The sequence below is a fragment of the Pleurodeles waltl genome, chromosome 7 (assembly GCF_031143425.1).
Source record: "Pleurodeles waltl isolate 20211129_DDA chromosome 7, aPleWal1.hap1.20221129, whole genome shotgun sequence".
Taxonomy (NCBI): domain Eukaryota; kingdom Metazoa; phylum Chordata; class Amphibia; order Caudata; family Salamandridae; genus Pleurodeles; species Pleurodeles waltl.
The window spans coordinates 1,338,560,131-1,338,837,012 of NC_090446.1; the positions used below are offsets into that span (position 1 = coordinate 1,338,560,131).

General features: G+C 45.7%; 1 protein-coding gene and 2 long non-coding RNA genes across 3 annotated transcripts; 1 reads left to right on the top strand and 2 right to left on the bottom strand.

The window, feature by feature from the left end:
- The first annotated feature begins 6,429 nt into the window (after positions 1-6,429).
- LOC138246270 (pleckstrin homology domain-containing family A member 7-like) lies at positions 6,430-243,213 on the top strand. Its single transcript, XM_069200700.1, has 24 exons — positions 6,430-6,656; positions 92,776-92,872; positions 97,896-98,000; positions 116,668-116,740; positions 118,901-119,001; positions 124,187-124,302; positions 125,608-126,075; positions 127,485-128,481; positions 131,670-131,750; positions 132,553-132,669; positions 144,083-144,151; positions 148,542-148,622; positions 149,360-149,509; positions 150,623-150,721; positions 152,661-152,769; positions 157,344-157,426; positions 176,861-176,962; positions 178,745-178,862; positions 186,664-186,761; positions 194,204-194,380; positions 213,621-214,046; positions 227,645-227,769; positions 228,368-228,507; positions 241,313-243,213. Exons 2-24 carry the CDS (start codon positions 92,789-92,791, stop codon positions 241,891-241,893), a joined length of 4,500 nt encoding a protein of 1,499 aa, XP_069056801.1. The 5' UTR covers positions 6,430-6,656; positions 92,776-92,788; the 3' UTR covers positions 241,894-243,213.
- Positions 66,707-69,289, bottom strand: LOC138247397 (uncharacterized). Its single transcript, XR_011194488.1, has 3 exons — positions 69,225-69,289; positions 69,098-69,137; positions 66,707-68,973 (listed from the first exon to the last, which is right to left on the bottom strand). It is a non-coding gene; the product is annotated as an uncharacterized lncRNA (long non-coding RNA).
- LOC138247398 (uncharacterized) lies at positions 69,374-69,746 on the bottom strand. Its single transcript, XR_011194489.1, has 3 exons — positions 69,680-69,746; positions 69,534-69,595; positions 69,374-69,438 (listed from the first exon to the last, which is right to left on the bottom strand). It is a non-coding gene; the product is annotated as an uncharacterized lncRNA (long non-coding RNA).
- Positions 243,214-276,882: the final 33,669 nt, after the last annotated feature.

The window sequence follows — 276,882 nt, forward strand, 5'->3', positions numbered from 1 at the left end:
TTGTTAAACCTCTCAACTAATCCATTGTTTTGAGGATGGTAAGAAATGGTGGATTTATAAGTGGCACCACACTCCTTCCACATGGCTTTAAGGTAAGCAGACATGAAGTGTGTACCTCTGTCTGATACCACCTCTTTAGGAAAACCCACCATGGAGAAGATTCCCAGGAGGGCCTTGGCCACTGCAGGGGCTGTAGTGGTCCTAAGAGGAATATCCTCTGGATACCTGTTGGCATGGTCCACCACCACCAGTATGAATCTGTTTCCAGAGGCTGTGGGAGGGTTCGGGGGCAACAACAACGACCCCAACCCTCTCAAAGGGTACCCCAACCACTGGTAGTGGGATTAAAGGGCCTTTGGGGTGCCACCTTTCTTGCCACTGGCCTGACAGGTGACACAGGAGCGACAAAACTCCTTGGTGTCTTCAAACGTGGGGCCAGTGAAAGTGAGGGACAAGCCTCTCCAAGTCTTGCTTTGATCCAAAATGCCTGCAAGGGGAATGTCGTGCAAGAGTTAACAGGAACTCCCTAAACTTCGAGGGATGACCAGTCTCTTGGTGGCACCAGGTTTAGGGTCCCTTGCTTCTGAGTAGAGGAGGCTGTTATCCCAGTATACCTTATGGGTACCACTGACATTCCCTGCCTCTTGTGCTGCAGCTTGCTGCCTTAAGCTCTCCAGTGGGGTACGGGTTTTGTGTTTCATGCTCAAGAGAGCAACTGTGTCAGCTTTGAGCTCCTCTGGAGTGGGTTCCACCCAAGGAGTAGATTCCTCTCCCTCAGGAGTAGAATCTTCATTGGAAGCTGGAGCAAGGGGTAACTTTTTACCCTGTCTGCTCTTCTTTTTAGGAGCCTCCTGGCCCATTGTTCCAGGCTCCAGTGATTCCTGTTCCCTTTTCTTTTTGGCCTGTGCTCTGTAAGGGTAGCGAGCGATATGTCCAGGAATGTCCAGCATTGCTGCATGGGCCTCCAACTCCAAACTAAAGTCTCCAAGTCATTACCTAGCAGACACTCTACAGGTAGATCAGATGACACTACAACCTTTTTAGAGCCAGTGAACCCCTCCTCCCCCACAGCTAAGGTCAATAACTGTCATGGTGTGGCACAAGGTGTTATTGTGAGCATCTGTCACTTGGTACATGTGACCAAGCAGGTGATGCTCAGGTGACACCAGATTTTCAGTCACCATAGTGACACAGGCACCTGTGTCCCTGTAGGCCTCGGCCTCAACACCATTTATTAAGGGATGCTGCCTGTACTTACCCGTATTAATGGGACAGGCAGCTAGGGTGGCAAGGTTAATGCCACCATCAGAGTCCAGCACAGCTTCAGTTGTTTCTCTGATTATCCCAGAGCCCACTACAGTCCCCAGGGTAAGCCCTGCTACACTTTTGGACTGACTACTATTATTACTATTACCACTACTATTGCTACTGCCAGGGGCACTAGGGGTAGAAGTAGTATTAGTAGTGGTAGAGGGCTTGGTGTCTTTCTTAGGACAGGTTCTGTCGCCTGCCCTATGGCCTTTGTGCTTACACATGTAGCACCAGAGTTTCTTAAAGGATGAGGAAGAGGATTTGGTCCCACCCCCTGAAGAGTTTTGTGGGCCTGATGAAGACTTTTTGATTTGTCTTTGTCCCCGTCCTTGTCTTGATGCTTACCTGTTTCCTTCTTCTTGTGGCCACCGCCTGTATGAGTTTTTCTAATCACCCTGGTGCTGACCCGCTTGTCTGCCTCCTTTCCCAATTCTTGGGGAAAGGTCAGATCAGAGTCCACCAGGTATTGATGCAGCTGATCAGAAATACAGTTATTCAAATTGTGCTCTCTCAGAATAAAATTTTATACGCTCTGGTAGTCACTCACTTTGCTCCCATGCAACCAGCCTTCCAGAGCTTAAACAGAGCATTCCACAAAATCTATCCAATCCTGGGAGGACTCTTTTTTGGTCTCCCTGAACTTAATCCTATATTGTTCAGTGGTTAGCCCAAATCCGAGTGCAATTTTGAGTGTTGTATAATTGCCTGCATCTGCCACTCTGACAGTTAGGAGTTTTTATGCCTTTGTCAGAGAAGGAGAGCCACAAGATTGCTGCTCATTGTCTTTGGGGGAGCTTCTGTACTTTACTGGCCCTCTCCAACGCAGTGAACCATTTATGAATATCATCTCCCACCTTGTAAGGTGGGACATCTTACTCAGGTTCCTAGAATCATAGTAGTCGTCCCTGAAGCTAAGATTGCTGCCACCATGGGGAGATAACCCAAAATCCTGTTGCCCCTTTCCACCGCTAGGGCCTCCCTATCTAGGTTTAGCTGCTGCTGCTGCTGCAGCCTCCGCTTGGCCTCCTCCAATCTCAGTTTCCTAAGCTCTCTATCTAAGAAATCTTCCCCTGAGTTGGAGAAGTGAGTAAAGGAGAGATGGAGGAGTCTGAGGAAAGGGGTTAGGGAGATCATAGTAGCAGAAAGGGTTTTGGATGAGTCAAAGGTGATATACATGAGGGAGAATTTAGTAGGACTGTTTGGGAGATCATATTAGTAAACTGAGGTGTGGAGTGAGCCAGGAGCGGTAGAGGAGGGAAAAGCTTAGGCAGGGTTATTTTGAAGATCAAAGTAGTGGAATGGGTTTGGGATGAGTCAGAGTGAGGATGGAGGATAGATTGATAGAGACATAGGGTGATGGGGAGGCAGAGTAAAGCTTACGAGACAGTAAATTTTATTTTTTATTAATAATTTAATTTTTTTAAATGTATTTAATTGTATTTGTATTTTTTTCTCTAGTACAGTAGGACTAGAGTAATAAATAGATATGTAAATACATAGTAAGCGAATATATGTGCAAGGAATATAATAATGGGTATAATAATATGAGAAGTAAAGTTGTATAAACACAGACTTTCAAGATTTGCAATATTTGATGTTAATTAATAAGTGCACTTTTCTAACATTAATTTATCTTTCCTCAATTTTTCAATAGTGAAATGCTTGCTGTTAAATAGTTAAGATAACATTTGCTCATTGTGATATAAAAAAAAAACAAAGCAGGGATTCAGAAGTATCTAATAGAACTTATCTAGGAGTTATGTAATGACCTATGAACATGTTAAGCATAGAATAATATGCACATATACATGTATGTACACACACACACATATATATATATATATATATATATATACAACCATGAGTAAATATACATTTGTTAAACAGGCTTAAAAAGTATGTGTATAATTTATTATTATGAAATAGTAACTTCATATTTCTTAAAGAGCTATACATATCTAGAAAATACACATAATCAGATTATAAATATTTATCAACACAGGCATATGCAGTCCATTGCTGTTTGGATATGGTGGTTATGAAGGAAAGAGAGTACTCTTGAGTGGTCTTCTGAAGACAAGATAGTTATCCGTGGATCTTTTATTTGGGGATAATGAATTCCATAATTAGGCTGCTTGAACAGAGAAGGATGTACCACCTATTGTCTTTTTCTTGTATGGTGTTTTTTGAGGCTGAGTGCCAATCTTGAGCAGAGGTTTCTTTGTTGAATGTATTTGGTTATTTTGTTTCTGACGAAAAGCGGTCCTTATGCCTTGTATAGCTTTGTGGGTGATACAAAGCAGTTTAAATGTGGATCTTCTAGCAACCGGTAACCAGTGTAGTGCTCTCAAGGCAGGGGAGATGTGGGCTTGTGGCTTTACTTGTAATATTAGCCTGGCAGCTGAGTTCTGAATACGTTGTAGTTTTTTTTCATAATAGAGATGATCCATGGTAGAGGCTATTGGCATAATCCAGTTTAGGTAGTACAAGAGAAAGTAGCCTGCATCTTGTGTGGAAATCCGAGGTGGGGGAAGATGCGTTGCAGAGTTTTCAAGGTGATGAAGCTTGATTGTGCTAATTCGTCCACTTGGGCATTCATTTTTAACTTGGAGTCCATGGTAAATCCAAGGTTTTTAACTTCCTTGGATACTTGAAGAGGTGGTCCCAGATTGTCTGGCAAGGCGCACAGAGGGTCATCATTTTTCCAGTCGCCACATGTGAGTATTTCCGTTTTGGAAGCATTCAGTTTGAGATGGCCCCAAGTCATCCACTGATCAATGGCTCTGAGGCAACTGAAGATTTGTGAGTTTTCAATGTATTTGGGGCATTCCAATTTAAGTAGTATTTGTGTGTCATTTTTACAGATGTAGCATGATAGTTGAAAATCATTCATCAGTTCTGGTTATGACATCATGTAGATGTTGGAAAGCATGGGTGATATGATTGATCCTTGGGGGACCCTGGCTTTTGTGAGGTAGGGCATGAACGAGAAGGGGGGAGAATAGATAATATTAGTTCTGCTTTGAAGGTCAATTATAATCCAGTTGAGAGTGTGAAGCACTGCTGCTTTTGTTATTGGAGGCCGATATTGCAGTACTGCTGCAAAACTGGCCCCCAGTAACAACAAGCCCACAGGCCATTGAAAGACACTGACGTGACATGGGCGGGTCTCCGAGCTCTTTTCTAACTACTACAGCGTCTCGCAAGCGATACGCATGCGCTAGCACATGCTATCGCAGGCTGGACCCTAAAAACGACCCCCACTGATGCAAAACCACCCCTCACCTTCCAGCCTCCCTGGGGAAACCCCCGATGCACCAGTCCGGCCCTGAGTGGGCCCCTCGGGCTATGATGCTACTGCACCTACTGCACCAATGAGGACTGCGCCCCTCTCTAGAAGCAGAAGTCACCAGGTGCGAATTGCTGTAGGATCCGGGTGACAATGGGCAATCTTCACCAACTGGCGGTAAGGACATGGGACCACCTCCCAGGAGCAATAGTGCAATAGATCTTTAACTAAACGCAAAAATACCCGGGGCAGCACATTGAGGTCTCAGTGTGGGGCGAGAGCAAGGGGAGGTGGAGGTTAAAGGGGTGCCTGGGCATACAATAGGCAAGCAGGCAGGGGAGAATGACCTGCTGGTTCCTGTAACATGCATTCCCTGTGATTGACACTGGCCCAGCCACAGCAACCTTGCAAAAGGAGCGGCCTGTCTCAGATTATCCAGGCGTTCCCCTATAATTCGGTTCGCGTCTGGGCCCCAGAACACACAGATCGCTTGAGAGCCTACAGACCCAGTGGCTTCATCCCAAGCACCAATCGGCCAGCTGAAGCAACACGAGCCCAGTAATACACGCAGCACCACCCTCTTCTGTATGTTGCAATAGGTAGCGCTTAGAGCTGAGCCCCGAGGCACATAGATTTTAGTGTAATCACATGGCCGCTTTTAAATAATTCACTCGGGCGCTGCTGTTGTTTGTCCTTTTCTGCTCACCGGATTGTGTTGTTGTGAGCAGGCCCCCTCCCTCCGTGCCCCCCTCACAATGCCTGCTGCTCCTGTTCATTGTCTTCCCCCTCAGTCAGTGCCGGTTCCATGGGGGTGCAGCGGCAGGAGGCGCGGTGCCCCGGGTTCCGGGATGATCCGCGGCTGCCTGCATTGTTCTCGAGGCCCCACCTCGGCGAGGTGAATCACTCTCACACACACATCTCACTCAGTCTGCTCCCCTTTCCTTGGCTCGGGCTGCCTGCGCTCTCCCTCTCTCTCAGACACGCCTGGGGTGGACCGGGGGAGCTTGGGGGGAGTGGGCAGCCGGAGAGAAACCCAATCCTTGTATTTTCGGCCTGAGCTGCGCTGGAAGGCAGGGCTCAGACACACGGAGGGAGAGGGCTTAAGAGAGACTCAAACAGGGCGGGGAGAGGCTGAGGAAACGAGGGGACGAGACAGAGGAAGAGGGAGTTACAGAGGGGAGGAAGAGGCATGAACTGAGGAAGAGAGGTGGGAGAGACAAGTAATAGGCTGGAGAGGGAAAGAGCAAAGAAACAAAGAGGTAGGAAAGGAGGAAGGGAAAAACGAGGGAACGAGTCGGAGGGAGAAAGAAGGGGGAGTGAAAAAAAAGTGTGATGGCAGGTGACAGTAAGAGGAACACAGGTAAAGAGACGGAAGGACAGGTGCTTAGAAGGAACCAGGGGCAGATGAGAAGATAAAGTGGAAAGAGATTGGGTAACAGGGAATAGAAGTGACACGGCAGAGAGTGATAAGGATGAAACAAGAAGGGTAAAAGCAGAAAAGAATGAGGATGGACGACTACACCAAAGGGAGAGGGCGGCCGATAGGAAGTGAACGAGAGTGAGACGAGGCTGACAAGTGGAGGCGAGTTAGGAGCTGGGAAAAGAGAGGAAAAAACTGAGCCCAGTGCGAGGTAAAGAAGGGAAAGTTCTAGGAAGCAGAGGCTGGGAAGGAGAGCGAGCGAGACAGACGAGTGGAGAGAGGGGTAAGGACACCGAAAATAAAGGAGGGGCCGAGACAGATAGGGAGGAGGGAGGTGAGGTGGGACAGGGTGAGAAAAGCAGACGGCGGGGGGCGCGGGAGGCAGGGCTGAGATTTGTGAAGTGGGGCTGGACGTGTGAGGGAAACAGAGGCAGGAAGAGGAGGCAGGGAGCGAGCCCAAGATAAGGACCGCGTGAGACCGACCCGGGAGCCCGCGGGACACAGAGCCCGGCAGGAGAGGGAGCGGAGGACGGAACCCCCCACGTGGGAGGACGGAGCACCCCTGGAAGCAGAGGGGTCGATGGAGGAGCTTTGACTGCGCCACAAGACCAGAGAGCGTCCCACGGCACTCAGCAGGTAGGCGCCCTGCGCAGGAAACACATGCTCGGAAGTTTCCGACGCTAACTCGAGCGGTAGCGCTGTGCCACCTGGGGGAGGGGCCGAGGGCGGGATCGCAGCGCCCCGGATTGCGAGAATTGAGCTCTCAGGGTTCACTTTTGGTATTTTAACTGTAGTTCGGCGTGTCCTCGGTGACGCACTTGTGGGGGGCTCGGGAGGCTGTGAGGCGGTGGGGTACGCATGGCCTCTCAGGAGTGTGTGTCCTGCCGGGAGGCTCCGCCTCCTCGCCACATTTGCCTGTTCAAACCCCCACACCTGGGCCGTTTGGTGCACATTCAAAGCCGGGCTCTGTGCGCTAGGGAGCCCCGGGACGGAGCAGAGGGCGGGGGTTGCGAGCCGGGCTGCAGAGGAGGACACTCGGCTCTTCCGTTCCCCGACCGGCCCCAGCGGGATCTCTCAGACCCTCACCCCCACCATGGACACTGCACCGTCACATTCCGCCGACTGGAAAAGTGTACCTCACGCGGGCACCTTTCCCACTCGCACATATAAGCCAGCCCTCTGACACACATCACAAGGTCCAGCCCAGGGCAGCAGTGGGATTATATCTGCTTTCACAAAGCAGACTGTCTGGCACAGCAGTACAGATACCCCACCAGGAGGCACACATCCCACAGTGCGAGGTCTAGGACAGAAGAGCTATCGCCATAACTTTCAAAAATCTTACACAGCCTTGCAATTCACGCGCAGGAGGCACCCAACACACAGTCGGGACCATCCCTCGTCATACAGTGTGATGCCGAGGGGAGTAGAGATCTTATGTTAGCTTTCACAAATCCTATAGTCTGACGCCTCAGACAGTAAAGATATCACTCAAGGGAGGGCACACATCACACATTCTTATTCACAGCAGAGCTACCCCTCTGACTAACATTACCCAGTGCGAGGTATTTGGCTGCAGAGCTGTCACCACAGCTTTCACAAATCAGACAACCCCGGCATCCCACAGGATGGCACATATCACTCAGTCTTCACAGCAGAGCTACCACTCAGACTGACACACGTTTTAGGGTCTCCATACTCCGAAGAGACATCCTTCGCGTGACCATCAAACAGGCTCAGCCCTAAAAAAAAAGCTACCTTGAAGATTAAATATTTATTGTATGCCTCGGAGAGTAGAGGTAGGTAATTCACATTAGACAGCAGCGCTATCCCCTAAGTGCTGATATTATGAACACACACAGTTTTGGGATTTAATTGCTGCGCATGACTGTGAGGAGTCGTTAGAGATCAAACGTTTTCTTATTCAGAGTTTGGGGAGTGATAAAGGGGGTTGGCATGGTGGGTTCTGCAACGGGGATCATCTTTGGTACCCATCCTCTTTCCTGTGTCCTGATATTCCCTCGAGAGACTTTTTAGTGCAGTGTTTAATGTTGCACACTGGCACACGCCCCTTTCTCACATGACTCACTCACCAACCGCCCCCCACACACAAACACTGCAGCCACGAGTTTCTTTGCTACATTTCTTATTTTTTGATGCACGTGCCCCGAAAACATCCACCCCAAAGCCCTCGATGCAATTGTTAATATTGTGTTTTGTATCTGCCACATCTGTAAAAATCCTTACATTCCTGTGAACATTTTCCAAATTATGTTATGGGACCAGGCACCCGGCTGCGGGTCCAGTCTGCACATTTTTGTAAAAAAGCATGGTCAAACAAAATCGGTTCCCTTCTCGACTTTCTCAGGAGAGAAGTTAACAACTAAATGGGCACTGAATGTAAATACCTCTATCACCTCCCACGGCATACTTGATGCTACTGGTGGCAGAGTGAGGATCCGCTGTTGTAGAACGGTGTGGGAAGCTGACAGTGGTGATTGTCGTGAGGGGCTGTGGGAAGCTGGTAATGGTGATTGTCGTAAGGGGCTGGTATTAGTGCAGTGCGAGAAGCTGACAATGGTGATTGTCGTGAGGGGCTGGAATTACTGCACAGAGTGAGAAGCTGACAGTGGTGATTGTCTTGAGGGGCTGGTACTGCACAGCGTGAGTAGCTAATGCTGGTGTTTTGCATGAGGGCCAGTATTGGTGCACAGTGCGAGAAGCTGACGATAGTGATTGTCGTGAGGGGCTGGTATTGGTGCACAGTTTGAGAAGCTGACCCTGGTGATTGTCGTGGGGGGCTGGAATTACTGCACAGAGTGAGAAGCTGACAATGGTGATTGTCGTGAGGGGCTGGAATTACTGCACAGAGTGAGAAGCTGACAGTGGTGATTGTCTTGAGGGGCTGGTACTGCACAGCGTGAGTAGCTAATGCTGGTGTTTTGCATGAGGGCCAGTATTGGTGCACAGTTTGAGAAGCTGACCCTGGTGATTGTCGTGGGGGGCTGGTAGTGCATAGTGTGAGAAGCTGATGCTGGTGATTGTCGTGGGGGGCTGGTAGTGCATAATGTGAGAAGCTGATGCTGGTGTTTTGCATGAGGGCCAGTATTGGTGCACAGTGCGAGAAGATGACATTGGTGATTGTCTTGAGTGGCTGGTATTAGTGCATAGTGTGAAAAGCTGACACTGGTGTTTTGCATGAGGGCCACTATTGGTGCTCATTGTGAGAAGCTGACAATGGTGATTGTCATGAGGGGCTGGTATTAATGCACAGTGTGAGAAGCTAACAATGGTGATTTTTGTGAGGGGCTGGTATTAGTGCACAATGTGAGAAGCTGACGTTGGGGTTTTGCACGAGGAGCTAGTATTGGTGCACAGTGCGAGAAGCTGCAATAGTGATTGTCGTGAGGGGCTGGTAATAGTGCACATTGTGGGAAGCTCACACTGGTGTTTTGCATGAGGTGCCAGTATTGGTGCCCAGTGTGAGAAGCTAACAATGGTTATTGTCATGAGGGACTGGTATTAGTGCACAGTGTGAGAAGCTGAAACTGGTATTTTGCATGAAGGACCAGTATTAATACACAGTGTGAGAAGCTGATGCTGGAATTTTGTATGAGGGACCAGTATTGGTGCTCAGAGTGAGAAGCTGACAGTGGTGATTGTCGTGAGGGACTGTTATTAGTGCACAGTGTGAGAAGCTGACAGTGGTGATTATCGTGAGGGGCTGGTATTAGTGCACAGTGGGGGAAGGTGTCGCTGCACGAGGGGCCAGTATTGGTGCACAGTGTGAAAAGCTGACAATGGTGATTGTCGTGAGGGACTGCTATTAGTGCATAGTGTGAGAAGCTGACCGTGGTGATTGTCGTGAGGGACTGTTATTAGTGCACAGTGCGGGAAGAAGACAATGGTGATTGTAGTGAGAGGCTGGTATTGGTGCACAGTACTTAGTGCACAGTGTGAGAAGGTGTAGCTACATGAGGGGCCAGTGTTGGTGCACAGTGTGAGAAGCTGATAGTGGTGATTGTCGTGAGGGGCCCATTATTAGTGCACAGTGTGAGAAGCTGACAACGGTGAGTGACGTGAGGGGATGGTAGTGCACCGAGTGAGTAGCTGACACTTGTGGTTTGCATGAGGTGTCCTTATTGGTCCACTGCGTGAGTAGCTGACACTGGTGGTTTGCATGAGCGGTCGGTATTGGTGCACATTCACAGTGGCTGCCACTGCTCGAGAGTGTGAGAAGTCACTGGTGGGCAGTGAGAGGGCAGCACTGGTGGGCAGTGTGAGAAGCTGACAGTAGCGACTAGCTCGAGTGGCTGGTATTGGTGTAAAGTGAGAGAAGCGGCCACTGACGGATAGTTTAAGGAGAAGGTATCTGTGGACAGTGAAAGTCTGAGACGCTCTGCAGTGTTAGAAGCTTGCACAAGTGGGTAGAGTAAGGAGCTAGCACTGATGGGCATTGTGAAACTACCAGCCCTGGGTTTCATGACGCTGCTGGGTACCGTGTGAAGCAGTCACCAGTGGCCAGTTTGAGATGTTAGCACAGGTAAGCAGTGTAAGAACCTTGCACTGGTAGGTAGTGTGGGATTTGTAACTGGTTAGCTGTGTTCCAGGGTAGTATTCGTGATAATGTGAGAAGCTGTCACGATTGTGCACCATGAGGAGCCAAGCCTGAAGAGCAGTGACAGAAGCTGCCACCAGTGGGCAGTGTAAGAAGGTAGAGCAGTGGGTAGTGTTAGAAGCCGGCACTGCAGGGCAGTGTGAGGAGTTAGAGCAGGTGAGGAGTGTGAGTAGCTGACACCAGTGGACAGTATAAGAAGTTAGAGCAGTGGGTAGTATTAGAAGCCGGCACTGTGAGGAGTTAGAGCAGTGAGCAGTATTAGGAGCCGGCACTGCAGGGCAGTGTGAGTAGCTGACACCAGTGGACAGTATAAGAAGTTAGAGCAGTGGGTAGTATTAGAAGCCGGCACTGCAGGGCAGTGTGAGTAGCTGACACCAGAGGACAGCGTGAGAAGTTAGAACAGTGGGTAGTATTAGAAGCCGGCACTGCAGGGCACTGTGAGGAGTTAGAGCAGTGGGTAGTATTAGAAGCCGGCACTGCAGGGCAGTGTGAGGAGTTAGAGCAGGTGAGGAGTGTGAGTAGCTGACACCAGTGGACAGTATAAGAAGTTAGAGCAGTGGGTAGTATTAGAAGCCGGCACTGCAGGGCACTGTGAGGAGTTAGAGCAGTGGGTAGTATTAGAAGCCGGCACTGCAGGGCAGTGTGAGGAGTTAGAGCAGGTGAGGAGTGTGAGTAGCTGACACCAGTGGACAGTATAAGAAGTTAGAGCAGTGGGTAGTATTAGAAGCCGGCACTGCAGGGCAGTGTGAGTAGCTGACACCAGAGGACAGCGTGAGAAGTTAGAACAGTGAGTAGTATTAGAAGCCGGCACTGCAGGGCACTGTGAGGAGTTAGAGCAGTGGGTAGTACTAGGAGCCGGCACTGCAGGGCAGTGTGAGTAGCTGACATCAGTGGACAGTGTAAGAAGTAAGAACAGTGAGTCGCACGAGGAGCCGCCACAGGTTGGCCCAGTGAGAAGTTGGCATTGGTGGGTAGAGTGAGAAGCTGGTGGGCAGGGGCTCTGACTCGCCATGTCTTTTGTTGGGTGGATCACCCGTGTTGTTGTTCTTGTTAGGAGTGACGTCTTATCACCAAGGATAGTGTACAGACCAGTGTATGCTGGTTACCTGGAGCACCCTTGGATTACATTGGGTGGGCGGAGCTGTGGTCCCCGAGTAAGCGCACTGGTAGAGTAGCGACTCGTGTGCCCCTGGTAGACTGGGATGGTTAAGTAGGGAGTGACTTTGAATCACATTGATTGAGTCATTCCCCTTGGAAAATTGCTAAACTGACTAAATCCGTTTTCCCCAATATGTTCCCCTTATAAGGCAGAGGGGGTGGAGTGGACGGTAATCACACCATTCGTTGTCAGCGCTGTTTGTTGAACACTGCCACTTGCCAGTCCTGCTGGGGTGCACCTGTGGGTTGTGTGAGTAGAGATGGATGGATTGATTAGGCAGGGAGTGGGTGCCTCTATGGCTTGGTTGAGCAGGGAACTGGTGTCCCTGTGGGCTGCATTGGGTGAGTTTGGGCTGGGGTGCATTGATACACTGGAGTGGTTGATTTATAGGGAATAGACTGCATTGGTCAGGTGCACCTATGAAGTGTACTGCTTAAGCGGGGTGTGTGCTGTGTGAGTGGGTTGCATTGGTAACGGGGGTGTACCCATGGAAAGCTTTGGTGGACAAGGGTGCATCTATGGATTGAGGTGGTTGAATATAGAGTTGGCCTACCCATACAATTCCAGCTTGGTCTCTAGACCAGGGGTTTTCAAACTGGGGGGCGAGCCCCGTAGGGGGGCCTCAAGTGATCCCAGGGGGGGCGCCAGGCTCTGGCCAAAAGAAGCATTTCACAGATAAGTGTTTTGTTTTAAGCAGAAACATGTTATTGCGTTTTTAAAATGGAAACAGTACTTAACTGCAATGTTTAAATATATCTAGACATATTTAAAAATTGCCATCTTTATAAAATATTTGTGAAAAATTCTGAAGGGGCCCCAATGATTTTTATTTTTGAACTGGGGTGGGGCGCAGCATTAAAAAGTTTGGAGACCACTGCTCTAGACTCTAGGCTTGGGACTGCGGTGCAATACAATGCCTCACAAATGGACACCTTCATCTAATCCAGGATTCCTGACAATAGTCTCAAAAGCTATCTGTAGATGAGATACCTCAGTGGATTGGTGCTCACAGCTGAGCTGCGCCCTAACCTGCGGGTAGTTGTAGCTGTCCCTCCCTGCACTACTGTCAGACTCAGCCATTCATCCTTATGATACCAGCAGTAGAGAAGTAGGGTTGAGTTGGGTAACAGTTACACCTGTTGTTCCCAACATTACAACACAGAAGTACTGTCTGTGTGCACGATGTATTAGATTCAAAGTGGAAAGAAAAATAAATGGATGTTTTTAATGACTACATACCTTGCTTGTTGCTTGTAAGACACACTCTGCGACCATGATGGCGTGTTGGTGCACCCCTGCATGTTGCAATGAAAGATTTTTATTCATTTGCCTCTAGTTTTAGATACAGTGCACACTTGTGTCCAGCAATAAAGTTTTACGGTCTGTGCGCTGCCCACAGACCTGAGGCAAAACTGCGCCCCAGTGGACCACCATCAACAAAGTCTCCTTGTTGGGCATTGCTGATGCTGGTCCAGAAAAGGCACTTTATATATAGAGTTCCATACTGGTGAAATGGCCTGTTTCAAGCGCTTGCACTTTTTGCAGGTGAGGGGACTGAAGCAGTCGGATGATACAGTGATCTCGCGGTTTGGCCAATGTGAGTTCCACGGCTGACATTTTGTTCAGTAGACTAGGCCTCGGCACCGAGAAGGCCCCGCCATCAAGACCATGCCACTACCTCCTTTGCACTCTTTCTTGGCCACGCCTTGGTAGCCATAGTTAGTAGGAAGCATCGAAAGGCGAATTATTCTGGAGGAAAACCTGGCGAAGTTAACAAACGGCTGTTGCCGTCGAAATGCCGTCGGCCCCCAGACTGCCTGCCACGTCACACGGGGCTTGATATGTGATTGGCTCTGCCTCGAGGTCCTGGCACTTCAGGAATTACCATGATTTCCCCCAGTAGGCCGTGTTGGCATGCAATTAGGGAGGCCGTTTTGTGAAGCGAGGCCTAGCGAGTTCAGAGGCTCTTTTGTTTCCCGAGGTCCCCCCACCCGTGTCAGGGAGGGTGCATTCGTGTACGTAAGTGGCCTCGTTGGGCTTTCCTAGGGCACGCGAGCTATGGCACCCAAAACAGGCGTGGGTGCCAATCCCCGCGCCTGTGATGCCTTTGCTGGGTGTTGTCTGGAATGTGCAGCTGAATGGGAGCCAGGGGTGGCTAGTGAATATTCACAATATGGGGGCGGCAGGGTCTCGGAACAGTTGTCGTTTATGCTCCGTCCAACTGTAAATCTTTGTTTACTGGGAGAACCAATCTGCTTGACCCTTTGCGGCCACCATGCGGGGGTTGGTAAATGTCGACCTTTGAACTTCATTGACGTTCCACTCCTCCAGTGCGAGCCGAGATGAGATTTTAAAGCTGTCCAACTTTCTGGAACATATGAGGACGTGCGGTGAGTGGGGATGGGATGACTGGTTATCAGAGGGTGAGGGGGACAGGCCTCACAGGGAGGTGATGAGACAGGGCACAAGAGCGCATTAGAAGTGATGTCTGGAGTGGCAGCAGAGATAGGGACGCAGGTAAGGGAAGGCAAAGACGTATGTCTGAGAGAGGTGTAGGGGGGGGGGGATACGTCTTCTGTAAGGGAACAGGTATGAGTTGAGGGGAGAAAGTGGTGTCTGACTGTGCTGTAAGGAATCCGAGAGACGGTTATCGCGAGGCAGAGACATCTGTCTGCTGGATGGGGACAGAGCTAGGGAGGTGGGTAAGAGGAATCAGAGAGACGAGTCTTTGAGATGAGAACAGGAGCTCAGAGACACGAGTATTGGGGGTGGGAGGGAGTCAGCGAGAAGGGAGAAATAAGTACCGGATGCTTGCCATGTAACCGGCTTGGAGGGGCTCCTCATACTGGCATCACAGGGGCAGGGGTGGAGGCAGATAGATGGAATTAGACTGAATGTTTGTGGGATGGCAACAGATTAAGAAGCAGGTAGGTGAATGTAGAGGGTGATGCGCTTGGGAGGGCATGGGATGAAGGCACAGGGAGGCGGAGGTGCAATTAAAGCAGAAGTCTTGGGTGGGAACACAGAAAGAGGGAGCTCATATCGTTTGGGTGAAGGGAATGAGTGGGAGGCAGAGGCCACCAAAGACATGCAAACGAAGCAACGCAAATTCTAGGTAAATGATTAAGGCACTTACCCCTTGTTCTGTGCTCATCGAAGCCCTTACTTAGTGAGGTTTTATCAAAACAGCCATATAACCCGACCGCAGGAAACGCTAACATCAGACGTGATAACAGACTCTCAGTGGTGCATTTTCACAAGCAATTCAATCTCTGCCAACTGCTTGATCTTCTGACACAAAATGTGCTGAGGAACTTCTCGCCAAAAAGTTGCATCACTGACAATGGGCATTAGGAAACCACAGTGGTGGTTCTGCAGATTTTCCTAAGGGAAGTCCACTGGAATTTTGCCAAAGAAAAGGACATGAAGAACTCTGGAGGTAGATTCCAGTCAGCTGATAGACAAAGACCATAAAACTAATCCACTTTCTCTATCAGTTGACTGGCTTCTACCTCTGGAGCTCTTCATCATTTCCTTTTTTTTGGCAAGATTCCAGTGGACAACCCTTAGGAAAACCTGCAGTGCCACCACTGTGGCGCCCACCAAATTGATCCACCTAATTGTAGCCTGCAATTACTTTTTAGGTCAAGCGTGCTAGCGCTTTGACCTGTTGTAAGTATTGTGGGATTTTAACCACACACATCACTTTCACTCGTTTGTGGACTTGCCTTTCAAAAATCCTTTGTTATCATTGGTAAATGCTTTACGTTTGTCTCTCCTTGGGGCGATTTTGTTACAACCTTGCAGACTGAGCCTGTTAAATGGATAATTGGATAATTGCTGATATGTTTGACTGCGAGCAAACTTCTTTTTGTGTCTCTCCTTCATGCTCATGGTGGCCATGGCACTTTGAATCGGCTTGCTTATTTTACTTTTCATTTTCAATTTATGTGGCAAGAAAAGTCCAGTTTGGAATTTATAATGCTAATAGCTCCAACTCATTCAAATGTGAGACCCATTGCATTGCAAATGCTTGTTTGGTTGTGTCTAATACTGCAAGCTCCTATTGGAGACACAGAAAACTAAAGGAAAACATACAAATTAAAATCACATTAACCGTAACAAGCAGGAACTCATTAATTTCTTTGCATGATGATGACGTGGCAGGATGAACAAGCAAAACTAAAGCCCATCTACCCGGAAAAAAGGAAATGAAACGTTATAAAGGTTCCCCAAGGATAGTCTAAAGATATCCATGAAAGCCAACACAGAACCATCCAAGGCATGGGATGTGACTACAAATCTGAGGACTTGGGTCAACAAGAGTGAAAACACAATACCAGCTAACTGGCTAGACATTCTGACTGGGAGTGCCCAGTCCCTTAAGCCTGCAATAAGGCTCAACAGATCTGCAGAGAGGAGAGTCCCAATAAAATCCCATCTCTAAGAAATAAGAACAAGAATGGGATTGCACAACTTGTCTGAAAGCAATTTGAATGCATACCAGTAAGTCATATAGATTCAGCCATCGAAGAACCTTACAGGTAGGATGGGCAGCAAGCCTGCTGAATACCAAAATTAGCTTCTCTGCAACACTTCATCTCATTAAATAGGTCACAAAGCAGACTAGGATGGACTAAAAACAGTGTTGTCTAGAGTAAAGAGAATTCCTGAAGATCCTGGCCCATAGCATGAGAGAAATGCTCCAAATGCAATGCCCCAAGAATACCTTTAACCTCATTGACTGGTTTTGTGGTAGGCAAGAGGCCCTAAAAGTGTTGCTGACCCAGGAGAGAGGGGAGAGGGGAGCATTAAAAAGACCAAGTGGATTCTTGGCAGCTGCCAACACTAATCGGCTGAACCCAAGATGCTGGAAACAGCTGGGTCATTAAATCTATACAGAAAATGACTACCCGTTACCTTTGCTCGCACAGAGCCATGCTTTACGGTCCTGAAGGGGTAAAGGTTGTCCAATAAGGAACCCAAAGTCCTGTAGGACAAGTCCACATACAACAGGACAAAACCATCAACAGACCAAGCCCGGGGTGCCTCTGATTCAAAGGATACCAGGACAATAGCAATGAGGATCAGGGGAAAATGTGAATATAAAACAGACGATTTAGCCTTCCCACCTGCCCGGTCTCACTTGGGCTCCCTTCGCGTTCCAACAGTGCTTCATCTCCGAAGAGGAGGGAGTCTCCATGGCGGAAAGAAGTCCACAAGACCTGACCTAGGAGGTGTTTATGAGAAGTTCATGTCATCCTGGCAAAGCCTCAGCAAAGGAGTGTATACATGTCTTACCGGACCGGGCAGTCTGCTGGAGGGACCAGTCGTCCATCACTCCAGGATCTGGACCAAAATGCTAGGAAGAAGACAGCAATTATTTAAAAAATAAACTGTTGTCCCGGAAGAACTACAGATCCTATTTTGCTGGAAGGCAGAAACTATCTAAAGATGTAACAGCATCGTACCCTGTGTCAGGGTAACTGCACTCTATGAACTGTAAACCCAGAAGCTAAAACCTAACACTGCACAGGTCGACAGTCCCCCTAGACCTGGCCTGCCTTCGAATCGAGACGTCCTGGTGGTAGGAATAAAAAAGCCCACGCAAGCTTCAAAGAGTGAAATCATTGTCTCTGACTAGACAACATCTTCAAGCATATCCTCCTTGCACGAGGGAACAAAGTAGCTGGAAGCATCACTATGCCTGGCAAGGACTGGTGCAGCAGCACTGCACTCAAGCACTAAAGCTTGTCTTCATCGAGTTATGCAGGATGTGGACGGAAGACCCAGGTCTTCGCTACAACGACCTGGGACATGTTAGGTTTACCTATATAATATGAATAAGGGACTCTGGAATTCCAGGCTTAGCAATTGGAGGAAGGAGGAAGGATTGAAAGAGTTCGGCTTCAGAGTGATGTTTTGCATCTGACGTTTTCAGTGGTGGCTCTGGGCAAAATAAATCCCCATTCAGATTAAAATGTACTGAACTAGTAGGCATGTAATACAGCCCACGTGCGTTTGAATAGAGTAGGGCAACAGATCTTTCTCAGGTTAGCTGGGGGTGCAGGGTACAGGCTTCCTGCATCGCGACAATGCTTGTTTCCAGAGAAGAACTAGCATTGGCAAAGCCAATAGGTCTTGGCAGTCCGAGAGCTACAGGCGTTGGCAATATCGTTTACCGCTCTGGGGATGTTTTTATTAATGTGCATAAATATATTAACATTGCCAACCCCTAAATCTCTCAGATTGCAGAGACCTATTGGCTTTGCCAATGCCTGTTAGCCATACAAAGTAGCATGGTCTTAATTTACTTATCCGCGTTACTTGCAATGATGAATTAAGGATGAAAGAATGAATCTGCTTATGGACAGTGGCCCACAGGTTACAGACAGACCTGTGTGGTGGGTGGTCAATGGGAATCAAGTTCATTTAGAACCAGTTTCGAAAATATTGATCAATGTGTTCAGAATAGCACAATCGAAAACACAATTGTGTGAAACGCGCTCAGATCCGATGCAAAACCTTTAAGTTAAAATGAAAATATCTCTGATCTGACCTCTAGAACCTCTACTGATGGATAATGTGCAGGGTAAATTGGGTGAGCTTGGGGAATTTGAATCATATCCACCTAATTAAAAAGACAAATATTCTGTGTGACAGCATAATTTTAGGGCAATGTGACAGTTTCCAGCAGAGGTGCACGCTCACTTGATCAGCTAACGCAGTAATGTAAAGATGGTGCACGTGGATGCGTCTAGGTAAGAAGAATGGCAAGTAAAACAGAACTTGGGAGCACTCACCAAGAGGAAACATGAGATTGGCCCGGTGGTAATAGTGGGTGGCAAGCAGTGCTTAATTTGTGCTTGTTGTTTCCGGTGCTGAGCACCTGCACTTGTTTTTGAGGGCCGGGGCTTATTCTTATGCCTCAAGCATTTGCTGCGAGCAAAAGACACATACAGGAAAGACGGATGAAGGGAAAAACGAAAAAGCGTCACAAAGGGAGAAAGTAGAAAGCTGCAAGGGTGAGCTGAAGTGGCAGGGAGTGGCTTTACATGGATTGAAGAGGCCCGAGATGGCTTCAGGATTACGCCGCCTCAGTAGTCCATGTTCACACATTTAATTACAGCAGCTGCATGTTTAAGAGGAGGGCTTTGGACACCAGCGCCTTTGTATCTACAAATTAAGCACTGGTGGCAAGTTAATCACGACTGCCCCGGCTGCTGCTTCCGAGGGTAGCCATGGACCAGGATCCATAAAACAAAGGGCAGCACGCAGCTGTAAACACAACAATTCTGAACCAGAAAATTAACTTAAGTTTTAGTTTAATTAAGAGACTATGCCCAGGATGCAGAATGTTGTCGCTGAGACTCGAACCTGGTTTCCACCGGCTCCAAAGTCAGCAGCTCAAGCTGCTTTGCCCCATCCTTTCTTGCCAAGAAAAGAGGCCTCCCCTCTTAAGGCAAACATACAACAGCCTATGCAACTTAAGGGGCTCTTTTTCCAGAAACTAGAGATGTGTTTGATTTCTTTCGTGAAGAAAATGCAACTGCACTCATTAAAACTTTTTACATTTCACCAAGCATCTCACATTTAGAAGAAAAAACTGTATTTCGAATTTAAAGAAAAGCAACTATGTGCTTAACACTCCAAAAATAATTTGTGTCCATACTAGTTGAGAAACATTTCTTTTATCTACTTATGAGTACTCAAAAGGTGTGAGAACATCCCTTAATCCATATGTTAAAAAACGATGTCTGTGTACCAGACTAACGGTATTTTAACACTGTCGATAAAAATGCAGCCAGGCAGCATAGATAGCATTGTTAAGTGCTCTTAATGAAAAGAAAAAGTAGTCCCGAAACATTACCTACGAATAGCCGCTGAGTAGGTTTGGAAGTAGTTGGTCAATGCTCTCGGGATGGCTAAACCCTGCCAGAGGCATGACGCATGTATTCCGTGGACAAATGGGGGTGATGGACTAATGGAGTGACATGGGAGCCAGCAAATGGCAAGTCTTTGGGTGGGCTGAAGGCCCCAAAGCAGATACAACATGTCTCAGTTGGAGACAGCACATGCGCGCCGTCTGGAGCTGAGACCTAAAAAGTACATTTGCTCAAGTGGTTGCTGTTCTTCAAGTGCAGAGTTCTCTGATGTGGAGAACTATTCACAGGGCCATGCACGTCGCTGCACGTAGGCATTGAGGGGAGTTTGAAAACAGATTCATTAAGACACCTGTGTATCAAAAATAGATGTTCATCTTCACCCTGTAATTGGGTAGCTGGAAAGACCCAGTTTTTTTATTGCTCTCCAGAATTCAATTTGCTTGTTGATTAAGATAATTCCTGCAGGGACTGAGTTCCTGAGGCTGGTCATCTCGACGTAAAACAAGCTTTTGCCTTTTTGCAACTTTTTTGCAGGGTGGTTGTCAAAAAAGGGACCAGCCTAGAACATGCTAGTCATGTTTAGCGGTATATGTGGAGTTTCTGTTGGAGGAAGAGAGGCCCAATCCCACTGATTGCTTGATGAGTGATGCCCATTGCTGTGAAGGTCACCCAGTTAGCTGCTGGCAGCCCGTTTAATTTTATGATACCCTGTTGTCACAATCCTAAAAATGGATGTGGGTAAAATGTGATAGAAACTCCGCAGATAATCCTCTACACAGAAGAGACCTCAAACATGTGGATAGTAACCACCACTGCTATCACATAATCTCTCCAGAGGAAAATGGGGACTATGGGATAAGGAAGAAGAGGGAAACCCAGGATTCCCAGTTCGCCTTTCACAATTTTCATCCTCTGGCAACAGAGTAGGTCCTTCAGTAATATAGAGTCATATGATGAGTCACCTATGAGACATACACAAGGAACGTCTTTGTGAAAATGGACATTGATCATACATACACCTCACTCCCCTTTCCCATGAGTAAGTCTTGTTCGATGCTCTGATGATGATAGCCCATGACAATCCCAGGATATACAGAGAAATACAGCCAGACTTGGGAGCACCTGGAGGGTAAAATTGAGGAACTGCCAGGAGGCTGAAGTCGAGTAATATGGATAAAGAGATTTGTTAGGCAAACACAAATAACACAATTGAGGGCACAGGGTCAGAAGGGGTTAGGGAAGAAAAACGCCTAGAAGTGAGTGTGAAGGGAACCAAACAGTGAAGTACCAATAGCAAGAGCCATGCAAACAAGAAGGTTGTGCTGCAAAATTGTTCAGATACTTACACTTGTTCTGTGGATTAGAAGTGCTGCCCCCATGATCTTGCTATTTTGATTGGCCTGACTGTCCCTCTGTTTCTCAAGGCCCTCCTCCTACTCAACTCACCCCAAGCCTCGTAAACTGGTCATCCACGCTTTCCAGGTCTTCCATTGTGCAAACTGTTTCTTCCAACCCTCAGACCTTCTTTGTTGAATCTAGACTCCTGTGATGGAGGTTCAGTGGGTTGAGAAGCTGTCTCGCAGCTGCATTCTGAATTATCTGTACTTCTTCAAATACTAACAGAGGTGGTCCAGTGTATAGGCCATTGGTTTAATCAAGATGGGAAAGTACTAAGTAAATGGTACCTTGAACCACTTGAGGGAGGCCAGCCATTGGAAAAATTAGGAAAGGCTTCTTGTCATCTCATCATGTCAAAGCTTTGTTTGGAGAATTAATTAACTTGAGGTGTAAGCAAGAGATTTGCGTACATAACTACTTCTAAAGCCCTCAGTTTGATGGAGCAGGTTTGTGATAGATGAAGTTAATGTGGACAGACGTTCATGGGTGAGAGTTGGTCCTTTTACCACATGCTTACGTACTAGTTTTTGAGGAACTTAGGTTGAAGTGGTTCTGTAACATTCAGTAGTCAATTGCTTGCAGACATTGTCTGATGGCACAGGAGACACGATTTAATGAGGCCTCATACTTGAGTATGCCTTGCCTGTTGTTGCTTTGTTGTGGCGTATTAAATAGTGTGATACACTCAGGTAAAGGGCAGAGATAAACCTTGAAAAAGAGAAGAGAAATGATCAGTTTTTAATGCATGTCACCTGACGATTTGCATGGGCAGAAGAGAAGAGAAGGGAGAAATTGCGATGATGAGAGGTCTGTCATGGAGTGAAGAAGCAATCCATTTGAGTATATCTCCAATGTTGTCAAATCTGTATGAGCGCATAGGATGGTGAATCACGTGACAGCCTACTTAACGATTAAGTAGGAGTACTGCACATACACACGGCTATCATGGTTGCTTCATCGCCACATTCAGGACACAATTCAGTTTAATAGTCCAAAAGAAGGTCATTTTCTTCCATAAGAGCAGATCTCTTAGAGAGTTTGTCATAGACGACACCATTAAATATTGGTTGATATGTAGCAGGAACTGTAGTATCAAAGCCTTCTTTCTTACAAGTAGTTTTGATTCCACTTGGGAAGGTTTGTGTCGCCAAGGAGTGACTGGTGATGGGTGTGGAAGGGATGAGAGCAAGTACAATGTCCTTGATTATATGAGATGGACATGGTTCAGCTGGTGATCCAGCTGAGCTGCAGACGTTTGTGGTATTGACAAAGTATTCAAGAGTTCGGGATGATTGCAACACAACTTTTTTGCTTGATTTACTGTGTAAGTTACTGGTTTCGTTGAGGGGGTTATTCTCATATTTTCTCAACATATTTTTTCAGAAATGTTGCTTTTGTAATGAAGTGGTCAGCCAGAGAGACAGGAATGGATAGTTCTAAGGTGGACATTTACTTTATATCGATGCTTTCAGGATTCCGAAATTCATTCATAATTTTAGGTGTCTTGATTAACTAGTAGTTTCTGAGGCACAAGTGGTGGAATCTTTTTTGGGTTTTGACTGTGGCTACAGCATCAGCTTTAGTGGTAGAGGTGCCTGGTGCAACAATCTTTTTTGGTGCTCCACCCCATGACTTCCTCATCGGATTCCCTCACTACCACCTGGCAAATGTGGCCCTCATTTTTCCATACCTCCCCCCCCCCAAACATACATTTAATTTGTTTGGAAGCGATGGTAAATGCTGACTTTACTAATCCACTCAGCTATCCATATGGAATACAGATCTGTTCTTTGGAGGAGGCATAGTAACCTTCTGCACAGCTTTATTGTGAGTCACAACTGCCACCAGACAAATTTCTGATCCCTCTCTCTCTAGCAGGAACCGAGTTATTTTGATTGTTGCCTGAAAGCTGGATGCACAAGGAACTCTGCAGCAGGTGTTTTTTAAATCGTACGTTATTGCTAAACACAGCGCCCAACTCTGCTAGGAGATGCTTTTAAATTATAAGATTGTAAGTTATTGCTAAACACAGCACCCCCACCAACCCCGTCCCCCAGGCAAGTGCTGTGTGCGGCTGCACTGCCCCAAAGCCAGCTCTGGGTGGCTACATAGATTCTTAAATGAGAATTTCTCCCTGAGTCTTTCTAGGATCCTTCAGTTTGATTTTAGTGGTTTTACTTTAGGAGTCAAGGTTGATGAATCCCCTATGGAGTTCATTTGCTGTGACCGAACCAGGTTATCAAAGATGGTTAAACACACAAAAGGTGATGGGAGGAATGCATGCAATTTGTCTTACCAGTGGCCATTACTTGGGGGTAGAATTGCACCCCATCATTGTTTTACCCACCATGCCACCTCCGATTAGATCCAGCCATCTGCAAATTAGTCTCAAAATCAGCAGTGCTGGATGAACTCTTCCCATGAGGAGCAGGGTCATACTAATTTGCACAAGGTGGGTCTCTGTCTAGAGTGGCACAGTGGGCAACACACGTTGAGTTGGATTGCTACCCTGAGCGACTGCCAGTGGTTAGACTTTTTGGAAGCATTCCTCCCATCACCTTTTGTGTGATATATGTAGTTCCCTAGGTGGCCAAGGGTGTGTGCCCATACGTGGGTCCCTTGCTCGCTGTGACATAGAATCCAAGCTGCATTGCACTGATGAGGCTGAAACTGGGCTGGGATTCCTTGTTCTGCCTGCTAGAGAGGCTCGCTCAGCAGCTTGGGATGGACTGTTGCCACAAGGAGCAGGCTCACTACCAATTTGCATAAGGTGTGCCTTTCTCTAGCATGGCACAGTGGGTGAAAACAATGGGTTGGAATGCTACCCTGAGCGATTGCCAGTGGTTAGACTTTTTGCAAGCTTTCTTCCTATCACCTTTTGAGGGATCCATGAATCGCAGTTCCTAGTCCAAAATAGAATTATTTGGTGCTTAACTTGTATAAGAAAGAGTGATTTGCCCAAGGCTCCGCTCAGAAGCAACTGAACGTTTGTGCATCAAATTCCAAGGCTGCTTTGTCCTGAGTCCACCTCAGGCCGCTTTAGTCCACTCCCGGACACTCCCACAGCATAGCTCACGCTTGCACATTCCCACTTTGTGCTTTTTTCATGATTTTTCCGTCTTGCCCTTCTTCTGTCATTCCGCTTTGAATGTTTTTCCCTCTCTTCCTATCGCCAAACGCCCGATGATGAAAAATAAGGGCCAGTCCCCAAAAAGGAGTGCTGGTGCCGCCCACCGGCAACCACTGGCTGAAATTAAGCACTGGAATTATTAAACTATGTTTGTTTGGCTGGTGATTTAGCAACTAGCTAGCTCAAAGCAAAAAGAGGATCTGTCTAGTTTATTCAGTGTTTTGAGACTTACTGGGTGGTTTGTAGAGTTCTAGTTTTATAGTGACAGCCAAATGACAAAGTTGACTGGAATCACATGATGGTCATTCAGTGAGCTATTTCTAAGCCAATGAGGTAAGGTTATGAGAGGCATCAATATTAATATTGTATCCAGCACAGGTCTAGCTATAATAGTAGGCCTAGAGATCTGTTGCAGAAAGTTTTTTTCGGTCCTAGCAAGACGGAACATATTTTGATCAATGTGTTACGTTGGTCAAACCATGCTTTTCATTCACCAAGAATGAAAGACCAAGCATTCATCTACGTTTTAAAACAGGAAATTGTTTTCAAAATCACATTTAAAAAAGTATTGCTTTTAATAAATACCCTTCAATACAGAGTGACACAGCTGATGTACTAAGGTGAAATACTCCCACATTTACGGAAATACTTAAAACAAAAAAAAATTGAAACGACTTTATCATGCTTGCATGGCATTAGTTGCATGATTTACTAGGCGAACATTTTCATGGCTCTGCTCGTGCACGGGCTCTTAGAGCCGAGACAGACTCTTGGCTCGACTTCCTCTGTTAATTTGCTGGCTCACCCACCTCTAGAGGCATTGATTACAAATCAGGTGGATATATGTTGGAGCTACTGGGTGACCAGAATTTCATCACTGCCCGATACCTCCGCAGATATATCTGTTCCAAGATTCACCCTTCAGAACTGGGAATTCCCAGTTGTGTGAGGTTTTATCGCCGAACTTAACCACCTGCATCCAGCAGGTGGTAAATCCTTGCCAGGAAGGCACTGTATGGATAGGGTAGTCGAGAGAAGATAATGAAATTGAGTGGGTAGGTGCAGCATCAAATTCACCCTCCCCATCCATGCGTAGTTGGGGGGGGGGGAGGGCTTGGGGTGTCACACCCCAGGAGCGTAACAAAACCTGAGGGGGTCCCCTTGCAAAGTACAAATAGGGCTCTCCCTTTGAACTCACTTAGGAGCTTTCAGGCCATGGTACTGTGCTGAGAGTGCCCCCTGGAGCTCATGGGGCCACACACATTGCGGGGGCTGCGGAGGCCTTTCTTACACCACTGTTACACCCTTTATAAATGTATTTTCTGTTAAATAGTTGCGTACTGCTGCTTTGAGTTGGGTGTGGTGAGGTAGCTGCCGGATTTCACCAGGAAAATAGAGACAGACAAAACGCACACAGTCTCTTTCCCTCTCTCTGTTTTAAAAGTCTTCAAAAATGTTCATCTTACAAAATAGCGTTTTTTTCTCACTTAGTACTCCTACCAATCCGCATTCCTCTCCCCTCCCACTGCCTGCCCCTTCATAAACCCCTACATGTCCTAAAATGTATTTTAACATAAAAACGTTGGAAAAACCAAAGCTCACTCCCCCTCAGTCTTACTGACCAAGCCACGCCCCCACCCCATGACGTCATAGAGGAGACCTTCAGTGCAGCCCTTTCAAAACGTCATTTCTCCTGTAGATGTTTCGGCTGGTTTAATCGGGTCTGGTGTTTTCGCACTCGGAACATGAGGGCGTGGGTCCACAGAACAGTTATAACTGAGCTGAGGAGAATTCCGCTCTGCTTCACTTGAAGAAGGACTTCTCCTGCCTTAACACAATTAAAGATAATTAGTTGGATGACACTATGGAACGCCTGAGGAGGAGAAAGTACCTTCTGCTTAGGGTGACCAAAAAAGCCGAGACATTTCACAAAAATAGGACTACAATCTTACTTCAACCGAGCGCACAGAATGAAAACGCTCATCAGCACAAAATCAGAGAACAGGCAATAAGAACATAAATAAAGTGCATTTTTCAAAGCCAGTGTAATGCCTGTTAATTAAATTGCGTTCTGATAACACCTGCTAAGTATTTCTGCTTTGGAAAACAAAAAAAAACCTTACCTCAGTTTTCAGGCGACCCCCTTTAAAAACCGGGACCTGACCTAAATGTTCCAAAACCTGCCGGAACAGCTGGTGAAAAATCGGGAGACTCCCGACAAATCCAGGAGGCCTGGTCACCCTACCTCTCTGTTTCTACTTATCTATCTCTGTGCTGTCAGTACCCCCGCCCCCGTACCTTATCGTGTCCGGCTCTGTGACGCCTGTATTCTTCCATTGCCTACACCCTGTCGCCTGTACCCCTCTGCAGCCTGTACCCTTCAGGGCCTGTACGCCTCCTCACCCTCTCTGGCCTATTCGCACAATGTGTGATTCACCGATTTTAACAAACGTCTACGGAGGCCCAGGGATGTGAGCGCTTCCTTAAAGCACGCACTGGCCCTGCCAAGGAAATGTGGTTCCGCTCAGCAGAGGTCCTGGGGTGGTCAGCCAAGGAGACCTCATGACATGCCACGGCGAGCAGTGTCTTAGCACAGCGCGGGGCAGGGGCGGGATCAGAAGTGGAGAGGAGCACGAAAGAATGGAAGAGGGATGAGAGATGATGAAATGAGGGGAAGGAAGGACATGTAGAAGATGTGATCGAGAAGAGAAAAGAAAGGTGAAAAAGGAAAGGAGCAAGAAGAAGAAAAGTAACAGTTATAATAAAATAACAAACATTGGCAAAGCCAATAGGTCTCACATGTTGGACCTATTGGCTTTACTAATGCTCTCCAGCATCGGCAAAGATAATGTTGCCAGTGCTATCCACAATCAGGGAAAGCAAACAAAGAAGAGCTCGATGAGCTGGCTGCGTCATTTCATAGATTTGCAGATGTGGCATCATGCAGGCGCCTGCCTAGGAAATGACTTGGGCGCCATTTTTATTTTATTCCTCAAGCCAACATGGATCAGCAAATTTGAGGAACAATTTGCTGGCCTGCCCTCCAGAAAAGCAAAGTATGAAAAGGTGAAGGGGCAATGGAGGAGTGGGTAGGAGAGAAGTAACAGGGAGTTGGTGATGATAGAATAAAAATAAAGTTGAGGTAAAGCAGCACACGAGGGAGAGAGCAACATAGGTGGTGGGAGAGAAGCACTCGAGGGAGGGAGCAACACGAGGTACTCAGGGCTGGGTGATTGCCAGGAAGTGTAGCACACATGGTAGAGAGAGGGAAACTAGATGTACTCTCATTGAGAGCTGTATGAAAAAAAAATGAGTTCCCGAAAAGTGAGCAGTGGAATGATACACTTCACCAATGAAAAGGATGGTAAAGAGATTATACTCCGGGGGATGAAGGAACACAAGGGAAAGGCAAGCCAATTAACAAAGCAAAGAAATGAGGGAGACTATAAAGCCAACCAATGGCCAGCAGTGGGCGGGCTCTAAGGCCCCTGTAAGCTTTTGGTCTGATCCACTAGAGGTGTTTTGTAAATAGACAACTAAATACAGAACATGAGCAGCAGAGGCCTCAAAGAATGAGCGACACTAGTAGGAGGCTGGCAGTGGAGGGAGAATAGTAGAGACAGCAGAGCGGGAGCCACAGAAGCAGGAAACGTAGAGATCAGGAGACAGGTGCAAGCGGCCGACACAGGAGACACCGAGACAGAGTATTGCAACAGAAACTAGGTCTGAGCTGGAGAGCATCAGAAATGGGATCTTGGTTTGAGCTGCAGAATCAGGAGCGCTGGAGCGTGAGCTGAATGAGGCCGAGGGAGGGGGAGGGATGGGGGGGGCGCGTGAGAGCGGCAGAGACATTACAGGTGATTCGAAGAGTCGAGAAAGGAGTGAGAGCGGGGGGAAGGTGACGGGGGACAGAAGGAGCAGCAGAGTGAGGAGAACTTGCGAGAGATTAGTAGGGACAGGTGAAACAAGCCAAAGAAATGGAAGGCGAGGCATGCGATGGAGCAGTTGGAGACCAGGGTAACGGGATGAGGGCAGTACAGGGATAACGGAGCGAGGGCAGCACGGGGTAATAGGTGAGGGCAGTACAGGGGTAATAGAGTGGGGGCATTGGGCGCTGGGTAACAAAGTGGGTGCAGTAGGAGACGGGGTAACAAAATAAGGACAGTAGGTGACAGATAACGGAGTTAGGGCAGCACAGGGATAATAGGTGAGGGCATTTAGCGGTGGGTAACAGAGTGAGTGCAGTAGGAGACGGGTAACAAAATAAGGACAGTAGGAAACAGATAGCGGGGTGAGGGCAGCACAGGGGTAAATGGGGTGACGGTAGTACAGGAGTAATAGAGTGAGGGCATTGGGCGGTGGGTAACAAAGTGAGTACAGTAGGAGACAGGGTAACGGAGTGAGTGCAGTAGGAGACGGGGTAACAAAATAAGGAGAGTAGGAGACAGATAACGGAGATAGGGCAGCACAGGGGGATAATGGGGTGAGGGCTTTGGGCGGTGGGTAACAAAGTGAAGACAGTGGGAGACGGGGGTAACGCAGTGAGGGCGGTGGGAGGCGGGTAATGGAGTGAGAAACAGGGGAACTACAGTGGAGGCAGCAGACAGGGGTGATAGGGTGACAGCAGCTGGACACAGCTGGCCAGAGCTTTAAGCCTCGTCCTTCCCCCGCCCTTGTCCTGTGAGACAGTGTGTGTCTAGGGGAGGAGGTTTCCTAGTGCCTTCCTGTGCCCTTTCAGTGCCCTGGCACTGGGCTGATAGTGGGAGCTAGCAGGAGCAGGGGGGATCCCCCCAGCCTGGGAGACCTCGAACTCCACTGTGGGGCGCGAGGAATGTCCCCGGGTCTGGTGAGAGAGGGAACATGATCTCAGAATTGGAGGGCAGTCTCTGGGGGGCATTGAGGGGGCGGGATGAAGCAGAGGCTGAGGAGGCGCTGTGCTGTTTAACACGGTGGCATCTACGCTCCAACCCCACGACCACCCCCTTCTCTCCAACAATGTTTTAGATCCAGCAAGGAATCATGACGTGTTACTGTGAAATCTGAGGGATTGGCATGTGTCTTGTTTCTGCAGTGTAGTGCAGTATTCCTTTTCAATGTTTGATCGTGGGGGGTACAGGGGTTGGGGGTACGTGGGCACATCACCTAATTTCCCCCTCTGACCTTATTTAATGTAATCTTGTGTTAATGTAAAGCACTTTAATGCCCTAAGGTCAAGTTCTCGTTAAGTAAAAGTGTAAAAAAGTAATTCCATGGTTGTGGCCAGGGCTTTAAGTGGCCTGGACCCTTCTAGGCCTCGGACCTGGTAGTAACTGAAAATGGACATTGAAACTGGTCCCTGTTAGTCCCTGTCTTAATGTCATAACTTCAGATGCAAAAACACTGCTCGATTGCTGAACAATGAATGCAAAAAAACAATAAGGTAATCCATGTCGTTCCTGTCCTTTTTTCACATGGTTTACTCCATATTGCAATAGCTAAGAGAGTTTGCTTTCTCCAGGATTTTGTGTTATAGTAGTTTTTCGGGCACCGTATTACTCCTGTCAAGTGCTGCTTTGAACGGAGTCCCTTCCACGGCCACGATTGAGAGCTCTGGAAATCTGGCTAGAGTCAGTGCAAGTTTATGTCAGGGCCTTTCAGGGGGTCAACAGTGTTCAGAATACAGGGGTATTCAACCCTTAGCCTCTCTGCAAAGCACACAGAGCAGTGGTCACATATGCCAGCTGCAGTTATGACTATGCAAATTTGTGTGAAATATATGCACAGTTTTCCAAATATTCATAAGGCACAATTAAAAGAACACGCAGTGCTTACAGGTGAGCGGGTGTGTGGTGTGCTTGGGGTGGTGAAGTGAAGGCGATGCAAGGAAGTACTGTCGGCAGTGAGTGAAACAAGCAGTTGCAATGCAACGGGTCTCGCGTTTGCTTGACCTAGAGCAATTAGCATTGTAGACTCCTAACCGGACTTTTCTCGGACTTTTCTCGCCACATAAATTGAAGTTGAAAATAAAACAGTTTCACATAACTAACTGGACTTTTCTTGCCATATAAACTGAAAAGTAAAAGGCTCACATACGCGAGCTGACGGCCGCCATCAGTACAAAGCAGACACACAAAGGGAAGTAAAAGTTAACTCTTAGTGAAACCTATCAGCAGAAGTGCAATTATCCATGTAACCGGCAAAAGTGCAATTATCTATGTAACCGGCAAAAGTTCAATTAACTATGTAACAGGGTGTGATGCAAAGCGCTCGTCTTCTGCCCAGCGAGATCATGCTGTGAAAAAAGAGGAAAAGTAGTCCAGAAACTGGTCGGAAAACGTGGAGCCTCGTATGTTTTCAGTACTTGGTTGCTGTGCTCGAGGAGGGCTAAACACCGGAAAAGGCATGACTTATGCATGACTTTCACTAATGAAAGCAAGCAGATTTGAAAAGGCAAGCTCACGAACCAATGAAAGAAACTGACGTGACATGGGTGTGGTTTGAAGTCCAACGAGAGATTACAACACGGGACGGAGCGCTTGGCGCTCGCCCCCAAAAAAGGGTGCAGAAGAGGAGGGTGATGAGGCGCGAGACATGCCAATGGAGGATTTCAGAAAGATGTAAAGAGAAAAAGAGTTTAAGAACACAAAAAAGCGGCAGCAGAGGGAAGTGGCGTGAAGGGAGGTACAGGAATGATTAGGACCCTCTGAGACCACTACCCCTTCCATTGGTCTTAGCAGTGTTTAATTCACAGTCTCGTAATTTCAGAAGTGAAACCTTTTCAATATTGTTTACTTACAACAAAATCATTGTTGCTTCTCACTTATCTTAAACAGCTAACAGCCATTGGCAAAGCTAATAGTCGTTGCTTGTTTTAGGTATGTCAGTTGTGTTAAATATCTAGATGCAATAACAGAACGCTCAGCAGGACAGCAAAATATTGGTTGGGTGGCACTTTACGGGAAGCACAGATTTTTTATTTACATGTTTTAGCCACGTTTTCAACTGTATAGGCCATGTCCCTTTCATGGACGCCGCCCACTTTTTACATCCTGCTTAAAGACCTGGCTGTGATGTTTTGTTTGGATTACTCTAGAAGCCCACTCCCTGTTAATAACACGGCTCACTTGGCACAATGCAGTGTATTTGCATATTTGTATCCTGTGATTTACCATCCTGTAATGCAGTATTCACATTGTAAATTGGACTGGCATGGTGAAGAACTTATTTCGTGATCCTTTGCATTCCTCTTTTATCAAGGCTTCCAAACTGACACTCTGTACTGCAGAATTTTCATAACCATGCCATAGGCTTAGCCCGCCCTGGTAGTGTTTCCTACAGTGATGTTCACATTTGGCAAACAGGTACAAGTTCCAAAAGAGCCATAGTTCAGGTCCCGCCTCCTCCTATAAAGATGTGACCCTTGCAAATTACAGAACAGTATTTATATGGAAACGTTTTCATTTTGTCTCAAACGGGTACAACACACCTATAGTAATGCCGCTGATTTGGCACAGTACATTCCCATATTTCTGTGGTAGCCCTTTGGGTTTTGTACTCCATGGCACAGTATCCCGGCCCCAATATTGGTTGTTGTAAACATTGTAGTATATTATTCCTCTGGTACTTTGGTGGATTTGGAACCCTATAAATCAGCATTCTTTTGCTAATGCTACCGATATTCGTGATAGTGCAGTATTACTGTAGTAATGCTCAGAATTTAGCACTCTGTTGAATTTGCCACCATCTAGTGCAGTACTCTTGTGGTAATACTGCACTACTGTGGTTTTGGCTGCCTCTGGTAATAATGAGGGTGGCACACTTTAAAGCTGTATATGTCCCACTGGTGAATCTGTGGTTTTGGCACACTCTGGTGCAGTATTCCACTGGTGACACCGTGGTTTTGACACACTCTGGTGCAGTATTCCACTGGTGATACCGTGGTTTTGGCACACTCTGGTGCAGTATTCCACTGGTGAATCTGTGGTTTTGACACACTCTGGTGCAGTATTCCACTGGTGATACCGTGGTTTTGGCACACTCTGGTGCAGTATTCCACTGGTGATACCGTGGTTTTGGCACACTCTGGTGCAGTATCCCACTGGTGATACCGTGGTTTTGGCACACTCTGGTGCAGTATTCCACTGGGGATACCGTGGTTTTGACACACTCTGGTGCAGTATTCCACTGGTGATACCGTGGTTTTGGCACACTCTGGTGCAGTATTCCACTGGTGATACCGTGGTTTTGGCACACTCTGGTGCAGTATTCCACTGTTGATAGTGTGGTTTGGCACACTCTGGTGCAGTATTCCACTGGTGATACCGTGGTTTTGGCACACTCTGGTGCAGTATTCCACTGTTGATACCGTGGTTTTGGCACACTCTGGTGCAGTATTCCACTGTTGATAGTGTGGTTTGGCACACTCTGGTGCAGTATTCCACTGGTGATACCGTGGTTTGGCACACTCTGGTGTAGCAATGCTGGTAATTCTGTGGGTGTGGCACAGTCCGGTGGAATAGTCCTCTGGTAATATTGTGGTTTGGCACAATCTGGTGCAGCACTGCTCTGGTAATACTGTGTGTTTGGCACCCTGGTACAGTATTTCTCAGCCCTAGCGCTGTTGGTTTAGGACCTCTGGTGTACTAGTCCTACTATGGTTCCATGGATTTCGTGAACAAGTGCAGTAAACTAACGTACAACTTGTGAACCTATTGCACGCTGGGGCAGTATTACTATGTTAATTCTGTGGTGCATCGTAACGAGGTGCATGTTGGGTACTACAGTTCAATAATCTCTTTGAAAAGCTCTAGACTTGACACAGTACACTGTCAATCGTTTGAAGAGCCACATTATGGGCCTCATAAATTATACGAAGTTTTGACCCCCTCACACATTTATCAGCCCCCGAAAGATAACGGACCAATCCCAAGAACACATCAACAATTGCTCTTGCACTGTTAGACCCTGACTCAGAGTCTGTGGTGCTATTTATGGTTCTGAATAAACAACAACACCCAGGAGTACGTTTGTTGGGTTTGATAAATAGCACCTATTATACGTTTTGTGGGAGGTAACGTGGGTTCAGTAAAATACCGTACACTTTTCCTCTGTTAAATTCTGGCATGTTTAATCTGTTTACATTTAAAGCATGGTGATATATTTAACACACTGGGTAATTACCGGAAGCAGTAAATAACCCCATCGCGGAATTCCAAACCCTACGCCAACAGGGGCTTAAACTGTGGTTGGAATATTCCGAGCAGCTCCTAATCAGGGCCCTCGTTTTTGAATATCAGACCACAATCCGGCACCAAGACATCAACCAACTAAGGGCCTGATTCAGAGTGTGGCGGGTGTGGGACATCTACCAACAGTTGGGCCACAGTATTTGTTTTTGGACTAAGGGGCCCCACTGTTCCTATGACCGCTCTGGATAGGTAGGGGCAGGGAGAAAGAACCTTGAATTTTAGCTCCGGCCAGTTAGTGGCCACAATTTCTGCTTTTATTGGCAACCAGTCACTGCCCTTCAATACTACGCTGGGTGCAGATTACAAACCGAGCCCTAAAGTCTGACATTCTTGCAGCACAGAGGAAGGTCACAGGCTCTAAGCAACACCCGGGATGATGTGTGTGAAAGGCAGTGACATAGGAGGTAGGGGACTAGAGTCTTTGATGCTGTGCGAGTATGCCCTCCCGAAAGGAGTCACCACTCTGGGCTGCTTGGCCTGAACTTTGTTGCTGTTCTTGGTGAGGCTGGTAAGTTCTTACCCTGGCTCGACTGGTCCCAGTTTGTTATACATTCTGGGAAGGGAAGGCAATCTGGCCATGTTGAGATGCTGGTACCCTTCTTGAGCTAGGGCAGTAGAGAAGTAGGCAGACACTTTGTCAGGGCCATGGAGACAAATTCTGTTGTACCTGGATGAGAACAGCCGGCACACAGCTCCAATCATCAGGCTTTCAGGATATCCCTTATCAAAATGTAGCAACTGAGCTCAGTGCCTATTCAGCACAGCCGGGATGGGAAAAGCTTTGTTTAAATACTTTGGGGGACAATTATTGAGAGAAGGATATTTCCCAGCTCCCATCCTGGGAGATTAAGTGTTCCAGACCAAAGCCAGACACCTCATCAAGCACTATTTACCTGGCCAATGGAAGCAGTTTGTTACCTAATGTGGGATGAAGAGCTAGGTCTCTTTTGGGAAGGTACTCTGTTTCATGCACGTTGATGTCTTGCTGACTTTATAAAGGGGAAGGGTTGATTGACCTCATTGCTAAGGGGTAATGAGAAGGCTTTTTATTCCATTTTATGATAGACCACTTGCAATATGGAAGCCTCTCCAGTAGCCGAAAAGCTCATTTAAGTTTAAAGCAAGGGGGACTTTAAATGTCTAATTAGTTTGGCTCTATCATCAATAACCATATTTGTCCCATACATTGGCAGGACAGGCTCATGTTTGACAAAGATACCTTTAGGATATTGCACCAAATTTCATACAGAAAATGGTTGTCTTACCACCGAAGGTGAGCTCCAGTGGCGCGAGGGGGCTGGGGTGGTTGCTTATGTCTTATTCAATGCCTTTGATGGGAACTCAGTATTAAATGTCAGAGAAGGGGGTTCGATGGGCTTGCACCAGGGGACCGGCCACTTGCCCAGGCACATCTCACCGTCAGATATCAGGGGTCCTGACAAGGATGTCTCCGATGTGGTCGTGTTGCAAGGTCTGCATCAGAAGCACTTTGTACCCTACCCTGTAGGATGCTTGTGACCTTAGAAATGTCACCATTCATTGGACATTGGACACTGGACCGACCACAGCTGTGTCCACTTCACATTCCGACGCGAGACCCGCCACCTCCGCACTCAACCCATCTCTCGTCGACAGTGGAAAAAGATCCCCGAAGAGCAACTCTTCTCCGCACTCGCTGCCAAACAACCCACCCTCACCACAGACCCCAACGACGCAGCCCTCAGCCTCACAAACTGGATCTCCAACTGCGCAGACAACCTTGCTCCCCTCAAACGCACGCATCGACAGACCAACACCAAAAAACCTCTCTGGTTCTCTGACACCCTCAAAGAATCAAAGAAAACTTGTCGCACCCTCGAGAAGGCCTGGCGCAAGGACCACACCGCTGACAACATGACCGCCCTCAAGAACGCTATCCGCGAACACCACCACCTGATCCGCGCTGCCAAAAGGAACTTTTTCACCGACAAACTGGACAAAAACAGCCACAACAGCAGAGAACTTTTCAGCATCGTCAAGGAGTTCTTCAACACCAACGCCGTCACGCTCTCACAGGATTTGTGCGAATCCCTCGCCACCTTCTTCCATCGCAAGATCAGCGACCTCCACGACAGCTTCGGACACCAGACCCAACCAAACATCACCGAACCCGCACCCCCGGCCTTCACCCTCAACAACTGGACCCACATCAACACTGAAGAAACCAAATCCATCATGAACTCTATCCACTCCGGCGCCCCTCCGGACCCCTGCCCTCACTTCATCTTTAATAAAGCCGACGACATCATTGCCCCGCACCTCCAGGCCGTCATCAACTCTTCTTTTTCTTCTGCTACCTTCCCCGAATGCTGGAAACACGCCGAAGTCAACGCCCTCCTAAAGAAACCTACGGCTGACCCGAGCGACCTGAAAAACTTCCGCCCCATCTCTCTCCTGCCTTTCCCAGCCAAGGTAATAGAGAAGACCGTCAACAAACAGCTGACCACCTTCCTGGAAAACAACAACCTGCTCGACCCTTCACAAACCGGATTCCGAACCAACCACAGCACGGAAACCGCCCTCATCTCAGTCACAGACGACATCAGAACCCTGATGGACAATGGTGAAACAGTCGCCCTCATCCTCCTCGACCTCTCGGCTGCCTTCGACACCGTCTTTCACCGCACCCTAATCACCCACCTCCGCTCCACCGGGATCCAAGGCCAGGCCCTGGACTAGATCGCCTCCTTCCTCTCAAACCGTTCCCAAAGAGTTTACCTCCCACCGTTTCACTCAGACCCCACCGAGATCATCTGCGGCGTACCTCAAGGCTCATCGCTCAGCCCGACACTCTTCAATGTCTACATGAGCCCCCTCGCCAACATCGTACGCAAGCACGACATCATCACCTCCTACGCCGACGACACCCAACTTATACTCTCCCTCACCAAGGACCCCGCCAGCGCCAAGACCAACCTACAAGAGGGGATGAAGGACGTCGCAGATTGGATGAGGCTCAGCCACCTAAAGCTGAACTCTAACAAAACGGAAGTCCTCATCCTCGGCAACACCCCGTCCGCCTGGGATGACTCCTGGTGGCCCACGGCCCTCGGCACCTTACCGACCCCCACAGACCACGCCCGCAACCTCGGCTTCATCTTGGACCCCCTTCTCACCATGACCAAGCAAGTCAACGCTGTGTCCTCCGCCTGCTTCCTCACCCTCCGCATGCTCCGCAAGATCTTCCGCTGGATCCCCGCCGACACTAGAAAAACCGTGACCCACGCCCTCTTCACGAGCCGCCTGGACTACGGCAACACCCTCTACGCTGGGACCACCGCCAAACTCCAAAATCGCCTGCAACACATTCAAAACGCCTCGGCCCGCCTCATCCTCGACGTACCCCGCAACAGCCACATGTCCGCACACCTGAGACACCTGCATTGGCTCCCAGTCAGCAAAAGGATCACCGTTCGACTTCTCACCCACGCACACAAAGCCCTCCACAACAAGGGACCGGAATACCTCAACCGACACCTCAGCTTCTACGTCCCCACCCGCCTCCTCCGTTCCTCTGGCCTCGCGCTCGCTGTCGTCCCTCGCATCCGCCGCTCCACGGCGGGTGGGAGGTCTTTCTCCTTCCTGGCTGCCAAGACCTGGAACTCCCTCCCCACCAGCCTCAGGACCACTCCGCATTCCGGAGACTCCTAAAAACCTGGCTTTTCGAGCAGCATTAACCCCCCCCCTTTCCCCTAGCGCCTTGAGATCCGCACGGGTGAGTAGCGCGCTTTATAAATGTTAATGATTTGATTTGAATATGAAATGGTAGGCTTCTTGAGGAGTGGGGTGAGACCGCCTGCTGTAACTTATGGATACCCTAAAGAAATACAGAGGACCCTCGAAATATAATGCTATATAGGCAGCATCCAAGGGAAAACACTACAACAAACTAGAACCAACTGCCTATGTTATATCATTCATGGGCAGTTGGTTCTAGTTTATTGTACTTAGGGAGATCCCTCCTGAACTCGAGGAGAAGCTTTAACTGTGTGAATTTTTCAAAATGTGTGCCCTCTTCATCTGCTGAACGTGAAGTTTGTAGAGTAACCTCTACCACAAATAGAATTGGAAGACCAACTTCCCCTGCGACCAGGAAGTGGATAGTGACGACAAATACTTTTTTTTTTTTTTTACATGTTTTGCAAATCTGCCCCACGGAGTGCTGGTTTTTGCTGATGAACTTCGTGAAACAGCAAGTTTCGATGTTTGATTGTAACCTAGATCTCTTAAGCTAGCCCCGGATAACATTCTTATAAAACAGAAACAGACTTGCATTTGTTCCCTTAGTGCAAGTGAGAGACACCACAGCCTGGTGTTACGCATTCAGGCGTGAGATGTGCATCCCTTAATTCCCTGCTGATAAAACCACGAGGCATGCTCATCTGGCACTTATTGTGATTTGCTTATGGTACTGAGGCAGAGAAACAGAGGGGAGCAAAAGGCCCCGTTTCCACCTCCAGTCTTAAAGTGGAAAAGAGAAGGGCTGATGACTTTTCCAGAGTCCCCTATTCCTCCCAAACCCTTTACTTTAGCGTGAAGCTATGGTAAACTGGAAAGGCTGCGCTAAAGCAGCGCCATGTGGTGTTCTAGAGGGGGTGGGGGGCTGTGATGGGCAGCTGTGGACTCTGAACCAACAGGGCCTTCTGCAGCAGCGGTGTGTGAATTGAAAGTTGGTGGAGAGAGATGTGTGTGTGTGTGTGTATAATGGTTTAAATCGAGTGTCTCTGTGGATCTCTGCTTAGCGGAAATCCAGATTCCTGCAGAATGATCCCTGTATCTTGTATTGATCTGATAATGCATCATTGCGTAGTAAAACTGGTGCTTAGTACCTTCGGGTCTTCTTCGCGCTATAGAAAACTGCAAAAAAAGTGTTAACATTTTGAATAAAAGATACGGTCCTATTAATCTCAGGTGCACTAGCCTTGTGAGTCCCTAGGATGCATTTAGGCCGTAGATGCACCATGCCATGACTGATGTAAAATAGGAAGGGGAAGGCGGGGCAGTTTTCTCAGATCTCTCTGATACCCATCTTGCCAAGACTCATGGCGCTAGGGACACATGCGCTGGCTACTATTTTAATGACGAAAGTCGCACGTTTCCCCTTCACACTTATCGTAAAATGTGCAGCATGAAAAGCAGGCCCCCTGACAGTTTGTTACAAACCCGTTAACATAACACTTCTACTATCTAATGTTTTGAAAGTGAGCGGCTAGTGGTTTATATGAGTAACTCGCCATGTAGATCAGTTACAGCGAGATTTGGCGTGGTATTAGCCGTTTCCCGGAGGTTTGGGGGTCATGCTAATCTTATTTTCCCGGACAGATGATGTAATTGTATCAATTTCAGGGCGATTTAAGGTCAAACTGTGTACCTTGGGACTTTTAACAAACCAAGGGGACTTCCTTCCAGCTCAGAGAAACTGTTATTGCAATATCTACATTTTATCTACGCGTCGAATACTATCTTTAGTCTTTTGAAGAGATCTTTGTTGTCTTGTCAGTTTCAAATCGCCAGTAAATTCCCCCTCTAATTTGTTCGCATCCTAGAATTTTTAGTTTTGCATTTATAGTGTGGATAAGCAAAACTACAAATGCCAGAATACAAATAAATTAACTCATCCTAGCCGATTTATAACCCCAAGCACCCTGCCTGGGGTTGTAAGAGACGGAGAGAAATTAATTAGGCCCAGAAACAGCAGGTAATTACCACGTAAACAACAACACTTCCAGCCCCCAGCCCTGGCCCTCTGACCCATCCACTGGTAAACATGGACGTTTGCACGTGCCTGCTGTTTAAACTTTGGGCCCTCCTAGATGGCTTTTGTGGAAGTCGCTTTACAGTCGTCAAAATGACTGACTCTGTGCAATGCTTTTTAATTAAGAGCCCTGCGATTAGCCAAATGTTAGGGTTTCCATACTCCTATGTATGATATCACATCATTGTTTAGCCGAATCCCATCTCTTTGTGGTGACATTTGATGTAAACCTCTAGCCGGTGTGGTGAACCTTCACCCACACCTCCTCTGTGGTAAAGCTATATCCAATTACTGCGACACTCAGTCTGAGGAAACTCCATCCTATATTGTAATTGTATTTATATAGCACTTACCACCCCTGATGAGGAGTCAACGCGCTTTTAGACGAGTACCACGCTACTCTGGAACCCAAAAGGATTAGTGGTGGATTAGTATAGTGAAATATGAATACAGTATTAATATTAGTATGAGTTGATTGAGCAGAGGACATGTGAGTTTGTTAGTAGGTTTGAATAGAATAATGGAGGGATAGAGGAGGGAAGAATCCAGAAGTGTTAATTGGGAGTTTACAGTAATAGGATGAAGCTTGGCATAAGTAAAGGAGAGATGGAGGAGGGTAGAGTCTGTAGAAAGGGGTTAGAGAGCATCGTAGTAGATGGGGTTTTGGATGAGTCAAAGGTGAGATAAGTGAGGGGGAATTTAGTAGGGCTGTTGTGGAGATCATAGTAGTAAACTGAGGTTAGGGTTGAGCCAGCAGTAGTAGAGGAGGGAAGAGCTTAGGCAGGGTTATTTTGGAGATCATAGTAGTAGAATGGCTCCAACTCCTTGAGGTGGTACTCCAATCCCTTGAGGTGGGATGGTCTTAGTCAAATAGGAAACAGATCCAAGTCAGTGTCAGAATCCTTGACAATGGGGCCTGAAGGTACAATACCTAACAGTGCTGTAAGGTCATATGAATGGCAATGCAGCTCTATACAGATCTCTATCTTTTTAACATAATCCACCCGCTTCGCGTGGGACTCTTAACCTCTTGAGGTGTAACTTCAACCCTTTGAGGTGGGTCTCTAAGCTCCTGAGGTGGTACTCTAGCTCTTGAAGTAGAACTCTAACCCCATAGGTTGGAACTCCAAACCATTGAGGTGGACCTCCAGCCCCTCCTTTTGCAGCTTCATCTTCCTGTGATGAAACTTTACCCTCTTGTGGTAGACCTCCACCTTACTGGACCTCAAAAATCACTGTTATTTTTCTCTCCTGGAATAATTATTACTGTGAGTGTCAGTAATTTCCGAGATTGGAGGTGGTGGGGGGGGGGGGGGGCTGGCAAGGATTATACATTTTTGGAGAATTGGCTTTACTGTTCCAATTTCTATGTATTTTCCCCAATAGTCCACCTGCAGGATGTGAAATCTCAGAGTGGAATAGCGCTGAGCAGTTGTGTTCCTGCTAAATTCATAATTCTGATGGGCCCGGTGTCTGGTTCTGGCTATGTAGACCTGCTGAGAGCTATTGGCTTTGCCAATGTGTTTTAGCCATGTTGTACACTAGTGTGGCAACTGTTCAGCATGGCTAAAAGTTGGTGGCGTAGAGGAGAGTTGCATGGAGTAGAGTGGCAGCAAGTGGAGTAGAGTGTCATAAAGTGGAGTAAAGGTGTGTAGAGTATTGATGAGTATTGTGGAGTGGCAGAGTGGCGAACGGTAGAGAAGTGTGTTGTAGAGTGGAGTGGCGTATAGTGGAGCAAAGTGACGTAGAAGGAGTTGTGTAATGTGTTGTGGAGTGGTGTGAAGCTATATGCTGTGGCGTGCAGTGATGTAGAGTGAAGTAAAGTGTAGAATGAAGGACCATAGAGTGGAGTAGAATGAAGTGGCATAGAGTGTTTTGGAGGGCATAGAGTGACGTACAGTGGAGTAGTGATGTACAGTTAGAGTAAAGTGTTGTCAAGTGGAGTGGCATACAGTGGAGTAGACTGTTGTAGAGTGTGTACAGTAAAGTGGAGTGTCATAGAGTGGAGTAAAGTGGCATAGAGGGAATTGCATAGAGAGTGGAGTAGAGTGTCATAGAGTGGCATGGAGTGAAGCAGTGTCATAAAGTATTGCGGCATAAAATGTCATAGAGTGGAGTAGCATACAGTGGAGTGGCATATAGTGGATTAGTGGAGCAGTGTAGTAGAGTGGAGTGGCAGAGTAGTGTAGAGTGTCATAGAGTGTGGTGGAGTGGCACAGAGTTGGGCACAGTGGAATGCTGTACAGAAAAGGAGTGGAGTAAAGTGTCATCAAGCCAAGTGGCGTATAGTGGAGTAAAGTGTCATAGACTAGAGTGTACTAAGGTGGTGTAGAGAGGGGCGGCATAGAGTGACCTAGAGTAGAGTGGCATAGAGTGCCTTAAAGTGAGTGGAATAGAGTGGAGTGTCTTATAGCGGGGTAGCGTAGAGTGAAGTAAAGTGTCACAGAGCAGAGTGGAGTGCCCTAGAGTGGAGAAGGTGAAGTGGTGTCGCGTAGAGTGGAGTAAGATGTCACAGAGTGTAGTGGCGTAGAGTGGAGCAAAATGGTGTGGAGTGTTGTAGAGTGGAATGGCATAGAATGTTGAGTGGCCAGTTGTAGAGTGGAGTGGTATAGAGTGGAGTGTTGTACAGTGACGTAGAGAAGTCTAAAGTGAAGAGGCATAGAGTGGAGTAGAATATAGTAAAGTGGCCTAGAGTGTTGTAGAGTGGAGTTTCGTAGAGTGGAGTATTGTGGAGTGGCATAGAGTGGAGTATGCATGGTGTGGTAGCCCACTGCCGTTACAGACAACACATTTTCAATTGAAATGGCCATTACATTTACACATACAGTTTTACTGATAAAACTATGCAGCACACAAATGGTGTGTGGACATGGCATTACCTAGTGCATTGATTTGTTTTGATCATATTCAAATACTTGTTTCCATTACACTTCAGAATCACAAAAATGTGCTTAAGAAGACAGAGCTTGACATTTTACCTTTGTCTTCGAATGCACAGCCAATGTGACAAGATAAAAGCAAAATTTGAAGTCCTGTTTACAAGAAGCATGCACTCATGGAAGAATACAGTAAACAGGCTATTCTCGATGAGAGGGACTGACTGAAGCTGGGCGGCCAAAAAAATAAATAAAGCCAGCAAATGCAAAGCAATCAAATGTGAATTACAACCCACATAGCCAGTGGTAAGCAACTGACAGGATGCAATCCCAAGGAAGGTTTCAGCATGTCCCGAAGAAGTTATTTTGCAACCAGACAGCTTCACCCCAGCCCCTTTCCTCTGAAGGGGCCTACAAGATAGTTCCTGTTCATTTATTTATATGCATATTCCTGGTGACAAATTAAGCTTCTGTAGAGGGGGAGGGAGTGTGTGTGTTTATTGGCATCATTGAAAGGTGTTTCAGTGTAACGTGGATTGCTCTTAAGTAATGGATTCATTACCCACTTTTCACAGTACTTACTGTCTGAAGACAAGTCACAGTAGTAGATAAATGTTTTACGTCAGAAACAAAAGCATGCACGCCAGCAATTTGTGAAGAAATCCAAAATGTGTGAACCCATTTCTGTCACTCTCTCCCATAGTATGTCTTACTGGTAGTGATAAAGAAATAGTTAGAGTTCTCCTCGGTTGTCATATTCCAGATGTCCATGAGAGATACAACCGAGTCTTTATCTATGACATATCCATCTCCTTGGTGTAGCCTGGGACTATGCCAACCTCATCCACCCACTACGCATAACTGAGTAAGGTTGGGCGAGAAAAAATTAAACAAAAGATCCATATAAACCTTGAGAGTCCAATTGATTTTAACAAGTGGAGTAACAACACCACAACAGAGGTGTTACTGGGAAAAAAGGGTGGATCAGGTGTAAATCTGGCAAAATGTTGGAAGAAATAAAGTGCCACCTGCCCTTGGGATGCGTAGGACCTGAAGTCAGGCTGGTGAGGTGCTGAGGCAGGAGCATGGTGCCAGTTCCTACCATGTTCCCAACTCCGGGTCCTGCTAGCGCAGGTTGAGGGCCTCCAGTTTCCAAGGGCAGCACCTTCTCTGCGACCACAGCTCTCTGAATGACTGGGATTCGGCTAGATACTGCGCCACTTTGGGAATATGCATGGGCTACCCCCCAAGGCACTATTCACGCCAGCGAGACAGAAACGTGAGGATGGTCCAAAAGCAATGTAGGGATATGTTTTTACAGGCATCTATGTAGAATTACAAATTGGCATCTACTATAGGCAGTGAAGAACTATAGCAACACACTGAGTGACATAAAAAAAGGGACTACAACAGTTTGCTACACAGACATAACAGTATTGCTATAAACAAGCAATAGGTGTTGGACAACGGATACGTATAAACTTTGGGTAGGCCAGACTAAAAAGGCCAGATCTGTTGAGTTTGTCAGTGTTTTTGTCTTGCAGACTGCAGTTTATTTATCTTTTGTTTTGCTTGTCTAGCAATGGAAAGAAGGCTACGGCATTTTTGACTTTTTAAAACATGCTATCGTAATCACCATTTCGATTAAAAAACATAAGTGGAACATTTGATTTTCAGTATTTTGTGAGCTATAGTGAATGGATAGCTTTTGTTTTATTTATTCTTTACATATCCTTTCTATAAAAGTAGGTCTTCGTCGACATGGCTTTTCACCAGAACTGACTTGTGAGCTTGGTTTCGCCAGCCTGCGATTTCTTTTGCAAAGTTGATTACAAGTTATTTGCGGGTGTATGATCAAACAATACCAATGCAGCTTTCTTTCTTGCCCGAAAGCCATGGCCTGCGGCAACGCGCATTTAAAAACATGTTCCGAACACATGGGCTGATGGCTACACAGAAATTATCCAAAACAAGAAGCCGTGCCAAAATCCGAGCCGTGAGTGACTCCCAGTGTGGAGGAAATGCTCCGCCAGTCCCAGCTCTGTCCCTTCACACTTCGATAGTTCAGAGGTAATGTTGGGGGTGAGGAGCGAGGCGGTCACCCCGGCGGATCAGATGGCGATCTGATCGGGTGATTTATTTATTTTCACAGGTTGCGGGGACCCTGCAGGGGCGGAAGATTTAATTAGTGACCGATAAACAGAATTGGCTCCCCTCAAATTCTGCAGCCTGGGCCAGGAAAAACAAGAATAAAGCATTGTGCCTGACAGCTGCAGGAAGCAGGATCCTTGCTCAAATGTTCCACTGGCTCTGTGCTGTAGCACTGCAGATCCCAGCGTGGAACACGGCAGACCGAACTTCCGGTGTGCAATCGGGTCTGGAGCTTTGTTCCGTAAAACTGCCTCCTGAGCAATAGGAGAAAATGTAAATCCCTAGTGGAAAAACAGGTTTGGGGACCAATCGGACACCTTCTATTGTGGCTAACCGGAAGCCACAGATTCTATTTCAGCTGGCACTCAGAAGGGGGCAGCTGAAAGCATAGAGGGTGAGCTCAAAGAAAGGAAATCTTGTTTTGAAAAAAAAACATGTATTTCTGTTTTTCGACTGCGAGCTCTTTTTTTACAGACTAGTATGTCCTGCCTTCTCACGCTGTACTAATTTGTAGATAAGCCGCGTTAACCTCAATCAGAGAGGTAACCACACAGCTAGAAAGAGGACTGGATCACAAGAAGGCCAGGCACCAGGGTGCACAGAAGAAAGGCAATACCCGGTAACGTCAATCAGTGGTTGGCAGCCAGAGAGCCTCTTGCATCTCAGACTCTAATGACTTCCAACTGAATCTGACCATAGCAAGGGTAATCACTGGCCTGCTACAACCATATCAGTCAACTAGTGGCACATAGTTACTTGAACACCTACCACTGACTCCACGAAGGGTAATACACCCCTCATACCTCTCCTGCATCAGAATGCATAAAGACAGACATCTGATCACACAGCCAACACTGTCTGACTCTGCAGCTAATCAATTACCAGGGCAGAGGCCGCCATTCCCTACCTACCAGACATGTACATCTGCTGAGGGATGGGCATTCTTACTAAGAAAGACCGGGATCTGTGTGACTTTAATGCAGCTGACATTGTGGTGCTTGAGTGGACCCTTTGTTTGAGGCACTCGTTTTGCTACGTTTTTTTGCTTCTGAGGCAGGAATTGGACCTCCTTCTCTCATGGAGTTTGCCAGAAGTAAAGCCACTCCTTCCTGTAGCTAACGTGTTTCATAAACACTTCTTAATATCACATGGAAGCAAAAATGTCTCTCAGAAAGACCACTAACAATGGAAGTAAAAGCCAAAATGCAGAAAAAACACTCCAAGCAGGCAGGAGAAATCCTAAAATAAAATAGTGGAGGAACCTGCCATTCAAAAAAAATTCTGAAATTGAGTAGAAGAAGACAAGAACCGGTTGGAGCAGAATTCCAAGAGCTGAAATAAACCCAGTATCCTAAGGACAGAAAAAATTGGAAACAAGGACCAAAAGAAAGCAAGAGAGAGAAACAACTATCCTTGTAGTGCATTTTACTGATGGCTTCAGCTACTTGTATAGGAAGAAACAGGGAATGAAAACAGGCAAGACGCAGGAAGTGACATAGAAAAAGTTAATGTGCCATAATAGATTGGAAACCTTACAGATAAGGTGTCAGCAGAAGAGTACACATTGGCACGGCCACTGGAATTATGCAGCAGGGGAGCACCAACCTATGCAGCAGGGCTGACTAAATTATGCAGCAGGAAAAGGCAAAATATGTGGCATGATGTGACACATTTTTGTTAGTTTGTAATTTTCAGGTTGAGCATAGCAGCGTGCGAGCGCTGCTTTTCTGACATGTTGGTATTTACGTGGGCTTTTAACCATGCCCACCACACACCCATCATTATCACTCGTTCATGGGTTTGCCTTTCAAAAAATCCTTTATCATTGGTAAATGCTTTATGTTTGTACCTCCTGGGGGCGGTTTTGTTACGCCTTGGCCATCGACCCCGTTACATGGATAATTGCACTTTTGCCGATAACTTTGCCTGGGAGCGAACCTCTTTTCCCTTTTGGCTCTCTTCTTCATGCTCACGGCAGTGCTTTGAATCGGCTCGGTTATGTCAACTTTTTTACTTTTTATTTTCATTTTGTGTGGCAAGAAAATTTCAGTTAGGAATTTAAAACGCTACTAGCTCTAAATTGAGAAAACGCGAGACCCGTTGAATTGCAAATGCTTGTTACTCATGTTAATACTATCTGCGCAAAGATTTCACCCATTAATATCAGTTTAACAACCAAATACACAAATATGCAAATGAAATATGACCAATTGACCTTTGCAAAGGGTCTTCTAACACGAAAAATACGTTGCCACATTTTAGTAATTCTTGATACGTTTGAGGAAGAAAGAAAAACATTTTTTGTTAAAATCTGTAGATTATGCAACAGATGGATTATGTAACAAATGTGGCAAATCTTTAACTTTGTGAAAAAGAAGCAGCCACAGACTCACATAATTCCAGTGACCCTGCATATTGGATTGTGAAGTCCAATATTTCACTTTTATGAAAATATAATGGAGAGAGCAATCAAGAAATGGAGTGATATTGTGCACAAGCATGGAGCCAGAGTTCCCAAAAGAAGTTTCCAAGGTAAATTTGTGAGTGGATTTAAGAGATTTGCCTCAACATAGCTTCATAACAGAGTGCAGTGAGTGAGAGTTATTAATGCCATTCAGGACTCTGCATGTGCTAGTGTGTGAAAAGAAAAGCATATGCCTCTCCTGCTTGTGCACAACCCACAGACCTGCCAGCAAGACCCAACCCAGGGAACATGCCCACCTCAGGAGCTGTGTATTACTCAGAAGCCTGCCTGCTGCCTCGGTGACCTCACAGCACCACAAAAGCAGGAGTTTGCAAAAATAAAATAAAAACACAATGGCCCTGAAATGCAGGGAGATTTCTCTCTGCCTGTACGGACCACTGTGAGTTTACCAGGACCACCATACATCTATGGCAATCCCATGGAGTAAAACGAGTAATGGTCAGCCTGTCCTAAAAATGGTGGGATGAGTGCCCTTGTGACCAGGTGGCCCAGTAGTAAAAGGGCCACTTGGGCAAGGGTTTACATCAATGGAGCATTCTGGGACGCTGCTGATGAAAACTCAATGATTCCCCTAACTCTAAATAGAGCCAGGGAACCTTGAGTTCCACAGTGCACGAGCATCACAAATGTATAGTAGTGTTTTTTTCTCCATCAAACTCTAAATAACTCTTTATGGATGGTTCATTCAGGTAACAAAGGCCCATTCCTTACTCTCCTGACACCATATCTCCAGGCACCTGCATATATTCTGGTCTGCAATGAATAACTTAAATCTGCTTTGAATGTTATGCTAAATTGCATGGAAAACAGTAAATACCATACTAATGGGCGCATTACCAATATATTAGTGCTAGGCAATAGTAACAGCAATATTAACAGTTAATGGACATAAGAAATATGGTTTAAGCTTCGGGTATCATGTTTTAATGAAGCAACAAAATGTTTTTGAAGGATAGCTCAAGTACCTGAAGGATTTGCCGTGCCTTCTGACATGCTGCCATCCCAAGAGACAATGTTGTATGCCAGTCCCAGTGTCTTGCAAAATAAAGTTAACATTCAGATTATCATAACTAAATGAAAATCTTTACGTTTTAAAGCCTAGACTGCTTTCCTATTTATAAACATACCACAGACAAAATTGCCCCTCGGTACCAGAGCCGCTGAGAATTACCTGAAATCAACAATTCGATATACATATTGGCTAGAACAAAGTTGATCCAATCATTCAAAAGAATGATTTTGACCACGTTTTTATAAACCAATCAATGTAAGCTTCTTTCTTGTTTCTGATGCAAAGACCCTAATTGCGCAGAACTTTCTACACTTTCAAGCAATCAACTATGAACAAAAACTAGGTTTCACATTAATGCCATATAAGTTAAACAATCAATTCATAACTGTTACCTCTCAACTGTCTCTAATCCTGGGGTATGCTCCAGTCTATTGGTGTAACGTCCTCTTTCTTTCATTCAACCACTTACAATCAATAATCAGGTACTTCACAAAAAAGGGGGGCATGTGACTGGACCACCCATCCGTAGAAGAGGTGACCATCTTAGCCACAAACTGGAAGGAATTCCCTCTCCAGCTTCAGCCTGTTAGCCTCTGAAGGTTAAATAAATCCAGGTGAGCATTAGCATCTAATAGAGGGATGGTGGGATCTTGAAGGGCTAACAGATTATAGCAAAATTAGTAGCATGACCAATAGATTTATAGTACAAAGTCTGAAATGTGGACTTGCCCAAGCATGTTGCATGACCAAGTTATCTCATCGAGCTAGAATGAAAAAACCTACCGGGAATGAGGTTTCATGATCTGAACCAAAAGTTTTGATTTTGAGATGTTCCTTAAAGGTAGAGTTACCTCTTCACAGGACCCTGTCACTCAATCACATACAATGTAGGTTAAAGGGCTTAAACTGGGTACAAAATCATCCGTGTGTTTTGCTGGAATGATGTACACACACATCTGCTAGGGTAAAAAAAAAAGCCTAACTCGACAACCTGCTTGGGGGATCACACATAGAAGCATTGTCTGTTTCAGTCAAAAGGACCTTGACTGACAGTATCTTAATTCCTGTCGATTTCAGGAACATATGCACGTTTTACAAGTCCCACAGGTTTATACAGAGGCCGTTCTTGTTAAATAAATGTTACAAGTGTGCACCACTTGATGCTGCCCTGCCAAGATCCCTGTGATATATTTATAAAATTAGAAATGGGGATCTACAATGTTTAATATTAGTAGTATTTTGTTCCATATATGATGGAAAATCTGTAATTTGCGCGATATCTTTTTCAATAGGATGGATGTTTTGTTCCATACTCTAGCCAAACCAAGTAGGTCAGGCTGATCCATAGCTCCTTGTTGTCCCTGAAGCCTATGAAGCCTTAAAAGAAAGTCATTTGTTTTTCTTTTCACCCCTGAAATCCTCTGTGTTGTCAACATACAATACCTTTTGAGAGCCAACATGTGACAGTGCCCTGAAATGGTTATTCTCTCTTAATCTCCCCTCGGTACCAAAAATGAATGTGTTCTTGTGTAATTTAACCAGTGCTCATGTAAAGCGCTGTAATACCTTTGTATTGGGTTCGCGCTATATAAAACTGCAAAAAAATAAATATATATATGCGCTCCAATCCCTTCCTGTCGAGTTCGCTCTACATAAAACTGCAACAAAAAAAAAATGCCCGCAGACATCACAAAGGAACAGCAAGATGCCCGAAACTAAGGAAGACGAAGAAACAACGTACTGCCAGGAGCGAAGTGGCGAGGCAAAAGAAAACAATAGTGCGGAACACTAAGTGACATGGCTGATCCTTCAATGATCCATGTAACAAGGTCAGTCTCCAAGGCGGTAACAAAACAGCATCAAGGAGGGACAAACAAAAGCATTTACCAACGACATCAAGAGATTTTTGAGAGGCAGGCCCATGAACGAATGAAAGTGATGGCCGTGAGATAGGCGTGATTAAACCCCACAGAATAGATTACGTCAAGAAGAGCAGCGCTTGCGCGCCGCTATGCTCAACCTAAAAATGATGAAATAATGAAGTAATATTATTGCAAAATGTGCTGCATTATTCCACACAATTTGCATCTTTGCCACATAATTTACTCAACCCTGCTAAGTAATTTGGCCTTTTGCCGCATAATTCAAGTGGCCTTAACTATAACTCACGAATAATGTAGAAGACAAGGAATATGTAGTGTGTCGATATTATTGTATGCTTCACTACTGCTTCTGAATCTGGTCTCCGGCTGGAAATAAGCAAAATGATTATGGGGCACTGAAAAATTGAGGTATTTCTCTTTTTAATATCTTTCCTTTTTAATGTAGATTACTGTAGTCTCCAAGGTGAGTCTTGATAAACCTGCAAGGGAGGTACCCTGCCTGAACTGCGATTGGGAGTTTGGGACAGTAATGCCAGAAGATCTAGGCAGGGTCTTTCTTAGTTCTAGATCTCAATATATCCAATTGACTGATTCACTTCACTGCAGATAGTGTCATCCACTCTCATCAACTCTGTCACAGATCAAATATTATCTAGAATTTAAAATGTGAAAAATCGGGAAAATACAATTTGTGCAAAGTGTTAGGCGCCAATTTAGATATTGCTGTTGTAGTTTGCAAATATAGATATAATCCCTCATGTTACAGGAAGTCTCATTCCGTTTTGGCCCGGGCTGGTATTTGGGGTGCGGTGACCCCAGTGGTTATGGAATCTCCTCCTTGGCAGCAGGTGTGTAAGGGGATCTGCCTAGAGTCCAGCTGGCTGGTCACCAGCACCGTAGAGTTAAATATGTGACGAAGGACTGGTTGAGGGTGTTGGTAGATTCCTGAAGAGGGAGGTTTTTTCAGTTGCTCTCAGTGTAGAGATTGCCTAAAACTTCCACAATATGCATGATGAGATATGACTAAAGAGGAGAATGGCTTTATTTTGAATGTTTCTATTTTTTTGCAGCGTTATACTCTTTGGCCAACCTAGCAATCTCAAGGATCCATTCTTCGTCCATTAATTAAAACAATCAGTGGCAAAGACAACAGGGCTGACCAGGCAATCTGGTTCCATAGTTATTACTTTTTGTTCACGCGAAAAAAGCTTGTAGCTGCTTAAATGTGGCAGCTATGTGCTTTCAATAAAAGAAAATAATTATATAATTAATCGTTGCATGTAATGTTAGTAGAAATGTACTAAAACAATACAAGTGTTTCCTGTCAGGCAGAGATACTTAAAAGAGGCATGAAAGCTCCTTATAGGAGTAAATACATATCACAGGAAAATAGAGTTCTTTTGAATTACTTAAAGCTGAAGACCGACTATGCACAAACAAGGATGATAAAAACATGTAAAAATCACGAATGGAAAGAAAAAAATATATTTCGCAAAAAAGCTTTGGCCTACCAGCCCCGGTACTGAAGTACATACACTTTTTTTGTAGGCAGATGTGCACGGACAGCATATTTTCAATCACACACTCTACCCGGCGTAGCTTCCTGCCCATGGAGGCAAGTGCTTCTGTGTCCGACGTAAAGGTAGTAAGCACTATATTAATACTGCAGTACAATACAATGGTCAGAAACTAAATGTCTTTACTCTGTGTAAAAGAACCAGTAGCCGAAGAGCTACCCAGAGGGCAGGAACGGCGTGAATGCGTGTACAGCGATTTAGCAGAGCAGAGACACAGTAGAGAGCCCAGTACCACACAACTCAGTGCTCGTGAAGGGTGACCGAGCAAGCCAGGTACACAGAGCAGCGCAGACAGGTAACACAATGCCTCATTGTCAGGCAGTCTGTGTTAGGACAGAGAGCGGTACGTAGGGACTTTACGTAAGGTCACGGCGTCAGGGGTCACAGCTTTACTGCAAACTGCGCTGCGCACACGGCCTGCAGCTGTGCATAAAGCGCCTTCCCGTCTGGCTGTCATTATCAAAGGCATATGAAGCATTCTGGTCTTGAAATACTTAAACACATGTGTTTGTAAATCCGTCTTCTCCGCACCCAGTAAAGCGGCCAGGCCCCAGGATGGGAGTGTTACTCTTTCAAGCAGGCGTGCATTGCACGCCGACCGTGCCTGGCCAAGCGCCCGCACCTCCCAGCCCTCTGTGGGTCACTTCTGCGGAAGGTGTGGAATTTTGCACGGAGGCTGTCCATGCTGGAAATGCGCAAAGCCGCGCCTTGAAACCTAACCCCCCTGTTCTGTGTTGTGACCGTCCCCTCCTGGGGTGCGCGCTCACAGCGACATTCCAGCGGAATTCATATTTTTTGTCCTTTCAGCCCTTTTTCTGAAACGATCCTTCAGAGGCCGCTGTGGTCAACGTGCACAGCCCCCTCCCGCCCCCACGTCCTTGTCTACCTCTGGCGCGTGTTCAGTAGCTGAAGTCTCGAATGTTCTGCTCTCCACAAGAGACAGAACTTATTAGCAAAGGGGGACCCCCAAGCCAAACCAGACCGTTCCCTTCCTGTCTTCAGACACAAACCTCGTATGGTCTCCAGCTTTACAACTGCTTCCTGTGTACTACTCCCCCCCCCCCCTCCCTGCAATCTACCCCCCCCCCCCCCCTCCCACCGCCAAACTCCCGTGCCTGTCACAGGCCTTGTGAGATAGTTTACATTTTCTGTGACCGCATTTCAGTTGGAGGCTGTTCCCTTTCTGCGCTAAAAACGTCTCAACCCACCCCTTCTAAAACAGAATGTCTCTCTCTGCCTCTCTCTCTCTCTCGGTCTCTCTCTTTCTCTCTCTGCCTCTTTCTCTCTCTCTTTGTGTCTCTCACTCTCTCTCTCCCCTTAACTCATGCCTCCAGTGCTTTACAGTTGAACAAAGTTTCTCTTCATCACTATGTTTATTACATATAGGCGGCATATATAGTTTCTTCCTTTACATACCATACGTTTCGAGATCCTTGCCTCTCTCTCTCTTGAAAGTGTTGCTGAAGTCAGTGGCTACTGTGGGTCTCTTCCCAGAACTGTCTCTAATCTGGAAATATCCTCCAGAACCTAAGTATTTCCAGATGTGGGCGCTGGCACGAGACACGGAACTACAGAGGCGATCTACACTTTACACTATGCTACTGATGCGCCATTCCGTACTGCACACAAACTAGACAAGTACCCGGATGAAGCCCTTACCTTCAGAACTGCAGATAATTATCCAGATATGGGGCTCAGGATCAGAAGCTATTTTCCAGGGTTGGTCTCCAGGGCTGGACACAGTATTCCAGATGAAGCCTACCAAAGCAAATACAGTCATTTCTCAGATGTGTTATGCAGAGCTGTCCCCGCTCTCGTCACCTAAATGTAGGATTAAGCCCAGCCCAGTTTGTGCCTGAAGTGAGGAGAAGCCGGCACTGGCTCACGGTGGAGTACAGAATTCATTTTCAATGCCTAATAGTATCTACTGTTGACCATCAGTAATAGCGCCACTGAACTTAATGGAACACCGTTCTGGTTTGCGTGTGCCCACCTACCTTTTGTTAACCTCACAGGGTTGCGTAAGAGGGCCACTGGCGGGGGCACCTAGGGGTGGAAGATTATTCCTTGACGCAAAGACCCCTGTCAACAAACCTGGGTCGTTGTGCCCACCTCGCTTTTATTTACCACACTGCAGGGTATAAGAGGGTTATAAGCTAGGGCACCTAGGGGTGAAGGTTATTCCGTGACCTAAAGTTCTACCACCAACAGATTCCATGCGTTCTGCCCTCTTCCCTTCTGTCTACCTCCCAGGATGGGAAGAAGAGCGTAAACTGGGGCCCCATGCGTGGAATGTTATTCCTTGACGTAATGTCCTGCTTTCATCAGGATCCGGTATGTTGCACCCACGTCCCTTCAATTTAAAACCCATAGAGTGAGAGGGGATCCTAACCTGGGGCACCTACCAGTGGACATAAAGTCCTGCTGTCATCACATCTAGCTTGTTGTGCCCACCTCGCTTCTATTTACTCGATGGACTGAGCGGACCATTAACCGAACCTAGGGATGGAGCGTAGCTCCAGCAGAGCTGAGGGCAGAGTTCTCAGCCAACAATCTGAATTTAAATGAAATTGCACTTGTATAGCACTCACCACCCCGACGAGGCATTGAAGTGCTTTACAGCGAGAGGCACGCTACCAGGGAGTGCAAAGATAGTGGTCAGTCAACTTTTTATTGGGCTTAGTCTTGTGCTCTTAAGCATTCCTTGCATTTACCCCAGTTTCTGTGAAGTACATTAATTACTTAGGTGTGATCTTTAGAGGGGGTTATGTGAGAAACAATTGATTGGTTAGAAGGAATAAATATTGTTTGGTTGCAGCAATATTGTTTCAAAGAAAGGGAGGTTGAGACAGGCATGCGGTTTACATCTGTCTACATACACAAGAGGTATGCAGAAGGTAGAAGGCAAAGAGAGGGCCATTCAAAAGAAATAAGGGAGGAGGAATGTGGAAATATATGTCACAGTTATATTTCCATGCAGGGTGTTGGGAATTGAAGTTTTTGTGATAGCATGCTATCTGTGGATGTAGCCTGTTGAACGAAAGTGTACTCTAAAGGAATGCGGCTTATAACAGTATTTTTATAGACACTATCTTTCAAGCGGTGGCAGATAGTTGCCTCGCCACAAAAAGCAGCCCCAGAACACCATTGCTTGTTGAGACCCCTTTACGAGCAACCATCAAGCAGGACCCATAGTTAACATTTGACAACACTGCGGAGAAAGCTCTTGAGCACATCACTGCCCCGTAGATGTGATATAAATAATTGTAATCCCAAATAGGACCCTTGTGTACCTACACAAGCAGTACTTTCAATACTATGAAGTATTGTTACAGCATGCTTGTAAATCATTTCACGCCATACATAAATTGTGTCCATAAACGTATATGTTATGTAGACATCCGCCAACTTAAAATATAACAAAGGAGTTGATCAGTGGTACATTCAGTGCATGTTTATCAGTCCCATTCATTACCTAGTTCATAAAGGCGCTGGAAGGTGCTGCCACCCCCGCCCGAGGAGCACCCGCCCCCACTAGGTCCACAGAATGAATGACCCTCCAGCATCCACCGTCTGTCCTGGATCAACTCAGCCATCAAACCAGGTTATTTTCCTTGACCTTGTGTCTGAACTTCTGTCTTTTTGGAGTTGGCTCACCTGTCAGCTCAGTACCTCCTCGTTTCTTACACCTCACCTGTTCCAATGAGTGATGCACCTGTGACTGATGCAGTGCCCCCAACCAGCAGTCATTCTGATCCTGGACTCCCCTACCTACATCGGGGCGTCCTCAGACGACACCACCAGGGTTAAGCGGGGACAGATTAGGCTGGGGCCTTGCAGATTTTCGCAGTCGTCAGTTTTATAGCATGCACGTAAATATTTTATAAGGCGCAGAGACGCACACCCTACAGCACTCTTGGGCGGGGGCCCACAACATTTAAAAGGATCCACCTGCTGGTGCGTGGAAAAGTTTAAGCTTCTCAGTCTAACAATCCTAAATTGTATCCGGGACTCTTCCAAAGCTTCCTTACCTGTGGGCGCACAACACAGATAGAAAGCAACCTCCTACGTAAAGTTAATGTGTCTGCATATTTTGCTTCGGGCTGCATGGATGCCATGTCTATATACTGTGAATAACAGATATTACTATTACTCAGTTCACTGGTACTCAGTTCCCCGAGCTCGGAAGGATGGAAGGCTGACTCATAGACTTGTAACCTTCAGATAACTTCACGCCCAGCTGCAAGCGTTCAACCCACTGAGTCATCCTGCAAGAAAGACGGTATGCCCAATCTCTCTGTATCCCTAAAATATTCATGCAGCGAAGAATTTCAAAGGAAAGTCCAAACTGAACCATCACTTCGGTTTCACTTACCCTGTATGTTAACTTTGATAGATTGTACACGGTTTAGTAATAACTAGGAAAGTATTTCAAAAGGAATAAGAAACAAGCATTTGCAATGCAACGGGTCTCGCGTTTGCTCATGTTAGAGCTGATAGCGTTGTAAACTCCTAACCCAACTTTTCACCTATCTGCAAAAGTGCATTTATGTACGTAACCCGAAAAAGTGCAATAAACTGTGTAAAGCGCTGGACTTCTGCCAAGCGAAATCACGCTAGGAAAATAGAGAAAATGTAGTCCATGAGCCGGACAGAAAACAGCGAGCCTCGCATGTTTTCTGTACTTGGTCAATGCGCTCGAGGAGGGCTAGCCACCGGAAAAGGCATGACGTATGCATGCCTTCGACTAATGAAAGCAAGCAGATTTTAATAGGCAAGCCCACGAACCAATGAAAAACACTGACATGACGTCGACAGGGCTCCGAGCCCTTTTCTAATACCTAAAGCGTCTCGCTGCGATACGCATGCGCGAGCGCATGTGACGCAGGCTCGACCCTAAAAGGACATTCGGAACACAAACACAGCAGAGTACAGCAGCCTGAACATAAAATATACCTCGATCATAGCTCCGACAAGCGACTTAGCCAGCGAAATCACACACAAGCTGTTCCTAATTTGAGCCTGTGATTGCAGGTGAGAACCAGCAGCACCCATTTTTGAATACCAGCAGCGGCGGCTCCTCCACCAAGAAAGTGGAGCGTCATCGCACTGCGTCTAGTAAAAGGAAAAATGAAATGATAATAACGCAATGTTATTATCACATTATTTTACAATTGGAGTCAGGTTAGGACGTGGCTGGGTGAGGGCTGGAGGAGGAGTGGTATATGCACCATAAGTGTGCATCTCTGTTTGGCCATTCGTGTTGGGCCGGCCAAACAGACACGCGCACTTTGCATTTCTCCACCTGGCTGTATTGCACAGCCGGGAGGAGAAAGTGCACAAGGTCCCACTCCCTGTGTGAGCGCTGAAGCCAGCCACTCACACCAATCACAACGCTGCTATCATTCCGGTGACAGCAGTGTTGTGATTGGCTGAGGGACGTGTGGGAGCCTGTGTGCTGCTGGGAACAAGACAGAGGTGAGAGGAACACGTCTCCCAAAGGAGCAGGTAAGTGTTTTTTAATTAATTAATTTTTTTAATGCTCACCACCCTGTTCTGTGGCAGCTGCCCCTGAATACCATCACTTATCAGACTTTGCCAGGGGCAAGAGAGAAAAAATGCTCAAAAGGGGGAAAAAGGAGAAAAATAAGGACGAACAAACTGTGACAAATGGAGAAATCAGGAATGAAAAAGAACCTCATGGCAGCAGCGTCTCGCCAGGGTTACAGGATGCGGGGTGGTGCACGTGCGGGGTGGGAGGGCAGGGTGGTAAAGACATTTTAATTAAAAAATAAAATAAAGTTACCTCCGTGCTGCTTCTTGCCACATTCCCCCCTCTCTTCCGTCTTGTAGGCAGGCACAGGCTCTCAGCCTGCCTGCCATGTGCCAGTCTTGACGCTGCTCAGAGCAGCGTCAGGATTTGCTGGGAGCGCCCAGCAGGGTGCTCCTAGGTAGACTGGGAGCCTGTGCAGGCTCTCTCCTGCCCGGCTTCTGTGTTGCTGGGCTAGAAAGAGCCCTGTGCGCATGTGTGTTTGGGTCGCCAGCGACGGCTGGCCAAACATACATGGGGAGTGCACTGTGCACTCCCCTCACTGCTCATCACCCCATGGCCCTACCCCTTTCACAAGGAACCCTTCCCTGTGAAAGGTTTGCAGCTTCTGCTGCTGGCGGGGGGAGGGGGGCAGAGACGCTCCTCCACCCAAACGGAGGAGCTGCCACTGCTGCATGGGTGAGATAAAGAGGTGGGGAGTGCCTGGTAGTGGATGAAAGAGGCATAAGGTGTAATCAAGACTATGCAGCCTTGGTATTTGGTGCCCGGAATAGGCATCTGACCTGCCTGGGGACATAATAAGCAAGTATTAAAGCCATGGGGCCACTTAGCTCCTCACGCCAGTCTTAAATACAGGATTTAAAGAACAAGACACCCCCCACCACTGTTCAGTCATCAAACATGGTGGCCACATGCTGTCAGCCTATTCCCAAAGCCTGAGGCAGAACTTCACAAAATTGACTAAGACGTGCTTAAAATATGAACCAAAGATCAGTACCTTTAACACATTGTCAGTCACATGACTACTTGGCCCACAGTATTTTAGGCACATACTAATGGTAAACTCACAACTTAGCATATTATGTGACTCTCCCTCAATGTATGGTGACGAGCTTTTGCGGGGCAAAAAGCCGGGACAGGTCAGACATAAAAAAAGGACTAACGACTTTACACTCACTTTTATATCTGGCCTGTCCCGTGTTTTTTGTGTAGCTTTGTGAATGTGTGCCTCTACATGTGTGTGTTTACATATCTCGCTATATATATATATATGCACACACACATTTACAAGACTATACATATAAAATTAGCTATGGCTTGACCTCCCACCCTGCACCCCCAACCCGCCCCCACCCACCTCTCTCTGCCCCCCCCACACTCCTTCTCTCTGCTGGGAGCAGACAGGGGACTGTATTGCCTGACAGTAACAGATAAATTACTTAATTATTGCATACTTTGTAGGCATCTGTTAAAAGAGAGCATACTTTTAACTTATGCTTTCCTAGATAATCTGACCTTTGTCCCAAAAACCGGGACATTTGTTTAAAATTAAGAGAACAGTCCTATAAAAACCGGGACTGTCCGGGGAAATCCAAGACGTCTGGTCACCCTACCTCAATGGATGTAATGATGCAGCTCAGCAGCCTTCCTATTGCTTTTGGGTTGGCGCCATTTTGAGTCACATGAACCCGCAATGATTTTTTGTCACTAGCCCTGATGCAAACATTACTGCACCATCTACTGTAGTAAAAACCTCTGTAATTATGGTACAGAAGTCCCATCACACCCCTAGGCCCACTGACGTTGCTCTTGCTCCGCCATGGATAGCTGCGCCCCTGGTTTTAAAACTCCGTTGACTCCGTTTCTGTTCATCAGTTCTGTTAAGTGAGAGGTCCGACCAATCCTTTCTATGGCACCAGCCTGCAAGGACAACATTCCATTCCCCGCTGCCCATAAAACTGATGTTGCCTCAGTCTTCTACACCTTTCAGTGGACATTTCCCGATTTCCCCCATAGGTCTGTCATTAAGTGGCCATTCAAACTAGCGTGCTACCTAACTCCAGACCATTATGGACGCGTTTCCAATCCTGAACGTTTTCACCTACAAATCCCTGATTTCGAATGGGTTAGTCCAATTAGGTAAATGGAAGCAACACAAGGCTGCAAGACCTAGAATACATGAGGTTATTGCACAGTCGGGACTAGAAACAGTGCCCGTACAAAGACGGTCACCATATATAATGCAGACCAGCTAACACTTGTGAGTCCCACCCGGTGCTTAATTTGAGCCGGTCCTTTCCGGTGCTCGGCATCAGCACTTAATTGTCAACACAGCACTTGTGACAGTCTTCCATTTGGTGGAGCTGTTTGTCTAATTTAGAGATTAGCACAACAGATAATTTTCATTCAATACATATTAGTACCTGCCGCTCAAGCCCTCATGGGTGAGTAGTCACGCTTTATAAGAACCCTGATTGATTATAGCTTTGAGGGCATTGAATAGTCTGGATTGTCATAACTGTATGAGTATGGTGGTTTGTAGTTGTGCTGGTTGCACTGGCAGGGGCATGACAAGGGGCCCTGACACACAATTTTTTTATATATATAAATTAAGCATTAGCCCCGTATGTCATATCAGGCAGTCCTTAAACCTTCCTTTATGGGCACTGCCAGGCGGTGCCGAACAGTGAACCATACTGGATCCTGCCCTGCGCATGGGAGTAACAAAGGCCCCCCGCAGCCCCGCAGTGCGGGGGGTCCCTCGATCCAGGAGACCCCCCTCAGCACAGTACACTGTGCACTGCTGGGAGGCCCCTGACTGGGTCCAGAGTGAAGGGGGGGCCCTACAGGTACTTTCAGGAGGGGGGGGTGGGGGTTTAAGTTTCGTTACGCCACTAGCCTTCCAATGCTTTCATTTATGCCCCACAATTGTGAGGCTGTGTTGAGCGCGCGGGAGGCTCTCGTGCCTGGGAACAAACATGCATTCCAACGCCCACGCCTGGCATTGGAAGAGGGGGAGAATGGGCGGTGTTGGGGAGGGGGCAATGGAGAGAGAGCACAGAGGCCAAGAGGAGGGGTGGCCGCAGCAGGCATCTCCCTGCTGTTGGCAATGCACAGCTGCACCACTTGAAATAGTGCAGCAAAGCGGCACCTGTTCCCTGAAACCTTTGGAGAGACACTGCCCGTCAGTGGGAAAACACTCTTCTGCGAGGAGTATTTTGGGATAGACGCAATTCCAGCCCCCCTCGACTTGTCAGTCCGTTCTCAGGGGCATCTGTCGTCAGTCGAAGTGCCTGGTATGTCACTAGCACCTTGTCCTATTGAGTGAATACTTCTCAGTGGGAGAAAATGGACGCAACGGGTACTTGAGTGAACAGGTTAGTGAAAAGCTGTGACTGTGAAATCTATCCTGAAGAAGTCGATTCTTGTTAGGAAAGGCTTCTTGGGTTCTTCAAAGGTAAGGGTGGCCAACACAGGTCCAGGAGGGTTCGATCTATGCAGCAACAAATATTCCTAGATTCAAGGAAACTAAAAGAAACGTATTTACATACAGAGCAGTCATACTGAAACTGTGGCATGGGCCTGTTCCTCCTGGTCCTACCCTGAGAACCCTTTTTCCAAGGTCTACAACTGTATCAGGGTAACCGCATGGCTCTGTGTCACCAGAACCTCACATTCCCATTCCTTGATTTTGCTTTTCAATATTATTGTAATCAGGTATGTTGGTCCAATTAAAATTAACCAATAAAGCAACTCCCAGAATGCACTATGTAAAAGCAAAATCCAGGAATGGAACAATGGTGTCTCTGTGACATGAAGCCATCTGGTCATCCTAATCCCTTAGGAAATGGCGCTGGACTAAGGTTGGGGAAAGGAGATTTGATAATAGAGAAGGTTGCAGTTCACACTCCACATACATTCCTACAAAGCCCTCCGCAACACCAGACCTGCATACCTCAGCCACCGCCTCTCCATCTACACTCCCACAAGACATCTCCGCTCTGTCGAACTAGCCCTGGCCACCATCCCACAGATCTACAAGACCACGGCTGGAGGAAGATCCTTCACTCTACCTAGCTGCGACGACCTGGAACTCCCTGCATCAGCACCCTCAGGCAATTACCATTGCTGTTGCATTCAGGAAGGACCTTAAGTCCTTGCTCTTTAACTAATCCACAGACACCCTCCTCCCCTCAGACCTTGAGACCCTCATGGGTGAGTAGTTGCACTATATATTAACCCTGATTGATTGATTGATTGGCAGAACATCCGGGTTGGTAAATACACACCTTACCTTTGTGTGTTGTATTGTGTCACTTGTATAGTGCATCAGACCAATGACCAGTCAGCACTACTGGCAAAGCTCTCATGTTTACCAGCTCCATGTGTGAGTAGCTTATTCAGTTCAGGCAATTTGCATTCTGGAAGTTGTAGTTCTTGTTTTTATAAAGGATTAAACAGATTTGATGAGCTGCTCGCTCGTTGAACTGGGCAGCTTAAGAGCTCTGTACTAGGTGATTGGGTAAGAGACCACCCACACTCACCTTGTACAGTTACTAGAAGGCGTAATTTCAAGTACCTTTATTTACCAACCATTCGCATTGTGGAAACAGAAGTCTTCACTTCAGTTGAATCAGTGTTGAAAAATGAGCGGAGTACATAGTGAACAAATGGCTAGGTGCTTCAGTTTAGGTTTCTTTCCTTTCTGGGACTTGTAGTTCTGGTTTCGTATTATGCTAAACAAGCCTAGAAGTTTAGAATGCAAATAAAAAAAACCTGGACTGGAGCAGCCAGTAACTCATGGACCTGGGGAACTTGGCAGGGCTGATGGTGTATAGAACAAAATCAAGACTGAGAACATGGTGACGTGGTGAAATGAATACATCTCATATTCCTATCATTGAGCGCTGGTTTCTACTGCAGTACTCTGCCTACTGAGGTTTTAAAGGTGTGGAAAGGACTAGAGAACTGGCATTACGTTGTGGGATTTACACTTTCAAGAGTCTGGCGTTCTACAGGCGATGCCAGGCATATTCAGATGAGATGACCTTGCTCCATTTTGGCATGATGCCACATTTACAGTTCGTGGCTTACCATTCGCATAGCTGACAAGTTTACCAGGTTCATGTCTGATGTGCTCCTCAAGCTTAGATTTTTTTGTTTTTAATTCTGGGATGTGTAGTCCTATTTTATAATTGAACTAACAAGATCACAGGTCCCAGAATTCAAATAAAAAAAATGGTCTGGAGTAGCACTTAGCGCATAGATCTGGGAAACTTGAGCCAATATTGCGATTCATGCCGGCTTATCTGGGTCCATCAGTAAAATTTGAAGCTGCAAAACTACAAGTCCAAGCATGCTCTGCAATATTAGTTTGAAAGCGAGGACTTCCCTGGAAATGATCTGTATGGACAACCCTCTGTGTTTGGATGTAGGTTGTCGACCTCGGGCAAGGTATGATGTAGTCTGGACTTAATTACCACCTCAGCCAGGAACCGTGGTTGTAGTCACCAAGCAACACTGTCACAGATGACCATTAATTCCATCACCTGCCATAACCTAGACTTGGCCTAAAACTTGATCTTCCATGACCTCGACCTGACAAGTATATTATTCTTGTTCAAGCCCTGCACAAGTTTGTCGAGAAGGTTTTAGTGATGTAAGTGTGACTACCCCCTACCAAGTAACACTATGTCACATGAGACATATTGGGCACTCATTGTGATGGGGTGGGGGACCTCGCGAGGTAGGCTGAAAGAGTGTGGATGAATTGTTTTGGGAGCGGAGACTGTTCGGTGCAAGGCGATCTTCTGCAGTGTAAACACATGTAAGGATCATTTCCAGCAGTCAGTCCGGAAGTTACTTCACTCAAGATTGACGTTAGTCCTGCGGAGGAAACAACACTGCCTCCATGTGCTTCCTTTTAGTATGTAAACAATGCCATATTTCCGAGGTCGATGCACTGAGGATTGTGCAAGCATCCACTATTTAAAATATAACATCAGTATTTCAAACTATTTTAAAGGACCCTAAGTAAAAGCTATAGTGAAAAAAAGAAACAAAAATTCAATAAAACAACAGTAACTGAGACAAAGTCAGAATTGGTGTCTTCTGTACAGAATCACATTTCAGGGAAGCGTAGAAGAGGTGTAGACCATGTGTGAGATGATTTTAAAGTTAATCCACCATTTACCTGGTTGCCAGTGAAGCCACACACATCCTCTATGGGACCCCACACTTTTTAGGGTCAGGATTAGAGAGACAGCCCTGTTTTTTGCTTGTTGTATCTGTTACAGTTGCATTGGTCGGAGACCAACATAAATCCCGTTGCCATAGATGAGTGGCACACTGCTGTGCCAGCCCAGAACTTAGAGGCCCTCGGTGCGGCCAAGTAGCCGCATGTCTTCTATGAATTTAAGGCAGTGGTGGCTTGTATTTAATCCAACCGTGCTAACAAGCCTGGGCTCAGTGAGTTAAGCGCTCACTGCTGACGTCAGCCGGGATCTGCTGTCAGTGAGTCTGTATGTCAACAGGATCATGTCAGACATTTATCCTTCTGAAGTCAAGGGTTTGAGTATTATTAGATTGAGTAGAGCGAGCATCTATTATTTATAGCGCTTAGGGATGGCAAAACAGGGATGCTACGAGCTTCATAAACGTGCACAATAGCATTATTACTTTAAAATCACAACGGTGACACTGCAAATCCCAACATGCCTAGTGCTGGGAGCGTAAAAAAGCACTCACTGAGTGCCAAGTTCATGACACGAAGCCAGTTGACTGCTGTGCATCAGTCTCTGTCGTGCCTTCAGTTGCACGGACACAGCCTTTTCACACGGTCCTACCCTTTGGCCATCGACCACTGCCCTCTTTTGGAGATGAGAGGCTGAGGCCAGCCTAGCAGATCAGATCACCCGCCCCTTACACCACTAAAACTACCAAACTCTCGCTAAGCCAATCAGACACCGCGCAGACAGGGATGGGTGCGGACTGCGACGACCCGAGGAAACGAGAGAGGTGAGACCTGTACAGACCATCCTAGCTTTGTGGTCAGTTCAAGGTGGCCAGCAGTTCTACCCCTGGCTGGGCCCTCACTGCTCCTGGTCCAGAGTTCATTAAGCCTCTGACACCAATAAAAATCAAGCGAGGCTTTAATAGATAAGTGTATGGCTTGTGGTTGACGCTCCGTTATTTAACCTAACACCCCAGCAGCACACAAAAAAGGTGGGTCAGGAGTGATTCCTGTGATGTCATCAGCGAGGTCACTTCCGCCACACCTGGACGTTTAATGAACAGATGTCCTGTCACGCTGTGACGCCCTCTCTCTATTGACCACAAGCTGTTTTTTGGCGATAATGCCATGCTTCTGGACCTCCAAGGTCACTGAAGGGCGAAGCAACATGACATAAGCATGCATCCTTCCTCCGGTTCACACTAATCCTAATCGGAGTAGGCACAAAATGATGCCGAGGCGCTCTGAGGCTTGCGCAAAACGGAATGCAGCGCTATACAAAAATCTCAAACAAATTGTCCACGGCCACAGCAGCGAGGACACTGATTCACTGAACGGAATCTTATGTCCCTTCTGATCGGTCTGTAGCCGGAGTTGGGAGGTAGTGAAGGAAGCTGACACTGGTGTGCAGTGTGAGAAACTGAACCCGGGGGCAGTGGGAGAATCTTACACTGGTGAAGAGTATGACAATTGAAAAACTGACACTGACGTCCAATCTGAGATGCGGGCAACGATCAACTTTTTCTAGAGCACGAATGTTGTGAGGGGTGGGGGTGACGATGGTAGGCGATGTTTGAACTTTGCACTAGTGAGCATAGTGATCAACTGGCATTGGTGACCAGAGTGAAAAAAACATGTGGTGCCGCAAACTTGTTACTTTTGTAGAGCGAGAAACGAGCACTTTTGAGCAGTATGGTGAAATGAAATTGGTGGAAAGTGTAAGCAGCATGCACTAGTAAACAGTGTGAGAAGCTTGCACTAGTGCATTTCCATTTTATGTCATAGACCACACGTGCACCACATGCTTGGCTCCATACTACTTCTGCAACAGTATACATCTGCTGTTGTGGACTTGCCTACATGTGCGAAGCTGGCACTGGTTTCAGGGTTAAACCCTAGGACTTTGTCCACAGTGCCCCATCCTGGCACCGGTGAGCAGTGGGGAAAAGCTGGCAAGATGAGCTAGTATGGCATGATGGCACTGGTGGCAAGTGCCATTGGGAACATGCACAGGTAGAGATTATGAAAGGAATGCGCGAGACAGTAGCATTTCTGAGCACTGTTGAGGAGCTCTGCGTGGATGGGCTGCGTGCAAGGCATGCACTGGAGGAAGGGAGATGGCTTATGAAAATATCTGAAGGAGTGTGAATGAGGTCATGCTTCAGGGTGCTTGGTGCACTAACTCAAATTACCCGCCTGAATGCCTGAAGGTGTTTCAGTCCATGGTGTGCGCCAAACTCCCCAATCACACGCATCATTAGGCGAGGTAGGGTTTCAAGAGGCCTCTTTCATCTCAACATCCGGTAGCAAGGTCCAGTGATAGGAAACGAGCAACGCTGTCGGGCTCAATGAATAACGCACTTGTTCAAGTGCTTTGGCCAGAGTTCCATTTCAGGTCTAGCATCGGGCAGTTTCGGCTGTTGCAAGGCCTATTGTTGCCAATACACATTCAAGGAGTGGGATTTAGGGATGCTCCTTGCTCGTCATGATTGGATGACTTTGTTGTCTGTCTCACTTCCCTGTTTCTGATTCGATGGCAACATCAACCTGCCACCTAATTCATTTATTGTAAATTGATAAGCTGATTTTTGGCACCGAATTATTGTATGTTCCACTAACTCAGCTAAGTGGAACCTTCAGTTCTTAACACTGTCTGCCAACACTACTATCTGAGCATGAGCGTGATTCACACCATGCACTCACATGCTTGCTGTTTCACTTTTGAGTACCTCAGTTGCTTACTAATTCATTCCTTGTTTCTAGCCATTGATCCTGGGACCGCTGTAGCCCATAATCAGTTATTAGGCTGCGCGTACAAGCGATTTTAGTCCTTGGTCACCTTTCTCTCACTAATTCTTTTTTCCCCTGATTTTACATACAGTATATGATGTGCTCACAATTTGTGTTGTCCTGATGATGGCATTGCAAACAACCTTCAACGCTGAAATACAACAACCCTTAAATAGAGACTAAATAACGTTTCTGCGAAATTTACTATCAGATGGTTTATTTCAAATCTTTAAAACCTTCCCCTATGTGACTTATTGGTTGATTGTAGAACTTAATACATGCATATGACACCCTAGGAGTAATAGGATATTCGCAAAGACAACTCCTTTTCAATACTTTGCAGTATATGCAGGCCGGGCTCTGTTCCTTCATTTCCTTGAACGAGACTCCAGCAATTGATGCACTATCCAAGGATGTAATCAACAAGTCCACTGTGTACCATTGTAGTTATGCAGCTTGCATTCATCCAAGGACCCAACATGGTATAGTGGCTGGTTTGCCCTTGTTCTTTTGAAACTAGATTTTGAGTTGAAGCCTGAGCACTTAATACTGACCACTTTCATTACACTCACCACCAATGTTCCCTCTAATTTTTTTCCACTGTGTGCGGCAGTGTGATGTCTCTGTGCGCTGCAGCCAAGGATACATGCGCCAAGAAATTGACCATTCACGCGAACGCAGCGCATAACTACCAAGATCTTTTGGCATTAGCCTCTCCATACCACTAAAGCAAAAAAGGGATATTCGTATAAACATTGCTCCATGCAATAGGGCATTAAGGCAGTTTTGTGACCTGGTTGCACACCCCAAGGACATGACCTGTTAAGTGCCACCTACACACCAGTTAAAGAAAACAGAAATCAGGAGGTTGAACCATTATGAAACTTTAATGAATACTCTCAGAGAGCTGCAGAGGGCCCTGCACGCCAAAGTTGTACAATTAGTTAACATTTACAATTTGATGAACACACTGCTGGTAAATGCCACGATGCCCCTGCCAAGATACAGGCTGAGAAATATTCCTACCCCACCACACGTGGACTGTAGGAGGAGCCACATCAGAGTTTAGACAAGTCAGGTGCCAACATTAGATGTGTGACATGTTTGTTTTTCTCGCCGGTCCTTGCCATTCTTTCAGTGCTGATAAACTCGGTCTAAGTCAACTTTCCCATTTGAGAGGTAATCCTTTGTCCTCATCAGCATACCTAGGTGACTCTCCTGTAGTCTGTTTCTTAATTTGGACTTGATTGAGTTCATGAGGCTGAATCCTCGTTCGCAGTCTGCACTTGAAGCCTGGAAAGTTGCACAGACATCAACAAGCTGAGATACAACACTATACTGTGCAGCATTCCACAGAGTGAAATTCACCATGTCTTGAAAGGTCCTAAACAATCCGTTTTTTATATGTGCTGCCACCACATAATTATAATCTCTGTACTGCCGAACAACATCATCAGGGGTGTCGCAATCACCCAGGACCAAGACCTTCTTATACTTTTCAACAAGCCTTTGTATATTCTCAGTCCCAAAATCAAATTGTGATTGTGTTGTTACTGTATGGAAATCAAAGCTTGTCCATTCCTTCAATTCATCTTCTGGGAACCTTCTTTCCATGTGCTCACAAAGAAGTTTAATGAAAGATAACATCGGCTCACTATCGGCTTACTATCATACTCTCGGTCCTCTCTGCACATAGCCATCAGATCTCTTATTGTGTTGCTCCAAAAGACAGTGTCGCTCAAGTACTGTTCCTTTATTTGGGTAATTTTTGCTCTTGCATACTGTACAGCTTCAACGGTGGTCAAAGAGCCTTTCTGAAACAACTTGCACAAAGATGCAAGTTCACCCAGAATGTCATTTAGTGTTGCAAAGGAAATATGGTAGTTTGAGTCAGATAGTGTTTTGTAGCAATATTTAGCAATTGGGTCATTCTCCTCAACTCTTTCATGATCAAAGTATTTGGGAGCAACTTCCTGATTGCGCAAGAGTGCACCAACAGCAAAATGCCTTGAAAGCCACAGCACCTCACCGAGTGGCCGAAAGGAGACTGCTTCACATTCAGTGACCAAAGCAATTTCATCCAGTTTGGAGTTCCTTAAAGGTGAGCAGGAGAACACAGTGTAGACAGTCCTCAGTAATGTTTCCATTTCCCTGATCATCTGCACTTTTTTCCAGGCATCATCAACTCCCAAATCTTCTCTGTGCACAACACAGTGCTGCTCAACTAGATGTGGAATGGATTGTTTGAGGAGGGTAGCAACACCATTGTTTTTTCCCAGCATCACTGATGCACCATCTGATGTGAATGACCATTATCATAAGATCCAGTTTATTGGAAGTGTAGAAGTCTTTTACAGTTATAGTGGTAGCCTCCGCATTGCAGGCACTCAGAGTTACAGTTCCCCCAAACACTGTTTTGTGCTCTGTTGATGTTACAGTTTGGAACTTGAAGTAGAGGATGAGCATTTTTGTAACTGAAATATCTGTGCTCTCATCAATTATCGATGTGTGATACCGAGCACTGCCCAGTTCTGCCATGAAGTCAGAGTGTATCACGCTGTTGATGGCCTCCAAAAACATAAAGGCATAGTTCTTGCTCCTCCAGCTGTCTGGCATCTTCACAATGTGACATGGTCATGGATGTCTTGAACAGATAACATTGATGTGTTTATTTTGACTGCTAGCAACACATTGCTGATGAGAATCTTTATCTCCTCAGGCCAGGGATCTTTGCCGTTCAACCACTTCTGTTTGCTCTGTCACTGGCAGTTTCCGTTAGCATGGTGCGCACTCCAAAACCCAGCCTGGCAGCAGCACTTTTATTTCTCAGTGTCACCAAAGCAGATTCATGAACTTTGCTACATAGATCGCGTTTCAAGTAGTTTATCTTCCAGCCATCACTCCATTTCTTCCCAGTAGAAAAGTCCCCTGCGATCTTTGCTTCTGCGCATACTTTGCAAATCAGGCCTACTTCTGGATTGTATAGAAATAGCTCTCACAGTGGTATGCAAACCTTGCTCCAGGACGTCTGTATCTCCGTCTCCACAATTTCTTTCAGCCATTTTTCTTTGAACACAAGAAAGCATTTCTTCCTTTGTGGTGAAGCACTGCTCTCTGCAGAAGTCACAGCTTTGCGCTTGAACATTTTGGTGGCAATCAGTCTGAGCCTACTGTGCCGCAAAGCCTGCAAAAAAAAGAGGGACATTATTTAAAGTGAGGAACATTATTTAAAGTTGTTTTTTTATGCTATGCAATGCAATCTACCAGACAAGACTGAGCTATCTCTTGGAAAATGTAGCAAGTATTACCTGGGCCTTTCTATTTGATCTCACACCTGCCTGTAGATGTCTGCAAAAGATGAAAAAAATGGTTACAGCACATGCTTGTGTTCCAGTGTTTCAGATGTACTACAAGGAAAAACTACTAAATAATTACCTGGCCTTTCTGCTTGTAGTCACGTCTGCCTTTTCTAACCAATGTTAGCACTGTCTAAAAAGCCTGCAAAAGAACAAAAAAGGGTTGAAGAATGTTGTCATTTTATAATGTGCTAGGTGCATCACAAGTGAAATCTACCAAATAATTACCTTGTCTTTCTGCTTCTACTCACATGCACCTTTTAGTAATATATGAGTAGTGCTGTTGGAGATGCCTGCAACAGAAAGGAAGGTGGGTAAGGTGGTTAAAGTAGGTTGTCATATTCCACTGTACTAGGTGCACCACAATGATAATCTGCTACATTATTACCTTGTCTTTCTGCTTCTACTCACGTGTGCCTGTTCAAATTTGTGTAGCAGGGTCTAAGATGCCTGCACAAGAGGAAAAAATGATTAAAGCACCTGAACGTTTCAATGTCTCAGTTGCACCATAAGGAAAAACTATCAAATAAAAACCTGCTCTTTCTGCTGCTACTCCGGTCTGCCCTTCCTCATCTATGACCAGTACTGTCTGAGAAGCCTGCAGCAAAAGAAAAGATGGTTAACAGTTGGTTACAGCATGTTGCCATATTATAATGTGCCAGGTGACCCAGATGGGGTACCTACCAAATAATTACCTGCTCCTTATGCTTGTACACGTGTCGGTCCATTCAAATCTATAACTTGCTCGGTCTGACAAACCTGTATTAGAACATTGGAACGTTGGCAGCTCCATTGAAAACAATGGAGTGCTGCGGGCTTTTACTGGCCGGTAAAAGCCCGCAGCGCCAACATTCCAATGGGCTTTGTTCACAGCAGCAGCTGTGAACAAAGCCTCATGGAGCCCGAGGGGATTCTAATCCCCTCGGGCTCCGTGAACAATTTGTTTTTTTTAAGAGAACATTCTGCCCTGAGTGGCAGAATGTTCTAATAGCCTTAGAACCCGCCGTAGCGGGCTCTACCGGCTATTAAAGGCCCTTTCCCTTGTTAAATGCCCTCGCCTTCGGCTCGGGCATTTAACTCGGGAGCGGGCCTTTAATAGCCGGTAGAGCCCGCTACGGCGGGTTCTAAGGCTATAATAGAAGTAAAGGTGTGAATTTATGTAGAGACCCTTAATCCCACCTGGAATGTCTACAGAATTACCTGGTGTTCCTTGGTACTCACACCTGGCCGTTCAAATCCAAATGTTGACCGGCTGTAATTGGAAAGAAGATATTTAGCATAGGTTATAGGAGTTACAAAAACATTATGCATGACAGTTCCAGAGCAATTGAGTAGTTACCTGGGCTTTCAGATAAGATGAACTCTGGTTCCATATTATCATCCGCTTGGAAACCTACATCACACGTTAGACCTTCGATGATGCAGCCTTTACAGGCCTCAAGTTATCTGCTCGCCCACTCGCTATGACTAATCGGATTTATAAGGGTGAGCCATTTTTAGGCCTACTGGCCCGTTCTGGCAAACTGACAAAAAAAAGTGTTCTGTTCATTCAGACAGTAAATGAGCAATGAAGGTGCCTTTAAGTCTTGTTGTTGTCAAGTCACATTTGCAGTGGGTTCAACGACAGAAGTTCAGTGCCAGCTTAGGTCATTTTAACAATTTGCTGCTTATTTTATCCTGGAGATTAATGGTTACTTTTCTGCTCTGGCTGCAAATTTAGACAATTTAATAAAGTGTGCTGTGGAGTTAAGTTTGTGACAAATTAGCATAAAAAGAATCATGCTAATTCGGTGCAAACAGAGTCCTGCCTTTTACTTTTTTAATTTACAGGCCCTGGCCACATGTGGTGCACTTCACTAGGGACTTATAGCTAAATCAAATATGCCAATTAGGAATGAACCAAAGATACCATGATTAAGGGAGAGAGCATATGAACTTTAGCACTGGTTGGTAGTGGTACTGTGCGCAGAGTCCTAAAACCAGCAGAAACAGTGTCAAAAAAGTGGAGGGAGACAGGCAAAAAGTTGTGGGATGACCACCCTAAGGCTGTCAGGTCTAACAAGTGTCCCCTCTCTCCCAGCTGAAAGTGGGGAGAGCTACCCAGCCCCCTGGGAGCTCTCATCACTAAGGCGGAAGAATCTGGTGGAACCATGAGCATTCACGTGTGTAGTCAACTTCACCACTCTTATGGCTTTGCAGTGTGTTAAAGTTAAAGAAAAAACATTTTAAACTGACCGTCCTGCATGAGTGTGGGGCATCTTTGATGGTTTGTGTTTCATTTTAAGAAAAATTCTAACAAGAAGGACTCTGCGCCACATAAGCACATGCACATCCACCTAGATTGAAAAAAAATTACAAATCCAATACATTTCATAGGTAAGTTCTATTGCTTTTTTTCCCAATGTTTACTCATTTAGGTTCTGCCAATTATGTATAGCAAATGCTAATAACAATTTGATGCTGAGTTAGTTCTGCCTCAACTGATGTGTGCTCAGTTCCTCTTCTACATCTGTAAAGCTCTGATGTGAGTGACACTGGCTTCAGTTACATACCAACAATAACACACCACCTTCTATTTTTTGCATTGATGAGACACACAACACTGTGATATAAAACAATGCAGTAATTAATGCTATTTCGCTATACATTGCTTCCAGATTCATTGTGCGTGGGCAGTAGAAGGTTAAAAACACAAATCTGGTTTCATTATGAACAAATTGTCCCCCATGAAACCAGTGTAAAAAAATGTTAAATTCACATTACTCTATTTCTGCAGTCCATCCTCCACAGAACAATTACATGAAGTGGTGGTACTAATTAAATTGAGCAAGGGGGAGTGGCTACTGGGTGGAGTTAGAGACATGATGATACAAAGACATTTCTATAGAGTATTAATTTTGCCCTTGCATTGCCCTTGGCCTGTGGGTGTACTTTTTGCTATATCTTAAAGCTTAGTTTGCTAAAATGTGACAGGCGTCAAATTATGAGGGCATGTTTATCACTTAAATATATATGGAAATATACTATTTTATGACTCAATTTATTCTCAAAACACAACATAAATATGTATAAATACCAATAAGATGGCCAAAAACAAATATGTGAGTGTGCCTATCTGAGTGTTATATGCCTTCACAGTTAGAAAGCAGCACTTAATTTGTGCTTGTTTCCGGTGCTGAGTTTAGGAGGCTGGCCTGGTTTGTAGTGAGTACCTTGGGTACTTACACCTTATACCAGGTCCAGTTATCCCTTATTAGTGAAATGTAGTAGTGTTCTAGCAGCTTAGGCTGATAGAGGTAGCTAAAGCAGAGCAGGTTAGGCTGAACGAGGAGACATGCAAAGCTCCTGCAATACCACTTATAGTTACACAGTACTTATACACAAGTAAAGACAATACTCACTGTTGCCAAAAATAAAGGTATTTATTTGGGTGAGACAGTACAAAAAATATCTTACAGACAATACTCCTTCTGAAGGTAAGTATTATACAGAATATATACATTAGACACCAAAATTAGACAAGTAAATAGTCATAGAACAATGTAAGCAATAGGAAATGCTATAGAATGCAATGGGAGAAAATAGGTCTAGGGTCAACACAAACCATATACTAAGATAGTGGAATGTGAATCACGAGTTCCCCCCCTAGACAAGTGTAGTGTGTGCTAAATCGCTGGGAGCGTATGAATACAGTAAAGGTAAGTAAATTACCCCACCCCAGAGCCCAGAAAAGCAGGAATAGAGTACTGCAAGCTTCCTTAGGACACACTACACCTTGTGATTGGGATTTTGCAGCAGCCAACCAAGTCTGCAAAGAACAACTGCTGGATTCCTGGACCTGAAGCCCTGCAAAGGAAGGGGACCAAGTCCAGAAGTCGAAAGAAGTTCCAGGAAGGACAGGAGCCCCTGCCAACCCAGAAGAGGGTGCACAAGAAGAGTCCACAGTTAGTCGAAGACTGCAGAAATGCACTCTAGGAAGATGCCAGCGGGTTCCTGCATGATGCAAAAGATGTCCCACAACGTGAAGATCGCGGCAGATGTGATTTCGTGTGGATAGTCGCCAACAAGCCTCGGCTACGACAAAAGTGCGTTTTGCGTAAAAATGGCACTGGATGGACCCAGGAGGAACCTGGGGGCCTCAACTCTGTGTGAGGAGGAAGAGGGGGCTCTCAGCACTTTATGGAGCCCTCAGGATGCCAGCTAGCACCCCTGGAGGTCCAGGACACGGGGACAAAGGAGGTGCAAAACGCGGTGGATGCAGTACAACAAAGGAAGGTCCCACGCCGCCGGAGAACAACTCAGCGAGTTGAGCATCGCAGGATGGAGTGCTGGGGACCTGGGCCAGGCTGTGCACAAAGGAATTTTGCAAATAGTGCACAGAGGCCTCAGGAGGTGCAGAAGACGCAGTACACAGGGGTATTGTCGCTCTCTGGGAAGGCAGGGTCTTACCTCCTCCAAATTGCATCAGCAGGACCTCAGGACAGTCTGTCGATGATGTCCACCCTCTGTGTCCTTAGGAGCATGCTCGGTGCTGTGAGAGGAGTCCAAGGGTACCGGTCCTCATCTTGGAGGGTGCCTGCTGGAGCAGGGGAGTGACTCCGTCATACCACGGGAGAATTCTTCGGTCCTTCTGGGTCAGGATGAAGATAGGGAGTCCTCAGAGCGTGCACACCATGGAAACTGTTGCAGTTGCTGACTTGGAGCTGAGGTTGCTGGAGAAAAGTATCTCTTGTGGATACTTTGTTGCAGTTACAGCGGTTCTTGGAGCAGGCTGCAGTTGATCCGAGGTCAGAGGATGCTGAAGTTGTTGCAGAGGATTCCTGAAGGAAACTTGCAAGCAGAATCTGAAGAGAACCCACAGGAGGGACCCTAAATAGCCCTGAGAGGGAGATTGGCTGCCTTATCAGGTATGGACCTATCAGGAGGGATCTCTGATGTTACCTGCTGGCACTGGCCTCTCAGAGGCCTCCAGAGTGCCCCCACACCTTGCAAAGCAAGATTGCTGAAGTCTGGGACAGACTGGAGGAGCTCTGGGCACCACCCCTAGGGTGGTGATGGACAGGGGAGTGGTCACTCCCCTTTCCTTTGTCCAGTTTCACACCAGAGCAGGAGACAAGGGTCCCTGAACCGGTGTAGACTGGCTTATGCAAGAAGGGCACCATCTGTGCCCTTCAAAGCATTTCTAGAGGCAGGGGAGGCTACCCCTCCCCAGCCTGTAATACCTATTTCCAAAGGGAGACGGTGTAACGCCCTGCTCTCAGAGGAAATGCTTTGATCTGCCTTCCTGGGACTGGGCTGCCCAGACCCTGGGAGGGCAGAACCCTGTCTGAGAGGTGGCAGCAGCTGTAGCTGCAGTGCAAGCCTCGGAGAGTTGGTTTGGCAGTACTGGGGGTCCACGGAGGAGCCCCCAGTATGCATGAAATTGGTTCCCCAATACCAGATTTAGAATGGGGGGACAATTACATGATCTGAGACATGTTACATGGCCATATTCGGAGTTACAGTTGTGAAGCTACATATAGGTATTGACCTATATGTAGTGCACTAGTGGAATGGCGTCCCCGCACTCACAAAGTCCCGGGAAATGGCCCTGACCTATATGGGGGCACCTTTGCTAGTGCAAGAGTGCCCTCACACTTGGTATCTTTGCCCCTAACCTTCAGCAAGTGAAGGTTAGACATATAGGTGACTTATAAGTTATTTAAGTGCAGTGAAAATGGCTGTGAAATAATGTGTGCGTTATTTCACGCAGGCTGCAATGGCAGGCCTGTGCAAGGGTTTGTCTGAGCTCCCTATGGGTGGCAAAAGAAATGCTGCAGCCCATATGGATCTCCTGGAACCCCAATGCCCTGAGTACCTAGGTACCATATACTAGGGACTTAGAAGGGGGGGGGGTCCAGTGTGCCAATGGAAATTGGTAAATGAAGTCACTAGCCTGTAGTGACAAATTTAAAAGCAGAAAGAGCATAAGCACTAAGGTTCTGGTTAGCAGAGCCTCAGTGACACAGTTACGCACTATACAGACACACACATTAGGCCATAAGCTATGAGCACTGGGGTCCTGACCAGCAGGATCCCAGTAAGGCAGGCAAAAACATACTGACATACATGTAAAAAATGGGGGTAACATGCCAAGGAAGATGGTACTTTCCTACACTGTTCACCGGCACTTATTTTTGAGGGCCGGGGCTTATTCTTCTCCCTCAAGCATTTGCTGCGAGCAAAAGACACATATGGGACAGACAGAGGAAGGGAAAAAACAAAAAAGCGTCACAAAGGGAGAAAGTAGAAAGCTGTTAGAGTGAGAGGAAGGGGCAGGGAGGGCCTTTAAATGTATTGAAGATGCCTGAGATGGCTTCAGGATTACGCCACGTCAGTATTCCGTCTTCACTCATTTAAAGGTAGCAGCAGCATGTTTAAGAGGAGGGCTGTGAGCACCGGCACCTTTTTATTAACAATTTAAGCACTGTTAGAAAGCAATTTCTGCACAAGGTGAGAACCCCTTCTGATGTACAGCTCCCAGTTCACAGCGGGCTTCTGGTCCTTTTTAACTGTCGTTTTTTGTCCTGCTCGGCCGCGAAGAGTGACCCTGTTTTCATGTTGTTTCTATTTTTCAAACGCAGCACTGATGTACTATCTCCCGCATGATGCAGGCAGCGACATGACATTGCAAAAACGAGCGCGCTTGACAAAGGGGCCTGCGCATTGGGGGAAGGAAGGGTGCGCGCGCGCCGGCGCGCACACACCTTACCGGGAACATAGATCGCTGGCGCAGTTCACCTGGATTCCACAACCTAACGTGAGCTTGCCAGAGCTTCTCGGTATGTTGCATATACTGGAGGTATCATTCTAGGCCTCCAAAAAGCTTTGATTCATGAACACTGGCTGCCTTTCTCCTGTCTGGATTCAGCTTTACTCCTCTAAAGACCCCTAGTGAGAGCGAAACACAAGTCACATGCTGGTATTGCTTTGTTAGAGCGGGTGTGGGCAGTTTTACCACCCTAAAAACAGTAACCCTTTGTCTGGAGAGATAAACAAAAAAATAAAATGTTCATATAATTTAATATATAAAAACAACATATTTAATGCATGTATAAACTTAGTATTGTTTTATGGGCAAAGGATGCCTACACCAGAAAATCTGATATTGATCTCCGGAGCCTTAAGGTCGAATTTACGATACATATTGCTCAGTTGCACCGCAGTGTGAACAGGCACTTGCCTTTATCAAACAGGATTACATTGAGTTTAATGATTCCACAAATGTGTGCTAAATATATTATCCATCCTTCTCAATAAACTGATACCGCATGAATCGCCGATATTTGATTTGCATCTAATTGGCATGTTCACACTCTGGGCCAATGTGTCATGTTGCCATTCCGATAAACACAAATCAGTGACACATCGGCAACCGAGGCATTGTATATGGAATGGAAGTGTGGAGATTTTGGGAAATCGGTTAATGTGAAACAAAAACACCTTTAGAAGCCCAGTGTCAATCAGGTGGAATACTGGGAAGCTAACCCCTGTCTGCTAAGCTGGAATGTCAAGAAAATGCTGCTGAGAGAAAGTGAACCACAGTTAGAACATTATCATTATCTGCAATTTATTGACACTATCCGTTAATAACGCCGAAATTGGAATTTTCTAATGGAGAAAAACGCTGAGCGGAAACGTCCTATTGCTGCTTAGTATCTGGCAGGTAGAAAGCCTTTTCTGTTGTGGAATCTGCATTCAAGGGGACACGCTATAATGGATATAGTGTCAAAATGAAGAAAAACAAAGATCACAGCACTCAATATGCAAAATAACGGAGAGCACGGCACTAGAAGTTCTAAACACGCAAAAAATATGATATACTTAGAAAATTAGATGCCAATACCCAGCACACCTTGCGTCCTCCTTGCCTTCGAGAAGTGCCTGGTGCCACCTTGTCCTGCTCTGCTGCGAAGAGAGTGACTGTGTTTTCGCACTGTTTCTTTTTTAAACACAGCACTGACGTACGGTTTCACTCTCTCGCGTAATGCAGACAGTGACGTGGAAGAAAAGTGCGTGCTTGGCAAAGAGGCCTGCGCGGTGGGGGAAGGAAAGGTGCACGCTCGCCCACGTGCGCATCTTACAGGGAACATTGCTCACCACAGTAGACTGTTTACTGGGAACTGCACTGAGACGAACTGGAAGCCGACACACCAATGTGGAAATCCTGCCTCTGACAACAAGGACTCTTTTTGATCATCAGATTAAATATTGTTATTACCAGATGTCCCAAGAGATCAGAACAAGGAACGCTGAATTCGAGCTGAGCTGTATTGAGGGGTCTCTTGCACCGGAGAGAAAACCCTAGAGTTTTAAGAAATCTAGCACTGATGAGATCCTTCTTAGCTATTGCCTCTTCTGGCTCTCCTGCCAGGGCAGGGGCAGATTCCACAAGGACCTCACCATCCCCACATTCTACCATTCTGGTCCTACTGCAGTGGTCACGTTTGAGTAATGGGTATCTACTATCTCATTGTAGCATTCTGGTCCAACGACCATGGGCAGATTGTCTCCTAGTGAGGCAATCCATTGTCAGTCCACCGCTCTGACTACAGTGTCACTAAACAGCATAGGTTTAATAGCATAGGTGCTTAATTTGTGCTTGTTGTTTCCGGTGCTGAGCACCGGCATTTATTTGTGAGGGCTGGAGCTTATTCTTCTGCCTCAAGCATTTCCTGCGAGCAAAAGACACATATGAGAAAGACGGAAGAAGGAAAAACTAAAAAGCGTCATAAAGGGAGAAAGTAGAAAGTTGCAGGATGAGCTGAAGGGGCAGGGGTGGCCGTAAATGGATTGAAGATGCCTGAGATGGCTTCAGGATTATGCTGCCTCAGTATTCAGTGCTGGCAGATTTGATTACAGCAGCCTCGTGTTTAAGAGAAGGGCTTTGAGCACCAGCACCTCTTTTACAAATTAAGCACTAAGGCAGCCCATTTCCTTTCTTGCACTAGGGCCCATAACATACTGGCTATGCCACTGATAAGGCCACATTGTACCATTCCACCAGGCCGTGACCGTGGTGTTTCCTCCACATCGTGGACATTCTGTGCTTATTTTTAGGCGCCTTTCTTGTACCCAACATCTTCCACTACATGGCATTGTCCCTTGTGTGGCACATCTGGACCACAGATGAGGTGTCTCAATTCACTGCCAGTCCTCAAAGGCTCTGCTTTCAGCCTCTTGCCCTGTGTCTTTTGTGAAGGGCTTTAGCAATGGGCCTGAGCTATCAAGGCCTTTAGAAAAGTGTAAGCAAACATAAACAAGGTGCGGCTGCGGGCCGGGTTTGGTGAATGTGTGCTCTGTGCTCCAGCTCGCTTGTTTAATCTGTTGACCTCCTTTTGAAGGGCAGACTGGCCTGTAAGGGGGTTGGGAGTGTTACGGGCAGGTGGCTGGTGCCTCTGAAAGGCTGGGCAGAGTCCGACGTATATCAAAGAGGCCTGATGTGTGACCAAGCCTCGCATGTGACCTACTGTACCCCATCTCGAGCGTTCATTTTGAAGCTTTTACACTTCCCACATAGGCAAATATGCACTTTTCATTAATTGCCCCCTCCTGCCCCCACCACGACGGCTATTTTTCTTAAGTTTCCAAACTTTCCTGGGTTCGCCACTTTAGTTATTTCCCCTAATCGATGGATAGATTTGCTTCAATTGCAGCCTGGTCTTGAATTTCAGGGCCTATTTTTCCCAGCCATCAAGGCTCCTTCTCTGTCAGTTTGATCCATTCGGAGGTGGCGGGGGCTGACAGCTCGCGGGTGACTCTGTTCCCATGTTTGAAAAATGCGGATCAAATGTTAATTTTCCCTAGGGGTCGAGAGTTGATTAAATCCGAGGCGGTACACAAGTGCAATATCTTCCCAGCTCGAAGGCAGTCTTCCCCTATATATGAATGGCAGGTGACTGTGTGCGCAGCTTGAAATTAAGTCTTCCCTCGCTGTTCAGAGGACACACGCTGAAAATAAAATCAAGACCAGCTGAAGCATCTTTTCCCATCTTACCCTGAGCTAATCCTCACTTTGCCCAAAACAAGTTCTTCTTGTAGGGCGGCCCCGCTACAGGAATGTGCTCCCAGTGTTCCTCGGAACAGCTGTTCTGGAAAACATGGCTCCCTTTTGTTCGAGTTAAACTACAAGTTGAACCCGCCTGCCCCTAAATGCCTCCGTTTAATGAGAGCGTTTTACTAACCCGAACAGTATGCACGTTTTAGAACACAGTCCCTTCTAGTGTGTTCTGTTTGCATTCTACAGCGCTGAAAAACAGGCAGCTAGATTAACCTCTGTGTGGCACTATAATGAGGAGTAGCATTATGCGTAAAATGTCCTCACCTGGACAAGTGCTTGTGGATCTACAGAATATTTTGCGTTTTAAGGTGTGGCAAGGCAGCAGCCGTGGGGCGTTATCGCACTGTTGCGCCAAATTACAAGCAGAAGCCAGCAGAAGGACTGCGAACCTTAGTGGGGAAGGAGCACTTCTAGAGGGGAACTACTATTTTATCTGGAGAGCCAAACATACTTGTACCGTTCCTGTGTCTTTCAGAAGCTCCCGAGGTCACAATCTTGATAACTCCGTGAGCCGAATGGTCTCCCTCACACGTAAATTCATCTGGAGGTCTCAAGTTTGAATGAACCAAAGCAGGTTCAGGCCATTCAGCCCTCCATTTTTCGAAAATTAGGTAATAGTAGCATCTATAATTTACAGCGCTTAAAAATTATATAAGTGAGGTACGAAGCACTACATAGAAAACAAATTATTATTGTTTATTATTATCATTATTACAGAGTGCCCATCAGCCACCACGGAGCGCAGCAAAATGAATCCTGGCTGGGCCGCCAATGCAGGCTGGCACGTGAGCGTTATTTACCCTTTTACTAGGACTGGGCCAGGATTGGTTGCTTAACAATGATTTGCCATGTCAGTTTCAGGAGGGACCAGGCCCTTATATTTATATTAGAACTGACGCTTCCTTCCCTGTATTCCTGTTTCTGTAAATGATAGAAGTTCTATAACACAATTTTATGGTAGTCAATTTATCAACCTCGGAAGGATGAAAGGTATGAGATGACATTTATGGGATTCACACTCGCGCAATGCAGATCACACACCGAAGTCGTTGCTGGTGGCACACAGACGTCAACGGTGAGCGTTTAACTTGCTAACCCTTGTTGTGGACTGCTGGAACTGTTTCCCGTTCTCTTCGAATGAGCCATCCAAAGTGCAATGTATTCCCTGTATGGTCAGCTTACATGGTGGCACCTGGTCATTTAAAATGTGATTTTGCAGTATGAAGGAGGATTGTTCATACTTGTTTGTAGACTGACTTTCCCTCTGTCTCAGAGGCCTAATTTATTTTCCACTTCCGGGGGAGCCACAACCTTTTCAAAGGTATGATCCGGAAGCTGATCGCTGCTCATTAGACAATAGAGGTGGATTCTGAGGAGACCTGCCAGTGCATCCACTCAATTCAATGCAAATCTGGACAGACGTGTATTCCCCCATGCTAGCAGGTGTCACCCTCTTAGCCATGTTCGCCTCCAGCTCAGTGATCAGAACTTTATCAAAGGTGTAGTATTCATCTCTATTGTACATTTACCATGCTCACGCCACTATCTACTTCTGCATCAGAGAGGAGTTTCTTCCATACGGTTCATGCGGCTTCTATACGCGTTGGCATCAAGAACGGCCCTGCGACAGGGAATAGACAAATTACAGTTGCTCCTCACCAAGCGGCAAAGAACATCTTGACTCTTGTAATGGTGATTTTCTCATTTTATTTCAATTAAGGTCACAACTTTGCTCTAGTTCCTCTACAGAACCCATCATTTTATTTCTGCTGATTGATGTGCTCTTCCATTCATACCTCCTGAGTAAAGTAGACTCTTAAGGGTTTTTGCTGTGCTGATTAATTATTGTCATCAATTCTCGTGTGGCCTTACTTCGTATCTCCATAAATGTGCCAAAATTAGTATCTGACCATAAATTTCCCCTTAATTTTACAAGATGCGTTTTAGGGCCTGCAGGCATTTGTTCCGTCTCACAGGCCCTCACGTCCAACCGATTCAAGTCCATCCAACCCCTAAACACCACACAGTGCCAGTCAGTGTTTCCTGCTTCCTGCTCCAGATTGCCAGTGATTGAGAAAAGCAATTGGTGTCTTGCCATAGGGGTGAGATCACATTTTGATCCTCTAGAAGGTTATGTACAGAATCAATATACATTTTGACAAATGTTGTCTATAGGGGGCGGCAGGCTCAGTCAGCGGTGCTGAAAACTCTTGCTGTCAAACCTGTGCTATTCTATTCAAAAAGCATGATGCCAGTCATCTAGCCTAAGCCTCTGACATACCTGCTAATTTTTGAAGCCTGAGCAACATTATCCAATATCACTGACGCCAAACATGGTAGACAGGTCCAGCATCATCAACCATAAAGCTATACCTTGGAATTTCGCCGTTTTTGGAAATTGAATATGAACGACTCAGTTCACCTTTAATTGTCTTTCACCCAGAAGATTACACATTTCCAGATATTTTAAATAGCAACAGATTTACAATTTTTGATCAATTTCAGCTTCAAAAAGGTGCTTCATGAAAGAGTGAAATTGTCTGAAAAGAAGGAACGATGGAAAAGACCAAGGACTGTACTGGGAACAAAAAGTCGTCCTAGAAAGTTCTGTAATGCAGCCACATATTGGCACAATGGAGCATAGCGACCAAGTTTGTCTGTATTGATGGCTGGGAAGTCGAGCTGAGTTTTCTCAAGGTCTGTTGTAGCAGCACCCTGGAACATTAAAGCCTTATAACTCTACAGCAGCAAAAGCTGGCCTTACTGTATCTTGCCAACTGGAAATCTCCGTGCCCCACTCTACTCCAAAAGATTACAGGATGGGAGGACGGGTGAGCAGTCCAAGAAGAGAGGAGAGAGCGGTGGGTTACTGACTCTTTTCAGACATTGAGTCTCTTCTCAGAGTCATAAGAAAAGGCTTCCTGTAGGATAGAAGCCAAAATAATGGATCTTCGACTTCCAAATGGAGGTAATGATGTTTGAGAAGAATGAGAATCTCCGCTTTACATGATCTGTGTGTTAGTGCAAAGATACTAACATGGTAAGGAAATGCGTGGTGAAAAAACACACGTAGCATCCTGGCTGAGAACGTACATTTCTATCCAAGGACTGAAAATATTGGCTGGAAAGCAGAGGTGCTAGCTAATGAATTCAAAACAAACTTCCAGAGTTCACAGGTTCATCTTCCGGATGGCTTGTAAGGGAAATGGGAGACTTCAACAAAAGCCTGTGCCTCTGTAACACCAGGCGAGCTAGGGCAGTGTGCCCTCATGGTCTTTTAGGGGAACTCGCCTGTGTAGAAATAGCACAATTTCTTTATAAGCAGGGCTACTGCAATTATGCAGCCATGGCTTTTTCGCATAACTGTGGATTTCCTGCTGTTGCCACATACATCTATCAACTGTTGCATAATCTGCAGCTTTTAACAAAACAAATATTTCTAGCTCAAATGAATCAAAAGTTACTAAACAAAAGTGTGGCAATGCACGTCCCGACGTAGCGGAAACCCCTTCGCAAAGGTTGACTGGTAATCGCTTTTTTGCTTTATCTGGGTGTTAAACTGGTACAACTAAGGTTAATGTGTTGCTAGAAAGTGTTACCATGTGTGAAAAAGATAAAATAATGAAGTAATACCATCACAAAATGTGTCACATTATGCCGCATAATTTCCCTTTTCTTGCCGTATAATTTAGTTAACGCTGCTGCCTAATTTGGTCTCACCTGCAGCATAATTCCTGTGCTCCTGCTTGAAAGCCAACCCTCTTCCTATCAGAGATTTTGATAGTGGTTGGCAGCCTGCTCAGCGCTAAGAGGTGTAAATAGTGAACAATGAACCTTACACAGGGTCATTAGAATTTTGTGATTGTGCGGCGGCTGCTAATATTGCATAATTAAAGATTTGCTGCATTGGCCACATAATCCATCATCAGCTGCAAATCTGCAGGTTTTAACAAAAAAAAAGTTTCTAGCTCAAATGATTCAAAAGTTACTAATAATGCAGCAACACATGTAGCTGTGCAGTGGAAGGCCCTTTGAAAAACTGGACTGGTCACATCTCTGTTGATTATTACTATATTTGGGTGGTATTATGATACTAATCGGGTGCAACCAATGCCCAGACTGTGTTGCCAAGTTTATGAAGCATTGGCAAAGCCAAAAGGTCTCGCCTATTCAAGAGTTATTAGGTTTGCCAATGTGTTTTAGCCATGTTGTACATCAGTGTGGAGTAAGGTGTGTTAAATAGAGTGGTGCAGGATAGTGTGCAGTTGTGTAGAGTGCAGAGTAGATTAAACGGGCGTATAGTGGATTGGCGTAGAGTGAAGGGGCACAGAGTTGAGTGTTACAGAGTAAAGTGCATTGGCACAGAGTGCAGTGGTGCAGAGTGATGTAGAGTATAGTGGCGAATAGTGGAGCAGAGACCGTTCAGCTCACTGAGTTATCAAAACCGTGACCTCAGGTGATTCTGAAAGACACAGGAATGGTACAAGTATGTTTGGCTCTCTGTCGGTGTTCAGTTGTAGGCAGTTGTCCCTCATCCAATCAGCGAAGCTTGTCATGCATCTGTCATCGTCGGTGAGAGGAAGAGTTGGGTGTCATCTGCGTAGGAAATTATGTTGAAACCGTGGGATCTGACGATGTTGGCCAGCGGGGTCATATATTCATTGAATAGTGTGGGGCTGAGGGATGAGCCCTGGAGGACACTGCAAGAAAAAAACGTTTTCCCACCCCCTGTATCCAGCAAGATTGTCACATAAATCCTCTCTCTTTGAAGTCAGAGAAAGAAAAGTAAACCAGCGCACTGAGAAGACAACGTCTGACATTTGACCTCCGTCTTTAAATGCACAGCAAGTGTGACAAGCTAAGAAGATTTGAAGACCTGGGAGAAAGGGAGTTTGTGGAAGGACACAGTAAATATGATTTAGGCACCAGGAGGGACAAACTGAACCTGGAGAGCCTAAAGCAAATAAAGCCAGCAACTAGGAAGCCAGAAACCGTGAGTTACATACCACAAAGCCAATGGTAATCAATGGGCGGACTGCATTCCTGGTTCAACTTTCTGAAAGTCCCCAAGATGTCTTTAGAAAACCATACTGATGCACTGTCTAGTAGGCTGCGACCTAGAAATGACAAAATAATGATGTAATATTATTACAAAATGTGCTGCGTTATGCCGCATAATTTGACTTTTCTTGCTGCATAATTTACTCAACCCAGCTGCATAATTTGGATATCTGCTGCCACATAATTCCAGTGACACTGGCCAAACAAGAGCATCTTAACAAAACTTTTAAACCGGGAATCCCTCATAGTCTGATATTCTTTTATCTAGGCCCTGGTGTGTGGCTGTCAACTTTGGTTGTCCTCCAGAGTATACAGTGGTCTTTATAAAGGCCTACAGTTCCGAGATGCTACAACTGCATACACATTGAACAACCGTGCTGTACATTTGCTTGTAACCGAAGACAGAGCATTAAATGTGGTGTGCACTTTATGGCACGTGTCCTCTATAGAGTATCAGCACCTGGAACACTTAGCACTGTTCTTTCCACCCGTCCAAGCTTTCTACCCAGATCCTCCACCCACGCCCGCCTCATCGAGCCCCACCCTACTGACATATCTTTCTGGCTTCTGGGAAACGAGTTTGCAGTGGCAGATTAAAAATGCATTATCTTTCCTCTTTGGAGGGAGTGATCCCCACCGGCAGGCACATATGGTGTTGATCGCCTTTTGTTTTCCTAACCTGAGATGAAATGTTGAATGTCAGACTTGAAAAACAAGTGAGCCTGGCTATCCGCAGAGAGGAGCCGGCCCGGCGTGCAGTGAATGTGGGCGCATGCCAGGAGGGTTGCGGCAGGACCCTCGCACGAGCCCGGGAGGCGTGGGGGGCAGCGTATGAGGAAAGCGGTTCTGAAATCTCTGCTTTCTCTGGTCGATCTCGGCAAGCGGACATAGAGACGGAGCCAGACTGTCTCATCGAGGCATTCTAGATTTTTAGACATACTTTACAGTTGTGTTCAACTATGGTGGGAATAACGCTGCCCCTAAAATGATGGACTCTGACCAAAGCACATTGAGAAACCTCTACAAATGTCCCTGATAACCAGTGCGTCTCTACTTGGAAACGGCCAAGCCCGTCTTGTCATCCCAGCACAACACTGCCTTCAGACTGTGTTAATGCAGCAGGCACAAGGAATGTTTGCTACTACACTTCATGAAAAAAACAAAAAAGTATATTTCTCACAACTTCCGCAGCTAATGGACAATGCATACACCGGCCATTCCTTGCACGCACACCTCACTGGGCTGCCATCTTTGATTGGGGTAGGAGCAGTTGGCCAGAGGCTGAGCTCGATGGACAGGAGGTTTTGTTGCAGAGAATGGACACAATGCAGGCTGCGAGGCTTGGTTTGTGCATTTTCCTCACCCACAGGTGCCCTGCATTCTCCTCCCTAGACAGCCAAGAGCAAGATGGTGACTATCATATGGAAACGATGGGTTTGGTCTGGCAGGCCTACCTGCAGAGTCCAAAGGCCAGGAACGCATGAGATTCCTCATCCTTCCTTCAGTTCAGCCTGGTCTCTCCTCACTGCGGAAAGGAAGGAAGGCTGGTGCTCCCTTTTTGCTAAGTTTTCCAGGCATCTCGGATTCCAGTGACCCCAGAGCACCGGAGATCCCGGCTGTAATGAGTATTTGTATGCATAGTGCTGCATGCAACAACTGAAGGTTGCAACTTGATATGTCAGGGAGCTGCAGCATTGCTGATTATCAGAGTAACCTTCCAGGGCAGCACTAGAGTAACCTTCCAGGGCAGCACTAGAGTAACCTTCCAGGGCAGCACTAGAGTAACCATCCAGGGCAGTTCCAGAGTAACCATCCAAGGCAGTTCTAGAGTAATCTTCCAGGACAGCTCCACATTGAATTTGCAGGGAGCTGCAGAGTAACCCTCTAGTGCACCTCCATATTATACTTCTAGTGCAACCCAAGAGTAACCATCTGGGGAAGCTCCACATATCCTTGCAGAGGAGCTCCAGAATACACTTATAGGCAGGATCTTTCAAGTGGAATCTGAGGAAATGGCGGCCGTTGTCCCAAAACACTCATTGAGTCCAGAAGAAAGGATGACACAGGATTGGAACTGGCACAGTGTCTTACGATCAGCTATTGAAGTCACCAGTTGGCCAAAGTGAGTCTGTTTTGCACTGTTTCCATGTGGTAACCCACCCCTAAGCTATAAAGGAATATTTGCAGTATATGATTCAAGAGAGTGTGTAATGCTTCTTCAGAGATTGCATAATGATGTCAGCCTTGCAGCATCACTACCAGTTGTTTCCTGAAATAGACTTCAGTGCAGATTTCTTCTATGTCTTTACAACCTTGACTGTCTAGTTGTCCAAGAAGGAACTGACCATGAAATGAGGCAAGCAGAGGGGAATCCGTCCGACCCTAACCATCGTATGTACATCAAGAAGGGCCACTAACTTTACTTCATCCGTGGATGGTCAGTGCGCATGCACTCACTCCTTCTCCCTCAGGAGCTAGGGGGCCATCAACGTAGATTCTGTTGAATCTGCTGAATAGAGACAGGTGCAGGTTGGCATTATGTAGGAGGGAGCCAAGCTTAGAGGTGCAGGGTGTCTAACAGATTTCAAGGTCACGTCTTTCAGTTATTGGTGCGTAAAGCTAGCAAACTGGTGTTGCTGGCCAAAGGAAATCTTGTGTTTCCCTGATAAGAAGCTCTTGAGCCGGCATGGTGTCTCAGTGAATTAAACACTAGCCACTCACTTTCACTGCGATACGCAGGTCAAAAGTGTGACTCTCAGCATGGACAGTCAATCTCCCATTCTTCTGAGGTTGGGAAACTGGGTACCATTAAATAAGTAACATTAAAGCATTTACTTTACCACACGTAAAAATGGTAGCATCGAAACACTATCTCACAATCAAGCTATGCAAATAGCAAATGCACTCACTACAAATATTTGCTACACTACCAACCACCCAGTTCAATGCCCACCAGCAGGGAAGGCAGCGCTCCCACCTCTCATCTCTGAAAGCTGCATCACTTCTGTCACTTGTCTGTGAAGGCAGGTGACACAAGTATGGCAGACGAGGGAACAAACAGCCCAGTCTATTAAGTGAATGTTAGAGCTCTCAGATCATGAACTGTGCGCGGGGCCACAGGCGCGTGCGCGCGCAGTTTGTTTATGTCGCCGTCCTGCTACTTTCACAGCACAACTCTCATTAGTCTGTGTGTTTGTGAAGCTGACAGTATGGCTTAGTGAGTTGGAAGCTCGCAGCTGAAACGTGGTAATCTGCAAGTCTCACGTTTGAGTCCAAACAATGTTAACCGAGCATTTCACCCTTCCAAGTGGGCACATCGAGTGCCAATAAATTGGGGAACAGTAAAACTTTATAGTGATAGCATATAGAAATGGATGGAGTGCTGTATGAAGCTATATTTAAAGAATAGGCAATTGTTCATATATTCATAGGATATATAACAAAGGGTCCTGGTGACAAAATAAACCACAAGGCTGAAGAAAGCAATAAAGACCTTATCGTACGTTACCTGTTATATTACATGCCCACTTTTGGTCAATTAGTTTGAAAATGTGTTTATCAAACAGCGAAATATTGAAAAGAGGAAGTAAAATACTGAACTGTACCGTCCACAGAAATAAGATGAAAATATACTTAATGGCGTACTTTAGGAATGGGGGGATTTCCAGCCTGAACTGCAACACATTTCTGAAGTGCCCAAAACACAATGGTGTGTGACCTGCTGTGGAATTACCACCTACGGTTCACCTGTTGGCTATCGTACACAGATGTGAATCTGATGAAATATGCGGATCTGCATCAGGATTCACATCTGTGTGCCAGAGACAAAAAATGTCCCAGCACTGCACATCACACCAGGAATTCTTACAAAGGCTGCCGGTAGCTACATGGCTCTCACTTACAATAATGCACTGTGTTTATCAATCGGTAAGTGGGACTAGACCATTCTACGGCTCACCAGAAACTCCACACCTCCCACCAGACAATACGACTTCCTTCTAGGGCAGTGGTCTTTAAACTTTTTAATGCCCCCCCCCCCGTTGAAAAATAAAAATCATTGGGCCCCCCTCAGAAATGTTAACAATTATTTTAGAAAGATGGCAATGTTTAATATGTCTAAACCTATTTAACCATTGCAGTTAAGTACTGTTACCTTTTTAAAACTGCAATAACATGCTTCTGCTTAAAACAAAGGCCTGTTATCTGTATAATATTTCTTTTGGCCAGAGTTTGGCGCCCCACACCCCCTGATCACTTGAGGCCCCCCTAGGAGGGCCCGCCCCCCAGTTTGAAGACCTCTGCTCTAGGGTGTCTTCGTTTGCACCCTCCAACCATTCAAACAGGTATGGATTGACAGAAGCTCTGTCTCCTCGAAAAGGCCAAGCTTTGGAAGCCAATCCGTGCATCTTTAAGAAGAATACACAATCACCTTGAAGTTGAAAGAACACTAAAAACCCATTCTTGCAATCAAAAGATAAAGATGACAAATTTGATGCTTTGGAAAGTAGATATGTGCGGTTGCATCTATTTTCACACTCTCTGCAACACCTCCTACTTATGTGGATCAATGTATGCAGCTGTTTGAAGCATGCCTTTGGACCTCATACACCTTATTCAATACCTCCTATGTTAGCCATGCCACATGCAACACCCTTCCAATCATACGCATGCTAATTGCAGCGCTTCGAAGCCTCATCAAGAGTGTGAAGTGCTATACATATGCCGCGATACAATACAAAAATTGAAATCAAGCGGCCTTGATGCTAGAAATTGTACTTACAATACACAGCTAGTGATAACACGTGATGCCAACATGGCTGTGTACATAAAAATCTCACTGATGATATCTGCTGCAATCTGCAGGTCAACAGGGTACGTCATGGCAAGGGCAATTTAACCTTCCGTTATTCCGAGGTCGGAAATCTGAATACCACAAAATTGGGTAATAGAAGCACAAACAGTGTGACCACTTCCTCTTGGCCATTATGGGCATTCTTCCATCCAGGAATTTTGTGTAATAGTCCATTGCATTCTGGGTGTTGTAGTCTTGTATTAGCTCCGTTAAGCTAATTAACCAGAAAACAGCGGAAATCAATGATTTGTAAAGGTCAGAACTTTACGACCTGAAGTGAAGTGGTCACCACAGGCACATACTATTTATCGTCGTTTTTGACAGTCATTTAACCGTCAGTCACCCATCCTCTTGCATACTCTCTTACTTTCCTTGCACCTCTCTTAGAGTCTTGTATGTCTCTCCTTTTGTGTTCTTTCTCTCCATTCCCTTATTTCTGCCCCCTCCTGTGTCCTTCTCTCACTTTCTCGCCCACGATGTCTCTCAGGCTCTTTTTTCATTCCCTTCTTTTCTCCTTTACCTTATTCTCATATTGCCACATCCTCTGTATATTTTCCTCCCTGCCTCCGTCCCTCTCTTACATACACGTACATGTCTGATTTTTCCCACTGCCAATAACTCCCAGCTGGGGTGGAATCTTAAAAATAATGGGCTAAGGTTAGCAGCAGATAAGCCCGCGGTTGTAGACGGTCCCTTTAAATCACCGAAGCGTGCAGTGTCTTCGGTAGCGTGGGGCGAGCACATTGGATGACCCGGTGCGTGCTGCTCGCGCCCTTGGCGTGCTCCGCGTGCAGGGATCCGACGCTTTGACCTTCACCCCTTGGGCAGCTCGGAAACAAGCTGTGCCTCGGTGGAGCCCGTGGCGTGGGAGCCGGTGCACTTGTAGGGTGGGGCCAGACCCCCGCCCCCGCCTGTAACACTACCTCACCCTGCTTTGTGGAACGAGCCAGCATTGTGCGGGGATTAAAAGTCTCCTGTACAATAGAGACGGGCGAGTGAAGAAGGAGGCGACGGGCCAGACAGCACAGGGACCCTGCCCTCGCCCCTAGGACACCCTAGCCGCGACGAGCTGTTGCACTGTGTGCTGTCTATGGTGTGTGTACTACGCCTGGAAGGAGGAACAGTGCACACACAAGGGCCGAGTCATCAAAAATAATAAAACATTTGAAATTATAATGTGTCCGGTGCAAAAAGAGCCAACGACAGGGCCACACAAACACTCTTTCTCTCACACACACCCACCCACTCACCCCCATACTTCTAGTCGGCACTCGAAGCTGGAAAGAGACTCGGGGGACAGGTGGACCAATGGGTGTATACCAGAAGGGCGGATGCGGCCTCTGAGCCCATTATATATTCAGCCCTCTATAAATATCAAATAAAATTCAAAGAATAGAAAGATAGTGTCAATGATCGATCAGTCCTTGACTTCTCGACAAAATACTTCTACCGGATATTGGAATACTTACTGCTCTTTGGAATGCTTCCCGGTAGACCATAAAACTCCGATGTCCCGCATATTCATTCTATTCTTGGCCTCGTTCGAATAAACATAAGGGGTATTTGAAGTTGTGAACGTTTTTTTTTTTCTGCAAAGTTTTCAAATACTTTAATTTATAAAAATCCCCAAATGTAGAGTTGCTGGGAACAATGGATTTGCAGAGGATTTTGTCCGTAGTCGAAGTTTTGTAAGGTGACAGACTTCACAAGTTCACCATTTTTGGGCAACTAAATTATAATTTTCCACACCTACATATATATGTAGAATGGAAAATTAGGGTTTTTGTCCCAATATATGTCACATGTTTACAAGTTTAAGGTCACTCCTGTATGCAGAGCACTGTGAGTATAATCTGGCCTTTACACTCAGCCACCGTTGTTAAGTGACTTGGGTGAAATGAAGCAAATGCAGTATGAGTTATAGAATGCACCGATTGATTAAATGAGAGACCACAATCAAAATCATAGGTGATCTGAATAAATGGAGCAATATCACAACAGTCTGCAGTTCGTAAGTTTACTGGGTGTGGTTGATGTTGGTGATTTAATTTTTGCTTACTGCTTCCTAAGTAGGTGATGAACACAACATGCTTAATACACTCATTCATTTGAATTTTAACTCTTTTGGGTTATCCTATCCTATGTTTTCATTTTCCTATATATACAGTTACCTGAGGTCAATGAGTCTCATACAATAAATCTGTGTAATGGGGCATGAAGAATGTGAGGCGCTAGCCCACATTGAAAGTGATTGCTTGTTATTGTGAGGCAGTGCAGTGTTGTGCATTCACAAAGGCTTACTGAGCAAGTGCATTCCTTTAAAATAGATTCCGTGAAAAATGCCTTAATTTTAACAGCGCAGTTAATAAAAAAAGGAGATGGCAAATTATTGCTTTGTAGTTGTTAAACTATATTCCTAAAGTATGACTCTTGCATTCCTCTCTTGTTCAGGGAATTACAAAGCTTAAAGTTCGAAATAGGACAATATAGTTCCTTAATCCTGCATTACAAAAGGAAATGATGCAATGCATCAATGCTGCAAAGCATTCACGAAGCCAAACCTGAGTAATTCAATTTTATGTGACCCATTTATTTCCTTCCCAATATCAGTGTGAATTGGGAGGAAGGGCCAACCAGGTTAACTGGAGCAAAGCTTTTACTTCAGTTGAATTAATAAACCCCAGTGTAGGAATTCCTTTTTCTAGGTTTGAATTAGGACTCTGCGAAGTTTAAAGTTTGCCATCTCTAGGAAGTGGGAAGTTTAACTACTCTGGCAGGGATTCCCCGCAGCTGGATGTCCCTTTCATGATGGGTGGGATGTCAGGCTGCAGGAAACCGATGGGTCAGAAGCAGGTGAGGGCTGCCATTAGCCTTGAGTGGCAGTGGGGAACTGCAATCATGGCTGTCATTAGCCTTGAGTGGCAGTGGAGAACTGCAATCATGGCTTCCGTTAGCCTTGAGTGGCAGTGGGGAACTGCAATCATGGCTGTCATTAGCCTTGAGTGGCAGTGGAGAACTGCAATCATGGCTTCCGTTAGCCTTGAGTGGCAGTGGGGAACTGCAATCATGGCTTCCATTAGCCTTGAGTGGCAGTGGGGAACTGCAGTCATGGCTGCCATTGGCCTTGAGTGGCAGTGGGGAACTGCAGTCATGGCTGCCATTGGCCTTGAGTGGCAGTGGGGAATTGCAGCCAGGGCTGCAGTTTGCCTTGAGTGGCAGTGGAGAACTGCAATCAGAGCTGCCATTAGCCTAGAGCAGCAGTGCGGAAATAGAAGAGAAGCCAAATACCATCTCTGCCCATTCCAAGTTCCGCGTCTTAGCGCAGATCTGCGATGGTGCAATACCAATCCATATAATACTAATCTAAAAAACAAACAGAGCTGATGACCTTCTGAGTGGTGGGACTACTGATAATGGAGACCTGTCCTAGTCTAAAGAAGAGTGGCTTTTGCTGTGCAAACTCAAACCAAAGTGTTCTGTTGCCATTCTGCCGCCTGTTTCATCTTTGTTATCATGGATGGACCTTAGCACTCTGACCTGCTTCTTCTCCTTGATGCCTTACATGTCATCCTGCTACTCACATTACCACTCACCACTCCTTCTTCCTTCCTTCTACAGACCAGCGGCCAAGATGTCGGAGTTGGAGCGGCCAAGAAGCGGCCTGAGTGTTGCCAGCAGCGTGGCCACCATCTCCTCTGTCAACCTGGGCTCAAAGGTCAGTGAAAAGTTATTTTCAGGGGCCAGGGCTTGTGGGACTTGTAAAAAAAAAAGTACATGTGCTCCCATGAATCAATTTAAGGGTACTAATTTAATTTTTAGCCTCCAATTTTCAATTCCTTGACTTTTACAGTATGTTTTAAAATGTTTAATTGTACATTTAGCTACTTTATTTATATACACGTAATTAATATGTTAATATTAGTTCATTTTGTAAGCAGCCACGGACTTTCTGAGGAGGCTTTGCGGACCCTCGGGGTCCCCGGACCACAGGTTGGTAGCCACTGGTGTAGGATGAAGACGAAGGAGTGACATAGCTCCTTTGATCCCACAGAGCTTCCTCAAGAGGGGACCGTGATCTTGTTTAACCTGAATCATTTTGTGGACTTCTCATGGATCCTGGATGAAATTGGCAGGCGAGGGTATTAGGAATAGCTAAATGTTAATAAACATCAATCATGGTAATATACCAAACTGTTCCTGAGGACTGGCCTGACATAGTTCGACAAGCTATAATTAGAACTGCACTGAGCGGTCTGTTTATTTGTCAGTACATAGGTCTTTGCTTCAATAGACAGTGCAAAGAATATGTTGATAGCTTCTACTGGGTGTTTAAGACTCCAGTGTATTTATTGGTTGAAAACTAGGGCGTCCTTTGTGAACTAATTAAAAAAAATATGTGCTTGGTCCAAACTTTTCCTTAGGAGTCAGCCACTAGTATTGCCGAATGGCTTGTGCTGTCTGACGGGTACCGTCTTTCATCCATCAGCGTATACTTCTGGTCCCCTTATCTCACTCTTGAATCTTTTCACCGTGCTTTCTCCGCTTGTAAATGGCTGCTTTTCTCTTTTTTACTATAAATCAAAGGGTGATTACTAATAAATCCCATCCATCACAATTCAGCAGGGTGTCCACCACCGGCTCAGATTAAGCGCTGTTGGAAACACATTGTTGTCTGCGGAAGTGGTTCTGTTTTCCGAACAGCATTAGTCAACGTGGCGCTGTCACTATCGTGTAAACCATTGTTTTTTTCAGATAAACCCAATTATGTTATTTGACTTTCGTGCTTACTTGGCCCACAAACGTGAACGCTTCTGAAAAGGCTAACGCTAATGAGCAAACACGGAAGTCAAAGACAGTGAGGCCTGCAGTGTACCTAGAGCTCCCAAAACACCTGAAAGCAACCAAAAAAACACATACATGATAGGGATACTACAAATCATGCGACATCGTTTGAATTACATGTGCTGACCTTTTATTTTAGCGCATTGAAACTGCAATAGAGAGCGCATTGCACCATCCTTAGAATGATTAAAGTAAAACGTGAACAGTGATATTTTAATAGCATCGACTTTCCCGGGAGAACACGGGCCTACTCTGGAATGTCGTGGCGGTGAGTCAAGTTCTTGCACAGGCGCTTGCATAATTAGATATACGGCCCTGCTCCAGATTCACGATAGACGACGGACTAAACCTTGTACCGCCATCTTGCTCTGCTTTTCTTGTGCGGGCACGCACATCTCTCACTGTCCCATGCCGTAAATGAGCAGCTCACACAGACTTGTTTTTCAGTTTGCGTTCTAGTATTTGTAGTTATGGTATACAAAAGAGGGAAAGAAAGGCAAAACAAAGGTACCAGAATGCAAAGAAGAGGCCAGGCCCGGGTGAACTGTTACTGCTTGAGATCTCTGTGGGTGTTGGTGAGCGTGCCGTTCGCCTGTCCTGCGAAAACAGTCAACAGAAGGCACTCGCCAGCGTCACCTTCTTGAAATAGCATTTACAGCGGAGGGGGCAGGTGCCGCAGAGAGTCTAAAGGGGGTCGTGGCCCTCACCATGCTGGTTTTGCCCTTGATGACAGTCGGCACCATGAGAATCCCGCTAAGACACCTGTCAGTGATAAATCTATGATGGTCGCTGTCGATGGAGCGCTCTGGTCCATCTCTGTATGTGTCTTTGCGTTTTTTGCATTATGTGTACAGCATTGAACACTTACATAGGGCTTGCCACAATCAGAATTGTCTCTAGCGCCTTTTATAACTGGTGATATTGATTTTGAACTTGATGCTAATTTTATGAGAGTTGACAGGCTAAGTCAGCCTTCCTGGGAATCACAAATTTGCCATGCAGGTGAGACACAGATCTCTGTTAATTTATGATAAACCCAATGATGTGATTTACCAGCTTGCATCCCAAAGCTTCTTTTTTCAGCTATTCTCCCCCTCCATCTCCCTTCAAACACTGTTGGATTTCTGCAGGGGAGTATGCATCCAGTAGGAATCATTTTAGGTCTTAATCTACAGTAGCTGTTTGTTGGCAAGGCCCAATGTATCAAATGTAGACTCGGAGAGCACTTTGTGGCCAGCCCCTTGCTCATGTTTCAATTGCTTTCTTGTCTGTCTCAGTTTCCTGCTCGTGATTTGGTAGTTTCTTCCCTATTCTTATGTTTGTCCCACCCCAGGCAGATTACGATCTCATCGAGCTTGTGAGTGGATGCGTTGTATCATTTTACTTCTAGCATCATACATGGCATTGTAGTGCATGGTGGCCTATTTTCTATTCCTCTCTTTCTCTTCCTTTCTACCCTCTTTTGCAATGATTTTTTCTTTTGCATTATGAAAAAGTATTCCAGATGTACAGCGACCAACCAGTGGGAAAAAAGCATTGGCAAAGCCAATATGACAGCTCCCTGGTGTCATGGGCAATACCTCTTGGCGTTACCAATGCTTGTTTGTGCATGCCACTGCATTAGACTGGAGTTCTCGGGATACCTTAATCACTTCATGTGTGTGCTACTGCGGTAGCTTTGTGGGACTGAGGGGATGTAACTGCAGCCATAAAAGCCCCAATAAAATGTCAGATTGGTTTAAAATTACGTTTACTTCAGTCACTGCAGATGAATTATGTTCATTAAGAATATTTCTTTATTTACAGACTGGTAAAGTATGGGAATTTAAAAATAGACACAATATAAAATACATTCTGTCGCCCAGGCATCACCCTTAACAGGTTTATAATGTAATGATGAGACAAGATTGGAGCCTTTTGGAAGTGTTACTCAGCCCGACAAAAATCATGAGTCTGAAGTCTATGGAAATCTTTTAGTTCAGGTTCTTAGGTCTACCAATGCTTATTTAAGTGCTGTAGGTGTTGGTCAATAATGCCAACTATATATATCATATGCTGTAGTAGTCTACTCATTGCCCCAGGATCTTAAAGATCTGGGTTCAGGAGGGGTAGCACACAGTGTTAGTTCTCGGACCTATAAGAGTCTCCTCAAACCCCCAAGATACCCATTTGCTAAAATAAGAGCTGAATCCAAATACGGAGATTTCTGTTTGGCAATGGAAAAATGTAACTACTGCCAAAGTGGCTCCTGTTCACTGGGGATCCATTGGTCAGTAACAGGCGTGCCAGACAAAGCTTAGGGGAACAGGTTACAACTTAAACTGGTCTCAGAAGGTCAGAGTGCGGGTTGGGACCTGTTGGTGCTGGGAAGAGGTCAGAAATCATCCAAAATAGGATCTGTAGGCAACTGAGTTGGTGCAGTAACAAAATGTCAGCCTCACGGTTACCCACAAAACGGCGCTTCTTCTGAAGGGAAGACATACAAACATATAATATCTGGGCTCTGGAGTTCCAGCATTTATGATAAACTTGAGAACTGGTTGGAGCCAGAGCCAATCACCACGTGTCATTATCCGCTCCACAATTGTAGGCTCCCCTTCTCCGCTGAATGTGGGAGCAGCAAACGATGTGATCTGGGCTGCACTGAATTATCTGGGCTCTGGGTCTCTCCAGTTTATAGAGAGCTCCAAACATAGGACAAACGAGGAGGCCATAGTTGGCCAGAGGATGGGTACAAGGGAGGAAAAGATCCAAAGAAGTGAGAAGACATTTGTGTGCAGTACAGGTTTGCGCCCAGGTAATGCTAAGACTAGAAATTGAATGAGAATTTCTGCCAACCTCTCAGCTCACAGCGAGGAAGCTACATGTAGTGCTTCAGGTACATAAGAACACCAGGGAGGAGGTCCTCCATCTTGGGCTGCAACCCCTGTGCTCCCCCACTAGCACAGACTACGGACAACAAAGGATGCAAGACAGCTTTTACATGACATCGACTACACATATTGTAAATGAAGGGGTCTTTTTACGGGCAACTAACTGTACTGATAGCCCATTTCCTAAGGATACCCGCGCCCCTGAACCAACAGTGCAGCATCCCTCACCTTTGAGACACCACATAGCAGCCCCCCCCCCCCCCCCCTTAAGCGGTGCGGGCTATTATGGGTGACTCCCTGTCTCCCTGTGCCAGCAGAGCTTCTGCAAACACACTGGACACCCGTGTGTGGCCTCGAAGAGTATGATTTTGCTTATGGAAAAAGTCACATAGCAGGCCTGAAAAAACATTTTTGCCCCAGGACACACGCTATGATGACTTTTGTTCTTAGGGTGCGGCACATCACAATGTTGTTTGACTGGCGCGCAAGTACATCGGCTACAAGGTGGACTTATATAGTGTTTAACTTACTGAACCAGTGCTTTAAATGGAAAAATTAAAGTCCAGGTACTCTGAGCCAGAGTACCTGCTTGTTACTGAGAAGTGCTGGTACTCTCCAATTTAAAGTATTACGGTTTTCTTGAGATGTGCCGGTACTCCCCCTCTCAAAATAAAAAGTGCCGGCCCTCAGTACCGGACAGTACCGGCCCATTTAAAGCACTGTTAACCCTCTTTAACCACTGAAAGGTCGAAACAGGAAACCGGGCACAGAAGCACGACCCTCCTGCTGGCCCTTTAAAAGAGAGTTCTAAAGTGTTTTGAAGCTATGTTAGCGCGTGTGTTTATCCAAAATGAACTGTTTGAGGTCTCGTACGAACTATTTTTTGGCTTTTCTGCGCGATATACAAGTCTCTGGTCATTGCTTGTGCACTGCGGCGCGTGTGTTGTGTAGCCGCATCACGTGACTTTTAAGTGTGGCTGCGGCGTGCAGTATCTGTTTAACATCTGCGTTCTAACCCTGCAGCATACCAGGTCGGTGAAGAGAGTGCACACCTTCGGTAAGAGGGAGTACGCCATCAAACGGGACCCCAATTCCGCAGTCGTGATCCGAGGCTGGCTTTATAAGCAGGTAAGACGTTCACCTACACAACTGACGTCAATGCACCAAAATGCCAGGGGTAGCGGAAGTGACACCACACGCTTTATTTTCACATGCTTACACAAATACACATTCGCTCATACACACACTCTCTTTTACATAAGCACAATTACCCACAAGCATGCACACAACAAACACTTAAAAGTGTTTTTTACTTACCTCAGCTACCAAGGAGGGTCATATTCCAGCTAACTGTACTCCATTTTTTTATTACACTAATAGCGGAATAGTGGATAATGCATTATTCACCATTAGTGTAATAAAAACATGATTGACAACGAGGAAATTGGACCCCAAGCAACGTCCATAAGGTCGAGCCGCCCCTGTGTTCCTGGCACGGATTGTGCCACCGCTGAGGCCAGGGGTCGCAGAGGCAGTGCCAGGGGTCGCAAGGAGCAAGCTGCGACTCCTGACGATTCCTAAATGACGTCCATGACTGGCACACGCTTTTATTTATTGCTTATAAATGTATATATCGCTTGGCCAGAGGGACCAATGTGCATGCTGCTGTCACCTGGCCAGGTGTGGAGTACATGACGAAAACAGGTCTACTCCTTAGTAGGCCTGAATCTAAGGACGTAGCTCATTATAAATAGGCTTCAGGAGCCTTCGTCGCAGCCTCGTCTGGCGAAGATGATGTTGAATTGTTTTGGTTCAGACGCGGTGCTGACAGCGACGCTCTTCAAAGCATCCGCCAGCCAAAGCTCTGGCGTCTGTCGGGTCCCTCCCGTACCGCGGGGCCGTGTGCGAATAACATGAACAGTACGGCTTTTTCTGCATAGAAACCCTAGCCGATAAGTAGGGTTCCGATTGGCAAAACTTTCATCCTTTTCACTTTTGGGCACCGCGCGCCACCTGGTGGTTAGTTTCTCAACTGTGCGGGTCCCTGTCATGCCTTACCCTCTCTTAAGTTAGTGAAATATTTCATTCCAGAAAAAAGGCAGACAAGGATGCTCAGGTTCTGCACTCTTTCATTGAGGTGTGTCTATGTTTTAACCTTTGATTCTAGACAAACTATCGGAATACCGTCATAATTTAAGGGTAGTTGTGGTTAATCATCAGTTGTATGAGCTATAAAAATGATCAACAGACACTTTGTCCACTTCGGAAGTTGTCCACGGGATATAGTTGACATTCTTTGAGGGATCTATTCTCCCAACGTGCAGCTCATCTACACCACTGCCCTGTACTTACGGATTCCAAACTCAAGAAGTTGAGGTGTTTACAAAAAAGTGAATCCTAAATATTTAACGTGCCGTAGCCTGGGGCGCTCTTTTCCCTCTTTTTCATTTAAAAGCGGAGCCTGCACGTGTCCTCCTGGTTACTCACAGAGAGGGATAATAAATATAGACGATGTAACCCCGCGATATATTCATAGCGGAATACAATTATGCGCAATTTTGAAACGCCTAATTAAAGTCTGGTAGACAGCTACACTTTTGCAAAAAGTACCTACAGTTTTACGTGCTTTGCTTACGCTTGCCATCTAGTGGCCAGTTGATAAAATGGTGTCAATTGAACACTGTCTCAATTTGAGTGCCTACCCACATTGAATGCAAGTGTCGACCATAAAACCGCCTTTGACGTGGAGAGGGCAGCCGGTAGTGAGTGTAACTCAGTAGAAAAGACTAGGTTTTGTCGTCATGTCTTAAAAACTTGCCAATGCTAGACCCCTATCTTCTCTTTAATGGAGTTCCTCGTGCTCTCTTAGTGTGTCCCTTGTCGTTATTTGTAACGCTGACATGTTTACAGTTGTAATATGATGGTCAAGGGAGTTAGTGATGGGATGAAGATGATGGGGGTGTCTGCTGCTCATTCTGACCTTAAAGAATAAATACTTCCACTTCGAAAGCATACTTTTCTTAATTACAACTTGCACACTGATAGACAAGCCTTGGCGAGTAAATGGTATTTGCCCCGGAACAGTGCTTAATTTGTGCTTGTTGTTCCCGGTGCTGAGCACCAGCACTTATTTTTGAGGTCCGGCGCCTGTTCTTCTGCCTCAAGCATTTACTGCGAGCAAAAGACACATGGGAAAGACAGAGGAAGAGAAAAGTGAAAAAGCGTCACAAACGGATAAAGCAGAAAGCTGCAGGAGTTAGCTGAAGCGGTAGGGAGTGGCTGTAAATAGATTGAAGAGGCCCAAGATGGCTTCAGAATTACGCTGCCACAATATTCTGTGTTCGCACATTTAATTGCAGCAGCCACATGTTTAAGAGGAGGGCTTTGGGCACTGGCACCTTTTTATTTACAAATTAAGCACTGCCCTGGAACCATTGTGAAGAAGGGTGTGAGGCTTGTGGTAAATGTTAACTCAAAACCTCTGAGTTCTGGAAGAAGACTTGCCTACCACTACCTCTATGACCTATAGTAGGGCTCTGCAACCACAGAGGCAGCTGTGGCCAAGGTCTTTGCCAGGGAAGAGGCTGCATGGTCCAATGAAGATATACTTTTTGAATCTGAATCACACATTCTTTGTAAATACCGACACTGCAGATACCATCAATTTGCACCAGGGACTGAGCTGGCGCACAAGTGGTTTCAGTCTGTAACTTGTAACCTGGAATCAAGGGCATCCTCAGTGCCTTCCTGTTCCCAACGTCTCCATATATGGATGAATCCGACATTACTACAAGTTGGTTATTCAGAAATTACTCTAAAGGGTACTACCTACTCAGGCGGAGGAGGAGGATTCGTGCTTATCCGAGACACGAGCTCAGATTATAGGTGCAATGGAAGAAAAGTAGGAACGTCAGAAGAAGAGGAGCCCAGAGACGTTTTAAAGCATGGGCAAAGAGGGCGCTGACCGAGGACCACCAGTCTTTCAGGCGGCCCTGATAGAGCCAGCTCTGTTCTTCAGAGAGCAGTGCCCAGAGAAAATATTGTGTTTATGTTTCATGCATTATCCATAAAAAAGTTTCTTTTAGTTCAAAACAGGGGACCTCACATAAGAGAAATTTGAGGGGGTCACAGAGATTATTTACAATGTTATTAGTTAGCTGCTACTGTGTACAATATTAAAAGAACATGTCACTATCCCTGAATATTAGATGTAAACACATTTAGAATTTGCACGTGCATGTGCACTGTCAGTGGCCTGTCCAAACACGGCATGAAAGAGCTGAAATTGGATCATAACTTCTAAGCTGTTCTGAACAGGGGTCCCCAGAAATCATTTGGCCCAGGACCCCCAAAATCCTTAAGATGCCCCTGGTGGAGCCATACCGTATGAACCACCTGAATGTCTTTCACAGGGGCACTGCAGAAGGCCTTCACATTGCGCCAGAAAAACTGGATGCACGTCTTCTAGATTGACATTCATTACCAATAGCAAACATCTGGTACTTAGATGCTCATGCCAGAGGAGAGAGTCAAGGAGAGTATTAAAGGATTTTGTTAATGTGGCACTTTAAAGCAGCCGATCACAGTACTGCAAAGACATACAAACCTGCAGCACAGGGCCTCCCGGCGAGAGAAGTCAAAAAGTCATGCTCAATGTTGTCACCACAGCTCTATACAAATCCTTTAACACAAGATAAACGGCAGACCGTTTATCTGACAAAGAAAGCAAAAAACCTGATCTAGTGGAATGTATGGAGACTGTCACCTCATTCTATACCATGAGTATAGCGATTGGAATGTCTGTGGAGGCAGGGTATCCCAGAGCACAGTGGAATGTTCTTCCAGAAACTGCCTCAAGAACATTGCTAGAGAGCAGAGAATATTGTCAGAGGAGAAAACCTAATGCTATCAATAGTTCACTAGCTCAGGGAGGGGCCTAGGCTTGAGTAATTTCAGTATGGTTGATACTTTGACACCTGCTTTGGTCAAGAGCACCTACTTTCAGACACACAATAAAACTAAAGGTCTAAATAGTAACTTTGCTGGATCATACCTACTTAGCCATTTGACAAAGCTCCTGAAAAAAAGAAGTTAAACAGTAGACTCAGAGCACGGGTGTGTTGCCTATGAGAATCCTAATTAGAAGTAAAAACCATTCCTTTGATATGTCTGATGAACAAAAAGAGCCTTTCCTAGATCATGTCCAAAGCTACCAACCACAGAATATACCTTGGTGGCAAACACACCCCACACTCTATAGGAGAGACTGTACAATATACGTCAAAGAGATACGTATGCAGTGCTTAATTTGTGCTAGTTGCTTCCGGTGCGGAGCACCAGCACTTATTTTTGAGGGCCCGTGCTCATTTTTCTGCCGCAAGCATTTAATGCGAGAAAAAGACACATATGGAAAAGACGGAGGAAGAGAAAAACGAAAAACCGTCACAATGGGAGAAAGCAGAAAGCTGCAAGAGTGAGCTGAAGTGGCTTAATGTATTGAAGAGGCCGGGGATGTCTTGAGGATTTTGCTGCCTCAGTATTCCGTACTTGCACATTTGATTGCAGCAGCCTCATGTTTAGGAGGAGGGCTTTGTGCACCAGCACCTTTCTGTTTACAAATTAAGCACTGTACATATGGCACCAGAAATTGTACTAATGCGCTTAAACAATGACTTCATGGCATTGAATATGAAACAGTTAAAAGTTCGGGAAAGCAACTCTGCTTTCCCGAGCAGAAATAAACACAGTTACGAAACTGATTAGTAAATATTGCTGGCAGACAGAGGCCCAGCGAAACTGCATGCCATGGGGCATAACACATGCCCTTGCAGCTCTAATGGTGCAGGGGCCCCTCCAACCATTTAGAGATTTTCTCAACCATTCTGGGGCCCCCATTGAGCCCACAACCAATGAATATTTGTCTGGTCTGGGAGACTCCGGTGCCCCATATCGCATTCTGCGGGGGCGTCATTTTGCGTTACACCACTGCGGGGGAAAAAGTATTCTTTGTCTATCCAGCAGAGTGAAGGTCTGGGTCTGATTTTTAGGTCTCATTTACAGACAGCTCAGGTTGTCTGTTTTCAAAAGATGTATTGTGTGCATTGTTAACACATAGAATGGGCTTTTGGTAAAACTATTGCTTATCACTTGTTGTTTTTTTTGTCAATCTCATTTGACAAAAAAATGTTTAGTGCTTGTTCTCCAGCTTGAGTTTGTCCCTCCCCTAGAGTATAGCTTCTTTACCATCCATTTGATTGGAGGACTTCTATCTTTCCACAGCCCACGCCAGGGAACTATTGTTTTTAATTTTTCCGTTAGCACGCCATGGGATTGCGTATGTTTTCGTGCTATCTTCACATCATGCTGCTTCCCCTCATATCCCTGCCACTCATGTTCCCTGTGTTTCTCCCTCAAGCTGGTCCATGGCTTTCCCACTCCACTACTCACTTCAGCTTTGCTTTTTTCTATCTCCCAGCACCTCTGTTGCTTCCTAAGTCCTTCCTCCCTGTTACTCTTTGCTACTCAATGTTGAGTCCAAACCTCTCCGCTCCTCTTTTGGATTCCCAACCCTCCCCATTTCTTTTTTTTTTTTTTTTTTTTTAGAGGTCTCAGCAGCTGCAATTTATTTCCCAGCCACTCGGTTTTCTATCATGCTATTTTGTACACTTTTTATATTTTTTAATTTGCTGCTCCATGATGGATTTCCACCACCTTGGAACAGTAAACTAAAAATAAACAAGCATTGGCAAGGCCAGTAGGTCTCATCTTTGGGAAATTGTGGCTTTGTCAATAGTTTTAACCATGCTGCACAGCACAGCTAAATAACAAACAAACAAAAAAAAACCTTTGATGAGGCTGTCCATGTCATTTTGTAGGTGTACACACCATGCATGCTCGTGCCGACAAAACAACGCAGATGCTTTTTTCTGCTTAGCTGCCAATCCAAGCTGGATTCGTAACTAAGACAAAAAAGCCCAAATCTTTTTTTTTTTTTTTAACTTGGTGGGGCATTCTACGCAACACGAGGGGAGGATAAACAACACAGGGAGCTGGGTGAGACAGAAGCAACACGAAAGGCAAAAGTGGGGTGAAAGTAAGCAACAGGTGAGAGAGCAGTATGGCGTGCGTGTGTGAAGGGCAGGTGGGTGAGCAGGCAAAAGGAGAGTACGGGATGGGAAGTAGAAGCAATGTGTGAGAGAGGATTATACGGGTGGGTGGAGCAGCATGGGGAGTTTGAGGAGGAGAAGCAGCAGGCAAGAGAGCAATGTGGAGCAGGCGAGTAGAAGACCACTGGTGAGAAAACAACGGGGCAAATACATGAGGGTGAGCACAACGTTGGGAGGAGACAGCTGCAAAAAACATGTACTCTTATCAAGTGCTTAACGGAAAAGAAAAAAGTAGGTCTTGAAATGCAAGCAGTGGAAGCAGAGAAGTCCGCCAATCAAAAGGGACGGTAAAGAGATAGTGCTGCATGGGAGTGACAAACACAAACTTGACAAGCAGGGGCACGAATTAGAAGCAGTAAATGAGTGACATGCAAGCCAACCACTTTTAATCAATGTGAAGGCTTCAAGCTCCTGTATGTAATTGGTAAGCCCACGGTATGTCTCACGATAGATAACACGTGCTGTCTAAAAGCCAAGATCTGAAAAGAATGGCCTCCACGGTGTCATGATGCATTCGTGCTGATGTGTGACACACATGCACGTTCACACTTCATCATCGCTGTGGCTGGCCATTCTTTTTTTTTTTTTTTTACATCTGTGATTTTCTGATACTGGTCAGACAGCGTCAGAAACTATCATTTTTTTCTTTTGACAATGCTGTTCAGCATCAGCAACAAATACTGACAAAGTCAAAAGGTCAGCTAAGGAGAAACCTATTGGCTTGGCCCATACTTCCTTACAGGCATTTAAATAGGGTAGTTGGAGCTTACGTATTTCAGATGACTACGGGACATCTTACCTCTGAGGATGTAATGCAATGTCATGGCAACTATCGATATCAAGGGCTCGTCCTTTCAATGGCCGATCTGACGGTCAGAAGCATTATCTATTCTTCGCTGTGATAAAAAAAAATTCCACCCCTATATATTAGCCAATAGTTTTGACTATTTTCGCTGCTGATCAGACCAGAGAGCATACATATCTATCCTTACTAACATGATTATCTGATCAGAATACATGTTGGTAATAAATGCCTGTGCTGTACGGAACAGCCACTGCAGTTATTGCATTATCCGGTATCACTGCAAACGTCAAATCTCAGCTGATAATAACAAATAAAAATATATCTGTGAGCAGCTGTGGACAGTCGGAACGCAGTAGTATTTCCGACTCAGGAAATAATATCCTCCTTTGAGAAGGACATTTTTAGTAACCAAATGACACTATGCTATATAGTGAAGAAGGTGACATAATTGCTTTGAATAATGAATGTTTAAGTGAACTAGTGCACAGTGCCAGGTTACATCTGAGACAGTTTTAAGAGTGACTACAAAAAGAATGACGAAAGGCCGAGTGAGATCAGGAACATTTAGTGGTGAGGAAGTAATGACTTTTCTGAAATGGCGGAATGGACAGAACTTCTTGCAGAGAAGTTAATTCACAAGTCTCAAAGCCCAACTAAGAATCTTTAGAAATGCTTATGGCAGCATAGCAGCATAGGGAGTTCACCCGGAGAGCCTGGCAGCACAAGGAAAGCAAAGTGTGGCTTGGAATACAGTTATACATAAGTACACTAGAACTGGGAGTACCTGTCTTGGCATCAACATTTTCCACAAAGAACAGTACAACGAAATACACTGTTATATCTGTAATGGGGTAATATGTTTCCCCCCTTGCATCCTAGGCTCTGAAATAATGCGCAGGGCACTGCAGAGAGGAATCACTCTAACATCACAATTGTCTTAGGAGTAGAAAACCATTTAGCAGACCCATTAAGCTGCAACATGATAGAGACTTACAAATGAGAATTAAACTGAGTCACTTTTACAGCATCCATTTGAGGACATCCTCATTCTTCACTCCTCATCTCCACTTCTCATCACTGCTTCTCATCCCTTCTTCTCATCCATCATCCCTACCTCTCATCCCTCATCCCTGCTTCTCTTCTATCATCCCGACTTTGCATCCATCATCCCTACTTCTGATCCATCATATGTCATCCCTACTTCGCATCCATACTTCTCATCTCTCATCCCTACTTCTCATCCATCATACATCATCCCTACTTCTCTTCCATCATCCCTGCTTCTCATCCATAACACATCATCCCCAGTTCACTTCCATCATCCCTGCTTCTCATCCATCATCCCTACTCCTCATCCATCATCCCTACTCGTCATCCATCATCCCTGCGTCTCTTTCATCATCCCTACTCCTCATCCCTGCTTATCATCTCTACTTCTCTTCCATCATCCTTTCTTCTCTTCCATCATCCCTACGTCTGATCCATCATCCTTACTTCCCTTCCATCATCCCCTCTTCTCATCCATCTTCCATCATTCCTACTTCTCATGCCTCGTCCATCATCCCTACTCCTCATCCATCATCCCTACTCCTCATGCCTCATCCCTCAGTCATACCAACACATTTTCAGTTTTGTGAAACACACATTCACACTGGTTGGGAACAGCCAATCAGAGTTATGAGAGAGAGCTGAATTATATTTCAATGAAACATAGCCTTCTCATTGCACATGGTGGGTGAAGAGGGAGGAGAGGAAATGCAACTGTGTGCTTGTTTCCATTGAATTCAAGGCTGCACAATATTTCATTTTATTTAACAAAGTGTTTTTCTGTTTACAGAGGCCTCTACAGAAAGCTCTTCTGGTTAGGGAAATACAAGGAGCCCACAGCTTGGGCCATACATCAGCTCTTGGTGAAAGGGTAATCTACAGTTTAACTAAAAATCTTTCTGGTTTCAGTTTCATGTGTAGAAAGAAAATGTTTAAAATCAACTCTGGTGACAGTGCAATCCAATTCATCCAAACCTTTTCTGGTTTCATTTTGTATTTGTAAGCAATAAAATGTTTCAATCTGGAGCTGCTTTTATCTCTGAGAGCTGTTGTTTTTTTCTTTTCTGAAACCAGAAAGATTTTCAATGAACCATGTAACCCTTTCTCCAAGAGGTGATTTATGGCCCAAGTTGTGGGCTCCTTGTATTTCCCAAACCAGCAGAGCTTTCTGCAGAGGCCTCTGTAAACAGAAAAACACTTACTTAAATAAAATGAAATGCTGTACAGCTTTGAATTCACTGGAAAAAAAACCACAGTTGCATTTCCTCTCCCCTGTCTTCACCAAGCACATGCTGTGAGAAGGTTGTTTTTGAGTGAAATAGAATGCAGGCCTCTCTCATAACTCTGATTGGCCGTTGCCAGCCAATCAGTGTGAGGTGTGTTTCACAAAACTGAAAATTTGTTGGTATGACTGAGGGATGAGGAATGAGGAGTATGGATGATGGCTGAGGCATGAGAAGTAGGGATGATGGAAGATGGATGAGAAGTAGGGATGAGAAGCAGGGATGAGGGATGAGAAGCAGGGATGATGGAAGAGAAGTAGGGATGAGAAGCAGGAATGAGGGATGAAAAGCAAGGATGATGGGTGAGAAGAAGGGATGATGTATGATGGATGAGAAGTAGGGATGCAGGATGAGAAGCAGGGATGATGGATGAGGCGCAGGGATGATATAATAGAAGCAGGGATGATGAATGAGAAGTAGGGATGGTGTCTGATGGATGAGAAGCAGGGACGATAGATGAGGTGTAGGGATGATGTATGATAGATGAGAAGTAGGGATGATGTCTGAGAAGTAGGGATGATGTATGATTGATGAGAAGTAGGGATGATGGATGAGAAGCAGGGATGATGGATGAGAAGCAGGGATGAGAAGTAGGGGAGCTTGGATGAGAAGTAGGGATGATGGATGAGAAGTAAGGATTCCAGTTGAGAAGTAGGGATGATGTATGATGGATGAGAAGTAGGGACGATGGAGGAGAAGTAGGGATGATGGAAGAGAAGCAGGGATGATCGATGAGAAGTAGGGATGATGTATGATGAATGAGAAGTAGGGATGATGGATGAGAAGCATGGAAGAGAAGTAGGAATGGTGAGTGAGGAATGAGGATGGATGCCCTACACTTTAAAATTTTTGGGCAGGTATGATGCACCAGATATAGATTGCTCACGGGTCTGAAAATTCTGCCAAAGCTATGCATTAAGGTGCCCACAGAAATCGTCACTAGGGAACGCCCTATAAATAACCTGGTGCAAGATATTTGTGCAATCTTCTCCTCCTATCCCCCTAGTATGACTTACACAGAAAACACAGTCATTCAAGCTGACAATGATTCCATGAACATGGGCAGGTGAAGCATGGTTGTCAAATATAATAATGTAAAAGTAATTTGGCCCACACAAGAAGGTACAAATAAATGGCAAACTGCTTACTTTGAAGCAAAAGAACAATTACATATGTAAATACGCATTCACTAGTACCGTGAGGACCGCACATTTGACAAATGTGCAGAGGGCTGAGAGAGGCCAGAATGGCAATGACTAGATACAGAGTGCAAGCCTTTAAGGAACGGCCTGTGAGAGTGACACATGAAGCATGACCAGATACAATGAAGACTGTCTCAATATGAATCTATCTTATGCCCCATTATAGTTTACCTAAGTGTACAAATGGTGTCTAGAAGAGCTCAGCATAACTGTTTGCTTTTCACGATCCCCTTTATCAAGACTAAACATAGGGAACATATTAAGGGCCAGATGTACTACCATACTGGTCACGAAAAGTGGTCAGAAACTGTGCAGTGACATTTTACGACCAGTGTTTAATTTTCCAAAGCCACCAATGCTCTATAAGGTTGCTTCGTAAAATCACCTGACCCAGGGGGCTCGCAGAATGAACTACCTAATGGATAATAATAAGGCAGGGCGCAACTCGTGAAGCCCTGTGATTGGCTACAACCACAGTGAGGGTGGCTTACAAGGGACCGCAGACTACTACCCCCTGTATTTTCATTCCTTAAAGGAAACCCCACCTTTTTTTTTTAAGCAGCCCGTATTCCTTAAAGGATCTAGTGCGGCATTAAACAACATAAGTTTTCCGTTTGGGGAAACATCAGGGGAAACAGGCATTGCTTCCCAGGACCACTGCCTGCTCTCCCTGAGGCTGACAACGTGATTCCCAAGCGAGTGTCCATCTGTTTGTGTGAAACAATAAACATAGCATTTCAAGTAAGGGGGCTGTGCAGGAGGGAGTGCAGAGGCAGGAATGTGTGTGTAAGCTCGGGGCCTGAGAGGGCTGATAAGTACTTTCACGGCTGCAGAGTGTTTGATAGTGTGACCATGATTACAGCTCTGCTCTGTGTCAGTCTGTGTGTTTGTGTCACTTTAGAATGAGAAGCAGGAGATAGTACAAGTGCCCCCAGCACTCTCTCCTCTCCAGCTTTCCATTGTGGGCTCTGGATGAGATTTCCGCTCTCAGAACATGAGTTTGCGGCTAATAATATCAGCAGCCATTGACGCCTGCCTTGTTAAGCTTGTGGTAAGTCACAAACAGTCCCGTCTGCCCCCGCCCGCAACCTGCGCCACTTGAGCAGTCCCCTGTTCAACGCCAAGGTTGTGCCTCTCTCTGTGGTGCGGTGTCTCTTCTGGGGGTGGATTTTGACGAAGGGGACGCAGCTATATGTGCTGCAACCTTGTCCATTGTGAACGTCACAAAATGTTTGTGTTGATCAAGAGACCTACTCTATAAATTGTCAATTGCATTTCTGATAACAAATGGGAGTTTTAATGCATAATTTTCCAACTTTCATGGACAGTTACACGCACAAGTAGGAGAAAAGGCACACTCACATACTCACAGACATTTGCATGTACCCAACTTCCAGTGCACACCGACGGGCACCTTCTTTGCCCAGAATGCTCCTTGGAATTAATATTGAAGGTTGGAGGAAATAGGTGCCTCATACAGTCACACACCCCAAGAATAAACTTTTGATTAGCCATATCTTGGGGTACATTTGCATATCTGTGGCTTATGCTACGCACACCTGGGCATCTTTGGTGCAGAGCCATTACTGTGGACCTGGGCAGCCCTTCTGGTTTACAGATCACATGTGGGCACTCACCTCATAGTCTCAAAAGGATGAGCAGCCATTTATACACAGCTTGCATGTCCAACAAAACACATAATCCAGCCCCTTCCGTGAATAGCATGCTACTTTACACAAATAGTGGTAACCTTAGGGAAGTAGAGATCATACATAGTGTTGCAGTTCTTGTTCGACAAGGGGACAAGTTCCTATTCACTCCTTGTGTGTGTATGCACTGCTGGGCACCTTTGGTGCAGAGAATGCAACTTTGGACTAACGGGACAGCCCTAGACACACAGATGTCCCACATGGCACATATTCCTTATTCTGAGAGGGAGGAGCTCCAATTTGCCCGCATTTTGGGGTTCTCATCTCCGGGTGAGGAGAAGGTGCAAATTAGTGTGGTCATTTCTGACCCCCGTCAGCCTTCCTTTTTTCCTGTTTAGCAAGTTTTAATGCATTCTTTTAATGACGACAGAGGATGTGGATTTTATTGACGTCAGTACCTTCCTTACATTCACGTGGGTTCATGCAGCCAACTAAAATGTAGGTTTTGGACTTGTGCAGGAAGTGGAAGACCAACTAGCAGGGTCAGATTGGCAAATCGGGCAGTCAGGCAGTGCCTGAAGCCCAATTACCGAGGCCAGTTTTGGGCTGGTTTCCCAAGATTGCAATACCCGTATGCAGACTTATTTGAGCCTTCTTACTGTGCTTCTGCAGAAACCCACAGACCTCAATTGCCCTGGGCGCCTGCTTTTTGGGCCAGTCCATTGTCTTGCACAGATTGACAATGAGCCAGCCCAGGCGGACACCCCATGTGGTGCGTCTCTTCGCAGAAGCTGCTATTAATATCAGCACAGTTTGTACGCACTTTGTAGGTAGAGGGCATAGGCTGTGATGTGGCCAAATGTGAAGCTACAGCCCTATATTCATGCCTTTGATTTAACAGAAAAAAATCACGGATCCATTTCTCAAGAATGAGTTTTTACATTCATGTTTTCCTCAGCCATGCATTTGCAAAGGGTATTTGCTATTCACAGAGGTACTATGGTAGGTTTTTTCATGCAACACGACTCTTGCATAGTGCGTATTGTGAATGGAGTCATCACTAGTTGACCCATGTGAGTTCAAGTTGTGGGTGTTCATGAACTGGCCCGATTGAGAGCGCTGGGATTTGAGGCTGAAGGCAATGAGAAGCATCACACAGTGCCAGTCAGTGGATCACATAGGTGTTAATATAACATGTTCATCCAATCCTTAATCTCTCTGCAGAGCACACAGAGTGGTGGTTGCACATGTAGCAATTGTAAATACAATCCTAGGGTAAAGTGTGTGAAGAAAGTACACCGTGCTCACAATATTGGGGTACCACAGAAAAAGTAAATGCAGTGCTGTATAGATAAGTTGGTGTGTTGTGTGTGTGGGAGGGGTAGTGAAGTGGAAGAGATAAAATGGAGTAGATGCAAGAGAGAAAAGCCAGTGCTGACGAGTAGAGATATTGTGAGAAATGCATATAGATAATTTCAGAAGGACATGAGGAGAAAAACTGTTTATGGGTCTAAAAGAGTGGGAAATGCAGAGGAGAGTGGTGTGAAGGGGAGAATGGCAGTGACTGAAGCAGAAGTGGATCATCCTTGAGGGTGGAGGGTCCCCCAATTTTTGGCAGACAAGAAGAGTGTCTGTTAAGCTGAGCAAAGGGTAGTCTAACAGAAAGTCTTTATGTTCAAGTCTGGCCTCCAGGCGCTGTATGTGTGCTCAATGCGTATGCGCCTGGGTGTCTCAGCTCACCTTTGCTGGGGTGAAGATGTCGCAGTCCTGTGGGCATGACCTCCTCAGTCCGGCAAAGTGCCTCGAGGTCCTGCCCCTCATGACGAGGTTAGGACCGACCTGCACGCTTATGTTCTAAGCCCGGAAGTGCCAGGGCTGATTGTCGATGACACCTTGTCAAAGGGTAGGGTGGGGTCTGCAGTCTCACTGACCCCATCCCACTCTGTGACGATCAAGGGACTACCACCTCCTCTCATTGGCTGACCGCAGTCCTCCAAGAACCTCAAAGGCTTGCCACCTCAGGTCAGGGCCACAACCAGTAAGTTGTTGTTTAATGTTTAGTGCATGCATGTGTGAATGTATGAATGTATTTGTATTTGTGAGTGCATGTTGTGATTGCATGTTTGTTTGCAAATAGTAGGTGTACATGTGCACACTTGTGAATGTATGGGAGTGTGAGTGAATGTGCATTTAAATGGGTGAGTGTTTGTGTGGCCCACCCACCCCCTCCTGGTCTAATTACCACTGCTTTGAAGACTCCTACCTCTTGATCAGATCATAGTAATGTTGAAACATTTCTTTTCACAAAATCGTAGTTACACAGTTATACGATATTGCTAATAAGCATCAGCTGATTTTGTGTTACATGTCTACATGTAATAAAGGAAACCCACGGAGAGGGACCCAAATACCTGCAACGTGGAACACAGCGTAAAGCACAGGATTTAAATTTACATGTTCCAAATCCTTAATTACATTTATGGTACACCTCTTAGTAAAAATTCTGAGTTATGCTTCTTTCATCATGCCGCCTTTAGAGACCCCTCCACCTTTTTCACTGCACATTCAGTATTGTCCTTGCTCAATTGTTGAGGCCCTCTCTGTTCTACTACTTCTAGCAGGAGCAGGAAACAAATATTATATCACAGAAAACTATGACGCCAACAGAAAACAGCCCAGTACCTGCATGTGTGCAATTCAGAGGCTGTTGTTGAGGAAGACATGAGAGGCTACAGCACCTAATGCCCTCAATTCTCAGTGTGCAGATGCTACTGACCTATAGAAAACGATTCTGTATTTACCAGAGGTGCTGACAGATCAAGGCTAGACAAGCATTAACAAGCATTAATTGTACTGGTATAGAAGACATCCCAAGTAAGAAGAGAAACATAGGCGTTCAAGGGTGATGGGTAGCACATGACCCCAGTTACTGTGGAAGAGCTTAACCTCCACCTGTCCAAAAGTGCACACACTTTATTCTCTTACTGCTTTAAATTACATGAAACCAGTTCAGCTTGAAAGCACATATTCAGAGCCCTGCAGTGCACTCCTGTTTCTCACAGCATAGGTGCACACCGAAAACTGAAAAGTCTCATGGTGTTTAGATAGTAGGTATTATGATTAGCAACAAAATGGTACCTATTGAAATATCCTTCAAAGGATGAAATGCTAAATGGACCATGGCAGGATCCAAACGTTTATTCTGCTGTTTGCTTCAAATCTCTTCCACAGACACTTTAACTGAACCAGTGATTTATTTAACCACCTGTGCCAAGTCTCTTTCTGTTTTACTAAAGGGTTAGTCTTGCACTTTGCAGCTAAGTGTGTCTCCATGGATGGAGTGTGTTTTAGTGCTGGCTGCACCTTGGCCCTTGCTTCAGATCAGGCATTGGTGCTAAAGAAGATCCAGAAGGGGACAGTGCCAGTCCCACTCTTGGCCACTATTGGTTGCCTCAATTGGTATTAGTCTCTGTGGACGGACAAGTAGAAGGCCGAGAAGACGTCAGCTGCTTAATCTCACAACCACTTGCACGAGGACAGAGAGGGTGAAGTTCTCCATCACTGCTGCATTTGTGGGTGAACAGAAGGTGTATCATCCCATTAAGTGAAGGTTCCTGTTAAGGCCTGGATTCAACATTTCTAAAATAGTATTGAGTGAGATGAGGTAAATCATACTATCTATGGTCCTCACATAAAGAGCAGTGGGGAAGTGTAGGTCGTCCTTATTACAGACATATATTTGTGTCTGTTTTCTGTACATGGGAGCATGTTTCTGACCCAAACTAAGATCAGAAATGCTCAATTTAAATCTGAAGAAAGTCTTGATGTGGCAATGTTTGCCTTTTGTGAAGCAATCAAAGACATTCTAATTGTGTTCTTTATTTGGCTTCTCTTTGGGCGCACCTTCTTCAGGTCACTAAAGACATGAATGAGGTAGAGCCTTTGCTTGTTTGCTATAAAGGTACTGCAGGATCTTCCAATAACTTGTTTCTTAATGCACAAACCATTTTTTTTGTTCAACACCAAGAGTAGCCTCCTGATACTAACAAATAGTGCCTCTCAAAAGTTTGCGAGCCTCAAATGGTCACGATCCATGTATCTGCACCCCTATTCTTTTGTCATATGCCTGCGCCTATTTCTGGTCCCAATCTGAGCATTCCAACTAGCCCATAAATGTCCTCCAGGTAGTCCCGTAACACACAAGCCCCATGTGTAAGTGAAGGACTTGGGTGCTGTGCAGGATTGCCTACCCATCTGCAGTATGTATTCTGTGCTTAGCATACGCATGGCAGCCCTCTGAATGTAGTCCAAACTGCCCAAGAAGTATGTTTAACAGAAAGAATCAAATATGCTACAAAAAGCAACAAAAATAATCAATGCGTATAGTACATGAAGCTATTGTGCTGTAATGTGTCATTAATATGAAGGAATTGCTAATGCACAGAAACAGCTGTATTCTTTGAAAGGGTTGTCACATAGGCACAAATGATAACCAAACTTGGATCAGAATCTAATTGGGTAAGTATGATAAGTGTTTTGTACTTTCCTATGCTGACTGCTATGGATAGTGTCAAAAGTATTTTTCAACAACAGTGAGATTCACTTGTATATTAAGGGAAAACATATTGTCTCTGCATTTTATTAGCATTTAGGATTCAGGTTTTAATTTTTCTTAAAAACGTAATTCTTCTTAAATCCGCTTTTGGGTAATGTGTAGAAAGAACAAATGCAAAACTGTGAAAATTAAAATAAAAGTTGTACCTGAATCGTACCGGCCTCTAGAAAAGTCTTAAACTAACCGACATGTTTTTCGTTGCTGGGTCTGAAAAAATAAGTGTTTGCAGGCATTCAGGAAACAATGTGGTCAGAAAAAAATATGCATTGGCGCATGAAATCCAAAAATACAAGAAAAAGAGTTTGGAAACTTGTGCAGCTGTGTTCAGGCGGGTGATTTGCAAATGTCCAGCGATCCTTTGCCAGAAGATGCTTCATAGTGTTTTAAGCTCATAGTAAAAATACTATTCTGTTAGAGCATTTAACGTGAGTTAATACTACCCAACATAAGAAAATTGACAAGGAGAACAGGTGGAGTTATATGAGGCCAAAAGACTAAAAAGATTTTTTGGGGGAGCGATTAAAAAAATAGGGAGAATGGATGAACAATCCTTAGTCACAATCCACGACGAAGCTTTTTTAAAGACAGTTTGAGACATTTTGGTTATGCAGAATACCTCCCTCGTTAATGTCTGTAATGTTCAGCCATGTGTGCTAGGAATCCAGCCATCACACAGCAAAAACGGTTATGTGGAGAGTTGGCCCCTTGGAGTTTAGTCAAACAAGACATTCCTGCCTGTCTCCCCAGGAACATGTGTTTGTAGTTAGATGTGGAATGGGAGCTCTGTTCCAACAGAGCTTAAACCATAACTTTGTTCATTATCTGGACCTTTGATGAACTCAGCCTTGTACATTTTGAGCATGTTATTCTCTTCCTTGGCTGGTTGGGAAAACTAGGCGCATCATCCACGACTGGCTAAAGTTGTGCATTGTGACCGGTCCATTGCTCTCTTCTTCAGCTTCTTTGAAAACTTTTGCATTTTTCTATGAAACAAGAATATTTTTCCAACATATTTGTACATTTTCCACTGAGAGAGGCTTATGTGTGTTAAGATTCAAGAGCAAATAGGTAATATGCCCGGTTCGAAACTATACAAAACATTTTGTGTATTTTTTCAGATAGTTGCCTTATTTATGCATGTTTTTTTTATTTATTGAGTGCCGTCAGTGCTAAATTCGAAATGATAAAATTTCAAGAAGGCAAGTCCCACCCATCTAGAGTGACGCCCAAAAGTTTCCAAACAGAAACCACTGGTTCTATGGCCTACTGATTTGGAATACATTTGAAGAAGCCACTGATTTCCTCGAGTTAGAGCATCACATCCAATCATGCTTCCTTTCTACCCTGATACGTCATCTTACTTATAAATTGTACACGAGGAGTAGAGATGTCAGAATATATGGAAAATAACAAACATAGATGAGCTGCTCAAAAGGAATACACAATAGCTTGACGTTTCTACTCCTGCAATGGCAACAAGATGGTTTGGGTTGTAAAGTGTGTGATCAAAGATATGGCTAGACAGTAAGAGAAGCCTCAGTACCTTCAGGAAAATGAAGTCGTGCTTAAAGTTTGATTAGTGTAACATGCACAGAATGCCGTTATCATATCTGGGTGCTGTACTGGATTGTAGTTTACGTAGTTGGAATTAAACTTTATGTAGTTTGCTCACTTGCCTATTGTGTCAAGCAATTGAATGGGCATTAAGCAACAGTTAGGCCTCTAGGTCTGTTAGCTAACAACTCCACATGCCTTTTCCTTGTGTTAACTTCAGAAAAAAGTAGTGATAAGAGCCTGTTTTTCCACAACCTTCAATATCGATAATACCATGACACTTGTATCAAGGAAGGACAGTGAAAGAATGAGAGAAGGTACTTCTTACATGTATTTAATCGTTTATTCCTACGAATGAGTGTGTGCGAAATCATAATGCTCTAATGACAAATCGACCATCCCTTGAAGTGCAAAACAGAGGTAGCTTCAGGCCTCACTACATCATCTTGAACATGTTTCTTAATTTTATTTTAGGATAGCGCCGGCCTGCGTCTTTGGAAGAGGAGATGGTTTGTGCTGTCAGATTTCTGCCTATTTTATTATCGGGGTAAGCTTTCTCTGGCCTCTCTTTCAATTTTCCCACACGCCTCAAGCCAACTCCTTGGGAAGGGATGTGTTGTATGCATTGTTGGTATTCAAGAATGCTGCTTCCACCATCAGACCAATGTATGTTCCTAGGTATGGGGGTGAGGAGAGAAGGAGCCATAAAGTCAGAGGTTAGAAGAGAAGATGTATGAGGGGAACTTTTGGCTTCTTAAAAATCCAGGTTAGTCTTCTGCTAGTACTCTAGAGATGGGTAATCCACATCCCATTTTCAAAGACAAAATATTAAGTATCGAAATAGACTTTTAATAAGCAAACATTTTATCTTGTTTAAAATAGCCAGCTAAAATATATAAATGAAACACCATTGAATGCATTTGACTGAGAAATCCACCTCAGTAATTTGGCCATGAGGTTCCCTTTGAAGTTGAGGGCATCACAACCGGCTTGGGTTTCAGAAATGATTTTGACTTTGCCGCCAAGAGCTTCATAGTAAAAACACACTTTGCTGCCAATGTCAAGCTGTTGTTTGATGTTGATTATGCCCAAAGCTCATCCTACCAGAGATAAACTTTCTTCTTCTACCCTCCTGAGTAATGTGCTAATCACCGGAAATTGCACAGTGGACATTTAGAGATCAGACCATGCATTCACAAAGCATTACTGCATTGACCCTCATTTAAAAACAGACCCTTTTGAGAGCCAGTCTTCCCTCCGCAACCTTTCTGATGCCCTGATTTCACACCATTTGCTCCCAATTCTCTTGGTTGAACCTACTTTGGAGTTGAGAGATGCATTTTCTTCTGTATTCTGTTCTTCGTGAATATCAAACACAAAATGTTGTTAATGGTGTAGAAGGAAACGTTAATTCGTTTTTTTAACCATTGTTCTTATTCATGACAAAGCCTAAATGCCCATTTCCTGCTGCTTTTAATTTTTGAGAAGGAACTAAAGTGCTGCCTCCAGCTAAACGTGTTTTATTGAAATTCCCTTTGCTATTTTCAGATATATTTTGTCAACTTTATGAAAAAAGATATACCCATACAGTAAAATAGCAGAAAGGCTGTGCAAACTGTTCACCCCAAATGAAGGGTGGATAGATATCCCCAAGTGAAGGATGGATAGATATCTGGCAAGAATTAATACACAGAGAAACTGACCTTTTGTTTGGGGAAAATATTTCCTCCCCGAAGAGAAGCACGTGGGATGTGTAGTTTGTCTTCTCTGCAGTACGCCTATGTAAATTCGGAGTGCTAGATGTTGAGTTTCTCTCTAGGAAGGCATATGTAACTCTTAACAAAATAAATGTACATATTAAAAGGGGCGATACTTAGGACACAGCTCAGGTTATGTCTCGGTGCATAAAGGCAGAGGAGCACATTTACTCATAATTACCTAGAGTCACATACCTGTGGAGCAAGCCACCCGTTTCTACTGATAGTGCCCCCCATTTGTCCCGCCATGGTCACTCATTTGTACAGACTCCATCACTCATTTATACTAATGTTATGTGTTTTGACAGTTATAAAAGTTTCTTCAGCCAATGTAACTGTATTTATCTTGTCACTCATTTGCCTTGACTTGGCCACCCATTTTACCTGCAGAATCACTTGTTTGTCCCCGGGGTCTTGCTTCTTTGTACCCACAATTTCACTTATTTGTGCCAAGGGTGGTACCTGTTTGTACCTGTAATTTCCCTTATTTCTGCTCTTACTCCTTTGTACCTATAACTTCCCTCGTTTGTACCAACGTGGTCATCTAGTTGTATCTACCATGCAATGTGCTTGTATAAAGAGTGCCAATCATTTGTACCCAGTATCTGTCATTCATAATCACAGTGTCACTTATTTGTGTTGACCAGTTAGACCAACAATGTCACTCATTTTTACACTGTTTCTTATTTGTAACTCTAGTGTAAATCGTTGACACTTGTTTACCCTTCCTGCATTGGTTAGCGAGGTGTACCGCCATCACATGCCAGATTGCCGCCTAGGGTTGCCAGGGACAAGCGTGTGTTAGATGAGATTTGCGTGTGGGACGAGTCTAATAACATCCACTTGCATCCCATTCAATATCACTGGCCATCTTATTTCTACCAGTCACCAGCTTTTTTCCACCAAATGACTGGCATACATGGTTCTTTTTTCTGCTTTTCCCTCTGCAGACAGCCGTGAGGAGACGGTCCTTGGCAGCATCCTGTTACCCAGCTATGAGATCTTACCAGCAGGTCCCAGAGAAGCCAAGAACCGTAAATTCACCTTCAAGGTAGGCCTCCAGTGCTCAGGAGTGTTTCATCTTGGCCTGTTGGGAAGATGGATAAAGATGTGTGTGATTAATATGCCATGCCGGTGGCCCCCCCTCCGTGGTCTGAATGACATTTGTCTCTGTTACTTCATCCTTCCTGGCACTTTCCTTTTGTCCTATTTCCTGTTGTCCACATTCTGCCTCTATATGGTTGCCTCTGACTCTCTTAATTGTTTTTGCGTATGGTGTAGCAGTATATCAATCCTTTTTTACAAATTGGTGTAGTGGTATTTTTTCAAGAAGAGTTGTGATTAGGTGTAGAAGTGACAATCCCCAGCATATTTACTTGTTCCATGTCCAGGCTGAAAGCTTTTGCCTGGCTGTCAAGAGACTGAGAGGTGTCCTGTAATGGCAGATGTTCTCCAGCAGTAGGTGCTGCTATGGGTGCTGCTTGGCTACCTGCCACACTCCTCTTTCTTGTAAAGGACCCCTTCTTCTCATTCAGAATAATTGGTGCAAAACGTTCTTAGGTAATTGTCATGTGGTCCTATAGGCTCACAACCTACCAGGGAATTTCTTCCTCTTCATGTCTTTTTGAGGAAGTTGGAATATTCCTCAACAATGACTCTTTTCTAGACCTCCCATCACCTCTGATAGTTTGGGATGTCTGGGAAAGAGTCACTGTCACAGTGTGGGGAAGTTAAAAATGTTGCTCCAGGCCATTTACTTTCTCTGAAAGTCTAGTACTGGGTTGGAGTAAATTACTAGCAAGATTACCTCACATGCTATGGAAGGGTGGTAAGGTAGGAATGGAGTCAGTTACATGTCTGCCAAAGCCATCTTGCGTGCAGAAGCTTGCATTGACACTGTCTACGGTGTACTGTGAGAAAATGTAAAAAGACAAAGTGATTGGGTTTGTTAATGAATGTTCTCTTTTTTCCCCCATTCTTTCTATGTCTGAATATTTTGTTCATCTTGATATCTGTTGCTTTTTCAGTAGTGTAATGACAATTGTGGTCTGGGCCAAAACTCTTGGCTCTAAATTCATAAGAAAGCAAATATTATAAACACGCTAGAAAAAGGAGTGGATTACCAGGGGTGATTGAGTGATAGTGTTTTTTCATAGTTTTATCTACCCTTATTGCACAGTGTGGCGTTAAGGTGCTCTATCCAGTCACACTGGCTACAGTGCCTGTCCCCTCAGCTATCCTTCCTCAGCTCTGTTGCCCCCGATATAAAATATGGCCTAACGCGGTCTCTTCCCTGCACACTGAATGGAGAGCCTAGACTCTCTGGATCTATCCTCTAACATTTACTGCAGAACCCGGACTCTGCGGTCTGTCGCTCATAGTCTGACTGCAGAGTGTGGCCTCTTTGGTCTCTCTCCAGTACTCTGTAAGTGCAGTTTCTGATTTCTTTGGTCTCTCCCAGGTGCACTGGATACTGAGTCTGATCTCTTTGTTCGCTCTCTTTTAAGCTGGTTGCAGAGCCTGTTCTCTGGTCTCTCCTCTGTACGCTGGTTGCAGAGTCAGACCTCTTTGGTCTCTCCCCAGTGTCAGAATACGAAGTAAGCAAAGAAGGCACCGGCCTATGGGCCCCACCCCTTCTAGGGGCCCCGTGACAATGGATCATAATATTGATTTGATCTTGAAAGAAAATTACAATCAAGCTTTCTTAAATTGTTTACAAAAGATAGAAAAAACGAATCAACTGAAAGAATTGAAAACTTTACATGAAAGACTCTATAGAGAAAATACTGTATCAATGTATTGTACCCATTAACAACTTAAAGTGCATAAATCATAGACATAACAGCTTGTCTCTTAAAAGCTCATCTTCTGTCAGATGTCAGTTTGTAAAAAACATTTGGTGCAAACTACGTACATGTAATGTTTAGTTTTGTGTAAAAATATTGGTTTATTAAAATTGTTGGTTGGTAACATTAAAAATGTATAGGGAGATAGTGTGCGGGGGGAATTTTTATTGCCTAAGGGCCTCCACAGGGTTTAATCCGGCACTGTCTCTCGCCCGTGGTTGCAGAGCCTGTTCTCTTTGGTCCCTTCCCTGTACACTGGCTGCAGAGCCTGTCCTCTTTGGTCCCTTCCCTGTACACTGGCTGCAGAGCCTGTCCTCTTTGGTCCCTCCCCTCTTTGGTCCCTCCCCTGTACACTTGCTGCAGAGCCTGTCCTCTTTGGTCCCTCCCCTCTTTGGTCCCTCCCCTGTACACTGGCTGCAGAGCCTGTCCTCTTTGGTCCCTCCCCTGTACAGCCTGTCCTCTTTGGTCCCTCCCCCGTACGCTGGTTGGAGAGCCTGTTCTCTTTGGTCCCTCCCCTGTACGCTGGCTGCAGAGCCTGCCCTCTTTGGTCCCTCCCCTGTACCCTGGTTGCAGAGCCTGTTCTCTTTGGTCCCTCCCCAGTACGCTGGCTGCAGAGCCTGTTCTCTTTGGTCCTCCCATGTACACTGGTGCAAAGCCTGTCAGACCTCTTTGGTCCCTCCCCCGTACGCTGGTTGGAGAGCCTGTTCTCTTTGGTCCCTCCCCTGTACGCTGGTTGCAGAGCCTGTTCTCCTTGGTCCCTTCCCTGTACGCTGGTTGCAGAGCCTGTTCTCCTTGGTCCCTTCCCTGTACGCTGGTTGCAGAGCCTGTTCTCCTTGGTCCCTCCCCTGTACACTGGCTGCAGAGCCTGCCCTCTTTGGTCCCTCCCCTGTACGCTGGTTGCAGAGCCTGTTCTCTTTGGTCCCTCCCCAGTACGCTGGCTGCAGAGCCTGTTCTCTTTGGTCCTCCCATGTACACTGGTGCAAAGCCTGTCAGACCTCTTTGGTCCCTCCCCCGTACGCTGGTTGGAGAGCCTGTTCTCTTTGGTCCCTCCCCTGTACGCTGGTTGCAGAGCCTGTTCTCCTTGGTCCCTTCCCTGTACGCTGGTTGCAGAGCCTGTTCTCCTTGGTCCCTCCCCTGCACACTGGCTGCAGAGCCTGTCCTCTTTGGTCCCTCCCCTGTATGCTGGCTGCAGAGCCTGTCCTCTTTGGTCCCTCCCCTGTACGCTGGCTGCAGAGCATGTCCTCTTTGGTCCCTCCTCTGTACGCTGGTTGCAGAGCCTGTTCTCCTTGGTCCCTCCCCTGTACGCTGGCTGCAGAGCCTGTCCTCTTTGGTCCCTCCCCTGTACACTGGCTGCAGAGCATGTCCTCTTTGGTCCCTCCCCTGTACGCTGGTTGCAGAGCCTGTTCTCCTTGGTCCCTCCCCTGTACACTGGTGCAGAGCCTGTCCTGTTTGGTCCCTCCCCTGTACACTGGCTGCAGAGCATGTCCTTTTTGGTCCCTCCCCTGTACGCTGGCTGCAGAGCATGTCCTTTTTGGCCCCTCCCCTGTACGCTGGTTGCAGAGCCTGTTCTCTTTGGTCCCTCCTCTGTACACTGGTGCAGAGCCTGTCCTCTTTGGTCCCTCCTCTGTACACTGTTGCAGAGCCTGTCCTCTTTGGTCCCTCCTCTGTACACTGGTGAAGAGCCTGCCCTCTTTGGCCCCTCCTCTGTACACTGGCTGCAGAGCCTGTTCTCCTTGGTCCCTCCCCTGTACACTGGGTGCAGAGCTTGTTCTCCTTGGTCCCTCCCCTGTACACTGGCTGCAGAGCCTGTCCTCTTTGGTCCCTCCCCTGTACACTGGCTGCAGAGCCTGTTCTCCTTGGTCCCTCCCCTGTACACTGGCTGCAGAGCCTGTCCTCTTTGGTCCCTCCTCTGTATACTGGTGCAGAGCCTGTTCTCCTTGGTCCCTCGCCTGTACACTGGCTGTAGAGACTGTCCTCTTTGGTCCCTCCTCTGTACACTGGCTGCAGAGCCTGTTCTCCTTGGTCCCTCCCCTGTACACTGGCTGCAGAGCCTGTCCTCTTTTGTCCCTCCTCTGTACACTGGTGCAGAGCCTGTCCTCTTTGGTCCCTCCCCTGTACACTGGCTGCAGAGCCTGTCCTCTTTGGTCCCTCCCCTGTACACTGGCTGCAGAGCCTGTCCTCTTTGGCCCCTCCTCTGTACACTGGCTGCAGAGCCTGTCCTCTTCGGCCCCTCCTCTGTACGCTGGTAGCAGAGCCTGTTCTCCTTGGTCCCTCGCCTGTACACTGGCTGCAGAGCCTGTCCTCTTTGGTCCCTCCCCTGTACGCTGTCACTTTTGCCTCCCTGCTGCACCATAAATCCAGAACCTGACCGTTTTATTCTGCTCCCTGTACATTGGCTGCAGAGGGCTTGGCCGCCCCTGTACTTTCTCTTGAAAGCATGGCTCCTGTGCATTGGTTCAGTGCCTGGCCTCTTCGGCCTGTCGTCTGTATGCTAGTCTGTACACGGCCTCTGTAGTCTTCCCCACACGCTGGTTGAAGAGTCTGATCTTGTTGGTATCATGCATGAACACTGGCTGCAGAGCACAGCCTCCGTAGTCTCTCCCCTGTACCGTGGCGGCAGAAGACCGGGCCTCCCTAGTCGTCCCCCTTTCACGAGCCCCCACAGCTCACTAAGCGCAGTATGATTTGGAGGGAACGGGGTGACGTGAGAAGAATGCGTATTTCCAAGTAGTGCAATTATGTTTTTCTGTCACCTGTCTGGGTTCCTCTGCGGAAGTAGCGGGTCTCTGGCCACCTTAGGCCCTCTGTGGTCAGCACGTGTGAATCTCATTATGTGGGGAGGGAAGGGCTTGTAGTAGAATGAGGGCCTGGGGCCCCCAACACTACAGGGCTCTGCCCGGGCAGCACGATGGGCCACGTTTTGTAGAGGAATGGTACCAGGTCTCCCCTTTCCTGCCTCCCTGTGTATGGTAACACACACACGCTTTCCCCTAACTGCCCTTATTCATAGTTTCCGTTTTTAAACCAAATGTATCTACGCCCAGACAAAAAATGTCACTAGTCACAGTCTCTCATCCAGTGCATCTTCTGTCTTTCACCTCGGCCCTCTCTGCCCCCCAATCCCCCCCCCCCCCCCCCTACCCCACCTTCAAAGCCCTCTCTCGGTCCATCTTCTGTCTTTCACCTCGGCCCTCTCTGCCCCTCAATCCCCCCCCCCCCACCTTCAAAGCCCTCTCTCGGTCCACATTTTCCCCAGAATCCTCTTCTTGCTCCTTCCTACCTGCGTCGTTCTCTATCTATAGCGCCTAGTGACACTCCCCATCCACTGTCGCCGCGCTGTTAGCCAGGCTATGCTGCGATCTGAACATCTCTCTCCATCACTGTCTTTAGGCCGAGCACCCGGGCATGCGGACGTACTACTTTGGGGCCGACACCCAGGAGGACATGAACGGCTGGATACGCGCCATGAACCAGTCGGCACTGGTTGTGGGGGAAAATAACAACAAGTAAGATGTCTGAAATCACGTGTGCAACCGAGAGTTCCCTCTGTCTTGGGTGTGGTAGCCTCATAATGTCCTCTGGGGAATTGGTACATTCCAAGGGAAGTGTGGGTGGTTAACAAAGACAAGCTAATGCTTGCAACCGTGCAGACTAGTTGCTGCGCAGACATCTTTGTGAAAAATGTGTGAGCACACACGTGTATATTTGCTGATGTGCAGCGTGTAATATGCTATTCGCTACCATTGCCGAGTGTGAGGAGAGGCCATAACTCACGAGAGGTGGAGCCTCGAGTGAGCTCGGATGCTCCTCCCCTTCTTGATAAAAATAGCACATTATACTTTTCACATCTGCATATATATCTATATATCTACTTAATGACGTGGCATTTTATTTTTGTATTTTTTTTTAAATATATAACTAACATCTCGATGCAAAGGGGTTAAATTTGTGCAGTAAAGTAAAATCACATTGAAGAGCCTTCTTGACTATTGGAAGAGCTGTTTCTGTGAGCAATCATTGTTGAATGCAGTCTGTAAGAGAGTAAACAACGTGGTTTCATGTTGATTTTGCTGTACTGTACACATTTGACCTTTGCACTGTAGTAATGAATGCGTGTTTATTAGTACAGTTTGCTCTACACGAAGTGTTATTGGGCCATCTTTATTTTGTACTGCCATGCTGCAAGTGTGAATATATATATATAGAACGTGTGTGTGTGTGTGTGTTTTGTGTGTATATCTCACTGTATGTCTGACTCTGGTACTGTGTATATCCTTTTTCTGTCCTCACTGGCTGGGAAAGTGCCTACGTGGAATTGTGTAGATGAATTGGTAGTGTCAAAGGAATCTGAAGTATGGCTTTGCACCGGGACACTCCTTGGAGTAGCCATGCGCATTACAAGTATGCTGTAACATAACGTAACATAACAATTGGCAGAGGCATTAGTTGGTGTGGAACAATTATACTACTAGTTCACGCTCCCTTATTCTGCAAACAAAGTATTTTATTTAGTTTTTTTTTTTAATTTATGTAGTTTTTATTAGCACTCTAGATTTAATTGCACAGTTTGCAAACTGAAGGCAACAACACATTTCTTAGCTTGTTCATTGAATTACCTGTGAGTTGCAGGGATCTGTGTGTTAGGCAATAAAGCACATCTCATTTAATTGCCAGGAGACCATCATATTAGGGATGCTGCTCTATAAATGATAAAAAATCATATTAGATTATTCACCATCCTTCAACCACACCAAACTGGTTCTGCCACTGGTAACACTGCGATGGAATGTGTTCTCTTTTGTCTTTCCCAGGATGGGACACCTCAATAACCACTCAAGCTCTGCTCCGGAAGGGTTCTATGCCAGCTATGAAGATTTCACACGCTCCACATTAGTCCAAAATGGGGAACACACCAAAAGTGCAGAGTCCCTGGAAATCGCCCACCTGTCTGACACACGGTCTCAGCAGAACAGCTCCAGTGACAGTCTCCTGGGGCCAGACAGAGGAGGGGACATTGAGGGCAAAGGTGGTCCCTTCACTGGCCCAAGAGACCCTGCCACCTCGTCCTCCAGTGAAGATGTAGACCAGTTCACGCCTTTATCCCAGCATGGCGCTGCACCCCCATCGACCCCAGTCTGCGGGGTCAAGAAAGTCGACTTCACCTACGACCTCCTCTCAGGAGGAAGTGACAGACTGATCCAAAGGAAAGAGTCGATTTCACAGGTGGAGGAGTGGGTGTCCCAGCAGAAGGAAAAACTCATGGTCAAAGAGCTCCAAGAGTAAGTGTTTAAGGATATTTTTGTTTTTGTCTGGTGGGTAATTAGCAAAAGCATTTTAGGAACTAAACTGAGAGGAAACTAAAACTCTTTACAGTTGCTAAATGGCCTGTGCCAGTGCTTTCCACATAACTTTGGCTGAGCGGACGATATATCGAATCCAGTACCATCTTGCCCAGTCGATGCCACCTTCATCATAAGAGTAAGCAAGGAGGGGCCCAATTATGAAATTTGCAATACAACCCCCCCATTAATATAATAGCAGTCAAGTGCTGGGCTTTTCTCCTTTTCAGCAGGTATAGCTGCCAGGCTGCCCTCGTGCTTAACCCAGGTTTTGAAGGCCCTCGTGGAAGCTGCTGACTCATCCAAGTTACATCTGAACATCCCTGTGTGAGTGCTGCTGGAAGTGGAAAGAGCACTAGTTTAGCGCCCACACAAGCCTGGGTTGCTCTTTACGTGTCCCTCTAAGCCGATTCCGATTAGACAGAGGAGCGGGTTATGTGAAATGTTGATATATAATACACATTTTGCAAGTAAGGTTTGGGATCATTTCCCACCAGTTAGGTGACAGAGAACATCATAGCATTAGAGTAAATTGTGTGACTAAAAGCACATCATGTCACTCCCGAAGACTCGTTCAAAACACACTTAGGCCTTAGGGTGACTCAAGTGCATAAGTTGTTTGAAACACACTTAGGCCTTAGAGTGAGTCAAGTGCATACGTTCCCCACCACACCAGTGCAGTGGAACCTTACACTGAAATGAGCTTTTTCATAGGGAATGTTCTTGTCAACTATGCCACTGCATGGGCCTTTTTTTAGGATACTCTGCTGTAAAATTGCAGTAATCCCTTTCAACCTGTTGCTGAGATCCGGGAGTTGAAGGTCCTATAAAGTATTCTTAAAGTTGTTTTTAATAAAGTCGTTTATTTGAGCTGAAAAACTGTAATTCAGGGATGCAAGGCTTTATGGGAGTTTGTGCTGCATCTCTCTTGGAGTGCGTGAGTCACCCAGTGCAAAGCTGCTACTGTCTGCTTTTTTATAGCACATATCAAGGACTTATCAAAATAACTCTTCCTCGCTAGCAAGTAACAACTTCAAGGTCACGTTGTATAACCGACAGTGACCACCAGCAAAGATTCCAAAATCATGACTGTTTGTTCATTTGATGATGCTATGATTATGCTCTATAAGAAGGCCTAGAAGCCTTTCAGGAGGAAGGCTACCATTGGTTAACCCTTTTTCAGGCCATAGGTTTTCTAATGTGGGTTCATTTGCTTTCAACATCCTTCTGGATTTAAAGCATTTAAGCCTGGAGAAGTGGCGCACCTGCCAACGTCTAGTTCTTCCATGAAGTAACTTCCTCATTTGTTGTACTTGTCTTTCCTGACACTGTGCTTTTTATACTTTCAGGTCCAGGACACCATCAGGACAAGTACCAAAGGCTTTTGAGAATCAACACGAATCATACCCTACTTCTCCTGTTGTATCTTATGCTCAGACTTCATTACCATCATCACCGTTGATCAGCAGACCGGGAGCTACCCTACATGAACAGGAAAGATACGAGCTGGAAGGAGGCTGGGAAAGGAAAGACGATGGACCAGGACCAGGTCCAGCCTGGCCAGAATCTCCCCATTCTTCACACAGATGGTTGCAATCATCAGAGCCATCGGGCTTCACCTACTCCAACAGAGCTGCGGCATCTCCTCCAATGGAGAGATCAGGTCCAGCTGGCAAAACCTCCACCCGGGCCTCCAGGTCATACTCTCTCCCTCCAACTCCTTCAGATCTTTCCCGGGCACCACAAGGGAGCAGTACTCCTGATGACAGTGCAGGTGGTGGCAGAGCTGGAGGCAGACCAGCTTACTATGCAGTTTCTCCTCAACTGCAGAAATCACAGTCATCCAGCGCTCACCAACAAAGAGATTTCCCAGACATTCCAAGGTCTTATCACCAAGACCAGGGGGTACCTGTGAAACCCCACACTTCCTCCTGTGAGGAGCTTAACCTAATAGGGTCTGCTTCTCCAAGTAACAAGACACTGACGAGGCCTCACACACCCATGGGTAGAGTGGACATGCATCCTTTGGAAGACATGGCTGGAAGCCATGCACCTGTTTCGAGGCACACAAACGAGAAAGTGCAAGAAGCCTATGTGACCAGCTCCAGGAATCGAGGGCAGCTGATGAGGTCCTCCTCCCGACCCCAGACTCCTGCTGATCGCTATGATGTCCTGCCATCTGATGAGAACTACTGTACAGGTTCTATGGCACGGCCTGGACCAGGGCAGGCCGGCCGGTATCCCCGGAGGTCTCAGCACCCAGGACACGAGGATGAGCGGCTGGGTGATGGATACAGTGTAATTATGGCCCCCCGGGGGCATGCACCTGGTGGCAGCAGGCTGCAGGTGAGAGCAAACACCCCAGTGGACAGAGTGCCCTCCATTCTTGTTGAAGAACATTCAGTAGGCTTGTCACTAACCCCATTTCTTGCCAGACACTAGTCAAAGTCTGCAAGGGTAACCAGAGATGTGACCCCCAGCCAGCTCTAAGACAGTGCGACGTCCGTTTGCAAAACTGCATTATTTTAATAAGCAAATCAATGCTAGGGAACTTTAAATAACATTGTAGGGTGAGATGAAGCTGTCCCCTTCCTTATCTTAAATTGAATACTTATTAACAAGAAGAATATATTTATATATTAGAACAAAAATGTGCTAATGTATAAATATAGTGCTATTTGCCCTTTTGGTCCTGAAGGCGGGACTTCCTGCATGCGAATCATAAGGCAGATGCCTCAAGTGGGGTCTTGCCAGGATGGTGCGTACTCTTGATAATCTGGGTTTCTTTGAGGCTGCATTGTGCTCTGGACAATTTACCAGTGGTTTCTTTGACAGAAAGGTGGAATCCTCTCAGTATGGATAGTGGTCTTGGAAGGCTCATGAGTGGTTCTGTAGACTACGATAATCCTTCCGCTGGGCTTTAATGGAACGTGTGAAAGCTGGGACAAGCTCATGGTTTGTTATGTTGGGCTGCTATTGGAATGGGACCTTGTAGGCAGGGGAGGACGTCTTGAGGGAAAGTTGATTTGTTTAAGAACATCTAGGGCTGACCTGTATCCCAAGTATGGCAGCTTGTAAAAACATTTCATAAACAAGCAAAATGCTGGAGCAGTAATCTTGTGGGTCCTCGAGGGCTGCTTTCAATGCTAATATGGTGCTCACCATTCTGCCTGTGGTAGACAAATTGCAGGCAGGAGCACGTTCCTAATGTAATGCCTTGAGTCCATGGGATGGGCTTCTGGTCCTCTCTAGATGGGCTTCATGTGAACAGAGGTGGGCCCTTGGCAGGGTGGGGCAGGTTTCTGGGGTGGACCCTGGATGAGATGGGAAGACGTCCGATCAGTGGAGTGATGGACGCGTGCTGGACTTGTACTGCTGATTTCCCAAATTTCCTGTTCAGGATGAAATCTGGAAAAGTCTACTCTTTGGGAATATCTCTAGACATAAAGCTTTTTTAACTAGAAGTATGTTATTCCTTCATAAAAACAACTAGGGCGTTGTGTTTTCCCTTCTCCACTCACCATTCGCTTCTCCACTCAAGATGACTGCCGATAGTGACAGCAACAGTTTAAAAACGGGAGTGCCATTTATTGAAAATTAGGCATTAAGAATAAAATAATATATTCATAATGACACAATTGCAAGTTCTGCCACTGTTACCTTTAACCAAAAAAGCATTACTTTTATTTATTGTCCACAATTCTGGCACGGTGTTATTATTTGTGCCACAACCGGTATTCACAGTAAGTGGCCCCATATACATCGCGATTGTGCCATGTGGATTCTTGTGCATTGACTTTCCTGAGACATGATGTTATCTTGATCTTCTAACTCATTATTGAGAGTGCTTCATGGTCAAAGGGTTGAAATTTGCACATTGTAGCCAGGGTTTCTGTGAACCCTTTGAAAATTGCACGTCTCTTTTATTTCTTACATTTTCTATATTTCTTAAACTATAGTCTTTATGTTAATATCCACTACTAGGGATGTTGTACTGTGCTTCTGAGCTTTAATTTGCTATCTTATGCATTATCGGATTTGTAGTTTTTGTTTCCTTTGAATTGAACCTCTCGAACTACAGTACAAAATTACAGTCTTGTAAGACGAATGCCATTGGCTTGCGTTGTAGAGCCCCAGCAACATAAGAAGAGTTTTCACTGTTTGAAAAATAGGCATTGACAAAATCAATAGGTCTGGCGTTGGCTGCCAGTCATTTTGCTTTTTCAATCAATATTTTATTTTGTCACAGTTTCTGTAACACTTTATTTTTGGGGGGCTGCTAACATAAAAACTGGGCTAAAAGCACAAACATTTTTTCGTTTCAAAAAGCACACATTGCCATAGCAGTCCCTGGCACTGAAGGGAACTAGTTTGTGTGCGGATGTGCTCCTCGTGATAGAGCAATATTCTGTCACTCACAGTGAAGTTAGCCAATGGCTGAACTGGCTGACCCACTACCCCATGCTCTACGTGTGGGTAGTAGAAAAAGGTGAATGATACTGCAAGAAACCAATAAATGAAGAGGACCAGCTGAAAGCCTCCATAAATAAGTATATTATCATGTGTACAATTTTAGTAAAATTAAAAGGTTTTGACTAGGCCCAGAACGTAAGCTCTTTGAGGTGTAATACTGATGTATAAGCACGAAAGATGCAGAAACTCAGGAATACAAACAAAGAAGAGATATAAGTTGATTCATGTGTACGCGTTGATGAAAAAGAAGGGGTTCAAGAGTGAAACTTGTGGGAGAGGCCCAGGAATAACGTAACAAAATTCTCCAGAGAAAGGGAAGTCAATGTACTGGAATCGACTTCTTCTAGGAGTGGTTTAAAAACATCACCTGCCAAACGTACATAGGGCAGAGATGTACAGAGGGGAGTAATCATAGTCTTCGATCACAGACTGCACCAGGCCCTGCCCATTTACCAGATCATCCGGCTGGTAAATGGACAGCCTACATGAGCCAGGAGGTTCCTATCTGTCATCTGCCCCTCGTGTTTTTTCTCCTTATTGTGTTGGAGTTTCCATGCTGCCTCTGGTGAGAATACTGAAAAGTGTGCTGCTGTGTTTTAGTGACTGTAGTGAACTGACATACCTACCAAGTGACCCCATGTCATTTGTGACAGTCCTGGCATTTCATCCAATTTAATCTTTCATTTTGGAACTTGTAGATTCTATTTTACCATTATCTTGGCTTATAAATGCCTCCCTCCGAGGTGTTCTTGGCTGGAGAACTAGGGCTGGCTGAACGTTTCATACTTGACATGAGTCTAGTTGGTGACTTTGCAACCATTCTCTTAAGGGTGTGCAGTCTGTTCAAATATATTAATGACAAAAAAAAATAACTTACCTTTCCCTTCCATCTGTGAGGGATTCTTCAAAATTCACATCAATTTAATAACTACAAGTTCGCTACTCGTGACTTATTTTGCAAAACCTCCAGGTCCTGGAAAAAATGTTCAAAATATTTTTGGGGAGTCTTATGACCATGCATAATTTCAGTGTGCTTAATGATCTTTTTGTTTGGACTGCAGTACTCAGACCGCACTTTTGTGGCATCACCTGCCTGCGCTCCTCGAACCTTCAGTGGCACGCCGCGGCTCCACGCCAAAATGGTGAGTCCTCAGGTGGTTTGCCAAGGTAATGGGGCGGTTCAAAAATAAGCTGCACTTTTGACATTCAGTGTTATAAATGGGCACTGTTCAAGACACAGATTCCAATCCCTACAGGTAAGTTAACCAGCTCACCATTCTGATTTGGTAAAAGGAATACCCATTGAGAAAGGAAAAGGAAACACTTCTCACCAGTGTCTAGCGCTGATTAATTTGCAGGTGTTTTCCAATTACTCTTCATCTAACAGAAGTGATTGTTACAAAGTTTATCATTGGCATGTTTTTAATTTGATGGCATTTCTTGAACATCTCCTACAAGAGACTGATTCGTCTTGTTTGATGTTGTGTAGAAAAGCTGGCTGCACATCACTTCTGGAGCAGAACACTTAATTTTATAGATGCTTCCTAGATGGCACCAGTGTAACTAGGCACATTTGTGATAACGGAGGAGCATTGCACTGTGATCAGCCAGTGGCAGAGCCATGCGGGGTGGCATGTAAAAGGTCCTTCTCCTTTATATAATAAACAATAACCATTAAGGTAGCCCTCACATCCTAATTTCTTTTTTATCCTTCGAATAATGCGTGCTTTGCTAACCCACTATGGTGGCATTGAGTTATTGAATGGAGAAGGTCTGTAGGTTTAGCCAGCTCCACCAGGATTCACACCTGTGACCTGCAAGCTAGGCACAGATCTCTACAGCAGCAACCTTAAACTGCTGGACTATTTTGCTAGCTTTATGGTGTGGCATCTCCTGTGCACTTCCAACCTGACCACCTAGTTCTTTTCTTCTCCTTTGTTGCAGGTTTCCCACCCACCGCCAGCCTCTCCCGGATATTCCCAGCTCCCCCCTCTACCACCATTTTCCAGTCGCTCTGCCTCACACGTGATGCCTGGGAAGAGGATATCATTGGCTGTGCCGGTAGGTGATAAACTGATTCAGGAATAATACCAGAAAATGTTTCTGCCTGTCAATATAAACTCCATTTACCTGGTGAGATGCTTTCAGAGTGTTGGTTTACTAGATGTGGGCAAAGACAAATTCTCATCTTGAACGGTACAGAGTCAAGTTGGCCAGTACAGATGAAAGGGTGGTAGAGGGACAGGGTTAATAATTTACAGCTGATGCAATTAATTCTGCCCCGGTGGTCTTGTGAAAGTCCTTGACCTGCAGGAAATCTCACATTTCCCCTGTAAACTAGTCTGCCACAAGTAAGAGGCTTTCCTTCTTTTCAAGTCACTCTTTTCTGTGTATTAACACTACTTTCTAAGGGACCCTGATCATTTCTATGGCACCAAACACACCTCAAAAGACGTCCTTTAAATGCATAAGTAACAAGAATACACATGTATTTTTCTTGAAATATAATGGATACTGTAGGAAGTTGGCTCTGTATGTGCTATTTCAAAGTAAGGAATAGCATGCACAGAGTCCAAGGGTTCCCCTTAGAGGTAAAATAGTGGTAAAAATAGATAATACTAATGCTCTATTTTGTGGTAGTGTGGTCGAGCAGTAGGCTTATCCAAGGAGTAGTGTTAAGCATTTGTTGTACATACCCATAGACAATAAATGAGGTACACACACTCAGAGACAAATCCAGCCAATAGGTTTTTGTATAGAAAAATATATTTTCTTAGTTTATTTTAAGAACCACAGGTTCAAATTCTACATGTAATATCTCATTCGAAAGGTATTGCAGGTAAGTACTTTAGGAACTTCAAATCATAAAAATTGCATGTATACTTTTCGAGTTATTGACAAATAGCTGTTTTAAAAGTGGACACACTGCAATTTTCACAGTTCCTGGGGGAGGTAAGTTTTTGTTAGTTTTACCAGGTAAGTAAGACACTTACAGGGTTCAGTTCTTGGTCCAAGGTAGCCCACCGTTGGGGGTTCAGAGCAACCCCAAAGTCACCACACCAGCAGCTCAGGGCCGGTCAGGTGCAGAGTTCAAAGTGGTGCCCAAAACGCATAGGCTAGAATGGAGAGAAGGGGGTGCCCCGGTTCCGGTCTGCTTGCAGGTAAGTACCCGCGTCTTCGGAGGGCAGACCAGGGGGGTTTTGTAGGGCACCGGGGGGGACACAAGCCCACACAGGAATTCCACCCTCAGCAGCGCGGGGGCGGCCGGGTGCAGTGTAGAAACAAGCGTCGGGTTTGTATTGTTAGTCTATGGGAGATCTCGGGATCTCTTCAGCGCTGCAGGCAGGCAAGGGGGGGGTTCCTCGGGGAAACCTCCACTTGGGCAAGGGTGAGGGACTCCTGGGGGTCACTTCTCCAACGAAAGTCCGGTCCTTCAGGTCCTGGGGGCTGCGGGTGCAGGGTCTCTCCCAGGCGTCGGGACTTTGGATTCAAAGAGTCGCGGTCAGGGGAAGCCTCGGGGTTCCCTCTGCAGGCGGCGCTGTGGGGGCTCAGGGGGGACAGGTTTTGGTACTCACAGTATCAGAGTAGTCCTGGGGTCCCTCCTGAGGTGTTGGATCTCCACCAGCCGAGTCGGGGTCGCCGGGTGCAGTGTTGCAAGTCTCACGCTTCTTGCGGGGAGCTTGCAGGGTTCTTTCAAGGCTGCTGGAAACAAAATTGCAGCCTTTCTTGGAGCAGGTCCGCTGTCCTCGGGAGTTTCTTGTCTTTTCGAAGCAGGGGCAGTCCTCCGAGGATGTCGAGGTCGCTGGTCCCTTTGGAAGGCGTCGCTGGAGCAGGATCTTTGGAAGGCAGGAGACAGGCCGGTGAGTTTCTGGAGCCAAGGCAGTTGTCGTCTTCTGGTCTTCCGCTGCAGGGGTTTTCAGCTAGGCAGTCCTTCTTCTTGTAGTTGCAGGAATCTAATTTTCTAGGGTTCAGGGTAGCCCTTAAATACTAAATTTAAGGGCGTGTTTAGGTCTGGGGGGTTAGTAGCCAATGGCTACTATCCCTGAGGGTGGGTACACCCTCTTTGTGTCTCCTCCCAAGGGGAGGGGGTCACAAGCCTAACCCTATTGGGGGAATCCTCCATCTGCAAGATGGAGGATTTCTAAAAGTTAGAGTCACCTCAGCTCAGGACACCTTAGGGGCTGTCCTGACTGGCCAGTGACTCCTCCTTGTTATTCTCATTATTTTCTCCGGCCTTGCCGCCAAAAGTGGGGGCCGGGCCGGAGGGGGCGGGCAACTCCACTAGCTGGAGTGTCCTGCGGTGCTGTGACAAAGGGGTGAGCCTTTGAGGCTCACCGCCAGGTGTTACAGCTCCTGCCTGGGGGAGGTGTTAGCATCTCCACCCAGTGCAGGCTTTGTTACTGGCCTCAGAGTGACAAAGGCACTCTCCCCATGGGGCCAGCAACATGTCTCTAGTGTGGCAGGCTGCTGGAACTAGTCAGCCTACACAGATAGTCGGTTAAGTTTCAGGGGGCACCTCTAAGGTGCCCTCTGGGGTGTATTTTGCAATAAAATGTACACTGGCATCAGTGTGCATTTATTGTGCTGAGAAGTTTGATACCAAACTTCCCAGTTTTCAGTGTAGCCATTATGGTGCTGTGGAGTTCGTGTTTGACCGACTCCCAGACCATATACTCTTATGGCTACCCTGCACTTACAATGTCTAAGGTTTTGTTTAGACACTGTAGGGGTACCATGCTCATGCACTGGTACCCTCACCTATGGTATAGTGCACCCTGCCTTAGGGCTGTAAGGCCTGCTAGAGGGGTGTCTTACCTATACTGCATAGGCAGTGAGAGGCTGGCATGGCACCCTGAGGGGAGTGCCATGTCGACTTACTCGTTTTGTCCTCACTAGCACACACAAGCTGGCAAGCAGTGTGTCTGTGCTGAGTGAGAGGTCCCCAGGGTGGCATAAGACATGCTGCAGCCCTTAGAGACCTTCCTTGGCATCAGGGCCCTTGGTACCAGAAGTACCAGTTACAAGGGACTTATCTGGATGCCAGGGTCTGCCAATTGTGGATACAAAAGTACAGGTTAGGGAAAGAACACTGGTGCTGGGGCCTGGTTAGCAGGCCTCAGCACACTTTCAATTGTAAACATAGCATCAGCAAAGGCAAAAAGTCAGGGGGCAACCATGCCAAGGAGGCATTTCCTTACACAACCCCCCCCCAAACGAAAGAGGATGAGACTAACCTTTCCCAAGAGAGTCTTCATTTTCTAAGTGGAAGAACCTGGAAAGGCCATCTGCATTGGCATGGGCAGTCCCAGGTCTGTGTTCCACTATAAAGTCCATTCCCTGTAGGGAGATGGACCACCTCAACAGTTTAGGATTTTCACCTTTCATTTGCATCAGCCATTTGAGAGGTCTGTGGTCAGTTTGAACTAGGAAGTGAGTCCCAAAGAGGTATGGTCTCAGCTTCTTCAGGGACCAAACCACAGCAAAGGCCTCCCTCTCAATGGCACTCCAACGCTGCTCCCTGGGGAGTAACCTCCTGCTAATGAAAGCAACAGGCTGGTCAAGGCCATCATCATTTGTTTGGGACAAAACTGCCCCTATCCCATGTTCAGAGGCATCAGTCTGCACAATGAACTGCTTAGAATAGTCTGGAGCTTTTAGAACTGGTGCTGAGCACATTGCTTGTTTCAGGGTGTCAAAGGCCTGTTGGCATTCCACAGTCCAGTTCACTTTCTTGGGCATTTTCTTGGAGGTGAGTTCAGTGAGGGCTGTCACAATGGATCCATATCCCTTCACAAACCTCCTGTAATACCCAGTCAAGCCAAGGAATGCCCTGACTTGGGTCTGGGTTTTTGGAGCTACCCAGTCCAGAATAGTCTGGATCTTGGGTTGGAGTGGCTGAACTTGGCCTCCACCTACAAGGTGGCCCAAGTAAACCACAGTTCCCTGCCCTATCTGGCATTTGGATGCCTTGATAGAGAGGCCTGCAGATTGCAGAGCCTTCAAAACCTTCTTCAGGTGGACCAGGTGATCCTGCCAGGTGGAGCTAAAGACAGCAATATCATCAAGATAAGCTGTGCTAAAGGACTCCAAGCCAGCAAGGACTTGATTCACCAACCTTTGGAAGGTGGCAGGGCATTCTTTAAACCAAAGGGCATAACAGTAAACTGATAATGCCGCTCAGGTGTGGAGAATGCTGTTTTCTCTTTTGCTCCAGGTGCCATTTTTATTTGCCAGTACCCTGCTGTCAAGTCAAAGGTACTTAAGAATTTGGCAGCACCTAATTTATCTATGAGCTCATCAGCTCTTGGAATTGGATGAGCATCTGTCTTGGTGACAGAATTGAGCCCTCTGTAGTCCACACAAAACCTCATCTCTTTCTCTCCATCTTTGGTGTGAGGTTTGGGGACTAAGACCACTGGGCTAGCCCAGGGGCTGTCAGAGCGCTCAATTACTCCCAATTCCAGCATCTTGTGGACTTCCACCTTGATGCTTTCCTTAACATGGTCAGATTGTCTAAAGATTTTGTTCTTGACAGGCATGCTGTCTCCTGTGTCCACATCATGGGTACACAGGTGTGTCTGACCAGGGGTTAAGGAGAAGAGTTCAGGAAACTGTTGTAGGACTCTCCTACAATCAGCTTGCTGTTGGCCAGAGAGGGTGTCTGAGTAGATCACTCCATCTACTGTGCCATCTTTTGGGTCTGATGACAGAAGATCAGGGAGAGGTTCACTCTCTGCCTCCTGATCCTCATCTGTTACCATCAACAGATTCACATCAGCCCTGTCATGGAAGAGCTTAAGGCGGTTCACATGGATCACCCTCTTGGGGCTCCTGCTTGTGCCCAGGTCCACCAGGTAGGTGACCTGACTCTTCCTTTCTAGCACTGGGTAAGGGCCACTCCATTTGTCCTGGAGTGCCCTGGGAGCCACAGGCTCCAGAACCCAGACTTTCTGCCCTGGTTGGAACTCAACCAGTGCAGCCTTTTGGTCATACCAAAACTTCTGGAGCTGTTGGCTGGCCTCAAGGTTTTTGGTTGCCTTTTCCATGTACTCTGCCATTCTAGAGCGAAGGCCAAGTACATAGTCCACTATGTCTTGTTTAGGCTCATGGAGAGGTCTCTCCCAGCCTTCTTTAACAAGAGCAAGTGGTCCTCTTACAGGATGACCAAACAGAAGTTCAAAGGGTGAGAATCCTACTCCCTTCTGTGGCACCTCTCTGTAAGCGAAAAGCAGACATGGCAAGAGGACATCCCATCTCCTTTTGAGTTTTTCTGGGAGCCCCATGATCATGCCCTTTAATGTCTTGTTGAATCTCTCAACTAAGCCATTAGTTTGTGGATGGTAAGGTGTAGTGAATTTATAAGTCACTCCACACTCATTCCACATATGTTTCAGGTATGCTGACATGAAGTTGGTACCTCTGTCAGACACCACCTCCTTAGGGAAACCCACTCTGGTAAAGATACCAATGAGGGCCTTGGCTACTGCAGGGGCAGTAGTCGACCTAAGGGGAATAGCTTCAGGATACCTGGTAGCATGATCCACTACTACCAGGATATACATATTTCCTGAGGCTGTGGGAGGTTCCAGTGGACCAACTATGTCCACACCCACCCTTTCAAAGGGGACCCCCACCACTGGAAGTGGAATGAGGGGGGCCTTTGGGTGCCCACCTGTCTTACCACTGGCTTGACAGGTGGGGCAGGAGAGGCAAAACTCCTTAACCATGTTGGACATATTGGGCCAGTAGAAGTGGTTGACTAACCTCTCCCACGTCTTGGTTTGTCCCAAATGTCCAGCAAGGGGAATGTCATGGGCCAATGTTAGGATGAACTCTCTGAACAGCTGAGGCACTACCACTCTCCTAGTGGCACCAGGTTTGGGGTCTCTGGCCTCAGTGTACAGGAGTCCATCTTCCCAATAGACCCTATGTGTTCCATTTTTCTTGCCTTTGGACTCTTCAGCAGCTTGCTGCCTAAGGCCTTCAAGAGAGGGACAGGTTTCTTGTCCCTTACACAGCTCCTCCCTTGAGGGTCCCCCTGGGCCTAAGAGCTCAACCTGATAAGGTTCAAGCTCCAAAGGCTCAGTTCCCTCAGAGGGCAGAACTTCTTCCTGAGAAGAGAGGTTCCCTTTCTTTTGCTGTGTTGCAGTTGGTTTCCCAACTGACTTTCCTGTTCTCTTGGTAGGCTGGGCCATTTTTCCAGACTCCAGCTCTACTTTTTCACCCTGTGCCTTGCATTGTGCTCTTGTTTTCACACACACCAGTTCAGGGATACCCAGCATTGCTGCATGGGTTTTTAGTTCTACCTCAGCCCATGCTGAGGACTCCAGGTCATTTCCAAGCAGACAGTCCACTGGGATATTTGAGGAGACCACCACCTGTTTCAGGCCATTGACCCCTCCCCATTCTAAAGTAACCATTGCCATGGGATGTACTTTTCTCTGATTGTCAGCGTTGGTGACTGTGTACGTTTTTCCAGTCAGGTATTGGCCAGGGGAAACCAGTTTCTCTGTCACCATGGTGACACTGGCACCTGTATCCCTCAGGCCCTCTATTCTAGTCCCATTAATTAAGAGTTGCTGTCTGTATTTTTGCATGTTAGGCGGCCAGACAGCTAGTGTGGCTAAATCCACCCCACCCTCAGAAACTAGAGTAGCTTCAGTGTGGACCCTGATTTGCTCTGGGCACACTGTTGATCCCACTTGGAGACTAGCCATACCAGTGTTACCTGGATGGGAGTTTGGAGTGGAACCTTTCTTGGGACAGGCCTTGTCTCCAGTTTGGTGTCCATGCTGTTTACAGCTATGACACCAGGCCTTTTTGGGATCAAAGTTTTTACCCTTGTACCCATTGTTTTGTGAAGAGGCTCTGGGCCCACCCTCCTGTGCAGGTTTTTGGGGGCCTGTAGAAGACTCTTTACTATTTTTAGTTTTGGTTGTCTCATCACCCTTCCCCTGGGGAGTCTTTGTGACCCCTTTCTTTTGGTCACCCCCTGTTGAAGTCTTGGACACCCTTGTCTTGACCCAATGGTCCGCCTTCTTTCCCAATTCTTGGGGAGAAATTGGTCCTAGGTCTACCAGATGCTGATGCAGTTTATCATTGAAACAATTACTCAATAGGTGCTCTTTCACAAATAAATTGTACAGCCCATCATAATTACTTACACCACTGCCTTGAATCCAACCATCTAGTGTTTTCACTGAGTAGTCTACAAAGTCAACCCAGGTCTGGCTCGAGGATTTTTGAGCCCCCCTGAATCTAATCCTATACTCCTCAGTGGAGAATCCAAAGCCCTCAATCAGGGTACCCTTCATGAGGTCATAAGATTCTGCATCTTGTCCAGAGAGTGTGAGGAGTCTATCCCTACACTTTCCTGTGAACATTTCCCAAAGGAGAGCACCCCAGTGAGATCTGTTCACTTTTCTGGTTACACAAGCCCTCTCAAAAGCTGTGAACCATTTGGTGATGTCATCACCATCTTCATATTTAGTTACAATCCCTTTAGGGATTTTCAACATGTCAGGAGAATCTCTGACCCTATTTATGTTGCTGCCACCATTGATGGGTCCTAGGCCCATCTCTTGTCTTTCCCTCTCTATGGCTAGGATCTGTCTTTCCAAAGCCAATCTTTTGGCCATCCTGGCTAACTGGATGTCCTCTTCACTGGGGTTATCCTCAGTGATTTCAGAGGTGTTGGTCTCTCCTGTTAGGGAACCAGCATCTCTGACTATTATTTTTGGAGTCAGGGTTTGAGGGACCCTGTTCTCCCTAGATAGGATTGGTAGGGGGGAATTTTCCTCCAAGTCACTATCCTCTTCCTCTGAGTTGCCACCCTCAGAGGGGTTGGCCTTTTCAAACTCTGCCAAGAGCTCCTGGAGCTGTATTTTGGTAGGTTTGGGGCCCATTCTTATTTTCTTTATTTTACAGAGTGACCTTAGCTCCCTCATCTTAAGATGGAGGTAAGGTGTGGTGTCGAGTTCCACAACAGTCACATCTGTGCTAGACATTTTGCTTCTAAAAGTTGGAATACTTTTTAAGAATCTACAACTGGTTCTAGAATCTAATTCAAACTTTTACAAACTTTTAAACTCTAAAATAAATGCTAAACAGGATCTAACACAAGGCCCTAGCAGGTCTTTTAAGAATTTAGAAAACTTTTCAAATTGCAAAAATCAATTTCTAATGACAATTTTGGAATTTGTCGTGTGATCAGGTATTGGCTGAGTAGTCCAGCAAATGCAAAGTCTTGTACCCCACCGCTGATCCACCAATGTAGGAAGTTGGCTCTGTATGTGCTATTTCAAAGTAAGGAATAGCATGCACAGAGTCCAAGGGTTCCCCTTAGAGGTAAAATAGTGGTAAAAAGAGATAATACTAATGCTCTATTTTGTGGTAGTGTGGTCGAGCAGTAGGCTTATCCAAGGAGTAGTGTTAAGCATTTGTTGTACATACCCATAGACAATAAATGAGGTACACACACTCAGAGACAAATCCAGCCAATAGGTTTTTGTATAGAAAAATATCTTTTCTTAGTTTATTTTAAGAACCACAGGTTCAAATTCTACATGTAATATCTCATTCGAAAGGTATTGCAGGTAAGTACGTTAGGAACTTCAAATCATAAAAATTGCATGTATACTTTTCGAGTTATTGACAAATAGCTGTTTTAAAAGTGGACACAGTGCAATTTTCACAGTTCCTGGGGGAGGTAAGTTTTTGTTAGTTTTACCAGGTAAGTAAGACACTTACAGGGTTCAGTTCTTGGTCCAAGGTAGCCCACCGTTGGGGGTTCAGAGCAACCCCAAAGTCACCACACCAGCAGCTCAGGGCCGGTCAGGTGCAGAGTTCAAAGTGGTGCCCAAAACGCATAGGCTAGAATGGAGAGAAGGGGGTGCCCCGGTTCCGGTCTGCTTGCAGGTAAGTACCCGCGTCTTCGGAGGGCAGACCAGGGGGGTTTTGTAGGGCACCGGGGGGGACACAAGCCCACACAGGAATTCCACCCTCAGCAGCGCGGGGGCGGCCGGGTGCAGTGTAGAAACAAGCGTCGGGTTTGTAGTGTTAGTCTATGGGAGATCTCGGGATCTCTTCAGCGCTGCAGGCAGGCAAGGGGGGGGTTCCTCGGGGAAACCTCCACTTGGGCAAGGGTGAGGGACTCATGGGGGTCACTTCTCCAACGAAAGTCCGGTCCTTCAGGTCCTGGGGGCTGCGGGTGCAGGGTCTCTCCCAGGCGTCGGGACTTTGGATTCAAAGAGTCGCGGTCAGGGGAAGCCTCGGGGTTCCCTCTGCAGGCGGCGCTGTGGGGGCTCAGGGGGGACAGGTTTTGGTACTCACAGTATCAGAGTAGTCCTGGGGTCCCTCCTGAGGTGTTGGATCTCCACCAGCCGAGTCGGGGTCGCCGGGTGCAGTGTTGCAAGTCTCACGCTTCTTGCGGGGAGCTTGCAGGGTTCTTTCAAGGCTGCTGGAAACAAAATTGCAGCCTTTCTTGGAGCAGGTCCGCTGTCCTCGGGAGTTTCTTGTCTTTTCGAAGCAGGGGCAGTCCTCAGAGGATGTCGAGGTCGCTGGTCCCTTTGGAAGGCGTCGCTGGAGCAGGATCTTTGGAAGGCAAGAGACAGGCCGGTGAGTTTCTGGAGCCAAGGCAGTTGTCGTCTTCTGGTCTTCCGCTGCAGGGGTTTTCAGCTAGGCAGTCCTTCTTCTTGTAGTTGCAGGAATCTAATTTTCTAGGGTTCAGGGTAGCCCTTAAATACTACATTTAAGGGCGTGTTTAGGTCTGGGGGGTTAGTAGCCAATGGCTACTAGCCCTGAGGGTGGGTACACCCTCTTTGTGTCTCCTCCCAAGGGGAGGGGGTCACAAGCCTAACCCTATTGGGGGAATCCTCCATCTGCAAGATGGAGGATTTCTAAAAGTTAGAGTCACCTCAGCTCAGGACACCTTAGGGGCTGTCCTGACTGGCCAGTGACTCCTCCTTGTTATTCTCATTATTTTCTCCGGCCTTGCCGCCAAAAGTGGGGGCCGGGCCGGAGGGGGCGGGCAACTCCACTAGCTGGAGTGTCCTGCGGTGCTGTGACAAAGGGGTGAGCCTTTGAGGCTCACCGCCAGGTGTTACAGCTCCTGCCTGGGGGAGGTGTTAGCATCTCCACCCAGTGCAGGCTTTGTTACTGGCCTCAGAGTGACAAAGGCACTCTCCCCATGGGGCCAGCAACATGTCTCTAGTGTGGCAGGCTGCTGGAACTAGTCAGCCTACACAGATAGTCGGTTAAGTTTCAGGGGGCACCTCTAAGGTGCCCTCTGGGGTGTATTTTGCAATAAAATGTACACTGGCATCAGTGTGCATTTATTGTGCTGAGAAGTTTGATACCAAACTTCCCAGTTTTCAGTGTAGCCATTATGGTGCTGTGGAGTTCGTGTTTGACCGACTCCCAGACCATATACTCTTATGGCTACCCTGCACTTACAATGTCTAAGGTTTTGTTTAGACACTGTAGGGGTACCATGCTCATGCACTGGTACCCTCACCTATGGTATAGTGCACCCTGCCTTAGGGCTGTAAGGCCTGCTAGAGGGGTGTCTTACCTATACTGCATAGGCAGTGAGAGGCTGGCATGGCACCCTGAGGGGAGTGCCATGTCGACTTACTCGTTTTGTCCTCACTAGCACACACAAGCTGGCAAGCAGTGTGTCTGTGCTGAGTGAGAGGTCCCCAGGGTGGCATAAGACATGCTGCAGCCCTTAGAGACCTTCCTTGGCATCAGGGCCCTTGGTACCAGAAGTACCAGTTACAAGGGACTTATCTGGATGCCAGGGTCTGCCAATTGTGGATACAAAAGTACAGGTTAGGGAAAGAACACTGGTGCTGGGGCCTGGTTAGCAGGCCTCAGCACACTTTCAATTGTAAACATAGCATCAGCAAAGGCAAAAAGTCAGGGGGCAACCATGCCAAGGAGGCATTTCCTTACAGATACCTAGATAGTCTCTGAAAATTTTGGAATGTTGTCGGTTTTGGGCAAATCAAAATGAGGGGGATGCCTATAGCACCAAGAAAAGAGAGCCTCTTATAAATGAGCTCAATCTGTCTCTATCCTGTTTTGGTATAATGTCACTTCGTATAGGGCAGCAAAACATCCGTACACTGACCATGACTCCTCATCTGAGGAGCTGATATCTGGACTGCACACATTTATTATTCTCCAGCCAACCTCCGCAGCACCTTTTTGCATTGCGCAGATGATGTTAAATAGAAGAGGAAACAAACTGATATATTGAACACTTAGACACACATTACCATATGTAAAAGAGCAGGGTAGCTTAACGGCCCCCCTCTTCCCTTTCTCAAGTCAAAGCAAGATTAAAAAAAGAACTTGCCAGTTGCCAAAATGTTTTTAAGGTCATGAGTGGGCAAGATAGTTAAAGGAATGGTGCTTTGAAAAAACGCTGGGCTTTGACTTCTAATTGTTATATCATGTTTTCATTTTCCAGCCCCACAGTTCTGGAATGTACCGGGAAAGGATGCCACGCCCCGTTCGGATGGCTGAGAATGACATTGATGTAAGCCTCCTTCCCTAAGTGAATGCCACACTGATAGAGAAAGGCTCCTCGTTGACTCCTAAAATGCATTCTGTCTTCTGCATGTCTCGCTTAAATTGATGTAATTGCCTCCAAATCCTATCAGAATGGTGAAAACTGTAGTTTTCCCAATTGTGTTTTTTTCCAAATACATGGCCCTATTTGGGAATTAAAACATATTATAAATAAGGCAGTTCAAAAAAACTTTAACCCGCCTGGCCCAAAGCATTTCTGACATTGGACTGGCTGCGCCTTGGCCGAGCTGTCCTTTATGGTGTACTGGGGCTATACTATACTACCATTACATCTCACTGTCAATTGGTCATGGGTCAGTCACATCAACTAGGATTCCCTCGCTGCATGGTTTACTTTTTATACGTCCTCCTCCCAGACATTCTGCCTGGCATTAAGGGAAGATCAGGGAGGTTAAGGATGTCTTCCTGTGGCATCTTTATAGCCTCTCCTAGTTAGACCTCTAGGACAAATCCAATCATCAGTTGTTTAGTTGCACATTGCTTTGATCTGAGATGCCTTGGTGGACTCAACAAGGCATGTATCATAGCTGGTCATATACTCCCCCTTCCTTTCGGTTGCTCCCTGCAGCTCCAGGATGGATTCAACCTTGCATCTACCATAGCTGGTTGTGTAGTGTCTTTCCTATGAGTGGGTGCCTCCCACTCCAGCATGGACTCTATAGACAAGCAACAGAGCATGCTAATAGGATTGGTTGAATAATGCTACCATTTCTTTGGGGACTATTCAGAGCATGTACTATAACTGGACTTATAATGCTAATTCGTATTGGTTGCACCTCTGCCACCACTTGCTGGATCCGTCAGGGCATATACCATGCCTGGTTGTATTATACCTTTCATGTGTGTTGCTGCTTTTGAGTGAATGCCTCTGAGCATATACTGTAATTTGACAGAAGGTTTCACACGAAGGTTGCACCCTTCGCTGCAGGGACAGCCTTCTCTGTTTCACATTCAGTGTGGTTAAACTGCTTAATACAGGCCACTCCATAGGTGGTAAGTAACTGCAGAGTCACCCATGTCTCTTTCTTCACCTTTCTCATTCACTGATTCCAATGTGTAGCTACACGTTTGCTATGACATGCTATGAATATCTTCTACCTTACATGCACACCTCCAAAACACTGTGCCCACTCCACTCTTGCTTTCCCATCTAGCTACACACTTACATCTAATGCTTAATTGTCCTAGCTCTCACTCCTTATCACTTCAATACACAACAAGGCACAGCAACAATCCCAAATTACATCATAAGTCTAGTTCTGATACACATAATCCAATATGGACATATAGATATACAATGGGACACCCGGACAGGCAGTGTCATGCAGTTGGTGCACACATAGAGTGTGAGAAGATGAGGACACATGGGGCAGACTATAGTAGGGTTGGTATACATGGACATAATAGTGTGGAAATAGGGTCTCATACAATAACTTAGGACACATGGAGAGACTCAAAGGAGCTTTGTATCCCTAGATACAACAGTATGAGGAGATGGTCTCATGGACACAAAATGTGAAGAACTTTCGATGCGTGGAAAGACTGAGAGGGCAGGGACGGCTGGTGACTTTTAAAAGTGGTGGGGCATTAATGGCAGATATGATCAGAGCTGTCGGCGCTGCTCTAAACAGGCTAAACATTACGAGGCATGCACACCAGCAAAGTCTTGTTTAGTCCGCTGCACTGAACTCACCAGAGTCACTTGCCTTGTTCTGTTTTAACCCATGCTCCAGCTATGCCTGCCGCAGCTATACAAGCAGCGGCCCCGCAGGGGTTGTGTGTCTCAGCAAAAGATTGAGCAACATAGCGAGCTGCGCCAGTCATGGGTCTTTGTTCCTTGTTTTACTGGTTACTGGTTATTTGTGTGATATTTAGTACAGCTTTGCACCTGTTTGCATCTTATGACTTAATATGTAAAGCTGATCGAATGTATTGTTATTAAGTAATTTGTCACCTCTAATGGAAAGTATTCTAACAGCTTCCATTAAAGTCAGTGCAATAAAAAATGGAAATAAAGGCAATCTAGAAACTGTGCTAATTCACTTCAAGTGATTCAATTAATCGAAGATGCCCCAAAATAATTATTTGTCAGAAAAAAAATCAGAACAAAAGCAACATACCCTTGGTAACGTAGAGTTTGTCAAAGAATCACACAGGCGCACTCTTCAGCAAAAGTACAAGACATGGTTTAATGCAGTAGCGATGGTACTTGACCCCAAGGAGACGAGAGCAAGGCTGCTGCAGATCTCGGTAACTACCACAGGCAGAACAACACAGAGATCAAAACACTGCCACCCGACAAGCCAACTTCTCACGCTCCATGCACAAATGCACTAACACAACACTCCGCAGACAAGCAGCACACACTGCACTAACCGTTAACTGCATTAATTTATATAATTTCTTCTGACGTCATTATTTATCATGGTTAACCTAAACCATTATTAAACAATACAAAAATCCCTCCCAGCTTACCACCCATGTTCCGCTTGAATAAACTATACCCAAACTGTTCTGCTTAACAGTATTAAAATAAAAGCCTGCTCTTCCTGTGCCACGCTCAGATGGCTTTGCAATCAAGTGTATATGACGTACTTCTATGTAGATTGTCATCTAAACCACTCCCTTATGCTGCTTGTATATGTGAACAGTATGACAGCAGCACCCTGATTGGTTAGAGCGGGCAGACACAGCGCTCACACGGAGACCCGGAGGCTGCATCTATGTTCCTCCAGGCTCACTGACACAGGGCTAGTTACAAGAGCTGAAGTACGCATGTCAGGTTGGCAGTGGTTAAAGAAACAGCCAGACTGTCATACACACTTCATTTCACAGTGACAGGCAGGTTGGCTTCAAATCACCTTGCCTGGGGAGCAGCCCACTTCTCCACCATCCAGCAACCCGAGTAAAGTTGCAAAACAGAGGGAGAACACTATAAATAGCTTTACGCGTATGACAGTTCGCTCGCACATAGCGGGTCAACGCCCCTGGCGATCCTTAGGACAAACCGCTCCTGTGAGAGGGGCTTTGACATATGGACAGGGTGAGGGGAGCTTGGTTAACACAGATATAATAGTGTAAGGAGCTATGATCTCATGGATAGGAAATGTGAGGAACTTAGGACACAAAATAGACTGCCCGTAGATCTGGGCACAGGGGCAAAGAGTGTGGCCAAAATTGGGAAACTGGACATTGTTTGGCCTATTCACAAAGCTAAATTTGCGCATGAGTAAATATACACGTGTACATTTACTCTTAATCTTTGTACTAAATTTACTGTTTTTGGCTATTCACATTTCTGAGTGTAAATTTACTACAAAGTGTAGACTTATATGCTTCACCCCCTGAAACAGGTGTTGGAGTCAAATTTATGAGTGTAAACTTATTACATCCCAAAAGGACCCTGCAGTAAGTCCAGCACCACACATGGTCTACCAATGGTACTGCAACACCATCATGTAAAAAATAATGGAGGGACATACACAAGAACCCCATAGCAAAAACTGTTACAATAAACTAATTTATTTCAAATAATGTATGTGTGTATTCACACACCGAAGCAATTAACCACACACCGTGCCACCCATACACACACTCAAAACCCACTAACAATTCATGCACCAAAATGATCATTCAATAACCCATGTGCTGCCCCTTTCCACAAACCATAGCAATCCTGTAGAGGATACTGCAGGTTTTCTCTCGAACCCCAAATCTGTGGAATTACAGCTTTGCTTCCAGTGAGTTAGCCAAAGAGGATTATTGGGTTGAGAAAGCAAAAAGTCTGCACGTAACACGTTCCCTAGCCTTTCTCTCACACACCTGTCTAGTCGCCAAAGCTTTATTTCAGCTGTCCTTTTATTTAATTTTGATTTACTAAGGCGCCTGTTCAAATAATTATCTGTTATCAGTCGATATACCCAGCTGCATTTTACTCATCTGTTCCTCAATTCCCACCAGCCAATTCGACCAACGTCTCATTGAACCATCCACCAAATATCCCAGCTGATCATTACCCACCAACCATTTGCTCAAGTGACTGCTCACATACCAAAGTATCCCCAAAGCCACCATTCTCCCAAACCGGCAATTTAAAAATAAGTGTACACCATCTATCCAACTTCTGTTAATCCAACATCTTCATTTACCCACAGTCCAATAGCCATCCATTTTCCTAACCCTCCAGTCACACAACCATTCCTTCATCCAGCCAATAAGTAAGTAAGCCAACCTAAATTCGTTGAATCCTGGTTAACCCATCTTCACATTGTTTCCCATTTTGTCAACCCAATTTATGTTTTTAATTTCACATCTCACTTCAGTGTTCCTCTCTGCAGATTCTTTTGACCAAATTGTGTGGTCAGGACAAGCTCCTGCACAGTCTAGAAGAGGAATCTGCTCGGCTCAGAACGGAAAAGGTAACCTACTTGTAACCTACTTGTTATTACCTGCAAAATCTTGTTGTGTATCTGTACCACTGACAACAAGCTGCATTATAGCATTGAGTGACGTGGCTTTTATCTTCTTGACATTTTTTAATATGAGCTTTCTGCAGTATTCCTCCACTCCCATTTTTTTTGCAATGGGTTATCTCAGCTCTAGGAGCAATGTGAGGGATTCAGAACAGTGTAACGATGTTCGGGGTTCCAAGCAAAATAGGGCTCATCATTCATCAAGAAAAGGCCTTTGCCTGGCTTTTTCTTATTGTTTGATGCCACCTTGTGCTAGTGAAGTAAGGCTGTTGCCTTAATTCGACTTATGAGAACACTGATGCTGGAAAATGAGTGGCCCAGTTAACATCATTATACTCAAGGTACTTCGCTGAATATTTATTTATAGTTGCATCAGAGCAATAGCATTTTTCATTCGTCATTCCTGAACGACCTATGTAACTCATTCATTATGTAACTCATTCATCAGTAGAAGTGTGTTGTCAGACACTAATTCTAAAAGAGGTGGTTAAGGAACAGGAGTGTTTACACTCAAGGCAGGTCTTTGCAACTCCCACTTTCCTGATAAGCTTGAAATGGGATGACATCAATTGTTTAAATTGTTAAATTGGGAAGGCGAAGTGACAGTGAGTGGATCACTCAATGAGATATCTGCATACTGTTCCTTGTTTTCTATCTTCTCCTCTCTTCTTTTCCCCTTTCAGGAAAAGCTGGAGAATGTGCTTGAAGTAAACCGCCTGAACCAAGCTGAGTTCCAAGGCCAGGATCATGTCTTGGAGAAGATCTGGTACCAGCAAAGGATGCTGCAGGACGACCTGGTCCACATCCGAGCCAGGCTTTGCGACCTCACTTTGGTGAGTCTTTTGACATAAGTCTGATATTCATACATGTAAATAGATGTTTGCCAAGTTTCTTATTTCTACCTCTGTACTGTTGCAGAAGACATGAGAAATCTGCCATGGATTATAGGGCACTGCCTCGCCCGCAGAGTAGGGGTGGGGGGGATCTTGCATTTTTTTCCCACAGCAATTCACACGGGAAACATGTTATTTTCTTCCCACTTATCTTTGTCTCAGGCATTGTTTTGCTGGACGTTTCCTTCTAGTTGAACTTTATGAGAGTTTTTTCTATGTAGGATTTAGTTATGCGGCAACCTCATATTGCCCCCTAGTTAAAAATGTATCTTACTCAACGTTATTTATATGACTAAATTATTTTAATCACTAAATTATTTGAAAATATATTAACATCATTCTTAAAAGTGAACCTAGTCCTTCCTAATTATGTACATAACTTAAAGCTCATGGTTTTTGAAATTTCAAAAGTAGTAGTTTTTGAGCATGCACCCTTTTCGTAACAACTTGTAGCTCAAGGCTATAAAACTTCCAAACTTACTACTCGAAAAGTATGGGTGAGAGATCAAGCAACCTGATTTAAAGAGTATTTTAATGAAAAAATACAAATGAGTATGACCTGAGAGAATGGAGAATATTGTTGTCTTTTCACTTTTTGGATTTTGAATATCTTAATTTGAAAATTATCCTGCCAATCATTTAAATGTGGCCTTTGCTTTTTTAAACAATGAATCCTCTCAGTCTGTCTCTGTTTCCCATCCATCCTTAAACTCAAGTTGTGTCTATGTCTTTCTTGCTCTGCAGCTCAAACAAACTGCTTTTAGAGAAACTTAAAGACAGCCTAACTAGAACAATTACAATAACCATATTTCCCAGCCTTTCAGAAGGCTTCAGCAAAGCAGGTCAAAGGGAGTTACATGGGAGCTCAGATTTTGCACAAAAATGAAGTAGGATCCTGTTTAAGCTTAATTTTAATATATGTTGTATCACTGTTTAATTAAATGTTTTTGGGTTGGGGGAAAGCTAGCAGAGGCACCATGTTCTGCTGATATAAGAATCTAAGAAAAGTTGACTTTTTTGCAATCATATGTATCTTTACACTATGGTATTTAGGAGAAAGAACGAGCTTGGGAAGAGTACCGTGTTCTGGAGAATGACTTACACTGCCTGCGAGAGACATTGGAGCATGTGCGGCATGTGGGCCACCCGCATGTAAGTTATTCCAATCCAATTCCAAAACACAATCCCCAAGTTAGCAACCAACACACAATAGTAGTCCACACAAATCAATGGTTTTATTTGTATGTCATGGGCTATGAGTGACACTTATGAATGATAAGTTCTTTTAAATAATTACAGGTAGACTACTACTGTGAGAAGAAGAAAGTGATCAAAAACATCTGGTTGAAATTTAGTTGAATTTCTTCTTTTGTGGAGTAAACACTTTTCACTGAAACTGCATTTCTCATCAACGTATTGACAACTGAATATATATCTACAACCAGCACTATATCTCCCTCATATCCTAGGACTGCTTTTAGAATCATACTTTATGAAGTCAACCTATAAGTAAACCAACACAGTAACACAAATATAACATATTACCTAATCATATGTTATGCTACGTAGAAAACTAAACGTAGGATCCAAGAGAAGCATTGTATTCTCGATATTCTCATGTTACAGTTCAAATAGTAATTAGTTAGGTCCCAGAATATTGTTGGAAGTAAAGTTAGCTACATTTTAAATCCAAGCTTTTTCCATCAAAAATATCAACCCAATGTACCAGTACATGAAGAGTAGTTTCTATGCAAAGGTATTTCTACCATTTCCTTTACCCAAAACACACACAAATCCAATTTAACCTGAGCACAAGGCACTGGTAGTGTGTCCAAAATGACAATTAATCTAGGAATGGGGACTCTAAAGAGACCTTACTATTTAAGATCATCAGTTTTGTACCTTAAGTATGAAAAGTGTTAGGAACTCGGCTGCTACGATGGGCAGTGGTCTGAAGTGGACGTATCCCGTTGTGAAATCAGGTAGATTGATAATGGTCTGCAAGATGTGGCTATACAATGATCCCTCTTGAAGGAGGCTATATCCCTAGTCATAATGTTTGTTTCTGTTCTTCTGTAGGACTGCATGTATGTTTTATGTCTGAAATATGAATTTTGGAGACATAGGATTTATGATTGTAGAATTAGGAGGTGTGTTGATCGCTTTTGCCATGATATATAGATCTTTGTTTACAGCTGCGGTATACAGCACTCCTCATATGTTCATGAATGCCAATACCAGAAGCACATTTAATAGCCATTTTAATTGACACATGAGGTAATGTAAACAACCAGCCTGATGGTTTTGTCTAATAATTTCAACATGTATAGTCTTGTGCAGTGTACATGCTTCTTGGACAATGGTCTTGTGTTCCATTGAGTAAGATTGTGTCCACAGTGAGTTCCTGTATGATGATCTGTCCTGGTTTAGCAAAGGGCTCTGCTTTCTTTTTACTCCTATGTAGAGCCCATGAATCAGATTTTGTGGCCTGTGGGTGAGGGGGTCGAAGGGGAGGTATGCTATGACCCCCACTCTCTTCTGGTGTTCATCAGCTTTCACAATTGAATCAAATATTATTCAACACATTAGGTATCTTCAGCCTCCACCGAGGCCCTCCTGTTTCCACCAGTGAGGTCCTTTTGGAATTAAGAGTGACTCACAAGTTCCTCCTAATTTTGTGTGTTGGTTCTAACCATTTTAAAATATAGTTCAACTATTCATGATTATCCACTCTGACCGCAAGGTTGTGGAGTTTGATAACAATGTTTAAATTTAGCTATAAGAGCAAGTCTGACTACTATTGCAGTTTTCTTTTTCTTATGGTGTTTTCTTGAACAGTCTAGTGTTTCCAACATATATTGTGAGGATCGTGCTGTCTTGGGCATAGTGAGACACCAAGTATCATATTCTTTGATAGATTCAGTGGAGCCCCAACTAATTAGTCCTCCGACCAAGTAGTTTTGAGCACTACAGTAATAACATTTTACCTTTCTAAAATGAGACAAATTGCTGCCTTAATTGATTCAGTACACAATGTCAATGATTTCTTTTCATTTTGAGCCTTTCACCCCTTTCTCACTTTTAAATGCAGGACCAGGCAGCGGCCCAGAGGGACCTGTGGATGATCAATGATATCATGTCCGGACTGAAGGTCAACAAAAGCAGCATGTATGTCACTCCCGAGCCTACACGTCACCCTGGTAAGTAAATTAGCAAACAGTCTAGTCTAAAAAAAAAAGGGAAATAACACAACAATAAGCGTCACCTTAGAAGTGCTCATTTGATCTAGGTTTATAGCAAAGTATATTCAGGCAAGACTGAATTTAGCATAGTTACTTTTCAAGCACTCTTAACTTTGATCAGAGAGCTTGGCAGACCAATGATGTGGTGAGAGAAGGGAGCAGTCACCTATTTCAATTCAGCCTTTTCTTGGTCATGTTTGAAATACATCCCTATCCCTGGAGTGAGAGGCCACCATTGCTTGCAGCCAGTTCTTCCAGGTCTGGCGCAGAGCTTTCTGCTAGTACACATCAGTACAGGTTATGCAGACCTCTCCCACACTTTACTTGTAAACCCAGGAATGCAACTGATTAATTGAAAGTCTGCCCTGACAGGTCACCCAAGAATTCGTGCTCCAGACCTGGAAGTGCTGACTGGCTTTAGAGTGCTGGTTACATAATAAAACACAGCATTTGAGAACTAGAAGAGATATATGTAAATCATGTCCTGTTCTGAGATAAAGAACCAGTCTTGACCTACAGCTCATCTTGAGATATTTGAGAGGTCGTCGCATCCATAACTTATCATGGCATGCTTAATCGTAGGCAACCTCCTGCACTGAAGTAGGATTGATATCATTCCGTTGGTCATAACCAAAAGACGGGAGTTCTTAGATATTTTCTCTCCTACTACTTAAGTATCTGGTGTGTTATCATATTGTAATTAGGAGATAGTACCTGGGTCTTTTCCCCTTAACACTCCTTTGGTGATTATATTTAAAGTGCTGGATCCCATTAGCTCTCTGGGGCTTTGACTTAGATGTACCTCCTGTCTCTGTGCTTAGAAGAAAGAATGCCTTTGGGAAACATGTGAGTGAAGGGAGGCTCCAGTTGAAAATAAGATGCCTGGAGTTCACTCTCCCCATAAACATTTAAAAGTTAATGACCAGCTGTAGGAAGTTGGCTCTGTATGTGCTATTTCAAAGTAAGGAATAGCATGCACAGAGTCCAAGGGTTCCCCTTAGAGGTAAAATAGTGGTAAAAATAGATAATACTAATGCTCTATTTTGTGGTAGTGTGGTCGAGCAGTAGGCTTATCCAAGGAGTAGTGTTAAGCATTTGTTGTACATACACATAGACAATAAATGAGGTACACACACTCAGAGACAAATCCAGCCAATAGGTTTTGTTATAGAAAAATATATTTTCTTAGTTTATTTTAAGAACCACAGGTTCAAATTTAACATGTAATATCTTGTTTGAAAGGTATTGCAGGTAAGTACATTAGGAACTTTGAATCATTTCAATTGCATGTATACTTTTCAAGTTATTCACAAATAGCTATTTTAAAAGTGGACACTGCAATTTTCACAGTTCCTGGGGGGAGGTAAGTTTTGTTAGTTTTACCAGGTAAGTACGACACTTACAGGGTTCAGTTCTTGGTCCAAGGTAGCCCACCGTTGGGGGTTCAGAGCAACCCCAAAGTTACCACACCAGCAGCTCAGGGCCGGTCAGGTGCAGAGTTCAAAGTGGTGCCCAAAACGCATAGGCTTCAATGGAGAGAAGTGGGTGCCCCGGTTCCAGTCTGCCAGCAGGTAAGTACCCGCGTCTTCGGAGGGCAGACCAGGGGGGTTTTGTAGGGCACCGGGGGGGACACAAGCCCACACAGAAATTTCACCCTCAGCGGCGCGGGGGCGGCCGGGTGCAGTGTTAGAACAAGCGTCGGGTTCGCAATGGAAGTCAATGAGAGATCAAGGGATCTCTTCAGCGCTACAGGCAGGCAAGGGGGGGCTTCCTCGGGGAAACCTCCACTTGGGCAAGGGAGAGGGACTCCTGGGGGTCACTTCTGCAGTGAAAGTCCGGTCCTTCAGGTCCTGGGGGCTGCGGGTGCAGGGTCTTTTCCAGGCGTCGGGACTTAGGTTTCAGAGAGTCGCGGTCAGGGGAAGCCTCTGGATTCCCTCTGCAGGCGGCGCTGTGGGGGCTCAGGGGGGACAGGTTTTGGTACTCAGTCGTAGAGTAGTCCGGGGGTCCTCCCTGAGGTGTTGGTTCTCCACCAGCTGAGTCGGGGTCGCCGGGTGCAGTGTTGCAAGTCTCACGCTTCTTGCGGGGAGATTGCAGGGTTCTTTAAAGCTGCTCCTTTGGATAAAGTTGCAGTCTTTTTGGAGCAGGTCCGCTGTCCTCGGGAGTTTCTTGTCGTCGTCGAAGCAGGGCAGTCCTCAGAGGATTCAGAGGTCGCTGGTCCCTTTGGAAGGCGTCGCTGGAGCAGAGTTCTTTGGAAGGCAGGAGACAGGCCGGTGAGTTTCTGGAGCCAAGGCAGTTGTTGTCTTCTGGTCTTCCTCTGCAGGGGTTTTTCAGCTAGGCAGTCCTTCTTCTTGTTGTTGCAGGAATCTAGTTTCTAGGTTCAGGGAGAGCCCTTGAATACTAAATTTAAGTGCGTGTTTTAGGTCTGGGGGGTTAGTAGCCAATGGCTACTAGCCCTGAGGGTGGGTACACCCTCTTTGTGCCTCCTCCCAAGGGGAGGGGGTCACATCCCTAATCCTATTGGGGGAATCCTCCATCTGCAAGATGGAGGATTTCTAAAAGTTAGAGTCACCTCAGCTCAGGACACCTTAGGGGCTGTCCTGACTGGCCAGTGACTCCTCCTTGTTTTTCTCATTATCTCTCCTGGACTTGCCGCCAAAAGTGGGGGCTGGGTCCAGGAGGCGGGCATCTCCACTAGCTGGAGTGCCCTGGGGCATTGTAACACGAAGCTTGAGCCTTTGAAGCTCACTGCTAGGTGTTACAGTTCCTGCAGGGGGGAGGTGTGAAGCACCTCCACCCAGAACAGGCTTTGTTTCTGTCCTCAGAGAGCACAAAGGCTTTCACCGCATGAGGTCAGACACTCGTCTCTCAGCAGCAGGCTGGCATAGACCAGTCAGTCCTGCACTGAACAATTGGGTAAAATACAGGGGGTATCTCTAAGATGCCCTCTGTGTGCATTTTTTAATAAATCCAACACTGGCATCAGTGTGGGTTTATTATTCTGAGAAGTTTGATACTAAACTTCCCAGTATTCAGTGTAGCCATTATGGAGCTGTGGAGTTCGTTTTTGACAGACTCCCAGCCCATATACTCTTATGGCTACCCTGCACTTACAATGTCTAAGGTTTTGCTTAGACACTGTAGGGGCATAGTGCTCATGCACATATGCCCTCACCTGTGGTATAGTGCACCCTGCCTTAGGGCTGTAAGGCCTACTAGAGGGGTGACTTACCTATGCCACAGGCAGTGGGAGGTTGGCATGGCACCCTGAGGGGAGTGCCATGTCGACTTAGTCATTTTCTCCCCATCAGCACACACAAGCTGGCAAGCAGTGTGTCTGTGCTGAGTGAGGGGTCCCTAGGGTGGCATAAGACATGCTGCAGCCCTTAGAGACCTTCCCTGGCATCAGGGCCCTTGGTACCAGGGGTACCAGTTACAAGGGACTTACCTAGGTGCCAGGGTTGTGCCAATTGTGGAAACAATGGTACATTTTAGGTGAAAGAACACTGGTGCTGGGGCCTGGTTAGCAGGGTCCCAGCACACTTCTCAGTCAAGTCAGCATCAGTATCAGGCAAAAAGTAGGGGGTAACTGCAACAGGGAGCCATTTCTTTACACCAGCTGTGTGTTCTTTGCACAAAAATACAACTGTGTGGTGATGATCTCTGTTGTTTCTTTTTTAAGTGCTAAATTTAATGTCCCGTAAGCACCGGTTATGACATTACACAATAATATATATATTTTTTTAATGTTCCTATTCTTCTGTGGAAGTGGATGAAAGTTGGGAAAAAATATAAACTAGACATTATCAATTCTGTTTCCGGAAGTGTGTACTTCAACTCCTTAATTAAGGTGCAAAATTTCATATGACCAATTAGAATTCAGTGTGATGAATTACAATTTGAATGCTCACAGATTCTGTTTTAATTGCACTCATTGTGGTTTACGACTGAGTAGTTCTAAATTTTGACCACAAGACAGAGAAAAGCACATCTCTTGCACTAGTGAGTCCATAGACCTAAACAACCAATAAAGAGCAATCATCTTTCCAATAGTCGTAATCCACAGTGAGTGCAATTAGAATAGATTCTGTGGGCATTCAAATTCTAATTCATCAAATTGAATTCTAATTGGTCATCTGGAATTTTGCACCTTGATTATAGATTTGGAGTGCACAGTTTCAGGAAACATACTTGGTAATGTCCAGTTTGTATTTTTCCCAACTTTTATGCCCTCGCAAATACTCTCTTCTGTGTACCATCCATCCCTTTCAACTCCAGCTTTTCATTTCATGCCTCAACCTCTGTCTTAATAAATGCAGTAGCCTAAAGGTGTCATGGTACCATAACACCTAAATTATGGCTACTGTGCTTTATTACCCAACTAGAGTATAGGACCATTTGCTTGCTGAAATTAGGGCCCATTGAACCCATCTTGAAGCATGTTACTGGCTAGGCTAGGATATACATTTGAAGAGTATATGCCATTTTTGTGATTGATTTTGAAGCTTGTCTTTCTTTTTTTCATACTCCGACAGCTCTAATGATAGCTGCTTCTCCAGTTACTGACCACCATACTGGCTACTCTCACAGCTTCCTGCCCGTTGCAAGCTTGGATCAGGTAGGTCCAGAAGAATTACTGCTGACTTAGGGTAGAAACCTAGTCACTGGAATCTCTAACTGATCCTGAACTTAACACCATCATGTTTACTTCTGTAGTAGTTGTTGTCAAAGAACTGATTCAGTGGATCATTTGAAGTGCCGACAATAGTCATGTAGGTTTACACGTGCCTCATAGGTATGGGCAAGTGACATCACATGGCCTTTAACTTACCACTGGGTTCACAACATGAAGTTTAATTGTGTCCAAGTACAATTAAGTGACACCACACAGCCTTTCCAATAACAACACTAGAAAGGTTGAGAAAACATTGTGATTACACTACAATTGTGTGAGAAAATATTACAATTGTCTACCATTAATAAAATAAGTTTAAAAAGTCAATGATGTGGATGAAAGGCACATTCAGGTGATCCAAATTGAGGAACTGTGACCGGTTTTGGCAATTTATATTGACACTCTTACACACGGTCATGCGCTGCAGAATGGCTGTCCCTTGGCTCTTTGTTGGTTTCCTTTGGAGAATGCTGGAAGGGAACAGCATATGCAGGATGCAGAGGAGTACACAATGAATTCTTCTTATGCGGGTGTGTAAGGAAATGCCTCCTTGGCATGGTTGCCCCCTGACTTTTTGCCTTTGCTGATGCTATGTTTACAATTGAAAGTGTGCTGAGGCCTGCTAACCAGGCCCCAACACCAGTGTTCTTTCCCTAACCTGTACTTTTGTATCCACAATTGGCAGACCCTGGCATCCAGATAAGTCCCTTGTAACTGGTACTTCTAGTACCAGGGGCCCTGATGCCAAGGAAGGTCTCTAAGGGCTGCAGCATGTCTTATGCCACCCTGGAGACCTCTCACTCAGCACAGACACACTGCTTGCCAGCTTGTGTGTGCTAGTGAGGACAAAACGAGTAAGTCGACATGGCACTCCCCTCAGGGTGCCATGCCAGCCTCTCACTGCCTATGCAGTATAGGTAAGACACCCCTCTAGCAGGCCTTACAGCCCTAAGGCAGGGTGCACTATACCATAGGTGAGGGTACCAGTGCATGAGCATGGTACCCCTACAGTGTCTAAACAAAACCTTAGACATTGTAAGTGCAGGGTAGCCATAAGAGTATATGGTCTGGGAGTTTGTCAAACACGAACTCCACAGCACCATAATGGCTACACTGAAAACTGGGAAGTTTGGTATCAAACTTCTCAGCACAATAAATGCACACTGATGCCAGTGTACATTTTATTGTAAAATACACCCCAGAGGGCGCCTTAGAGGTGCCCCCTGAAACTTAACCGACTATCCGTGTAGGCTGACTAGTTTTAGCAGCCTGCCACAAACCGAGACATGTTGCTGGCCCCATGGGGAGAGTGCCTTTGTCACTCTGAGGCCAGTAACAAAGCCTGCACTGGGTGGAGATGCTAACACCTCCCCCAGGCAGGAATTGTCACACCTGGCGGTGAGCCTCAAAGGCTCACCTCCTTTGTGCCAACCCCGCAGGACACTCCAGCTAGTGGAGTTGCCCGCCCCCTCCGGCCAGGCCCCACTTTTGGCGGCAAGGCCGGAGAAAATAATGAGAAAAACAAGGAGGAGTCACTGGCCAGTCAGGACAGCCCCTAAGGTGTCCTGAGCTGAAGTGACTCTAACTTTTAGAAATCCTCCATCTTGCAGATGGAGGATTCCCCCAATAGGGTTAGGATTGTGACCCCCTCCCCTTGGGAGGAGGCACAAAGAGGGTGTACCCACCCTCAGGGCTAGTAGCCATTGGCTACTAACCCCCCAGACCTAAACACGCCCTTAAATTTAGTATTTAAGGGCTACCCTGAACCCTAGAAAATTAGATTCCTGCAACTACAAGAAGAAGGACTGCCTAGCTGAAAACCCCTGCAGAGGAAGACCAGAAGACGACTACTGCCTTGGCTCCAGAAACTCACCGGCCTGTCTCCTGCCTTCCAAAGATCCTGCTCCAGCGACGCCTTCCAAAGGGACCAGCGACCTCGACATCCTCTGAGGACTGCCCCTGCTTCGAAAAGACAAGAAACTCCCGAGGACAGCGGACCTGCTCCAAGAAAGGCTGCAACTTTGTTTCCAGCAGCCTTGAAAGAACCCTGCAAGCTCCCCGCAAGAAGCGTGAGACTTGCAACACTGCACCCGGCGACCCCGACTCGGCTGGTGGAGACCCAACACCTCAGGAGGGACCCCAGGACTACTCTGATTCTGTGAGTACCAAAACCTGTCCCCCCTGAGCCCCCACAGCGCCGCCTGCAGAGGGAATCCCGAGGCTTCCCCTGACCGCGACTCTTTGAATCCAAAGTCCCGACGCCTGGGAGAGACCCTGCACCCGCAGCCCCCAGGACCTGAAGGACCGGACTTTCACTGGAGAAGTGACCCCCAGGAGTCCCTCTCCCTTGCCCAAGTGGAGGCTTCCCCGAGGAACCCCCCCCTTGCTTGCCTGCAGCGCTGAAGAGATCCCGAGATCTCTCATAGACTAACATTGCGAACCCGACGCTTGTTTCTAGACTGCACCCGGCCGCCCCCGCGCCGCTGAGGGTGAAATTTCTGTGTGGGCTTGTGTCCCCCCCGGTGCCCTACAAAACCCCTCTGGTCTGCCCTCCGAAGACGCGGGTACTTACCTGCAAGCAGACCGGAACCGGGGCACCCCCTTCTCTCCATTCTAGCCTATGTGTTTTGGGCACCACTTTGAACTCTGCACCTGACCGGCCCTGAGCTGCTGGTGTGGTGACTTTGGGGTTGCTCTGAACCCCCAACGGTGGGCTACCTTGGACCAAGAACTGAACCCTGTAAGTGTCTTACTTACCTGGTAAAACTAACAAAAACTTACCTCCCCCAGGAACTGTGAAAATTGCACTAAGTGTCCACTTTTAAAACAGCTATTTGTCAATAACTTGAAAAGTATACATGCAATTTTTATGATTTGAAGTTCCTAATGTACTTACCTGAAATACCTTTCAAACAAGATATTACATGTTAAATTTGAACCTGTGGTTCTTAAAATAAACTAAGAAAATATATTTTTCTATACAAAAACCTATTGGCTGGATTTGTCTCTGAGTGTGTGTACCTCATTTATTGTCTATGTGTATGTACAACAAATGCTTAACACTACTCCTTGGATAAGCCTACTGCTCGACCACACTACCACAAAATAGAGCATTAGTATTATCTCTTTTACCACTATTTTACCTCTAAGGGGAACCCTTGGACTCTGTGCATGCTATTCCTTACTTTGAAATAGCACATACAGAGCCAACTTCCTACATTGGTGGATCAGCGGTGGGATACAAGACTTTGCATTTGCTGGACTACTCAGCCAATACCTGATCACACGACAAATTCCAAAATTGTCATTAGAAATTGATTTTTGCAATTTGAAAAGTTTTCTAAATTCTTAAAAGACCTGCTAGGGCCTTGTGTTAGATCCTGTTTAGCATTTCTTTTAGAGTTTAAAAGTTTGTAAAAGTTTGAATTAGATTCTAGAACCAGTTGTAGATTCTTAAAAAGTATTCCAACTTTTAGAAGCAAAATGTCTAGCACAGATGTGACTGTGGTGGAACTCGACACCACACCTTACCTCCATCTTAAGATGAGGGAGCTAAGGTCACTCTGTAAAATAAAGAAAATAACAATGGGCCCCAAACCTACCAAAATACAGCTCCAGGAGCTTTTGGCAGAGTTTGAAAAGGCCAACCCCTCTGAGGGTGGCAACTCAGAGGAAGAGGATAGTGACTTGGAGGAAAATTCCCCCCTACCAGTCCTATCTAGGGAGAACAGGGTCCCTCAAACCCTGACTCCAAAAATAATAGTCAGAGATGCTGGTTCCCTCACAGGAGAGACCAACACCTCTGAAATCACTGAGGATAACCCCAGTGAAGAGGACATCCAGTTAGCCAGGATGGCCAAAAGATTGGCTTTGGAAAGACAGATCCTAGCCATAGAGAGGGAAAGACAAGAGATGGGCCTAGGACCCATCAATGGTGGCAGCAACATAAATAGGGTCAGAGATTCTCCTGACATGTTGAAAATCCCTAAAGGGATTGTAACTAAATATGAAGATGGTGATGACATCACCAAATGGTTCACAGCTTTTGAGAGGGCTTGTGTAACCAGAAAAGTGAACAGATCGCACTGGGGTGCTCTCCTTTGGGAAATGTTCACAGGAAAGTGTAGGGATAGACTCCTCACACTCTCTGGACAAGATGCAGAATCCTATGACCTCATGAAGGGTACCCTGATTGAGGGCTTTGGATTCTCCACTGAGGAGTATAGGATTAGATTCAGGGGGGCTCAAAAATCCTCGAGCCAGACCTGGGTTGACTTTGTAGACTACTCAGTGAAAACACTAGATGGTTGGATTCAAGGCAGTGGTGTAAGTAATTATGATGGGCTGTACAATTTATTTGTGAAAGAACACCTGTTAAGTAATTGTTTCAATGATAAACTGCATCAGCATCTGGTAGACCTAGGACCAATTTCTCCCCAAGAATTGGGAAAGAAGGCGGACCATTGGGTCAAGACAAGGGTGTCCAAGACTTCAACAGGGGGTGACCAAAAGAAAGGGGTCACAAAGACTCCCCAGGGGAAGGGTGATGAGACAACCAAAACTAAAAATAGTAAAGAGTCTTCTACAGGCCCCCAAAAACCTGCACAGGAGGGTGGGCCCAGAGCCTCTTCACAAAACAATGGGTACAAGGGTAAAAACTTTGATCCCAAGAAGGCCTGGTGTCATAGCTGTAAACAGCATGGACACCAAACTGGAGACAAGGCCTGTCCCAAGAAAGGTTCCACTCCAAACTCCCATCCAGGTAACACTGGTATGGCTAGTCTCCAAGTGGGATCAACAGTGTGCCCAGAGCAAATCAGGGTCCACACTGAAGCTACTCTAGTTTCTGAGGGTGGGGTGGATTTAGCCACACTAGCTGTCTGGCCGCCTAACATGCAAAAATACAGACAGCAACTCTTAATTAATGGGACTAGAATAGAGGGCCTGAGGGATACAGGTGCCAGTGTCACCATGGTGACAGAGAAACTGGTTTCCCCTGGCCAATACCTGACTGGAAAAACTTACACAGTCACCAACGCTGACAATCAGAGAAAAGTACATCCCATGGCAATGGTTACTTTAGAATGGGGAGGGGTCAATGGCCTGAAACAGGTGGTGGTCTCCTCAAATATCCCAGTGGACTGTCTGCTTGGAAATGACCTGGAGTCCTCAGCATGGGCTGAGGTAGAACTAAAAACCCATGCAGCAATGCTGGGTATCCCTGAACTGGTGTGTGTGAAAACCAGAGCACAGTGCAAGGCACAGGGTGAACAAGTAGAGCTGGAGTCTGGAAGAATGGCCCAGCCTACCAAGAGAACAGGAAAATCAGTTGGGAAACCAACTGCAACACAGCAAAAGAAAGGGAACCTCTCTTCTCAGGAAGAAGTTCTGCCCTCTGAGGGAACTGAGCCTTTGGAGCTTGAACCTTACCAGGTTGAGCTCTTAGGCCCAGGGGGACCCTCAAGGGAGGAGCTGTGTAAGGGACAAGAAACCTGTCCCTCTCTTGAAGGCCTTAGGCAGCAAGCTGCTGAAGAGTCCAAAGGCAAGAAAAATGGAACACATAGGGTCTATTGGGAAGATGGACTCCTGTACACTGAGGCCAGAGACCCCAAACCTGGTGCCACTAGGAGAGTGGTAGTGCCTCAGCTGTTCAGGAAGTTCATCCTAACATTGGCCCATGACATTCCCCTTGCTGGACATTTGGGACAAACCAAGACGTGGGAGAGGTTAGTCAACCACTTCTACTGGCCCAATATGTCCAACATGGTTAAGGAGTTTTGCCTCTCCTGCCCCACCTGTCAAGCCAGTGGTAAGACAGGTGGGCATCCAAAGGCCCCCCTCATTCCACTTCCAGTGGTGGGGGTTCCCTTTGAAAGAGTGGGTGTGGACATAGTTGGTCCACTAGAACCTCCCACAGCCTCAGGAAATATGTATATCCTGGTAGTAGTGGATCATGCTACCAGGTATCCTGAAGCTATTCCCCTTAGGTCGACTACTGCCCCTGCAGTAGCCAAGGCCCTCATTGGTATCTTTACCAGAGTGGGTTTCCCTAAGGAGGTGGTGTCTGACAGAGGTACCAACTTCATGTCAGCATACCTAAAGCACATGTGGAATGAGTGTGGGGTGACTTATAAATTCACTACACCATACCATCCACAAACTAATGGCTTAGTTGAGAGATTCAACAAGACATTAAAGGGCATGATCATGGGGCTCCCAGAAAAACTCAAAAGGAGATGGGATGTCCTCTTGCCATGTCTGCTTTTCGCTTACAGAGAGGTGCCACAGAAGGGAGTAGGATTCTCACCCTTTGAACTTCTGTTTGGTCATCCTGTAAGGGGACCACTTGCTCTTGTTAAAGAAGGCTGGGAGAGACCTCTCCATGAGCCTAAACAAGACATAGTGGACTATGTACTTGGCCTTCGCTCTAGAATGGCAGAGTACATGGAAAAGGCAACCAAAAACTTTGAGGCCAGCCAACAGCTCCAGAAGTTTTGGTATGACCAAAAGGCTGCACTGGTTGAGTTCCAACCAGGGCAGAAAGTCTGGGTTCTGGAGCCTGTGGCTCCCAGGGCACTCCAGGACAAATGGAGTGGCCCTTACCCAGTACTAGAAAGGAAGAGTCAGGTCACCTACCTGGTGGACCTGGGCACAAGCAGGAGCCCCAAGAGGGTAATCCATGTGAACCGCCTTAAGCTCTTCCATGACAGGGCTGATGTGAATCTGTTGATGGTAACAGATGAGGATCAGGAGGCAGAGAGTGAACCTCTCCCTGATCTTCTGTCATCGGACCCAAAAGATGGCACAGTAGATGGAGTGATCTACTCAGACACCCTCTCTGGCCAACAGCAAGCTGATTGTAGGAGAGTCCTACAACAGTTTCCTGAACTCTTCTCCTTAACCCCTGGTCAGACACATCTGTGTACCCATGATGTGGACACAGGAGACAGCATGCCTGTCAAGAACAAAATCTTTAGACAATCTGACCATGTTAAGGAAAGCATCAAGGTGGAAGTCCACAAGATGCTGGAATTGGGAGTAATTGAGCGCTCTGACAGCCCCTGGGCTAGCCCAGTGGTCTTAGTCCCCAAACCTCACACCAAAGATGGAAAGAAAGAGATGAGGTTTTGTGTGGACTACAGAGGGCTCAATTCTGTCACCAAGACAGATGCTCATCCAATTCCAAGAGCTGATGAGCTCATAGACAAATTAGGTGCTGCCAAATTCTTAAGTACCTTTGACTTGACAGCAGGGTACTGGCAAATAAAAATGGCACCTGGAGCAAAAGAGAAAACAGCATTCTCCACACCTGATGGGCATTATCAGTTTACTGTTATGCCCTTTGGTTTAAAGAATGCCCCTGCCACCTTCCAAAGGTTGGTGAATCAAGTCCTTGCTGGCTTGGAGTCCTTTAGCACAGCTTATCTTGATGATATTGCTGTCTTTAGCTCCACCTGGCAGGATCACCTGGTCTACCTGAAGAAGGTTTTGAAGGCTCTGCAATCTGCAGGCCTCTCTATCAAGGCATCCAAATGCCAGATAGGGCAGGGAACTGTGGTTTACTTGGGACACCTTGTAGGTGGAGGCCAAGTTCAGCCACTCCAACCCAAGATCCAGACTATTCTGGACTGGGTAGCTCCAAAAACCCAGACTCAAGTCAGGGCATTCCTTGGCTTGACTGGGTATTACAGGAGGTTTGTGAAGGGATATGGATCCATTGTGACAGCCCTCACTGAACTCACCTCCAAGAAAATGCCCAAGAAAGTGAACTGAACTGTGGAATGCCAACAGGCCTTTGACACCCTGAAACAGGCAATGTGCTCAGCACCAGTTCTCAAAGCTCCAGATTATTCTAAGCAGTTCATTGTGCAGACTGATGCCTCTGAACATGGGATAGGGGCAGTTTTGTCCCAAACAAATGATGATGGCCTTGACCAGCCTGTTGCTTTCATTAGCAGGAGGTTACTCCCCAGGGAGCGGCGTTGGAGTGCCATTGAGAGGGAGGCCTTTGCTGTGGTTTGGTCCCTGAAGAAGCTGAGACCATACCTCTTTGGGACTCACTTCCTAGTTCAAACTGACCACAGACCTCTCAAATGGCTGATGCAAATGAAAGGTGAAAATCCTAAACTGTTGAGGTGGTCCATCTCCCTACAGGGAATGGACTTTATAGTGGAACACAGACCTGGGACTGCCCATGCCAATGCAGATGGCCTTTCCAGGTTCTTCCACTTAGAAAATGAAGACTCTCTTGGGAAAGGTTAGTCTCATCCTCTTTCGTTTGGGGGGGGGTTGTGTAAGGAAATGCCTCCTTGGCATGGTTGCCCCCTGACTTTTTGCCTTTGCTGATGCTATGTTTACAATTGAAAGTGTGCTGAGGCCTGCTAACCAGGCCCCAACACCAGTGTTCTTTCCCTAACCTGTACTTTTGTATCCACAATTGGCAGACCCTGGCATCCAGATAAGTCCCTTGTAACTGGTACTTCTAGTACCAAGGGCCCTGATGCCAAGGAAGGTCTCTAAGGGCTGCAGCATGTCTTATGCCACCCTGGAGACCTCTCACTCAGCACAGACACACTGCTTGCCAGCTTGTGTGTGCTAGTGAGGACAGAACGAGTAAGTCGACATGGCACTCCCCTCAGGGTGCCATGCCAGCCTCTCACTGCCTATGCAGTATAGGTAAGACACCCCTCTAGCAGGCCTTACAGCCCTAAGGCAGGGTGCACTATACCATAGGTGAGGGTACCAGTGCATGAGCATGGTACCCCTACAGTGTCTAAACAAAACCTTAGACATTGTAAGTGCAGGGTAGCCATAAGAGTATATGGTCTGGGAGTTTGTCAAACACGAACTCCACAGCATCATAATGGCTACACTGAAAACTGGGAAGTTTGGTATCAAACTTCTCAGCACAATAAATGCACACTGATGCCAGTGTACATTTTATTGTAAAATACACCCCAGAGGGCGCCTTAGAGGTGCCCCCTGAAACTTAACCGACTATCCGTGTAGGCTGACTAGTTTTAGCAGCCTGCCACAAACCGAGACATGTTGCTGGCCCCATGGGGAGAGTGCCTTTGTCACTCTGAGGCCAGTAACAAAGCCTGCACTGGGTGGAGATGCTAACACCTCCCCCAGGCAGGAATTGTCACACCTGGCGGTGAGCCTCAAAGGCTCCCCTCCTTTGTGCCAACCCCGCAGGACACTCCAGCTAGTGGAGTTGCCCGCCCCCTCCGGCCAGGCCCCACTTTTGGCGGCAAGGCCGGAGAAAATAATGAGAAAAACAAGGAGGAGTCACTGGCCAGTCAGGACAGCCCCTAAGGTGTCCTGAGCTGAAGTGACTCTAACTTTTAGAAATCCTCCATCTTGCAGATGGAGGATTCCCCCAATAGGGTTAGGATTGTGACCCCCTCCCCTTGGGAGGAGGCACAAAGAGGGTGTACCCACCCTCAGGGCTAGTAGCCATTGGCTACTAACCCCCCAGACCTAAACACGCCCTTAAATTTAGTATTTAAGGGCTACCCTGAACCCTAGAAAATTAGATTCCTGCAACTACAAGAAGAAGGACTGCCTAGCTGAAAACCCCTGCAGAGGAAGACCAGAAGACGACTACTGCCTTGGCTCCAGAAACTCACCGGCCTGTCTCCTGCCTTCCAAAGATCCTGCTCCAGCGACGCCTTCCAAAGGGACCAGCGACCTCGACATCCTCTGAGGACTGCCCCTGCTTCGAAAAGACAAGAAACTCCCGAGGACAGCGGACCTGCTCCAAGAAAGGCTGCAACTTTGTTTCCAGCAGCCTTGAAAGAACCCTGCAAGCTCCCCGCAAGAAGCGTGAGACTTGCAACACTGCACCCGGCGACCCCGACTCGGCTGGTGGAGACCCAACACCTCAGGAGGGACCCCAGGACTACTCTGATTCTGTGAGTACCAAAACCTGTCCCCCCTGAGCCCCCACAGCGCCGCCTGCAGAGGGAATCCCGAGGCTTCCCCTGACCGCGACTCTTTGAATCCAAAGTCCCGACGCCTGGGAGAGACCCTGCACCCGCAGCCCCCAGGACCTGAAGGACCGGACTTTCACTGGAGAAGTGACCCCCAGGAGTCCCTCTCCCTTGCCCAAGTGGAGGCTTCCCCGAGGAACCCCCCCCTTGCTTGCCTGCAGCGCTGAAGAGATCCCGAGATCTCTCATAGACTAACATTGCGAACCCGACGCTTGTTTCTAGACTGCACCCGGCCGCCCCCGCGCCGCTGAGGGTGAAATTTCTGTGTGGGCTTGTGTCCCCCCCGGTGCCCTACAAAACCCCTCTGGTCTGCCCTCCGAAGACGCGGGTACTTACCTGCAAGCAGACCGGAACCGGGGCACCCCCTTCTCTCCATTCTAGCCTATGTGTTTTGGGCACCACTTTGAACTCTGCACCTGACCGGCCCCGAGCTGCTGGTGTGGTGACTTTGGGGTTGCTCTGAACCCCCAACGGTGGGCTACCTTGGACCAAGAACTGAACCCTGTAAGTGTCTTACTTACCTGGTAAAACTAACAAAAACTTACCTCCCCCAGGAACTGTGAAAATTGCACTAAGTGTCCACTTTTAAAACAGCTATTTGTCAATAACTTGAAAAGTATACATGCAATTTTTATGATTTGAAGTTCCTAATGTACTTACCTGAAATACCTTTCAAACAAGATATTACATGTTAAATTTGAACCTGTGGTTCTTAAAATAAACTAAGAAAAGATATTTTTCTATACAAAAACCTATTGGCTGGATTTGTCTCTGAGTGTGTGTACCTCATTTATTGTCTATGTGTATGTACAACAAATGCTTAACACTACTCCTTGGATAAGCCTACTGCTCGACCACACTACCACAAAATAGAGCATTAGTATTATCTCTTTTACCACTATTTTACCTCTAAGGGGAACCCTTGGACTCTGTGCATGCTATTCCTTACTTTGAAATAGCACATACAGAGCCAACTTCCTACAGGGTGCCATTGTGTGCTGTCTTTAAGTTGCACTTAAATATTTAACGGACATCTTCCATTCCAAAATAATTGATCCATGCCCAGTGCTATTTTGCCACAATACCACCAAGCTTTTTAATTTATGTCTAGGTTATTTTATTCTTGTTTTTCCACAGATGTTCTTTCTCTTCTTTTAAAGTTATGTTTGAAGCTTTTTCTTCTATGACTGTACTTATCCTATATTTCCTTTATGTGACCGAAATGTTGTGAGCACGCCATTATGTTGTTCTACAGATGGTAAAATCCTTAATAGATTCACTTGTGTGCATCTTTTGCCACATGCTAGAAGACTCTTGAAAGTGACTCTAAAAACTGTCACTTATTCACCTAGTAGACTGTGGTTTCAATTTGCAAACTGCATTTTGTAGTAAGTGTATAGTACTACTTAATTACTACAAAATGCAATTCACAATTCAACGTGTGGAAATCTACACCATCACCTCTCTTATATTTTCTATGAAGAGATCTCTGTGCATGTAAGTTTCTTACTTAATAGTAAACGTGGGAGGACTAGGGGAGTGGTGGGAAAATGGGGAATACCAAGTACTAAATGGGATGAGTTTGGGGAGGAACAAATAGGGATTTAGGGAGGGGTAAGGAGGAGTTTAGGGAGGGGCGTGCTAATACAGACACCCTCCCACAAAAGAGAAAGACCATTGCTAGTCACAAATTACACTTTGAAAGTTGGTAGAGCCCTAAAGGTAAAAATAAATAGTAGTAAGTGTGCTCCAGCACAGCCTTGGAGTATTTAATGGCAGAGGGGCTTCATTTAACACCTCATAGGAAATTATGTGAAAATAATTAAATTATTTTGACTTTAAAAAATAACATATATATGTGACAGAGAATATTCACAGCTGAAACACTTCCTGTGTCTGATGATGCCCGAATTAACCAACAGGAATTAACCTCACATCTTCGAGTGCTAGCCCTTTCTCATTGTGGGGAGGTATTTTGGCAGTTTGTAGGTGTTTGCAGAAGCACCTTTCCAGGCACCACCATCGGTCAGGAGTAGGCTGGCAGCCGTAGTGTTCTTTGGAGAATATATATTATTTGTATAATGCGTAGCTGTAAATATACATGCTCTGCATACTCCATCTGCCATCTAGTATTTGGCCTGGACGTTTGCAACTTGTTTTTCTTTTAAGACGTTGAAGTCTCAAGCCCTATTGTGAATCCACCTTTTACCCTCAATGCAAAGCACACTGACTCCACCTCAGATTGTTTTCTTCTTCTATTGGGCACAGATGGTCAGGAATGCTGCTCCAAAGTGGACATGTTTAAATGCACCATATCTCCTATTTCTCTGGTCTGCTTTGAGTCCAGCAGCTCGTCTCTTCAGCCGTGCATTGGGAAATAATTATTTCGCAGTGAGAGAGGTTTTTAATATCCTTAAGACCCCTTTTTCGATTATTTCTACTATGAGCACTGGAGAATACAACTAGGACAATGTTATACAAGGCACTACATTCCACTTTTGCCCTAGGTTTTCACAAAATACCCCTGGGATGATCACCACAAGATCTGCAGCCTCATGTTGAAACATCCTGTGATGCTTGCTTTGCTTTCTAGTGTAAGAATACTGTCAGGCATCAGAGGTAGCGGTGGGCACATCACAATATGCAGCAGCAGGTTTTGTTTTCAATGCCCAACGTTTTCAGCACCAAAGACCTCCCGACTCCCAAGAACAAAAGGCTGGCCCCTCTGGCATTTCAGTATTTCTGGCATCTGGAGATCCGGAGGCACACATGTCTGACAGCTCCCACATCGAGGTGAGATTGTGCTACTTGAGTTAAGAAGCTGGCTCTTTATATAGCTGACCAAAATGAGGTATACTGTGCAAAGAGTCAAAGCCAACCCCAGAGGTATCACAGAGGCACAAATGATATCCCAAATGCTCTCTTTTGCGGTAGTGTGGGCGAGCTTTTAGGAGTATCAGAGGGTAGTGGTAAGCATGTAAAGCACACACACATACAGACACACACTCAATGAAGAAATCCAACACCAAATTATAAAAATAACATATACTTTTATATAAACTTAGCTACCAAGATCACCGGAATCAGGTGAGTACTTTTTTTCTAGACAGGCATTTTTAGAGTTTTCAAAAGTCGACACTTAGTGCAAATTTTGGGTGCTGTAATGTTTTTCGATGGGGGAAAAACATGTACTACATTCAGACACTTCACAACCACTTACGGACTGTTCTCCAGGACTTAAGTTGAGTATAGGGCAGGGTCCAAGGCCACACCAACAGGTCACCTCTGCAGGCTCAGGGCCTCCAGGTGTAGAGGTGTGTTATGGTGTTGGGTGTCCCATTCACTTCAATGAGAAACGTTCAGGTTGGAAATTTGCTGCAAGTGAAGACTGGAAGGTCGGTCCAGGGGAACCCACAAGGGGACACAACCTTTGAGGCACTCGGGCATGTGGGGGCACAGTTGATTCCATTCTCCTCAGGCTGCAGGGCTCGGGTGCAGTGGTGTCTTTTGGCATTGGGTCCGGTGGTGGAGTTACTCACGGTTGGAGGGGGGGGCCCACAGAACCAGGGCAGAGGCGTGGACTTGGGGGGTCCAGTCTGACCAAGCCAACAAGTGGGCTCAGGTCTCACAAGGTTGTGAGATGTGGGGACACCCTTGGTTCCCTTCTCCTCGGTCCAGGCTGAATGGGTGCAGAGGTGTCCTGAAGCGTCGGGTCTTTGTCTCAGGGTCACTCGCTGTAGAAGGGGGGTCTGCAGAAACAGACTTTAAATGGTGTTGGGAAGTCCACAGTGGGCTTCATCTCTGCAGAGCCTGGGATCAGCGCTGATACCGTTGGCCCACTTCAGCTTGGGCTAGGCGGCTCAGGTGCAGTGGTGATGTCCGGCTTCGGATTTGTTGCAGTCCTAGTCCTCACAATTCTTTCTTTGGGTACTTGTGCAAGCAGCTCCTCTGCTCCAAGGGAGTTCTTCTTGGAGATTTGTGAAGTAGTAGCAGCTCTCCCACTTTATTGGAGGCTGCAGCGGCAGGACAGTTCACTTGCTCCTCAAAGGTCGGGTGCAGCAGGCAGGCTAGCAGGGTTGGTGCCAAGTTAGTTGTGCTCCTCGGTTTTCAGGTTTGGCAGGCTTCTTGCCCTCTCCTTTTGTGTCCAGCAAAGATCTGATTCCCTGGTATCAGGGGGTCTCCTAAATACACAATTTAGGGGGGTTTAAGAGGGGTGAAGGGTAGTAGCCAATGGGCTACTAGCCCTAGAGGTCATGGCATTTCAACAGACACTGCCTCGTTTTCAGACACAACATCCAATTACTCTTTGAACTGTCATGAAACTGTTGGGAACAATGGCTTCAGGCATAGAATTGTATCATATGCTAGGGTTCATATGCACCCCCAAAAGAATGCTTCATGAGGCTGTGGGCAATAGTGAAAGGGCATTATGAGGATCTAGAGTTAGTAACATCCAAGACTCTGTATTCTCCACTTTGGTTGCTTGGCAGACCCTTTCTAAGCCCCATTCCTCAAGTGGCAATCTCCACCAAATGCAGCTGTGGGGTGGGAAGGTTACCTCAGCAGGTTCACCATCTAGGGCCTCTGGACCCCTCAGCACCAGAGGTGCCACATAACCTATCTGGAGCTCTAAGTATCAGATTAGCCCTCAAAGAGTTCCTTCCACTCATAATGGGGAAAGCAGTACTACTCAAGACAGTCACAATGACAGCTGCGTTCCACCTCCAGAAGCTGGACGCCCCTACTTTTACCGTCTCTCTGCACTAGTGCAACACATTTGGCACTGGGCAATCCGCCAAACAACATTCACCTGCTGGCAGATTTTTTTCCAGGAGAGGAGAATAACTTTGTGGACCTGCACCTGCTAAGCAGAATGCATCAACAAATCCACAGGTGGAAACTCCACCCACAATGCCCTTCACAACTACTGTGAGGACTTACGCAATAGACCTGTTCACCATTCCCGAAAATGGAAAATGCCAAAACTTTGCCTCCAGGTACCCTCACCCGTAGTCCATTGATAATGAACTATGGATGAAGTGGTCAAGGATATTTGCCTATGCTAATATGCCTCTCCTTTTCATCCCTTATGTGGTTGGGAAGATGAGGCAGGAATCCATGACCCTCATGCTAGTGTCAACCTGAGCCAGGCAGCCCTGGTATTTCATGCTCCTAGAGATGTCAGTCAATCCTCACGAGAGGCTCCCCCTTATACTGGACATTCCCTCTCAGCATCACGGTCAGCTCAGGTGTCCAGAACCAAACAGCAAGCCTTAAAATTTGACACCCTATTTTTTAGAGTTTGGTTATCTTAGCCCCTAGGCCAATGCATGGCTTTCCTGTAGGAAGCATGCACACCTACTACTTGCACCCGCTATGCTGCAGAGTGGAAAGGTTTTATGCAGTACTACATTTCCAGATAGTTTGATCTTCTTAGAGATTCCATGCTGAACATTGTTTCCTGTTTCCTGCACAGCAGGCCTTGCCTACACTTCTGTATGCCAGTACTTAATAGCAGTCTCAGCGTACCTCCAAATTAGACAACAGACTTCCCTGTTAAAAATACCAGTCATTAAAGACTTTATGTGTAGCCTAAGGAAGGCAATACCTCCAAAAACACCTCAGGCATGTTTCTGGAAATGTAATTTAGTTCTCACCTGACTCATTTGAACCCCTACATTCATGGCACCTTCTTTTCTTAGAAGGTCACTTTCTTAATCACAATTTCCACCTCCTCCCTAGGAGGTATTACTGAGCTTCAAGCTCTTATATTTCAAGCACCCTTTATTCAGGTCCACAAAGACAGGATAGTTCTTTGTACCAACCACCAAATTTCTGTCTAAGGTTGTTTCACCTTTCCATATGAATCTAATCATGGAGCTGCCTGTCTTTTTCGACGACCAAAGTATTTTTGTGGCCTTCTCCAGACTCCACAGGAGCTCTGCCATCTCTAAAGCTGACATTGCCTGGGACATAGTTAAGTGTATTCAAACTTGCTATGCCAAGACTAAGCACACACTCTTAAATGTCCTCTAGAGCACACTCAACACACAAAAAGGGTGCAACAGTAGTCTTTCTGGGTTATATCCCTTTAATGGATAGCTATGAGGCTGCCACTCAGACAACACCACATACCTTCAGCTAGCATAATTTTGTTGACATCCTACAAGGAATATGCAGAGCATGTGAATCTTCTGCACTACATGCTCTGAACTAACTTTAAACGGGTAAATAATTTTTCCATCACTATATGTGTTTAATCTTAAAAAATATGCAAAATTAATAATTGTTCCATCAGTTCATTAGCTAAATCAATACTCAACTTATTAAAATACTTTTTTAAACTTTCATTAAAAAATAAAAAGTAGTTGACACTTCTTAAACATATCTTTTATGGATAGATACTAAAAAATGAATTAAAATAAAACTGCTAGGTATGGTGTTTTTTATTTTGTTTAAAAACATTTTCAAAATAAATTAACACTTAAATTATTCAATAAACATTTGTTTCAAAGCTGTAATGTGCTTTAAGATTTTGTTTTATTACTACCAAAGTAAAATTAATTATTTTAAATTATTTTACATTTATATTTTGTAATAGGAGGAATTAAATGTTTTAAAAAACTTAATTCATGTCCCTATTTTCCCCTAGACAGATCTCCACCACAGTGGCTGAGATCTCCATCTATGTGTAAAAAGTTAAAAGTAGTGACTTTACACTTAGAAATTCGACTCCAGAACCTGATTTCAAGGAGTGGAGACATGTAGGTCTAATAATTTACACTCTGAAAAGGTGACTAACCAAAAGTAATAAGTTTACTTCAAAGCGTAAGAGTAAATGTGCATGTGTAGTCTTACTCATGTGAAAATTTACCTTTGTGACTACCCCCTCCATTATGTATTTATTTACAATTGTAGTAATAAAGGCATTTCAACAATAAACTCTGTATGTTCCAACAGTTACATTGCACATAACCATTTGTAAGGTATGATAGGAACATGTCCTGGCGGACACTGGAGTGATAGGTGATGTGCATTTAATAGCCATAACACTACAAATTAATGGTTAATAAATGGTATGTGTGTGTGTGTGTGTATATATATACACACACTCCATTTGCCAGCCATTTATGTACACACACACACACACACATGTTCGTAGCATGTGTGGCTGTAGATAAACATGACTTGCATACCTGCATACTCCTGCCATCCAATGTGGGGCTTGGACCTTTGCAATTTGTTTTTGTTTGAAGAAATCTTGTGAGTCACAAGCTATGGTGACTGTTACCTTTAGTTGACATTGTGCAAGGACATGGGCATTGGCTTTATTATTAGATTGTTTTTCTCTGTAGTGGGGTTTGTATGTATGTCGCTGCAGGTCCCGGACTCGACACCCTTGATGTCGTACGTTCCTTCTTCAAGAACCACCCTCATTCCACCCTCTTCAGATTCAGCCCTTGTTAGGAACCACTGACAACTCAATCATGGGAAAAACCTACCCCAGTCACGCCAGGGGACAGGCTTTCCAACACCTACTGCCTCTTTTTCAACAACATCAACACCTAGCAGTCAGACCAAGCCATTCAGCTGGCTTTCAAGGCATTCCTGTTGGTCATCTGACACAAAGTAGTCTTCAGAAAGGAAAACAATATGACTGCAAAGCAGGGCTACACACACTCCCTGCAGTTATCAGCTCTAGCGCAGAGTATTTGACACAGGGTGAATCGCCATCTGATATTCTACCTGGCAGAGTACCTCTGAGGGATCGACAGTGACTTTGTTGACCTGCTCAGCAGGATGCAGCAATCACTCCATGATGGGAAACTCCTCTCACAGTCCTACTCCCGTACTTCCATCGCTGAGGTGTCCTCGAGGTGGACCTCTTCTCCACCACTCACAACGCAAAGTGCCACAACTTCACTTCCAGGTTTCCTCACCCTCAGTCTATTGACAGTATTCTATGGATGAACTGGTCAGGGATCTTTGCCTATGGTTTTCCTCCTCTCCCACTTCTTCTGTATATTGGTAGGAAGCTCCAGCAAACCTCCCTTACCTTCACCGTGGTGGCTTCCAGATAAGCCAGACAATCCTATTTCCCGACCCTTCTTGAGATGTGCGTTGTACCCCATATTAGCTCCCCAACAGGCTGAATCTTCTCACACAGGATCAAGGCAAGTTGAAATGTCAGGACCCCAGACAAACCAATCTAGGGATTTGGCTTATGAGGTCCTAGAGTTTGGTTACCTCAGCCTCCCTCAAGAAGGCATGGACATTCTCAAGGAAGCATGCAGGCCCACTACTCCAACTCGTTACACTGCCAAGTGAAAAGGCTTGTCCACTATTTCATTTCAAAATGCTTGGACCTTGGTTGCTACAGATGACTTTCTCTTCTTTATACACTTTCACACATCTAAATTCTGCTACACACTGCTCCATTAGTACTCTCACCTGCTAGGCAAAATCAAAGCTAGTGATGAAACCGATGCCTACTTGCATTGCCAACTAAAGGTGGAGTGACAGTACCATGTGACTTGAAAGACTTCTTTGAACAAAAAAATGAGTTGCAAATGTCTGAGCCCAACACTATGTCAGAAGTATGCAGGGCACGTGAATCTCCAACTCCACACGCTACAAACAGATGCTCACAAGGTAAGAAATGGGGTGATCCTCAACAGGAGCCTTGGAAGAGGTTAACAAAAAGATAGAGCACCATTCACCTGGAAGAGAGTTCCAAAACATTTGTTCCTTTAGAACAGATGTCTTAAAACCTGGAAGTAGTAAGGGCATATTGGTCCAGGGGTCAACAGGGGAAATTAATTCTAATCTTGTCTTTCAAACTTGAGCAAATGGTGTGGTCCTTGGCAAATCACTTTAGTCCCACGTGGCCCACTTCAATTACCTGCCACAATTGTGAGCCTGCGCTCCAGTAAAACTTGCCATAAAAAATACCGACTTCATATAGCTGCTGGACCATTTCATTTCCGACTTTCATTTCTGACTTGTATTTCTTCTTTTCCTGTAGAAATGCAGTTTTGTTGAGATCCCTGTTTATTTTGACATCCTGGGCTGTGTCACACTTGAGCCCTGTCTGTAAACTCCAGCACAGGTGGCACAACCTATACGAATAAATAGGGAATTCCTGACAAGCCTGTGGTTTTCATAGGTTTGAGCCACGTCACTTTTACGTTGGGCTGCACCTAGCATGCATCTGAATGTGTCCCTGAATTACTAACCTGTAAACAGCTCTGTCCTAATGGTCAATCTTTCTGTACCCTTATTGGTCAGTTCATCTCTGTTTCCTATTGTTTTTCTCCTGTGCTTCTCAGTTATTAGTGGCAATTGTAGGTGATTTCTTTTTTGCTATTCTGCTCCTGTGCAGGACATAGAGGTCATCCCACCAAGGCCCCCTTTGCCCAAAGATCATTCCACCACACCAGCAGCAGAGACAGAAGGACAGACAAATGGTAACAACAACAACCAGGTATGGAGAGCATAATATACCATAAAAATACTGAAATGACAACTCATGTTGGATTCTAAAGTAACGTGCTGCCTGTTGTAAACCACTTCTGCACCTCATCAGGAGTTATAGGTGCTATTTCAATGCAAATCAATACAATAATGGGAAAAATAATTAATGAATGGAGTGATTAGGGGGGAAAAAGAGTGGCCAAGCAGCATACACTGTTAATCTCTCAATTCCTGTCTGTCTTCCTATCTCTTGCTCTTCTATCAGCCTTCCACTTATCACCTATTCTTATCCATTTTGTCTGAACATAATGTCTATGCTACAGAAATCTATTTCCAATATACTTCTAAACCTAGCAATTATACTAATAAAATGCACAGTGGCCAACCTGACTGAATAAGAGCGAGAAGCTTTATGCTTATTTGCTTGAGTGGCAACCTGTAGGTAGAACCAGGTTTCGACCCACTGAGTCTTGCTGCCTGGCTAAGAACAAGCGCTAACATTGACCCCAAATATTGATAAAAGAGAGGAAATTAATTAAGCACCTTCAAATGGATACACAGTTCAGTACCTCACTGTCTCTTGTGCTCTTTCATGTTAGCTCTTTCTTTTTCCCAATCTCTCCCTATTCAGTCAATTTCTCTCTTTCTCTGTCTCCTCTGTACACCATCCCTCTTTTCCTCTCACTTTTGCCTCTACTTCAAAATATCTGTATCTGCTTGCCTGCCTCTTCCTTCCCCCTTTTCTCTCTAGCTATCTTTCTCTTCTAATCTTGTAATCTGTCTTGACAATCCTCATATTTGCGCTTCCTTTGTGAGCCTGCAACCATTAGATGGTTCCCTTTTTCATCAGACTTTGCTAGTTTATCGAACCTCCCCATCCCACTGTCTCTGGCTTCTCTTTCATTTTTTACTGACTCTTCCATACCATATTTTAACTACCTCTTTCATGTTCCTTTTATGTTACATGACTCCTTCGAGCTTAACAGTTTACTTAGGTACACCTGACCTGTCTCTTATTTGTAGCTGTGGAAGTCTTTGTTACAAATCTTAAGTGTAGTGGATACTGCCAAAATTTCACTTACAAAATAGTGTGATTGATTTGGTAAAGTGTATCATAGATCCTGTTTGAAGCATGGTTTTTGAATCCATATGTTCTGTATAGCGGTTCGGTATCTGAGCTTCTGTTGAGATATATATGCAAAGTAACAGAACACCTACGTTTTAAGCAGTTGGCTTAAGTGCTGTGCTTGCCTTTGCGCTCTGCCTGGGTCGTTGGTCGGAGTTGGGAGAGTGGTAACACTGGAATCTGAACAGAATATAATGCTTCATAGACACTGGAAGAGTGTATTGAGGCCTTTATCTGTTGAATTCAGATTATTTTCAAGGATTGTGCAGAATGGCCTTGAGATCCATACAACAGCTGTAATTATGTTGTCTTTTGAGATTCATGACTCTACTTGGGCTTTCTAAGGGGTGATTAGGAGAGTGGTTACCTTTGTGAGATCTAGAGGCATTTGGAGTGGAGCAATCCTTAAGATACTGGGAATGTGGTTGGGATAGTGGCAGCCAGTGGATACAGTAGCGCTCGTGGGAGATTTGTAGTCCTAGGATTCTGTAGAGTGTGCACACTATCCAGCAGGAGTTATATAACTTTGATGCAGGAAGAGTGAAGTAAAGTTGAGTAATGTGGTTTGACCTGTAGGACCTTCCTGAAAACCTTAAAACTTGGAAGATTAATATATGCCAAATCAGTGCTGAGACTTAACAAATTCTTATTTCATTTGATGCTCAGGGGCAGCAGAAATTATCTTCCAAGCATACAGTCACAAATGGATCTAACCCCTCAGGACAGCGGCTGTTGGAACACTCATCCGGGTCAGCATTCACCACCTCAGTGAGTGCACAGGGAGGTGAGAAGGCCTTTATGCACTGGGTAGGACCATATCTCAGGATGTCATATGCTGCCTGTTTGTTTTGTCTTTAAAATCTCACTTTCTCTGATGTTGGGAATTGCACAACATCCATGCATACCATACCTAACAGACCAAATGCAATGCTTATGACCATATGACCACACACTATTTATGTCAATAAATAACAATACCTAAAATGAAACACAGTTGAAAAACAGCACATAAAACACTTAATGCTACTTCTTTCATAGTCATCTCTTTCAAAGTAGTAAGGGTAAAGGGTTATGTAATCTCATCTGTGAGATGATTTACAGCATTTGTAGTTGCATCTGCCTCATTAGGGTGTCATCATGAGCATTGCATTAAGCATGAGAGTTATGGTTTGTATGGCTGTTGCGTGAGTGATTGACTATGCTCCTAACCATAATTTAAAACCATAATTTCACTTTAATCAGTTTTTTTGTGACTATATATATATATATATATATATATTTGTGGCATGTGTAGCTGTAGGTACACATGCTGTGCATACTCCTTCCAGTGTTGTGCTCGGACATGTGTGCAACTTGTTTTTCTTCGAAGAAGACTTCGAGTCACAAAGTAAATCCACCTATTACTGGTGATACGCATGGGCAGCGATTCCATTGTTAGATTGCTTTTTTTTTACTGTTGTGTTCAGTTGTGTCTGAACAGCTCTCCGGGTCAACACCTCTTGGTGTTCGACTTGCTCGCCTTCGAACTTCTCCATACCCCCAAGAAAAAGAGTTACCGTTGTCTGCACATTATTCCATGTCATGGCGACCTCTGTTAGGCTCGCTGACCAGACTCTTCCTGATGCCCCTGTGGGGCTCTAATTCCTCTTGTTTCTCTCGTGCCTCTAGGCCTTCTTCAGTGCTTGGGAATGCAGTCACCGTAATGGAACTCCTTTCCAGTACTGTCCACAGAGTGGAGCAAAGTACCCCTGGACAAACCACCATGAGGTTTGCAACCTCTGTCTGTCCCTGGAGTACTACGAGGCCTCATCCATGGCCTCTCTCATCTTCCAGTCCGAGGTACTGACTAGAATTGCACTTCACTTGACACTCGACGATGCTTGGGACGATACCCCAACCTCTTCAGGCATCGCAAAATCAAGGAGGAAGAACAACAGAACTGCCGGCAAGCAGACCGTCCACTTTAACCTCACATTAGGAAGCTGAATTTTGAGGAGCCTCTCACCATGGAGCATGGACTACCAGCCAAAGGCAGAAAGCTCCAGGATCAGGTCACCGGTCTGCTCCTACTCATACCCTCCTTCCTCTTCCTTGCCTCCACCAGTACTTCCACCTTCCCCTCCTCCACTTTTTCCATCTTCGTCACCTCCACAGGGTCACCCCTTTCGCATTCAATTGGTGGTTCCTCACATTCATCTCTTGGGGAGGGTAGTCCTTCCAGTCCTTTAGTTCCTTCAATCAATCAATCAATCAATCAGTGGTTTAATGTAGCACACCTGAGAGGGTATCGAGGTGCTTGAGGCTCCTGAGGGTTTAGGTGACTGAATTGAACAGCCAGGTCTTCACTGCTCTCCGGACTCCACTAGAGAGGTACTGTGTAGCTGCAGATGCAGGTTGTTCCAGGTTCTTGCTGTGAGGTGGGAGAAGGAGTGTCCTCCGCTGTTGCTTCAGTGGATGCTGGGGGTGTGAGCGTGTGAGAGCGAGGCAGAGCGTAGTTGTCTGGTAGCTTAGTGGAAGTACAGGCGGTGGTTGATGTAGGCTGGTCCTTGGTTGTGCAGTGCTTTGTAGGCGTGGCTCATCAGCTCGAATTGACGTCTCTTCTGTATAGGGAGCCAGTGGAGTTTTCAGAGGTGGGGGAGGGTGATGTGGGTCCGTCTGGGGAGGTCAAAGATGAGTCTGGAAGCAGAGTTCTGTATGGGCTAGAGTCAACATTAGCACAAAGCACTTGGCAATGGGTAGTCCATGACCATGTCCGTCCACTAGCGCAATACAGACCAGGAGTAGACAATTACTTTGCAGACCTACTCAGCAGGATACAGCAACAAGTTCATGAGTGAGAACTCCACCCACAAGTCCTACTCCTATACTTCTATTGTTGGGGTTTCCTGATGTACTCCTCTTCACCACTGCCAAAAATGCAAAACGCCGAGGCTTCGTCTCCAGGTACCTACATCCCATGGCAATGCACTAAGGATTAACTGGTCAGGGATATTTGCCTACGATTTTCCACCTCTCCCTCTTCTTCTGTTTGTGGTTTGGAAACTTCGGCAAACACCCTTCATCCTGGTGGGTCCCACATGGACCAGACGTCCCTGGTTTAGCACCCTTCTCAACCAGCCTCATGAGAGGCTGCCTAACCGGACAGACCTTCTCGTAGATTGCCAAGGAACAGTCAAGCACCCGAACCTCAGGCAACTCAATCTTGTGATTTGCCTCTTGAGGTCCTATAATTTGGTTACCTGAACCTAACTCCAGAGTGCTAGACCATCCTTAAAGGAGCGTGCTGACCTACAACCCGGATCTTCCATGCAGCCAAATGGAAGAGGTTTGTGCCCCACTGTCTGCCTACACACATTTGCCCATTCAAGGCAGCAGTCCTGGACATCGTCTGTGATCTGGTTCTGCAAAAGTCGGGGCTTGCCTAAATATTTTCATCAGAATTCATTTAGCTACAGTTGCTGCTTACCATTAAAAAATAGAACACACTTCACTGTTCAGGGCTCCAGTCATTAAGGACTTCATGGAAGGCCTGAAAAGGTGTATTCATTTATTAATTGAGAAATTGTACAATCATTAAAAATCTTTCCAATGTCTAGTTACTACCACAAATATAATTCTGATAAAATTAAGCATTCGGTTAAAAAGTTACAATGATCAATCGCAAATCAGTTGCCACTAAGGATCGTCATAGTCCTACTACGGTGTGTGGATTAATTACAGGATCATAGTACTAACCTCTAACATGCTGTTACAGAGTGGTGTCTTTTGACTGCAAGAACACAATTGCCTCACAAGTAAAATTGAACATTCATCAAATGACTTTGCCTTAAGCAGTCGGAGGACTTATGCTACAAGAGGTTAGCCGAAGCACAGTGTTAAAATTATACTAATTGAGTCAGTCACCAGAGGTCATGCTGTGTGGGTCTGCACTATTGAGTAGTAAAAAATCAGAAGGGACATTCCACCCAGGGCACTACATGCCCCCTTGTGGACCTCAATATTGTTCTCACAAGACTTATGGGACCTTCTTTTAAACCGCTTCACTCGTGCCCTTTACAGACTCGTTCCTGGAAGGTAGCCTTCTTAGTGGCCACTACCTCCCTCGGGCATATAAGTGAGCTTCAGTCTTTAACCTTGTAGAAATATTTCTTCTAGGTTCACCAAGATAGGGTAGTCCTTAGAATTCACCTAAATTCCTCCTAAGATGGTCTCTACCTTCCACCACAATCAAACAATCGAATCCTAGTGTTCTTCCCACATCCAGATTCAGTGGCAGAGACATCTCTTCACACACTAGATGTCAAAAGAACACTCATGTATTGTATTGACAGGACAAAACATTTTTTATAAAAACACAGCAGCTCTTTGTCTCCTTCTTAAAACCACACAAGGGACATACCTTCTACAAACAGGGAAGAGCACTGTGGTTGGTCAAATGTCTATAGCCCAGTTAAGCAAAGGCCAAGAGACATTTGCCCATCTCTCCCAGACCCCACTATACCAGCAAGAAACGGGTCTCTGTGGCTTTATTCAGGTAACATCCCTTTAGCTGACATCTGCAAGGCAGCTACCTTGTCTACTCCACACACTTTCAACAGACATTACTGTGTGGATGTTCTGGCATGCCAACAAGCTAATGTTGGACAGGCTATACTCTATACACTTTTCCAGTCCTCTGCAACATCCTCTGGCTACCCACAGCATAGGGGAAAACTGCTTTACAGTTTATTCACAGCTTGTCTATTTACAGCTTCGCATGCCACACATGAAACCTTCCTTCCAAATTCATAAAGATAGAGTAGTCCTTAGGACAAACCCAAAATGTCTTCCAAAAGTAGTTTCACCATTTCACATTAACCAATTAGTTGAGTTACATGTTGTTTTCCCACAGCCAGTCTTTGAAAGAGCTCTGCACACACTAGATGTTAAAAAAGATCTTATGTATTACATTGATAGGACTAAAAGTTTTAGAAAATCTAAACAGCTTTTTGTAGCATTTTCAATGCCTCACAAAGGCAATCCAATTTAAAAAAACTGGGAAGGTGAGATACATAGTCAAGTGTATTCAAACTTGTTATCTTAAAGCTAAAGGTCAATTACCCACAGCTCCTACAACACATTCTACCAGAAAAAAGGTGTTTCTTTTGCCTTTTTAGTAAACATTCCAATAGCAGATATTTGAAAATCTTTTCAAACACATTCACTAAGCACTATTCACTAAGCACTATTGTGTAGATGTTTTAGCTTTCCAGGCAGTGCTCAGGACACTTTTACAGGCTACTGCAACTCATACAGGCTAGCCACTGCTTACTTGGAAGGGAGTGCTTTACTGGCTATGCAAAGCATGTGTATCTACAGCCACACATGCCATGGAGCGGAAAATGTTACTTACGCTGTAGACATCTGTTTGTGGCATGTAGTGCTGTAGATTCACATGCGCTCTTCCTCCTCCCTGGAAGCCTGTGGTCGTTGTAGTAGTATTATTTTACAAATATTGTACATATCTTTATTCACTGCACGGAAATCTTTTTTTCTATACTATCTATTTAGCTATCTTTATATATATATATATATATATATATATATATATATATATATATATATATATATACACACACACTCACTCCTTACCTCACCCTCCTGCGGGAAAGCAATCTAACAAAGGACTCGATGCCCATGCGCAGTATCACTGAGAAGAGGTATCACTCGATCTCGTGACTCGAAAAGATTCCTCAAACAAAAACAACTTGCAAGACTCCGAGCCCAACACTAGATGGCAGACTTATACAAAGTATGGAAATCTACAGCACTACATGCCACAAACAAATGTCTACTTGGTAAGTAGGATTTTCTTTTTTAGGTATGTGTTTCGACCTTACGGTCTTCTTCACAGCAAATACAATTACAAGCACCACAATCCAAACCAAACCGATCATGCCATGCTTTTACATGTTCCCCCAGATGCATAATGACAGAGTAAACCTACTGAGTTTGCCAGTAATCTATGCTATAAACAGTCTATTGGAACAAACATCTATGTATTTGGATCCTTACTTTTTGTCTTATGTTCTGAATTTCCCAGCATTTGCAGGTATAGCACCAATTTTCTGACTAAAATCTCTGAGATACAATGGCAGCCTAGTTATCTATCAGTGAAAAATGATGTGGTTTCCCATATACTTGTATAGCCCGTGATCCTGGGATACAGGCACGTAAACAGTTTTTTAGGGAAAACCAGTTTCCTTATATGATCATTCACGTTACTTCAGATGCTACGATTTTGCCTAAAAATTAATTTCTCCCTTTTTAAGGATATTTGGCACAGGTAACTCATTAGGACAGCGATAGGGAGTTGTTTTGCACTGACCTATACTAGAATCTTCATGGGTTGGTAGGAACAAGTGTGGACAGAGGAGAATGAGATCTGGACTAAACGTATACCATTGGGCACCCGTTACAAAGATACTTTTTAAAAATATGGGATGGGCCGAGACAGAAGTTAGGAGAATTTCTGAGGCACATCAATTGTAATGAATTAAACTTGAGATTTACTCACAGAATACTTCCCACTCAAATGGATTTTCTTGATGTTTATGTTGAGATAGTGAAGGTTAAGATTGAGACAAGTTTGTTTCAGAAGAGCACTGCTGGAAACAGCATCGTTCATGCTCACAGTAGCCATCCACAGACGCTTAAATGGAGCATCCACTTTGGGAAATTAATCAGGGCCAAAAGAAAGAGTAGCCTCCCCTTGTACAAGAAGGAAGAAGAGAGCATGGCTGCTAGATTAAGATATAGGGGCTATCCGGCATATGTGTTAAGAACTTCCTGTGAGAAGGTCAGTAAAGTACCTCGGGAGAGCTTATTGATCAAGCAGAACAAAGACACCACGAACCAGGTCAGAATGATTACTACTTACAATAATGAATCTAATCAAATAAGAAAGATGTTGAGCAAACACTGGCATATAGTGAAAGTAGATCCCCCAATAAGTAAAGCAGTATCCTCACATCCATTGATAACAAATAGGAAATCTAGATCAATTAAGGATATTTTGGTGCACAGTTACATGGGCACACAGAAGAAAGAGGGTTGGCTACATGAGCAACATAGTTTTTTCAAATGTGGGAAAAATATGACATGCAGGGACAGCAAAAACTGTAAGTCCTACAGTTTACCCACTGGACAAACAATGAAAATAGGCAACTTTGTTACCTGTAATAGTGACTTATGTGTCTATGTGCTGTCCTGTCAATGTGGACTGCAGTATGTAGGTAGCACAGTTTTCCCTGTCAAAAAACAAGTTCTAGAAAATTTAGGGTAATCAAGAATGGTGATCAGAATTATCCTGTTGCTAGACATTGGAATCTTTGTCAACAAGGGAACCTTGACTCTTTGTCATTTTCTGGTATTGACAGTGTAATCCATAACCCCAGTGGCAGTGACACGGAGAAGAGACTCTGGACATTAGAATATGAGTATATAATTCTTCTCAAGAGTAAATCTCCTGAGAGCCTCAACTTGGATGAAGAGCTTTATGTTCACCTAAGAAAAATTTGGCATGGATAGTGGTTTAAGCAGATTATTGGGTGGCCCTATTCTTCTTTAACATATTTTTGAAGAAATTTGAAGAGCATGTCATTTTTATTACCTCATTGTTTATAAGAACTCAGTTACACATTGATTTTAACTAGCTTTCTTTTTCCAAGGCTGTTCTTCGTGTTGCGAACATATTAGGCCACTTGGCAATTAGTTCTTGGTAATATGATGTTTAAGTTGGATGATATCTTACATTTGTCTCATAAATGTGTTCCTTTTGGCCATGAGAATGTAATATATGAGTGACTAGTAATGCCACTGGGCTGCTCCACTATTTGTATATTAACGTATAGTGGGTATCAGGTTTCAAATGTATAGCTCAAAGGTTTGACATCTTTTATGGGATTTTGAGCTGTCCACAGAAAAAATGTTCTTAGAATGAATATTTTGTCTTTTTTTAAAGAATGCCGCGCTCCAATAATTTCTTTTTTCTAAGTTCAGAAGTATTTCTTTTGTATTTCTTTTTTCTCACGTATGTCTTTGGGTTATGCCACTTTTAATTGTACTGGCTGTGAAAAAGACCATAAGGTCGAAACGCCTTGCCTAAAAAACTAAACTTTCTGGAGAACAAGCATTTGGAGCTTGAGTCCAATTGGTTTTGCTGCTTTGTTGGGATATTAGTGAGGCCTGCACCTGCTGCTCGCACCAGCTCTGTATGGTGAATGTAACCAGGCATTGCAAGAGAGGAGTTCACAGGTTGCAGGAAAGGAGTTCATACAGTAAGATATGTATAGGCTGTGTAGAAGATCTCTTTGAGATCGAAACGCATTGCCATTAAACCATTTTCTGCAATTAGCAAGCCTTGGAGTGTGAGTCCTTTGTTGTCCACGATTTGCGGCACCTTACTGTTTACATAAATATATACATATATATATATATGTGTGTGTATATTTAATGAAACAGATTTCTGTTTGGAAATAATCAAATAATCAAGGGGAGGGGAGAGGTATTCATAGTTTCCTCATCTTCATATTTTCTTCTTTTAGCTGACCACAGTTCACCAACTCATGGGCCTGTTGTACCTTGCCTCTCTCAAGGGTCTGCTGCCACCTTCCAGCAGGGAGCTACAGATCCGGAACCTAAGGTAGGGAGCCTGCAGTGCTAAATTATGCATAGAAATGCATACCTTTATGAGCATTGCAGTGAAATTCCAAGTCCACTCCTCTGTTTGGTTTATTCTTGCTGTGTTAACGGTTACATTGTCTAAGGATTAACAGTGTTGCAATCAAAGATTAATCCTGAGTAGTCAGGTATATATATGCTGAAGGTTGCTTGAAGAATACAGGTTAAAGGTGATATATAAATGATATATCAATGCCCCACCAGGAACAGCATCCTACTGCTCATCCCACTCTTTGTAGCTGATCTCTCCAGGCATACATAAACATTATATGACATCACACACACCCACACTGGCTGAGCAGCAGGTATCGGGGAAACTAAGAAGAAAGAATGCATTATACCTAAATCAGAATGTTCAGAATGTAACAGATGTTTGTTCTGTTCCAGCTCTTTGTGGCTCCTGGGTTCTTCATCTTGTGTGGATACCGTAAGATCTGGTGCCATCTTCTGAGAATTGTTGTGTGCCATATCAGCCTTCTTTCAATACTTGCTCGTACTCTTCTGCCCGTATGTCATGCCCCATTTAGATATAACTGGCTGCAGTACCTGAAACACCTCCATTGATTAAGCTTAACCCTTATGACATTACAGTAAATAAAACATATTACATAACTGTAGCAAATGTTTTGCAGCTTGTGGCTGTTTGAGTTTCATAAGTCTCAATACCAAAAGTGTTAGAGGTGAGTTTTCTACCATGCATTTGCACTAATATACAGTATTTGATGGAATAATGCACAGTATGGAAATCTTGAATAGGTTGTCACCGCAAAAATCCTCATTACTACTTTCATAGTACCCAGTGTGTTCCTTAATGCACTTCTGTGGGAAAGTGCCTCATTTTGACATGGTTACCCCCCACTGTTTGCCTGGTATCTGATATGATTTTGATTGAAAGTGCACTGGGTTCCTGCTAACCAGGTCAGATATCCTTCTCAAAACTGCACTGTTGTTTCCCCAATTGGACAAACTTTAGCACCCTCTGTAAATCCTTAGTAAATGGTACCTGATGTAGGAAGCTGGCCTGGAGTGTGGTGGACACCTATGGTGGTCACACCTTATACCAGGTCCAGGCAAAGGCTCACTGTTTCCCAAGTTGGACAGAAAGGGCCAATAGGACCACTCAGAACCACCACCTGTGTTGGAGGATCCTCGCAGTTCTTGTGTAAAGCAGATCCTAGCAGCCGGACGCCGTTGCCTTAGGTGCATCCGGATGCAGGGGAGTGACTCCTTCACTCCAGGGGAGATTCCTTTTTGCTTCTTTGGTGCAGGTGAAGTCTTGCCGACCCCAGAGGATGCACAGCGTTGGAAATGTTGCAATTGCTGGAAGAAGCCCGAGAAACAATGTTGCAAGGCGAGGTCATCTTGGGAGTTGTAGGCTTGTTTGGTTCCTGTGAAGTTCAGCAGCGGTTACGATGGCCAGGAGCAGAAGAGGTCAATGCAGAGGAGTACTGGAGGAGTCTTCCACGCCAAATCTGGGGACCCACCGGCAAGGGAATCCTTAAATAGCCCTAGCCGGGGGTTTAGTCACTTTGCAGGGTGACCACCTATCAGAGGGAGCCACTGACGTCAGCCACCTGTCCTGACCAACCAGATGCTCCCAGTGACCTCTGCACATTTTGTTACAAGATGGCAGAATCAGGTGGCCATTTGGAGGAGGTCTGGGCACCACCTCTGGGGTGGTGATGGGCAGGGTAGAGGTCACTGCTCTTTTCTTTGTGTGGTTTCGCACCAGAGCTGGAACCGGGAGGTCTCTGGGCTGGTGCAAACCGGATTATGCAAGTAGGGTACCTAATGTGCCTTTCAAAGCTAGCCAGTGGCATGGGGAGGCTACCCCTCCCCAACCTTGTAACTCCCATGTCCAAGGGAGAGGGTGTTGCATCCCCTCACCCACAGGAAATCCTTTGTTCTGCCTTTCCCTGCTTGAGCTGGTCAAGCAGCAGGAGGACAGAAACCTGTCTGAGGGGCTTCAGCAGCGGGAGCTTCCTGCAAACCCTGGAAGACTGGTAGGAGCAATTCTGGGGGGTCCTCTAAGGAGCGCCCAAAGTGCACATAATCATGCCACCAATACTGGCATTAGTATTGGTGTATGATTCCGACATGTTTGATATCAAACATGCCTGGGTGCGAAGTTACCATTATGTAGCTGGACCACAGGTAGTGACTTGTGGCCAGTACATGGGTAAAATGGCTTCTCCGCACTTACGAAGTCCAGTGCATTGGAACTGGAGTTTGTAGGGGCATGTCTGCTTATGCAGGGGTGCCCTCACACATAGGGACCTGCACCCTGCCCTCTGGGCTAGGAGGTCTTACCAAAGGATGACTTACAGTGACCTGGTGCAGTGACCAGCAGTGAAAGGGTGCATGTACATTTTCACACAGGCTGCAATGGCAGGCCTGCGGAGACAGTTTGCATGGGCTCTTCTTAGTGGCATAATACATGCTGCAGCCCATGGGGGACCCCTGGTGTACCAATGCCCTGGGTACCTATGTACCATATACTAGGGACTTCCAAGGGTACACCAGTGTGCCAATTGTGGGGTGTAAATAGTACCAAAGCAACCAAATTTAGAGGAGAGAGCACAATCACTGGGGTCCTTATTATTAAGATCCCAATGAAAACAGTCTAAACACACTGATAAACAAGCAAAAAGTGGGGGTAACCATGCCAAAAAAAGTGACTTTCCTACACCTAGGGCCTGGGGTACTAGCTCTAAAGAGGTTCCCTCAGGGTTGCATCACAAATTGTGCCACCCCAAGGGAACTCTTACCAAGCACACAAGAGGCTGCCATTGCAGGCTGCGTGTCTTGGTGCAGACAAAAGTGAAAACACAACATGGCACACCACCTGTGTGCCATGGCCCCTAACACTGCATGCAATATATGTTAGTAACCCCTCTAGCAGGCCTTACAGCCCTAAGGCAGGGTGCATTATATTACATGTGAGGGCATATCTGCACAAGCAGATAAGCCCCTGCTATGTCTTTGTCAATTCTCAGACATAGTAAGTGACCAGGGAAGCCATTTATTTTTAAATGCTACTGCTGGACACTGGTGAGTACGATTTTCCCAGCTACATGATGGCTTCACTAAAGATAGGGATGTTTGGTATCAAACATCACGTATGTGTGAACCCACACTGATGCCATTGTTGGATTTACCAATACATGTACCCAGAGGGTACCTTAGAACTGCCCCTGAAACCTTACCATCCTCTTGTGTGCTCCCTGACCAGTTTCTGCCAGCCTACCACCTGAGACACCATTCTGGACCCCTAGGGTGAGACCCTTCTGCTCTCAGGAGGCCCAGAACAGAAGCCCGTCTGGGAAGAGGGTGTAACACCCCCTGCCACAGGAGGACCTGATGGTTAGCTGTCTTAAGGGGGCAAGCCTCGAAGGGATACCGCCTTAGAAATGCAAATCTGGCACTCCTCACAGGAGAGGAAGCCACCCCCATGTCCAGAGCCCATTTGGCATCTGGACAGGCAGGAAAATTAGCTAGTCAGTTAGGCGTGCCACCCTAGGCTAGTACCACCCCTAAAGTGGGCTACTGCAAGGTGGGCACGACCTTTCAGAAGTATCTATCTTTCTGAAGGTATACTTACAAATTCTGGGACAGGATTATGCCCACTTCCCACTGGAAGTTGATATACAGGGGGCGTAGTGACTCCAAAGATCTGTAGCTCATCGGCTACAACCCTCCACACCCCTAATGCTCTTAAATTCAGTATTTAGAGGACCCCCTGACACCTGAGAAGCAGATCCTGATGACCTAAGAATACCAAGGACACTGAAGAGCCACTAAAACAACAGAGGAGAAAAGAAGCAGCTGGCCTGGTACCAACCCCTCTGGCCTGTCTGCATCCCTCATCAAAATCTGCATGTAAGTTGACTCGTCCTGCAGCTGTGACTCCAGAAACCCGAGAGGACTGCCTGTCTTCGAAAAAGACTCAAGACCTCTCGTAAACAGTGGACCTCTCTTCAGCAACCTCCAAAGAAGGGACTCCGAAGCTTCTGGAACTACCAAAACCCAACACCTAAAGTCACCACGGCACCTGCCGTCTCTGACCCGAGTTGAAGTGGACCACTGGTGCCAGCAAGGTTGCCCAGCCCTCCAGAGTCTGAGTCCATCTGGGTTTCACCCCTCCTGGACTCCCTAACAAAACCTGCAGCCTCTGCATGCAGCCCACCCTCTGTCGCGACTGCTCCTGTCAGAAACAAAATAGACACCTAAGGGCATGTCTGCACCTGTCGCCCCTGAGCCATAGAGGAGAGGACCAAGGGTGCCTACCTTTGTTTGAGCATTGTGAAGCCCGAGCCCTGCTGTTGGCTCAGCCAGACTGGCCTCCTGGCAGGGCTTGCAGCCTCTTTCCGCAGTGACTGATCCCCATAGGATTGCACTAGGCACCTGATGCTGATTTGAATTCTGCACCTGGCCGCCCCTGTGCCGCTGAGGGTGTACTGTGGGTGCTGCCTTCGACCTTGCCCACTACTCAGCTTAACCCCTGGAGAATAGTTCTGTAAGTCGCTGTACTCTACCTGTTTGCAGAACTTGTTTTTCCTCCCATAGGATAACATTGCAGAACTCAGAAATTGTAGTGTCTACTTTTTAAAGAGAAAGGAATTGTTATTTAAAACCGTACGTACCTGAACGATTTTTCTCTGATGCGTAAACTTATATAAAGATATTTGCAATTTTTTATAAATTGGTGTGGATCGCCTTCTTGAGTCGTGTATCTCATTTACGTATTTACATATATTTATTTGTAGATGCCTTGCACTCCTCTGTGTTAAGCTTAAGGCTGCTCAACCACAATACCCTTAAATAGAGCACTTTGATATTGCGTAGCAAGCCCTGTCCACTCACTGGGGAACCCCTAAGCCCTTTACATGGTATTCACATTCCACATAAAGGACCAGCTTTCTCCAATGTCTCCCCAAACGTTGTTAAGGCAATTTGTTATGCTAAGGCAATATATAAAGCGCAGAAAATACACAGGTGTCTTGGCGCTAGCTGGACGACCGTGTAGACAACATCCCTTACTGGTGGTTAAGGAGCCTCAGGGCAGTATAAATCTAGGTCAGCATTAAACAGCCAGACTTTCACAGCTTTCCTGAAGGCCAAAAGATTGGGAGCTAATTTGATGGAGGTAGGCAGTGTATTCCACGTCTTAGTAGCTCTGGGGAAAAAAAGCTTTTGCCACCCCAGGCCAGCTGTTTAAACCTGAGGACAATAGCCTCCATGCTAGCTGATTAAGTCCTTGCTGGTGTATACCATTTTAAGATGTCCGTAATAAAGGCCAGAGCTTGATTGTTCAGGGCTTTGTAGGTAATTCAAAGTGCCTTAAAGTCAATTCACTGTGTTTTCAGAAGCCAGTGCAAATTTTTTATGTGTTTAGAGATTGATTTGTGTTTAGGGATTTTCAAAAGTAGGCGACTGACGCATTTTGCGGAGTTTGTAGTTTGTTTAACACAGACTGATTTGGATAGAGAAGGAGGTCATTGCAGTAGTCTGACTTGGACATTATCAACAGAGTGACTACCATCTTCTGTAAATAGGCAGGAATAAAAGGAAGTATCTTTTTTAGAGTCCTAAACATGAAGGAGACAGACGAGGTTATAGCCTTAACATGGTCAGAGTAGGACAATCTGTTGTCGATAAGGATTCCCAGATTAAGGGTTGTGACCACAGAGGCCGGGAGTGGGGCCAAATCCTATGGCCAACAGGAATCAGTCCAGAAAGAAGTTTGTGAACTGATAAATAATACTTCAGTCTTACTGGAATTTAGTCTCAGGCAATAGTTTATCCAAGTGCTGACTGCACACATGCAATTGCAGAATCTAGCCCTGACATCTGTATCATTGCTAGCAAATGAGACGATGATTAGTGTGTCTTCTGCATAGGTAGTAAGACACAAGCAGTGAGGTCTGATTAAGCTAACCAAGGAGGTGACATACATGTTAAAAAGGATTGGACTGAGGGACCCCGCAAGAAAGAGAGAAGCATGGTAAGACAAATTCGCAAAGACGAACCTCCTGCTCCTGGTCCGAGAGAAAGGACTTCAACAAGTCCCACACTGCTCCAGTGTTCCCAATATCAGCGAGATGTTCCAGCAGCAGCCTGTGGTTTACAGTATCAAAGGCCGCTGATAGATTGAGCAGAATACGAGCAGCCCTCCCTCCCCGCCGAGGGGCAGTCTGGACTCCTCAGTAGCCTTAATCAGTGCGGTCTCCGTGCTGTGACCACTGCGAAACTCAAACTGAGTAGAATCGCAAATGTTATAGGTGTGAATAAACTCAGCAATTTGCCTGTTAATTATTTTTTCCACAACTTTGGCTGGAAAAGGTAGACAGGCTATGGGGCGATAACTTTTTGGGTCTGTAGGGTCCAAAATCGCTTTCTTTAAGAGGGGGACTCACAGAAGCTTTCTTCCATTACATTGATATGTATTATGTATTTCTGATATAACACTTTGGTCCTCTCAGCACCTTGTATTTGAAGAACACGTATAAAATATGGAATATAATACTACAATGATTTCAGTTGTGTTATTCATAAAACTCTTGGGTCTGATTTGAGTCAAATAGAGTGGACAAACCTCATGGAAATCTGCTCCGTCTGATTCCCAGTGGGTTGGTTTTTCCACTCCCAGATTTTCTGTGTATGACAGAACCGGGCCCGATTTTTCCAGCATATTATTCCATCTGAAAATATTATGTGACACTTTGGCCTTTTATTCTGACAGGTGTAAACATACACTGCCCCCACCCCTCCTTGCCAGAAAACACTATTCTCTTCCTTCCTGTCCCCCTTGAACCTCCTCCCTCCCCTTCCCACGCCACCCAGATGCCCCTGCATGCATTCACCACTTGCCCAGACCAGGGGCTAAATGTATTAGTTAAACCCTGTGGAACTGAGAATTCTGTGGGGTTTTACAACTTGAAAATTGGTCCCATACATAATTCCCCATTCCGATGTTTAACTGGTCATTGCACCGTAGTGTGGTGGAATACACAGTAACTGTTATATTACATGGGATTTTACCTTGTCCCCATTACTGTGCAACTTGTAATCAATAATCAGCTCCTTGGAGGTTTCAGAAATCATGGTTTAAGTCAGTGAAACATGATGGTTCTTGGCCATGTTAGAATTATTTGAGTGTCCTAGATTAATGAAACCTAGCCAAGATGTTTTTTCTCTTTCAAAGCAAATTGTGTGGTAAGTTAAGTGCTAACTGCTGATATCTGACCTTTTAGTAGTAGATTTGAAACCCAGGGCAGATATCTTGATCATTCGTCCCTTCACTATTGACCGTTACTCTGGTTAGGATTAACACTTAATTACAGTGCTACAAAATGGTGACACACTATTCTTAGTTTTTACACCCTTCGTCTTTCTAATCTCCAGGCTTCCCCAACGAGAAGTGCAGAAGGTGGCCCTAGTCGGAAACAACGCATGAGTGCTGAGGAACAAATGCAACGTATGCGTAGACACCAGGAGGCCCAGATCCAGGAGAGAGTAAAACCAGGACCTGCACTACACCGGCAAGGCTCACAGAGGAACACCAACACTGGGGGAGGTCAGGTGGGTGCACATTCTCTCAATGACCTGACGCCATCATCTGTGTTTTTATTAGAGTCCAAAAGTTATGTCAACAGTTAAAACCTATGTGATCTGGTTTAAAGCAGCCTTAGAAGAACTTTAGCAGAACCCAGGCATAATTTAATTTTCACAGTGAGCAGAGGAAGTCTGTTTCAATCTCAGATTTTCAGGTTAAGGCATCAGACAGCCAGCCAGCTAAGGGACCTAGAAACTGCCCATCTCTCCTATTATTTTTGCAGTGTGAATCTTTTCTGGATTCGCATGCTGTGCATTATTCCGCGATCTAGTGGTTGAATCCAGAATTTGCCACTGTTTTGTAGTCCTTCTTCTCTTTTGATTTTTGTTTGTTGGTGGGCGTCGATGGAGTCTCCATTTGGTGTCCCCTTGTGACGGCATCCTACTTCCTCTGGATGTTCCGACCTTCGGTAGCCATCTTCAAATTCATTGTTTCCGCCTTTGGGTATGGATGTTTGCAATAGGTTTACAACATATGGAAAAGTTTGGAAGATTTCAGTGAGAAGTTCATCAAAACTGAGAGAAATTGTCGACAGGGAAATGCCCAAGAAAGAAGTTGGAGAATATAGTGATTTTTACTTGACAGATCATCAAGAATGCCCTTTCAGGGGGCTACCAGTTCAGAATAATGGAAAAAATGCTGTTCTGTTTTATTTATTTAATAATGTATTTATTGAAGCACCAGATGGAAAGCTGCCCCTGATGCACCAAAAAATAAACATAGGCAAGACATAACCAGATCGCCAGATATGAATGTAGACTAGAGGCAGACTAGTCAAGAGAGGGTTTAAAAAGGGGAAAACAGATAGGTTTAGTGTTTGAAGTGAAAGGTAGGGAAGATGAGAAAAAAAGCTTATATTGGAAGGAGTTGGTTCCAGTAACATGGGGCAAATAAAATGAATGAAATCATGAGGGTGGGCATTAAGATGGAGGGACACTATTTGAAAGGATGATATAACGGGTCAAGAATGGTAAAAGTGAGAAAGACTATGGAGAGATTTAAGGATAATGCAAAGAAGTTTGAAAACAATCCGTTAAGAGTGGGAGTAAGATAAGATTGTTCAAGAATTGTAGAAGATTTGATAAAGTCAGTAGTAGACAACTGAGCAAGAAGTCCACCAAGAAGAAGGTTAGAATGATCAAGATGGATGACATTAAAAACATTGGATAGCAATGTGCAGGTTGGACAGTTACAATAGATCTCACTATGAAGAAGCGGTGAATGCTGCAAAGATTGAAAGGGCAAGTACAGGTAACTCTAATGTCTTCACAAAGAGGACATACTCCATTGTAAGTTAAATTGGCTCTTACTGCTCAGCTCTGGAATAACAGTCATTGCCCTCTTAGCACCTGGCACCAACTGGCTTGTCCATTTAAACAACACCCTCAACATTCTTCAATCCATGATGTCACAGTTGTGTGCTCATTCAGTGTGCATGAGGTACCAACATGTGAGATATGAGTTGAACCATAAAGAGAAGTGTTGAAAATAAAGCCACGTATCTAAGCAGAGGCAGATGAAACGTTTTCTAGCCATGGAAGGAAATTAAGAACGTCATTGATAGTAAAGGACCAGTAGAAGATGGAAAGAAAATACATTCTGTTTCAGAAGAACAAATGGGGAGAAAAAAGAAGTGTATCTAAGATTGTAGGACAAACATGTAGGTCAAAATGTAGCGATCGAGGGAGTTAGGATAAAAGGGAAAGGTGAAAATTACCTTAGTCACCTCCAAAGAGCTAATATTTTAATGGCAAGCAAAGGAAGGAGATGCCAAGGAGAAGACCTGGTGAGTGATCCAAGAAAATGACCAATCTTAGACACCTGGGGAGTGCTAATAGAAGATATGGTAGTGGGAGAGCAAGTATTAAACCAAGATACGGTGGCATCACTATTTGAAAGGTAGGAATTCAAGCACAGTGTAACAAAGTATGTGCAAGATAAAGGTATCATTCCAGAAGGCTAAGGTGGCCTCCAATGCTCTCTTCTTAATAGATTTAACTCAGAACATTTTTACCTCCCCCCCACCATCACCCGTTAAAAGAGGTGCGGGGTAAGGATAATGCAAGCACATGGATGGCGAGCCCACACCTCTAAGGATGTGTTACATCTCTAGTTTCTTAATCTCATCGCCTTCCATGGGCAGTAAGGCCCAAGTGCCTAGAGCGGTTCCAGATTTTGTGTGTCATAATAAAGAACAAATAGTCTCTACCTTTTTATATTCACACTGATGCATCTTGACAGTGTGGTAATGCCACTGTAGGAAGCTAGCCTGGTGTGTGGTGTTATCACCCTACACCAGGTCCAGGTATCCCCTATTAGTGAGGTGTAGTCAGTGTCTAGGAAGCCAGGCTCTCTAGAGGTAGGTGTGGATGAGCAGCCAAGGCTTATCGAGAAAAGACATGCAAAGCTCATGCAATACCACTTATAGTCATGCAGCACTTACACACATGAAAGAACCACACAGTGTTACAAAAATAAGGGTACTTTATTTTAGTGACACAAATACTAAAATACTATATAGGCAATACTCTAGTAGCAGGTGAGTAAACACACTATTACATGTACCTTGGTTGTCAGGCATGCACATAGAAAGTAATAGAAAACAGTGCAATAACAATAGACAATGGTAACCCTAGGGGAGCCCAAACCATATACTAAACAAATGGAATGCAAATGATGGACCCCCACTCAGGTAAGTGGAATCTGTAGAGGGGGGCTGGAGGAACTAAGAAAAACCACCAACAAGCCTTGGCAAAGGCAAGAGCTGCAGAAGAGGATTTGCAGAGCTGCCAGGGACCGGGAACGTCCAAGGGGACTCAACTCAAGGAGGGGAGTCCCAGGCATCCCCCAGCAGTCAGAAGAGCAAGAAGCCATACAACTCACAGGCAGCAGACACAGGAGTCACAGTGAAGCCCAATCAGCACACCTGGAAAGGAGTCCCAAATCGCTGGAGCAGCAGGCAAGAAACCACACGTTGCAGGGGAGAGTGCTGGAGGCCAGGGCTACATGGAGCCTGAAGAACCCTATGAAGAAGAGCCAACAAGCATTGGTAGCTGTTAGAGTCGCGGTGCACAGGAGTACCGTTGTGCAAGAAAAGGCAAAGACTCACCACCTCCAAAGTTGGATAGCTGGTAGAGGGGACCACTGAAGACCACCACCTGTGATACCTGATCCACGCAGAGTTGCAGGAGAGAGGACCTATGCAGCCGGTCGTCGTTGCAGTTGGTGCCTGCGGATGCAGAGGAGTTACTCCTTCACTCCAAGGGAGATTACTTCTTACTTCTTGGTGCAGACTGAAGACTTGCTGCCCTCAGAGGATGCACAGCCAGGGAAATGTTGTAGTTGCTGGAAGGAGGAGAAAAAATGTTGCAGAGCAAAGTCGTCGCTGGAGCTGCAGATTGTAGGTTCCTGAGAAGTCCAATTGCGTTTCCAGTGGCAAGAAGTCGAAGTAAATGTTGCAGAGGAGCCCTGCTGGAATCTTGCACATCGAATCTGAGGACCCACCAAAGAGGGAGACTCTTAATAGCGCTGGAAGGGGGATTGGTCACCTAGCCAGGTCACCACCTAGCAGGAGGGGGCTGTGACGCCATCTGCCTGACCTGGCCACTCAGATGCTCCCAGAGGCTTCTGCCGACCTTGGATTCAAGATGGTAGAACCAAGTGGCCTCCTGGAGGAGCTCTAGGCACCACCCCTGGGGTGGTTTTGACAGGGGAGTGGTAACCCCCCCTTTCCATTGTCCAGTTTTGCATAAGAGCAAGGACTGGAGGTCCCTGAACTGGTGCAGACTGGTTTATGCAAGGAGGGCACCAAATGTGCCCTTTAAAGCATACAAGTGGCTTGGGAAGGCTACCACTCCCAGGCCATGTAACATCTCTTTCCAAAAGGAGAGTGTAAGGAAATGGCTCCCTGTTGCAGTTACCCCCCACTTATTGCCTGATACTGATGCTGACTTGACTGAGAAGTGTGCTGGGACCCTGCTAACCAGGCCCCAGCACCAGTGTTCTTTCACCTACAATGTACCATTGTTTCCACAATTGGCACAACCCTGGCACCCAGGTAAGTCCCTTGTAAATGGTACCCCTGGTACCAAGGGCCCTGATGCCAGGGAAGGTCTCTAAGGACTGCAGCATGTCTTATGCCATCCTAGGGACCCCTCACTCAGCACAGACACACTGCTTGCCAGCTTGTGTGTGCTGGTGGGGAGAAAATGACTAAGTCGACATGGCACTCCCCTCAGGGTGCCATGCCAACCTCACACTGCCTGTGGCATAGGTAAGTCACCCCTCTAGCAGGCCTTGCAGCCCTAAGGCAGGGTGCACTATACCGCAGGTGAGGGCATAGGTGCATGAGCACAATGCCCCTACAGTGTCTAAGCAAAACCTTAGACATTGTAAGTGCAGGGTAGCCATAAGAGTATATGGTCTGGGAGTCTGTCAAAAACGAACTCCACAGCTCCATAATGGCTACACTGAATACTGGGAAGTTTGGTATCAAACTTCTCAGAATAATAAACCCACACTGATGCCAGTGTTGGATTTATTAAAAAATGCACACAGAGGGCACCTTAGAGATGCCCCCTGTATTTTACCCAATTGTTCAGTGCAGGACTGACTGGTCTGCGCCAGCCTGCTGCTGAGAGACGAGTTTCTGACCCCATGCGGTGAGAGCCTTTGTGCTCTCTGAGGACAGAAACAAAAGCCTGCTCTGGGTGGAGGTGCTTCACACCTCCCCCCTGCAGGAACTGTAACACCTAGCAGTGAGCTTCAAAGGCTCAAGCTTCGTGTTACAATGCCCCAGGGCACTCCAGCTAGTGGAGATGCCCGCCCCCTGGACACAGCCCCCACTTTTGGCGGCAAGTCAAGGAGAGATAATGAGAAAAACAAGAAGGAGTCACTGGCCAGTCAGGACAGCCCCTAAGGCATCCTGAGCTGAGGTGACTCTGACTTTTAGAAATCCTCCATCTTGCAGATGGAGGATTCCCCCAATAGGATTAGGGATTTGCCCCCCTCCCCTCAGGGAGGAGGCACAAAGAGGGTGTACCCACCCTCAGGGCTAGTAGCCATTGGCTACTAACCCCCCAGACCTAAACACGCCCTTAAATTTAGTATTTAAGGGCTCCCCTGAACCTAAGAATTTAGATTCCTGCAACTTACAGAAGAAGAGGACTGCTGAGCTGAAAAACCCCTGCAGAAGAAGAAAGAAGACACCAACTGCTTTGGCCCCAGTCCTACCGGCCTGTCTCCTGCCTTCCAGCGACGCTTTCCCCGGACCAGCGACCTCTGAATCCTCAGTGGACTGCCCTGCTTCCAAGAGACCAAGAAACTCCCGAGAACAGCGGCCCTGTTCAACAAAGACTGCAACTTTGTATCCAGAGGAGCAGATTTAAAGACCCCTGCAATCCCCGCAAGAAGCGTGAGACTTGCAACACTGCACCCGGCGACCACGACTCGACTGGTGGAGAAACAACGCTACAGGGAGGACCCTCCGGCGACTCCAAGACTGTGAGTAACCAAAGTTGTCCCCCCTGAACCCCCACAGCGACGCCTGCAGAGGGAATCCTGAGGCTCCCCCTGACCGCGACTGCCTGACTCTGAAATCCCGACGCCTGGAAGAGACCCTGCACCCGCAGCCCCCAGGACCTGAAGGATCGGAACTCCAGTGCAGGAGTGACCCCCAGGAGGCCCTCTCCCTTGCCCAGGTGGTGGCTACCCTGAGGAGCCCCCCCCTTGCCTGCCTGCACCACTGAAGAGACCCCTTGGTCTCTCATTGAAAACAATTGGAAACCCGACGCATGTTTGAACACTGCACCCGGCCGCCCCCGCGCTGCTGAGGGTGTACTTTTTGTGCTGACTTGTGTCCCCCCCGGTGCCCTACAAAACCCCCCTGGTCTGCCCTCCGAAGACGCGGGTACTTACCTGCTGGCAGACTGGAACCGGGGCACCCCCTTCTCTCCATTGAAGCCTATGTGTTTTGGGCACCTCTTTGACCTCTGCACCTGACCGGCCCTGAGCTGCTGGTGTGGTGACTTTGGGGTTGCTCTGAACCCCCAACGGTGGGCTACCTTGGACCCCAATTTGAACCCCGTAGGTGGTTTACTTACCTGCAAGAACTAACTTTACTTTACCTCCCCCAGGAACTGTGAAAATTGCAGTGTGTCCACTTTTAAAACAGCTAAATGTGTTTTATGTAAAAAGTATATATGCTATTGTGATTATTCAAAGTTCCTAAAGTACTTACCTGCAATACCTTTCAAATGAGATATTACATGTAGAATTTGAACCTGTGGTTCTTAAAATAAACTAAGAAAATATATTTTTCTATAACAAAACCTATTGGCTGGATTTGTCTCTGAGTGTGTGTTCCTCATTTATTGCCTGTGTGTATGTACAACAAATGCTTAACACTACTACTTGGATAAGCCTACTGCTCGACCACACTACCACAAAATAGAGCATTAGTATTATCTCTTTTTGCCACTATCTTACCTCTAAGGGGAACCCTGGGACTCTGTGCATGCTATTCCTTACTTTGAAATAGCACATACAGAGCCAACTTCCTACATTGGTGGATCAGCGGTGGGGTACAAGACTTTGCATTTGCTGGACTACTCAGCCAATACCTGATCACACGACAAATTCCAAAAATTGTCATTAGAAATTGATTTTTGCAATTTGAACTATTTTTCTAAATTTTTAAAAGTCCTGCTAGGGCCTTGTGTTAGTCCCTGTTAGCATTTCTTTTACAGTTTAAAAGTTTTGTGAACGTTTGAATTAGGTTCTAGAACTAGTTTTAGATTCTTAAAAAGTATTCCAACTTTTAGAAACATAATGCCTGGTGCAGATGAGAATGTGGTGGAACTCGACCTCACACCTTACCTCCATCTTAAGATGAGGGAGCTAAGGTCTCTCTGCAAAATAAAGAAAATCCCAATTGGCTTAAGACCCTCCAAACAACAGCTCCAGGAGATTTTGGCAGAGTTTGAAAAAGCCAACCCCTCTGAGGATGACAACCCAGAGGATGATAGTGACTTGGAGGAGAATTCCCCCCTTCCAGTCCTAATTAGGGAGATCAGGGACCCTCAATCCCTGATTCCAACTGTGACAGTCAGAGATGCTGCTTCCGTCACAGGAGGGGCCAGCACCTCTGAAATCACTGAGGATAGCCTCAGTGAAGATGGCCTCCTGTTAGCCAGGATGGCCAAAAGATTGGCTTTGGAGAGACAGCTCCTAGCCATAGAAAGGGAAAGACAAGAGATGGGCCTAGGTCCCATCAATGGTGCAACATAAATAGGGTCAGAGATTCTCCTGACATGTTAAAAATCCCTCAAGGGATTGTAACTAAATATGAAGATGGTGATGACATCACCAAATGTTTCACAGCTTTTGAGAGGGCTTGTTGTAGGAAGTTAGCTCTGTATGTGTTATTTCAAAGTGAGAAATAACATGCACAGAGTCCAAGGGTTCCCCTTAGAGGTAAGATAGTGGCAAAAAGAGATAATACTAATGCTCTATTTTGTGGTAGTGTGGTCAAGCAGTAGGCTTATCCAAGGAGTAGTGTTAAGCATTTGTTGTACATACACACAGGCAATAAATGAGGAACACACACTCAGAGACAATTCCAGCCAATAGGTTTTTGTATAGAAAAATATATTTTCTTAGTTTATTTTAAGAACCACAGGTTCAAATTCTACATGTAATATCTCATTTGAAAGTTATTGCAGGTAAGTACTTTAGGAACTTTTAATAATTACAGTAGCATATATACTTTTCACATAAAACACAAATAGCTGTTTTAAAAGTGGACACAGTGCAATTTTCACAGTTCTTGGGGGAGGTAAAGTAATGTTAGTTCTTGCAGGTAAGTAAACCACCTACGGGGTTCAAATTGGGGTCCAAGGTAGCCCACCGTTGGGGGTTCAGAGCAACCCCAAAGTCACCACACCAACAGCTCAGGGCCGGTCAGGTGCAGAGGTCAAAGAGGTGCCCAAAACACATAGGCTTCAATGGAGAGAAGGGGGTGCCCCGGTTCCAGTCTGCCAGCAGGTAAGTACCTGTGTCTTCGGAGGGCAGACCAGGGGGGTTTTGTAGGGCACCGGGGGGGACACAAGTCCACACAAAAAGTACACCCTCAGCAGCGCGGGGGCGGCCGGGTGCAGTGTGCAAACTAGCGTCGGGTTTCCAATGGGAGTCAATGGGAGACCAAGGGGTCTCTTCAGCGGTGCAGGCAGGCAAGGGGGGGGCTCCTCGGGTAGCCACCACCTGGGCAAGGGAGAGGGCCTCCTGGGGGTCACTCCTGCACTGGAGTTCCGATCCTTCAGGTGCTAGGGGCTGCGGGTGCAGGGTCTTTTCCAGCCGGCAGGATTTCAGAGTCAGGCAGTCGCGGTCAGGGGGAGCCTCGGGATTCCCTCTGCAGGCGTCGCTGTGGGGGCTCAGTGGGGACAACTTTGGTTACTCACAGTCTTGGAGTCGCCGGAGGGTCCTCCCTGTAGCGTTGTTTCTTCACCAGTCGAGTCGGGGTCGCCGGGTGCAGTGTTGCAAGTCTCACGCTTCTTCCGGGGATTTGCAGGGGTCTTTAAATCTGCTCCTCTGTAACAAAGTTGCAGTCTTTTTGGAACAGGGCCGCTGTCCTCGGGAGTTTCTTGTTCCTCTTGAAGCAGGGCAGTCCTCTGAGGATTCAGAGGTCGCTGGTCCTGGGGAATGCGTCGCTGGAGCAGGTTTCTTTAGAAGGCAGGAGACAGGCCGGTAGGACTGGTGCCAAAGCAGTTGGTGTCTTCTTTTCTTCTTCTGCAGGGGTCTTTCAGCTCAGCAGTCCTCTTCTTCTTGTAGTTGCAGGAATCTAAATTCTTAGGTTCAGGGGAGCCCTTAAATACTAAATTTAAGGGAGTGTTTAGGTCTGGGGGGTTAGTAGCCAATGGCTACTAGCCCTGAGGGTGGGTACACCCTCTTTGTGCCTCCTCCCCAGGGGAGGGGGTCACATTCCTATCCCTATTGGGGGAATCCTCCATCTGCAAGATGGAGGATTTCTAAAAGTTAGAGTCACTTCAGCTCAGGACACCTTAGGGGCTGTCCTTACTGGCCAGTGACTCCTCCTTGTTATTCTCATTATTTCCTCCGGCCTTGCCGCCAAAAGTGGGGCCGTGACCGGAGGGGGCGGGCAACTCCACTAGCTGGAGTGCCCTGTGGTGCTGGAACAAAGGGGGTGAGCCTTTGAGGCTCACCGCCAGGTGTTACAGCTCCTGTCTGGGGGAGGTGTTAGCATCTCCACCCAGTGCAGGCTTTGTTACTGGCCTCAGAGTGACAAAGGCACTCTCCCCATGGGGCCAGCAACATGTCTCGGTTGAGGCAGGCTGCTGGAACCAGTCAGCCTACACAGGTAGTCGGTTAAGGTTTCAGGGGGCACCTCTAAGGTGCCCTCTGGGGTGTATTTCACAATAAAATGTACACTGGCATCAGTGTGCATTTATTGTGCTGAGAAGTTTGATACCAAACTTCCCAGTTTTCAGTGTAGCCATTATGGTGCTGTGGAGTTCGTGTTTGACAGACTCCCAGACCATATACTCTTATGGCTACCCTGCACTTACAATGTCTAAGGTTTGGCTTAGACACTGTAGGGGCACAGTGCTCATGCACTGGTGCCCTCACCTATGGTATAGTGCACCCTGCCTTAGGGCTGTAAGGCCTGCTAGAGGGGTGACTTATCTATACTGCATAGGCAGTGTGAGGTTGGCATGGCACCCTGAGGGGAGTGCCATGTCGACTTACTCGTTTTGTCCTCACCAGCACACACAAGCTGGCAAGCAGTGTGTCTGTGCTGAGTGAGGGGTCCCCAGGGTGGCATAAGATATGCTGCAGCCCTTAGAGACCTTCCCTGGCATCAGGGCCCTTGGTACCAGGGGTACCAGTTACTAGGGACTTACCTGGATGCCAGGGTGTGCCAATTGTGGATACAGAAGTACAGGTTAGGGAAAGAACACTGGTGCTGGGGCCTGGTTACCAGGCCTCAGCACACTTTCAATTCAAAACATAGCATCAGCAAAGGCAAAAAGTCAGGGGTTAACCATGCCAAGGAGGCATTTCCTTACACTTGTGCAACCAGAAAAGTAAACAGATCTCACTGGGGTGCTCTCCTTTGGGAAATGTTCACTGGAAAGTGTAGGGATAGACTCCTCACACTCTCTGGAAAAGATGCAGAATCTTATGACCTCATGAAGGGTACCCTGATTGAGGGCTTTGGATTCTCCACTGAGGAGTATAGAATTAGATTCAGGGGGGCTCAAAAATCCTCGAGCCACACCTGGGTTTATTTTGTAGACTACTCAGTGAAAACACTGGATGGTTGGGTAACCGGAAATGAAGTGCATGACTATGTTGGGCTGTAAGGAAATGCCTCCTTGGCATGGTTGCCCCCTGACTTTTTGCCTTTGCTGATGCTATGTTTACAATTGAAAGTGTGCTGAGGCCTGCTAACCAGGCCCCAGCACCAGTGTTCTTTCCCTAACCTGTACTTTTGTATCCACAATTGGCAGACCCTGGCATCCAGATAAGTCCCTTGTAACTGGTACTCCTAGTACCAAGGGCCCTGATGCCAAGGAAGGTCTCTAAGGGCTGCAGCATGTCTTATGCCACGCTGGAGACCCCTCACTCAGCACAGACACACTGCTTGCCAGCTTGTGTGTGCTAGTGAGGACAAAACGAGTAAGTCGACATGGCACCTCCCTCAGGGTGCCATGCCAGCCTCTCACTGCCTATGCAGTATAGGTAAGACACCCCTCTAGCAGGCCTTACAGCCCTAAGGCAGGGTGCACTATACCATAGGTGAGGGTACCAGTGCATGAGCATGGTACCCCTACAGTGTCTAAACAAAACCTTAGACATTGTAAGTGCAGGGTAGCCATAAGAGTATATGGTCTGGGAGTCTGTCAAACACGAACTCCACAGCACCATAATGGCTACACTGAAAACTGGGAAGTTTGGTATCAAACTTCTCAGCACAATAAATGCACACTGATGCCAGTGTACATTTTATTGCAAAATACACCCCAGAGGGCACCTTAGAGGTGCCCCCTGAAACTTAACCGACTGTCTGTGTAGGCTGACTAGTTCCAGCAGCCTGCCACACTAGAGACATGTTGCTGGCCCCATGGGGAGAGTGCCTTTGTCACTCTGAGGCCAGTAACAAAGCCTGCACTGGGTGGAGATGCTAACACCTCCCCCAGGCAGGAGCTGTAACACCTGGCGGTGAGCCTCAAAGGCTCACCCCTTTGTCACAGCCCAGCAGGGCACTCCAGCTTAGTGGTGTTGCCCGCCCCCTCCGGCCACGGCCCCCACTTTTGGCGGCAAGGCTGGAGGGAACAAAGAAAGCAACAAGGAGGAGTCACTGGCCAGTCAGGACAGCCCCTAAGGTGTCCTGAGCTGAGGTGACTCTAACTTTTAGAAATCCTCCATCTTGCAGATGGAGGATTCCCCCAATAGGATTAGGGATGTGACCCCCTCCCCTTGGGAGGAGGCACAAAGAGGGTGTACCCACCCTCAGGGCTAGTAGCCATTGGCTACTAACCCCCCAGACCTAAACACGCCCTTAAATTTAGTATTTAAGGGCTTCCCTGAACCTAAGAATTCAGATTCCTGCGACAACAAGAAGAAGGACTGCCCAGCTGAAAACCCCTGCAGAGGAAGACCAGAAGACAACAACTGCCTTGGCTCCAGAAACTCACCGGCCTGTCTCCTGCCTTCCAAAGAACTCTGCTCCAGCGACGCCTTCCAAAGGGACCAGCGACCTCTAAATCGTCTGAGGACTGCCCTGCTTCGACGACGACAAGAAACTCCCGAGGACAGCGGACCTGCTCCAAAAAGACTGCAACTTTGTTTCAAGAAGCAGCTTTAAAGAACCCTGCAACTCCCCGCAAGAAGCGTGAGACTTGCAACACTGCACCCGGCGACCCCGACTCGGCTGGTGGAGAACCAACACCTCAGGGAGGACCCCCGGACTACTCTCCGACTGTGAGTACCAAAACCTGTCCCCCCTGAGCCCCCACAGCGCCGCCTGCAGAGGGAATCCCGAGGCTTCCCCTGACCGCGACTCTCTGAAACCTAAGTCCCGACGCCTGGAAAAGACCCTGCACCCGCAGCCCCCAGGACCTGAAGGACCGGACTTTCACTGGAGAAGTGACCCCCAGGAGTCCCTCTCCCTTGCCCAAGTGGAGGTTGCCCCGAGGAAGCCCCCCCTTGCCTGCCTGCAGCGCTGAAGAGATCCGTTGATCTCTCATAGACTAACATTGCAAACCCGACGCTTGTTTCTACACTGCACCCGGCCGCCCCCGCGCTGCTGAGGGTGACATTTCTGTGTGGGCTTGTGTCCCCCCCGGTGCCCTACAAAACCCCCCTGGTCTGCCCTCCGAAGACGCGGGTACTTACCTGCAAGCAGACCGGAACCGGGGCACCCCCTTCTCTCCATTCTAGCCTGTGCGTTTTGGGCACCACTTTGAACTCTGCACCTGACCGGCCCTGAGCTGCTGGTGTGGTAACTTTGGGGTTGCTCTGAACCCCCAACGGTGGGCTACCTTGGACCAAGAACTGAACCCTGTAAGTGTCTTACTTACCTGGTAAAACTAACAAAAACTTACCTCCCCCAGGAACTGTGAAAATTGCACTAAGTGTCCACTTTTGAAATAGCTATTTGTGAATAACTTGAAAAGTATACATGCAATTGAAATGATTCAAAGTTCCTAATGTACTTACCTGCAATACCTTTCAAACAAGATATTACATGTTAAATTTGAACCTGTGGTTCTTAAAATAAACTAAGAAAAGCTATTTTTCTATAAAAAACCTATTGGCTGGATTTGTCTCTGAGTGTGTGTACCTCATTTATTGTCTATGTGTATGTACAACAAATGCTTAACACTACTCCTTGGATAAGCCTACTGCTCGACCACACTACCACAAAATAGAGCATTAGTATTATCTCTTTTTACCACTATTTTACCTCTAAGGGGAACCCTTGGACTCTGTGCATGCTATTCCTTACTTTGAAATAGCACATACAGAGCCAACTTCCTACAGAGAGGGTGTTGCCTCCCTCTTCTAAAGGAAATCCTTTGTGTTGCCTTCATGAGCTTGAGCTGTTCAAGCAGCAGATGGCAGCAGCACAGGCTGCCCTGGAAAACCCTCCAAACTGGTAGGAGCAAAGCTGGGGGTCCTCGAAGGAGCTCCCAACGTGCATGGAATCATACAACCAATACTGGCAACAGTATTGGGGTATGATTCAGACATCTTTCATATCAAACATGCCTAGGTGTCGAGGTACCATTATGTAGCTGGACATATGTAGTGACCTATGTCCGGTACATGGGTAAAATAGCTTCCCCGCACTCACTGAGTCCAAGAAAATGGAGCTGGAGTTCGTGGGTGGGGGCACCTCTGCTCATGCAGGGCTGCCCTCACACACAGGTACCTGCATCCTGCTATCTGGGCTAGGAGGCCCTACCAAAGGGGGGTGAATTACAGTGACCTGGTGCAGTGACCTGTAGTGAAAAGGGTGCATGCACCCTTTCACTCAGGCTGCAATAGCAGGCCTGCTGACACACTTTCCATGGGCTCCCATGGGTGGCATAATACATGATGCAGTCCATGGGGAAATACATGATGCAGTCCATGGGGGACCTCCGGTGCCCCAATGTCCTGGGTACCTAGGTACCATATACTAGGGACTTATATGGGGACACCAGTATGCCAATGGTGGGGCGTAAAAAGTTAGCGACAACCAAATCCAGAGGGGGAGAGCATGGTTATTGGGGTCCTGGTTAGCAGGATCCCAGTAAACACATTCAAAACACACTGACATCAGGCAAAAAGTGGGGGTAACCATGCCAAAAAGAGGTTACTTTCCTACAGTCACTAACTAGTATTAATGCAAGATGAGATCAAATAGATGCATAAAACATTCCACTTTTGGGGACTGAGGAAATCAGTGCTTTTGAACAAACTAATGGACATGTTCATCTCTAGTTTCCTGGAGGTTAGCCAGACTGTGTCCTCCTGATTAAAGTTCATCATCGTCTAGTTTGTTTGGTTTGCTGCCTGAAGTTGAAGGTTTGCCTAAGTGTAATTGATAGAAAGTGTCCATATTACATACAATGCCCATCACAGCAGGCAGTAATTGTAACCCCCACTGACTATTTGCAAAAGAGTCAGTGCTTGGAAAACCACGAAACCATTTGCTGATCTCCATAAGGAGGCACAGGAATACTATTGTGCATTGCCCCCAGCACTTAAGCCAGTTGATCTTTAAAATAAGAGCCTGGCTCTACACCATGCTTTCCATTCAGGAGCACATGGTGGGTACTGCACTGGTCTGATGTTTTTGTCTGGTAAACATTCTCATGCTTGGTATTTATTTGTTGGTGTTTTTATTGACAGTATCCTATCCACATATACATCCACCTAAATTCATTGGCTGAAGGGGTGCAAAACGTTGCAAGTGTAAGACATTCAGAGAATCAATGTCAAAACATGAAGCCCCCAATCCCCCTACTCTGGTTTCACAATAAATAGGTAAAGAGACAACAATAATCAAAATACTCAAACTAGCTTTAGGAGACAGTAGAGATCAATGTTAGGGTCCATCATAAGGTGCTCTCACCCCCTTGTGACTCCGGGAGACGGGTCATTTAGTGGTCTGCTCTGGGAGAGTGTGTAAAGTGGAGTATTTGTATTTTAGATAGGTAAGCTCCCAAAACTCGTCAGACAGAAACTCTTTACAGGAATTCCCAAAAAAAGTGAGCCTCTCTCGTCTCCAAACCTGCTGAAATGTTTTCCATTCCTAGAAGCCCCAACATTTGAGTGAGCCATGTATTGTATATCGGCACCTCCTCATTTCCCCATAGTGGAGTAATGGCTTGTTTAGCGCCTCATAGTGCTAGTGTTATCGCTTTGCCTCGATCCGCGTGGAGAAAATATGGCAATATATTAGGTAGGCCCAGGGGAATATAATATTGTAATAATACTAGTCGGAATGTCTTCCCAATATCACCGTAGTTTAGAGCAGTGCCATAGTAGATGAATTAGCATCCCCCTCTGCCCACACCCTCTCCAGCAGTCAGGTGATTTTGTCGGAACTGAGTGCATGAATGTGGGCCGGGTTAGAGTACCAATTTAGAGAGACCTCAGTTAAGAACCTTTCTACCTGCGCTGCTCTTTGCCAAGATGCTCCTCTGGTTGTAGATGTCTGCCTACTCATATGAAACTATTTGGTCCAATTCCATATCCCACCTTCTCTGAGCTGGCGGTGTCATCAGGGTTGCTCTCCCACCAAATAACATGTACAGATCAGATATGAGATGTTTATCATCAGCTTTAGTACCCATTTCTTGAAAGGGGTTAGCAACTGGCTGGTGTGTGATCCTCTGCCTAATTTGGAAGCAGCGCCAGCGTCTCTCTTCTGGAATTCCATTAACGTATCTTATTTGCTCGAAGGACTGGATGCCAGCTCTGTCAAAGAAGTCTCCCACCCATTTACAGTTGGCTAACTGCCATTTCATAAAGTTGTTCCCATCAAGTGCTGGGGTAAACTCTGGATTTCCTAGGCTAGGCGTCATTTGGGATGGTGAGGTCACAGGACCAGTGGAGGCTTGCCACCCTGTCCCCTGCCTCTAGCATTGCTCTAAGCACCGGGGAAGCGTGTACTCCCCAAGGTCTGTGTCTTCTGGGGAGCTATGGGGTCTTCCAAATATGAATGCCTGTGGTTGATTTAGCATCCCCCTGGGTGCCACGGCTGATGGATCAAAGAGATAACCGTGTCTGTGCTTCGATAGACTCTGTTGATACGGATAGCTTCATATTTAGTAAACTTGGGTTTTTCTGGGAAAAAATAAAAATAAATTCCCAGTTTTTGCCTGCTTACATGGGGGTACACTCATAATTGATGTTGGAAATAAGATTGATTCTGACTTGATTAATATGCATAGCTCACCATGGGTGCTTCCTACACTATTGCTTGGTCCTGATTATGGCCTATAGGTAATTGTTTTTTTACTGTTCGGGTCTAAAAATATAATGTGGACTGTTTTCAAAAACTTAGTTGAGGATTTGTGACACTCAAGTGATGGATGTCTTATAATGAAATCACAAATTCTTTGACCGCCACATGTATGTGTATATACTCGTAAATAACACGGGTGCACTTTAAGTTCACGTATTCTCTTTCACTACATTGTCACTTAGTAGGAGCACCTGATTTTTGGGGATTTTAATTGAGATTTTTGATTATCTGATCTAATGTGATTCTTGATGTGTAATATTTTACCTTGCAAATTATTTACAAAATAATTTGATTTTCATATTAAAAAGAAGAATTATCTAAATAAAATCAATCAATAAAACCTTACCTTCTGAAAGGGTGTACTTTTGCTGTGGAAGTCGAGGCTTATGCTTCTCCCGCATAGACCAATTTTTTGTTCATAGACGTACTTACCCGGGTCCACGGGTTACAGGGTTCGCTCCTTTTTTTTGTTAAAATATGATTGCTGCATAAAGCACCAGAGTTCTATGATGTGAGTCAGTGCCACTCTATCAACTAGCGGAGTTGCGCTGCATTGTAGTGTAGACTCCTAGCCCCCCTCTTTTTTTGAGATAGATACATGCTTTACATTTATGGGAAATTCCACTTCTACACATGTTGCATATGTGGTTATAAAACAGTTGTTTGTCTATTTTTTTTAGTTTTCCTATTTTCAGTTTAAATTTAATGTGAATGCTGGTTGGGTTTTTCACTGTATTCCAATGTGTTAAAAAAGGTGAAAATCAGTGGTTATCATTGTGTATTCTTTTTTTATATGTGCAGATTCACAGTGATGGAGTTCTTCCAGTGCTTGTACAGAAGACTGGCCCCTGAGTTGTCTGTATGAGGGGATGCAGCACCTACAGTCATGCTTTTTAGATAGAAACCTAATAACAGAAGTGTTGGGTGTTGTGTTTTATGGAAGGACATTGATTTTGGTGCCATACATAGACACAGTGTTCTTTATAGCCACAATCTCTGTGCCGCTCTCAGTGAGGAAGATGTAATCATGGAGATGCACGTAGTCTTGGACTGAAACTGCTCAGAGTTCAGCTGCGGGACTAGTGGCCACTATGCAGCAACATGCAGTAAACAATGAACTAAAGACATGTGAAGTGAGTCTTGCTTCTAAAATGGAGAAGATGTAAGTCCTAGGGGTCCAGGGACCATGCATATGTCCAACAGGGCTTATAAAGTGGCTTAGTATGGCCCAAGTGAGTCATAGCAACAGCCTCCACCACAGAAAAGTGCTTAGAGGTAGGGCTGCATTTATGCTGTTTACACTAGAGGGTGACAAAGCAGCAAAAGTGCAGCCAAGTCATGGCCTTTATTTCATGGCATGTCAAAGTTTAGGATTAAACGTTTGTTACAGCTTTTCATAATGAGGTGTTTTTATTTTTATTTGCTCTTTCATTGTTTTATTTTGCTTTAAAATTAGTAGTTTTCTCAACAAGATTGATGGTCTGATTTGGAACTCTGTGGGAGGGATACTCGGTCACAATGGTGGCGGATATCCCGCCTTCTGAAATCTAAGTTACATTCTGTCCTATGGGATTTCGGGCCAGATGTATGAAAGCATTTTGAATTCGCAAACGGTGCAAATGCCCGTTTGCGAATGCAAAATGCCATTTCAGAATGTATGAAATACATTCTGAACGCAATTTTAAGGAATCGCTAAAAAAGCGATTCCTTAAAATTGCGACCCTGTTTAGAGAGTCGCAAATTGCGACTCTCTAAATTAGAAATTGCAAATAAGGATTCCTTATTTGCGATTTCTTAGCACATGTATGAAGCCATTCCTAAATGCGATTTTGGCATTTAGGAATCGCTAATTACCACCAAGTTGAACTTGATGGTAACCATGTGCAAAATTTAAAAATGCATTTAAAATGCATTTTTAAATTGTACATTTAAAGCACACATGCCCTTTTGGCATGTGTGCACCGTACATGTTCCCCAATAAACTTTTGGGGTGCTTCTGAGGGGCCTTAGCCCCCCAGCAGCCTGGGGTTTTGCATTTCCAAAATTTCGATTTCTTTTTCAGAAATCGCAATTTTGGAAATGCAAAAAATGCGCAGATATGGGCCAACAGGCCCATAAATGCGAATGGGGACAGATTCTTTATTTGCGATTCGGTAATATGATTTGCGATTTTTAAGAAATCGCTATTACCGAATCGCAAAAATCATACGTACCTTTTTGCCTTTGTGAAATAGCGATTTCTTAAAAATTGCTATTTGAGAATCGCAAATCGGTTGTATGATACATCTGGCCCTTAGATTTTTGCAGAACGGATATTCATTACGATTGAGTCAGAGTAACCCATCCGCCGAGTTCTAAATCAGGCCCAAGCTTTTTTAAATTAATGAATGTCTGGCACTTTCACATTTTAAACTTGTTGGCGCAATGGCTTTTTTTGAATTATGGAGTCATTTCTTTTTCAGTTTTAGAAAGTGTTCCAATGAAAACAGTGTTTAATGGCAGGCATGGTGGTAGTGAATGTTAAATGAATTTGCATACTCCAAAAGTTAAACTTTTTTTCATTTTACACATCTCAGGAAAAGACAAACAAAATGTGTGTCCGATAAAGTGAGGCAAGCTTTGCCTCACCCTTTCCCAGAAAAGGAAGTTTAAGCTAAGGTGGTCCTCAAATTGAAGACTGACCTGTATAAAGGTGCTATTTTTCATTCACCAGATGTAGGCAAGCAAAACGCCTTCATCAACAGAATCAAAAGCTAGTTCTGTTAGACCTTTTTTGTAGTTGATGGGGCAACCTTAGATAGGTAGCTATCAATGCTGCAGCAGGTTTAGTAGCACCAGGGTTCTGGGACATGAAGGCCCCACTGCACTCCAGTTATAGCTGGTGGCTTGTTTTACTTTATCAGAAAACAGGATGAGCATTTTTCTTGCTTGCGTCAGAGCTCATGGCACTGTTTCTATGCCACAGCAGAACTTCTTCGGTAACCGAGTAGTCACAGTACAGGTTTTTATTAAGCTCGTTGTTTAATATCAGTCCTGTGTTTTTAAGTGTAAATGCTCAGTGGTTGCATAATGGATGTCTTTGACTCTTTATAAGGAACTCTAAAAGGGTCACTTTTATTCAAAAAAGAAAAACAAAATTAAGTTGATTCTTATCTGTTTTTTCTTAGGTGAACTCACCAACATCTGAGTCCCACACAGATATCCCCTCTGTTGAGTCACCAGATTACCAGAAGCCATCATTAGTGAAAGTTACCACAAGCTATTTCCCCATCACGCTGTCAACATCACAGCGGGAAAAAACTAAGGCTGCCTGGTTCATGGAATCAAGGACACCGTCAGGAAGCACTGTGATACCAGGGGACAGAGCCCCAGCTGATGGATCATCTGGGACCAAGGGAGGTGAAATATCCACACCACCAGCACTAGTGTCGGTGAATGTAACATCCAGGAGCAGCCAAGAGTTGTCATTGGCAACCAGGGCATCACCCCCAGTGAGGTCAAGCAGCAAACTAGTGACCGCCAGACGCAGGTCAGTGAGAACTGACAGCTCCAACACTGATGGACTCGGTAGAACCACTGAAAGAAAATTTGATGTGAGTCTGACTGGCTTGTTCTATCTATTTGTCTCTACCTCCTTCTTCCTATGTGAAAGTCCCACCTATCTCTATGGAGGCCCTTCTCACTTTTGCACACAGTAAATTGCTCCCTCCTATTAACCCTCCTTTGTTCTGTGCTATGTTTTCACCTCTTTTCCTTGCTTGCTTTCACCACATCTTATTTCCTTTGCTTCTTTTTATTTTCCTTGCTTCTTTCCTCCACCTTTTTTCCCCATCTCCTTTAATCCCCTCTTACCTGTATTCCATCTGTTTGGCCCTTCTTTCCTCCGTACTTTCCATCCTTCCAATCCTCCATTCCTCTTCCTCATTGCTCCTCTTTCTGTCTTTACCTTTCTCCCCACTTTGCTTCCTTCTTTCCCTCTTTCCTCCTTTCTACTTTTCTTCCCTCTTCGCCTCATCTTCTCTCTTCATTTATTATTTCCACTCCCTGGTCTTTCCTCTACCAATCGCCCTTCTTAATGCACACAACAGAAACTAAGAAGCAGGCTCAGGGAACTACAGGCTCAGGGCAGCACATTGTGTTTCACCCTCCGCCTAAGCAGATATTTTGGGAAACAGGAATGTTTTTTTGGCCTTGGAATGAGCAAGTTCAGGAGTGTGGATTTTTTAAAAATATCTTCTTGTCTATGGGACAGGTTACTTCATAAATCTACTTGTCCTGTAAATAATCTACTAGTCCCTTTGGTGCCATGTAATGCAGAGACAAAATATGGCAACAATCTCATTATATAAGAGCGCTGATAATAGCCTCTCCAATTACGCTAGGACTAATACTATAGTAGGGCTTAGATACTAGCAGTTTCTTTATTTTGACACATTTGTTTAGATCTACATTCTGGGGCTGGAGATAGTGGTAAGCAATAGTTCCATGGTTAGAATGCCCATTCGAGTCTGTGCAAACATACTAACTTGCATGTTTTAAGGGTTTTCACCAGCTCTTGTTTAGTTTTTTCCTATACTAAGAAAGGTTGAAAATTTACTCCTGACAAGGGCAGAAGTAAAGCTTCTTCCAGGGTTGGGAAAAAAGTGGTTGAAGGGAACGTGAACTTGTAAAAGCTCAACAGATTTTCACATGAGCAAATATACACATGCATATTTGCACATGTCAAAATACAGTTCAGAAACATTTTATAGAAGTACAATTTCCTGGTCTGTCTGTAAATTCTTGTGAATCAATGAATACATAAATTTGCACTAATGTAAAGACATATCATGGATGCACTTTTGTGAATTCTTTAAGAACTGGGCCCTAATTAGGTATGGTGTTAACCAAGACCTTTTGTTTTTAGTAATATCCTATCTCTCTATCAATCCACCTTTCGGCCGGCTTCACTGTGAATGATAGCATTCTGCTCTTTCACAAGGAGCATTTTGGCCACTAAGTAGTTTGGTTCAGTATTGTGGCAATGTATGCTTTTTGAGACCCAAAAATATATTTGCTTTTTGCCAATGTTTGTTCCAATGGTGAGGGCCAAGTACCTACCACAACAATAAAGTTTTTACAAAAGCCATGTGTAAGGAAATGCCTCCTTGGCATGGTTGCCCCCTGACTTTTTGCCTTTGCTGATGCTATGTTTACAATTGAAAGTGTGCTGAGGCCTGCTAACCAGGCCCCAGCACCAGTGTTCTTTCCCTAACCTGTACTTTTGTATCCACAATTGGCAGACCCTGGCATCCAGATAAGTCCCTTGTAACTGGTACTTCTAGTACCAAGGGCCCTGATGCCAAGGAAGGTCTCTAAGGGCTGCAGCATGTCTTATGCCACCCTGGAGACCTCTCACTCAGCACAGACACACTGCTTGCCAGCTTGTGTGTGCTAGTGAGAACAAAACGAGTAAGTCGACATGGCACTCCCCTCAGGGTGCCATGCCAGCCTCTCACTGCCTATGCAGTATAGGTAAGACACCCCTCTAGCAGGCCTTACAGCCCTAAGGCAGGGTGCACTATACCATAGGTGAGGGTACCAGTGCATGAGCATGGTACCCCTACAGTGTCTAAACAAAACCTTAGACATTGTAAGTGCAGGGTAGCCATAAGAGTATATGGTCTGGGAGTCTGTCAAACACGAACTCCCCAGCACCATAATGGCTACACTGAAAGCTGGGAAGTTTGGTATCAAACTTCTCAGCACAATAAATGCACACTGATGCCAGTGTACATTTTATTGTAAAATACACCACAGAGGGCACCTTAGAGGTGCCCCCTGAAACTTAACCGACTATCTGTGTAGGCTGACTAGTTTTAGCAGCCTGCCACAAACCGAGACATGTTGCTGGCCCCATGGGGAGAGTGCCTTTGTCACTCTGAGGCCAGTAACAAAGCCTGCACTGGGTGGAGATGCTAACACCTCTCCCAGACAGGAATTGTCACACCTGGCGGTGAGCCTCAAAGGCTCACCTCCTTTGTGCCAACCCAGCAGGACACTCCAGCTAGTGGAGTTGCCCGCCCCCTCCGGCCAGGCCCCACTTTTGGCGGCAAGGCCGGAGAAAATAATGAGAATAACAAGGAGGAGTCACTGGCCAGTCAGGACAGCCCCTAAGGTGTCCTGAGCTGAGGTGACTCTAACTTTTAGAAATCCTCCATCTTGCAGATGGAGGATTCCCCCAATAGGATTAGGGATGTGACCCCCTCCCCTTGGGAGGAGGCACAAAGAGGGTGTACTCACCCTCAGGGCTAGTAGCCATTGGCTACTAACCCCCCAGACCTAAACACGCCCTTAAATTTAGTATTTAAGGGCTTCCCTGAACCTAAGATTTTAGATTCCTGCAACAAGAAGAAGGACTGCCCAGCTGAAAACCCCTGCAGCGGAAGACCAGAAGACGACAACTGCCTTGGCTCCAGAAACTCACCGGCCTGTCTCCTGCCTTCCAAAGATCCTGCTCCAGCGACGCCTTCCGAAGGGACCAGCGACCTCGACATCCTCTGAGGACTGCCCCTGCTTCGAAAAGACAAGAAACTCCCGAGGACAGCGGACCTGCTCCAAGAAAAGCTGCAACTTTGTTTCCAGCAGCTTTAAAGAACCCTGCAAGCTCCCCGCAAGAAGCGTGAGACTTGCAACACTGCGCCCGGCGACCCCGACTCGGCTGGTGGAGATCCGACGCCTCAGGAGGGACCCCAGGACTACTCTGATACTGTGAGTACCAAAACCTGTCCCCCCTGAGCCCCCACAGCGCCGCCTGCAGAGGGAATCCCGAGGCTTCCCCTGACCGCGACTCCTTGAACCTAAAGTCCCGACGCCTGGGAGAGACCCTGCATCCGCAGCCCCCAGGACCCGAAGGACCGGACTTTCACCGGAGAAGTGACCCCCAGGAGTCCCTCTCCCTTACCCAAGTGGAGGTTTCCCCGAGGAATCCCCCCCTTACCTGCCTGCAGCGCTGAAGAGATCCCGAGATCTCTCATAGACTAACATTGCGAACCCGACGCTTGTTTCTACACTGCACCCGGCCGCCCCCGCGCCGCTGAGGGTGAAATTTCTGTGTGGGCTTGTGTCCCCCCCGGTGCCCTACAAAACCCCCCTGGTCTGCCCTCCGAAGACGCGGGTACTTACCTGCAAGCAGACCGGAACCGGGGCACCCCCTTCTCTCCATTCTAGCCTATGTGTTTTGGGCACCACTTTGAACTCTGCACCTGACCGGCCCTGAGCTGCTGGTGTGGTGACTTTGGGGTTGCTCTGAACCCCCAACGGTGGGCTACCTTGGACCAAGAACTGAACCCTGTAAGTGTCCTACTTACCTGGTAAAACTAACAAAAACTTACCTCCCCCAGGAACTGTGAAAATTGCACTAAGTGTCCACTTTTAAAACAGCTATTTGTCAATAACTTGAAAAGTATACATGCAATTTTGATGATTTGAAGTTCCTAAAGTACTTACCTGCAATACCTTTCGAATGAGATATTACATGTAGAATTTGAACCTGTGGTTCTTAAAATAAACTAAGAAAAGATATTTTTCTATATAAAAACCTATTGGCTGGATTTGTCTCTGAGTGTGTGTACCTCATTTATTGTCTATGTGTATGTACAACAAATGCTTAACACTACTCCTTGGATAAGCCTACTGCTCGACCACACTACCACAAAATAGAGCATTAGTATTATCTATTTTTACCACTATTTTACCTCTAAGGGGAACCCTTGGACTCTGTGCATGCTATTCCTTACTTTGAAATAGCACATACAGAGCCAACTTCCTACATTGGTGGATCAGCGGTGGGGTACAAGACTTTGCATTTGCTGGACTACTCAGCCAATACCTGATCACACGACAAATTCCAAAATTGTCATTAGAAATTGATTTTTGCAATTTGAAAAGTTTTCTAAATTCTTAAGACCTGCTAGGGCCTTGTGTTAGATCCTGTTTAGCATTTCTTTTAGAGTTTAAAAGTTTGTAAAAGTTTGAATTAGATTCTAGAACCAGTTGTAGATTCTTAAAAAGTATTCCAACTTTTAGAAGCAAAATGTCTAGCACAGATGTGACTGTGGTGGAACTCGACACCACACCTTACCTCCATCTTAAGATGAGGGAGCTAAGGTCACTCTGTAAAATAAAGAAAATAACAATGGGCCCCAAACCTACCAAAATACAGCTCCAGGAGCTTTTGGCAGAGTTTGAAAAGGCCAACCCCTCTGAGGGTGGCAACTCAGAGGAAGAGGATAGTGACTTGGAGGACAATTCCCCCCTACCAGTCCTATCTAGGGAGAACAGGGTCCCTCAAACCCTGACTCCTAAAATAATAGTCAGAGATGCTGGTTCCCTCACAGGAGAGACCAACACCTCTGAAATCACTGAGGATAGCCCCAGTGAAGAGGACATCCAGTTAGCCAGGATGGCCAAAAGATTGGCTTTGGAAAGACAGATCCTAGCCATAGAGAGGGAAAGACAAGAGATGGGCCTAGGACCCATCAATGGTGGCAGCAACATAAATAGGGTCAGAGATTCTCCTGACATGTTGAAAATCCCTAAAGGGATTGTAACTAAATATGAAGATGGTGATGACATCACCAAATGGTTCACAGCTTTTGAGAGGGCTTGTGTAACCAGAAAAGTGAACAGATCTCACTGGGGTGCTCTCCTTTGGGAAATGTTCACAGGAAAGTGTAGGGATAGACTCCTCACACTCTCTGGACAAGATGCAGAATCTTATGACCTCATGAAGGGTACCCTGATTGAGGGCTTTGGATTCTCCACTGAGGAGTACAGGATTAGGTTCAGGGGGGCTCAAAAATCCTCGAGCCAGACCTGGGTTGACTTTGTTGACTACTCAGTGAAAACACTAGATGGTTGGATTCAAGGCAGTGGTGTAAGTAATTATGATGGGCTGTACAATTTATTTGTGAAAGAACACCTATTGAGTAATTGTTTCAATGATAAACTGCATCAGCATCTGGTAGACCTAGGACCAATTTCTCCCCAAGAATTGGGAAAGAAGGCGGACCATTGGGTCAAGACAAGGGTGTCCAAGACTTCAACAGGGGGTGACCAAAAGAAAGGGGTCACAAAGACTCCCCAGGGGAAGGGTGATGAGACAACCAAAACTAAAAATAGCAAAGAGTCTTCTACAGGCCCCCAAAAACCTGCACAGGAGGGTGGGCCCAGAGCCTCTTCACAAAACAATGGGTACAAGGGTAAAAACTTTGATCCCAAAAAGGCCTGGTGTCATAGCTGTAAACAGCATGGACACCAAACTGGAGACAAGGCCTGTCCCAAGAAAGGTTCCACTCCAAACTCCCATCCAGTTAACACTGGTATGGCTAGTCTCCAAGTGGGATCAACAGTGTGCCCAGAGCAAATCAGGGTCCACACTGAAGCTATTCTAGTTTCTGAGGGTGGGGTGGATTTAGCCACACTAGCTGTCTGGCCGCCTAACATGCAAAAATACAGACAGCAACTCTTAATTAATGGGACTAGAATAGAGGGCCTGAGGGATACAGGTGCCAGTGTCACCATGGTGACAGAGAAACTGGTTTCCCCTGGCCAATACCTGACTGGAAAAACTTACACAGTCACCAACGCTGACAATCAGAGAAAAGTACATCCCATGGCAATGGTTACTTTAGAATGGGGAGGGGTCAATGGCCTGAAACAGGTGGTGGTCTCCTCAAATATCCCAGTGGACTGTCTGCTTGGAAATGACCTGGAGTCCTCAGCATGGGCTGAGGTAGAACTAAAAACCCATGCAGCAATGCTGGGTATCCCTGAACTAGTGTGTGTGAAAACAAGAGCACAGTGCAAGGCACAGGGTGAACAAGTAGAGCTGGAGTCTGGAAGAATGGCCCAGCCTACCAAGAGAACAGGAAAGTCAGTTGGGAAACCAACTGCAACACAGCAAAAGAAAGGGAACCTCTCTTCTCAGGAAGAAGTTCTGCCCTCTGAGGGAACTGAGCCTTTGGAGCTTGAACCTTATCAGGTTGAGCTCTTAGGCCCAGGGGGACCCTCAAGGGAGGAGCTGTGTAAGGGACAAGAAACCTGTCCCTCTCTTGAAGGCCTTAGGCAGCAAGCTGCTGAAGAGTCCAAAGGCAAGAAAAATGGAACGCATAGGGTCTATTGGGAAGATGGACTCCTGTACACTGAGGCCAGAGACCCCAAACCTGGTGCCACTAGGAGAGTGGTAGTGCCTCAGCTGTTCAGAGAGTTCATCCTAACATTGGCCCATGACATTCCCCTTGCTGGACATTTGGGACAAACCAAGACGTGGGAGAGGTTAGTCAACCACTTCTACTGGCCCAATATGTCCAACATGGTTAAGGAGTTTTGCCTCTCCTGCCCCACCTGTCAAGCCAGTGGTAAGACAGGTGGACATCCAAAGGCCCCCCTCATTCCACTTCCAGTGGTGGGGGTTCCCTTTGAAAGAGTGGGTGTGGACATAGTTGGTCCACTAGAACCTCCCACAGCCTCAGGAAATATGTATATCCTGGTAGTAGTGGATCATGCTACCAGGTATCCTGAAGCTATTCCCCTTAGGTCGACTACTGCCCCTGCAGTAGCCAAGGCCCTCATTGGTATCTTTACCAGAGTGGGTTTCCCTAAGGAGGTGGTGTCTGACAGAGGTACCAACTTCATGTCAGCATACCTAAAGCACATGTGGAATGAGTGTGGAGTGACTTATAAATTCACTACACCTTACCATCCACAAACTAATGGCTTAGTTGAGAGATTCAACAAGACATTAAAGGGCATGATCATGGGGCTCCCAGAAAAACTCAAAAGGAGATGGGATGTCCTCCTGCCATGTCTGCTTTTCGCTTACAGGGAGGTGCCACAGAAGGGAGTAGGATTCTCACCCTTTGAACTTCTGTTTGGTCATCCTGTAAGGGGACCACTTGCCCTTGTTAAAGAAGGCTGGGAGAGACCTCTCCATGAGCCTAAACAGGACATAGTGGACTATGTACTTGGCCTTCGCTCTAGAATGGCAGAGTACATGGAAAAGGCAACCAAAAACCTTGAGGCCAGCCAACAGCTCCAGAAGTTTTGGTATGACCAAAAGGCTGCACTGGTTGAGTTCCAACCAGGGCAGAAAGTCTGGGTTCTGGAGCCTGTGGCTCCCAGGGCACTCCAGGACAAATGGAGTGGCCCTTACCCAGTACTGGAGAGGAAGAGTCAGGTCACCTACTTGGTGGACCTGGGCACAAGCAGGAGCCCCAAGAGGGTGATCCATGTAAACCGCCTTAAGCTCTTCCACGACAGGGCTGATGTCAATCTGTTGATGGTAACAGATGAGGATCAGGAGGCAGAGAGTGAACCTCTCCCTGATCTTCTGTCATCAGACCCAAAAGATGGTACAGTAGATGGAGTGATCTACTCAGACACCCTCTCTGGCCAACAGCAAGCTGATTGTAGGAGAGTCCTACAACAGTTTCCTGAACTCTTCTCCTTAACCCCTGGTCAGACACACCTGTGTACCCATGATGTGGACACAGGAGACAGCATGCCTGTCAAGAACAAAATCTTTAGACAATCTGACCATGTTAAAGAAAGCATCAAGATGGAAGTCCACAAGATGCTGGAATTGGGAGTAATTGAGCGCTCTGACAGCCCCTGGGCTAGCCCAGTGGTCTTAGTCCCCAAACCTCACACCAAAGATGGAAAGAAAGAGATGAGGTTTTGTGTGGACTACAGAGGGCTCAATTCTGTCACCAAGACAGATGCCCATCCAATTCCAAGAGCTGATGAGCTCATTGATAAATTAGGTGCTGCCAAATTTCTAAGTACCTTTGACTTGACAGCAGGGTACTGGCAAATAAAAATGGCACCTGGAGCAAAAGAAAAGACAGCATTCTCCACACCTGATGGGCATTATCAGTTTACTGTTATGCCCTTTGGTTTAAAGAATGCCCCTGCCACCTTCCAAAGGTTGGTGAATCAAGTCCTTGCTGGCTTGGAGTCCTTTAGCACAGCTTATCTTGATGATATTGCTGTCTTTAGCTCCACCTGGCAGGATCACCTGGTCCACCTGAGGAAGGTTTTGAAGGCTCTGCAATCTGCAGGCCTCTCTATCAAGGCATCCAAATGCCAGATAGGGCAGGGAACTGTGGTTTACTTGGGACACCTTGTAGGTGGAGGCCAAGTTCAGCCACTCCAACCCAAGATCCAGACTATTCTGGACTGGGTAGCTCCAAAAACCCAGACTCAAGTCAGGGCATTCCTTGGCTTGACTGGGTATTACAGGAGGTTTGTGAAGGGATATGGATCCATTGTGACAGCCCTCACTGAACTCACCTCCAAGAAAATGCCCAAGAAAGTGAACTGGACTGTGGAATGCCAACAGGCCTTTGACACCATGAAACAAGCAATGTGCTCAGCACCAGTTCTAAAAGCTCCAGATTATTCTAAGCAGTTCATTGTGCAGACTGATGCCTCTGAACATGGGATAGGGGCAGTTTTGTCCCAAACAAATGATGATGGCCTTGACCAGCCTGTTGCTTTCATTAGCAGGAGGTTACTCCCCAGGGAGCAGCGTTGGAGTGCCATTGAGAGGGAGGCCTTTGCTGTGGTTTGGTCCCTGAAGAAGCTGAGACCATACCTCTTTGGGACTCACTTCCTAGTTCAAACTGACCACAGACCTCTCAAATGGCTGATGCAAATGAAAGGTGAAAATCCTAAACTGTTGAGGTGGTCCATCTCCCTACAGGGAATGGACTTTATAGTGGAACACAGACCTGGGACTGCCCATGCCAATGCAGATGGCCTTTCCAGGTTCTTCCACTTAGAAAATGAAGACTCTCTTGGGAAAGGTTAGTCTCATCCTCTTTCGTTTGGGGGGGGGTTGTGTAAGGAAATGCCTCCTTGGCATGGTTGCCCCCTGACTTTTTGCCTTTGCTGATGCTATGTTTACAATTGAAAGTGTGCTGAGGCCTGCTAACCAGGCCCCAGCACCAGTGTTCTTTCCCTAACCTGTACTTTTGTATCCACAATTGGCAGACCCTGGCATCCAGATAAGTCCCTTGTAACTGGTACTTCTAGTACCAAGGGCCCTGATGCCAAGGAAGGTCTCTAAGGGCTGCAGCATGTCTTATGCCACCCTGGAGACCTCTCACTCAGCACAGACACACTGCTTGCCAGCTTGTGTGTGCTAGTGAGAACAAAACGAGTAAGTCGACATGGCACTCCCCTCAGGGTGCCATGCCAGCCTCTCACTGCCTATGCAGTATAGGTAAGACACCCCTCTAGCAGGCCTTACAGCCCTAAGGCAGGGTGCACTATACCATAGGTGAGGGTACCAGTGCATGAGCATGGTACCCCTACAGTGTCTAAACAAAACCTTAGACATTGTAAGTGCAGGGTAGCCATAAGAGTATATGGTCTGGGAGTCTGTCAAACACGAACTCCCCAGCACCATAATGGCTACACTGAAAGCTGGGAAGTTTGGTATCAAACTTCTCAGCACAATAAATGCACACTGATGCCAGTGTACATTTTATTGTAAAATACACCACAGAGGGCACCTTAGAGGTGCCCCCTGAAACTTAACCGACTATCTGTGTAGGCTGACTAGTTTTAGCAGCCTGCCACAAACCGAGACATGTTGCTGGCCCCTACACCATGTCAAAACAAGACATGCATTGCCAAAACCAAACAGTTGACCACCAATGTCAGACCTATTGCCTTTGCCCATGCTTGTTTATTTTAATGTTTTTCATAATCTTATTGAAAGTGGTTACACTGATTTTCCATTATAGTAGCATACATCAACCCATTTTACTAAATGATGCTTCAAAGAAATGGGGCCTAAAATTTTACAGTAGTTAAGCAAAACATTTTGTTTCCCTAGTTGCATTTTTTAGTGAACATTTGTAGGAAGTTGGCTCTGTATGTGCTATTTCAAAGTAAGGAATAGCATGCACAGAGTCCAAGGGTTCCCCTTAGAGGTAAGATAGTGGCAAAAAGAGATAATACTAATGCTCTATTTTGTGGTAGTGTGGTCGAGCAGTAGGCTTATCAAAGGAGTAGTGTTAAGCATTTGTTGTACATACACACAGGCAATAAATGAGGAACACACACTCAGAGACAAATCCAGCCAATAGGTTTTGTTATAGAAAAATATCTTTTCTTAGTTTATTTTAAGAACCACAGGTTCAAATTCTACATGTAATATCTCATTTGAAAGGTATTGCAGGTAAGTACTTTAGGAACTTTGAATCATTACATTAGCATGTATACTTTTTACATAAAACACAATAAGCTGTTTTAAAAGTGGACACAGTGCAATTTTCACAGTTCCTGGGGGAGGTAAAGTTTTGTTAGGTTTCACAGGTAAGTAAGTCACTTACAGGTTTCAGTTCTTGGTCCAAGGTAGCCCACCGTTGGGGGTTCAGAGCAACCCCAAAGTCACCACACCAGCAGCTCAGGGCCGGTCAGGTGCAGAGGTCAAAGAGGTGCCCAAAACACATAGGCTATAATGGAGAGAAGGGGGTGCCCCGGTTCCAGTCTGCCAGCAGGTAAGTACCCGCGTCTTCGGAGGGCAGACCAGGGGGGTTTTGTAGGGCACAGGGGGGGACACAAGTCCACACAAAAAGTACACCCTCAGCAGCGCGGGGGCGGCCGGGTGCAGTGTGGGAACACGCGTCTGGTTTCCAATAGTTTCCTATGGGAGACCAAGGGGTCTCTTCAGCGATGCAGGCAGGCAAGGGGGGGGCTCCTCGGGGTAGCCACCACCTGGGCAAGGGAGAGGGCCTCCTGGGGGTCACTCCAGCACAGGAGTTCCGTTCCTTCAGGTGCGGGGGGCTGCGGGTGCAGGGTCTTTTCCAGCCGTCGGGAAATGGAGTTCAGGCAGTCGTGGTCAGGGGGAGCCTCGGGATTCCCTCTGCAGGCGTCGCTGTGGGGGCTCAGGGGGGACAACTTTGGTTACTCACAGTCTTGGAGTCGCCGGAGGGTCCTCCCTGAAGTGTTGGTTCTCCACCAGTCGAGTCGGGGTCGCCGGGTGCAGTGTTGCAAGTCTCACGCTTCTTGCGGGGAGTTGCAGGGGTCTTTAAATCTGCTCCTTGAAACAAAGTTGCAGTTCTTTTGGAGCAGTGCCGCTGTCCTCGGGAGTTTCTTGTCTTTCTTGAAGCAGGGCAGTCCTCCGAGGATTCAGAGGTCGCTGGTCCCTTGGAAAGCGTCGCTGGAGCAGGTTTCTTTGGAAGGCAGGAGACAGGCCGGTAAGTCTGGGGCCAAGGCAGTTGGTGTGTTCTGTTCTTCCTCTGCAGGGGTTTTTCAGCACAGCTACTAGCCCTGAGGGTGGGTACACCCTCTTTGTGCCTCCTCCCAAGGGGAGGGGGTCACATCCCTAATCCTATTGGGGGAATCCTCCATCTGCAAGATGGAGGATTTCTAAAAGTTAGAGTCACCTCAGCTCAGGACACCTTAGGGGCTGTCCTGACTGGCCAGTGACTCCTCCTTGTTGCTTTCTTTGTTCCCTCCAGCCTTGCCGCCAAAAGTGGGGGCCGTGGCCGGAGGGGGCGGGCAACACCACTAAGCTGGAGTGCCCTGCTGGGCTGTGACAAAGGGGTGAGCCTTTGAGGCTCACCGCCAGGTGTGACAGCTCCTGCCTGGGGGAGGTGTTAGCATCTCCACCCAGTGCAGGCTTTGTTACTGGCCTCAGAGTGACAAAGGCACTCTCCCCATGGGGCCAGCAACATGTCTCGGTTGTGGCAGGCTGCTGGAACCAGTCAGCCTACACAGATAGTCGGTTAAGGTTTCAGGGGGCACCTCTAAGGTGCCCTCTGGGGTGTATTTTACAATAAAATGTACACTGGCATCAGTGTGCATTTATTGTGCTGAGAAGTTTGATACCAAACTTCCCAGTTTTCAGTGTAGCCATTATGGTGCTGTGGAGTTCGTGTAAAACAGACTCCCAGACCATATACTCTTATGGCTACTCTGCACTTACAATGTCTAAGGTATTGTTTAGACACTGTAGGGGCACAGTGCTCATGCACTGGTGCCCTCACCTATGGTATAGTGCACCCTGCCTTAGGGCTGTAAGGCCTGCTAGAGGGGTGACTTATCTATACCTGCATAGGCAGTGAGAGGCTGGCATGGCACCCTGAGGGGAGTGCCATGTCGACTTACTCGTTTTGTTCTCACCAGCACACACAAGCTGGGAAGCAGTGTGTCTGTGCTGAGTGAGGGGTCTCCAGGGTGGCATAAGACATGCTGCAGCCCTTAAAGACCTTCCTTGGCATCAGGGCCCTTGGTACCAGGGGTACCATTTACAAGGGACTTATCTGGATGCCAGGGTGTGCCAATTGTGGATACAAAAGTACAGGTTAGGGAAAGAACACTGGTGCTGGGGTCTGGTTAGCAGGCCTCAGCACACTTTCAATTCAAAACATAGCATCAGCAAAGGCAAAAAGTCAGGGGGTAACCATGCCAGGGAGCATTTCCTTACAACATTTTATATTGAAACCAAAGAATCAACAATCTTTCTTTTGAGCTTCTGCAAATATTTGCTTCCAATCAGGGAACATTCTGGGAGTATTATCTGTAGCCTCATATTGTTAAAATTTTCAAACGTGTGTACTATTTTTTTTTTTTTACTAGAACCACTGTCAGTAATGTAGTCCGAGTTTATAACATGTATTTAGAGAACCCACCCTAATAATAAAGGCTTTCAATTAATGAACCGTAAATACAGGTTCCAACAGCATTAGGATATGGACCAAAACATTACCTCAACTGCAGACTATTCCCTTCCCTGCTCCATAATGTCGTACTGTAAACTGGCAGCCAAAAGGTTTGTGCTGCAGGCGGTTGGGCATACATGTCCCAAAAACAAAATAAACCTGAAAACTTGTTGTCCTTGACCCCAAACTATATGTCCTGGGTGCGGGCTATAGGAATTCCACACCCCAGAAGTTGTGTTTCTCTTTTAAGTAGGTGTTCCATCTTTTCCGGATAGTGTTTCTAGAAATAAGCTTCAGTATAGAGTTTCGTTTTTTTACTTTTCTCTTACTCCATTTTGTTGTCTACTTCACATTTGCTCACAGCCTGTAACTCCTCCCCTAAGTGCCTTTAATGTGGTGTTCTTGATCACATGCTTTTCAAATTATCAACTGGGTTGGATTAATTACAATTTATTATTTTGCTTCTGCATTAGTTTCCCAGCCATTTGCAAGGATCTTTTTCCTCTGGTGAAGAGCCTGGTTCAGAACTGTCCCCTGAGCACCTGGAGTCTAGAAGAGCAGCAGGGTCACAAGTGAAGACCAACACGTCTTCAAGGAGGTGAGACGAAATGGTTATCTGCAGGTCTCATTGATTCTATTATGTGCATTCATATAGAATAAACACTTGCACCTGATTTCAATATGCCACCAATATTTACATGAAAATGAAGGGAAACATAAGAGAGGTACACTTCTGAACAATGGAGAAGAAGCAAGGAGAGAAAACAAGCATAGCAGGAACTTTAATTGTGTGAGATGGATGAGGCAGAGAAATCAGTGCGAAGGAGAGACCAGAGAGGGAAATAGGGAGAGTGGGACCTTTAGAGAGGGAGAAACCAAAGTGTAAGTAAAGAGATTAGGAAATACTGAGAAGGGAGTCAGTGGGGAAAAGGCATAGATTGCTATTGCTGGACAATAGACATGACTTTGGATGAAAATGAACTCCGAGGTTAGGGTGGGGAGTAGTTAAACATTCTGGGAGAGATTTGTTGTGAAACAAATTTCAGGGAGACAGTAGAAGGCAAGGGAACAGCAAGGAAATCAAAGTATTGTTTAAGAAATGCTGGGAGATGTGTTTCGCTGTTCCTTAGTCTGTCGTCTCTGTCTTCCACAACCCAAAGCAACCCATATTCCTAACATGTTTTTAATGTTTTCAGTCCTGGGATGTCTCCTAGGGGGCTCATCCAACATCCAGAAGAGGGGTACACCATCTCCCCAGAGGGACAGCGGGAGCGGATTATGACCCTATCATATACGCTGGCGACAGAAGCCTCACAACGCAGCAAAATTATGACAGGTACTGAGGCCAGGTCCTCTGATAACACTGTGCTTGAGCAACATCCGAGCCACTGCCAGCTGTGAATGGAGGTGGGATTCACTGTATGGAGTACAAGGAACCCCATGGGTCTGCTGTATGCTCCAACAGTATCGTCCTTTCTTATTATACCCCCCTGGCTATTATTGTGCCTTTGTGCCATAAAGTGATCATAGTCACATACATGTATGGCATAGTGCCTTTGTTAGAAATTTGCTGCACAGTAACACCCTGTGGCCAAAATGTGAATTATGTACTAAGCTTGCAAACCGGTTAACAAATCATGGGTGAACTTCGAAGTATGATCCTGAAATAATGTAAACACACAGAAAGGCTGAGCAGCTACTAATGTTATAGAATAAGTGACATTGTACAGTTATGTTATTTAGAGTGACCTGATAAATCAGTATTGTGACATCAACTGGCAGCACCTCTTCCAAAAGTAGATGAAGTTTGCACTGTTTCTAAACTGTGAACTGGGACTGAATGCCGAAATGTGATCTAAATATTTGCACAGCAGTGAGCAAGTTTTGCAAATTGTTAATTGAAGAAATAAATTTAAAACGGAGGAGGAGGAGGAGGGAAACAAGCTCGAAAGCGTAAACAAGCTCAAAAGCTTAATGACTTTGGCAGCGGGTCACACTCTATCCTAGTCGGGCGGAAAGTCAGTGCTCAAAGCCAGTGAAGAAGCAATCTCTGTAGGTAACAGCAAAGCAAGCAGGAGAAGGCGCTCTCGTGGCACAGGCCACTGTAGACCTCACCCCAGGTTTATATCCCCATCGGCAAATCAGCTTCTTTGTTGTAAATAATCTCCGCAAAGTAAGCGTCTTCATTAGGAATATTAGAGCGCTATCAAATGAACTATCATGAATCTGTGTTTTATCATAACAGTTGTTTATGATTATTAAAGTGTTCGACGTGCCCCTCATAGGCACAGGGAAGACACAATTGTAAGTTATTGCTGTTCCTCTAAGTGGGGACCTCAGATCACTGACATATTTTATCCCTTTGAAGCAATCTCTCCAATATTTACATTGGGTGGTTTACAAGAGGTCTTACTAGTGCACGTTTTTAACTTCATTACATGAAGATATCTCAACCCATGGCCCCTATGTTATGGCATGTCAAAGTTTAGGATTAAGCCTTTCTTACAGGTTTTCATTGATTTTATTAATGAGGTGTGTTTATTTGCTCTTTCATAGTTGAATTTTGCTTTTAAACATGAGTAGTTTTCTCAACAAAATTTAGTCTTTTTTAATTTAATGAATGTCTGGTACTTTCAAATTTTAAACCTGTTGACACAATTTCTTTTTTTTTTTTGTTGCAATTATGGAGTCACTCCTTTTTCAGTTTCAGAAAATGTTCAAATAAAAACAGTGGTTAGTGGAAGTGTGCCTAGTGGCAGTATTTGTTATATGAATTTGCATATTCATCAAGGTAAAAAATATACTTATCTGCATTTTGATCATTAAACTTCCAAAAGCATTCATTTCACAAATCTCAGGAAAAGAAAAACAAAAGACCGAATTCAGAGTTTGATGATGGGTTACTCTGTCACAAATGTGACAGATAGCCTGACCGCCGTATTACAATTATGATCCCCCTCTGCCAAACTCTAAATCAGGCACCTAATGTGTGTCTGATAAAGCGAGGCTATCCAGGGGATTGCCTTCCTCTGGAAAAGAAGGTTAGGCTGAGGTGCTACTCAAAATGAAGATTGGACCTGTATAAATGTGCTATTTTTCATTCACCAGATATAGAGCAAGCAAAATGTCTTCATCTGCAGAATCAAAAGCTGGTTCTGATGGACATTTTTCTGGTTGATGCTTGTTGGGTCACTTTCTTGCTAAACCTTCCTCCTAAGAGAGAAAGTTAAACTTTGAACAACTTGGTGCTCTAGGTCATCTAATTTCATTCCTTTTGATTTCAAAGAAATTGATGACACCAAACCATGAGATATCTGTGCCTTCATATCCCTCATCCCTCCCACAAACCCACTGAGTTTTTAAAGAAAATGCAAATACTTTCAAGATCAGACTTCTTCAGTTATGAATAGTTAAGTGTGGTGAATTTCCTCATTCTGACCTAGCATAAAGAATTTCCTTTGAGATTTAAGTTGGTGTTCAAGTCCTCATCTCATATTTTTGCCTTTGTTAGGAACCTTCTTTTCATAGTCAACTCTTTCATCCACAGCAAGGGTCACACTCGCAAATCCTGCTTATCTTATTTCTCTTGCATTAGACACATGGTCTATAAGACTGGATCATCAGAATGTTTACAAACTACTTATCTGTCATAATTAATGAGCAGGTATCATCCTTACTGCCAGTATAGTGTGAAGAATTCTGTATCATCTAGTTCAACATTAGGATGAACCTAAAAGGACATAAGCCTTTGCATCAAGCTTGGTATTTTAAACTATAGCTGAATTAATGGACTTTGCTGCCATAGACTTTACCTTGAGTCTTACATTCTGAAGGCATTTATGGGTGCAGTTTTTTTTTTCTTCAAACCTAAGGTGCATAACAAATTCATACATGTACCTTTTGAAGATTGTGCTCTTTTCAGAAGTTCAATAGTTTTACCTTGTTGAAATTATTCAGACCGAGAAGCATACCCAGTCTGCCTTGGAAGCATGAATGCACTGAGGAGCCTACTAGAGGTGCAAGCACGTAAGAGTCAAAACATTGGCCTCAACATCTTGTCAGAGCCCAGCAGTTTCTGTGCACTGATCCTCAGTACAGGGATGATTCCCATTGCAGGCCTTACACTGCAGATTGGGGACCTCAGGAAGGGTACCACTTCTAGTGGAACCTGTCTCTGAGCGGCCCTCTTTCTTCTTTCTTGCCAATAGGCTTGTACAACTACAAGTCAGGGAACAGTTGTAATTTCAAGATGTTATTTATATGAAGAAACTGACTGCCTGACACTCACACAATGTAATGCTCATTGAAACCATTCAACAGATGTCTCCTCAACTCTCTGAAATAGAATTGCATCAAAGGAAAATTGCAATTCACTTTCCTGTGTCTTGTCGGCATGCTAAGATACACCAAGAAAGGTAGAAACGTAATCAGCAGTTAGTAGAAAATACTTCCTTTCTTAAAGGATTACCCTCTTAGACCAACTTTCTTTCGCCTTGTTTTCCACTACTCGAGCTAGAAGAGTTAGTTAACTTCTTGCAGTGTACATTGATGATGCTTTACTCTGTATACTTTCAGTTTTCACTACTCCTTGAATATAAAATCGAGGTTGGAAGCTGAGGTCGGTGCAACCAGTAACATAGATTTGCTCTTTCTGATTGCCATCCCACATTGCTCATTGAAATATTAACACGATATTCTAATCATTTGAGTCTGAAGAGGCTGTCATCAGAAAAGAGAATTGGTTTTGCAGCATGAAATCGCTCCAAGATTCACATGCTGTGCATATTTCGCCATCTAGTGGTTGGAGCTGGAAAGTCCTACTTGTTCTCACCTTTTTTTTTAATCTCTTTCGGAGGTGGGAGTGTCTAGTGAAACCAGATCCCTTGAGAGTAGGCTATTAAACCCCCTTTATATGGTCAAGCCTGCAATGCTATTGCTGATTGTATGGCTCTTTGTAATGTTCTTTTTTCCATCTGGAGATTACCCCTAAAACAGCCCAATTTGTAAGGAACTTTGAATGGCCTATTCCAATATCTTTCTCCAACAGTGTTCTAGGCCTTCAAGTGTATTAAAAGATGTAGGGCCTTGTTAAGAGTGTGGCGGTTTGAGGACCACCACACTCGTGTTGACGGTTGGACCGCCTTTCTCCGGGCGGTCCGACTGCCCAATTACAACCCTAGTGGGCGGAACCGCCAGGGGACTACCGTCCCCACTGGGAGCATGGTTCCTCATGTGGCGACTGTGGTCTCAGTTGTACTCAGCCAGGGGGGTGCTGAACTCAGCACCGCCAGGCTGATTACAACTCCCCTCACCACCAGCCTTTCCATGGCGGTTTCACCAGCATGGACAGGCTGGTGGTGAGGGTGTGCGGGTGTCCCCCCCTCCCCCCCCCTCCCCTGCACAATTGGAATGTGCACTGTCTACTTTGCAGACCGTGTGCATTCTGAGGGTACTGGTCAGCCCCCTCTTTGCTGCAAGATAGCATCTGGCTCCTTGAAGGGAACCGAGTGCTATCTTGTAGCACTGTTCTCATCGATCTGACCGGCGGTAATGCTTTATTACAATGTTTCTGCCAGTCAGACCGGTCGTAACATTGTACTAGGGGCAGGGGATGTCACTGCCATGGCAATGGTGTCATGCCTACAAGTTTGTCATTCCTGCATTGGGATCCCAAACCCATAAAAAGACTGATAAACTTCGTAACTGTCATAAATGGCAGAAGATAATGTTGAGATCTAACACAATTCACCGCCTTCCAGCCACTTCCGCACATCAAAGACGTGTATTGCAAGAAGCTAAGGTTATTATAAAATCTGTTCTGCAGTGTGAACCTATTCTAGATCCACATGCTGTGCCTTATTCCATCAACTAGTTGTTGGGAAGCATGAATTATTCATCCTAAGTTTTTTATTTTAAGCTATGGTTATGGGAGCATCCATCCTAGCAAACTATTACTTGAAGTGCTAACTGACCATGCCTCATTACTTTGATGCCATTTCCAGACTCATTTTTTCAGTATTGAGTCTGGAATGAAACTGATGGTCATTTTGTGACTTCAGAACAAAAGCAACATTGATTATTAGGGCTATACAGGGAGTGCAGAATTATTAGGCAAATGAGTATTTTGACCACATCATCCTCTTTATGCATGTTGTCTTACTCCAAGCTGTATAGGCTCGAAAGCCTACTACCAATTAAGCATATTAGGTGATGTGCATCTCTGTAATGAGAAGGGGTGTGGTCTAATGACATCAACACCCTATATCAGGTGTGCATAATTATTAGGCAACTTCCTTTCCTTTGGCAAAATGGGTCAAAAGAAGGACTTGACAGGCTCCGAAAAGTCAAAAATAGCGAGATATCTTGCAGAGGGATGCAGCACTCTTAAAATTGCAAAGCTTCTGAAGCGTGATCATCGAACAATCAAGCGTTTCATTCAAAATAGTCAACAGGGTCGCAAGAAGCGTGTGGAAAAACCAAGGCGCAAAATAACTGCCCATGAACTGAGAAAAGTCAAGCGTGCAGCTGCCAAGATGCCACTTGCCACCAGTTTGGCCATATTTCAGAGCTGCAACATCACTGGAGTGCCCAAAAGCACAAGGTGTGCAATACTCAGAGACATGGCCAAGGTAAGAAAGGCTGAAAGACGACCACCACTGAACAAGACACACAAGCTGAAACGTCAAGACTGGGCCAATAAATATCTCAAGACTGATTTTTCTAAGGTTTTATGGACTGATGAAATGAGAGTGAGTCTTGATGGGCCAGATGGATGGGCCCGTGGCTGGATTGGTAAAGGGCAGAGAGCTCCAGTCCGACTCAGACGCCAGCAAGGTGGAGGTGGAGTACTGGTTTGGGCTGGTATCATCAAAGATGAGCTTGTGGGGCCTTTTCGGGTTGAGGATGGAGTCAAGCTCAACTCCCAGACCTACTGCCAGTTCCTGGAAGACACCTTCTTCAAGCAGTGGTACAGGAAGAAGTCTGCATCCTTCAAGAAAAACATGATTTTCATGCAGGACAATGCTCCATCACACGCGTCCAAGTACTCCACAGCGTGGCTGGCAAGAAAGGGTATAAAAGAAGGAAATCTAATGACATGGCCTCCTTGTTCACCTGATCTGAACCCCATTGAGAACCTGTGGTCCATCATCAAATGTGAGATTTACAAGGAGGGAAAACAGTACACCTCTCTGAACAGTGTCTGGGAGGCTGTGGTTGCTGCTGCACGCAATGTTGATGGTGAACAGATCAAAACACTGACAGAATCCATGGATGGCAGGCTTTTGAGTGTCCTTGCAAAGAAAGGTGGCTATATTGGTCACTGATTTGTTTTTGTTTTGTTTTTGAATGTCAGAAATGTATATTTGTGAATGTTGAGATGTTATATTGGTTTCACTCGTAATAATAAATAATTGAAATGGGTATATATTTTTATTTTGTTAAGTTGCCTAATAATTATGCACAGTAATAGTCCCCCTAACATAGCTAAAACTAAAAACAAACTAAAAACTACTTCCAAAAATATTCAGCTTTGATATTAATGAGTTTTTTGGGTTCATTGAGAACATGGTTGTTGTTCAATAATAAAATTAATCCTCAAAAATACAACTTGCCTAATAATTCTGCACTCCCTGTAAAGGCACATTCCCAGCAAAGAATGTAGAAAGTGCTGAGGTCGTACTTTGCGGATGATAAGAGATGGCGACATCACTAACAAAACCCCAGGACACCGATTTCTCTTCGTGTTTCAACCAGAGGTTCAGAGAATGCATGTTTACAGGTTGAAAGTAATCTCAGGGCCTCTTCTCAACTTTGAATGTGAATGTTTTGGAACATATTGTGTTTAGGCTCTGTCTGATATGCCACCGCAGGTTATCTAAAAAAGACACAAACATGCGGTCCTCATCAAAAAGGCAAGTCACACTTGTGAGTAATTTACATGTATAAATGTACTCTTATATTTTTGAGTGACTTTACTATTTTGCCTATTCAGAAAATCTGAGTGTAACATTATTCAAAAGTGTAGAATTTCATATCTCCATCCCCTGAAAAAAATGGCCGAGCCTAATTTACAAACCTAAGTTACTACTAAAAATAAAGTAGCAAGTCTACCACCACACGTGGCCAATCCCTAGTGGTGCAACACACTCCTGTAACAGCAGAGACTTAGGGCCTCCTTTTGAGTTTGGCGGATAGGAAAGCCTGCCCACCAAACTCCTGTCAGGGTGGGTGCTGCCGTAGTGGTGACCATTCCGCCGGACCTAATAGGAGTTTCCCGCTAGGCTGACGGGCAGAAACCGAGGTTTCCGCCTATCAGCCTAGCAGGAAACAGGCAGCACCATTGTCTCTGGCTCATAATTGAGCGCACCACCACCTTTGCAATGTTCACTATCTGCACAGCAGACAGTGAACTTTGCAATGGTGCTGGGCAGGGAGACCTCTGCACTGCCCTTGCCAAGTGCATGGGTAGTGTAGGGCCCCAACTGTGGCCCCCTGCACCTATTCTTCACCAGCCTTTTCTTGGTGGTAAAATCGCCATGAAAAGGCTGGTGGAGAACGAGGTCGTAATCAGTAGCACCACCCTGGCTGATTGCAATCTCTGCCACCGCCAGGCTGTTGGGATCATGGATCCTGGCGGTACAGGCGGGACCCTGGTGGTCCTTAAGACCGCTGGCCTCGTAATGAGGCCCTTAAATTTAAACCCCTCAGGAAATAATGGTGTTTAAATTAAATTAATTTAAAACTGTTAAAAATATAATACTTAGATATATTGTAATGTTAAACAATACAATATGTAGTAAATATTTTTAATTATAAAATATTGTGCTAATCTTATTGCAGTTAAAAATTAATGTAATGATAAATTGTATTAAATATAACAATATTACTATTAAAAATATACATGCCTTTTAATAATGCATAAACATTTTTTTGCTTTAGTTGGAAATGTACTTTTTAATTTAAACTTGGGGAAAAAGTACATAATTTAATATGTTTACTTTAATTCAAGATTTAATGAAAAATGTAGTTATTTGTGCTGTTGCACTTTGTGTTTAGTTGTACATTTGGAACATATATAAATTACATGTATTTTAATATTGAACATAAAAATACTTTAAAAAGCATTTCCCAAGTTTAATACACTGCTTTACTTTTACCCATACTTTACCACGGCTTGGCTGTAGTAACTTTAGAAGTGCAGTTGGTAATATGAATGGTTTTATTCTTTTGTGGGTGTGTACACATACCTCTATAAACCCCTTCTGACCCTTGCTTAACCCCTCCTGACTCCTCCCCATTTCCTCCTCTGTAGTAGTAAGTATTCCCCATTTCCAGCCATTCCCCTCTATCCCTCTTACTTTCAGTACTAAAGCTTATTCTTACGTGTACGGTGACTCTGCAGCTCAGGTGGAGATCTCCACACAGAGAAGGTTAGGAGAGATGGAGGAGTAAACTCTACGTGCAGGTCTGTGAATAGCATTTTGTAGTACTACAAAATGCAGTTTGTGAATAAGCCTCAGAGTTTGCAGCCTCCCTTAGTGCCATAAGTCCACAATGTGTAGCGAATGTGACGAATTTAGGTCCAGGATCCTATATGTTCATTAGAAACAGTGCTATATGGAGGTTTCTGAATTTGCTTCTGGATGTGCAATCCTGCACTAGGACCCAGTCTGCTGCTGTGATTTGACTGTTTGTGGTTCTCCATTGTTGATTGGCGTATTCATTATTTTCCATTTTACTTCTCTGGACATACTGGTGGTCCAGGTCTCTGGGAGTCAATCGAGCACAGGTTGGTATTAGATCTTGCAAATATAAGGTGTGCTGCTGTACAGTTAGTTGTGCAGTGAGGTGTTGGCCAGTACGCTTGTATGACTGGTGGATGGTGGTCTCCATGTTTGTTGTTCCATCCTCTTCTGATGCTCTTATTTAGGGTGTGCATGAATCACTCTACTTCTCAGTTAACCTGAGGCTTCCTGGCTGTTATCCTTTGGAAGTGTACTGTGAGCTCTCCCGTAAGCCAGTCATCATTCACTACCTTGGAAGGGCAAATGTCCTCTCAAACGTGGGTGAAACTTGCTCCAATACTGTTGAGTTTACAATTTCTGCCACTGGAAGTTTGGAGTATCAATCCACAGTGATAAGCAGTTGTCTGCCATCCTGCAGGGCACAGAAGTCAGCACTAATAATTTCCCACTGGCCTTGTACTAGTGCCTTCTGTTGTTACATGCCAAGGTTGACTGAGGCTTCAGTTGCTTGGTACGTTAGATGGTCCATTATGGTCTCTTCTACATGTCTGTCTATCATTTGTGCCTTCATTTTGACAGTACCTTGGTGACCCCCATGTGCCAGCTGCATTGTTCTTTCGCTCAGGGATGACAGAATGACCACCTGTTGCCCCCTCAGGATCACACCTTTTGTGGATAAGCTTAGCTGATGTTGTGCTCTCCCCTGAACCAGGGGATCTTGTTAGGTTTAAAGGTTCATATTTCTGCTTTGGGTTAGCAGTGTCTTCCAAGAGTTATTTCTGATGTCTTGGATATCCATCTGGAAGCACTTATCCTCTTTGGTGGCTTGTATGATCGCGCCAATGGGGAATGGCTTATGGCTGGGCTGTTTCTGCGACCAGGTTGATGTGCTCATCCCCTTCTCATGGGGTCTCACAATTTTGTTTTCTAGGGATTTTAAGACAGTGGATTTGGTGCAGCTAAGCTGATATGCTACTGTGAGTTTCTATCATTGCAGCTATACAATCGATTTTCAGTGCGGGTGGCACTAGTTTTGCTGCCCCTGCAAAAAGATTATTAAGGGGCTAATGATCAGTTATGACTTTCAGCTCTTGGTCACAGATGTAAAGTGCACACACCACCAGCAGATTCCAAGTGCTTCTTTGTCAATTTGTGAATATTAAGTCTCAATTGAGGACATGGCACAGTTGGCAAATGCTACTAGAGGCCAGCAATATTTTTTTCTTGAGTTGTAAAAGCAAAGCTCCCAGCCCTCCTGTGCTGGCATCCACTACTACATTTGTTTTCAAAGTAGGATTGAAATACAGCATTGTCACTCCCCGTAACAGGATGTGCCCATGTTAGCAAATGTTCTTGGTGCTCTCCAGTCCATATTTTATTTGGTTTGTTGTTGTAAAGACTCTTTGAGCATTGCAAGATTAGGGATGAATCGGCTGCAATATGTGGCCATTCCCAGGAAGCTCCTGACCTCCATCGTCAACTATGGCTCTTTTCCTTCTTTGGTATCCTTTGGGTCTACTTTCACTCCCTGCATCAAGGATATATATTAATAGAACCCCACCATGTCTGTCAGGAACACACATGTCTGCCTGTGAAGGATCTTCCCACAGTCCGATATCCTCTGGAGGGCTTCTTTGACTCTTCTGTGATGTTCTTGTATGGACCTTGGGTGTATCAGGATGCCATTGCTCACATAAAGGACTCCTATGAGGCCAGAGAGGGCCTCTTTTATCATGCTTTGGAATACCTTGGCTCCTGAGGATATTCCAGTTTTCAAGCATTTGTACCTCATAACCTAATGTGCGTGAAAGAATAGTGATACATTAACTTGCTTTGTGCAGTGGGACTCAAGATTACAGGGGTGTGTACAATGCCCACAACATAGACCCTGACACATTTTTGATTATGTCTGTGTGAGGCCTCCAACTTAGGCTGTTCTTTTTCCACCGCTTGTTGCTGGTTAAAATGAACGTGCCGGTGTTGTAGGGCCACAGATCAAATTGATTTATCGATGTCGAGTAAGATTGGCTTGGTCATGCACCCGATCACTTCAAAGAGGTGCTTAAAGTCTTTTAGTATGTCTCTTGCTTCATGTGCTCTATGGAGGCTATCAGTTTCGTCACATATGCTGTGTTGCAACCAATGATTATGTCAAATCCAGTCTTTATAATGAAAAACGTGGCTGTGACATGATCTTCTTCATATGAATTTGTGGTTGTTCCCATCAATAGGATAGGGTCTTTTCTTGTATATGCAACAGTTTTTGTTGTGTTCATTTGTGGGTGTGGTTCCTGACGTTAAAACTGGTGAAGGCATGTGACATTCAAAGAGGCTTCTGTGACCATGAGAGCTGCGATTTACTAGTCTAGCAGCGTGAAGGAGCACCTGGGCTGTCTGGGCCTGTTCTTTTGCATTTGTTTGGTGAAAGAAATGATGAATATCTGTTTGTACTCTTCATCATCCTCAAAATGGGCAAGGTGAGTAGATAATATGTACTGTGTGCTACTTGCATCGTGTCATTCTCATGTGACTGCATGAAGGGAGTACGTTCTTGGGTTGATGCTTCTCAAGAAATGCTGAGCTCCTCTGCCTCTGTACGTGTGGAGTGGTTTGCTTTTCCACCGTTGCTGCTGACTTTTTAATGGGCTGGCCACAGGATTGCTGGGTGTGGCTCTTTTCTACCGTAGCGCGTGGCCAGTGGTAAATACTGTCTAAGGTGCGTTGGCGGGCATCTGTGCTTGAGAAATCCCTGCCTCCTAATGTGTTGAAAGGTTTTGACTTGATTGGGGTTTCAGCACCGGGTTCTTTGATTGATAGCTAGCCTAAAATGAAATCCATGTTTTCTGCCCAGGTAGCAGACAGTTCATTGCATTGGACCAGTACCATGATTTCATCACGGGACATAATCAGTTTGCTGAATATCATTTTGTGCGTGCCACTGTTCTGCACCCCTGTATGAGTTGTGCTCAGACCTCCTTTGTTGAGTTGTTAATATGCACATGCAGGCTAGATCCCTTGGGCATGGTAGAACCCATCTATGGATTTGTGTTCTCGTTGTTTGGGTTGTTTTAGTTTGAAACCTTTATAATCAGGATTATACTGAGAGTTGAAATGTGCTACTAGGACATCTACTGCCATCTCGTAGTAGTTTTCTTATCTTGTATTTCTCAGGTTTGCAAATAGTTTGAATATCTCTTCTCCGGCGTAACAGAGAAACAGTGACCTCCTTACCCCACCTTCTGTCTCTTTTGCGTCTTAAAGTAGTTATTTAATTTTGAAGCGCCATTCTCCATTAGGTGTTGCTTTGGCCAGACTGACTAGTTCCCCAAATGGGAGCAGTTAGTTATTTGTTGCCCTACCTAATTGGTGCACCCTCCATGGTCTGCCACCTTGACTGACCTTTGCCATCCTTTAGGAGCGGTGTTTTTTCCTCCTTCCCAATCTGTGGTTTTGCTGTTGTTTATGGTGTCTGGGCACCTCATGGAGCCCCCTAGGTCAAAAGTTGAAGGAACCACTGCGGACAAAATGACTTTGCTTCACTAAGAAAAAAAAGATTGAGAGTGAGTCAGGATGACTCTTTCTGGATTTGACACCTAAAATGAAAAAAACAGGTTAATCCCAAAGACCTTTCTGGACTCAACTACCAGATGGCAGAATAATGTAAAACACTTAAATCTATAAAAATGTCAAGCCTCAAAACTGTTGTTACAGGTAAGTCACTAGTTTTTTTCTTGGTAACGCATTTATAGGAAGGATCCAGGTTTGACATCGTCTTCCCTGTCGACAAGTACTGCAGCATATTGTCCTTGATGCTTATCATTGCCCTGTCTGGTAGAAAACTGATTATCCAGTGATCTTGATGATAGAAGGGTGACCTTGATGATGGAAGGGTGATTTTAATTATCGAAAGGTGGTTTTCTAGTGATCGTTTTAAACAGATTGTCCTGTCATTGACATACATCAGAGAAAGGTTAAGTGAGTTTTCTTTTTCCAAAACTGCCACTTGAATCCCTTTTAGGTGCTTGAGTCAATGTATGGTGTGACTTTGGTAAAAGGTGCCATCCTGAGAGCACTGTGCCTGAAATCCTCTAAAGAGGTTTATTGTCTTCTGCAGCGCAATTCACTTGTATAGCAGAAAGCACATTAAGTTCTACCTGAGAATGATTCGAACACTGATTACCTACTGGGGTCTATGGAGTTTCTGCTTGAAGTGTCAAAGATAGAACACTATAGACAGATTCCTGAAATGCTTAGTGCAGTTTATCAAATGTTTTAACTTATAACACAACCGTGAGTGAGGTACATATGCTGTAATTGCACTATGATGTCTAATGATGTTCTTTTCCGAAAATGTATTTTGTTACCTAATCAATATGTTTTGCTTGTCTCCTTCAGTGAAGGCATTAGCTGATGAGTACAGTGACGACTCCATGCCAGAGGAGGCTGAAGACTGGGACTTCCTTCTGCAAGAGGTTTATTCCAACTCACAGCTGGACGGCTCCTCTAGCCACCCCCAAACACAGCACCAAGGCATGGCTGCCCCACAGAAGGAGGCAGATGAGCCTGGCGCTCAGAGAGCATCACAGTGTCCCAAACCAGCAAATCAGGACCCAGATCGTGCAACTTGCCACTCGGAAAACAGCAGCAACATAAGTCACTGTCTGGAGCCCACCCAAGATGCTTTAGACCTGGTGGGAAATGCAACTAACCTTCTGCATCCATGGAAAGACAAGCTGGGATGCTATGAGAACTGGACAGTTCAGGAGCAGTCTGAAAAAACTAGTAGGGACACAGTGCCTTTCCACAAACGGGACCAGATAACCAGCCACGCAACAGGATGCAATGGCAGGGTGGCCAACTGTGGGTACAAATTGGAGAAACTGGACTTTGCCCATGCAGACTTTGACCAAATGGTTGGGTTTCTGAAAGAAGGAGAAGAGCCCATCCGTGTCACAGTGCTTCAGTCCAGTTTCTGAGCCAAGGCTTGGTGTCCTGCGATGGACGTTGATGTTGGCTCCCAGGACTGACAGACACAGTTTCCAGTGGGAGGTGCTCCAATGGCTGTGATGTTCATGCACAGAGAGAAAGGGAGGATGCCAAGAGTGGTCAAATGGATGTTAAAGTTGGGACCATCTTTGAACAATGTATATTTTGGACCAACTAGCACAGACAATGGTGACTTTTGCCTCCCATGCCCATCCACATGATTTAAAAGATGGAGAAAGACGGGCAGTTAAGTATGTGGAAGATAAAGGAAGAAGGAGGGTAAAATCAAGTGTGGTATAAAAAAGGATCAACAGGAAAAGCGGGTCAGGTAAACAATGAAGTATGTGAAATCGGAATAGGGGGCAGTGAAGGAAGAGGATTTGGGATGTGCATGGGTGGGCCTAGCAAGAGGTAAAGAGAGAAATGGTGGCTATGTAGGAAAAAAGAAAGAAGTGGAAAAATGTTCGAGAACAATATCCTGGAAAAAATGAAGAAATATTGGTAATAGCAAGTGGAGCGAGAGATAAGGGAAATTGAAATAGGAAGTGTAGGAGAACTTAAGAATGGAAATTGAATAAACTTGGAAAGGTTGCAATAAAAACAGAAGGCACCGGACAAAATTAGAAGGTTGGACGAGATAAAAAGGTCAAGGAATAAATTGAGAATGTAGAACAGAAAAACATCAGTTAAAGCAAAGAATTGCGGACCAGGAGGTAAATAAATAAGCATGTGCAGATTTATGAAAAAAGTATTGATAGGTTTTGCAAATGAATATTTCAGTAAATCATGACATGAGCAAAGGAGGGGGAAAGAACAATGAAATATGACAGAAAAAATGACAGAGAAGTTCCCCCAGAGATGAACGAAAAATGGAGTGATGAAGCAGACCGCCTGCAGAGGAGTGTCTCTTTATTCAGAAGTGTTTTCTGGTATTGTTTTGCAAAAGTGATCTAGGTGAGTTAACTGAAAGTGGAGATCTAGAAAGAAAATATTTTGGAGGACAAGCACCGCCTGGAGAGTAATTCAGGCACCGGTGGAAAAAATGAAGGAAACCAGATATGCCGAGAACTAGCTAGAGGAGTGGTAAAGGCCTTATGGAGAAGCCAAGAATGAGCGGTACATGGTGGACCTCCAGTCAGTATTAGAGCCTCTGTCTGAAGCCACAAAAGCAAGGCAATTTGATGTGCCCCACCCCAGCATGAAGTGTTGCTTTACTCTATGATACTGTAGAAAAGATGCTATGCCTTTTGACAGCTGTATATAGATTTCTATGTTGTTAATAAAAACCGTCCAGCATTTGGGCAGCCAGATTTTGGTGGTGGTTGTGGCATTACTGTGGTTGATTTACACGTAGGATGTTCAGGTTAAGGAACGGGAATGTTGTGGGCACACGTCACAGTGTTGGATGTCACATCAAGGCATCAAACGACCTTTACTCCATATTCAGAGCAGAGTGCAGTGAAGATGACTTTCAGCTTTTTGAATATGGGGCACGCTGAAGAGGGAGGTCAGTTTTTGAGCTCAGGACTCTTTAAATCATTTTGCCGCAGTGGTCTCTCATTTTGAGAGCAGGCCTCAGTAAAAGGGCTTGCATTTTCCTAGATTAGGCTCAAGGGGCTGTGCCATTCTCGGAACAGAAAATAAAAGAGATGGCAGTCAAATTCTTAATCTGTCAACAGTGACGGTGGGTGTCAGACTCTGGATTTAGGGCACAACGGAGGGGGTCACGTTTTTGGAATTAATATACACTACGGATGACCATGACATCAGAGCATAGAGGAAACAGCTGCCACAGTCTTGAACCAGGGAGGCACTGCCACGGAATGGATTCAGAGCATAGGGTGACCAGATTCGACCTTCTGAGGTCACGGCGCAGTAGTGGTCGTTGACACATCCTGGGGTAAGAACTGTCACTCTGAAATTGGTGTCTAGGAGGTACGCTGTCACAGGGGGTAAGTCTAAGTTATATGGACTGCACGCTGTGGGGTCCGCCTTTAGGATACAGGTTTTCACTCTGGGAACACCACGAGGATCAGGGCGGTCTCAGACACTTCATCTGGCTCAATACAGCTCATCACTTCAGAACGCAATACTGGGATGTCCTCACACGGTATTCATCACTGGACTTGTTTTGGTTGCCGCGCCAGGAGGGCTGGTCAGGCAGAGTTTCCGAACAAGGGAGAGACAGACGAGATGGCAACCATACTACTCATGCATAAGAAAAGCATTACACGATTTGTGACAAACTCCCAATAGTCAAACTGTCCAAGCAAACGCTCTCAAGGACATACTGTTTAGTGTAATTCTGTGTAGGAATCGCTTTTCTCATAAAAAACATTACTTTCAGAAATCAAGTGCTATATAATTGACAACATCCATCTGATGAGCACAGTTGACAGACGTGCATATGAAGCACAACAAAAAAGTTACTGTTGACTTTTGAAATAAAATTCCTCTATACTAACCTCCAACCAGATGTAGTCCTAGAAATAAGTGAATTTTATTTAGAAAACTGACGCCTTTGAATCCCTTAAATTGTTATAGACCTATTGAATGTCGTGGACTGGACTGGAGCACACCACTTGGACAGATCCACTAAAAGTGATTATACAAAATTAGCCAAAAACTTGATAAAGAATATATCAAAAGTTATAACAGTACCTTAGTACATAGGAAATACTATGTTTGTTAAAAGGTTGAAGAACAATGAAAACATATAATACATCAAGCAGAACAAAAATCCCACGGTCATGCGGTGATCACAAATACATGTCCATAGTCACGGCAATAAGATGCCAGTTTACAAAGTACCGGGCAACAGGTGGATAGTTCAGACAATGAATACACAATAGGCTATAGTTGATTGTTTCTTATATGATGTCCGATTGGATAATGCAGCCGACACGTGCTTTGTCTAAAAAAAAAAGGCTACCCCAGGGCTTATAGTGGTAAGTGTTAAGCAGCTTGAAAAAGCTGGCAGAGTAATGACCCGTGCAATAAAACTGCACACATTAGTTTGTATATATGTGTGCTTGTGGAAGTTCCTTTGGGAGCACTGCTGATGGATTTATAACGTGAAAGCACCTTTCACGAGTAGAGCACCCGTCCAACGGAAGAGTTCGGCAGCCTCGAGGTGGCACTTGCGACGGAGTGTAAAACAAGAACCATCACGGCCAAGAAGGAAGGGTCACAACTGCTGACACTAAGTCAACATTAGTATAATGGTAAAGTGCTCGTTACGAAGCCTGCTCTTGCAGCTGTGAAGGATCCATCCTGGCATGTGCGGTAAGAACGATGCTAACAAAGGTTAGTTTATTAGTAAGTGGAATCGCTCCTATGATCTTGAAATGTTTATCAGCCGCACTGTTTGAATTACGTGCCCAGTGTGGCTTGTACTGACTTCAGGAACAGTATCTACTAAAGTTGTGAAAATGGCCACGTGTGCCCTGAGGAAATGACTTATATCTTTTAAATTATGTGAAGATGGCGCCAAGACAATAAGGAACTTAAGGAGAATGGAGAGTCCGTTAGTGTTTCTGAGTGGCTGCATGGGTGTGAGAGTGCTTGTATGGAGGAGGGACTGTATCAGTGACTGAGTGGGTGAGTCAGTGACTGTACAGGTCAGTGAGTGGGTGTCTACGTTGTTGTATGGGTGCGTGAGTGGGTGATTCAGTGGCTGTGTAGGTCTTTAAGTGGGTATGAGAGTGGTTGTATGGGTTTATGAGTGGGTGCATGAGTAGCTGTATGGGTCTCTGAATAGTGAGTGCCATATCAGTGAGTGAGTGGTTGTGTCAGTGGCTGTGTGAGTAGGTGAGTGGGTGTGTATCAGTACTTTTAATGGTGTATGTGTGTGAATGTGTATGTGAGTATTGGTGTGTCAGTAGATATATTTGAGCTTGTATGGTGGTGTGAGTGGGGGGTGTGTGAGTGGTTGTTTGGATGACGTCATCAGTGATATCATCAGTGATGTCATTTAAGAGGTCATCAGTGATGAACTCATTCACAAATCATCTCACACACATACTGACAGACCCATACACCTACTCATACACCCACTTACCAACCTATACAAGCAGTCACACACCCATTTTAAAACCATGCAGATATAGTTAAAAAATACAAATTAAATATACTCAAAAAAGTAACAGGGATTTTATAGTTAGGAAATAGAATAAAAAAAAAACTTTAGAAATTCACTGAAAACAAAGGTTACAGGGACATTGTAGTTAGGAAATAGAATTTAAAAAAAACATTAGAAATTCACTGAAAAAAACAAAGATTTTTCTCAGGCCCCACTTTACGGATCACCCTGAAACATCCCATGTGCAACAAGAATCACTGGCACACATGTTTTTGGAAAATTTCATGAAGAAACGTCAAATGGTACCACAGATATAGACAAGGCAACATTTTTTGTTTATTAATGGAAACATGGTCCTAACTATAACTAGCTACTGGAGACCACCAGTCGGTAATATATGCATATTTTTTATGTAACTCCTTATTTTCAAATAGTGAAGTCCAAAGAGAGTGATTAGTAGACCCTTTCTATATAATGTGTGCAATTTTATTGCTCTATGGTTATTACACTGCCAGTTTTTTCATGTTGCATAAAAATTACCAGTATAGTTTGTTCGGTAGTCTTTTTTTTTAGACAAAACACGTGTTGGCTGCATTATTCAATCTGACATCATAACAGGAACAATCAACTATAGCCTACTGTGTATTTAATTGTCTCGGTAACCAGCAAGATTGTCAAACAAATCATCTCACTTTGAAGTCAGAGAAAACAAAGTAAACAAGCACCCCCAGAAGAATACACCTGACATTTGACCTTGATCTTTGGATGTACAGCAAGTGTGATGAGATATGAACAAGATTTACAGTCCTGTTTACAGAAAGGGAGCACACATAAGGATACTGTAAATAAGGTTTTGGCAAGGGAAGGTACAAACACAAGCTGGGCTGCCTAAAACAAATAAAGCCATCAAATGAAAAGCAAGAAAAAGCGAGTTACAAACCACAAAGCCATGGCAAGCAACATGCAGAATGCATTCCTAGGTCAGCTTTCTGAATGTCCCCAAGATGCCTTTAGCAAACCAGACAGCTCTGCTGTCTGGTAGGCTGCACCCTAAAAAAGGAAATACTACGCCTTCACTCAGATAACTCTTAAGTGCATACAAGAGAGCAAGGGGCTTATCCAAAGCACCAAAGTCCCATACAAATGGTCTTATTAAGACTGCAGAAGTAAGCCACCACCAATGCTAAATATCTATTATTCCATTTATTAATCTTTGTTGTGTCCTTAATCAGCCAGGTAGAAATAAGCAAGCATTGACAAAGCAAGTAGGTCTTGCTATGAGAGCTATTGACTTTGGTAATGCTTTGTATTCATGTTGTACAGCAGTGTGGAGGCTTTGTAGTGTGGATAAAACTAATTTAAAAAGTGCTATGTTACAGCCAGGGATAATGCACTTTTTAATAAAAATGCATTGGCTCTGGATGCATCATAGTCCTTGTTTTAGTATTATTTTTAGCCAAGCTGTGCTTCAGCCACACTGCTATACCGCATGGCCACAAATTATTGTCAATGTGGCAATGCCCATACTGTACAGAATGAGCAAAAGGCAATGGAAGAGCTAATAGTGTCAAAGTCGAGACCTATTGCATTTGTCATTGCTTGTTTGATCACAACACTCCTGTGATTCTGAGCAAATCAGTTAATCTCCCCATGCGTGAAAAAGTATATGACATTTGGCAAAAAATCCTATCAACGAAAGAAATCAGATGCACCCATATCCATGTCTCAGTGAAAATACATTTAGAAGCAGATAACATCTTTTGTCACAATAAAAGCAGATAACATCTGTTGTCACAATAAACATACATTTCAAATGGGGAAAAGAGCCTCTTTGAAGTGAGTGTGGCATAGTAAAACATAGCTGCAAATGGCAAAAGGTTTAGCACAGGCAACAGGGAAGAAGAAAAAAACAAAGGTAAGAATTAAAAACCTTCTAATGCTCCTTGGCCCTAGCAGTAACAAGCCAATCCTCTTAGAACCCCAGCAACTAAGGCTAAAAATATCCCCACCCTGTAATGACGATCGGTGCGCCATACGCCACTACAAGGGAAAATGAAAGTAAAATGAGCTAATCGACTCATTTGCTTTCATTTTCTTTGGTGCTCGGGGGTGTGTCACATCCCCCTGAGCACCGATTTCAACAGGAGAGGTACTGTTAGAAAGGGGAAAATCTCCACTTTCCAAAGGTATCTTTTTCTAGTGAATCCATGCTTGGCGATCGCTTCAGGAGGGCAATCTCCTAGCAGGGATCCGCTCCACTAGGCCACGAGGGAGTGGGGAGTGGTCCCTTGGGCAAGAGATTTTTTGGGGGCAGAAAGCCCACTTGCCACCAGGGACTTTTTTATTCAGTAAAAGGTGGGAGCTGGCCAGAATGGGCAAGGTAGTGCCCGCCCTCCCCCAAAAATAGAAATAGTCTTACTGCCCCCTGTTTTTTTTTTAAATTTATTTATAAAAAAGGGGGGAGGCTTCCCAGAATGGGCAAGGCAATGTCCCCACCCCCAAAAGTTGGCACAATCTTTCTTCCCTCCCCGGGGGGGGGAGTGAGGGGGGGTTGGGGACAGATGGGGGATTTTGCCCCTAATCTGCTCCCCTAGTGAGGGGAAGAAAGCCCACTAGACACCAGCGATTTGTTTTTTCTTTTTTTTAAAGAGGGTTTGGGGCTGCCCACCATGGGCATGGTCATGCCAGCACCCACTATAATTGGGTACCAAACTCTTTCTGCTTCCCCTGGGGGGCAGATAGGGTATTTACCCCAGATCTCCTCCCCACCTTAGGGGGGAGAAAGCCCACTATATGCCAGGGAGTAATTATTTTTTTATAAAAACAGAGGGGTGAGGGCTGCCCCACATAGGCATGCCCTCCCCCCCCCCCGAAATAAATAAGGACAAAGTCTTTCTGGCCTCTTGGTGGGGGCAGATGGAGGTAATTACCCCTGATCAGCCCCCCTGCTGGGGGGAGCAGACAGCTCACTAGATGCGAGGGAATAAGGAAACAGAAATAGAGGCGTGGGCATGGTTATGTCCCCACCCCAACTGAAGGGGGCAACAGTCTTTCTGCCATCCCCTGCAGACTAAAGCATCTCCTCCCAATGGCAAGGAAGAGGAGATTTTACTCTTTTGGGTGCTGATTTTACATATCGCACAGGAGAGCTTGGCTAACTCCAATATCATCCCACTTGTAATGGTGAACAGCTTTTTTGATTTGGGTACACTATCACCTGAAAGAACCTACCAGGCTCAGACACTTCTGAAACCTAAACATTTGGGGAAGTCCAGGATTGTGTTCTTCACATGCACCCGCAACATTTTCTTACCCACAATGCTCTGCAAACCTCCAACTTTGCCTGAAATCAAGCATTTTCCCTACATTTCTGTGATGCAAACTTCTAGAATCCACAAAATCCCTACCACCTAGCATTGCCCCATCTGTAATGATATAAAATCTGCCCTACTTGTGTGCATGTCCAAAACAGAGTCAGACTAAAAATGCATGAAAAGAACCTGCCCTTTTGGACCCGCTTTGGTTCCCCCTCAATTTCTACATGTTTTTGTCCCTTCCCTGTCAAAGGCAGTTGGCCCACCTACACAAGTGAGGTATCATTTTTATCGGTAGACTAGGGGGAAGGTGGTAGGAAATTTGTGGCTTCCCTCAGATTCCACAACTTTCCATCACAGGAATGTGAGGGAAATGTGTTGTTTTAGACACATTTTGAGGTCTGCAAGGGATTTTGGGTAACAGAAGCTGGTGAGAGCCACACAAGTCACCTCATCCTGGATTCCAGTGTTTTTAACAATGAACAGGCTTGTTTGATTTTTCTCAGTGCCGGCTGAGCTAGGGCCCAAAATCCACAGCTAGGCGCATCGGAAAAAAAAGGTCCGTTTTTAGTGGAGAAATGTGATGTGTTTGTTTTGTTTTGGGCTCATTCCTGTCACGGCCACCACGTCTAGCCACACAAGTGAGGTACAATTTTTATCGGGAGACTTGGGGAATGCTAGGTGGAAGGAAGTTTGTGTCTTCCTTCAGATTCCAGAACTTTCCATCACAGAATTGTGAGGTAAATGTTTTTTAGACAGATGTTGAGGTTTGCAAGGGATTCTGGGTAATAGAACTTCAAGAGAGCCACACAAGTCACTCCATCCTGGATTCCTCTGGGTTTCTAGTTTTCAAAAAAATGTACACATTTACTAGGTTTCCCTAGGTGCTGGCTGAGCTAGAGCACAAAATTCACAGCTAGGCACATTGCAAAAAAAAGGGTCAGTTTTCAGTGGAAAAACGTGCTGTGTCCATGTTGGGGTTTGGGCCGTTTCCTGTCGCAGGCACTAGGCCTACCCACACCAGTGAGGCACCATTATTATAGGGAGACTTAGGGGAACACAGAATAGTAGAACAAGTGTAATTACCAATTGTCTTTCTCTGCATTTGTGCCTTCCAAATGTAAGACAGTGTGTAAGAAAGAAGCCATTTTGAGAAATGCCCTCTAATTCACATGCTAGTATGGGTATCCCCAATTTCAAAATTGTGCAAATAATCACTGTTTTTTAACTCAATATCTTGTGCCCATTATGGAAATACATACGTTTCCTTAATACCTATTTTTCACTCTTTATATTTTACCAAATGAACTACTGTATACCTGGTACACAATGAAAAACCATTGCAAGGTGCAGCACAGTTATTGGCTCTGGGAACATAGGGTTGTTGGTGAACCTACAAGCCCTATATATCCCCGCAACAAGAAGGATACAGTGGATGCAACGGTAATCTGCCATAGTTGGAAGAAGTTATAGATGAAAACGTAGGCACAAACGGCTGTTTTTTTCAACTGAAGTTCAATATTTGTTTTATTTCAGCTATTACTTTTTATAGGAAAGCCTTGAAGGATCTACACAAATGACCCCTTGCTAAATTCAGATGTGTATGTACTTTTCAGAAATGAATAGTTTTCTGGAATCATCATTGGCGTCATACCCATTTCTACCATTAACTGGAAGGAGGCTGAAAGCACAAAAAACAGGAAACAAAGGAAAAATGGGCCATGCCCCTGTAAAATGCCAAAATTGTTTTGAAAAACGTGGTTTTCTGATTAAAGTCTGCCTGTTTCTGAAAGCTGGGAAGATGGTGATTTTAGCACTGTAAACCATTTATTGATGCCGTTTGCAGAGACAAAACAGATGCTTTTCACCATATGACAAAAAGCTATGGGGGCCTAAGCACGAACTACCCCAAAAAGCCAAAAAGGGCTTTGCACGGGGTGGGGGTGGGAGTGAAAAGGTTAATGAGGCTTTCAGCCACCCTTCTTCATGCATTGGTCTGTTGTTGCCAATCAGATTTTTTTCTGCCCATTATAGCATACAGCATGGGGTAATGGGTCAGCCTACTTCAGTCAATGGCTAATTTCACTTTGGGTGACTGTATTTAGCCCTTTCTCAAGGAGCACATATTCCCACAAGGTAGTTCCCTTCAGTGCCAGTTTTTTGTTTTTATTTTATAATTACTTTAGTGTTGCTTTTGTCTTAAGAGCCTCGGGTGAATGCTGGAAGCTTTATACCAGATGTGAGTACACAGGCCACATTCTATGCTTTATCAGTTCCTGTCTCCTGCCAGTCCCATTGTAAATTTCTTTTGGAGCGGCTTACATGTATCAGACTTCACAGCATATCAGAATGCATTTATTTAAAACTGTTCTATAACATCAATAATATACATGTGATTTCATAGGGGACACTTCTTCAACATACATTTATTCTGGACTCAGTTTCGCCAATGGTTGTTTAATAAACTTTCTCCTGGAAGAAAACTAACCTGTATAATGTTTAATTTGTTCATGTTTAATTTGCAGCACCTACAACACTTTTTTAAAAGGTATTTCCTTCTTGCCTTCCTTCTTCCATCTTTCTTTGTTGTTTTATTCCTTCTTTATCTCTTGGCTTTTTTTCGTTGCTTCTTTCTTTTTCTTCTTTTTGTCTTCCCTTCTTTCTTTCTTTCCTTCTTTCTTTCATTTCCTTCCTACCTTCCTTCTCCTTCCTTTTTTGTTTCTTTCTTCCTCTTTATTGCTTTTTCTTTAGTTCTTTCTTTTTCCCTTCTTTCTATTCTGCTTTGCTCCTTTCTTGCTTTCTTTCCTTCTTTTATTTGTTCTTACCATTGTTCTTGACTTCCTTCATGCCTTTCTTCCTGTCTTTCTTGCTTTCATTCTTTCTGTCTTTCTTTTGTCATCCTATCTTTCTTTCTTTTGACCTCTCTTTTTCTCTTTCTTTCTTTCTTTCTTTCTTTCTTTCTTTCTTTCTTTCTTTCTTTCTTTCTTTCTTTCTTTCTTTCGTGCCTTCTGTCTCTTTATTCTTTGCTTCTTTCTTCCTGGCAAAAGGCTGGCAGCCAATGGCAGAAGGACTGGCCTTTTAGATCTGTGTTAGCCAAGACCTTTTGAATTGACTAAAATTAAGTTTATGACAGTTATTTATAGGGGTTTTCAGCTACTCTTTTTCCATTTGTCTGTGATTGTGTCATTCACATTTTTCTCCAACCCACTCAAGGGGCAATGCGTGACCCCCACTTCACCATTAGCTGACTTCACTATGAGTTACAGCATGCTGTCCCTTCAGAAGGAGCACATCCACAAACAAAGTAGTTCCCTTCAGTGCCAGGGAGTACTAAAGCAATGTGTGCTTTTTGGAGACCAAAAAACATTTTTGCCATTGGTCACCTTTTTTTTTTTTAGATTGACAGACACCCAGCAGCTTCTCAAACAATCAAATGTTGCATAGAGTGTGACAAAACAAAACAAGATTTGGCAAACGGCTGGCAGACAAGGCCAGACCTATTGGCTTTGCTAATGCTTGATTTGAATTGTTTTTATTTGATTGCCAGACATGTTCTTTTTTTTAATTACATTGAAAAACAAGGATAGACTAATGTATACAATATCGCGTTCCTTCCTGCAATTTACCAGCCTTAGTGAAGAATTTTCACATGGGCAATAGTCCCACTCTCGAATTTGATAAATGAATGCTGCTGAATATTGAAAAAGGGCCACTCTGATGCAGATAATGAGCCAGCATAGGTGTGTGCTTGAAACATGTTAAACAGAAATGTGTTGGACAGATGTCTCAAACCTGACCGCTAAAACCACACAATTAGTTGTGTAGTATCCCTTGGAGGGAGACTAATGTATATTCTACTAGAATAAGTATTTCTGAATCTGTGGGCAAGACTTACCAATTTTGCTTTCAGACAAGACAAGTTAAAATATGTTTTTGCATAAGGGGACTTTAGTTTAATAAAGGTGGCTAACAATAAAGTTTGTTATAAGATTAATGGAAGTATTTTAAAATTAAGAGTCTAGGGTAAAATCACCAAAATAGCATATCGTTGTGATATACGGTTCGAATTTCTAAAAGAAAAACATTGCATGATCTGGTGTGAACTAAAATTAACTTTTGATTTATTATTGCTAATTGTGAGCGTTTTAAAAAGCAAATGTTAAACTATATATTTGGTCCCTGATTTAGAGTTTGGCTGGCGGGTATTCTGCCATAAATGTGATGGACATCCTGTTCAGCTCACTAGAACTGCAATGGGATATAACGCAGTTGTAATAAGGTGATAGGCATGTCAGTCACATTAGTGACAGAGCAACCTGTCTCGTAAACTTTAACCAGGCGCTTAGTTTTGTTGCAACTTCTAAATATTATTTTTTAATTTAGACAGTTAAAGAATGATCAGTATCCAGTGTTGTATGTAACAGTTTTTCAGCATAAGTGATACAGTCATAAATCAGATTCAGTGAGTTTCCATACAGGAGGAGCCTAATTATTGTTATTAACGTATTTTATCATTAATATTTAGTTATGCATATTTTAAACTTCAAATTAAATGTATTTATATTTCTAAAAAGTTAAAATATGTTATAAAGTATGTTAATTTAACAGTAGCTCCTATGGACTTTTATTTGAAGGTCCTATAGCAGGATGTGGCAGTAACAGATGTTGGCCATATGTGGTGCCAATACTTACTTAACTCTGTCCTGAAGTACATTCATGACTGTTTGGGTCCTTTTGAGCTATAGTAACCATAGAGTGCAGTTTGTGAATAGCATTGGGCTTACTCTTTTGGGGTGGGTGCATATCCCTCGCGGAACTCCTCCCTAGCTCTCCCTTACTCTCTTCTTACTCCCTCCTTTACCCCTCCCTTTTCGTAGTAAGGGTCCCTCCCACATTTTCTACTAAAACGTATACTAAAGTGTGCAGGGATCCCCCCAGTTGTGGTGAAATTCTCCGCACATAAAAGATAGGAGAGGCGGTTGCGTAGAACTCGCATGTAGGTCTGTGAATATGTCCCTTAGGGAATATGGAGTAAGAACATATACAGCTGTTATTAATCTTACTGGACTGAAAAATGAAGCATTAAGGTAACTAGTTAATAACGTATGTATTTCCTTAAAACCCGTGGATAGGCGGTAGTCTACTGTTATTTTGAATAAAGAAACATATAGTTAGCAGGGACGTAGCTATCAAAGGTAAAGCTGGTACGATGGCTCTCTGGCCCTGAGCTGCTATGGGCCAACAGTGTGAGTGGCTGGCCTGTATTCTTTGCCGCTACATCTAAAGGTCTGTTGAAGATGGGTTTATCAATAGTCAAGGTGTCCAAATGGATCCGGCCAGAAGTTCACAACTGAATATGGGTCCCATATTCAGCTTCTGTGCACTTCAGCAGGAAGAAATAAAAGTGGAGAGAAAAGAGCGAGGGCAAGAAAAAGATGTCAATTACAGAAAAATAGAAAAGAGAAGGAAATGTGAGAAACAACTGCAGGAAAATCATCACGTTGGAAAGGGGGAAAAGAAAAGGAGGATGTGAAACACGAGGATACAGATGTAACAGATGTGTTACTAGGTGGCTGCTGGGTAAACTGGAGCATTTAGCCCACTTTCCTTCTAGGAGAAATATAAGGTCCAGCGATGGATTGCCATCTTGGGCGCATTTTGAAAGAGAAACAAGAAGACATTTAGGGTTACAAAGAAAGCTGACGTCAATGCAAAGTGTGTGCTGCGCTGTGACAAACCACTCCCTTTGCAGTGCAGGGGGTGAACAAAGCCCTTATATTAGAATGGTTCAGCTTGTTAAAATTCACATGCCCCCGCCTTTATTGATATTCATTGGGAGGAAATCTACTCTTGATCCTTGCAACCTGTTGCAAAGGCTGGAATGGAGGCCTGCATGGAACAGACCTCCATCCCTGCATTCACCTAGAGGAAACAAAATAGCATCAGTGGATAGGGGCAAAAGTTGCATCTGCAAAGCATTGACTCATTAGTAGGGGGGCGCCCCTTTCCCCCACCATCCTTCCAAACTTCATTGTGTCACAAAGTGATGCATTTTGAGTCAAAAAGATATTCCAGGCTCGCAATGTGCCTATAGACCATTTTGGTTGTTCCACTTGGAACAGAATTAATGCTAAGACAACAAGCACATCTATATACAACGGGCAACTCTGTGCCTTTGGTTCTCGGTGGCGGCTCCTCCGTTTGGGGGGAGGAGCGTTGCCCCTCTGCCAGCAGCGGCAGCTGCAAAACCTTTACCAGAAAATCCTCATAAACTTTGTTTATAATAGTTTTCTAGTAAAGGGGACGGGGGTAACATGCACAAGAGTGCATGTGTGCTTGGCTGGCCGTCTCAGGCACACACATGCGCACAGGGCTCTCTCCAGCCCAGTAACACAGTTGCTGGGCTGGAGAGAGCCTGCATAGCTCTGAGCAGTGTCAGGATTGGCGCGGGCAGGCTGGGAGCCTGTGCCTGCAGCGCCAGTGAGGAAACAGCGGAGCGTGGCGTAGGAGAAGGTAAGTTTTTTTTTTTTAGTTTTTTTATTTAATATTTATTTCCTCCCGGTTCCCACTGCCCCCCATTCCCCACGCGCCCCCCTGCCCCTTCTGAACCAGCTAGCTGCTACTGTTGGTTCTGCTTTCTGTGACTCTGCCTGTTTGTGGATTCCCTGTCTGGGTCAGTTTGACAGTTGGGCTGTTCACACCTCTCCTCTAGACAGTGACACAGAGGGAGCTGGGGTATAGCCTGCCTTTCTTGATGAGCCATCTGAGCTAGAGTGGAGGGAGGAGTGGTCGCTTGCACCTGAAAGTACTATGGGGGTCATTACGACCCTGGCGGTCGGTGGTAATTTGGGGAAAGGGACTGCCAACAGGCAGCGGTAAATGTTTGCAAATTATGACATTGGCGGTTTGGCTGAAGCCAAACCGCCAATGTACCACTCCGTCCGCCAGGGTGGTAACGGCCGCAGGGTTGGAGACTTCGGTCTCCAGCCAGGTGGACGTCACAATCCCACCCTCGGGATTATGACCCCGCCTACTGCCATGGTTTTCGTGGCATTCCGTACCACCACAAAAACCATGGTGGTAGGCACTATCAGTGCCAGGGAATTCCTTCTCTGGCACTGATAGGGGTCTCACCCACCCCCATTCCTCTCCCCAGAGTCATCCGCCACCCTCCCCGCCCTCTCCCGACCCCCCTGGACATTTACACACCCACACGTGCACACATACACACTTATACACACACGCATATCCACATCCAACCACGCATGCACACATACATACCCACACACCGCAACACACATTAACATACATTGTCGCACACACGCATTCACAACACACAACATACACTCACATTCAGTCATTCATGCATGCATTCCATGTGACTCACACCCACATGCACACATACAGACACACATCACCCCCACACACACACAACACCCCCCGCCGCCCTCTCCTGTTGGAGCACCCGACTTACCTGCTTGCAGGGGATCCTCTGGCAGGAGACGGGACGTGGAGCTGCTGCCAGCAGCAGTGTCCACCAGCAAAACACCGCCAGGCCGTATCATGGACCATGATACAGTAGGCGGTGTTTTGCTGGCGTGGCGCTGCTGATGGCAGCAGCGCCACCTTACCACCATCCACCACCATTACCATCGACGGAATTCCGCCAGCCTTCTGGCGGAATTCCATCTATGGTCATAATGCGGGTGGGCGGCTGGTGGCCATGACGACGGTATGTCGGCAGCCGTCACCGTGGCGGTAGGTGGCATTTACCGCCAATGTCATAATGAGGGCCTATGCCTGCCCTCACACAGTGCAGTCTCCAACCCCTTGATGTGTGTCTGAGGCCTTTCCTGGACAAGGAAGGATCTTGCATACACTTGAGACTTTGCTTTGAAGTTTGCCAACTTCAAAGGCAGAACGGGGTATAAGAAGAAGACCCAAAACCCCAGAGTTTTAGAATCTTTCTGGAATCAAGAGGAACCTCTGCCAGGGAGAAAAGCTGAAGAGCTGGAGGAGGAGTACTGTCCCTTTGCTGTGTTGCTTTGTTGGACTGGCTCAGTTGCTGCTTCTGCCTGAAAAGAGGGCAAAGGGTGAACTTTGCTGTGTGTCCTGCTTGAGAAAGTTCTCCAAGGGCTAGGAGTAGAGCTTGCCTCCTGTTGGAAGTCTCAGGGACACCAAAGACTTCAGTTTCCTCGAACTGCAGCACTGGGAACTGTTTTTTTTGTGCTGTTCAAGAGGAGGAACCACTGCGCCGCCACCAACGACGCTGCTGGTCTGCACCGCGACCTTGCGACTTCACACAGAGTCACATTGCCCCGCTTCGCACCGCGGCCATGGTCTCACCGACGCCAGCATCGGATGACCTCACCAAGCCACTTCTTGCGCCATGACCTGCGGACCCCACACTCCGGCATCACCTGCTCACACCACAGCCTGGGCATCCCCGACGATGACGCTCGTGCTGGCGCTGCTGCCTGCACCGTGGCCTGTGGACACCCCTCGTGAGGTACACGAAGCTCTGTCCCGCCCCGCACCGCAGCCCCGGTTCACAGATGCCAGCATCATCGACTCCCTTGTCACCAGGCAACATGCCTGCACTGTGGCTTGTAGACACTGCTCGTGAGAGTCACAAAGCACCGTCCCATTCCGCCCCGCTGCTTGGGCCTACCGACGACAGTGCTTTGCCAATAATGACGCCACTGCCTGCACCGTAACCTGGTGACACCGCACGTTGCACCACTCTGCTTCACACCCTGGTCTCACTGACGCCACTGGATGCCGTCACCGAGCTGCTGCCTGCACCAGGACCTGTGGGCACCGCACGTCGCATTGTCCAGCTTCGCACCGCAGCCCTGACGCCATTCACGCTAGCACATCTGATTTCATCAGCCCGGAGTTCGTTCCTCAAGATGCGTGACTTCAAGTGCCCGAAGCCTCCTGCACCGACTCCAGAACCGACACCTCAACGCCAGCGACGCCACTCTCCGGAACTCACCGCGAGGATCACAATGCCCTACAAATCCAAGGTACTGTTTACGGGTTTTACCGACACCGTAGCTGGCCCGCGACGCCGCGTCCGGCCTAAACCGTTGGTTTTGTTGCTCATGACACTGTGATAGCCTCAGGTGGTGCTATGGACTTCAAGGAACTATGGGGGTGATTCTGAGCTTGGCGGGCGGCGGTAGCCGCCCGTCAAGCGGGAACCGCCAGAAGACCGTACCGCGGTCAAAAGACCGCAGCGGTCATTCTGGGTTTCCCACTGGGCTGGCGGGCGACCGCCGAAAGTCCGCCCACCAGCCCAGCGGGAAACACCCTTCCCACGAGGACGCCGGCTCAGAATTGAGCCGGCGGAGTGGGAAGGTGCGACGGGTGCAGTTGCACCCGTCGCGAATTTCAGTGTCTGCTAGGCAGACACTGAAATTCTTTTTGGGGCCCTCTTACGGGGGCCCCTGCAGTGCCCATGCCATTGGCATGGGCACTGCAGGGGCCCCCAGGGGCCCCGCGGCACCCCCTACCGCCATCCTGTTCCCGACGGGAGACCGTCAGGAACAGGATGGCGGTAGGGGGTGTCAGAATTCCCATGGCGGCGGAGCGCGCTCCGCCGCCATGGAGGATTCTCAAGGGCTTTCCGTTTCTGGCCGCGGCTGAACCGCCGCGGTCAGAATGCCCAGCGGTGCACCGCCAGCCTGTTGGCGGTGCTACCGCGGTCGTTCGCCCTGGCGGTTTTTACCGCCAGGGTTAGAATGACCCCCTATATTTTTAAGATAAATCTTACAAAATTCATATCTTTAGCACTGTATGTTAGATTTTCTTCATTTGGGTCTTGTTTTACACAGATAAAGGCAATTGTTCTAAAACTGGTTGTGATGGAGTGCCAAGATCAGAGTGGAAGTACCCCGGGGGCACTTTGCAGATCACGGACGCTGTGACCGAGGAGGCGGAGCCGCAGGGAAGCGGAAGCCGCCAGGAGGAGACGGAAATCAAGGGGGTTATAAGCCCCGTGAGTCATGGAAACAGGACTCCGACAGGAAAAGAGGAGAACTGAGGGACAACGGCATCCGGAGATGGAGAAAAGTGAGACGAGGGTGGAAACGTGGCGACTCGAGGAGAAGAAAGACTGGAGGAGGAGGAGGACAGTGGTACAGAAGATTCCTTTAACTAAGGAGGAAGAAGATGTGCAGAGGCCGGCCACGTTCAGGGAAGAACGTGGCCAGTTGAGGTACAGACATCTCCGTCAATGGGGAACGGGGAGACGGGCTGTAATGAGAAAAGGGGGGAGGGAGGGAAAAGAGAAGCACGAATTGGTATAATTTGAACATCGGGGCATATTACAATAGAAGGCACAATCGGGGAACACAGATACTAAGGAAAACACGGGGAAGGAGGGGGAAATAGGAGACCAGAATCTTTATTGCCAACAAAAAAAAAGAAAGACCACAGATAACAAGGCAGCAACAAAAACAGCCGACAGAAGAAGGGTTTATAGAAAAAGCATATAACACAGAGCAGACCAGAAAGAAGAGTAAACAGAAGTTTAAACCTACCAAGAAAGAAAGCAGTGAGACAGGAGACGCAGAAGAGAGAGAGAGAGTTACAGGAAAGGAAAAGAGGACAGGTAAAAACTTAAAAGAAAAGAGATAAACGTACCTTCTAAACTGTTCCTTCTTTTCTTCTTCTCCCACATAAACTCCACCGCTGCACTCGGAGATGATCACCTAAAACGAGGGAAAGAAGAAGGAAAAATTAAATCCAGAACCAGAAAGAACTCAGAAGAACTCCAGACAATAATTAACAGAAGAACAAAAGTAAACAAGCAAGGAAAAATGAAGTGTGGATAGAAAGAAAGAAATAAAGAAAAACCTTTATAAACCCATCAATACACCTGCAAGCCTCCATTATTACTTACCCTTTCACAGTGGTGTCAGAAGTGGGATCAACTCCCTTTGGAAGACAGGGTATGGACAATGGAGGAGAAACTCACCCTAGCAGATATGATCACCCAATTAGCTGAGGGCTAAAGACATTTGCAACTCGTCTGGGAAGAACAGTTAAAAGAAGCCAAAGAACAACACAAGGCTTTACAAACCGCTTTGAACAGTCTGGCAATAATTATTGCCAACAATCAGCTAGTACATGAGACGGCCATCGGGAAATTGACTGAAACAATAGCATCTACTAGAGCGCACCCAAATGTACCCAGCACTGTTCTACAGAAGTATCAGGAGAATGAGGATCCTGACGCGTTCTTCACGAACTTTGAACTGGTAGCCAGATCTTCTAATTGGCCTACCAAAAGATGGGGTCAGAATATTGCTCCGCTCCTAACGGGGACTCTTAAGGCAGAATATCAGGCAGTGAATCCAGGAGGTATAACACCCTATGCAGAAATTTAAAAAGCGATTTTGGAACGGGTAGGACTAGACCAGGAAAATTATCGCCTTCACTTCCGACATACGAAATGGGTGGGTCAAGGAAACCCCCTACCCTTTATTATAGGGTCCATCATGAAGCAAGTAAATGGCTAAACCCCGCCGACACCACCAAAGAAGAAATGTTCGAGGCGATAGCATTAGAACAATACTTAGATGCAGTACCCACCTCTAGGAGGAATTGGATTCGCCAACATCCTGGCATAAATAACACTACCGCCATGGAATTGGCCTGTGCCTATCACCGAGTGCCGGACTTCCGGGGCTCCAACGCAAAACCGATACTGTCATCCTTAAAGCCCATTCCACCCAAATCCTTCCCTTCTAAATCGTTACTGGGTTTAAGCACAGAAAAACCAGGTCCCTATTGAATCCCCTCCAAGGAACCCACAATGGGCCATCAATGTTTTCACTGTGCAGAATGGGGGCACATTGTGCGAAATTGTCCTCTGAAAGGGCACCAAGGAGAACCAGTGGAGATTGGAATGACTATAGAGGAAAGGTCTTGTGGTTAGGAAAAACAATGACTAGATATTCCACCTTCACGCTGGTGAATCAAAAGAAAAGAAGAACACTGATAGATTCTGGCTGTAGTCAGAGTGTCATTGATTAGGCATACGTCCGACCAGACCAATGGGTAACAGATGAAGAGGTACTGATCACATGCGTTCATGGGGAAAGGAAAACATACCCCGTTGCTATCATACAAATAAATTGGCAAGGTAAAGATGAATCCCTTCTCGTAGGAGTCATCCCAAACCTTAGTGAAGAATTCATTCTGGGAACCGACTATAGATCATTTCCCGAACTCTTAGATACCTTAAATCATAATCATCAAACTAACTCCTTTTGGAGTGAGGCACCGTTTGTATCCTCAGAAACAGAGAACCATATACCAAAGGAAAAGCTAACCAGATCACAAAAACGAGAGCAGAATAAAGCCGATTTCAGGGACGATACGCAAGAAAATACCCCTCAAAAGAGCTCCAGGAAACTGATTTTGTCTGTTGCAGGACAGTTCCGGCAATCTCAGCAGGAGGATCCAACTCTGAAAAACACCTGGCATACTGCCCTAACTCATGAATCCCGGACGGTAGGTCCATATTTTCAAATCAGTAATAATTTATTATATTGAGTATGTCCTTGATCCGCTGTTAAATAACCCCAGTTGGTAGTTCCCCAAAAACACAGAGAGCAAGTACTAAACTTAGCACATGGTGACACCGGAGAAGGTCATCTAGGAAGGGATAAGATGGAGGAATCTGTAACTAGGAGATTTTATTGGGCGGGGTCTATGGCAATATACGGAAACATTGTCAGCAATGCCCAAAATGTCAGTTGGTTAATCCTTCCAAAGACCCCAAGGCATCTCTCCTTCCCTTACCAATCATAGAAACCCTCTTCACTTGGGTTGGTATGGATCTCGTGGGACCCCTGATACCATCCTCCAAAGGTCACCAATACCTTTTAGTGCTTGTAGACTATGCAACTAGATACCCAGAAGCTATTCCAGTGGCCAGTATGACAACTAAAACAGTGGCTCAGGCTATGATTGAGTTTTTTTTCTCGAGTTGGCTTCCCGAAAGAACTCCTAACTGATCAGAGAACCCCTTTTATGTCCTGGTTAATGTCAGAGATCTGTCAGACTCTAGGCATCCGACAAATACGGACATCAGTCTATCATCCTCAGACAGATGGTCTAGATGAAAGGTATAATAAAACCATTAAAATCCTCTTGCAAAAAGGCATTAACGAATCTGGTAAGAATTGGGAGAAGAAATTACCATTGGTATTATATGCCACAAGAACCCGCATACAGTCTTCCACTGGACATAGGACGTTTGAACTCTTGTTTGGAAGACAACCACGCACCCTGTTGGACATGCTGGCTGAACAATGGGAGGAAACAGAAGAAGAAATAAAAGATTTCCTTACATATACCACTGAGTTGAGGGACAGTTTACATACCATATGGGAGGAGGTTCATAACCAATTAAAAGAAGCCCAACTAAGAGAGAAAACGTATTATGATGTGAAAAGTAAAACGTTGATTCTTTTACCCACTACTGAGAATAAGTTATTGACCCGTTGGCAGGGACCATACACAGTAATGGAAAAAAGTAACTCCAGTCACATACCGAATAGAGATACCAGCAGGGTCGGGTAGAAGCCAGGTTTATCACATTAATCTTTTGAAGGAATGGCATGGAAAAGAAACACAGAATAGTAATTTATACATTACGACCTGTTCTGAGAACGAGATACCCATGTACCCTACTGCCTCAAAACCCGAACAAGAGAATACGCCTCACTTTGGTAATAACCTCACTCCTGCTCAGTATCTACAACTGGAAGAAATAGTGTGTAGTAATCCTATAGTATTTTTGAAAATACCCGGTAGGACTCACCTTATAAAACATCATATTTGTACTCTAGATGGACGGGTGTCTCGGCAAAGACCCTACCGTATACCAGAAGCCAGAAAATTGGTTGAGAAGGAAGTCATGGAGATGTTAAAAGCAGGGATCATTGAACCTTCCTCTAGTCCCTGGTGTTCCCCCATACTCCTAGTTCTTAACCCAGACGGTTCTATCCGGTTTTGCATTGATTTTAGACAACTGAATTCCCTTTCCCATTTTGATACATAACCCATGCCTCGGATAGATGATCTCCTAGAATGATTAGGAAAAGCGAAATATATGACTACTTTAGATTTAACGAAAGCGTACTGGCAAATTCCATTAGCGGAGACTGATAAAGAGAAAACAGCTTTTGCGACACCCTCAGGATTATATCTATTCACGGTCCTGTCTTTTGGTTTACGTGGGGCGCCAGCCACTTTCCAGAGATTGATTGATATGGTGTTATGGCCCTTTCAAGAATATGCGGCTGCATATTTGGACGACATCGTCATATACAGTGAAACCTGGGAGGATCATATAACCCACTTGTCCCGCATACTAAAAGCGCTTCAACAGGCGGGATTAACGGCCAACCTTGAAAGTGCAAACTAGGACAGGATGCTATCAATTATTTAGGCTATGTGATAGGACACGGAACCCTGAAACCACAAATGGAGAAGGTGGCCGCTATAACACACATCCCTGTCCCCATTTTTCCGACTTCGCAGCCCCTTTTACTGCCCTATTTGAGAAGAACCGACCTAATCAAATACACCAACTCACTGACTTAGAAAAAGAACGTTTTTGACAATTAAAAACCCTACTAACTACTGAACCCATTTTATGTTGCCTGGATTTTCATAGACCCTTCCAAGTCCAAACAGATGCTTCTGATCAGGGGTTAGGAGCTGTTTTATCCCAAGAAGGGGACAACTGACAGTATCATCCCATTGTATATATTAGCAGAAAACTCTTACCCCTGGAAAGGCATTATCCCACAGTGGAAAAGGAATGTCTCGCAATAAAGTGGGCTATTGAATTTTTTCAGTATTATCTATCGGGATTAACTTTTTCTCTTCTTACGGATCACGCTCCCTTAAACTGGCTGTCGAAACATAAAGACATGAATGCCCGTATACTTAGATGGTTCTTATCACTGCAATCTTTCTCCTTCCAGATACAACACTCCCCTGGATCCCTTCTTTCCAGTGACAACTATTTGTCTCGATATCCATCCAATAAGTGGAGTGCCAAGATCAGAGGCGCAGTGGACGTACCCCGGGGGCACTTCGCAGCTCACGGACGCTGCGACCAAGGAAGCGGAATCGCAGGGAAGCGGATGTCGCCAAGAGGAGATGGAAATCAAGGGGGTTATAAGCCCCGTGAGTCATGGAAACAGGACGCCGAGAGGAGAAGAGGAGAACGGAGAGACGACGGCATCAGGAGACAGAGAAACGCGAGACGAGGGCGGAAACGTGGAGACTTGAGGAGAAGAAAGACTGGAGGAGGAGGAGGGCGGTAAGGAAGATTCCTTCAACTAAGGAGGTAGAAGACGCGCAGAGGCCGGCCACATTCAGGGAAGAACGTGGCCAGTTCAGGTACGGACGTCTCTGTCAATGGTGAACAGGGAGACAGGCTGTAATGAGAAAAGGGGGAGGGAGGGGAAAGAGAAGCACGAATTGGTATAATTTGAACACCGGGGCACATTACAATAGAAGGCACAATTGGGAAACACGGATTCCAAGGAAAACACAGGGAAGGAGGAAGAAATACGAGACCAGAGTCTTTATCGCCAAAAAAAAAAGAAAGACCACAGATAACAAGGCAGCAACAAAAAAAGCTGACAGAAAAAGAAGGGTTTATAGAAAAAGCATATAACACAGAGCAGACCGGAAAGAAGAGAAAACAGAAGTTTAAACCTACCAAGAAAGAAAGCAGTGAGACAGGAGACACATGAGACAGAACAGAGAGAGAGAGAGAGTTACAGGAAAGGAAAAGAGGACAGGAAAAAACATAAAAGAAAGAGATAAACGTACCTTCTAAACTGTTTCTTCTTCTTTCACATAAACTCCACCACTGCACTCCGAGATGACCACATAAAACGAAGGAAAGAAGAAGGAAAAATGTAATCAAGAACCAGAAAGAACTGAGAAGAACTCCAGACAATAACTAACAGAAGAACAAAAATAAACAAGCAAGGAAAAACAAAGTGTGTAAAGAAAGAAAGAAATAAAAACCTTTATGAACCCATCAATATGCCTGCAAGCCTCTATTATTACTTAACCTGTCACACTGGTGTGGTGTCCTTTTGTAGTGTTTTCACTTGTTACTGTGTGTTATGTGCAAATGCTTTACACATTGCTTCTGAGATAAGCCTGACTGCTCGTGCCACGCTACCAAGGGGGTGCTCAGGGGTTATCTGAGCAGGTAACTCCTTTATCCTGAGTAGAGTGAGGGTCCCTACTTGGACAGGGTTCAAATCGACTGCCAACTAGAGATCCCATTTCTAACATTGGTTGTCAGCGGTGGGGATAGGACTTGCATTTGCATTTGACCTACAGTGATTGGTGTACACTACTGCCATATCGCAGACCACTACGTACCGCATAAGGATTTATCTCTTTGACCTATTTTTGATCTTGAGTTAAGTGAACTCAATGACATCATGTCTCAGTCAGGAGCATCGTCCGTTGCATCCCAGGATTTGGTTTTTGAGGAGGATAGGTTGGAAACCTATAGCGTGAAGGAACTGAAGGCAGTTTATGAAAACCTCAAAGTCCAGGTCAGAGCCCTCACCAAAAAGAAGGAGCTACAAAAGGCGCTGAGGGCCTGGGTAGCAGCCAGAACTGCCAGTGGGCAGTCTGTGGATCCAATGTGGGAGTCTGTGGACCCAAATCCAGGAAAAGATGTGCTGAGGGTGCAGTAGCTGCCAGGTGGGGAGGTATCCCCTGGGTCAAGCAGCAGTGGTGGATCAAAAGGCCTTACTCCAGAGGAGCTGGAGGACAGGAGAGAAACCGGGAGGCATCAGATAGAATTTGAGAGGTAAAAATGGAGGCCCAGAGGGAGCAGAGAGCCATGGAGGAAAAGAAGATGCTTTTGGACTATGAGCTCAAAATAAAGGAGCTGGATGTGAGGAGCAGGTCCAGCCAGGATGGTGGCAGCAGTTCCTCAGCACAGTCAGACAGAATTGTGCACATTCCTAAGAATGTAGGAAGGAAGTACAAGAAGGGGGACGACATACAGAGGTGGTTTCAGGGATATGATGCATCCATCCATATGAATGGGGTCCCTAAAAAGAATTGGGGAGCCGGTTTATGGAACCATTTCACAGAGGATGGGAGGGACACCTTGCTAGATTTGTGTAAGGGGTACAACCTCACCTATGCTGACATGAAGGAGGCCCTTCTCACTAGTTATTTTCTCACTCCTGACAAGTATTGGGATCGGTTTAGGCAGAGTAAGAAAACTGAGTCCCAGTCCTGGTTGCAATGTGTAGATTTGTTTTGCAGAGCACTGGATGGTTGGGTGAAGGGCAGTAATATGACAAATTTTCATGGCCTGTACAACTTAATTGCATGGCTTGTCTAGTGTGTGTTTTGCAGAGCTGCGCCAGCACTTGACCGATAGTAAGCTTACTGACCCCAGAAAGCTTGCTATGGTGGTGGACCACTGGGTGAGTACCAGGGTCCACAAGAAGGTGCATGTGGGAGACCCAGCTAAGGGTGGGCAGGGTCCCCAACAGACGAAGGGGTGGAGAGGTCAAGGGAGACATAGACAGGTCCCACGATAATAGGGGAGAAAAAGGGTTCCATGTCCCTTCTGACAGGAAGGAGGGAGGTTCTGGTGGGTGGTGGCCCAGGGCACCCCATTTTCAACCCCAGTGCTTTGAGTGTCTCCAGTTGGGCCACAAGCAAGGCGACTCAGTCTGTCCTAAGAGAACCCCCCACTGGTGGCCCCTCTACTGAGGTGGCCAATGTGGCCTTAGGAGGAGGTAGCCACAAGGGGCAGATCATAGATCATGCCCTGGTATCCCTTAGTGGGGAGGTGGACTCAGAGGGTGAGTTGGTGATCCCTGAGGGTGTGTCATCACTTCCACCAGGTGACAGTGAATGTGGTCCCAGTCACCGCTGTGAGGGCAGAGGGGCTAGCCACACCATGGTGGTGGAAAGGCTTGTCTCCCCAGAGCAGTACATTGGTCAGGTGTGTAGGGTGACGCCAGCCCATGGGCAGGACTTCTTCCACCCTATGGCCCTGGTATCCCGAGAGTGGGGTGGGGAGGTGGCCCAGAGGCCGGTCATAGTCAGTCCACAGATGCCCATAGACTGCCTTTTGGGGAATGAGTCGCCCCAGGTGTCAGGGGAACTGGGAGGGGTGGCCGCCATAGGCGCCCTCGCAGTTCAGTTGCTTGGGGGTACCACTCCAAGGCAGAAAGTACAGGACCCCAGCCAGAGGGAAAGGAGGAGGGAGAGCCCACCCCTGTCACCTGCTCAGCCTGAAGGTACAGACCCAAGGGTGAATGACCAGTCTCAGGACACCACTCCTGAATTGGTGGGAGGTGAAGTGGAAAAGGGGTGAAAGTCGCCTGTGATTACTACCCACCACTTTTTAAAACCACAGAGGCTAGAGACCCTAGGATGGCCTGGAGCCTGGCTCTTGACACTGACAGCTGGCAGTGGCCTCTGTTGGTTGTTATCCTTGGGGTCAGAGTTTTCCCTGGGAGGGGAACTGAAGTCAGACACCAGGGGTGGAATGGGCCACCTCACACTGTTGGCCCTGGTGGTACTGTCTGTCTACTGGGGTGCATCTGTGAGCAAGGTAAGGTTAGGTGCCGCACAGATGGAGTCCTCAGATGAGGAGAAGAGTTCCCCCAAGGTTAGTTCAGTGGGCCCTGAGAGTGTTGACCGAGTGATCAACCTGGGTTCAGAGCGGTGTAGAACTGGGAAGAGCTCCTGCAGTAGTGGGCCATTGTCCAGGTTCTGTCGCCCTGAGCAGGGAAGTCCAGCAAGGTACTGATTGGCCTACCCTGGCTTTAGGCTGGGAGGGGGGGGTGTTGGAAAAGGCCCTTTTTGCAGGGTTATCACCAAACATTTTGCCTTCTTCCTCCTATTTTTTTCAGGTCTGTTTTTGTTAGTTTGCTGTCTCTGCGCACTTAAAGTTCAAGTGCTCCCTAGGTAAATTTTACTGTTGATTGGTTTATCCATGATCGGCATATTTGATTTACTGGTAAATCCCTAGTAAAGGGCACCAGAGGTGCCCAGGGCCTGTAAGTCAAATTCTACTAGTGGTCCTGTAGCACTGATTGTGCCACCCACATAAGTAGCCCTGTAAACATGGTTCAGACCTGCCACTGCAGTGTATGTGTGTGTTGTTTTAAACTGCCAGTTCGGCCTGGCAAGTGTACCCATTTTCCAGGCCCATACCTTTCCTTTTGGTATATGTAAGGCACCCCTAAGATAGGCCCTAGGTAGCCCCATAGGCAGAGTGCAGTGTATTTAAAAGGTAGGACTGTACTGGTGTGTTTTACATGTCCTAACAGTAAAATACTGTCACGATCGGGTTTCACTGTTGCAAGGCCTATCTCCCTCATAGGTTAACATGGGGTCTGCCTTTAAATAACTTTAAAGCACAGATTCCCTTCGGGCAGATAGAAATATGGAGTTTGGGGTCTCTGAATCCACAATTTAAAAATACATCTTTTAGTGAAGTTGGGTTTTAGATTGTGAGTTTGAAAATGCCACTTTTAGAAAGTAGGCATTTTCTTGCTTAGACCATTCTGTAACTCTGCCTGTTTGTGGATTCCCCGTCTGGGTCAGTTTGACAGTTGGGCTGTTCACACCTCTCCTCTAGGCAGTGACACAAAGGGAGCTGGGGTGTAGCCTGCATATCTTGATGAGCCATCTGATCTACAGTGGAGGGAGCGGTGGTCGCTTGCACCTGAAAGGGCTGTGCCTGCCCTCACACAATGCAGTCTCCAACCCCCTGGTGTGTGCCGGGGCCCTTGCCTGGACAAGAAAGGATCTTGCAAACACTTGAGACTTTGCTTTGAAGTTTGCCAACTTCAAAGGCAGAAAGGGGTATACGAAGAAGACCCAAAACCCCAGACTTTTAGAATCTTCTGGAATCAAGAGGAACCTCTGCCAAGAATAAAAGCTGAAGAGCTGGAGGAGGAGTACTGTCCCTTTGCTGTGTTGCTTTGCTGGACTGGTCTGCAGTTGCTGCTTCTGCCTCAGTGCAGAGAGTGAACATTGCTGTGTGTCCTGCTTGAGAAAGTTCTCCAAGGGCTTGGAGTAGAGCTTGCCTCCTGTTGGAAGTCTCAGGGGCACCAGAGACTTCAGTTTCCTCGACCTGCAGCACTGGGAACTGTGTGTGTTGTGCTGTTCAAGAGGAGAAACCACCACAATGCTGCCAACGACAACGCTGGCCTGCACCGTGACCTTCAGTCGGCGCACGGAGTCACATTGCCTGATTTGCACCGCAACCCTGGTCTCAACGACGGCGTCATTGGACGGACTAACCGAGCTGCTGCTCGCACCGCGACATATTGGCCCGGCACTCTGGTTTCGCCTATTCAAACCGCAGCCTGGGCATCCCCGGTGATGACGCTCCTGCTGACACTGGCACCACTGCCTGCACTGTAGCCTGTTGACACTGCTCGTGAGGTGCACAGGGCACCGTCGCGCCCTAGACTGCAGCCCCGGTCCATCGACGCCAACATCATTGACTCCTGTGTTGTCACCAGGCATCCTGCCTGCAACGTGGCCTGTAGACACCGCTCGTGAGGGCCATGAAGCACCCTCCCATCCCGTACCACTGGCTTGGGCTTACCGACGACAGCGCTTCGATAACGACGTTGCCGCTGCCTGTACCGTGACCTGGTGACAACGCACGTCGCACCGCCCCACTTCACACCACAGCCCTGGTATCACAACACCTCTGGAGGCCATTACTGAGCCACTGCCTACACCGTGACCTGTGGGCACCGCATGTCATATCGTCCCACTTCGCACCGCAGCCCCGATGCTATCCACGCTGGTGCACCTGATTTCATCAGCCCGGAGTTCGATCTCCGAGGTGCGTGACTTCAATGGCCCGATGACTCCTGCACCGACACCGGAACTGACACCGCGATGCCAGTGACGCCGCTCTCCAGAGCTCACCACGAGGATCATGACGCCCTGCAAATCCGAGGTACTGTTTGTGGGTCTTCCCGACACCGTAGCTGGCCTGCCCAGCCGCAGCCAGCCTGAACTGTTGGTTTTGTTGCTCATGATGCCATGATTGCCCTCAGGTGGAACTATCGACTTCAAGGAACTGTATTTTTAAGATAAATCTTATAAAATTCATATCTTTCACTGTATGTTGGATTTTCATCATTTTGGTATTGGTTTACACATATAAAGGCTATTCTTTCTAAAACTGGTGTGGTGTCCTTTTGTAGTCTTTTTACTTGTTACTGTGTGTTATGTGCAAATGATTTACACATTGCTCATGCCAAGCTACCAAGGGGGTGAGCAGGGGTTATCTGAGCAGGTATCTCCCTTATCCTGACTAGATTGAGGGTCCCTACTTGCACAGGGTTCAAACCGACTGCCAACTAGAGACCCAATTTCTAACAAGGGGAATTTGACAAATGTGTACTGGGAGGCTGATAAGCAAGGGGGTAGTAGCATAAACAACAAGAGGGTGATTATGGTGCCAATCCTTGGGGTAACAGTGATATTCAGTGATAGATTCAGTTATGCTTCTTCTTGGGAGTTCAGATTTTTTAGGACTTGTTTCAGAATCTTCTTTTTCAGGGTTGTTAAGGTGTCCAAGGTTGTGTATAAAAAAAGTTGGTAGCCTGGATCTGAACAAGATGGCCGGAGTTCAATGTTTTGAGCTACAATGAAAAATTGTCTAGCTCTTGTGACGAAAAGTTTCAATTCTATTAAAGACTCAGTGGTGAGGATTATGCCATACTTTCTTTGTTTTATTTAACAGCAGCCACATAAACATGTCAGCAAGAACTTCATTTCCCATAACCACAGGGAAAATAAATGAAGTCACAAATAAACAAGTACATAACCAATCAGGCTCCTTGAGTGTCTCTAATGGATCTTCTATCGCCAAGCAAACATGGATTCATAACAGTATGACCATCCGTCCGTACATTCTTGCATCAATAATCAGAGTCCATATCCCAGGTGAATTATAATTCATCAGAGGGTGGGCTAATCCTCACCTCTGAATCCTTAATAGAACTGAAACTTTCTGTTACAATAGCTAGGATTTTTTCATTCTATGTCAGGACCCGGAGGCAAGGATTATGCCAGCTTAACGCATATCCACCACCAGAGCTGCTATGGAAGAGGCTGGTTTGAAATAGGACCTCTTAAAGATTGGATCTGAGGACCAGTCTGCTGCTTTCAAAATATCCTCCAAGTGAGCTTCTAGAGCAAAGGCTTTTGAGGCCATCGCTCCTCGGGTACGGTGTGCTCCAAACCTTTTGGAATCAATATCCGCTTTGAGCACTATCCATCGCACCCGTCTAGTCGGTGATGAAACTATTTGAAAATGTTTCCTAAGGGCAATCAACAGTTACATCTCTCTGTGCAGACGAAGTTCCTCAGTTATGGTCTCATAAGCCTTAATACATTGTACCATGCACAACTTGGGTGAGCCAGGAAAGGCTGGATAGGAAATCAGCTGTGAATTACACTTTGTCCATTGTGCTACATGGAAAGTGACCTCATTGAGTGTAAACATCCATTTCGTGATGTCTAAGGCATTGAGATCCGATACTGTTCTGCAAGAGATCAACCATAACATGGTGGCCAGCTTAGCAGACAACTGTTTGTGGGAGAGAGACCTGTTACTTGGCCATGAGAAAATAAGGTGCAGGTCCTTATTCCCATCTCAGAGGGTGGAGTACCTAGACTCTGGTGGAAGCGTCAGTCTAATGTTCAAACCAATATTTTAACCAGAGGATGTTCCTCCAACGGCAGACCCGCAATTATGGTGTGACCGCCACTATGGCTGACCAAAATATATTGACTGACATGTAAGCTAAGCCTTCTTATGCCAAGGAGGCAAAAAAATTCAGGATGTGAACAATGTCTGCTCCCACAGGATCCAAACTCTTCTGCAGGCACCAACCCATACGTCGGGCCCAAACCGATCAAGACCTACTGACCATACCGTCAGCCCATGCTGATGAGAGGAGGTCCACAACATCTCTCAAAAGGTCTGTGACTTGCCATTGAGACCTGTAATCCTCCACGTCATTAGCCGGAGGTTGCCATTCGTCACAAGGTGATGGCGATTCCAGGAGAACTGTGGTGTAGGCGGATTGGAGACGGAACGTTCCATCAGAACTGGAAACCATACTTGTGACTTCCACAGTGTAGTGATTACTACCGGATCCACCTCCTGCCTGTGCACCTTAGCTGTCAGCCTCATGGCCATCGCGAAGGGAGGAGAGGCATATGCCTGCTCAGTTGACCAGTTCTGGACAAAAGTGTTGGTCTCCACCGCTGCCGGTTCTGGCCTCCAACTGAAGTGCAGAGGAAGCTGCTGGTTGAATCTGGATGCATTTGAACCATTGAGGGGAGCAGTTGCTATTAGCTCGAGTATCAGAGGTGCCAAGACTGCCAGTCCACAACTTGATTGTCTGACTCTGGAAAGTGTTCTGCTGTAACCAAAACGTGGTGTTCCAGGCACTACTTCCAAAAGGTCTTGGCTAGTCTGAGAGAGCTTCGGACTGTGTATCCCCCAGATGATTGATATAGCAGACCCCTGCCACATTGCCTATTATCCAAAGGACACAAGATTGCACTTGATACTTGGTCTAGTATTTGACTGTGAAAGAACCTGCAATCAGTTTCAAGCAGTTGATGTGACCGCTCCGCAATGGACCATCCTCCACCGATAGTGAACTCTCCACATCACGCTCCCCAACCGGAGCTGCTGGCATCCGACTCGATCACTAGATCTGGTTGCGAGCTGAATATGGTGTGGCCATTCTATGCTTCCATGTGGGCGAACCACAACTCAAGTTCCTCTCTGGCAACCTCTGAGAGAGGCACAAACTGGGAGTATGTGAGACCGTGTCGGAAATGACACTGTTGAGACCGTTGAAGGGCCTGAAAGTGAAGGGGGCCCGGGAAGATGGCCTGAATGGTGGAGGACAATAGACCTACCAACTTGGTGATCTGACATGAGGAGATTTGCGGCTTTACCAATGTAATTTTTACCTCATGTTGAATTCTGGTCATCTTCCTTGAAGGAAGGCTAAATGAGGTTGCCACTGAGTCGATGACTAATCCGAGGAAGGTGATGAAACAGGAAGGGTGGAAGCTCGATTTCTCATGGTTGATGACAAATCCCAGGGACTGGAGAAGCACCGCCCTTGCAAGATGTATTGACAGGGCTTGAGGGTATTAATCCAAGAACAGCATGCCATCCAGATATGCAATTGTGGGCAACCGGACACCCTCAAGTGTTCTATCACCGGCTTGATGACCTTTATGAAACACCAAGGTGCTGACGAAAGGCCGAATGGTGAAGAGGTGAATTTGAACATTTGTCCTTGCCATTAGAACTGAAGAAACCAACTATGCAGTGGGGGAATCAGGACCGTGAGGTATGCGTCCATGAGGTCTAACCGCACCATCCAATCGTTGGGTCGGAGAAGGTCATGAAGGAGGTGGATGCCCTCCATCTTGAAGTGGCGGTAAATCAACCAATTGCTGAACTCCCAGAGATTGCCCACCTTCTTGCTTCATAACCAGAAACAGATTGCTTAGAAAACCTGACAGGCGTTCTGCAGAGAGGCTAATGGCCCCTTTGTTTCAGAGTTTCTGCTCTTCCTGGAATAATGAAGCTTACGGGCCTGAGAAAATAATGGGATGGGGAGGGAAAGGCTGGATTGGGGACCCCTAGAATTCTATATGGAATCCTTCTACCATTTGAAGTACTCAGGCATCAGAAGTAAGTGCCTGCCAACTGTCTATAAAATGTGCCAGTTGACCTCCCAGCTGATGGCAGGAAATGCAAAAACTCACTGTAGGAATTTTAGTTAGCTACTCACCTCAGGGTCCATTGCTGTAACCTCATTGTTGAGGTCATCTTCTGGTGAGTTAGAAACCTCCAGAGCATGAGATGCCCTGCCATTGTCCTCTCTGGGATGATTGGCCCCTACTGGAGGCTGAATACTTGGAACGGCCAGTCGAGTGGACCACTCTACCTTACCACAGTCAAAACACTGGTTTTGAAAATTCGTTTGACTATTGAATGGGCTGTGTCCAATGAATTAAAGGTAGAAACAAACTTGCCGAGTTCTTTGATAAACGGGTTGCCAAAGAGTCCACCTTACGCTGCCTGCCCTCCCCCTGATGTCACCAATTCCACCAATTTGTCATTGATCTTTATGAGGAAGGATCTGCATCTCTCAGTAGAGATGGCACAGTTGGCGTTACAGAGATGATTGCTCGTTGGGCCCAACTAGAGAAAACCTCCAGGGGAATCAGGGCTCCGGGCACTTTAGCGTTCTCTGCCATGTTGACATTTCTTACTAATGGGCCTGTGATATCCAGGAGCTTGTCGAGGCACGACCGCCAGGAGCGATTGATGTCCTTCTTAGGGTACTTGATATATTTGCCATACAGGCGTCTATTTCTGGTCTGACAGTCTCCTTCTCACCCAATGACAGACATGAGCATTCTTCTCTAAGGCGGCTCCTGACTTCTTGGTCAAGGGATTTGCGTAGTCTACTAGCCACATACTTGGCTACCTTCTCCCCTGGGGACCACTCGGCAGAGAGAGTGTGTGTATCAGCTCCTCTGACTCCAGCACATCAGTCTGACCGGACAGGTTCCTCAAGGTTGGGGTCCAGGTTCTTAGAAGAGGGTCTTCAGGACCTATTATGTTCTGAGTCACCCTCTGATCCTGTATGAGAACCCTCTGAGGGCTGGGAGGAATGAAGGGTAGGATCCCTTGGATATGAGGTGTTTGCCGGCGAAGGCGAGTTTGGGAGCACAAGAGGGTTGGCGTCCAAGAACATCCTCTTTAGTCTGTCAAAGGAATCGAGGTCCACCCAGGAAGGTTGTGGACGCTTACACGGGTTCTCAGAGGGGGGAGCAGAGGCCGGCTTTAGAGGTTGTGGGGCCAAAGACCCAGGTAAGTCTTCTCTCAGAGTGAGGGGTTGTGGGCACCTCTGTGCCATGTCGATTACTCTTCTCCAGAGGGGGCCATTGCTTCCAAGAACACTGGAATTATGGAGGAGTGTACTGCGTCATAGAACTGTGCTGTGATGGGGAAGTAGGAAACCTATTTTCTTCGTAGTATTCCCCAGAGTTCTCCATAAGGCCTGTCAGCTAAGCACCTTGTGGATGGAATGGAATGACTTATCTAGAAAGCTAGTACGGTTGCCACCCACCAGATAAGAGGAGTCCTAAGGTGGGGAGGGGGCCCCAGCAATGAAATATATATGTATCTTGCCTGCAACCTCTGTGCTGTGAGAGGGTGGTGCAGCAGGCATATGCCTTAAGGGTTCAGCAAGAGAGGGTATAGGCCTCCAGGCCTAAGAATTATGAGTGATGGGCCTAGGCCCGGCAGACAACTCGCCCTTCTTTTACATGGGCACAATATCAAGGAAAGGAATCAGCAGCCTGGGCAAAGTCTGCCCTTAAAGAGGAGACGCAGCTCCTACACTGCCTTACACCGAAGGGTGTTTATGCTCCAGGCTGACGGGCCATAGATATTCATGGCAGTGGTTGGAGGTGCTCAGTTTCTAATTTCTCAGCCTGAAACTGATGTGGTTCACTGGCCAGCGATGCCAGAGAGCGTCTTGAAATTGCTGTGCAGGGGCGCACTCCCCAGCAGACCGCCATGTGCCCCAGGTCCAAAGCCATCAGATGAGGGAAATTGTGAAGAGAGGGGACGCGAAGGAGCGGCAAAGAATAAAACATTTTTCATTTCTATTAAGGACATAGGGGTGAGGATTATACTTCTCTTTCTATGCTTTGATATTTCAGCAGCCAATCAAAACAAAGTTTATAAACGATAACACTTTCCATGACCACATACACATCACATGACCAACCATAGAGCCCTATACAATCCTCATGAAAGATAACACCTCCTCTTTCTTTGCATAAGTCCATCTAACAGGTTAACAGTCTCAAGAAACAACCCCAAATGACAAGAGAACTGCAAACCTGACAGGAACTCCAACAGTAGCACAGAATATCCAAGCCAGTGCGAAGAATCCAAAGGACTCTGACGAAGCACAGCGAGTTCAGAAGGCAGTAGAGGCAGAGATGCCGGAGACGTCCAGAAAGACCCAGGATAATTTTTCTTCATTTTCTTCATTGCCTACGAAGAAAGAATAAACCTAGCTGTAAACGCTGGTCTGAACACTTCAAAATCTCAATATAACTTCATCAGGGAGGGTAAAAAAGGAACATTAAGTTCAACAATATCGAGAAAAATAAACATTATATGATATAATACACAAAACACTTTTCAAAAGGGCATAAAGAAGGGTCGTCTTCGCGACCTTAATAGATTTTAAAAATTCTTGACGCGAATGCTAGAAAATGTTTTATTCTGTGTCAGGACCAAAGGCTTCGATTATGCTAGTTTAAAGTTGATCAATAACCACAGAAGCAATATCCAAAATGGGCTTGTAGTGAAAAGATTTAAAAGTGGATTCAGATGACCAATCAGCTGCCTACAAAATGTTTACAAGACGAGAGCGTAAAGAAAAAGC

Bases quoted from the DNA above. Each gene is read 5' to 3' on its own strand.
- LOC138246270 (XM_069200700.1), top strand. From the start codon at position 92,789: ATGTCGGAGTTGGAGCGGCCAAGAAGCGGCCTGAGTGTTGCCAGCAGC. The intron at 116,741-118,900 runs GTAAGCTTTCTC...TTCCCTCTGCAG, and splicing joins CTGCCTATTTTATTATCGGG to ACAGCCGTGAGGAGACGGTC. The intron at 124,303-125,607 runs GTAAGATGTCTG...TGTCTTTCCCAG, and splicing joins GTGGGGGAAAATAACAACAA to GATGGGACACCTCAATAACC.